At 37.1% G+C, this 288,358-nt stretch overlaps 8 protein-coding genes across 18 annotated transcripts in view; 5 read left to right on the top strand and 3 right to left on the bottom strand.

Annotated features, from left to right (window-relative positions):
- Positions 1-4,127, top strand: part of LOC134842372 (uncharacterized) — a 10,873-nt gene extending 6,746 nt beyond the window's left edge. The window contains exon 3 of the mRNA XM_063858680.1: positions 3,878-4,127. Within this exon, the coding sequence (XP_063714750.1) occupies positions 3,878-4,127 (250 nt within the window). The remainder of the gene's footprint in view (positions 1-3,877) is intronic.
- LOC134841161 (protocadherin Fat 4-like) overlaps positions 1-95,724 on the bottom strand; it is a 112,575-nt gene extending 16,851 nt beyond the window's left edge. The window contains exons 1-28 of the mRNA XM_063856962.1: positions 95,564-95,724; positions 95,098-95,268; positions 91,805-91,941; positions 81,796-81,900; positions 81,333-81,440; positions 80,852-80,986; positions 77,522-77,659; positions 77,033-77,108; positions 76,635-76,794; positions 76,099-76,222; positions 75,079-75,234; positions 72,361-72,519; positions 71,648-71,850; positions 69,971-70,100; positions 64,839-64,930; positions 63,373-63,901; positions 59,106-59,308; positions 58,360-58,423; positions 54,179-54,409; positions 51,319-53,664; positions 50,685-50,990; positions 49,904-50,020; positions 49,426-49,543; positions 48,069-48,175; positions 47,966-47,977; positions 47,535-47,625; positions 46,976-47,097; positions 41,087-41,224 (exon numbers count right to left, since the gene is read on the bottom strand). Of these exons, the coding sequence (XP_063713032.1) occupies positions 41,087-41,224; positions 46,976-47,097; positions 47,535-47,625; positions 47,966-47,977; positions 48,069-48,175; positions 49,426-49,543; positions 49,904-50,020; positions 50,685-50,990; positions 51,319-53,664; positions 54,179-54,409; positions 58,360-58,423; positions 59,106-59,308; positions 63,373-63,901; positions 64,839-64,930; positions 69,971-70,100; positions 71,648-71,850; positions 72,361-72,519; positions 75,079-75,234; positions 76,099-76,222; positions 76,635-76,794; positions 77,033-77,108; positions 77,522-77,659; positions 80,852-80,986; positions 81,333-81,440; positions 81,796-81,900; positions 91,805-91,941; positions 95,098-95,268; positions 95,564-95,669 (6,384 nt within the window). The 5' untranslated portion in view covers positions 95,670-95,724. The remainder of the gene's footprint in view (positions 1-41,086; positions 41,225-46,975; positions 47,098-47,534; positions 47,626-47,965; positions 47,978-48,068; positions 48,176-49,425; positions 49,544-49,903; positions 50,021-50,684; positions 50,991-51,318; positions 53,665-54,178; positions 54,410-58,359; positions 58,424-59,105; positions 59,309-63,372; positions 63,902-64,838; positions 64,931-69,970; positions 70,101-71,647; positions 71,851-72,360; positions 72,520-75,078; positions 75,235-76,098; positions 76,223-76,634; positions 76,795-77,032; positions 77,109-77,521; positions 77,660-80,851; positions 80,987-81,332; positions 81,441-81,795; positions 81,901-91,804; positions 91,942-95,097; positions 95,269-95,563) is intronic.
- Positions 25,769-28,890, bottom strand: LOC134841427 (uncharacterized). Of its 6 annotated transcripts, none has more exons than XM_063857409.1 (2): positions 28,517-28,890; positions 25,769-27,656 (listed from the first exon to the last, which is right to left on the bottom strand). In XM_063857409.1, the coding sequence occupies exon 2, from the start codon at positions 27,633-27,635 to the stop codon at positions 25,899-25,901; it is 1,737 nt and encodes a 578-aa protein (XP_063713479.1). In that variant the 5' UTR covers positions 27,636-27,656; positions 28,517-28,890; the 3' UTR covers positions 25,769-25,898. The 6 variants fall into 6 exon arrangements, with proteins under 6 accessions (XP_063713479.1, XP_063713477.1, XP_063713480.1 ...); XM_063857407.1 differs by having other exon boundaries at positions 25,769-27,689; positions 28,561-28,889; XM_063857410.1 differs by having other exon boundaries at positions 28,561-28,889.
- Positions 95,725-106,520: 10,796 nt separating the features above from the next.
- LOC134842088 (regulating synaptic membrane exocytosis protein 2-like) lies at positions 106,521-211,455 on the bottom strand. Of its 5 annotated transcripts, none has more exons than XM_063858259.1 (28): positions 210,913-211,455; positions 183,783-184,002; positions 154,215-155,652; positions 153,835-153,896; positions 152,846-152,941; positions 152,078-152,249; positions 149,609-149,726; positions 148,231-148,591; positions 137,853-138,053; positions 137,342-137,524; positions 136,324-136,486; positions 133,469-133,543; positions 132,314-132,763; positions 124,716-124,799; positions 123,388-123,640; positions 121,555-121,734; positions 120,584-120,814; positions 119,785-119,950; positions 119,272-119,483; positions 118,601-118,726; positions 116,268-116,404; positions 114,821-115,733; positions 111,986-112,203; positions 111,465-111,707; positions 110,643-110,802; positions 109,529-109,746; positions 108,866-109,023; positions 106,521-107,544 (listed from the first exon to the last, which is right to left on the bottom strand). In XM_063858259.1, exons 1-28 carry the CDS (start codon positions 211,383-211,385, stop codon positions 107,347-107,349), a joined length of 7,509 nt encoding a protein of 2,502 aa, XP_063714329.1. In that variant the 5' UTR covers positions 211,386-211,455; the 3' UTR covers positions 106,521-107,346. The 5 variants fall into 5 exon arrangements, with proteins under 5 accessions (XP_063714329.1, XP_063714330.1, XP_063714333.1 ...); XM_063858260.1 differs by lacking the exon at positions 153,835-153,896 and adding an exon at positions 153,382-153,401; XM_063858263.1 differs by lacking the exons at positions 183,783-184,002; positions 210,913-211,455 and adding an exon at positions 164,168-164,312.
- On the top strand, positions 125,284-127,800 carry LOC134842091 (uncharacterized). Its single transcript, XM_063858267.1, has 3 exons — positions 125,284-125,515; positions 126,322-126,645; positions 127,020-127,800. Exons 1-3 carry the CDS (start codon positions 125,425-125,427, stop codon positions 127,739-127,741), a joined length of 1,137 nt encoding a protein of 378 aa, XP_063714337.1. The 5' UTR covers positions 125,284-125,424; the 3' UTR covers positions 127,742-127,800.
- LOC134842089 (acetylcholine receptor subunit beta-type acr-3-like) lies at positions 201,469-207,918 on the top strand. The gene is made up of 4 exons (XM_063858264.1): positions 201,469-201,831; positions 202,471-202,578; positions 204,493-204,656; positions 206,891-207,918. Exons 1-4 carry the CDS (start codon positions 201,594-201,596, stop codon positions 207,785-207,787), a joined length of 1,407 nt encoding a protein of 468 aa, XP_063714334.1. The 5' UTR covers positions 201,469-201,593; the 3' UTR covers positions 207,788-207,918.
- Positions 208,084-210,109, top strand: LOC134842090 (neuronal acetylcholine receptor subunit beta-3-like). The gene is made up of 2 exons (XM_063858265.1): positions 208,084-208,775; positions 208,923-210,109. Exons 1-2 carry the CDS (start codon positions 208,296-208,298, stop codon positions 209,748-209,750), a joined length of 1,308 nt encoding a protein of 435 aa, XP_063714335.1. The 5' UTR covers positions 208,084-208,295; the 3' UTR covers positions 209,751-210,109.
- A 61,008-nt stretch (positions 211,456-272,463) lies between the features above and the next one.
- The window catches only part of LOC134842848 (EKC/KEOPS complex subunit Tp53rkb-like), a 391,122-nt gene continuing 375,227 nt past the window's right edge, over positions 272,464-288,358 (top strand). Inside the window, exon 1 of one of the 2 annotated variants that reach the window (XM_063859350.1) lies at positions 272,464-272,499. The gene's annotated coding sequence lies outside the window, so the exon portion shown is untranslated. The remainder of the gene's footprint in view (positions 272,500-288,358) is intronic. The other variant, XM_063859349.1, reaches the window with a different exon arrangement.

The raw sequence follows: 288,358 nt of genomic DNA, 5'->3' as shown, positions 1-288,358 counted from the left end.
CAACCCTTTCCATCACATATATATGAAAATCAATCAGAATTTCTTCAAAATCATTACACTACACCCATAAATTCCACACCAACAACGCAAGAAACAAATGCAAAAAATACTACAGAACAACCCAATCAAAATGTCAAAACAAAATGCTTGAATACAAACCATATCTACCAAAATATACAAAAAGAACAACCCAAAGAAAAAATTTGGACAATACCATTTCTCTTAGAAAGCCCAAGAAATAAAGAATTTCAACCACCAGACCTTGAAATAGATTTTTTAATTGATTCAGGAGCAGAATCAAACATAATAAACATTCCCACATGGAATGAAATAAAAACTTTACATCCAAAGCTAACACCTCTTGAAACCTCCAGTAAACTAGCAACAGCACAAGGATCAACATTGATAAACTACGGAAAAATCCAATTATTTCTCCTCCCCACCAGAACAATGGAACAAAGTAAAATTCTAAACAAGCCATTTAAACAAATATTCCATATCACTGATATTAAATATAATATCATTGGAATACCATTTATTTCAAAGTATATACCAACAATTAACATCCTAAACAGTAAAATATTAATCAAAGATAAATACACAAAAACAAAAGAAAAATAAAAAATAGCAAACTTCTTCAAAACTGTTTAAGACTCTATTAAACTTTTGCACCAACAATTAAATAAATATAATACCAATGCAGTAAATTAATTTATAAAATTTTCCCCCAAAAAGCAGTAAATCTAATTATAATGAAAATTTGTATCTTAAAATTCCCCCATAACTAGCAGTAAATTTCCAAATTCTATGCAGTAAATTAATAAAATGCAATTGCAGTACTAACCTTTTGATATTTTCATTCATTCGCACAGAAATTCTATCCACACTCGCACAGCTCGCCCACGAAGAATTGTTTAAAATAATGAATTTCAGTTTCAAGTTTTCACACTCAACAACTCTAACATATAATAACATGTTTCAAACTTTCCTTTAACCCGGTTGGAAAGGAATCATATACTAAACAAAACTAACCAACGCAGCTTACTAAACACCACAAATCATAGAATAACAGCATGACTAAGAAAAGGAAACCAACGGTACCCAAACCGGATTAACCCAGTTTAAAACTGGATAAATTATTCTTTTGAAGACTATTATAAAGTCTAAGAAAGAAATAATAAAACACAAAAAAGTCGAAAGACAAACCCATACCAAAAACAATTTGATTTTTGAAAGAAGGACACAACCAACGAAACATAAGAAAAACCACAATAAACCCACTATGATATTCACCTAGATATGAAATTAGACTACACAATTAGCCGCATTTTTCAAGAAATGTCACTCGCTGAATTAGAAACACTTCACCATTTTTTCTTAACTTCACATATTGCATCAAAGATACTAACCTTCACGGTATTCTTCGCAATTATGATCCCATAACCCAAATGTATAATTTTTGTTCCATCACGAAGACCTTCAACGCAGAAGAATCCAGACCCTTCCTTATCCCACATGAATTTATTCAACCTATAGAAATCCCAATATTAGAATTCATCCACAACACTAAATACAATCACAAATTATATAATCTCATCCAAAACACACCTTATGATTTTGCAGTTGGCTCTGAAGAACTAAAAACCATTAAAGCACTTCAATTGCTTTGGCCACTGCTTCAAACTAAAAACATCATTCGCATACTAGCAAAATTACTAACTAATTCCGACATAATACACGACATCTTCCCCCACGGTTTTTTCCCCGACGACTAACAGGTAAGTATAATTTATACATATTCTTAACTAATAAATTCAAATTAAAAAACTAACCATTCTTTATCCATGTCTCATTTAGATTCTTAGTCTTCATCCCACGATCACCTACAAATTACACAAAAGAAAAATAAAAAATAGAAAACTTCTTCATTTAAAACTCTATTAATATTTTGCACTAGATAAATTCAATAAAAATCAAACCAATGTAGTAAATTAATTTATAAATTATTTCCCTAAAAGCAGTAATTCTAATAATGATGAAAATTTGTAACTTATTTTTTCCCCAAAACTAGCAGTAAAATTGAAATTCTATGTAGTAAATTGATAAGACGAAAATGCAGTACTAACCTTTTGATATTTCCATTCACTCGCACAAGAATTCTATCCAAACTCGCACAGCTCGCCCACGAAGAATTGTTTAAATAATGAATTTCAGTTTCAAGCTTTCACACTCAACAACTCTAACACACGATAACAAGTTTCAAACTTTCCTTTAACCCGGTTGGAAAGGAATTATATACTAAACAAAACTAACCAACGCAGCTTACTAAACACCACAACACATAGAATAACAGCATGACTAAGAAAAGGAAACCAACGGTACCCAAACCGGATTAACCCAGTTTAAAACTGGATAATTTATTCTTTTGAAGACTATTATAAAGTCTAAGAAAGAAATAATAAAACACAAAAAAGTCGAAAGACAAACCCATACCAAAAACAATTTGATTTTTGAAAGAAGGACACAACCAACGAAACATAAGAAAAACCACAATAAACCCAACATAAAAAGTTATCACATAACAGGACCTCTCACAGAAACCGCACGAAATCATACTCCCACTCCTGGCCTAACCCACCAGAGAGGACGTCCTGAGCATGCTCTATAGCCGGACTAACCCACCGCGCTACATCCACGCTTTGTGACCACACTCCTATTTTTAATAAGAGGTACTCAAGGGTGAGTAACTCTTCAAAATAACCGAACTAAAACAAAAAGCTTTTGTGAAAACAACTAACCAAAACCATAATTAAAACACCAAACTAATAAAAATTTTATAAAATGTAAATTACACCTTGCAGTATATAGATCAGCATACAACACCAAAGACGAACATCCAAAGACAAAATGACCCCACTACACTCGAAAAAGAATGGCCAACCACAATCAATATGCCGCCCACAATCACAACTCAAAGGATTTAGAGTACGACTTGACTTCGCAGAAAAGGACTTCATTGAACTAGAACAATGACCACCTCGATGTTCAAGTATACGTACAGATCCGAGTAACCAGGCATCTCCTCCACGCACAATCTCCACGCCATTCCCAGACAAGGTCAACCCAAAAGAAGTTCTCTACATGGAACAGAAAAACCTGTCATAGCCAACCATTCTGAAATCAGATTTGAGTTTGTTGCGAAAACCCAGTCGTTGTCATGAGAAGACACAGCGATTGAACCTGGAACTTCTCTAACAAGAGAACCCAGAAGAAATATGATGTTCGCCAAATACCAACTTCCATCATCCATCCTTTGAATTGCAGAAAGACTATTCTAAAAAACTCTGTAAAACCCGGATGGGTGGAACCTGATCTAAACTACATTTTATGATTGGATAAATTAGATACTTTACCACTGTAAAGTGTTTAATATTAACCAATCATGATCCATCTAACTAACAACCCACTTATTTGTAAGTGCTGAAATTACTTGTAATTTCAGCACCAGAGAGATTTGAATTTAACTTAGAAATTAGTTGCCTCTCCAAAGGAACTTCAGCAGCCGCAAAAAACCAGTATACCCTAGATCTATTGAGCCTAGCAGAGACTAGTTAAACAACCTGAGACTAGATAGTATAAGAGTAAGATTAGGATCGGTATTAGACTAAGAAGTTGCACGAATCTATCCGGCCGAAAATAAGATAGCGTGACGAGCAGACGGTGTACCCTATCCGAAATTACTCTATGAGTTATACACTCCAGTCATAACTCAGTGTTGTGTCTCTTTTTTGCAAGCATACCTTACAGTAAAGTTTGCCAACTTAAGAACTCTAATAACATCTAGTCGTCCGCGATTGTTGACTTTGCCCTATTCAAGTCCGACACTCACCATTTTGCCCTCTTTTGTATTTACGTTCATGCAACGATGGAAAGCAGCTACCAATTTTTTCGACACAAACAACGATGCTGAAGTTTGGGAGGAGTATATGCGGTGCGGTCTTGTTTTGCACTTGACAGGCTGGGAATCAAAACAAATGGACGTTACTGGGGACCCTAGGAAGGACATTTACTCTTATGTTGGCCCGACAATGTGTCCTTTAGCTTTTACCCATTTGAAAAGCTTCTAAAGTTTCACTGCTCCGAATAGTCGGATTTTTTTGCAGCAAATTTGGCAACTTCAAGAAAAGCTTGCAAGATGTCAAATGTTGTATCATATTGGAGACTATTCAGATTTGTAAAAAAAGATGAAAGTTTTCTCAGTATTCTTCAAAAAATTTCAAATTTGATCAGCCTAAACTAGACGACAAGCAGCACTCGTCAACTTAAATCATGTTTCTATTTAAAGCATTTCTATTCTCCATTATTGCACTTCTTTGCCTAATTTAGTGATTTCTTGACGAAAAAAAAAACAGTTAGTCAGAAAAAAATGATAAGAATGATAATCATTAACAATCTTATATTATAAAATTTGAACTTAAACTTGACACAAGACTGCTCGTATCAGGGCAAAACCCTGAATGTTCCGACAGCTTTTTAAGGTCTATTGAGCAGTAATAACATGAAACAAATTAAATGTAATAAAATAAAATATATATTTTTTTAAATTAAGATTTTTGTGAAAAACATCACCCCACACGCCACATAAATTACAAAAGGATAGATTTTGCTCCCATTAACAAATCGAAATGGCAAATCAGCTTCCTTTAACCAATTTGGAAGGATTTTATGACGGAACAAGTCTCTCCTTACGCGTTTATAGCGCGAAATATATCGCACGTTAATTGTCCCAAATTGGCCAAAATGGCAATCTTTAAACCTCTATAATTACAAAAAATGATCACAGGTGAAATATCTTTTCAAACTTAAGCTCAGGACAACAATACCTTTCGAATGATGTAAAAAATTTTGTCAAAATTGACCAAATAATTAATCGAATTGTCTGAAAAAAAAACCACCCCGAGCACAAATATTCAGTTACTTTCATTAGGAAAGTCGGAACAGTTAATTACCAGCTACATACATTAAGTAAAATAGCGAACTATTGATAAACTGTTTTTTTTTCATAGAGGGCTGAAGTTGAAAAAAAAACGTAAAATTTTTTTTAAGGCAACGGAAAATTTCATATAGCTTATATCTGGCAGTTTGTGGCTGTTTCCAGGAACTAAATCATTCTGTTTTAAGTTTCGAACAGGGAACACAATTATAATAGGAAGAAACATCTGATTTGCTTTTGTAGAAAAAATTATAGTCGTACAAGCAGATTTTGATATGCTTCTTGTTTATTCAACCGAATCAGATTGTTTGAGAACGGCAAAACTCACTAAATTATGAAAATTGTTTTTACCTTCCAAATTTTTTGTAGAAGTGTTTTCTTTTTTCCTTTCTTATCCTTTTGATGTCTTATTTCCAGCCTACGAATGTTTCAATTTTTTCGCTTCATCAAGAATCCTTAACCACTTTTAAAGAAATTTTAGAAATTTTGCAGAACATTTTTGCGGCATCCGTTGACAATATCATAATAACTCATGTTTCGAATAACTTTTTCCAATGACGCAAAACAACCAAGCATTGAAATGAGAATCTATATTGGAAACACCACATAATTCATCAGCATTTTCAAATGAAAAAATTTCTGATTTGATTTTTTAATATAAAAACAATTAAAACGCAGATTAAACTGAAAAATGTTTATACCCGCGATGAAAAAAATGATCTGAATTATTTAAATTTGGTTTTTGATCCGTATTTGTGACCAAAGTAACAGAATATTTGTGCTCGGGGTGGGTTTTTTTCTTCAGACAAATTTTAACTAGCCACTTTTGACACGTTTCAATAAAAAAGTATTGTTGTCTTGAGCTTAAATTTGAAAAGATATTTCACCTGTGAATATCTTTTCCAAAATTATTCCAAAATTATGGGGGTTTAAATTTTGCAATTTTGGCCAATTTGTGACAATTAACGCGCGATATATTTTGCGCTATTAACGCTTAAGTGGAGATATAATCCTTAAAAATCGTCTTGAAAATTGTTCCAAATTGGTTGAAGGAAGCTATACCAGGGCAAAGACTTTAATGTTCCGACTGTCCCTTAATTGATATCGAATAGTTTTTGGGAAAAGAAATTATTGAAAACCTATAAATTTTATACGAAATCAAAGCGTGAAAAGTCGTATGAAACCAATAAGACCAATTATCTAGCCTCAATTCAATTTGGAACGATTTTTTTGTGCGCGAGAATTTGCAACGCATAACTAATTCGCGTTAAGGTCTCAGCGATGTGAATGAATTCTTGAAAGCGCGCATAATTTAGACTGCAACATGGCCAATTTGGCAATTTCAAAACCCCCAAAACATAACAAAACAAATCAGAGGTAAAATATTTTCTTTAATCTGAACTCAAGAAACCAATATCTTCAATGGGGTATGAAAAGTTTTGTGGAAAACTATGATTTCGATCGACGAAAATTGACTGAAAAATAAAATCGCACCAAGCATAAACATTCCGTTTTTTTTGAAAGTCGGAACAATAACTGATACGTTAGTAGGAGCGAAATCTATCGCCTTATATTTTATATGGCGTGTGGGGGGATGACTTTCACAAAAACTCTCAAACTTTAAATTTACTTTTTTCGTTTTATTTTTTTTTCTAAATTTATTTTTTTCTTGTTATTACTGCTCCATAGACCTTAAAAGGCAGTCGGAACTTTCAGGGCTTTGCCCTGTTACCAGCAGTCTTGTTCTGCTTTGGCATCAAATTAGCAATTACATGAACAATACTTTAAGTGAAAGTCTGTGCGACTCCAGTAGGATCGTTGTTCAAATTACGAAGACATTAGCTGGAAGAAATTACAGGTTATTATAAAGAACTGAAACTTGCATGCTATCTTAAATGTCAATTTTCAGTTGAATTACAACCCTCAAATACGTTCCTCATATTATAAAAATTACCAACAATTTTCCAAAAATATTTCGTTGTTGTTCAACTGTGGTTTTCAGACTATTGAAATACTAGCACTGAATGTTAAAAAAATGTTTTTTTTTATTTTTATTTGAAATACATATGCATTCGAACTTAATACTTAATATCAACTATTTATGATAAGAGATTAAAACTATTAAAACTAAATATTAAAATACAATTCACTCATTAATAGCACGCCCATAAAAAGCACAAGCCATTTGTGTTTTCAATGTTTTTTTTTAGAAAAATAACCCCCTTAAAACATAACAACTGAGATTATCACAAATCGCAAAAGGTATTACACAACAATTACTGGTCTAAACTAACTTTTTTTATCACTAGTTGGTCATGATGGCGGCGATGTATCGACTTGCATAAAGCTCGACTAGCATAAAAGTTTTAAAACTAAAAATCGAATCGACTAGCATAAAAATCAAAACATTTAAGTCAAATTGGATCTCTTTAACTTCTGCCCCCCAGGGTACCTAGTAACGAAAAGAACCCCTATAAAAATAATTCAATGGTTGAGCTCATGTAAGCTTTGTACCTAGTATCAAACCCCCCCCCCCACTTTGTAAAAGGGGGATAGTTAATGATATCCATCAGTTTTTGTCAACTTTATAAAATCATTATACACAGGAGCGAGAATTTAGGGGTGGAAGCGTACTTTGAAATTTTTAGGAGCACATTTGACGCCAATATAAATTTTCAAATTTTGAGCGGGAATGCGCCTTAAGAAAGCCCATTTCTTACCTGTTCTTTCGAAAAATGAAGCTCTAAAATCAAGCTTAAAAATTAAGCTTTTTTGCATACACTCTTCAATCGGAATTAAAACAATTCTAGCCAACAGACAGTTGGAACAGAATTGAACGCAGGGAAACAACAAATACATACACACATGTCCTTCAACTTCTTTTAATTTTAAGCAGGGGCGGATTTGGGGGGAGGGGGACGCCCCCTTAGGGATTCGACTCCCTGCCGAAAAAATAGGGTCCCACTTTGTACTATTTTGAGATATCCATACTTGGCGACGGACCCTAGAAATTTTCTGAAGGCGCCTTCGCCGCCAATATACACTAATTTTGAGGGGGAGTGCGCGCCAAAAAAACGCGATTTTTGAGTCAAACAATTTTTCAAAAAGTGCCTATAAACGCCTTTTTGGCCTGTTTTTCAAAATTTTGCCTGCAGCCCAGAAAAATTGACCAAAACAGGGTCTTTTTAGTGCTTTGAGAACGCTCAGAAATTCACTTTGGTCGACCTAAAAAAAGTTCGACAAAACCTTCAAAATTTTTTTGAAACCCGCCCCTCCCCATCGAGAAAATCCTAGATACGCCTCTGATTCTAAAAATAATTTATGATTAACACTTTTCTTGGAAAAAACTAAATGAGCTCACTAGATCATCAATTGGTAAACTTTTTATTCCGTTGGTAAGTCTTAAGATAAAACTAGCGTGTAACGCACCTCCATTGCTTCGAATTTTTGAGAACTAAGAAAAAACCGCATAATTTCAAAAAAAAAGAATATCAAGAACCTTTAAATGTACTCTGATACTAACCAATAGAAGGGTTCGTAATTTCAAATGTTGTTAAGTTTTTTTCTATGAATTTTTAAATTCAAATTTAGAAAAACCGTTAAGTTTTTATATCTAAGTATTTTTTTTTAAATTTTAAACTGACATAAAAACGTCACATCTTGGAAACTAAAAGCATTTCAGCAGACAAATTTGAACGCTAATTTTTCAACTCCTGGTAGTAATTTACTAACACTCTCACAGTACCTAACTACAGGGTTAGAAATTTTGAATTTGGAGAAAAAATTGAATTTAAGTTTCGAAAAAAAATTGAAAAACAATAAAAACGTCACATTTGGAAAATTATAAAGTCCTGAGCAGTCTTATTTGGCGGCAAGATTAGCAACCCCTGAAAAAAACTCCCTCCCTTATTACATTACAGTCCCATCCCTCATTACAATACAGTCCCATCCCCCTTCCCCCTCCCCCATTACAAGGAAGAGGGCTGCAAAATTCAATTGAAATTTAAAAAAAAAAATTAATTTAAAAGACTAAAAATTGTTTGAAAAAAAATCACAAAAAGTCATATCTCGAAAACTAAAAAGATTTGAGTAGTCATATTTGAAGTCAAAATTTGCAGCCCCTTGAGAGTTCTCTGACAGCCTCAAACTAAAGGGTCGGAATTTAAAAATTTGAAGAAAAAAAAACTAAAATCAAATTTTCTAAGATTTTTATTTAAAAAATCACAACACACCTCAGATCTTAAAAACTGCAAATATTTGAAAAGTCATAATTGGAAGTGAGATTCACGACTCCCGATACTATTTTGATAGCCCTCAAATAGAGAATTGGGAATTTCAAAATTTGACAAAAACTTTTAACTTTAAGATTTCTGAAATTTTTTTTTTAAATCACGAAAAACGTCATATGTCAAAAACTGAGAGCATTTGAGCAGTCTCATTTTGGCGCGAGATTTATATCTTGACAGTCCTGAGAGTACCCTTACAGTACACATCTACAAGATTAGAAATTTCAAATATTTTGAATTTTTTATAATCTAAATTTCTTGAAAAATTAAAACAAATCATAAAACACTTCATATCTCGAAAACTACAAGGATTTGAGAGTCAATTTCGGAGACAAGATTCGTAATTTTTGAGAGTACTCGGACAGCACCTAACTATAGGGTTAGGAATTTCAAGTTTTTGTTTATGATTTTTAAAACTGTGTTTTCTGAAAAGCTTTGAAAAAATCGTAAAAATTGTCTCCAAAAAAGATTTGCGCATTCTTCATTGGAGACCAAATGCGCAACCCCTGTGGAAACTTTGACAGCAACCCATTTTGTGCTGCTTACTTTTAACTCGGTGGAACAAATACTAGGTTCAAAGTGCAAAATCGAAAAAAAAATTCTTACGCATTGCAATATACGACATAGCTTAATCACGGCAAGATACGTGTCACACGCATTTAAATATAGAATAGATTTTAGTTTCGTAAATAGAAAGCGATCACATTGCTCGCGACCTTTACACTTTTGCTGTTCGGTTGTGGAGTTCGCTTTCCTTTAGTAGGAAGCTTTCCTTTAATAGCTACTAGTCTGGTCTTTAAAATCGAACAGAAATCAGAGTAGTTTTTCTGTCCATTGGACTCGGAGAGCCAAGATGCTATCTAATTCAACGGAAAAATGCAAATTTTTTCCTGGGCGCACTTAACTCGGTGGAACAATTCAAAAATCTTTGTTCCCAAAAATATGTGGGAACAAAGATTACAATTCAAACACCTCCCTGTACGAAAAATTTCCATCTAGCTAAACAGTATTTAACGCTCTACTAATAGAAAAATAGACGGCTGATTCATTTTATTAAAAAAATATGTATAAGCTACCCTCAAACACCTCCCTGTACAAAAATTTCCATCTAGCTAAACAGTATATAACGCTCTACTAATAGAAAAATAGACGGCTGATTCATTTTATTAAAATATGTATAAGCTACCCTCAAACACCTCCCTGTACAAAAATTTCCATCTAGCTAAACAGTATATAATGCTCTACTAATAGAAAAATAGACGGCTGATTCATTTTATTAAAATATGTATAAGCTACCCTCAAACACCTCCCTGTACAAAAATTTCCATTTAGCTAAACAGTATATAACGCTCTACTAATAGAAAAAAAGACGGCTGATTCATTTTATTAAAATATGTATAAGCTACCCTCAAACACCTCCCTGTACGAAAAATTTCCATCTAGCTAAACAGTATATAACGCTCTACTAATAGAAAAATAGACGGCTGATTCATTTTATTAAAATATGTATAAGCTACCCTCAAACACCTCCCTGTACAAAAATTTCCATTTAGCTAAACAGTATATAACGCTCTACTAATAGAAAAATAGACGGCTGATTCATTTTATTAAAATATGTATAAGCTACCCTCAAACACCTCCCTGTACAAAAATTTCCATCTAGCTAAACATTATATAACACTCTACTAATAGCAAAATAGACGGCTGATTCCTTTTATTAAAATATGTATAAGCTACCCTCAAACACCTCCCTGTACAAAAATTTCCATCCCTGTACAAAAGTTATAGCTAAACAGTATATAACGCTCTACTAAAAGAAAAATAGACGGCTGATTCATTTTATTAAAATATGTATAAGCTACCCTCAAACACCTCCCTGTAGAAAAATTTCCATCTAGCTAAACAGTATATAACGCTCTATTAACAGAAAAATAGACGGCTGATTCATTTTATTAAAATATGTATAAGCTACCCTCAAACACCTCCCTGTACAAAAATTTCCATCTAGCTAAACAGTATATAACGCTCTACTAATAGAAAAATAGACGGCTGATTCATTTTATTAAAATATGTATAAGCTACCCTCAAACACCTCCCTGTACAAAAAATTTCCATCTAGCTAAACAGAATATAACGCTCTACTAATAGAAAAATAGACGGCTGATTCATTTTATTAAAATATGTATAAGCTACACTCAAACACCTCCCTGTACAAAAATTTCTATCTAGCTAAACAGTATATAACGCTCTACTAATAGAAAAATAGACGGCTGATTCATTTTATTAAAATATGTATAAGCTACCCTCAAACACCTCCCTGTACAAAAACTTCCATCTAGCTAAACAGTATATAACGCTCTACTAATAGAAAAATAGACGGCTGATTCATTTTATTAAAATATGTATAAGCTACCCTCAAAGACCTCCCTGTACAAAATTTCCATCTAGCTAAACAGTATATAACGCTCTACTAATAGAAAAATAGACGGCTGATTCATTTTATTAAAATATGTATAAACTACCCTCAAACACCTCCCTGTATGAAAAATTTCCATCTAGCTAAACAGTATATAACGCTCTACTAATAGAAAAATAGACAGCTGATTCATTTTATTAAAATATGTATAAGCTACCCTCAAACACCTCCCTGTACAAAAATTTCCATCTAGCTAAACAGTATATAACGCTCTACTAATAGAAAAATAGACGGCTGATTCATTTTATTAAAATATGTATAAGCTACCCTCAAACACCTCCCTGTACAAAAATTTCCATCTAGCTAAACAGAATATAACGCTCTACTAATAGAAAAATAGATGGCTGATTCATTTTATTAAAATATGTATAAGCTACCCTCAAACACCTCCCTGTACAAAAATTTTCATCTAGCTAAACAGTATATAACGCTCTACTAATAGAAAAATAGGCGGTTGATTCATTTTATTAAAATATGTATAAGCTACCCTCAAACACCTCCCTGTACAAAAACTTCCATCTAGCTAAACAGTACATAACGCTCTACTAATAGAAAAATAGACGGCTGATTCATTTCATTAAAATATGTATAAGCTATCCTCAAACACCTCCCTTTACGAAAAAATTCCATCTAGCTAAACAGTATATAACGCTCTACTAATAGAAAAATAGACGGCTGATTCATTTTATTAAAATATGTATAAGCTACCCTCAAACACCTCCCTGTACAAAAATTTCCATCTAGCTAAACAGTATATAACGCTCTACTAATAGAAAAATAGACGGCTGATTAGTTTTATTAAAAAATGTATAAGCTACCCTCAAACACCTCCCTGTACAAAAATTTCCATCTAGCTAAACAGTATATAACGCTCTACTAATAGAAAAATAGACGGCTGATTCATTTTATTAAAAAAATATGTATAAGTTACCCTCAAACACCTCCCTGTACAAAAATTTCCATCTATCTAAACAGTATATAACGCTCTACTAATAGAAAAATAGACGGCTGATTCATTTTTTTAAAATATGTATAAGCTACCCTCAAACACCTCCCTGCCCAAAAATTTCCATCTAGCTAAACAATACATAACGCTCTACTAATAGAAAAATAGACGGCTGATTCATTTTATTAAAATATGTATAAGCTACCCTCAAACACCTCCCTGTACAAAAAATTTCCATCTAGCTAAACAGTATATAACGCTCTACAAATAGAAAAATAGACGGCTGATTCATTTTATTAAAATATGTATAAGCTACCCTCAAACACCTCCCTGTACAAAAATTTCCATCCCTGTACAAAAGTTATAGCTAAACAGTATATAACGCTCTACTAATAGAAAAATAGACGGCTAATTCATTTTTTTAAAATATGTATAAACTACCCTCAAACACCTCCCTGTACAAAAATTTCCATCTAGCTAAACAGTATATAACGCTCTACTAATAGAAAAAATAGACGGCTGATTCATTTTATTAAAATATGTATAAGCTACCCTCAAACAACTCCCTGTACGAAAAATTTCCATCTAGCTAAACAGTATATAACGCTCTACTAATAGAAAAATAGACGGCTGATTCATTTTATTAAAATATGTATAAGCTACCCTCAAACACCTCCCTGTACAAAAATTTCCATCTAGCTAAACAGTATTTAACGCTCTACTAATAGAAAAATAGACGGCTGATTCATTTTATTAAAATATGTATAAGCTACCCTCAAACACCTCCCTGTACAAAAATTTCCATCTAGCTAAACAGTATATAACGCTCTACAAATAGAAAAATAGACGGCTGATTCATTTTATTAAAATATGTATTGGCTACCCTCAAACACCTCCCTGTACAAAAAATTTCCATCTAGCTAAACAGTATATAACGCTCTACTATTAGAAAAATAGACGGCTGATTCATTTTATTAAAATAGGTATAAGCTACCCTCAAACACCTCCCTGTACAAAAATTTCCATCTAGCTAAACAGTATAAAATGCTCTACTAATAGAAAAATAGACGGCTGATTCATTTTATTAAAATATGTATAAGCTACCCTCAAACACCTCCCTGTACAAAAATTTCCATCTAGCTAAACAGTATATAACGCTCTACTAATAGAAAAATAGACGGCTGATTCATTTTATTAAAATATGTATAAGCTACCCTCAAACACCTCCCTGTACGAAAAATTTCCATCTAGCTAAACAGTATATAACGCTCTACTAATAGAAAAATAGACGGCTGATTCATTTTATTAAAATATGTATAAGCTACCCTCAAACACCTCCCTGTACAAAAATTTCCATCTAGCTAAACAGTATATAACGCTCTACTAGTAGAAAAATAGACGGCTGATTCATTTTTTTAAAATATGTATAAACTACCCTCAAACACCTCCCTGTACAAAAAATTTCCATCTAGCTAAACAGTATATAACGCTCTACTAATAAACAAATAGACGGCTGATTCATTTTATTAAAATATGTATAAGCTACCCTCAAACACCTCCCTGTACAAAAATTTCCATCTAGCTAAACAGTATATAACGCTCTACTAATAGAAAAATAGACGGCTGATTCATTTTATTAAAATATGTATAAGCTACCCTCAAACACCTCCCTGTACAAAAATTTCCATCTAGCTAAACAGTATATAACGCTCTACTAATAGAAAAATAGACGGCTGATTCATTTTATTAAAATATGTATAAGCTACCCTCAAACACCTCCCTGTACAAAAATTTCCATCTAGCTAAACAGTATATAACGCTCTACTAGTAGAAAAATTAACGGCTGATTCATTTTATTAAAATATGTATAAACTACCCTCAAACACCTCCCTGTACAAAAAATTTCCATCCAGCTAAACAGTATATAACGCTCTACTAATAAACAAATAGACGGCTGATTCATTTTATTAAAATATGTTTAAGCTACCCTCAAACACCTCCCTGTACAAAAATTTCCATCTAGCTAAACAGTATATAACGCTCTACTTATAGAAAAATAGACGGCTGATTCATTTTATTAAAATATGTATAAGCTACCTTCTAACACCTCCCTGTACAAAAATTTCCATCTAGCTAAACAGTATATAACGCTCTACTAATAGAAAAATAGACGGCTGATTCATTTTATTAAAATATGTATAAGCTACCCTCAAACACCTCCCTGTAGGAAAAATTTCCATCTAGCTAAACAGTATATAACGCTCTACTAATAGAAAAATAGACGGCTGATTCATTTTTTTAAATTATGTATAAGCTACCCTCAAACACCTCCCTGTAGAAAAATTTCCATCTATATAAACATTATATAACGCTCTACTAATAGAAAAATAGACGGCTGATTCATTTTATTAAAATATGTATAAGCTACCCTCAAACACCTCCCTGTACAAAAAATTTCCATCTAGCTAAACAGTATATAACGCTCTACTAATAGAAAAATAGACGGCTGATTCATTTTATTAAAATATGTATAAGCTACCCTCAAACACCTCCCTGCACAAAAATTTCCATCTAGCTAAACAGTATAAAACGCTCTACTAATAGAAAAATAGACGGCTGATTCATTTTATTAAAATATGTATAAGCTACCCTCAAACACCTCCCTGTACAAAAATTTCCATCTAGCTAAACAGTATATAACGCTCTACTAATAGAAAAATAGACGGCTGATTCATTTTATTAAAATATGTATAAGCTACCCTCAAACACCTCCCTGTACGAAAAAATTCCATCTAGCTAAAGAGTATATAACGCTCTACTAATAGAAATAAAGACGGCTGATTCATTTTATTAAAATATGTATAAGCTACCCTCAAACACCTCCCTGTACAAAAATTTCCATCTAGCTAAATAGTATATAACGCTCTACTAATAGAAAAATAGACGGCTGATTCATTTTATTAAAATATGTATAAGCTACCTCAAACACCTCCCTGTACAAAAATTTCCATCTAGCTAAACAGTATATAACGCTCTACTAATAGAAAAATAGACGGCTGATTCATTTTATTAAAATATGTATAAGCTATCCTCAAACACCTCCCTGTACAAAAATTTCCATTCCTGTACAAAAGTTATAGCTAAACAGTATATAACGCTCTACTAATAGAAGAATAGACGGCTAATTCATTTTATTAAAATATGTATAAGCTACCCTCAAACACCTCCCTGTAGGAAAAATTTCCATCTAGCTAAACAGTATATAACGCTCTACTAATAGAAAAATAGACGGCTGATTCAATTTATTAAAATATGTATAAGCTACCCTCAAACACCTCCCTGTAGGAAAAATGTTTATCTAGCTAAACAGTATATAACGCTCTACTAATAGAAAAATAGACGGCTGATTCATTTTATTAAAATATGTATAAGCTACCCTCAAACACCTCCCTGTACAAAAATTTCCATCTAGCTAAACATTATATAACGCTCTACTAATAGAAAAAAAGACGGCTGATTCATTTTATTAAAATATGTATAAGCTACCCTCAAACATCTCCCTGTACAAAAAATTTCCATCTAGCTAAACAGTATATAACGCTCAACTAATAGAAAAATAGACGGCTGATTCATTTTATTAAAATATGTATAAGCTACCCTCAAACACCTCCCTGTACAAAAATTTCCATCTAGCTAAAGAGTATATAACGCTCTACTAATAGAAAAATAGACGGCTGATTCATTTTATTAAAATATGTTTAAGCTACCCTCAAACACCTCCCTGTACAAAATTTCCATCTAGCTAAACAGTATATAACGCTCTACTAATAGAAAAATAGACGGCTGATTCATTTTATTAAAATATGTATAAGCTACCCTCAAACACCTCCCTGTACGAAAAAATTCCATCTAGCTAAAGAGTATATAACGCTCTACTAATAGAAAAAAAGACGGCTGATTCATTTTATTAAAATATGTATAAGCTACCCTCAAACACCTCCCTGTACAAAAATTTCCATCTAGCTAAACAGTATATAACGCTCTACTAATAAACAAATAGACGGCTGATTCATTTTATTAAAATATGTATAAGCTACCCTCAAACACCTCCCTGTACAAAAATTTCCATCTAGCTAAACAGTATATAACGCTCTACTAATAGAAAAATAGACGGCTGATTCATTTTATTAAAATATGTATAAGCTACCCTCAAACACCTCCCTGTACAAAAATTTCCATCTAGCTAAACAGTATATAACGCTCTACTAATAGAAAAATAGACGGCTGATTCATTTTATTAAAATATGTATAAGCTACCCTCAAACACCTCCCTGTACAAAAATTTCCATCTAGCTAAACAGTATATAACGCTCTACTAGTAGAAAAATTAACGGCTGATTCATTTTATTAAAATATGTATAAACTACCCTCAAACACCTCCCTGTACAAAAATTTCCATCCAGCTAAACAGTATATAACGCTCTACTAATAAACAAATAGACGGCTGATTCATTTTATTAAAATATGTTTAAGCTACCCTCAAACACCTCCCTGTACAAAAATTTCCATCTAGCTAAACAGTATATAACGCTCTACTTATAGAAAAATAGACGGCTGATTCATTTTATTAAAATATGTATAAGCTACCTTCTAACACCTCCCTGTACAAAAATTTCCATCTAGCTAAACAGTATATAACGCTCTACTAATAGAAAAATAGACGGCTGATTCATTTTATTAAAATATGTATAAGCTACCCTCAAACACCTCCCTGTAGGAAAAATTTCCATCTAGCTAAACAGTATATAACGCTCTACTAATAGAAAAATAGACGGCTGATTCATTTTTTTAAATTATGTATAAGCTACCCTCAAACACCTCCCTGTAGAAAAATTTCCATCTATATAAACATTATATAACGCTCTACTAATAGAAAAATAGACGGCTGATTCATTTTATTAAAATATGTATAAGCTACCCTCAAACACCTCCCTGTACAAAAAATTTCCATCTAGCTAAACAGTATATAACGCTCTACTAATAGAAAAATAGACGGCTGATTCATTTTATTAAAATATGTATAAGCTACCCTCAAACATCTCCCTGCACAAAAATTTCCATCTAGCTAAACAGTATAAAACGCTCTACTAATAGAAAAATAGACGGCTGATTCATTTTATTAAAATATGTATAAGCTACCCTCAAACACCTCCCTGTACAAAAATTTCCATCTAGCTAAACAGTATATAACGCTCTACTAATAGAAAAATAGACGGCTGATTCATTTTATTAAAATATGTATAAGCTACCCTCAAACACCTCCCTGTACGAAAAAATTCCATCTAGCTAAAGAGTATATAACGCTCTACTAATAGAAATAAAGACGGCTGATTCATTTTATTAAAATATGTATAAGCTACCCTCAAACACCTCCCTGTACAAAAATTTCCATCTAGCTAAATAGTATATAACGCTCTACTAATAGAAAAATAGACGGCTGATTCATTTTATTAAAATATGTATAAGCTACCCTCAAACACCTCCCTGTACAAAAATTTCCATCTAGCTAAACAGTATATAACGCTCTACTAATAGAAAAATAGACGGCTGATTCATTTTATTAAAATATGTATAAGCTATCCTCAAACACCTCCCTGTACAAAAATTTCCATTCCTGTACAAAAGTTATAGCTAAACAGTATATAACGCTCTACTAATAGAAGAATAGACGGCTAATTCATTTTATTAAAATATGTATAAGCTACCCTCAAACACCTCCCTGTAGGAAAAATTTCCATCTAGCTAAACAGTATATAACGCTCTACTAATAGAAAAATAGACGGCTGATTCAATTTATTAAAATATGTATAAGCTACCCTCAAACACCTCCCTGTAGGAAAAATGTTTATCTAGCTAAACAGTATATAACGCTCTGCTAATAGAAAAATAGACGGCTGATTCATTTTATTAAAATATGTATAAGCTACCCTCAAACACCTCCCTGTACAACAATTTCCATCTAGCTAAACATTATATAACGCTCTACTAATAGAAAAAAAGACGGCTGATTCATTTTATTAAAATATGTATAAGCTACACTCAAACATCTCCCTGTACAAAAAATTTCCATCTAGCTAAACAGTATATAACGCTCAACTAATAGAAAAATAGACGGCTGATTCATTTTATTAAAATATGTATAAGCTACCCTCAAACACCTCCCTGTACAAAAATTTCCATCTAGCTAAAGAGTATATAACGCTCTACTAATAGAAAAATAGACGGCTGATTCATTTTATTAAAATATGTTTAAGCTACCCTCAAACACCTCCCTGTACAAAATTTCCATCTAGCTAAACAGTATATAACGCTCTACTAATAGAAAAATAGACGGCTGATTCATTTTATTAAAATATGTATAAGCTACCCTCAAACACCTCCCTGTACGAAAAAATTCCATCTAGCTAAAGAGTATATAACGCTCTACTAATAGAAAAAAAGACGGCTGATTCATTTTATTAAAATATGTATAAGCTACCCTCAAACACCTCCCTGTACAAAAATTTCCATCTAGCTAAACAGTATATAACGCTCTACTAATAGAAAAATAGACGGCTGATTCATTTTATTAAAATATGTATAAGCTACCCTCAAACACCTCCCTGTACAAAAATTTTCATCTAGCTAAACAGTGTATAACGCTCTACTAATAGAAAAATAGACGGCTGATTCATTTTATTAAAATATGTATAAGCTATCCTCAAACACCTCCCTGTACAAAAATTTCCATCCCTGTACAAAAGTTATAGCTAAACAGTATATAACGCTCTACTAATAGAAAAATAGACGGCTAATTCATTTTATTAAAATATGTATAAGCTACCCTCAAACACCTCCCTGTACGAAAAATTTCCATCTAGCTAAGCAGTATATAACGCTCTACTAATAGAAAAATAGACGGCTGATTCATTTTATTAAAATATATATAAGCTACCCTCAACCACCTCCCTGTACAAAAACTTCCATCTAGCTAAACAGTATATAACGCTCTTCTAATAGAAAAATAGACGGCTGATTCATTTTATTAAAATATGTATAAGCTACCCTCAAACACCTCCTTGTACAAAAATTTCCATCTAGCTAAACAGTATATAACGCTCTATTAATAGAAAACTAGACGGCTGATTCATTTTATTAAAATATGTATAAGCTACCCTCAAACAACTCCCTGTACAAAAAATTTCCATCTAGCTAAACAGTATATAACCTTCTACTAATAGAAAAATAGACGGCTGATTCATTTTATTAAAATATGTGTAAGCTACCCTCAAACACCTCCCTGTACAAAAATTTCCATCTAGCTAAACAGTATATAACGCTCTACTAATAGAAAAATAGACGGCTGATTCATTTTATTAAAATATGTATAAGCTACCCTCAAACACCTCCCTGTACAAAAATTTCCATCTACCTAAACAGTATATAACGCTCTACTAATAGAAAAATAGACGGCTGATTTATTTTATTAAAATATGTATAAGCTACCCTCAAACACCTCCCTGTACAAAAATTTCCATCTAGCTAAACAGTATATAATGCTCTTCTAAAAGAAAAATAGATGGCTGATTCATTTCATTAAAATATGTATAAGCTACCCTCAAACACCTCCCTGTACAAAAATTTCCATCTAGCTAAACAGTATATAACGCTCTACTAATAGAAAAATAGACGGCTGATTCATTTTATTAAAATATGTATAAGCTACCCTCAAACACCTCCCTGTACAAAAATTTCCATCTAGCTAAACAGTATATAACGCTCTACTAATAGAAAAATAGACGGCTGATTCATTTTATTAAAATAGGTATAAGCTACCCTCAAACACCTCCCTGTACAAAAATTTCCATCTAGCTAAACAGTATATAACGCTCTACTAATAGAAAACTAGACGGCTGATTCATTTTATTAAAATATGTATAAGCTACCCTCAAACACCTCCCTGTACAAAAATTTCTATCTAGCTAAACAGTATATAACGCTCTACTAATAGAAAAATAGACGGCTGATTCATTTTATTAAAATATTTATAAGCTACCCTCAAACACCTCCCTGTAGAAAAATTTCAATCTAGCTAAACAGTATATAACGCTCTACTAAAAGAAAAATAGATGGCTGATTCATTTCATTAAAATATGTATAAGCTACCCTCAAACACTTCCCTGTACAAAAAATTTCCATCTAGCTAAACAGTATATAACGCTCTACTAATAGAAAAATAGACGGCTGATTCATTTTATTAACATATGTATAAGCTACCCTCAAACACCTCCCTGTACAAAAAAATTTCTATCTAGCTAAACAGTATATAACGCTCTACTAATAGAAAAATAGACGGCTGATTCATTTTATTAAAATATTTATAAGCTACCCTCAAACACCTCCCTGTAGAAAAATTTCCATCTAGCTAAACAGTATATAACGCTCTACTAAAAGAAAAATAGATGGCTGATTCATTTCATTAAAATATGTATAAGCTACCCTCAAACACTTCCCTGTACAAAAATTTCCATCTAGCTAAACAGTATATAACGCTCTACTAATAGAAAAATAGACGGCTGATTTATTTTATTAAAATATGTATAAGCTACCCTCAAACACCTCCCTGTACAAAAATTTCCATCTAGCTAAACAGTATATAATGCTCTTCTAAAAGAAAAATAGATGGCTGATTCATTTCATTAAAATATGTATAAGCTACCCTCAAACACCTCCCTGTACAAAAATTTCCATCTAGCTAAACAGTATATAACGCTCTACTAATAGAAAAATAGACGGCTGATTCATTTTATTAAAATATGTATAAGCTACCCTCAAACACCTCCCTGTACAAAAATTTCCATCTAGCTAAACAGTATATAACGCTCTACTAATAGAAAAATAGACGGCTGATTCATTTTATTAAAATAGGTATAAGCTACCCTCAAACACCTCCCTGTACAAAAATTTCCATCTAGCTAAACAGTATATAACGCTCTACTAATAGAAAACTAGACGGCTGATTCATTTTATTAAAATATGTATAAGCTACCCTCAAACACCTCCCTGTACAAAAATTTCTATCTAGCTAAACAGTATATAACGCTCTACTAATAGAAAAATAGACGGCTGATTCATTTTATTAAAATATTTATAAGCTACCCTCAAACACCTCCCTGTAGAAAAATTTCAATCTAGCTAAACAGTATATAACGCTCTACTAAAAGAAAAATAGATGGCTGATTCATTTCATTAAAATATGTATAAGCTACCCTCAAACACTTCCCTGTACAAAAAATTTCCATCTAGCTAAACAGTATATAACGCTCTACTAATAGAAAAATAGACGGCTGATTCATTTTATTAACATATGTATAAGCTACCCTCAAACACCTCCCTGTACAAAAAAATTTCTATCTAGCTAAACAGTATATAACGCTCTACTAATAGAAAAATAGACGGCTGATTCATTTTATTAAAATATTTATAAGCTACCCTCAAACACCTCCCTGTAGAAAAATTTCCATCTAGCTAAACAGTATATAACGCTCTACTAAAAGAAAAATAGATGGCTGATTCATTTCATTAAAATATGTATAAGCTACCCTCAAACACTTCCCTGTACAAAAATTTCCATCTAGCTAAACAGTATATAACGCTCTACTAATAGAAAAATAGACGGCTGATTCATTTTATTAAAATATGTATAAGCTACCCTCAAACACCTCCCTGTACAAAAATTTCCATCTAGCTAAACAGTATATAACGCTCTACTAATAGAAAAATAGACGGCTGATTCATTTTATTAAAATATGTTTAAGCTACCCTCAAACACCTCCCTGTACAACAATTTCCATCTAGCTAAACAGTATATAACGCTCTACTAATAGAAAACTAGACGGCTGATTCATTTTATTAAAATATGTATAAGCTACCCTCAAACACCTCCCTGTACAAAAATTTCCATCTAGCTAAACAGTATAAAACGCTATACTAATAGAAAAATAGACGGCTGATTCATTTTATTAAAGTATGTATAAGCTACCCTCAAACACCTCCCTGTACAAAAATTTCCATCTAGCTAAACAGTATATAACGCTGTATATAACGCTCTACTAATAGAAAACTAGACGGCTGATTCATTTTATTAAAATATGTAAAAGCTACCCTCAAACACCTCCCTGTACAAAAAATTTCCATCTAGCTAAACAGTATATAACGCTCTACTAATAGAAAAATAGACGGCTGATTCATTTTATTAAAATATGTATAAGCTACCCTCAAACACCTCCCTGTACAAAAATTTCCATCTAGCTAAACAGTATATAACGCTGTATATAACGCTCTACTAATAGAAAACTAGACGGCTGATTCATTTTATTAAAATATGTATAAGCTACCCTCAAACACCTCCCTGTACAAAAATTTCCATCTAGCTAAACAGTATATAACGCTCTACTAATAGAAAACTAGACGGCTGATTCATTTTATTAAAATATGTATAAGCTACCCTCAAACACCTCCCTGTACAAAAATTTCCATCTAGCTAAACAGTATAAAACGCTATACTAATAGAAAAATAGACGGCTGATTCATTTTATTAAAGTATGTATAAGCTACCCTCAAACACCTCCCTGTACAAAAATTTCCATCTAGCTAAACAGTATATAACGCTGTATATAACGCTCTACTAATAGAAAACTAGACGGCTGATTCATTTTATTAAAATATGTAAAAGCTACCCTCAAACACCTCCCTGTACAAAAAATTTCCATCTAGCTAAACAGTATATAACGCTCTACTAATAGAAAAATAGACGGCTGATTCATTTTATTAAAATATGTATAAGCTACCCTCAAACACCTCCCTGTACAAAAATTTCCATCTAGCTAAACAGTATATAACGCTGTATATAACGCTCTACTAATAGAAAACTAGACGGCTGATTCATTTTATTAAAATATGTATAAGCTACCCTCAAACACCTCCCTGTACAAAAATTTCCATCTAGCTAAACAGTATATAACGCTCTACTAATAGAAAAATAGACGGCTGATTCATTTTATTAAAATATGTATAAGCTACCCTCAAACACCTCCCTGTACAAAAATTTCCATCTAGCTAAACAGTATATAACGCTCTACTAATAGAAAAATAGACGGCTGATTCATTTATTAAAATATGTATAAGCTACCCTCAAACACCTCCCTGTACAAAAATTTCCATCTAGCTAAACAGTATATAACGCTCTACTAATAGAAAACTAGACGGCTGATTCATTTTATTAAAATATGTATAAGCTAACCTCAAACACCTCCCTGTACAAAAATTTCCATCTAGCTAAACAGTATAAAACGCTCTACTAATAGAAAAATAGACGGCTGATTCATTTTATTAAAATATGTATAAGCTACCGTCAAACACCTCCCTGTACAAAAATTTCCATCTAGCTAAACAGTATATAACGCTGTATATAACGCTCTACTAATAGAAAACTAGACGGCTGATTCATTTTGTTAAAATATGTATAAGCTACCCTCAAACACCTCCCTGTACAAAAAATTTCCATCTAGCTAAACAGTATATAACGCTCTACTAATAGAAAAATAGACGGCTGATTCATTTTATTAAAATATGTATAAGCTACCCTCAAACACCTCCCTGTACAAAAATTTCCATCTAGCTAAACAGTATATAACGCTCTACTAATAGAAAAATAGACGGCTGATTCATTTTATTAAAATATGTATGAGCTACCCTCAAACACATCCCTGTACAAAAATTTCCATCTAGCTAAACAGTATATAACGCTCTACTAATAGAAAAAAAGACGGCTGATTCATTTTATTAAAATATGTATAAGCTACCCTCAAACACCTCCCTGTACAAAAATTCCCATCTAGCTAAACAGTATATAACGCTCTACTAATAGAAAAATAGACGGCTGATTCATTTTAATAAAATATGTATAAGCTACCCTCAAACACCTCCCTGTACAAAAATTTCCATCTAGCTAAACAGTATGTAACGCTCTACTAATAGAAAAATAGACGGCTGATTCATTTTCTTAAAATATGTATAAGCTACCCTCAAACACCTCCCTGTACAAAAATTTCCATCTAGCTAAACAGTATATAACGCTCTACTAATAGAAAAATAGACGGCTGATTCATTTTATTAAAATATGTAAAAACTACCCTCAAACACCTCCCTGTACAAAAATTTCTATCTAGCTAAACAGTATATAACGCTCTACTAATAGAAAAATAGACGGCTGTTTCATTTTATTAAAATATGTATAAGCTATCCTCAAACACCTCCCTGTACAAAAATTTCCATCTAGCTAAACAGTATATAACGCTCTACTAATAGAAAACTAGACGGCTGATTCATTTTATTAAAATATGTATGAGCTACCCTCAAACACCTCCCTGTACAAAAAATTTCCATCTAGCTAAACAGTATATAACGCTCTACTAATAGAAAAATAGACGGCTGATTCATTTTATTAAAATATGTATAAGCTACCCTCAAACACCTCCCTGTACAAAAATTTCCATCTAGCTAAACAGTATGTAACGCTCTACTAATAGAAAACTAGACGGCTGATTCATTTTATTAAAATATGTATGAGCTACCCTCAAACACCTCCCTGTACAAAAAATTTCCATCTAGCTAAACAGTATATAACGCTCTACTAATAGAAAAATAGACGGCTGATTCATTTTATTAAAATATGTATAAGCTACCCTCAAACACCTCCCTGTACAAAAATTTCCATCTAGCTAAACAGTATATAACGCTCTACTAATAGAAAACTAGACGGCTGATTCATTTTATTAAAATATGTATGAGCTACCCTCAAACACCTCCCTGTACAAAAAATTTCCATCTAGCTAAACAGTATATAACGCTCTACTAATAGAAAAATAGACGGCTGATTCATTTTATTAAAATATGTATAAGCTACCCTCAAACACCTCCCTGTACAAAAATTTCCATCTAGCTAAACAGTATATAACGCTCTACTAATAGAAAAATAGACGGCTAATTCATTTTATTGAAATATGTATAGATTAGAATTATGTATAGAAATATGTATGAAAGGAACGATCTACTTGTCTATTTGAAACACTAGGCTTCATTTGAATCTCAGCTCAGCTAAGTGAAGAAATTTTTCTGACGAATGACGTCTCCTTTCTGCGTGAGAAAATAACAGTCCGAATTGAAGAACTGAATATCCAAAACTGATTTCAAATTGACTGTTTTGCTGAAAGTTTCCCCAGTAGAAAAATCACCGTTGTAATGCATATAGGCAAATCGAACTTCGTTTTCCGATATGGAATACGCAATGAGAACAGGTTGTTCATTAAACAATTCAAAAGCAATGTTGGTGACAGGCTGAACAGTCTGAGCGTTCAATTGACCTGCACCTCTAAGACCACGCTGATCTTTCATAATATATAATTTAATTCTATCAGGCTGGTTGGAATGCGCCATGTAAAACGAATTTGGAACTATATTCGAGGAAACAGCAAACTTATCAGCAGGACCGATACGAATGTCTTCGCGCAAATTATCTGCACACTGCCACGTCCAGCTTGCTGTAGCCGATAATATATAAAAGTGATGCTGAAAGGCTCCTTTGTGATAATAGAATCCTTTTACGTTGGGTACATCTATTTCCCACCGATCAACCAGCTGAATTTTCCCCTCCGAGGTCTTGAAAGCATGGTAGCTTTTTTCGCCAACTTGAAACACCACGCCTCCGAAACAGGAAAACAGTCGGAAAAACTTGCCATCTACATCCTTAACACACTTCAATGTTGCTTTATCACTCTTGTCAATAAATTGGAATGAAATGTAATGGCTGTTTTCACGGAAGTGTGCAATACATAAATGGGAGTCAGAAGCCGCCATTTCAATTTTTTTGTTCGGGTAATTTTTGAAATAATTACAATCAACAGGTAATGGTAATTTGGACGAATTACCATCGATTCCACTTTCAGCGATTGAAGTAAGCACTTCGACCATTTCATCTGTGAACGCTTTCAAAGTGAGTTCCAAGGATTCTTTCAGACTGTTTTCGACAGCAAGAACTTCGTTTGAGCCAAAAGATTCATCGCAAATTAAACTGCCATCAACGTCATCAGTTAAAATTTCGAGTGAATTCAGATCAAATTCTTTGACCAGACGACCATCTGAGAAGCTAAGCAACTCTCTCCATTTACGTTGCTTCGACTCAGCAGAATCGCGAACTTCTTCTAATTTCTTAACGAAGTCGTTGGCTCTCGATTCATTTGAGCTCGCAGATTCTACAACAGACTTGATGTCTTCGTCTACTTCTTCTAAAACATCTTGAAACAATTGACTGAGTTTAACTTTGATACCATCATCGTGTGACATGTCTACACCCATTTTTTTCACCTTATCAGCAAATTTTTTAGCGCTGGCTAAATTTTTGACAATTGGCTTGTATTCTTTGTCAATACCGCTTAAAGCTTCATGCACTTTCGCTTTTATTTCGTTGGCTTGTTTCTCTAGCGGAACAATTTGGTGTCCTTCGATTGCGTGTTTTTGTGCAACGCACATATTACAAATCAGTTGATCGCAATCTACACAAAAAGAGCTGCAAACTACGAAATGCTGCTGACATACGATAGCTTTCATTTGTTTGTAGTCCAAAACATCATGTTTTCTCCTTGTATGCGTTTGAATACAAATTTCACACATGAGAAAATCTGAGCCTTGGTCGGAGGAATCGGCGCTTTTCGCTTGTTCACACGTTGTACATCTAAACTTCAGTTTCAAATCAGTTATTGTCATCGTGCACACCGAGCAGTTAAAAGTAACCGCGGCTTGACTCGATCTAGGTTCGTTATCTGTTTCAGCTTCCATGCTGATGAACTGAGAAATAAACTCGAACAAGATTGCTCGTATCAGGGCGAAGCCCTGAATGTTCCGACTGCCTTTTAAGGTTTTATGGAACAGTAATAACATTAAAACAATAAATGAAATAAAATAAAATGAAATTTTTTTTTCTAAAATTTGAATTTTTTCGTCCCCCCACACGCCATCGTCCCCCCCACACGCCATATAAAGTACAAAAAGATAAATTCGCGAAAAATGATCACAGGTGAAATATCTTTTCAAATTTGAGCTCAGGACAACGATACCTTTCGAATGATATAATAAAATTCCGTCAAAAATGGCTAGTTAAAAAGTCGAAATTTGTCTGAAGAAAAAAAAACCCACCCCGAGCACAAACATTCCGTTACTTTCGTATCGAAAGTCGGAACAACAAGACTACTCGTATCAGGGCGAAGCCCTGAATGTTCCGACTGCCTTTTAAGGTTTATGGAGCAGTAATAACATTAAAAAATTTATTGAAATAAAACAAAATGAAATTTTTTTTTCTAAAATTTGAAATTTTTTATGAAAGTCATCCCCCCACACGCGATAATTAGTACAAAAGATAGATTTCGCTCCTTGTAACAAATAAATAATGGCAATTATTTTTTTCAACCAATTTGGAACAATTTTAAGACGGGTTAACTCTCCTCTTGCGCGTTAATAGCGCGAAAAATATCGCGCGTTAATTGTCCCAAATTGGCCAAAAATGCAATTTTTAAACCCCCATAACTTTACGAAAAATGATCACAGGTAGAATATCTTTTCAAATTTGAGCTCAAGACAACGTTACTTTTTGAATGATATAAAAAATTCCGTCAAAAATGGCTAGTTAAAAAGTCGAAATTTGTCTGAAGAAAAAAACCCACACCGAGCACAAATATTGTGTAACTTCCGTATCGAAAGTCGGAACAATAAAGGATGGCAGAGCTTAATAGACGGAACAAACAAAAAATAAGAAAGTATAGTTCAATTACTTATGGTAGGCCAAAAGAATGCAAATTTTCATCAAGTTGAATCAAGTTAAGCCAATAAATAATGTGCCACGAGTAATTCGTTGAAGAATTCCTTCGGTCAAATAGCAGACCTAGTTGTCTGAAACATGTTACCACAAGTAAAATTTCACCATTCTTTCACCAATAGTGGTAAAACAAACGTAAACTCAAGTTTGCGTTCAATTTCGTTTCTTTACCATCTGAAAGTCATGTTTCAATGGTCAATATGAACAGCATTTGTGTGGTAGTTAAACAAGATTTTTGCATGAACATGAGCAAATAATCTCAACTATATATTAAGAAAGTGTCATTACTTGGATTTGAACACTTACCAGTGTTTTCAGGGTCTGAAGATGCCCGTTTTCACCAATTGCCATCTATTTTTTTAGGAGACGGAACACTTTGTCGAATAAGCGGGGTAAAAAGAGTTGATCATGCCATCTGCAAAATTTTTAATCAGAAATTGAATTGTCAAGAGTGAGAACTTTCCTCTGCTCGACCGTGTTTTAAAATTTCACGCCGTTGCAAAAACTTAAGGCAGCTGGCAAAAACTGGCTTTTTTCACCCGCAAAACACTGGTAAGTTCTTAAAATCAAGTAATGACACTTCATAAAAAATTAGCTGAGAGCATTCCCTCTAAGTAAATCGTGCCTAAAGTTGTCATTGAGTTTCGGTATTTTTAAAAGAATAAAAACTTCAATTTGCGTATAATTTTGTCTACTAGAGGAGAAAAAAGGGCAAGACCAGTTTTTTTACACAGAGGCGAAGCAGATCGCACTTGATAGAAAAAATGAATGAAAAGGAAAAATTTTTTTGAAAAATCAGATTGGAAAAATGTTGGAAAACGTTTTTGAAAATTGAACGAGCAACAAGTCAGTTTGACTCCAACTAGCAATTTAAACTGGCCAGCTAAGCAGCATCCACCTGATGAACTATTTTCAAACAGCACACTAATGAAAAAAAAAACAATTTTTCAGATAACGCAATGAAGTTCTAATCTGAATTGTTCATTTGATGTCGAGTTCATCAAAACTAATTAAACTGGGACTAAATTATAAATTTGTTTTTGCCTAAGATATCCAAAACAGCCGAAGAAGACAAAAAAACTGAAAGGAGGCATATAACATCCAAAACAGCCGAAGAAGCCCAAAAATAGGCATGTAAAACATTTAAAACAGCCGGAGAAGCCCAAAAGGAGGCATGTAAAGAGAGACACTGTTTGACACAAGTATGGTAGTTTAGTCCTTAGAATAACGTGTATGGAATATAGGTACCGCCAATTGGATAAGTGCCACCAATCTCAAAACCACAAGATAACAAGACCTCTTTCCGAAGATTTTAAAAGACCATATTTTTCTCCGAAGATATCAGTACCATACCAGCACCCCTTGAACTGTACTTAATTTTTTTCAAATAAGTTTGTAGGCGACCGACATAGTAGCTCCTGAAATTTAAAAAATCATTTCAGGGATCTCTCATACTTGTGAACTACATGGATAGATCACACAGCAAGGTTTGAACTGGGACGAACACAAAATTTTCATCATCTTCCCATACGCCATATAAAATACCAATGACAGATTTCGCTCAAAGAAAACCGACCCTAAAACTTTTCTAAAGGCGCCTTTGGCGCCAATATATACTAACTTTGAGGGGGGAGCGCGCGCCGAAAAAACGCAATTTTTTAGTCAAAATGTTTTCAAAAACGGCTTTTTTGACTGTTTTTTCAAAAATTTGCCAGCGGCGCAAAAAATTTTGCCAAAAAAAGGTCAAAACACTGTGCTTTGGAAGAGCTCGAAAAATCATTTTGGTCGGCCTAAAAAAATTCAAAATTTTCGAAAATTTTTTGAAAATTTGCACCCCCCCCCCCTCGAGAAAACCCTAAATCCGCCCCTGACCCATAGCCTGCTTCAATCAATATCAAAATTGAACCAATTCTCGGACGGATTAAATCTCCGCTTACGCATAAATAGTGTGAAGTATATCATATCACGCGTTATTTGTCGAATTGGCCAAACTGGCAGTCTTTAAACTCTCAAAACTTTACGACAATAATACCTTTGGATAATACAAAAAATTCCTTAAAGACTGGTTTGTTAAAAAAAATCGAAATTTGTCTTGGGGAAAAAACCACCCCGAGCACAAAAATTCTGTCACTTTTTTCAAAAATGGAAATACAAATCCAAACCAAAATCAGCCTGTTTAGATAATAAAAACATTTTGTTAATTTAGTGAAAATAAAAATTAAAAAAAAAGTTGCAATGCACTAATAAATAATCTTTTTTTAAATCCAATGATTTTTTTTCTTGTTTCAAAATGAACATCATGCTTGCAGTAAACCATGTTTTGAAATAGATTTTTTTGAGAGATGAGAACAAAATAAGTTTTCTGTTCATCGTTTGACGATGAAAAGAGGTTCTAATGCGATAATTTTCAGAAAAAAAAACTGAATACTTTGCGAATATATGGGCGATAAGTGTTTGTATCATCGTGATTATATGATTGAAAAACTATACTTTATAGGGTTTACATGGGGAAGAAAAAGAGTATATTGCAATTAACTGAACAGAAAAACAGATTTTTTTTGTTATAATATTCAGAAAAAAAAACATTTATTTCCAATGTAATTGAAATGAAATGAAACTATCTTAATGGTTATTTTGACAAAATCATCTGTTTTTTTTTTTCATTTTCGAGCATAAAATTGTCAGATGTAAGATAATTAGTGTGCTAATTTGTTGTTCAAAATGAAATTGCCAGATAATTGAATTCTGTGGGAGAAATTTTTGTACTGTTATTTATTACGATCCATTGAATTGATTTAGTTCTTTTTTGAACGATTTTGCCATGAATACCTTTTGCCAGCGCACACAAAATTTTGCCAAAATAAGGTCAAAACACTGTGCTTTGGAAGAGCTCGAAAAATCAATTTGGTCGGCCTAAAAAAATTCAAAATTTTCGAAAATTTTTTGAAAATTTGCACCCCCCCCCCTTGAGAAAACCCCAAATCCGCCCCTGACCCATAGCCTGCTTCAATCAATATCAAAATTGAACCAATTCTCGGACGGATTAAATCTCCGCTTACGCGTTAATAGTGTGAAGTATATCATATCACGCGTTATTTGTCGATTTGGCCAAACTGGCATGGCAGTCTTTAAACCCTCAAAACTTTACGACAATAATACCTTTGGATAATACAAAAAATTCCTTAAAGACTGGTTTGTTGAAAAAAATCGAAATTTGTCTTGGGGAAAAAACCACCCCGAGTACAAAAATTCTGTCACTTTTTTCAAAAATGGAAAAACAAATCCAAACCAAAATCAGCCTGTTTAGATTATAAAAACATTTTGTTAATTTAGTGAAAATAAAAATTAAAAAAAATGTTGCAATGCACTAATAAATAAACTTTTTTTAAATCCAATGATTTTTTTTCTTGTTTCAAAATGAACGTCATGCTTACAGTAAACCATGTTTTGAAATATATTTTTTTGAGAGATGAGAACAAAATAAGTTTTCTGTTCATCGTTTGACGATGAAAAGAGGTTCTAATGCGATAATTTTCAGAAAAAAAACTGAATACTTTGCGAATATATGGGCGATAACTGTTTGTATCATCGTGATTATATGATTGAAAAACTATACTTTATAGGATTTAAATGGGGAAGAAAAAGAGTGTATTGCAATTAACTGAACAGAAAAATAGATTTTTTTGTTATAATATTCAGAAAAAAAAACATTTATTTCCAATGTAATTGAAATGAAATGAAACTATCTTAATGGTTATTTTGACAAAATCATCTGTTTTTTTTTCATTTTCGAGCATAAAATTGTCAGATGTAAGATAATTAGTGTGCAAATTTGTTGTTCAAAATGAAATTGCCAGATAATTGAATTCTGTGGGAGAAATTTCTGTACTGTTATTTATTACGATCCATTGAATTGATTTAGTTCTTTTTTGAACGATTTTGCCATGAATACCTTTTGCCAGCGGCGCACAAAATTTTGCCAAAATAAGGTCAAAACACTGTGCTTTCGAAGAGCTCGAAAAATCAATTTGGTCGGCCTAAAAAAATTCAAAATTTTCGAACAATTTTTGAAAATTTGCACCCCCCCTCGAGAAAATCCTAAATCCGCCCCTGACCCATAGCCTGCTTCAATCAATATCAAAATTGAACCAATTCTCGGACGGATTAAATCTCCGCTTACGCGTTAATAGTGTGAAGTATATCATATCACGCGTTATTTGTCGAATTGGCCAAACTGGCAGTCTTTAAACCCTCAAAACTTTACGACAATAATACCTTTGGATAATACAAAAAATTACTTAAAGACTGGTTTGTTAAAAAAAATTGAAATTTGTCTTGGGGAAAAAACCACCCCGAGCACAAAAATTCTGTCACTTTTTTCAAAAATGGAAATACAAATCCAAACCAAAATCAGCCTCTTTAGATTATAAAAACATTTTGTTAATTTAGTGAAAATAAAAATTAAAAAAAAAGTTGCAATGCACTAATCAATAAACTTTTTTTAAATCCAATGATTTTTTTTCTTGTTTCAAAATGAACGTCATGCTTACAGTAAACCATGTTTTGAAATAGATTTTTTTGAGAGCTGAGAACAAAATAAGTTTTCTGTTCATCGTTTGACGATGAAAAGAGGTTCTAATGCGATAATTTTCAGAAAAAAAAACTGAATACTTTGCGAATATATGGGCGATAAGTGTTTGTATCATCGTGATTATATGATTGAAAAACTATACTTTATAGGATTTACATGGGGAAGAACAAGAGTGTATTGCAATTAACTGAACAGAAAAATAGATTTTTTTTGTTATAATATTCAGAAAAAAAACATTTATTTCCAATGTAATTGAAATGAAATGAAACTATCTTAATGGTTATTTTGACAAAATCATCTGTTTTTTTTTTCATTTTCGAGCATAAAATTGTCAGATGTAAGATAATTAGTGTGCTAATTTGTTGTTCAAAATGAAATTGCCAGATAATTGAATTCTGTGGGAGAAATTTCTGTACTGTTATTTATCACGATCCATTGAATTGATTTAGTTCTTTTTTGAACGATTTTGTCATGAATAAAATTATCAAAGTGCGCAATAAACACTCCAGAGCATGAACACATTGGCAATTTAAAAACTCCAGAAAAAAACATGCGACGTAAAAAAATTTTCTTAGACTTGAAATCAGTTCATATTAGTTCATCTTCATATTTTTAATGGAGTGTATTTTTTAAGAAAAAGTATAATTTTGATCGCCCAATTTTGATGAAGTGAAAAAACAACCCAAGCGTAAATATTCCGCATTTTCTTTGAAATTCTGAACAATGGGGATCACAGCTGCGCATGATAAATAATTATAATCTGGTTGGAATAACAAAATAAAGTCCACTTACATCAGTTCGCCTCTGCTTAAATCATCTTTAAAATTTTATTATGGTGTTGCTGCTGATTATATATTTCATATTTTAAGCATGTTTGAAAAACTTAACATGTCGTGTTTTGAATCATGATTTGTAGAAAAAATCTAATCGAGCGGTAGTTTCAAATATATTCCTGACAAATTTAACAAGCCGCGTAGAATAGAAAAATAGAAAAATGCGATCATTATACATACAATCTTTGCTTGAATATTTTTTCATCTAAGATTCATCTCCTTTTAAACTTGATTTGAACATGTTTTGTTTTTATGAATTAAGCTTAAATTAAGTGCTTATATACTAATCAGTTTATTGAATGAAGAAGTTAAAACGCGTTTATAATTTATTTTGCAAGAATGAAACAGTGGAAAATGTTAAGGCGGAACTCAATTTTGCTGAGGTGTGCTAAATTTTCGGGTTGCTGCAACTTCATTTGGGCTTTGGCAGCATTACACGTTTTTATGCTACTTTTGGATTCTGGTAAGTGGCCACCCGAATAAACGCTATTTTTTGGCCTGCCTTTTCTAAAATTTGCCTGCGGCGCAGAAAATTTGGTCAAAATAGGTTCTTCTTTGTAGTGATTCGGGAGAGCTCAGAAGATCAATTTGGTTCTCAATAAAAAAAATTGACACAATTTTCGATTTTTTTTTTTGAAAATCCGCTCACCCCCTCGAGAAAATCCTAAATCCGCCCCTGTTTGAAAAAATTATCAGGCTTTTCCTGTCTAAATATAGTCCGTTTCTATTATAAGAACGCTTATACTTAAACCCCTATTCAATAATTTTTCAACTGTTAAATTTCCCAATGAAAGAGAGTAAGTCAAAAACTACCTCGCTAAAAGTGAAGAGATTTTGGTTTCTCTTATTTTCCGAATGTCTTTTGTATTTTAGATATCGTACAAAATGTTATATTATTGCCTAACATATCAGAGTCAAAAAGAAACAATCTTCTGTATGCGAAGCTATTTCCAAACTACTTTGGAACTATAATTAAACTGAATACATTTTCGTCAAAGTTTTCAGCAAAAAACGAGCAGCTATTTTTTGTCGAGTCTTACAATGAATCAAAAATATTTTGTCGGTGGGTTTGCGCTATTGAATCAGCTGTAAAGTTTTCTCGTCTTCCTGTTAAAGTTATTATGACGTCACCTTTTCTGAACATTTCTGAGCCCTGTTTGAGAGATCTAGTTTACGAATTCTACCCCAGTCGTTTGAATTTCTACACAATCGATATTCAGAAATTGTTTTCCGAGACAGTTTTAAATGATTTCTTGACAGTTTTCAATTAAGAGAACTGGTGTACATTCACACATCTGAGTGACCTTATGCGGGCGCTTCTGTTGTACAAGTATGGCGGTTTCTATCTGGACTTTGACACCTTGGTGAGAGCTGACTTGAGAAAAATCAAAAACAGTGTTGGAATTGAAGGTCGTTCTTCGAAATGAACAAGCAGTTGAACAATATTAACAAGATTACAAACTGATAAACAGGGAGCGGAAAAAAGTAAATCATTTTTTAAATTTTCTTCCGCTCGAAATTAATTGAAAACGCTTTTTTTGCTTAATTTGTCCTGAAAACAAGTAGTTTTAGAGAAAAATCCCAAGCTGAAGCTTGCGATAAGAAAACTTGCCAAATGCATTCATGCGAGGGTAACATCACGTGATGTCGAACAAAATTTCGGCTACCTCAAACCGGGGAAAAGGAAAACCGGTTTACTTGCAGAAAATAATGATAAGAACACGTACAAAAGAGTCATTTTTATGTGTTTATGAGATAAAAATTCAAGCTTTTTTTATTCAGTGATTTTTTTTATGTTACCGAGGAAAACAAAAACAAACGCTACTTTTTACGAACCAAAATATACTTTTTCTCGGTCATTGCTGTTTAAAAACTAAGGTATTGCTTCAAAGAGAAGATTGAATGTTTCGTCCGGTTAAACCGCTTATGTAAACCTTTAAAAATTTTCAGGTATACCTAATTGCAAAAATCATTCAATCTGAGCCGACAGTTCGTTGACTCGAAAAAGTTATGATCAAATTTTCATCCTTTTATGTGCATTAGCATCGAATATGTATCTATAGCCAACTTCACAGACTTTCACAGTTTTTCAGATAAATTAGTTAGATTAGCTAAAACAAGGTTCAGTAAGTCTCGATGAAAATGTATAGTACTGCTTGCTCACATATTTAAATAAAGGTTTTGCCGTTCCTCGAAATGACTGCACACTCAAAGCTTGGCAGAATCAGTAGATACTACTCAATTCAAGTCACTTCGTCAGAGGAGCCATAAAAATTAGAGACACATTACGATATACACTAGCGGACAAAAATAGGCGCAAATTTAGGGTTTTTATTTTCTGAAATGCTTCTTTTCAAGGATGACTTTGGGCAACCTTCACAAGAAATTTAAAAATAACCTAACATAACCTAAGAATATTTGATCAAACCCAGCGCCTATGGAAATTTTTATAAATTTTAAGGACTTTTTCCGGGTCCGACAGTTTTTTCCGGGTCCGAAATACCATATTCTTCAATCTGCGAGTGAAGATAGTGAAAATGCGTAGAATAGTTGAATTTAGAGAAGTTGTCAGACTGATCAGCTCAATTTAACTGCTCGAAATGTTTCACATCTCAATAAGGGTTTTTTCCTCCGGTTAATCGAGAAAGAATTCACTTCGATGCACAAATGACTGCAGATGGTTAAAACTGGCTTTTTCAGACCTGGAAAAAGTCCATGAAAGCAGATTTTAATAGCTTTGATGATTTGCTCTTGGTGTTTGTAAGAGTATTTTTTAAGTTCTCAGCAAGTTTCATTCGAAATCATTATGGAAAAGAAGCATTTCAGAGTAAAAACCTCAATTTACACTTAACTTTTGCACTTTTGAGTATCAGATAAATTTATCAAATCACTTAATGAAACATTTTGCATAAAATTTTCAGTTTCTTCAAGTAAAATTTCGAGCAAGAAATTTTTTTCACGTTGTATGTAAAACCAACAAATTTGCATCACAATTCAAAAAATGCAGCATAATTTGACTCTAGATAGAGTTTTGAAATTTTGTAACTTGTCTTTTTGCCACTATTCACATAAGAATTCGACCTGATTTGATCAATCTTGCCTTTTTAGATCTCTACCTCCTGTATGATATCAATAATTTCGAAAAAATGAAAAATAGCTTATAAAATGGTTGCTTACTTTTTTTAAAATTTTTTAAAGAATTTTTCAATTGGAGTACTGAATCTGCCTCTAACAAATCGGTTACAGACTGGTGTTTTTGCGGCTTGTTCATGTCGTGTTTTGAAGCGTTTTAAGGGAGTATTTGTTAAGAAAAAATTCGATTTTTTTAAATTTGGAAATTTGGGCCTACGTTTTTGAACATTATCCCTCAGCTGCTGGTAATTTGGCAAAACCCTGAATGTGCCAACTGCCGTTTCAAGCCCTGAAAAATTTTTTATTTCAAAAATGGAAAAAAGAATTGAAAATGAAAACCAAATTTTTTCTTTGTTTGTCCCAACCTCCTCACGCTATGCCAAAGGGCAAAAACGAATTATGAGTCTTGTAACGCATTTTTACGAGCAAATTGTTCGCCTCAGATCAGCTTAGAACAATTTACTTTGCCACTTATGCGAGAATAGTACGAAGTATATCGTGCGTTATCATACCAAATTGGCAAAATTAGCAACTTTCAAACATCATAAAGTCACGATAACTGATCACCGGTAAAATATCTTTTCGGAAGTCAGAACAATAAGCGCAATTTTGGGGCCAATAGCTTGCCTCATTTCATTTTGGATTTGAGATGGAGACATTTTTTGCCTTCGCAATGTGTAAAAGCAAATTGGAAACTTTGCGCAAATTATATTTCTCATATCAGCTAAATTGGAAGTTTTAAACCCCAATAACAAACACAAAAAATGGTTGAAGGTGAGAAATTATTATTTTTTAAATGTGTGAACTAAAATGATTGTTTTCCAAATTAAAATTTGAATTTTGCCTGAAAAAAAAATCATCCGAGCGCAAAAAATCTGTCACTTTTATTTAAAAACGGAACAATTGAAAAAACCTTGTTCTTGTCATTTTTACCGGCCATTTTTCAAAAGGAACCACGTAGATGCATGTAAACTCAATTATAACATTAAAAAAAGCAAAAGCAAATTTGAGCTTTTCGCAAGGAAAACTAGTTAGTTTTTCAATTATACATATTTTAGTAGGGGTTTTTCGGATTTTCAAAAAAATGTGTATTTTTCGAAACGAGAAAACCTTTCGATAAAAAAGTGACCTGGGTTGAAAGAAGCAGAAGTCAACGAGACGGCAATTTATTAAGTAATGGGGTGATGCATTTTGAAGCCGGAAGCAGTTTTCTCAAAGTGTATTTGGATGAAGTGAAAAGTTTTTATCAGCCCGATTTGGAATGGCATGAAGTCGGCGAATTAACTATGAGAAGAGCAGCTAATCGATTGCTAAACCGAGACGTAGACGATCCAATTCATAACTATTCTAGGGATCTCTTTAACAACCCCTCTCCCCATCTGCAAAGAAATCTTTACCAGGAAAATAATGAGTTGTTTTTCTTTTGTTTTAGCAAATATGTTTACGTACTAGGTCTAGGTTCTGCTACTAAGTTCTTGATAGAAAATTCGCAGCGTCGCTGTATCATATTCAATTATAATCTGCGCTGGCTGAAAATTTTTATGTTTTTTACAACTTGAAGCATTTTTTGGGCGTTTTTTGGATAGTTTTGACCAAAGGGTGCCGTTGTTTGGTGTGCGCTCTCGCTTTAAATTAGCATTTATTGGTTTTTGGCGCCTTCAGAAAGATTTTAGGGTTGGTCAACTAATAGTTGAAGTCGTAAAATAATTTTAAAAAAGGAGGAGCCTTTCGAAGGTCAGGGGTCAAATCACAGAGGGTGAGAAGGAGTTTGTTTTGCACCCCTCTGAATCAGCCCCGCGAAAAAGGCGATAGCAAAAGATATCCCTATTTTAGTCCAAACTTGACTATTTTGCCATCGTTTATATTCACATTCTTAGCTCCAAGATACATTAAAACAGATTTATTTAAAGCCAACAAAAATGCCACCGAATGGGAAAATATCTTCAGATGCGGACTTGTTCTACATTTGGTTGGACCCGAATCAAAAATCGCACCCATATCAGGTGATCCAAAAAAGAATATCTACTCGTACTTGGCACCCAAATTATGTCCAATAGCATACAGCAATTTGACAGAATTTAATTACAAACCTGCTTTTCATGAAAGATATTATATTAAAAATGGGTAACAGTTCGACCACAAACCAATAAGGGCGGGCTTTAGACTCGGATAATTTTCTCTGCAAGCAAAACTAAATTACTCTAACAAACGCCATAAGAGGTTGGTTGATTCTTTTTAGTAAAAACTTTTTTCATTGTGATTGGAGTTTAATGAAAATTTTAAATAAATTTTTCTCCAGGGCCGAAAAAATTTGCGTCAAAACTTCAGTAAGATTTTTTTTTATTTTGCGACTACTAATCAATTGCGCAAATCAAAAGCAAAATCTGAAATAATCCAGAAAAACAAAATTTCCGATCTGAAATAGCCAATTCATAAAGTATCCAAGCGTTATTTAAACATTTCACAACCCATTTGAGATCTGAAGTTTAGATCTGAAAAAGGTTATTTCAGATCTGAATTAAAAAATCTGCTAGGTACGGGATTGCAACTAAATCTATGGTTGATAAAAATTCGCTATTTGCACTGCAACAACTGAAGATGGGTAACTTGGAAACAATCAAAATTAATCTATTAAACTTAAATGATAAATTACTTGCAAAACTAGTCGCCTCAAATAAATAGAAACCTGTAAATGTTTTTAGGAAGTTTTTTATGCGACCTCATAGGTGTTTTGAAGATGATTTTTGAATCATTTTTTGCGAATACTTTGTGGTTGAGCATTTGATTCTAATTCAGCAGTAACATTTAACTCTCATTAATTCTCTATCAGTCGAATTGTAAAAAATGTTTCTCAATATGAAGCAAAAAAAGTTAAACATTATTAAACGTTATATTTATTGAAATAGTTAAACATAACTTCTGAGAGAATGCGTCAGTTAGTAAAACAAGGGCATCATATCAAATAAAAATTAAGGCCTTGTTTTTATTATGAGGTCACACTGCACTGAGTAGTCACAAAATTAAGTGTGCGTAGCTCTCAGGAATCCAGAGACAAGCTTCTAAACATGCTGAAGTTTTGTGTTCACAACCAAAGGATACCCATGATCAAAGTAATCAGGAAACCAGTAATCATTTAGTCATTAACACTCGTTCATAAATGTTTAACACTTGGGCTGCCTAGCCAAATTGAAGAAATGCTTAAAAAGTTCCTCCAACTGAGATTATGAGCGCTGAAATTAACAATTTACATTCTGCAGTACCTTTTATAGGGTTCTCTTAATTGGTTCATTTAACGATAGTGTAAGAGACTTGCATTCCTCTCTCCAATTACCCCGGGGCAATTAAAGAGAAAGGAAAACAGCCTCGTCCACTATCACCAAAGCCCTGGCTGTAATCCTGACAGGGCAATTTTTTGTGATTGTTACATTTTCAATCACTGAAATCAAATGCACCGCCTTTTCTTTTATTGGGAGGCGTTGAATGTATTTGAGAGTCTGAGAAATGTCTGAGAAATGTATTTGAGAGGGTTGTGCTTTCTATGTTCGATAAGTTTCTGCGAGGTCGTATTTTTTAATCAAATTGGTATAAAAAAATCGTCAATAATATAATTTGATCGCAAAAATAAAGCTTTTCATTTTTTTTTCATTTTTTAGAAAAAATATTTCAAGCTTACGGATTATCATAGGCAGATGGGAAACATTGGATACAGCCCGCTTGAAATTTAACTTTACTTGCAGCTCAAAATGACTTCACCGGCTCAAGTAAACTTCATCCGGTTTATTTACGCTGACCGTTTTTGTTGTGCATATTTCTAAGCTGGTTATTTCACACTCAATTAATTAATCATGTCTTCAAGGCTAACCGTGGTAGCGGAAGATAGTCTTGGAGTGCCATTGTCACTGGCAGTAATGTCCACTTGGAAGATCCTCCTTCCATCTCTATCAGGAATTATCTGTTCAGGCAACAGCTCAAAGTCGACAGGAGCAAAAATCAGCTCATTCTGAAACAGAAGATTCAATTTTGAAACTACTAGTTCCCAAAATATAACAAGGATAGCAGGTTACTGAGGATAGCAAGGATAGCACAAGTATAGCACAGAATAATCCGACCATAGTTTAAAAAATACAAAAATATTTTCTCAAATTGATGCCGTTTTTTTCCTGCATGTTGTGATAAAAAAATCGGATCGAAATAAAATAACCTCGGCCAATTTGAGAGTCATAGTAAAATAGGTCAATTGGAAAACAGTTTTTGAAGAAAAAAGAAAAAATTCAAAAAAAAATTAGAAAATTTAGAAAATTTAGGAAATTTAGACTGTTTTTTTAAGACTGAGTTCAAAAAAAACCCAAAAAAATTCGCGAAACTTTTTCAGCCCACTTTTCCAACGCTAAAACACTTTTTCTAAAATTTTTGTTTCTCAAAAACCCATTAAACAGAATCACGCACGTTTAATGGGTTTTATTATGATATCACTTTTGAAACCGCGCGAGCTTTCTTGGAAGTGCTTAACTGTAGTTAAAACAAAGTCTATATTCTTCCGACCATTGAAAATGGGGAGGAATTTTGTATTCGGGTTTTTTAGTTTTTTTGTTTTCCACGCAAAAGCAAGTACCACAAATAATCATCATGGGTAAGTTGAGCGAAATATCTTATTGAAGCCCTTTCAGTCGAGATTCAAACTATGTTAAAAGTTTTGAATCAAATTCCCAGTGTCGGGAAAATTCAGTTTGAATTTTGTAATTTTTGGTCTAATTTCGAGCAAATAAGAGGAGTAAGCAGGTTCGTTTTGTTTCAACCAAAATTTTCAACGCAAATAACCATCGTAACATATCGTGATATATCGTACTAAAGCGTTTTCAGCCCTGATTAGACCGACATTAAAAAATTTTCAAAACGTTGTCTCGGTTGTGAGAAAAAAACAGTTTGAATTTTTGAGGTTTGGTCTTATTCGAGCAATTTAGCAACCGAGCAGGTTTATTATAAGTAAATTCTACCTTTAATTTTAGGTTAAGCTAATAAATGCAATGAGATTTTGCTCTAGTTTTTTCAGCGTTCTTTCTTTGAAATAGTAAATTTAGAAAACTCAAAACATTCTGTAAACAATAAAAAAGAAAAAAATATATGTTATTTTAAATTTTTTGCATTTTTTTGACCAAAATTGTTGCTCGATTTGCTTATTTTTTCTAACTGTCAAATATGCCTAATATCTAGCTTTCTGTCAGTTGAATTTATAACCCCGAATCGTAAAAAACAGCATTAAATTGAAACGTTAAAAAACATGAAAAACCGTTAAATGTATTTTTTTCAAAGTGCTAGGTTTTCGTCAATTCCATTTATAACCCCGACTTGCAAAAAACAACATTAACTTGAAGCGTTAAAAACATGAAAAAGAGTTTTATATATTTTTTCAAGAGTTATGTTCGGGCAAATAAGATGAGTGCTGACAAGGGTTTCAATCGAGGCGTTACTAGCCCAGTCACAGACAATTCTTGTTGTATGATGGGAAAACTCGAAGAATCGGGCCAACCAACACCAACCGCACATCGAATTTCCTTGACATAATTTTTTTAGCGTGATCGGACAAACATAAATTCTGTTTTGTTTTGCATGCGGAACAGACAGATCGTTGAGATAAAGTTGTCGTTGCAAAGAATTTAACATAAGGTTGGAAAAGTGTAATAGACAAGAATAAACGAAACAAAGTTTGATATTTTAGTTTTATGAAAAAATTTCCATTAAACTTTTTTTTGCGGTTGATTTACTAAACTCGTTTTGTAGAGCTAGAATGACACAAAAAGGCTTTACCACATTTCAAGGCATTTCATTAAATTTTTGATGGAATTTCTTTGATTGAGATTTAACACGTGTATATAGGAGAAAAAAAGCAGTTCATTGTTTCGTTTTAGTTACTTTGTCGAATTTCAATTGCAGAGTGCAAAGCATTCAATGTTCTATAAAACTGAATGAAAAACTATTGAAATTATATACTGATTTTTCTCGACACAAAAATAACTTGATAGACTTTTTTCAGCATCGATGAGATAAAGGCTTGCTATCTAGCAAGATTATTGAACGTTCTTGAACATGAGTTTTATTTTGTAAATTTAATGAGTTGAAGCTTATCCTGCAAGATTTTGTAAGATTGTGCTGACTTTGCAGAAATCTTGACAGATATTACCTAGTGATCTTGAAAAAACATCAGTCAAAATAAATTTCCATTAAAAGTATAATCTGATTCTGAGAAAAATTATTTAATGACTAGGGTAACAAAAAAAGCGGGTTTGGGTTCGGAGAAGTACCTGGGTTGAACATGGTGCGAAATTATTTTCCCATCTTCACGCGTCTTTTGAACTCTTTTGATGTGGAAAAACTTTCGGAGTGTGGTTATTTTACAATGTTATTTTGCAATGGTTATTTTGCTTATAACATTTGCAATAGTTTGCAATTGTAGCCTATATATAACAGTCGAAGTTAAATTTTTCCAGGGTAAATTTTTTTGATAACGTTTTAATCGAGAAGCGTATCTGAAGATCTGACAATATCATCCATTGCTACAAAACGTTATTAATTATCAAAAGAACTATTTTGTAGTCTTCTCAAAAATTTCGATTGGTTGCCTTAAACCTGAAACACTATGTTCACAACACAAGATTTCATCTTTTTCTGACCATATCTTAGATGCCAAAAACTGAAAATTGTTACCACTATTCAGGTTTCTTAATTAAATCAGTGATTAAACATTGTCTGGTTGAATTTTTAATTGCGCTTATTTTTCCAATTTTAGAGAATTTTTACTTTGAAATTTAGGTAGTGTGTGTACTAGTTAAATTGGGTGGTGTGATTATTTTATTTGGTCATTATCGGCGATCGAAGTACTGCTCTTTAAAAAAAATACAGAAAAATGACTATTTAAGCTTGATGTGATTTTTTTCAGTCAGTTTTTGGCAATCGTAATAATACTTTTTTTTATCAAAATTTTTTGCATTATTGAAAATATGGATTCTATTAATCAAGTTTAAAAAGGTATTTTATCTTCGATCATTTTTATAAAGTTTTGGGAGTTTGAAAATTTCCAATTTGGCCATGCTCTGGACTAGTTTATGTGGGCTTTTTAGATTTTATTCAAAACCCTGAAATCTTAATACAAACTATTTATGCGTGGTGAATCATCCACACAAAAGACATAATCCATAATCAATTGAAGCTAGCTAACCGGTCACATTAATTTCGTACGTCTCAAAAATTTTCACTTGATCTTTGATATTGTCCAAAGTTTATAGTTTTTCATTTTTTCTTTTCCCAAAAACTATTCGATATGGATTGAGGGGCAATCTGAATTTTCAGGACATTGCCCTGATAAACGGGCAGTCTTGTTTTTTTTGTTTAGACCAAAATCAACTGATCTTATTAACTATTCCCATAACATATTTTTCAGCGGAATGCTACAAACGTGCAAAATGTGAGGTGGAATAGATTGCCTTTTTCTTAAACGTTTTTGGTAACATCTAAAAAAAACTCATTTTTTCACTATTTGAATACCATCGATATTCTGAGCTCAATTTAATTTTTAAAAAATTGCCTGTTTTTAAAAAGAAAAATTTTCAGGATATAAAATTTGCCAGTTTTTGACAAATTGTTAAGGTTTGTTAAGCGCAAAATTGTTATTTGTCATTCGATGTGTAGCAAATGCCGCGAAAAAAATACTTTGGCTCAAAATAAATCTACATTAAAAGGAAGCATGCTAAATGATCTAAAAAATGTGCGTAAAGGTGTAAAATACGTCGCTTTGCAGTTTACATGGTGTAGGGAGGAAGATTGAAAATAAAAAATTACTTTTAAAAAAAATTTTAACACTCATTGGATCAAAGGATACATGAGACACCAAAAATAACAATAAAATTAATTAGATCATATTCTTTTACAAGCCGCTTTCTTTTGATGCTTTAAGCAAATCTCCTTAAGCAGTAAGTCAACCTTAAGCGGATCAAGTCTCTTTCGGAACAAATTAGGCAACAAAGTGGTTCTAAGCAATAGACCAAGCAAAAATGGACATATCGCCATTTTGATGAAAACAAAACTGGGATTGAAAATGAACTCCATAGAGATACAAAAAAATAAATTATGGCAGAAAGTTTTTGCCATTGATTATTTTTATATCTTGGAAGCTCAATTTCAATCAACTATTGTTTTCATCAATATTCGCCAGACCCTTCGGTGCCAATAAAAACTAATTGTAGGGGGATCGTTTTAGATACATCACAAAGTACCTAAAATGACTTCTTTGAGTAAAACTGATTGCGGCAGAAGAGAGTCTTTATTATTTTTTTTTGTAGACTGTGGAAAGGCAATTCGGTTGATCTACAAAAGGTCAACAAAATGTTCACAATAAACAAAATCCCCAAGCAACCCCTAGTAAAATCGTGAAAACTCAACTAGCTTAATTTTTAGCATTGTTTCTCAAAAATAGAAAACCGCACTAATAATCCATTCAACTAAAAAGATGCATTTCTGATAAACAGAATTTTGTGCATTTGAGAAAATAAGCAATCAATAAGCAAATGAATATCTTATTTTCATGCACGTAAATTGTGTTCAATCAGAACCCGAGCGACCTGTAATGGCTTAAGCCGAACACTTATTGCCGCATAAATTGTGAATTGTGTTAAAAATCTGATTTATTTAATGATTTTTTTTGTGCGTAATGATTTCTTACTTTTGACATAAATTATATTGTGTTTTGATTTTGAAGCTAGTCGATAAAATCTGTTATAAATGATTTTTTTAAATTGGAGAACGTTTGATTTCATTGACAAAAAAATTAGTTAACTCAAAACTAGAATCACTAAAAGTTTCACGATTTTGTATTTTTAATTTTATAATGCAGAAGAAACGATCTGAATAGTCTAAGAGTTGTCTTCCACAAACCTAATAAGGATCCTATCAATTTTTCATATTTGGCAAATTTTTCAAAGATGATCGTTTTTATAATACAAATTCTTAAATAATTGGAATTGATCAATGCATACATAAACATGCCAAACAACAAAATTGGCGTTTTGAGCGTTTTTGAAAATTTTGGATAATCTTTTTCAAAAATGCTCAATACATCTATTTCTTCTAAACATCTATTCATCTAAACATCTATTCGGAAAACAAACGGAAAACCAACTTTTGTTTTTCCAAGACTAAATCATGCACACAAACAAAAAAAGTATGCGCGCAAAAAAATCTGCACTTTTTCGGAAAATGTTTATTTGACTACAAAATTCGTTTTGAGGTTGAAGAAAAACCAAAAATTTTTTTTGGGGCCAATTCGAAACTACTTTAAAAATATGGAAACTATATGAATAGCATTTTTGACCTAAAAAATTTTTCTTATGCCAATACGAAAATATCATCCGATATCCTAAGGACACCTTTTTCTTATATGCCAAAATAAGAAAAAGGTCTTTGAAAATTCGATAACGTAGTGGTAGCAAAACGTATGAAGTTTGTATGACTAGTACTTTCCATACATTTAGTTTATGGAATTGTATGACTAGTATTTTTGGTCTATGGAGGTCAACCGGGAAGGTTAGAAGCAAAAATTATAACATTGATAATAATATAATAATAATTTGTTTTCAGGCTTATAACTGAAAATACAGAAGTTACTGTTCAACTTACAATTTATTTTAAAGACTGTGAGAACGCCATCGAACCATAAGGCCCGATTTCAAATGTCTCTGATTCGGAATTCATTCCGACTCACCGATTCTGAAGACAGCAGAGTGGTGATTGAAGGAGGAACAGTTTCGAACTCAAACACTGCCTCTGCATTCTTGCCAGAGTCCAAGTCCACGATCCGAAATGGAACTACTATTTCCTCCGACTCTAAAAACAAACTCTGAGTTCTAATCTAACGGGGAAATCCATTCATTGAAAGAGCCATGAAGGCTGATCTTCTTTATATTAGCCGATTAAGTCGGGGTATTCTATCTATTTTTAATAAATAAGAAAGACTATTTGATTTTGATTCGCTACGATATTCTTTTTAAGAAGAATACTTTGAAACAAAAATTGAAAAGTTAAAATTTGAGCCAACTACAGTGGCGTTTCGACCGAGTAACAAGGAGGCTTCTGCTCAAAAACCGTTCTAAATTTGACCAGCTTCGAGCGAATGTGAAGTTGTAATCCAATAGAATCTGACCAGCTTTTTTCGGGTTTTCTCAACTCTACAAATGAACATCATTCAATTTTTTTAGAGAGTATTGCTGAAATGAATACCTAAAAAATGTGTTTACCTTTGAATATTTAAAAAATGTGTTTACCTTTGAATTGCAAGGTTGTTTCTCCAACTATTGTGAACACAGGTGAGTTGTCATTCAGGTCCATGATTTCAGCTCTGACAGTTGCCAAGTCCTATAAAAATTGCGAAAGGGTCTACCAGATATTTCGATTCTTCAATAATTGGGTCATGCTAATGTGCTGCGAATTTCTTATGCTTTGATTTATATGATATGCATGAAAAACCAGGGAGGTATTTGGGATTTTTGTAAGGAGGCCCGATGTTTTTAAGTAGAAAAAAACGAATCTAATATTAATTGTATTTTTTTTGGGTCACAAGTCTTGATTTCAGCACAATCTCAAAACACTGAAAGGACTCGATTTTAACAAGTTTATTTGCACCGCACGCAAATTTAGAGAAGCTGTGCGAAAATTGCCGCATGATTAAAACTGAATAACAAATAAACGGTTTTACCATAGAACGAGGCTAAAATAACGAAACATTTTTTGAATTTTTTGGGATTTTTGCTCAGGATGAGTTTGCAAAAATTTCAAGTTAGTTGATCAAAAACACTAACCGGCGACGCTCTAGGTTGCGAGACTTGAACTATGACTTCCATTTGTGTGATCAACTCGTAGTCGAAGAACTGGGCTTGAATGGGATCATCCGATATCCTAAGGACACCTAGGGAAATTACATGCAATTGGAATTATCAAACAACAGATCACTGAATATCAAAGATAAAACACAACCAACAGAGAAATAAAAAGAGTTAATGAACGCAAGGGAAAAATAATGACTAGTTTTTTGAAAAAAAAATTGGAATTTCAAAAAAAAAATATGGCCTTAGAGCTTTTTGAGTTTCACGAAAACTTTATGATTGGCACTTTTCAGATAAAACTAAATCCTATGTGAGAACTCTGGGTCAATGAAAAAAGTTTTATTCTGCTGTGAAATAAGAAAAATAAGTTCCCTTTTCGAAACTAAAGCCGATCAAATTTTTCGTGGCCTTTTAATTTTCGCTGTTTGATAATAAAATTCAACTGAACTTAAAAAAATAAAAATCATTGCGACCTATCTAAAAGTCTGAACTACGTTTATATAAAAAAAGAGTCAAAATACATCATTTATTCAGATAACATTTCTAGTCTTATAAGGTAAAAAAAATGAGCATCGTATAAAATATGACAAAATTAATTCTGAGCTACCAATTTTTTTCATAAAATGTGCAATTTATTCTGTGAAAAGGAGCGTTTGAACCACGCAGTAGGTGTTTTCCATGTCGTTGTAAAGTTATTTTTCACTACTGGTTCGAAAGTCGGATAAAATTTTTCTGTGTCTATTTGTACCATGAAGTTCATACTCCAAGAAGTATTTTTTCTGATCTAGTTTCAAAGCAGAAGCAAACGAAGATTAAGATTCGAATGTTCAACAGTTTCAAACTCTCCTCTAGGTTTCCATCATTCTCGCAAACTCAGGTATTTTGAATTTAAAAAAAAAACAGATGCTGTTGTGATTAATATATTAAACATTATGTTGTAGTAAGGGAGGAAAGCGATTAGGGACTTTGCCCTAATTCAATCTCCCCTTCACAGAAAACTGGTAAAAAAAATGGTAAAATGGTATAATTAATTTTTCAAATTAATGGGGAATCATAAGAAAAAAAGAGCATTCAAATTCTTCTGAAAAACTAAAGTTGACTAACTAGAATTACAAGAATAAAAATAGAATGATTTGAATTAAAATTGATTCTTTTCTTTTCAACTAGAAAAATGCCGCGAAGTCCAATGGAATTCGAATAGACACAAACATGACAGGTATCTACTTAAGATTAAGATAGAAGGTCAAATTAAGATTACTAAAACACAATTCACAACAATAGGGATAATTTTAATAAAGAACAATAAGAAATTTCAGTCTATTTTCTGTCCCACCTGTAGTAGATCCCACTTGGAACACAGGGTAAACTTGGGATACTATTTCGTACTCCACTGGAAGGTCACGTGTGGACAAAGACGTGAGGGTCAGAATTTTGGCACCAGGGCCCATGTTCTAAAACAGACATCAGCTGAACTAATTTCGGCTAATTTGAATTTATGTCTCAAAAACGATTGTCAAGCTTTGTATCTAAGAAAAAAATCTTTAAGCAACGCTCAATCTAGATTCAAAATATTTTAAAAAAGAACATAATATCAAAAAAAATTGTAGGCTTAAAATAAAGTATGAATGGAGAGATTTCACCTACAAAATGGGGAGCTTTCAACAAAAATTCACATTTTACTTCAAAATCTTTTTTTTTGTTTTTCAGCATGCGAAAATGAAAAAGTTGAGTTTCGAGCTTGTGTACGCTAAAAAGGTATTTGGGTTATTTTCGAATTCGTGTTATTATCAACTTAAAAAGTATTTTCTCACCTCTGGCAGTGTGAGGTTAAATTGGGATTCTAAGAAGGTGGGTCCCCCTTCCACGAATGACTCTATCAGCACGAATACAGAAATCACACTCGCAAACTCCCCGTCAGATGCCCCCACCTGCAATTGAACAGACATTTATTTTGATCACCGACACTGATACATGCTCAACTGATTTTTTAACCTCTCCCATAGCGTTAAAAAGATCCTGTTCTGCCCAAATTTTCTGCGCCGCGTTTTTAGGCACTTTTCGGGAAATTTTGACCAAAAAGTTGCGTTTTTTGCCGCGCTCCCCCTCCTTCAAATTAGAATATATTGGCGTCAAAGGCGCCTTTAGATAAATTTTGAGTCAGTCACCTAAATTGGATAGCTCAAAATAGTACAAAAGGGGGACTCTTTGGGTCAGCAGGGGGTCGAATCCCTGAGCATATATCCGCCCCTACATGGTCTATTAAAAAGTCATGAGGTTTTAAGAGTCTGGAATGAGTTTTTAGACATTTCAAGTGGGCATTTTAACAGATATTTCAAATTAGGACTTTTTAAAATTGTGATAGAAGTTACAAAAAGATATTTCAACAGACAAAAAATTGAGCCATATGCTTTCAATTCGTTTCAAATTAACACATTTTGCTCAAAAATTAGGAAGAGAAAAATTGAGTGTTCGGTTAAGCGCCTCATAGTGATTCCTTTGCTTGCTAAGAAGTGGTGGTCGTTTGCTTGTTTCGCATTACATGATGAAAGGTTTCGAGGGGGGATGGGTTGAAAGTTTGGTTGAAAAACTTACAAAATATTCAATTTTCTGATCAATCAGCTCAGCAAACTCATCTGAACTCAAATCGACGTCCAATTTGATCTCCCCCGAAGTGGGGTCAATTTCGAGCAACCTTCTTTTCAAGTCCTCGTCACTTTCAGTTCCATTCATGAGGTCATAGTTGAATGAGTACTCTATGGAACTTGAGGAGTCTTCATCTATGGCCTGGACTGTGGCCACGATAGAGTCCATAAGAGTGTTGCTCGGGAATCGAACCGAGTAGAAGCGCTTTGTGAAAGTGGGACTGTTGTCATTTTCGTCTTGGATCTCAATTTCAATCTGCAGACACAAAAAATTTTTTGATGATTGAAAATTTTTGCACAAAAAACAAAAATTGCGCATCCTTTAAGCGAAATAAAACTTTCCTAACTTTAAACAAATCAGTGGTCAAAAAATATTAAATGGTCAAATGTACTTCTGCTGAAAAAAGTATATGGTTAGTTTTAGAAAAATTCAATTGTGTGAATTAATGAGATTTTAGTTTGTTTTCCGTTGAAAAAGGAAACGATCCGATTTGTGGAACGATCCAATATTTTTCTAATTTTTGATATAATTCTAACATACAATAAAAAGAACAAAAAACTGCGTTAAATCCAACAGCTCTTACTGAATAGAATGTCAATTTCGAAGGAGATAACTCCGCGTGCATTGCAACATCGATTACAATTCTCTCGTCGTCTGGTAAGAATTCTTTATCAATTGCCCTGATAGTCCACAGAATTCCCGAGTCTGTCAGCGAGAAAAACTCGGAAAACCGATCGAAATTACTGCTCACGAGTTCATACGACACAGAAACCGAGTCAGAATCCGAAGAACTCCGTTTGATTCTGTTATTATCAGGGTCAAAAACCGAAACAACGTCATTAAGATCGAAAACTTTCGCGACTGAATCCGAGTTTTCGGGTATTGTGATAACACTTCTGGAGGTATTTTCGGCTCTCGGAAGAACGTAACCTGTTGCGTCAATTTCAAACTTGACCTCTAATGAACTTTGAACTGTGAATTGACCATCGGTACAAACCACTCCCAAGGTCAAACTATCCCAGTTTTGCACATTATTTTTGGGAAAAATTTCGCCATTATTCAAATCAATTGAAAAATTTTCAGCAAAATTGCTTAATGAGTATTCAATTTTCCCCACTGAGTCATAACGGTTTATATCTCGGTCATCGCATATAACTCGGAAGTAGAAATAATTTTGACTCTGAAGGTAATAAGTTGTTTGAGGTAGATTTAAAATTTGCGGCAAATTATCATTTAAATTTTTAATTTTTAAACTAATTGTTACGTCCGTTGAAAGAGGAATCTCGCCGAAATCTTGAGCCCTGACAACCAATGTATAAAATGACTGCACCTCGTAATCCAATAGGCTAAGCAAAATCAAATCCGAATGGTCAATAGCAAACTTGCCTTGATCCGATTGGCTGAGGAGAATATACTCTATTTCACCGCCTAAACCGTCGTCTAAGTCCGTCGCGTTTAATCTGAAAATTAGAGAATCAATTTCAGAATTTTCTGGGATTTGAAGTTCGATTAAATCGGTGTTAAAAGTGGGTGCATTTTTGCTGCTGTCGATAACTTCAATAACAAATTGAAACTGTGTTATTTTGTCAGAAGGTGGAGTTATATCTAGCGCCTCGACTGTTATCGGAAAAATATTTTGAGGTCGAGTCTCTAGATTTTGGGCGACCAAAATCTCACCAGTTGTGCTTCTGATTGAAAAATAACTCGATCCTTCCGAGAAACTGTAGATTAGCCCATTAGCTCCGCTATCGACATCAAACGCTTCGATTGTTCCGACCACTTCGCCAATTGGCGCTGTTTCCGAGACTGAAATGTTCGTGAAATCACTTATAAACTCGGGTGCGTTGTCGTTAACGTCCGAAACGTGGACTAAAACCGAAGTTCTTGCAACATGAACGCCGTCGTTAACTTGAATCGTGAACGAATACTCGTTTTGCGTTTCAGCATCTAATTTTTGTGCGACTAGAATTCTCCCATTTGATTGATCAATCATAAACTTACTGACAGGTGTCACAAAAGCGTACGACAAATCAGCCGAGTCGTCAAGGTCAACAGCTTGGACTTGCACGACAAGCGACGGAGTCGCGAGGTCTTCGGGAATTGTAGCCTCGTACAAATCTTTCGGAAACGAAGGCAAATTATTATTGACATCAGTCAACTCTATTATAACTTCAACTATTGTACTTAAAGATGGTTCGCCAAAATCGTAAATTTCAATGGCTAAAACGAATTGAGGGTGAGTTATAATGTTGTTCGCATCCTGATCGCTTACAGTTATTACTCCCGAGTAGATCTCGATAGCGAAAGCCGAATCGAAATTACCGGCAACAATCCGAAAGCCCACAAGGTTATTCGGAACCGTCGCGTCGTCATCACTAGCCGAGATAATTCCCACTTGAAAACCGCGAGCCTGGAGTTCGGGAATTACAAAGCTGTACGAGTCGTTCGGGCTATTCGGGTACTTGTCGTTTAGATCTCGGATCTCGACTTCAATTTGCGAAGTCATGAAACTCGTGCCGTCTGAAACGATTGCTTCAAAAGTGAACGCATTCGTTTCTTCTCGGTCAATCAAATCAGTTGTGTGGATATCACCAGTCGTCGAATTTATGACGAAAGGAAAGAATTCAGAACTTTCTAGAAGGCTGAAGTCGAGGTCGATGCTATCGCCATCCGACGCAGTTAGTTTCCCGACGAGGGTCCCAGTCGGACTGTTCTCGTAAACCGCGAAGTGATACTCGGTCAAAGCGAAAACAGGGGCTTGGTCATTGCTGTCGGTCACTAGGATTTCGAGAACAGCCTCCCCCGAGAGGAAGGGAGAGGTCAAATCGGTTGCTATGACCACGAACTCGTAGCGCCCGCCTGATTTCTCGAAGTCAAGTACTCCAGAAAGCGTTACTTTGGCAGATTCGGAGTCAATTGAAAGCGGAATCTTAAACAAGAAAACATATAATTTTGAGAGCCAATAAATGAGCATATGAATAGATGAATGCATATAAAAAGCTTGAAAAAATTGATTGGTCGATGCTATTAACAAATTATTAACATAACAGTTTTATCAAAGTTTTAAATTGTTATTATCGTCAATGAGCTAGAAAATAGAAAAAAAAATTTTTTTTTCGTTTTTGCTGGTGTTTTCTGAATTAAAATACTGTTAATTACTTAAGTGTGAAATGAAAAATTCACTACGCTTCATCGCAAAAATTACACAAATGAAGTTCGAAGAAACGAAAAACCTAAAGAATTTAAGGGGAAATGTTGGGTTTAATTGGGTTCAAATTATTGGGGAAATCTTTTTTTTTGGGTTCAGGTAACAGTAAAAGAGCTGAACAGCTTGTATGTGGTTCCCTTCCCTCAAAGGATAAAATGTCTTAATAAATTGTCTTCATAAATTGTCATGATAAAACGTTTTGATAAATCGTCTTAAGAAATCGTCTTAAACTCACGGTCAAGTGGTTTAACAGAGAGTACTCCACTGGCAATCTGCTCACATCCGAATCCACCGCCCGAATCATTCCCGACTCAAATATGACAGAGCCCACTTCAGTGGCCTCGGAGACAGTAGTCGTGTACTTGTCCTGATCGAAGACAGGCGGCATGTCGTTCGTGTCCACTAATCGGATGATTACTTCGGCTGTCGAGATCAAGTCTAGTTTGTCCGGGTTAAATGCTATCACCTGGAATTTCACGGAAAAAAATCAGCTGTGATAACTAACAGTAAGAGAAGATCAAAACGGATACTTTTTCGATTTCTACTCGAGAACGCGTGAAATACTTTTTGAAATAAAATCCTAATTTTTTAAAATTGTTAATCATGGTGACGTCCCATTTGTACCAACGGTCATTTGTACCAAAATGAAAAATCGGTCCTATTTGTACCAAAATTATTCAACTCGATTTCTGATTGGTCGAATTGTGAGCCAACGAATTATTACATTAATTTTCTACTGTTCAAACAGAAGAAAACTTAGCAGCAGAATAGTGACCGCCGCAGTCGCGCCAGCGTGTTGCGAGCTTGCCAACAACACGCTGACACGCAGACTCTATACGAAAATTAGAGCCGGTTATTGCCGCGAAGCGGCGACGCGCGCGTAGCGCGCCCATAGGCGACCTTAAACCAAGAGCTTAAAGTAGTCGGATTAATAGTCTTAGGCCAATTGAATATTTTTGGTACTAACGCGATTGATTTTTGATTTTGGTACAAATGGGACTGATTTATCATTTTGGTACTTGTGAATACCCACCGTTAATCATCTCATTAGTCAAAGTGAGATGTTTGTATTTAGGTATCTATTGGTGTCACAAAGTAGACACGTCATAAAGTAGACTACAACTATATCAACAAATCAGAATCGAAATCCAGAAGCAAACTCAGGAAATAAATAAACATGAATTATTTATTTCCTAAGTTTACTTTCTGTTCTATTCTGATTGGTTAATATCTTAAGTGTCTCTTTTTTGACCGTTATGAAATATAGGCTGTCTACTTTTTAGCTGCCCTCCCCTATTGGCGGTGTACAAAATTAATAACATAACGCTTATTCTGAGACACCTGAAAACAGGTTAAAAATAGTCTTATAGCGCTCTCTCAAGTGATGTTTTTCAAGAACAACTCTTTATAACCAAATTTGTTTGCATAATTACATCAATTGGAAAAAAAATTTATTGTTATAATAGCAATTATTATAAATTTATAAACTCTCAATCGTTTAATTCGATGGTACATAATGTTAATTATTCAATGAACACAGAGAAATTCTAAGGCGAATTTAAAATCAAAGCGTCAAATAAGCACAAAATCGTTGCATAAAAATAACAAAACTGCTTGTATCACTTTACCACGTCTCGAATGAAAAATTAGCTAATGAATTATTGACAAATTATGAACTTTCAGCTGGTAATATCAATTTTCAAGCATTAAAACTTAAAGTTGCTAATAGAAGTAATCAGACCAATTGGCTTATCTTGAGTCAATTTGGAACAATTTTGTGGTGTTGGATAATTCTCCACGCGTACAAATTGCGCTTTACATTTTCTGCGTCAAATAAAAATCGAGCAATTTATTAAGACTGGTTACACAGCGCAATTTTTTCAGGTATATAACGTGAGGAGCGCAACGGTTTTGTGATCACGACGTTCAGAGGATCGATCCCCCGAGAGAAAAATTCCAAAATCTCCTGAAAAATAATCAAAATAAAAACCCGAGCAAATATCTTCATTAATTTCTCCAAAAACCGAAATGATGAATTGTTTATTTGAAAGTTCTCCCAAGGGAACAATTTTATCATTTTTTTGACGTACTATAAGCTTTTTTAAAACCAATCTGGCGAGTATTGACTCAAACATCATTTTTGTTCAATCTACCTCAACATTATTTTGAATTCATTGAGAAAAAAAAAACAATAAATTTTACCAATAATTTATTCATGAATTCAGCTGCATGCCTAATTATGTTCCAACAAGTCTTCGATGAAGGAGAGGAAACAGTAGAAGTGTTGGCTTCCTTCTGGTTTCAACCACTTTAACGCCAGTTTTTTGATAAAAATTTTTTCAGTTGAAGAAAAAAGCTTTCTTGTTTTCTTGAGAAAAACTATTGAACTTTTTTCATTATACTAGTTAAGTTTTTTTGTGGATAGTTAGCCCAAGTGAAAAACCACGATACTATGAAACAAAATTGAGCTGTTTTTTGCAATTTGTTTGTTTGTTTTGTTGGTGCAGTTCGTTTTTAGACGTTCCTTACTACTTTCATAGTGAATATCTATTTTTGTTATAAAAACAAAATGATGATAGAGTATACTCCAATGCAAAATGAAGATTCCCTCTGCAAAATTGAAATTGTTTTCTTTTTCTTTTTTGAACATAAACCTCGTCAAGGATCAGACAACAGGAAATTGAACTCAACAACAAAAAAATTCAAAAAATTAAGGCAAGGCTTTAGAATCCACCAGAAAAGCCTTGTTTTCTGTGTTTTGAGCAACACTTTTTGGAAACTAATACCCACATTGAGGTATATGTTGTGATAACTTTTCGATCATACGCAGTTGAAATAGATTAAAATGAAATTAGCTCAAATAATCACAAAAAATACCTGACACTCTATTTCACACTACTTGAGGTGATGATGATTTTAAAACAGTTGTAAAAAATTAAAAATTGGTGTCGTTGAGTCGGCAAACTTTCGAGCAAAAAACAAAACTCTACTACCTGGGCAAAACTTTGGTTAAAATAAAATTCTTCCAAGACTACTTGATGAACAAGTTGATAATTGACTAAAAATTGTAAGAATTAACCAGGAAAATAATTGAAACCAGAACTGCTTTTAAAAGTTCACTGCTAAATTTCTGTCTAACTCAAGAATATTTTACAACGTAAGATACATGTTGCTTCAATTTGGAATGAATTTTAGCGCGGATTAAGTCCACATGTAAGCGCTTAGAGTAATATGATAAAAAACATCGAAAATAAACACTTTCAATTTTTTTGTTTTTTCTAGACTCGCATCATTTCAAGGTCAGTGCTTTCGAAAAATATAACCGAGACAAAAAAAGCAAAAACTAGGGCAAGTAATTTCGCCATGCCTCCTTAAACTTAAAAGTGCTTATATCACACTAAATTTTCTGACTGTTCTTTAATGTGTTTCACGAAAAAAAAAAAGGTTATAAACTCGATGAAACCAAAAAAATTTTTCAGCTTATATTTCTTAAAAGCAATACTACTCTCAACTAAAATCAATCACAGGGTACTTTTCATTTAAAAAAAACTTTCCTATACTTACACCATGAAGTAATATCGATATACTTTACGTTTAATATACATCTATTTAAATCAATCAGCGTTTAAAGTGTCAATTAGAGTTCTCCATTTTAAGTTTATATAATTTTTGAATCGAATTAAAATGTCACAAACGATACGCGTGATAAGAAAACTGGTATTTTTTGCGCTTTCATTACCCCAAGTATAACATAAGGACCATTTTCAGACGTCTATATTGTTCCGCAAAAAAGTTCACGGATAATTTTTTCGTTTTGAGCCTAAGGCATTTATATTTTCTAGGCTGTATAAACAAGTTCGTTAGAATTCATTCAAGAGGAATAAAAAATAAATCCATCCCAAAACCATCCCATAAACAAACGTTTCATTATTCTATTATAAAGTCTTTTGGAGAAAGCGTCTTAAAAAATTTTTCCATAACGAATTTTTTTATGATAAAACCAAACTAATGTGGGAAAAATGGATCAGAAGGTATTTTTTTCGGCTGGGAGAAATTATTAAACTAAAATATTTTTTGGAAATTGAAAGCAAATAACGTTTTTAGGCTATTTGAACTTATCTTACTGTAAGGCATAGTTTGCCTTCCACTCAGCAAATGAAGTTAGAGTGAAATTAAAAAGAATTGAAATAAAAAAACATGAAAAATCAAATTTGGGTTTGATCGCCTAGTGAAAAATTTTCCTAAAAAACTAGATGAAAAAAATGTAGGCGATTAGAATGAAGATACTCAATATGGTCATTGGTACTTAAAAATATACAAGAACTTCAGTCTAAATGGTAATTTCAATTGTTAAAAATGGTCTGAAAAAAATTCTTTTCGAGCATATTTTTTACTTTCAAAAGTCAGAACACTTACTTCAATTGAAACGTTTTGCATTAGCTCGGCATCCAGATTTGCTATCACTGATATTGCACCAGAACTGAAACAGAAACCATGTCAGAGCATAAACATTTTCTTAAAATGCTCATGAATAAAAACTTTTTTAAGTCACTCTTTAGATTAAAAAAAAGTTACAAATGTTTAGATTTTGGTGCAAGGTATGATAATAAGTGCGTTTAAAATAATTCATGCGATAAACCAGGGGGCGGATCTAGGATTTTCTTGGGGGGGATTTAAAAAAAAACGAAATTATGTCCTACTTTATTAGGTCGAACAAAATTGATTCTCCGAGCTCTCCCAAAGCACGGAAAAGTGCCTGTTTTAGCCAATATTTCCGCGCCGCACGCAAAATTTTTGAAAAAACAAGCCAAAAAGGCGTTTTTAGGCACTTTTTGGAAAATTTTTACAAAAAAAATTGCGTTTTTTCGGTGCGCGCTCCCCCTTAAAATTACAACATTTTAGGAAGTTTTTAGGGTCCGTCAGCCAAAAATGGATATCTCAAATTAGTTTAAAGGGGGATCCTTTGGGTCGGCAGGGGGTCGAATCCCTGAGGGAAAGAGGGCGTCCGCCCCCTCCTAAATCCGCCCCTGTGATAACCATACTGAACTTCATAACTTTGTGAGACTATAACACTGTTATCAACAAATTACAATCAAATGCTGTGTGTGTGCGTGTCGGTGGGGGGGGGGGGGGGGGGTTGCAATAGAGCCATTGTGACTTACGCGGTGTCAATTTTGAACCAGGCTGCGTCACTGCTTGCGATGGCGTAGAACACAGTCCTGTATTGAGCACTGTCGTCCCCATCCGAGGCAGACACCACCTGGACAACCGTCCCCTCCCCCACACTTTCCAGCACAGAGGAAGTGTACACCGGCTGGGAGAAGAGGGGGGAAAGGTCATTCACGTCCTGCAAAACACGGGCAGAAATTTAATATAAACTAATATAGAAACCAAGTTTACCAAGTAAACTCCTCCACTTCCTTATTTAATTTGATATAAAACTGTAAAATTGATTAGCGTTGCGCTTAAAGATCAATGCTATCAATTTTTGAAAGTGATTTAGAGCGCACCAAAAAATCAGATCATATTGGCGGCCAAATGCACCTTAAGAAGATTTTAGCGTTGGTCAGTCAGATATTGCGTCTTTAAATAGTACAAAAAGGGAGCCCCTTGGAAAAATCTAGCAACCAAAACTCAAAATTAAGTTTTTTTTCCTCGAATTGAAAACACTACTGGTGTTAGAATGAAGGCTATGATGAGCATGCAAGCTAGATATGATGCATCTAATTGATAAATTAATCTGCAATTGTATTTTCTAAAATATTCAAGATCAGACCTAACTTGCATGCTCTTCATAAGACTCACATTCAGGTATAGGTTTTTGGCGCACCACAAATTGCACGACGAAATTCTGTTTTATCTTCAAGAAATCTTATTAAACAATTGAAGATTGTCGGGAATTAACAGGGGCGTTTTTAGGGGGGCTATCAGACATCACTCAAAACGGGCAATTTTTCATTAAGTTGCAGAAAAAACGCTAAATTAAAACAGTTTTTCCAGAAGCTGACTTGTTCAACTTTACTAGTGGTAACTTCACCACTAGGTGCGCCCATGATAACAGTTCATAGGTTACGCGCTCAAGTAGATTTAAGTACATCAGTAACTCTCTTACAATTTGATTGGACAACAGTGTTAGGAAAAGTACATTTATTAAATTACTCTAATCTCAACCCAGTTCTGTTTCTAACCTTCCGAGTTTAAAAGAAGATCTCCTCATTGTTTTCTTCAACCATCCTTAATAATCTTGGCGCCGGTTTTTGTAAGTTTTCCATGTCTCTTGCTTCTGCAGGGTATAAGAAACAATTAACTGCACAGTAGAATGTCCACAATCTTAAGCAGATGTCCCGAATGTCCTCCTCAAACTTGGTTTCTCAGCTAACATGCCAAAGAAGTCTCCATATTCCAAAAATTTTGGTCAGAGAAAATGGAGCAAGTCCGCCGGCTTTTCGAATCGAATCAATCGCCCATGATTTGAAATCGCCCATGATTTGGAATCGCCCATGATTTGGAATCGCCCATGATTTGGAATCGCCCATGATTTGGAATCGCCCATGATTTGGAATCGCCCATGATTTTGGAATGCATCAGGTCAAATTGTTTCATTGAAGTGATAAAAACAAATACAATGATACGCGAAACCTTCAACTACTCATGATTGCATGCATATCTAGAAAGCTATATGGTCACTGGAGCGAAGTTCAGTGCGTTCATTTCTCCGATTCTATTTTGCTGATGGCGTTTCATTTTGTAAAAAGCCATTACTACCTTTCCTTTTCCTTGCCCATAAAATTGAACCAGAATTAGTATTAGAAGCATCGCATAATGAGCAAATTGAATTTGCGTTTTAGGGTGGGGGTAGTTTACTAGGTGCATCCGGAGGGGGGGGGGGACAACAGGGAGGAGGGGAGGGGAGGGGAGGTCGTTCACATGGCTATACATGGCAATGGCTTATTACAGTTCCAATATCGGAAAAGATGCAGAAGATAATTACAGATCACTTGTTACACTACGCTGGCGCCTGTTTACCTGGACGTGGATGGTGACAGATGCTTCGGAGTGTACGAGACTCGTTCGGGAGTACCCGACCAAGTTTGCAGCGATGACCTGAAATTGATATTATATAGTTTGAATGATACTTTTTTCACCAGAATGATCTACTTTTATCCGTTCGGACTAGTCGCATTATTACAAATCAAGAGTAATGAGTAATACTAGCCAGGGTAATTGGGCTTTCCCTTTGTTCATCAAACGATGAATGTGTTGGTGATATTTTACGACGTAGAGAAGAATACAGAAGTGAAGACAACATAAGCATCAAGCATTATCATATGATAAAGCAAGACTAGTCATAGCTGCCTTGCAAGTAGCACACAACGACCGGAACCACGTTGCTGAGTCAAAGGTAAAATAAAATAAAATAAAAACAGAATTTTAGGTTCAATTTTTTTCCATTTTTTAGGGAGGGGCAAACATGAATGAACGCAGTCTTCCAAATATAGACTAAAGTAGCTTACAAACAGAAACACGTTTTTTATAGATGCATTAGGTAGCGAAGAGTGTCACAAACTCGACTTCTGGGAAAACTTCTCGATTCAAAGAAAATTTTTTCTTGGAAAACTCTTGTTATCGATCGAGTCATGACTGTCCCGGGTCGAGGTCGGGGACCTATGATGCAAACATTGCGACTCAAAAAGAGTATGTTGCGACCATTGCGACCCAAAAAAGGTATGTCGCGACTATTGCGACTCAAAATGGGTATGTTGCAACTAAGCGCGACGGAAATGTTTCAGCGACTTTGTCACACCCAAAAAAAAACATTTTGCAAATTTGCGCAACTTAAAATTAAATGTTGCAAATTTTCACGAGCAAAGTGATTTGCGCAACCAAAATGATTTGTGCGACTTTGCATATGTATTTTCTACCGACTAAACTCAGTCTCAATATTTTTCGACTGACCCAACCCACGGTGTCTATCCCGGCCGAGGTTTCGACTATATATGTTTCTGGATATGTATGTATGAATGTATGTTTGTATGTGTAACTATGTTAGCATGTATGTTTGTATGTATTTCAGCAGTTTTTTTGGTAACAATTATTTTTTTTGATGACTCAAAAACTTAGTTTTTACGTTGGGACCATGTGTAGGCCTTCTTGTGGCGGTCCTAAATACGATCAGCAGATAACTGCACATTAAAAATACATATATACTAGATTATTTTGCAATCTGCATCTGTATTATGCTTATGCAACCAAAAAAAATCCGACAGCAATTCCATTACCTCAACTGCTCGAAACTTTTTTTTAATGCGCAACTCATATTGCGACTTTGCACGACCCACGTTGCCATTAATGTTTTGCGCAACTCATGTTGCAACTTTGCGCTAAACATTTTGTTTGACTCTGCGCGATCCATGTTGCGACTTTGTTCGACTCATCTGGCGACTTGCGCGACCCATGTTGCGACTTTGCACGACTCAAGCATCTTGCAGGAGTATGGAATTTCGGTCACAGAAAATCCATTTCAGCGACCCATTTCGGTCGCAACATGAGTCGCAGACCTCGGCCCGGGTGGATTGTTACAGCAGCTCTGATATACTATATATCATGGAATCCCATCCGAAGTTTTTTGCGGTACCTGATTTAGGGTGGAAAAAAGTACTCCTTTCGTTTTTCTCTTTTCTGTGGTCGAAACAAAAATTTTACCATGAATGTCACTGATGAAACTTCTTCCCTGTCGAATGACCTCAAAAGCGATAGTTGACCTCCAGTGGAATTTATTGTGACGTAATCAAAGAGGTTTTCAAAAGAAGAGTCGTTTTTCAAACTATAGACCACCTCGCTGTTTGCTCCTTGATCCATATCTGATGCCTAAAACACCAGATGGTAACAATTGATGAAAAACTGCCAAGCAACGTATACGTTATACTTTTTACAAGGGACAACTTTTTTGTGGAGCATATTTTTTTGACAAAATTTAAGAAAGACATTACTAATTGCTCTGTTTCAGGTACTCAGCGATATCTACCTTCAGCGATATCTTCAGCTAATCAGTCACTTTTTTCTTCAAAAAGTGCCTAAAACATTTTTAGGGCCTGTGATTTCAAAAAGTAGCATCGACACAAAAAGTTAGTCTTGATAGTGATTTGTGAAAAATTTGAAAATCAATTCGGTGTCGACCAAAAAAAATATCGACAAAAACCAGTTCGATGTCGACGACGTAAAAAAAGATCGACAAATTTTTCTTGAAATAGCGTAGAAAATCAATTCGTTTCCGACTTTAAAAAAAAACAGCTTGAAAAATTATTTCCGAGTAAAAAAAAAGACTATTCTTTTTGAAAATATTTCCGCTCTCGAGAAAAACGTAAGTCTGCCCTGCGTTCGTTTATACATGAAATTTTTCTTCCAAACTTAGAAATAAACAATTCTTACAAAAACAGTGAGGAAATCTTCGGCAACAACGTTTTCCAGAATGGACGCCGAGTAACTTGTCTTTGCAAATCGGGGCCCATTGTCGTTTATATCCACGACAGTCACCGAGACCTTAGCATTCGTAGACCTCGGTGACGTCACTGCTTGATCTTGTGCCTTCACAACTATGACGTAATCTTCAATCAGCTCTCGATCTAGAACATTCTTTGTCGTTATTGTTCCGTCCTCGGAATTAACCGAAAACGCGGATGTTCCGACAATCGAGTATACAATTTCTCCGTTAAAAGCCGAATCAAGGTCCGAAGCTTCGATTCTTCCGACAAAGGATCCAATTGGTTGTTCCTCGTCGACGGAAAACGAGTACTCTGATTGGCTAAAAATGGCACTGTTGTCGTTGGCGTCGGCAACAGTGACAACCACTTCGGTTTCGGCTTCGATTTGGGCATTTCCGTCGTTGGCAAATACACGAAAGGAGTAGGAATCTTTCACTTCTCGATCGAGTGTGCTTGCGAGTGACAAAACTGCCTCGCTAAAAGGTAGAGAAGCTTACCATTTTTCAAAGAATCAAGTTAAATCAGGGGCGGATTTAGGCGGGGGGGGGCGGGGGGGGCGGACGCTCCCTTCCCCCCCCCCCCCTCTCAGGGATTCGACCCCCTGCCGACCAAAAGGGTCCCCCCTTTGATACTTTTTCAGAAATCCATTTTTGGCCGACCGACCCTAAAGTTTTTCTAAAGGCGCCTACGGCGCCAATATATACTAACTTTGAGGGAGAGCGCGCGCCCAAAAAAACGCGATTTTTTTGTCAAAATTTTTCAAAAAGTGCCCAAAAACGGCTTTTTTGACTGTTTTTTCAAAAATTTGCCTGCCGCGCAGAAAATTTAGCCAAAATAGGGGCAAAACAGTGCTTAGGGAGAGCTCGAAAAATCAATTTGGTCGACCTAAAAAAAAAAAAGTCGTCAAAAAAGTCGTCAAAAAGTCGTCAAAAAAAGTCGTCAAAAAAGTCGTCAAAAAAAAGTCTTTTTTGAGGTCATCAGCTTTATTATATTTCTGGCTTACTGCAGTTCACTCTGTATTTTTTTCTGTGAAATTTTTCTGAATTATGTCACGAGTTTTAGTTATTTATTTTCGCATATGTTTGCAATAAAGAATTAATAAATTTAATTCAATCCTCTTCATGTAAACTCTTGAGAAGTTTTTGTTCATTCGTTTCTTTCAGATGGATACTTTTAAAACAAAATTTTTTGATTTATTGGTTTTTGACCTTCTTTGTGAACTTGAACTCATTTTCTGTCAATCTTCTTTGACATGAGTATGTCACTTGAAGCTTTTTTTCTAGTTCTAATGTTTGTAAACTTGTAAAAAAACTAGATTATTTGTTGATGTTTTGGCTTTCAACCAAGCTATGAATTTTAAACTTTTATTTTGTGAATGTGACCTTTGGACCTTCTGTTTAAAGGTAAACTCACTTGTCAAACACAGAGATGGAGAATGAATCCGAGTCTGGGAACTGGTCTGCCTTCAAGTAATACACTATGTCATCCCCGTCTCCGTCTACCGCCTGAAATTGGAGAGTAGTTAATTCAGTCGAAGTTTAAGCAAACCGAAAACGCGCGGAGTAAATAAGCCAGCCAAAAAGTTACATAGTATGCATGAATTTGCATAACTTTCGTAACTAACACATAATTGTTACATAACTATTATATAACATTTACGTATTTTCGGCTGGTTGATACTTCTGCTGGTTTATACACCACCTGAAATTGTTGAGATGGTTTCCTAAAGAAACAAGACTAGCCGGATATGCTGTGCGAAAGCATCGAAAGTTCCAAGCCCAAGACGGTAGCAGTTTTGAAATAAATTTTGCGGACTATTCTATTACAAAATCATAAAAAATATTTTGGAAACAAACTTCTCTTTGGGGGTAGGGGCTAATTTATATATCCTGGTGTTATTCAACAGCCTAACGAGCGTAGTATACTATAATGTTATATTATAATAAATTTACTGCATTTTACATAATAGAAGTTTCAGGAAAGACCAAACGCATCAGCTCTTCGCTTTTTGCTCTAAATGAGTCAAAAAGTAAAACGTTCGACTGGTTTTTGCTGGTCACAATTTTTTTTGAAAACTCATAAGATTTTTGGTGAAAAACAAACCAAAAACTAATCATTTTTAGCACTTTAGTGCTCAGAATATTTTATTTTTTTCTTTCAAGGTTTTTTTTTCTATTCAATGCAAACAGAAAAGAACTTCGGAATCTGGTGATTTTTCCCAGGTATCCCAAAAAAAGGGTAAAAATTGTCTGCGGTGGAAACAGAAAAGTTTATTTCATGTACCATCATGGGCAGATCTGGGATTTTCTCTAAGAATCTATTCTTAGAGTCACGAGCACTCATTTTAAGGGAGAGAATATATGATCTGACTAAGTTTGAACTTTGGTTTTTTTGTGGAAGCAAAATTCTGAAGCATTTTTTTTCTTTAACTGAGACAGTAGCGACAAACAAACAAAATAAACCTCAGGGGTGCAAAATAGAACTCATTGCTGGCATAACTGAGCCAATTTTTTTTCTCTTTACGTTTAGCAGCGAAATCAAAACCTTATTTTTGAAAAAGTTTTGAGAGGCGGGTTTTCGACTTTTATTTCAAAAATGTTGTCCACCATTCTTTATGTCGACCAAAATAGTTTTCCCAGTTCTCCTAAATAACTATAAAAACCTTATTGTAACCAAAATTCCAGCGCATATTTTGACCAAACTTCCCGTGCTAAAAAGACTTCATTTTGACCAAATTTTTGGCCTATTATTTTGACCAAAAAACAAGCCAAGGATGCCATTTTTGGGCGTTTTAGAAAAACTTAAGGTTTGTAGGCTAAAAAATGGATGTCGAAAAAATAACACCAAAAGAGGGACTTTGGTTGGCAAGGGGTTCGAATCCCTGAGAAGGGGCGTTCGGCACCTACCCCGCCTAATTACAACCCTGTGTATCATGATATTCTTCATACATTCGGACTATAGCCAAACTAAGTATTGTAAAAACATATTAGAACTCATGGCTTTTCGTTTTTAAGGTAGAATCACTTTTTTGTTACTTTTACTGTAAAGTCAACAAAATTTTTGCAGAAACTATCCGCTGCTGAAGAAGGTCTTTTATTGTATCAAATACATTGAATGTAAACTAAGGTAACATAATAGGTCAACGACAGAAAACTTGATGCTTTCTCGACGTTATAAACACTTAATTTAAGAAGAATATAAAATTTAACTCATTTGTCTAATTTGGGTTTTTTTGCTTGTAACTGTTTTTGCAAGTTACTGGAATTTTTTTGCCCAAGCCTCGAGAAAAGTGATAAGTGAAAAAAGCTGGAAAAGGACCGGAACAGACTTCAATGGAAAAAAATTGACCTAAGTTTGCTTTCATTTTAGTTTTAAGCGAAGTTAATTGAAAAAAATTTTTGAAAATTTTAACAGTGGCTAAAAGCGTTTTTTTATGCAATAATTTGAATCTTAAATTGATTCACGGAGTTAGCAGCAGATTACCAAGATTGCTTCCGCCAAAAAAGTTTTTTCCTACTATTCTTAATGTTAAAAGCATTGATTTTAAGGAACCTATGATCGGGCTGAGCTTGAAATCTTGATTTTCTTCGTGTAAGCAAGTTTTTTTTCAATATTCCGAAGCATTTTTTTCACAAACTGAGACATTAGTGACAAACAATTGAAGTAAGCCTCAAATACGCTTAACAGAAGTCATTTGTGGCAAAATTGCACCAAAATTGCGTTGCTAAGGATTTTGGCAGACTTTTTTTTTAGCAGACCAACCTTTTGGCGGGCTCAGAACAATTAGCAAGTCACAACGCTAACCTCAAACCCGGCAATGATGATTAGTGACCGCTTGCTCCGCTGCGCTTTCATTCGGCACTTGTTATTGTGTGCGTAATAGTTTGTTTTGCCGCTAATTATACTATTAAAGTTTTTGAAGTTGTTATTTCTGCTGACAAGTTTTGAGGATTGACCCAAGGCTGAGCGTTTTTTCAAGTCTGTCAATCAATCATGCATCACTTTCACAAGACTAATTTTTCACTATTTTTGAAAAAAGATTGGTCTGCTAAGCAATCTGTCTCACAATTTTGCGTTTTTGCCTTATGCTCAGCTGTAAAATTATTTTTACCAGCTAGTTAAAGGTTCTTTTTTCAAAAAATTTAAACGAAATAAAACAACAACAAGAGTATGAACTTATTGAGAAAAGCAGAAAACGTTTTCTTGAAAAATTGATACTGATCTTAGGACCCAATTCACTCATTTTAGAGAATTGTGGATATTGTTTTTCAAAAATCAACTAAATGTTAACTCATAAATTATTCACAGTAATCAAAATTAGAGATCCGCTAGACCTCATGTTTGCAAAAAATCTTAGCATTAAAGATGCTCAAAATTAGCTATTTTTTGGATAACTTATGAAAAATTCACTATCGAGAAGTAGCTTCTTTTTCTAACGCAGGTTTCAATCATTCTAGTAGCTTAATATTTTTCAAAGTGTAAAAACCCATCTTTGAAAGTTTGTTATTATCCAAAAGCATCAAAAAAAAGATATTTTTTGCGTACGATTAAGTCAATTGAATTTTTGAATTTTGAAGATTTTGTATTTCCGTGTTTTAAAAGTAGTATAGAAGTGTCGTCAGTGAGGTGGCTCAGTCTCCTCCTTTTTTCGGAAGGTCGAAAGGTTAGTGGTGTGGCACCCACCAATATCTATCTAGTCAGAAGAGCTTCTACGAAGCTACTACTTTCGTTTTGGTCTTTTTTCTTGTAGATAAATTGTTTTCATTAATTACAAATTACTACATCTATTTCGTAATATAAAGAATCTCGTGGAAAACAGTGTTCTCGAGGAAGAATCTCGTTTGCGACAATTTTTGTGAAGACATATGTGAAGTAATTACATCTCATTTTGACTTGTAAGCATATACGTTTCAATCAAATCCATGAATTGTCTTTAAGACTTGTTATTGTTTTCCGGAAATGAAACAAGATTGCTCGTATCAGCGCAAGACCCTGAATGTTCCGACTGCATTTTAACGCCAATGTTTTTTGGCTAAAAAATTGACAAAATAATCTAAAAAAGTTTCTTTTCTCTTTTTTTATATCCCCCTAAACGCTAATGTAAGACTAGATAGGGATGTATTTAACGTCTTGTATCCAATAATAATAGGACCAAATTACTAGCCTCAAATGAATTTGGAACGCGTGTTCTAAGAACTCGTGTTCTTACGCGTGTTCTAAGAACGCAAAACATAGCGCGTCAGTAAATCAAAATTTTCCAAATTAGCAAGTTTTACACCCCCTAAAACTTCTTAAAAACTGATCACAGATGAAATAGTTTTTATAAAATTTGAGTTCTTCGAAAGTTTTCGAAACAATAATGTGTTGATTTTGACTCATTGTTAAGCTGACTTTCAAAAAAAAATGCGGAATACTTATGCTTGGGGTTGTTAATTTATTCAGTAAACTTTCACGATCGAAATAATTAAGTTTTTTAAAAAATGTTCATTAAATCAATAAAGATATCGACTTCTTGGCTTCAAATGTAAAAAGATATTATGCCACCGATTATTGTTTGCAAGGTTCTGGGGGTCTGAAAATTACCCACTTGGCAAGGCTCTTAACCATTTATTTCGCGCGATAAAGACTTTTATTATGATGCCGAAAACATATAGCGATTTTTTCATGGGCGGCAAAATATCCCGCACAACAAAATCGTTTCAAATTGAATTGACGCAAGCTTATTGGTTGCTTTTAAAAATTGCATTCGTGATAATGTCCAACACTTCTGGTTTTGAACTATATTCTATACCAACAACTGTTTTATACCGATTAAGGGGCAGTCGGAACATTCAGGGATCCGCCCTGATATACGAGCAGTCTTGCTGGTTTTTGATAATTGCTTCTAACATAACTCTATTTGCTAGCTATTTTTAGAGTCGTCAGAGAAAACATAACATTTCGCGCAAAATTTAAAACTCAAATGAAATATTAAAACATCCAAATTAATCAAAGAAATATTAAAGCTCCATTGCAATTGTCTCAAGTGATTTTGTTTTTTTTCTAAAGAAAAATTTTTCAACCCTAAAACCAAAAAAAAACTTAAAAAATTAAACTTGTCCTGGAAATCATGTAGAATTTATGGCTATTTTATCAAATCTGACAAAAAATTGAAAAAAGTATAAATTTGTACAGAAAATTTAAGTGCCCCGAAAGTGTAACTTTTCTATATTTAACTAACTACACATGAAACACGTGAAGTACAAAAATGGTTGGTTGTCAATTGCTTTAATTGATTATTTGACTTTTTAAAGAGTATTTTTTATCAGTTTTTCACATATAATTTTGAGCATGTAATCTTAAGAAAGGTCATTTTGTCGAATTGTCGAATTAATACCTTACTAAAGATTACATGCTCAAAATATAAGTAAGAAAATTGATAAAAAATACTGTTTAAAAAGTCAAATAATTTTTAAAAAGTCATAAAACGTATTTTATTTACCGGATCATTTTTCTCTTTAACAGAAAATCAGTTATTTTAAAATAGAAACACGTATGGAACGTACGACAATGTTTCCCACGGTGGCTCCTTCTTCTCGGCTCTCGGACACAGTGAATTGGTAGAGTTGTCGCACAAACTGGGGTGCATTGTCGTTCACACGACTGATGCCTACTGTCACCTCCACAGAAGAAGACCTGCAACGGAAGATCAAAAAAAAACAATCGGCAGCAGAATAAGTTCGTGCTGCACTACAAAAACTAAAGAACTTCGAACTTTAAAAGAAACGAATAATGTTTAATAACAGATTAACTTTCAAACTGGCTAGACATGTTTTAAATCTTGTTAACTACCGCCCCCCCCCCACCCCTTATTGCAATAGAGGGGGAAATAGTTAACAAGGTACAAGTTTCGTACAAGCTTAACTGTTCAATTCTTTCTTTATATGGGGTGGGGGGTGGGGGGATTCGTTACAAGGTACTATAAAGGGGGGGGGGGTTATTTAACAAGATCCCATGTTTTTTATGTGAATAATTAACCCACTTTATTAGATTGCATTGGGTCTGCCTTATAAGATATAAAAAACCAGCCTCTTTTAAATTTGCCGCTTCTAAAAATTTGCGACACCTTCATTAAAACTTTCGCTGCTAGAACTTTTCATGCTGCTAGTCGTAATTCCGAACGGTTTAAACGTCATTATTTTAAAATATGAAAAACTACCAAAAAAATCTGCTAGCCGTGAAAAAGTTTCAAATAGCAAGGCTAAGTTGATTTAGGTTACGTAACAGTATTTAGACAACCGCGTATTCACACACTGTATTAACCAATCAGAATCGAGACAAGGAAGATATGAAATTCATTTTTTCCTTGTCTCGATTCTGATTGGATAATACAGTGTCTGAATAATACGCGGTTGTCTGAATACAGACCGCACTCCGTTGATTTAAGCTTCTGCATATTTTCTGCCTGAAAACATTTTTTATTATTACTATGGTGAATGACAAGGAGACGGGTATGATCCAGACATTGAACTTAAAAACAAGCTAAAGAAACAAATTGAGGCATTTTTGGAGGTATTTGAAGAATTTTTTCCCAACTTGCTTGCCCTTAAACCGAACGAAAATAAGACGAAGTGCTGTAACAAATTGTGATTCAATATTCGGCTAATAATTTTCTTCTAATTTGGTGCCTTGAATTTGCTTTGTTTTCTTTAATGTATCTCATATAATTGTCTACTAAAATCCTTGACTGGATCAGACCCAGGGGCGGATCTAGGATTTTCTCGAGGGGGGGGGGGGATTTTCACAAAATTTTCCAAAATTTTGACGACCTTTTTTTTTTTTAGGTCGACCAAATTTATTTTTCGAGCTCTCCCAAAGCACTGTTTTGCCCCTATTTTGGCTAAATTTTCTGCGCCGCAGGCAAATTTTTGAAAAAACAGTCAAAAAAGCCGTTTTTGGGCACTTCTTGAAAAATTTTTATCAAAAAAATCGCGTTTTTTTTGGCGCGCGCTCCCCCTTAAGGTTAGTATATATTGGCGCCAAAGGCGCCTTTAGAAAAATTTTAGATTCGGTCGGCCAAAAATGGATTTCTGATAAAGTATCAAAGGGGGGACCCTTTGTGTCGGCAGGGGGTCGAATCCCTGAGGGGAGAGGAAGCGTCCGCCCCCCCGCCCCTCCCCCCTAAATCCGCCCCTGATCAGACCCCTCCCCTTGTGATTCACCATTAATATTATTTAGCTGACCTCTGCTGTTGGTTTTGAGGCTGATCTGAGGCCACAATTATCAACTGGTAAGATGACCCCTGGAACGAACTGGGCACTGGCTGTAATAGAGTGAGTTGCCCCTCCCCTTCGACGGAGAAAAGTGCGTCTCCGTTGTCAGACACGTAACTGATACTGTACGATACTTCACCGTTGGAACCCTCGTCTGCATCACTCGCCGATATCTGCAAGACAAATTTAATTAATATTACGAAGAATGACAAAACTGTCAAAAATTATTATTCGCCCCCATTTCTCCTCTGCGAAAATTCTAAACTCGACATTACATTTCAATTTTTGTAGAGAGCGTGATGTCATTATACGCTTTCAAACATTTCATGGTTTTACAAATAAACGGTTCAAACAATATGTTTGTCGAGAAAAAAGGTCAAAACTTTTGATGTCATGCTCAGATTATACCAGGGCCCAGCTTATTTGGCCCAATGATTTTTCTGTCAAGAGAAATGAAAAGAAAAAGCAATTTCGCACAGAAGAAAGCGAATGAGGTTTTAAAACAATTTTTGAAGAATTTTTTGAATATATGATTTTGCAACAAAAAATATGCCGAAGCCTTCTGATCTACATGCTTAACAATGATTAGTCCTTATTTAAAGATAAGTTTCCTTTTAGAAAATATTGTAGTAGAAATATACAAAAATAATGTAGAAATATTATAATTGAAGTCGATGACTCACAGTTCCAAGTGCAGCGGGTGTCTGGGTGTTTTCGGCTATGGAGAAGGAGTAGGTGGTCTGGGAGAACACGGGACCATTGTCGTTAACATCCTCGACTGTCACTCTCACTGTCGATTCCTCACTCGTGATTGACGGGTCAACCACCGAACGAGCCAGCACCTGGAGTGAAACACAGATCGCAACAGGGGCGGATTTAGGGGGGGGGGGGTCAAAACAGCGTCTTTTTAGTGCTTTAGGAGAGCTCAAAAAACTAATTTGGTCCGACCTAAAAAAAAAAGTCGTCAAATTTTCGATTTTGTTTTTTGAAAATCCGCCCACCCACCCTCGAGAAAATCCTAGATCCGCCTCTGAATCCCAAACCTCGACCCGGGAAGCAATCATAAACCAACCAAAATATTCAAATTGTGACAAGCAGTGACAAAACCTGAACAAAATTCCCTTAAGGCTTCTATGAGTTCTTTTAGATTCACTGTCTTTATTGTCATATTCGGCAAGGTTGATCTGAAAGCGAAAACAAGTCTTTAGCTCACATAAATTTTTAAGACCACATTTGATTCTGATTCAAGATCAGCGGGTCTCCTAAAAAGACCAAGAGTTCAACTTTTTTCCTTTCACTCATGTTAAAAAAGTGACCTTGAAGTCGAACTAGTTGATATGTTTCAATTCTATTGTTCAAATGTTTCAATTTTATTATCCAAAATGACAAGACTGCTCGTATCACTCATGTTGAACAAATGTTCAGTAAATGCAGGGGCGGATTTAGGGGATGGGGGCGGGGGGGGGGGTACGTTCTCTTTCTCAATGATTCCACCCCCTGCCAACGCAAAAGGTCCCACCTTTGTACTATTTTGAGATATCCATTTTTGGCTGACGGATCCTAAAATTTTTAAAGGCGCCTGCGGCGCCATTACATACTAATTTTGAGAGGGAAGCGCGTGCCAAAAAAAAACGCGTTTTTTTGGTCAAAATTTTCCTAAAAGTGGATAAAAACGCCTTTTTGGCCTATTTTTTCAAAATTTTGCCTGCGGCCAAGAAACTTTGGCCAAAACAGTGTCGCTTTTACTGCATTGGTTGAGCTCAAAAAATGCACGACCTGAAGAAAGGTTTTTGAAATTTTTTGAAAATCCCCCTCGAGAAAATCTTAGATCCGCCCCTGAGTAAATGTGTCTATTTGTCAACTTTTTTTTATGTCAGCCGTTTTGATTTTTGAGCACTACAAAAACCCGAGAAAGACCTTATTTTACAAAAAAAATTTTGTGTAAAAAAGCCAGCCCTGTGAGAATTGACGTTAACTCCGCCTTTATAAAAAAAATGATTTATTTAACTAACACATATGTCTGTATTAAATGTGACCTTGAAAAAAAATATATATATATATATATATATATATATATATATATATATATATATGCTACCTTGATCTTGGTTGAAATTAAAGTGAGTTTGAAGTCGAAATAGTTGATATGTTCAATTCTATTGTTGAAATGTTTCAATTTTTCTTTACAAGACAAGACTGCTCGTTCATGTTGAAGTAATGTTCAGTAATTGTGTCTATTTGTCAACCTTTTTTTAGGTCAGGTTTTTGACTTTTTGGGCAATGCGAAAACCCGAGAAAAACATTATTTTACAGCAACTTTTGTGTGTCAAAAAGCCAGCCTCCACCACAAAATTAGTGAACATTGACGTCAAATCCGCCTTTGGAAAAAATTACTCATGGCAAAATTATATGTTAAAAAAGCAACAAAGGGAAAAGAAGTTGCTCGTATCAGGGCAAAGTCCTGCATGTTCCGACTGCCTTTTCAGGTTATGGAGCAGTAATAAGATGAAAAAATTAGGTATAATAAAATATAGCGATTTTTTTTTGTACAAATTGAAACGATTGAAATTTTTTGTACAAATCAACCCTCACAGGCCATATTGAGTACAAAGTGATCGATTTCGGTCCAGGTAACAAATCAATTATGGCAAGAAAGCTTCTTTTAACCAATTTGGAACAATTTCTAAGATGGATTAAATCTCCGCTTACGCGTTGAAAACGCTAAATTTATCGCGCGTTAATTGTCCCAAATCGGCCAAATTGACAATCTTAAAACCCCCATGGCTTTACAAAAAATGATTTTTAACAGGTGAAATACCTTCTCAAATTTCAGCTCATGATAACAATACCTTTTGAACATTCAAAAATTCCGTCAAAAAAAGCTAGTTAAAAAGTCGAAATTTGTCTGAAGAAGAAAAACACCCCGAGCACAAATGTTCCGTTACTTTCGTTACGAAAATCAGAACAATAAATCTCCGCTTAGGCGTTAACAGCGCGAAGTATATCGCGCGTTAATTGTCCCAAATTGGCCAAAATGGGAACCTTTAAACCCTCATAACTTTTTTAAAAAATGATCACAGGTGAAATATCTTTTGAAATTTAAGCTCAGGACAACAATACTTTTAGATGATATTTAAAAATTTTGTCAAAAATAGCTAGTTAAAAAATCGAAATTTGTCTGGAGAAAAAAAACCAACCCGAGCACAATTATTCCATTACTTTGTTACGAAAGTCGGATTAATAATAGTAACCTTGAACTCGAACTTAATTGTTATGATTCACTTGATGTTATTAAACACAATAGTGACCTTGAACTGTACGAAAGTCGGAGCAAAAATAGTTACCTTGAACTCGAATCTAAATGACATGATTCACTTGATTTTAATAATTACGATAGTGACCTTGAACTGGTACTGTTGTGTGGCTTCTCTATCCAGTGTGGCCCCATTGGCCACTACGAGAGTGCCCTGTCTGCTCAGCTCAAACGGAAGTGACTCGGCTGAAGATGAAGATGAAGATGCAGAGGAAATGTAAAACTCAAACTCCGCATTCGCTCCCTGAAGCACACAGTTCGGAAAATTACACTGCACTAATTTCTTAAAAATGTATTTTTTGTTTTAAAATAGTTCTCCATTAACTTTTAAAAAATAATAATAAAAGCATAAGTACTGAGAGTCTAAAGCAACCGTTTAGAAAACCAAATAGAATTTATGTCCGGGTGTAATTAATTTGAGTCTCAAAAGCAACAACTGAAACAATAATTATTTCCGTACAAGAAAATTTGAAAAATTCTCACTTTATTTCAGTTTTTTTTCGAATAAAAAGTGCGCAATCATGAGCAGACAAACATTTAAGATTTTACTCAATTTTTCTTAAGTTTTCTGACGGTTTTGACAAAAAAAACTTCAGCGCGATGTCCGTCAAACTGTTAATAATTGGTGCCAAAGACACCTCCAGAAAATCTTTGGGTTGTACGGCGAAAATGGGTGTATCATAATATAGAACCAGAAAAAGACTTTTTGGGTGGTGAGATTGTCCACTCCTAGAAAATACCACCCCGTTCCTCCTTCCACCCCCTGAATCCACAACTGACGGCGAGAGTTATCGGCTATTTTTCTTGGTTCAGTCAATAACGAAAAATTCTTCTATTTTAAGATCCTGTTATCACATGCATTCCTTGTAAAAACATTTTATGGCGTATAAGACGACCTTCCTTTTAAAGAGATTGCGAGCGATATATCGTGTTTTATCAACTATCTTTTAAACACTGCCAGCGTAAATCGACTGCTGAAAATTCCTTTTTGTTTTAAAAATCTCATTTTTGACCTCATTCAACAAAAAAACGAGAAGGTACTTATGCAGGTATGCTTAAAACGACACCACAAAAAAACAATTTTGATTAAGTTGATGAAACAACTTACGATGTCGAGGTCGACGGCAGACAGCTGTAGAACAAAAGTGGACTGGGGGGAGTTCTCAGGGACTGTGGCCTCGTAGAGAGTTTGGGTCATGACGGGTGCATTGTCGTCCACGTCCTCGACATACCTGAAGCAGTAATCAGAGAACTCAGTCTTGTTTATTTGTTGAGTTCTTGAGAGTCTTGTTTATTTGTTGAGTTCTTGAGAGTCTTGTTTATTTGTTGAGTTTGAAGCCAAACTTTATCAATGAAAAATTTCAAAAAAAATCAGAAAAACATTCATCATGAGAATTTAAGTTTCTATTGCTTACAAATAGATTTGCTTTATTCCAGAATAATTAAAAAATTGCATCCAAGTCTTAAACAGAGGTTCAGCAATAGCTTGTTTGATAGTCTTTTCCATCGCTCATGGTTAAATTGTCTTAACTTAATTAGCTCGTTTTTGGGGAATCTCTATATTTTGCTTATATATAGTTCTATTTTTGTTGATCTTTTTTGTTATTTCCGGTTTTTGATAAACCGAAATAGATGAACACATACACAATGACGGCAACGCTGGCTCTTCTCTGGGAGTTAATGAGTTGGTAGGCTTCAATTAGAAGAGTGCGCGACTGGACTCCATTCTGCCCATCTCGATCCAGTGGCTGACTCAGACTAATCTGACCGGATGATTCCTCAACAGAAAACCCAAACACTGGCTCTGAAAGAAAAAAACACAATTCAAGGTCAAGCTTTTAGCAAAAATTTATCATGAAAAATCATTCATAGATAAATTTCAGAGCTTTTAAAAATCGTAATTAGGCTCATTCTGTTTCAATCTTTTTTCCAAATTATTACTGGAACATCAATTTTGGTAGCAATCGATAGCGAAGTTGGTGTTGATACCAATTGGTGCAATTAGAAGTGGTGCAATTAGCATAAATAGTTGTGAGTGCAACCTTTCAGTCGATATGCGATGGTGTAATTGAATGCGTCCCCGTCTTCGGCTAGCAGAGCAGGTTCCACAGTCACGACCTTAAACATGTGCAAAAGTGAAACAAAACCAAAAAATGATTATAGTTTCCAAGCCCTAGCTTTTATATCATAAGTGCTATCGCACTATAAAAATGCAGCTCGATCAATTTACGATGCCAAAAAATTTACGATGATTCCAAATAAAACCTTATGTGATGCGTAAACATAGTTTCAGAAATATTTCAAATTTTGGTCTAGTTTTTACTGTCAAAGGCAGAATATTGGGACAAGTTTTACCAGTTAACCGTAAAATATAACAACAAGTTGTTTTTTCAAACTGACTGTTCTGCTAGCTCCTTAGTCAAATCTTTGGACTTCATTACTTCACGTTTCTCTGCTCTTTTTCTAGGACACTAATTTCTCTATCTGAGGTTTGTATTGCTCTTATAATAGCAAAAGTTGGAGCCCCTTACCCCTGTGTATCCCTCGTCGACGTAGGCGGAGTAGAGGTTTGAGGTGAAGACGGGATCCCTGTCGTCCGTGTCTTCTATGGACACCACCACGTCCACAGTCGCCGACATCACACTGTCTAATGCCCCGGGCACACTATTCTATACAAACAACAACAACAAAAAGGTCACAAAAAGTCAATGAGTGTGCAATTTACCCATCATGTTTAAGCTGAGAAATCTGTTTGCTCAAAAATGATCTTTTAAGTTTAAAAATGGTGGCAAAAGCTCTTTCGCACAAATAAGCTGATGCAAGGTCTTACATAGTCATATTTAAGCTAAAAAATTGTATGAGAATAAATTGATTTTTAGCTTGAAAAGAATGGAGGAAAAGAAAGGGTCGCAAAAGGTCAATGAGTAGCCAATATGGAAAAGCAACTGTTACATCGTGAAATTATATTTTTGGTGAGATTTTAACATCAAAACGATGGTTCATTTAATTGCATTGATAAATGCAATTAATGGTCTCCGCTTTGGTACTATTTTAGGACCTGCAATTTTGGCTGGCAGACCCTAAATTTTTCTAAAGGCGCTTTTGGCGCCATTATATACTATTTTTGAGTGAGGAGCGCGCGCCAAAAAAAGTGATTTTTTAGTCAATATTTTTCGAAAATTGTCTAAAAAACAGCCTTTTTTGGCCTGTTTGTTTTTAAAAACAAAGCTCGAAAACAATTTTGAAAGTTTTCAACATGCAGGCTAGGACGGACAGTTCAATTGATTAAATTGGTGCCTGATTGGAAATCAATGGGTATACAGTGCTCCAAGGGCTGATTTTGGATTTTTTTGAGCGGGACTCCAACTTTATGAAAAAAAATTTTGACTAACTTTCTTAAAGCCTTGATAAAAGTGTCCTAAACTATAAAACTGTACCAGACATTTTTGACACTGACAAAAATGTCTGAATTTGTTTTCCTTGATCTGACCTTGTGATTTTTATTGCTTTGATGTTTTGCATCCGTTTGATTGTTCTCTACTTGGATTCTATGTGTTCCAAATAACAGTTGAACAATCAAAGCGAGACCGAAATTTGAAAAAAAAAATAATTAGAATAAATTAATATTGCTACTGCACCCTTTCAAGAAACTGAGATCTTTACTCGGATCATAGGCCGCAGCTAACTCGGAAAGGTTTTTTTTTCAAATTGAACACACTGAGGTTTTTCATAACGGGACACTCTTTTCCCGGCGTACAATTTTTCTATTTGGGTTTCCGCATTTTTCTGTTCATCTTTGAACTTCTTGTTTAGCTTTGGAAAAGATGGGTGTTTTGCGTTGAAAACTTTAACGAAGTTGCTCTTCCAACATTCAACTGCATTGTTGGTTCTCGGACACCCCGTTGTCACTTCAGCTGTAAATGTTAAATTTGGATTTTTGACGAGCTCCATTTGCCGCCGAGAGTCGACCAATCTCATTATCTACAAAATAAATGAAAAGCAGTTGAGATGTAGCGAGGCTTCTCTTCTGGAGTGCTTCAAATGCGGCGTTGACGTCACTTACTGGCAAGAAAGCGGTACTTTGGAGCATTTGCACATGCTCACTGAATTCTAGATCATGCCTGTAGTTATTTGGATTTCCAGTAGATTGAACGTGACGCCAGATGTTTTAGTACACATGGAAGTAGCACTTTTGAATTTGTTAAATTTTGGATTAGGAAGAAAATGCATTTTTGTTTGCTATTTCGAAATCATTGGTTGCCCTTATGGCAAAGTCTATCTCGAAACAGTTCACCACCAGGGACAACAGGGACAAAAGAACACCATCAATTGATGCGTGTATTGGATATATCTGAACAATGACAATCGGAGCCGTTGAAAAAGTGCCATCGCAGAACCAATCATAAGCACCACTAAGAAACTCCAGTCCCGGAAGAATAGTGAAAACCATCATTCGCTTTTTATAACCTAGTTCAGAATCAAAATGAAGGAAAATTCCGCCACTGTGAGTCAATTCCAGCAATTCTGGTAGTTTGAAACCAATATATGACTTTCCTTCCTGCTTTTTGGGCCGTCTTTACTAATTGATTCTGTTGACGGTTCTCTAATTGGCTGAATAGTTTGGAGATTCAGTTTCTCTGTTATGTCTCTTCGAACTGAAAGAATTGAATGTCGAGGTGGCTCATCTGCTATTACTGCTCTTGTCAAGAGCAATTCTGAATTTTCGCTTTTCCATGTTGGCTGGATATGAGAACTGAATAAGATCATTTAAAATAGTGGTGTGTTTTGCAATAAGCCCACACGGCGATTACATTTTGATAAAAACACATTTTGATAAGAACAAATTGCAGTGTCCGACAAAACTCAAGGTTACGAATCGTAAACTAGCATTTCAGTGTTTTTTTTTCATAAGGACTTCTATTGTTGACCAATAATTAAAGAGCTATATTAATGATACTACAATCGGTCAAAGCTTCGTTTGGCGCAAACATCAACTAAGCAATAATTGATTTGGTATCTGTAAATGATTTGAGTCCTCTTTTATTTGAGTCTCTAATAGGTCACTCAAAGAAAAATTTGGTTCTACTGCACAGTTGCGTAGCCTTATCAAATTAATCCTCCTTCTTTTAAATTTTCACAAAATAATACTGTTGTTATCTAGGTTGGCAATTAGCTGGACAATTTTCGGATGATTTTGGGACAATTTTGTATGGGAACCAAATGTCTTGGACGCTTTTTGATTTTTGGACAGTTTTGTCCGGGACATTAATGTCTTGGATAAAATTGTCCAGACACGGCTCAAAACACCACTTTTGGGCATTTCTAGAAAAAAAATTGACCAAAAATAGCGTTTGGCCATAAAAAGTTGTCGTTAAATCGTCACTGAGTGTTAATATGGATCAAATAGTTTCGATCTCCATTTGAGACTGTTTAAATTGATGGCCATGCCACTGTGAAAGTGTCACCGAAACCTCTTGCTCACCATCCTCTCCTCGCTCTAGCCGAATTGCTTAGAGGAAAATTTGTTACACGGTGGAAACTTCCTAAAACTGTTTTTAGGGTGGTCATTCTTTCTAAGTATACCATGGGATGAGATATAGAGAGTTGCAAAAAGTTGGAACAGACGGAAATAATTAAAAAGAGCAAACGACCTATTTCAGAAAATTTTTGCATACAAAAGCTCATTTTTCAGTCGGAAAAAATGACTCAACGTCATCTAAAAACTCAAGTTTGCATAAAAACATTGCTTTAAATTGGCAGATTGCCCTTCTTAATTATTTTAGTCTGTTCCAACTTTTTGGTACTAATTATAGTTTAGAAGATCTTGTCTGTTCAAGATCTGGTTTTCGATCATAACTCACGATGGCTTCGACCTTGAAGTCCAGCACTGGTTTGCTCTCGTAGTCCAGATAGCCAATCAGAGCCATGCTCGCCTCCCATTGGTTGTTCCCATTTGAAACCAGCTCAGACAGGGAGAAAAGTTCCCGCGCAACATCCTGAAGCAATTAGAACATTGGAAAATGAGTTTCAGTTAATCACCCTCAGTTCCAAAAGTTACGACAAAAATTCTATTTTTTCTATCTAAAAAAATTGAAGTAAAAATCAGTCAAACTAAAATAAGATTGAAAAAACTGTTCAGAATCTTAGCTTCACGTCTTTAGATTTTGATGAATTTGCAATGAAGTTAAAACTTTTTTTGCCCCTGAGTTAATACAAATGTTTACACGTCGATTGATTTCATATTTCTTCAGCTTAGCTCTGAATGAGAAATGTAATGTGATTTAAGTTGGCTGAAAAAATTACTTCAATTTTTTTTTAAAATAAAAATGAAGTTTGACAGACCTGGTCGGCGCCTGTGAATGATAGAGTCGACTCTTGATGCACCTCGACTAGATCCCCGTCTGTGACGAGAAACGAAAACACAGACACCGCTGGGTTGGGTTCCTCGTTCTAAACACAAATAAAATTTAATATACCACAAGACCTTGTTATCGGCACGATACTACATGCTCAAAATTTGGAACAATCTACAGTTGTCTGAAAAATATTTCTAAAAACCCGTTAAAGTTAAAATAAGCTTAAATATCGGAAAATTTTCATCTACAGATTTTCTGATGACAAAATTATAGTATCAGAATACATTGAAGAAAGTTTTTTGGAGCGGCGAAAATGATTTAACATTTATGACGAAATCTTGAATTTCATTTTTTTTCCGTTAGTTTTTTTAATTCGAAGAAATTAATTGATAGCACGTTCATTTTCTCATTTGCGTATTAGTATGCGAAGTGCTTCCAAAAAAATTCACCTCCAGCAAGTTGAACTGAATTGTGCTGGGTATAAATTGAGGAGGGTTGTCATTTACAGGCACAATTGTCATCTTCAACAGATATGTCATCCTCCTCTGATGAGACTAAAACACGCAAATAAAAACTTGAAAAAACCTTTGGGGCGTCGTGAAAATCATGGTTTAATACGCTTATTCTTATTTTTGCTTTAAAAAAGGATTTTTTTTAGAAATTGAAATAAGAAATTAATTAATAGTCTAAAATTGAGCAAAACTCGTTGTTTTTTTCAGAGTTATCTGTTTTTAATACCAAATGAAGAAAGATACGAAAGCCGATTGGGGCTAAGATTAGGTAAAATATCGATATTGCAATCCGCTCAAATTGTGTCGAGCTTGCTATCTCAGACACTCCAACTGTTTGTTTCTATGTCATGCGAAAAGGTGCCGCAGCACCCGGGGACGAGGTCCGCGACTCATTCCAGACTTTCGCGACAAATTTTTGGCATGTCCAGACTTTCGCGGCAAATTTTGGGTATGTCCAGACTTTCGCGACAAATTTTGGGTGTGTCCAGACTTTCGCGACAAATTTTGGGTATGTCCAGACTGTCGCGACAACCCACCGCGCGACTCATGGCCAGACTTTCCAGACTCAAACTCCTGGCGCGACTATGCAATTTGGGTCTAAATTTTGATGCGGCGCTACCCACAACGCCTGGATATGAGTCTGGGACCTCGACCCGGGCCAAGCCCTTGAGAGACAGATTTAATTGCATTCTCTAAATGGCAATTTCTGCTCTATTAAAGACGTTATTGCTGAAAATTGAAGTGTTTAAGAGGAGAACGCTACAGCAATAGTGACAGAATGAGAATCATTATAATGAAGCCTGATAATGGTAACGACCATTCCTTCTCATAAGCAATTTGGGTTTAATAGGGGCAGTTCTTATTGGCCGTCGCTCTGCACTTTAGCTGTCGTAAATATTTCTTCCTTAAAACCGGTTTCCGAGCAGAAATCAAAATTTTTATATAGTAACTTTCTGCATATTTATTAGAATCCAAGCAAAACAGTCCAAAAATAATCCATCTGAAAAACTAAAAAAGAATCAGTAAACGCTAAGAAATATTAGGATATCTGGTGACTGTTCAATTAGCATATGTTCCGATCGCAATTAGTTTCACCAGACCAAAAATTAAAGGAAAAGGAAACAAAATATTCTTATTTTTTGGAGGCTAGGAAAGGGGAACGCGCCTAGTTAAAAACAAATAAGTTACATTTAAAAAAATCAATTTTCCTTATTAATGAGCTTGACGACTTAATTGTTTTTAATGAAACTTCTGTGTTTTCGAAATTGGTCTAAAAACTGAAAACACCCATTGATTCTTTTCAAATTCTTAAATCCGAATCATGACGAATAAGGCTTCGATCTGATACTTTGCTTAGCTTTCTACGTGTATGGGTGATGCTGTTTAAAAATATATATAACCAGTTGCTGTGCAAATACCATGCACAAAATATTCCGACGGATCTACTCAACATATCCCCCCCCCCCCATTTTAAGAAAGGGGGCAATTCTTAAGCAGGTTAAAATAACGCATTTTCGACCAATCAAATTGCAGCAAAATTAGAATTCTCAATACAAAGCTCTAGTGCTAGTTTACAGCTTTTATTATTAGCAGGCGCGGATCTAGGATTTTATTGAGGGGGGGGGGGGCGGATTGAGAAAAGTTTTGACGAAAACAATGATTTATTTACAATAAGAAAATGAACAAAATTAAACAAAATTGAGTCTTCGATTTTTTGCGGCAAATCTGTCGATGACCTCTTCGACATTGATTTCTACATCTTCGTGAATGTAAATTACCCCTACCAGCCTCGAGTCAAAAAATGAGTCCAATTTGAGGTCTCAAAAAAGACGCACTTTCACACCTTGAATTTTCACACCTCAAAATTTTCTTTGATATAAAGGCCAAAGACACCGGCGCCAAAGGCGCCCTTTGAAAAAAAATTAAGTAAATTGTTCAGAGGGGGGACCCTTTGGTAATTGCTACGGTCAAATTCCTGAGGAAGGGGGGCGTCCGCCAATCCCCCACCCCCGCCCCCCCCTAAATCCGCCCCTGATTATTAGGGGTGGCAATTTTTAAGTACATACCAAAGGGAGGGCGATTCTTTAGTAGATCCATTCCGACTGCTCAAATTTTTTATAACGACAGCTAAAATAAGAAAAACCAAAAAAAAAAATGAAAAAAGAGTGCATTTTAAAAAATTAGAAGATTAATGTTGTATATAAATTTTTTTGAAATTTTTGGGTGCAGGTTATTAATTCGTAATTCAGTCCTCAAAACATAAAACGAGCAGTATGAGCAGAAGCAAACCGATTTCAGGATGGAGCGACCGCACCCTTTTGGAACACAAAAATTCCAGAATCGATCACCACTCTTCAAATTTCTTTCAGAAATAGTTCTAAATAAAAAGAAACCTCAAGTATATAGGTTCCTCATTTTATTCAAAATTTGGAAAAATCATGGGTTGCAATAGCATTTTTGAATGATTTTTGAGCGTTTTTATCACAAAATGTAATCATATTAATTTTTAATTTTCTGTCAACCTTAAAAAAATTTTATTAATCATTTGAAAGTAAAATGTCTCTCTAGCTTTGAGCCCAACTTATCAGATGTCATAAAAAATGCAATAAAACGGCTTCTTCCGTCAATTTTTTTTGAAGATAAAAAAATTACAATAGCCTGTTTTAAAATCATTCACCTTGATTGTAATTTAGCGCTCAGTTATGTGAATATCCGGCAAAAAAATTGAATAAAGAAATTAATCAAAAAAACGAAGAAAAAATCAACGGGTTGTCTAATACAGGCGTTTGCTTTAATAAAAAGCGAACTTGTTACAAATTTTTTGAAACTGCATCTTGCTTTTAGCAAGCTCAAAACTGCATATTCTCAATTAAAAAAACGTTGAAAGAAAAATTTATGAGTGTTTTTGGGGGTTTTTGTGGCAAATGCTCAGATTAAGTCCCGAATCTGCTCCGTTATGCATTGAAAATCTTTACTCAACTCTTAGAGTCAGAAACTGTTCATTTATATGAATAGTTGTGCAAACATTTTACTTTATGACTTTTGATGGTCATGATTATAGCGGTTTTTCGAAAAAGTCAGTTTAGCCGAATAAAATCAACTGTTTTTCAAGAAGTCACCATTTATCAAAAAAAAACGGAAGAGATCTTAGTCATGTTTTTTATTCGACAAAAATCTGTGCGGCTCTTTTCCATTGCCTGAGTCTCAAAATTATCAGAATGTTCTGAAACTCGTGCTTTTGAAACTTTCATATCAACTTGAATAAAAGAAATTTTTTACAACTTTTACAAAATCAATAATAATAACTTCAATTATTAAACAAGCATTATTATCATTACATTAAAAACTTGGAAATTGGGGGTATATTTGACCAAATGAACAAAAAATACCCACGCACCACCTGTTAACGAAACAAAACTGGGATCATTAATAATCAATAATGAACATCTAAATCATTATTAAAAGTGCTTTAAAAGAAGTTTCTAGAAAATCTAAAACTACAGGAATCTTGAAAATTGAAAGGAAGCTATTTTTGTTATACTTTGGTTAATTTTACCCTGTTCAATTCCATGCAAAAAGAATAAATTTATAGGTTGCGTTATGTCTTAAGCTAAGGCTGATTTTTGATTACTTTGTGCAAGCCGATACTTTAAATGATGAAATTGGCGTTTGGTGTCTTTTTACTCCAATCCCCATCCCCCCCCCCCCCCCCACCCCACCGCGCATGAGCATCAATTTTATGGCGTAACGAGTGATTTCACAAGGTTAAATATCAGCACCAAATATGTTTGTCATGGCCTAATTAGTGCGCGTGTCAATTTTCATAGAAACTGGATAACATTAATTTAACTTGTGAAATTCGCAGGTGGGGTGGAAAAAGAAAATGAGCCGGAACTTGCATAATATTGGACCTTGGATCACTCTCTCAATTTTCTACTTATTTGCCCAAATTATGTCTATAATAAAATAGTTTTTCAAAACTGAAAATAAAATGAAGGAGGGATTGGTTAAGAAAAGAACCAAATCGGGCCAAACAGACCCAGCAAACAGTTAAAACTGTTGGAAAAGAGTCTTTCTGTTCCAGTAGTTTCGCAATGTCAGAATGTATAACAAGTGAAAACTCCAGATGGTCAGTGCTTTCTGTGGCGTTTTGTTGGCTGTGGCACGTGCTTTCTGGTTTCTACTGCAACTGACAAAACCGCCACAAAACAGCAAAACGAGAAAGATGGAAGCGAATAATGTCAATAAAAAGTCAGGAGAAAAAACAAGGTAAATTTCTGATTTGCATATGTAATTGGTTAGCTCTAAATTAACTGGTTAATTTTTCCGCATTTGATTTAGAATTAATAACTCATATTTAAAATCAAAATGATAGTTGCCTATCGTGATAGTTATTAGAATAGTAATTTCAAAGTTTTAGCTTAAAAATCAAAATTTTAGTCCTGATTTTGTAAAGAGTTCTGCCATAATGCGATCATGACTTATGAGCGGTACAATTTGATCAAACTTTTAAAGAAAGAAAAGAAAGAATGAATTTATTTCTCCATAATTTTGAATATATTTCAATTTGTAACGTCAATCAAAAAAGATAAACGCATACACAACATGGAGAGAATAAATAACAGACAAGCATGTCTGATCAGAATCTAACCATGCATAGTTTTTATAAACAAAAAATAAAAAAATAAACTAAGGAAATCAATAAAAGAGGAAATATATTAACTTTTCCTAATTAAGGAAAAAACAAAAACAATGAACTATCTATGTGCAGCTGGAAATTTTGTACACAATTTAACTATATTATTCATAATTAAAAAAAAACTTTTTCTTTTTTCTATGTTTTTATCGAACAAACTAAAAATTTTGAAAAAAATCGCGATTTCTTAAAAACTACGGAGATTTAGACCGTCATATTTTGCGTCCAAACTTGGAGTTCTGAATCATGGCCTGGTACAAGTAAACTTCGGGTTTTGATATTTAGGAGAGTGAAAAATCATACAACCAAGTTGTCGTCTCGAGAAAATTAACCAAGAATTGATTTTGTTAGCTCATGATTTCCTAAGTTGTACAAAAATTTAATTTTGTGGGCAACGGATAGCACTTGTTTTGTACTATGACTGAGAATCAATTGGCATAATCTTATTTACTTGAAGTATGTTGAAAAATTTTGGTCCCCGATAAGTAAAAAAAAGTGTTTTTCTAACTAGGAATTTATTTTCATTTAGAAAAAAAATTTTTTTTCAGATCTTCTAGTTTTTCTAATAGAATTATTGAAAAAAAACAGCTCATTAATAAAATTTTCTGAATGAAGATTTGATAACGATCTCAGTAAAAATTTCAACATTTCGTATATGAACTGTTCCTGTACTCACAAAATTTTTTGTTTTGAAAGTATAGCAGAAACGCTTTCGTAATTTTGCGCTATTACTTATAAAAGTAATTTAAAAATTCAATCAGGGCACAACAGTGGCTCTGATTTATGAACTGAAGACCTTGTATGTAGGCGTGTTCTTTCAAAAGACAATATCAATTTTTTTCCGATATTAAAATTGAGCTCTTTTTCGGCTCCCCTATATTTATTTGATTTTTTGCTGAGTCCAAATTATAGCAAAGCATGTAAGTGTGAGCAATAAGTGAACAGATTTGGTTGTTTTTCAAAAAAAGGCCGTATGAACAAAATTTACGTTTGGGCTTCTATGAGGGACTAGAAAAGACTAAAATTTGGCTTTTATTCAGACTTAGCGGCAGTCGGGAATCGGGGAGCGGTTTCAGAAAAGAACTCAAATCTCCCAAATACTGCAGCTTCGTCCTACTTGCAGTGCTTTCAACAATAGTGTTCTGCCTCTTAATCGGGATACCCTCTACTTGTATTTTGATGGGCAGCATCGGTAAATGTCCAATAGAACCCAGAGTACAGACGTGGCTTCTAGTTTTCGGAGCTTTCGTTCTAATTGGGACTATGTTGTCTGTTTTTCTTATCTCTTGTGGCGGTCTTTCGGCTATCTCGCAGGTTGGTTAAGCTTTAAATCTAGGGTCATATCAATACAATGCTTGGCCCAATTAATGAAAATTAGCACAGATTGTCCTGACCATATTAATCAATCAATACAAAAATTTCTGAAAAAATTGAAGCTTTCATAACTTTTTTTAAACTTTTCGGTGAAGTTTTTGAAAACTGCGTTGTTTTGGTTTTTGACTATCAATTTGAAAAAAGGGAAGAACTTAGGTTCAGTTTAGCAATTAAACGAAATTGGTTAAGAAATGTTAAAATCCACTCCCTTTTTTATCCACACGCGTTAATTTGTTTTGAATGGCAACAAAATCAGACCAAATTTTCCTCTCTACCTAAAATAATTTTCTTTGAATGTTATTAAGTCTCATGTAAAAGGGTGTTTTAGTGAGACAACAACCTCAACGTGCTTGTTTTCAGCTGTGTGAGCGAGAAAAAAAATTTGATAAATTTTATTGAAACTTCTTGGTAAAATTGAAATTATTTAAGAAACTGGATCTATGGGTAAAGTTTTTATCAGCTGGGAAATTTAAAAACTGATATCCATTTATGATTCTGAAAAATCGTTCTCGTTTTTTTCGCGAATTCCACTTCCTTAATTGGAAAACGTCTTTTGCTTCATTTTGCTTTTAGCAAAAGATAAATAGTTGAACTGAAAAAGGCATCAAAAATCACTTCAACAAAAATTAAAATTGAGGATAAATGGTTCTAGGAGTCTTGAACGTTAGTGAATACTCTTATATAGATCTTGGTATTTTTTTAGGCTTTTTTTCAGGAAAACGTTTTTTGATCCATCTACGTTCAGTTTTGATTTTTCGCGGTTTGAGTTTTTTTTTCACTTTAGTTGATTTTCTTTGTTAAAAGGAAAGCAAACTCCACTATTGAATAGTGCAAATGTAGAGGCCACATTAACGCAAGCAACTTCTCGTTGTGAAAGTAAAGGTTAGTTTTCAGATTTCCCAGAAAAAAAAAGATCTATTGATCTATTGAACCAGTCATATTGAGTTTAATTAATTTCATCCAAATAGGTGGGAATTATCATAAACTTTTTTGAAGCTGCCACACTTTTTTTTTCTCCGTACTTTGAAATTTGAAGTTTTCTAAAAACAAATAGTATTTTTTTGTTTATTTGCGTTCCTTGTCTCTTTTCCAACTCGTAATGAAAAACGGGAAGAAAATCATTACGACCTATAAAGAGGTCTTCACCACTGTAATTGATAGAGAGAACAATCTTTTATCTGCCAACACGTTCTAAAAAGTCGTATTTCGGAAAACTAAAATATGGCTTCCCAAGTTCTCAATTAAGAAATTTTTGATTAAAGTAAAGCGTACGCATCAAAGTAATTTGTTTCAAATTTAATCGAAAACAAACTGTGGCATGAAAATTGTACAAGATGAGATACATAATGTTTTTTTGTATGTGACACTGCAGATAAGGAAAAAATTCAATTTGTTTTCAGGTTTGAAGAATTAAGGTTTTCATAGCCGTAAAGAAAACTTTTTTAAAGAAATTTTTTCAATCTTTCATGCAACAATTTTTTTCTTATTCAAGAAAAATTTTTAACAAAATCATAGAAAAATTATAGAATTCATTAGAAGAGAAATTTTCAAATTATTCCATATTTGTTGACAAATCTTCCCTAGTAAATTACGATAAAATTTCATCTAGTAATAATTTATTTGGAACACATAATTTCCCTCTATACACGTTGATAGAAAACAGTGCGCAATGATTATCTGCGTCTGGCCGTTTCGCCAATTTTTAAACATCCATAGACGATAGCTTATAAAAATTATCACAGTTTAAATAAGCTTTTGATCCGACCTGGGAACAAATAACTTCAAAAAATTCAAGTTTTCTGCAAAAATATTTGAAAAAAAAAAATCTTTTTTTTTAAATTTTAAGTTTTTCTAATCATTTTTCTACACAATTTTTTGTCCAATTTGCCTGTTTTACTATGACTGTTTAATTTGCCTAAATTGTAATTTTACGTCGAATCTTTTTATCACACCTAGCAGAAAAAACTACACTAGTTAAGAAAAAAAACTTTCTAAACCGTAGTTTTCTAAAGACAATTTTCGGAATATTCTGTGCTTTTTGCACAGTAACTGGCTATCCTCGTTATTATTTTGAACTCAAGACAAATATATTTCGTCAGTTTCTTCAGAAATTCAAACCTTGATGCGAGATAAATTTTCTTTGTTGTGCATTTAATTATTCAAGATTTTACCCTGATTTGAGCAGTTTTGCTCTTGCCTATGCACTGGTGAGTAAAAAAGCATCATGATAATTACCAAACAAAAAAATAAAACAAAGCAAGAAAGTAACTTATCTGAAACTTCTAATTATTACCCTAGTTTTGCCCGGAGTAATTTTTAATTTTTCTAAACAAATTCAAAATAGTGGTAATAAAAAAAACGAAGACATGGAGCCAAATCACTGTTTTCAATCTTAATGAAGCTAATATTTGAAGCTTTACTTCAAAACTTTCTGCTTCAATTATTTTTAAGAATTCAAACCGCGCAAAATTTTTATTGCAAGTTCGAAAAACTGAAAAAGCATAAAATGGCGTATTTCGATTTAAAAAATCAAAAATTTTGCTCTTCGAAGTGCACTTTAATTACTGAAAAAGTTCAATTTTGAAAATTTTTAATTCAGTCAGTTTTAATTGTCAGAGGTCTAAACATACTGTGGTCAAAATTTATAAGGAGTAAATTCTATCTATGAGCAATTGATTTCAAAACAAAAACTAAAAAGCTCTTAAGATTATTTGGTTGCGTACTTTTTCGACTTTGTTCATTATAAAATCCATATATTAACAGGAAGCAGGAGGAGGGAGCCTCTTGCTTTTTTAATAAATGGATTTGTTGATTGATAATCTCAAAAAAAGTACGCAACCAAATAATCTTAAGATTTACAAAAATTATTGTTGAAAAAATAGTTTGTTTTTTGAGTTGTGTTGAAAAAACCCAAATTGTAAACCCATAGGCGAAACGGAACCCGTACCTTAGCGACGAGGAACAAATAGCCCCCAAGTATGTTCTGGATAAACATGTTTTGGCGTATGCAATTCTGACCACTCTTTGCGTGATATTTGCACTAGCCTGGATAGCAGTCGGAAATTACTGGATTTTCTCGAAACACGAAGAGTTTAATAATGACAACGGTGACGGTTGTGATAAATATATTATCAGTTTTGCAATGTATTTGTTGTATTTCATAGACACTGTGATTTTGTTGTCCCTGATTTTAGTTGTCATTTTCCTTGGATGTTTTCTTGTTTACATGATCATTTTCGGCTGGGATATGTTGCCTGATACATTAATATAGTTTTTGTTTATAACCCCAGCCGAACTTTTGGAAACAATGTTAAACTAAAAGAATCAAAATAGATCAACTTGAAATTTTATAAGATTAATTCCGGTTTCAATTATTCAATCAACAATGTTTTTTTTTGTTCTTAGCCATTTGATTGGTGCTAGTAATTATTCATCTATGAGTTAAATGCAATTTCTCGTAAGAAAAAAAAGTATGAGTTAACCAATTGCTTTATTTATAATAAATAACTGTTTCTGAAAATATTCGGTATCACAATGATGCTTTTGAGTGACATATATTAACTAAATTCGAGTCAAATTGAAAGAATTAATGGTTCAAAGACGCTAATTAATTTTATTTTGAAAAAAGTTTTGACTAAAAATTAGGGCAGCATCTTTTCAAGGTCATTTTTTTTCTCTTTTTTTAAAGTTAAGTCGGCGTAGATCAAAAACTTTTGGAATGATATCAAAAAACGATTTAAAAAAAAGACGACCGAATTGATTTTCCGAGATTAAAGTTCAGCCTTACCTGTTTATCAGAAAAACCAAGGTTGAACTTCATTTTTCGAGCTGATGTTCTGTATAATTGTTCTGAGTGGATTATAAATGCTGACTTACAAATCCGAAGTCGGTCGAGACGAGACAGTCCACGGGCACTTCGTAGTAGGTCGGAGCCCCCTCCACATCCAGATCAAAGGGCGTGTTCAGCACAATCGTGTACTCCTTGTTGCCGAAGCGCCCGTCAAAGTCATCGCCTGTCAACATGTAGCTCGTTTCCTTCATATTTTGACTTTGTGTTCGATTTTGATTAGACAGGTTCGACCTTAAGCTATGACTTTAGAGAGCCTTTTCGACCAAAGATTTTCGATGAAACACTGACATCTCTTGATTATCTACATTTTCTAAAAATTCTCAAAGCAGCTGTCCGAAATTGCTATTCTATGCTTCATACAGGGGCGGATTTAAAAGGGGAGCGGGGGGTTGGACGCCCCTTCTCCTCAGGGATTCGACCACCTGCCGACCCAAAGGGTCCCCCATTTGGTACTTTTTAAAAAATCCATTTTTGGCCGACCGACTGTAAAATTTTTCTAAAGGCGTCTTTGGCGCCAATATCCAATATATAATAACTTTGAGGGGGAGCGCGCGCCAAAATACGAGATTTTTCCTTGTCAAAAATTTCGGCTCTTTTTCATTTCCCCCCCCCCCCCCCTGCAAATATTATATTTGAAGTTACTGTTCACATTGTCCGATTGTCATCAAAAATGACATGCTGACTAATTTAGGCCATGACAAACATATTTGGTCTTCATAATTAACCTTTTAAAACCACTCGTTAGACCATAAAATTAATGTTTGAGTGAGGTGGGGGGGAAGAGCCAAAATTTCCAAAAAGGGCCCCAAAATCGGTTTTTCAACTTTTTTTTGAAAATCCGATACACCGATAGTAGATCATGGCAAAACTTCATAAAATTGCGATACTAATTATGAGTTGAAACGAATTTTGTTTACTGCAAAAGCGAGCTCTGCATATATTTTATGGCAAGGTTTTTCGTTTTTTTAACTCAAAATTGCAGTTTGACTATCAAAAATGTGCAATAATTTTGAACTTTATAATAGAAGACTGCTAGGTTATACTGCGAATTTTTCAAATAACTATGTCACCCCAAAAATAAAATCACGTATGCAACCTACCTAGTACTGCGGAACTGAAACTGAAATTTGGTAGAAAAAACTTAGATCAATAAAATCACAGATCAGAGTTTTAACCGTTTTATAACTATTCACATTTTCCAAAAAACGTAAAATCAGTAACTGTAAACGTAAATTGTTTCTGATAATTACATACAAATTACGGGGTTATTAAAAAAAAATTTGCACTTTTTGAGCGTAATTTGGACTTTTTGAGCTATAATAGTTAGAAAGATCTTATGAAATCCAAAAAAAATACCTGTAAATCTTCAAAGCATAAAATTTGAATCTGACTTTTTGACTTTGTATAAATTTTTATTCAAATTTAATTGACCAGCTACGAGCAGAACATAAATCACAAAGGTTGCTCGACCCGAATTAAGTTTGTTCACTTCATGCAAATTTCGTTTTTAGTCTCGAGAATATTTGGTCTCAAAAATTTCCAAACAAAATTAACAACGTGTTAAAATGGGTGTTCTGCAAAAGACTTCCGTGAGATGTTCGTGCTGGGGAAATAAGTTGCTTAAACATCAACTAGAGGAAAAGATGATACATGAAAGAAATACGCATGAAAGTGAAATTACTTCTACTATTTTATTGTTCATTCGAATAAAGCTGAGAATGATAATGCTTGTGTAGTTTTTTTTATATTCAATCAGTTTTCGACTTTTTAACAAAGTGTTTATACCAATTTTTATACCATCTGGAAAAAATTTTTAACTGAAGCTCAATGTAAGAAGATTTTGCAACTGTGATCATTTTTCCTAAAAAATTCTATTGGTTTGATTTTTGGGACTATTTCAAATCCACTGCTAACTACTGCAAACTAAACCCTTCCAAATTGAACTGAGGCAAGCTATTTGCTCTTTGTTCCGACTTTCGAAAAAAGTAAGGAATAGATTTGCTCGGGGTGGTTTTTTGTTTTGTCCAATGTTCAAAAAAAATGCTACTCACTGGCGATCAATCAATTCATCTTTGTGTACTTATGAGGGTCACTCACTGCTATATTTAACTGACTTTACGGTCGCTGTGAAAAGAGTCTTAACTAAACTGCTCATTTTATATTGATGCTGAAAGTGTATAGCTTATTCATTACGCGTGGCGAATTATCCCGCACCATAGAGTTGTTCCAAACTCAATTGAGGCAAGTTTATTGTTCTTATTAACTTCATTCACGACTGAAATTTTTAACATTTAAAGTTTGACATTATCAATTTTGTTTTAAAATAAACACTATTGAAGATTAGTTAATGGGCAGTCGGAACATTTAGGGCTTCGCCCTTATATACGAGCTGTCTTGTTCCAAATTTCGAAACGGAAATTGTGCTCGCGTGGTTTTTTTTTCTGTCAAATATCGACTTTTCAACTGCCATTTTTGACAAAATCTTTTTATCCTTCAAAAAGTATTGTTGTCCTGAGCTTAAATTTGAAAAAATATTCCACCTGTGATCATTTTTTTTGGAAAATTATGGGGATTTACAGATGGCCATTTCGGCCAATTTGGGAAAATTAATGCGCGATATATTACGCGCTATTAGCGCGTAAGCGGAGACTTAATCCGTCATTGAAACAATTCCAAATTGGTTGAAGGAAGCTTATTTGCTCCATTGTTACTATAAGCAAAACGTTGTACTTTATATAGCGTGTGTGGGGGGATAATTTTCATAAAATCTCAAATTTAAAAAAATTATGTTTTATTTTATTACATTTATTTTTTCATGTTATTGCTGCTCCATAGATCTTAAAAGGCAGTCGTAACGTTCAGCGCTTCGCCCTGATATGAGCAGTCTTGTTAATAAGTGTTGTCGCTGGCAACACAAATTGTCTCACTTAGTATTTTACATGGCTTGCGGGGTGATAAATTTTAACAATAATTTATTTTTGAAAAGCTTGTGATCGCCGGTAGAGGGCACCCGAAACGTTCACGGCTTTGTTCTGATATACGAGCAGTCTTGCTTTCTGGATTTCATTCTATTTCCTAACAAATGCGTCAGCAGTTCTCTCAGAATTTTAAAAGTGCACTCTAGTGTTGTAAAATAAGGGGAGCTCAGAATAGACAGATTGCATCAATTTTATGAGTTCTCACTTTTTTGAGATCTCATTTTTATGAATTCTGGTTCTCTCGCGATAGTCTGGAAATAAGGCAATATTTTTTGTTTGCGATAGTCTGATCACAAAATCACAACCTCGGCCGGGCAATGTATCTGTGAGAGTATACTAACTGAATGCGAATTTGACCATGTCCTCCCCCCCTCCTCCTCCCGCGGGGGGAATGGTGAAGAGAGTCCCCACCTCGGCTGTCTCGTCTATTTCGAACTGCAAGTCGAACTGATTCGCCACCCTCACAGCTACAGCCACGTCTCCCACGTCCAGAATTACACACTTTTCCACAGCTGAAAAAACAACAACTTGCAAACTGAAGAGGTCTTTAGAAATTTAAAAAGAGTTTCTTAGGCAAAAATTTGTTTGATTTGCCAAAAATAACACAAAAATAAAGGAATTCAGGAGTTTTTGGTACCATTTTACAAAATCTATTTTTCGCCGATCAACACAAAATTTTGAAGTGCATTGCTTTCTGCAATAAAACTATTTTTTGTTCAATACTAAATAACTCTCGAAACAACTGCGCAGAGAAAATGGGAGGAGCTTAATAGCTACTGATGAAAAGTTTAGAAAGGTAAAACTTACCTTCTTCATCGGTCATCGTTTGAAAACTTTTGCAAATGAAAAATGAAAAAAACATCAACAGATGAAATGTTGCCAACATCTTTGTTGGTTTCTGCTTTATTTTCATTTTGACGTTTTTTAAGCCAAATGATAAATTGTGCAATTTCAGTTTAGCATTGTGCTTTTAATGTAAGAACAATTGCAGATGTTTTTCCTCCGAAATTCATGGCTGCTTAACCTGAACAATAACAGCAGGTGTTCAAATGAAGCTTTTGATACCAGTTTCTGAAAATGTAATATTTTCATCTATTTTAGAAAAAAAAAGAAATATGCAGAAAAAGTCAGTTGATATAGAATCGGTATGCCACACGTTATAGTATCATGGCATGCTAAACATCCATTTAGCAAGAAGGAAGAAGGGTCGGCGGCAAATTTCAAAATAGTGACAAAGCTCGGGCGGTTTCTTACTCAGACCAATTACGAACTTTGAATAAAGAATGTTTGACAGATGATTGCTGTTACCCTACTTAAAGGTATCCATGTACGCGCTCTAATTTGAAAAAATATTTGAACATATGACTTCATATAATTTCATCAAATTATGGGGCTCACAAAGTTATGATTAATTTGAAAATTAAAGCGCGTGAAATTTCTATTTTTTTAATTGCGTTGAAAAATTGCAGCTCGGAAATGTTTCAAAATCGAGTTGAGGCACGCTAATCGATCAAAGTATAGTGTAAATAAATGCAAAAATATTTAATTTTTTGCTTTACATTGTGAGGGGGGAAGACACAAAAAAATCAGACAGACAAAGAACAGACAGAACCATAAAGACTTGCCTGATGCAAGCAGTTAATCCCACAACTTTTCCATCGTATATGGAAGTTTGTTATAGTGTTGCATAGGAAACTTCAGCGAAGTGAATTTTATGAAATTTTTTCATAATTTTTACAAGCGATTTTGCCACAAAAAGATTTTAAGACAACAGTTAACAGTTTAATGGCCTCTAATAAATGCAAAGTTTGTTATTTCCAAAAAAAAATAGTTAAATTAACGAGGAGCGTTAAAATTGTATATAGCGTGAACATTCCCTCAAAATAGATATACAAAAATTCTTACTGATTATGAAAATTTCAGCAAGGTTTCAAAGTTTTACGACAACTGCAGCGATAAAACAATGCAGAGCAGCAAATAACGACAAAAATTTTTCAAATAAAATTTTTATCTAAAAATATCTATCAAGGATAGCCGGTTGCTGTGCAAGTAGCAGATAACGTTTCGATCATACTTTAAAAAAAAAAGATGACGCTAAAAATTTTCAAAAATTAAATTTACCGGAGCTTAGCTTAGCTTCCGTGACTTATCCTACTAAAATAAGCCTAATCGTTTGCTTTTTTGCTCGAAATTGGACTAAAACCCAAAAACTTCAAAAGAATAGCTGAAATCAAGGCTGAAAGGTCTTTAATATAAAATATCCTTTCATGCATCGCGAGGATTAATCCATATTATCTAATTTTACAGTAAATAACTATACTTAATTTAATGTTTCAAAGCAATTCGAAGACATTTATTGAATACTACATTGGTTTGGTATAGCCAAATATGGGTAACAGTTACTCAATCTGTCGAGTCGTTCTAACCTCGCTCGAGTAATTTGATTGATCTAATCCCATCTGGTTAAAAAATAACTCAAAAAAATGTACAAGGCTAAGTTTACTATACAGCTCAAAGAAAAAGCATTTTGAGTGATCTACTATAAAAACTCTCAACATAGCAAGAAAAACACTAAAATTCGAACGGCAACTGCATATCAAAGCACTATCTGAAAAACTGAAGAAGCAAAAAATTACTTTACCAGCCTTCACCAATAATTTGGAGCAAAAACACGAAGAGTTGGTCACAGTGCAAGTATCACAGAAGGTTCCGATCATAGTAAAAAGCTACAAAAGTTTTCTTTCTCCAAATTGTGTGTAGTTTTTTTTCAGCGTGGTGTGATATGACTTAGAACTATTATTTAGACATATTCAAATTTCATAATAATTTAGCATCTTGAACAAATATTTTCAAATAAAATTTTTATCTAAAAATATCTATCAAGGATAGCCGGTTGCTGTGCAAGAAGCAGATAACGTTTCGACCATACTTTTCAAAAAAAACATGACGCTAAAAATTTTCAAAAATTAAATTTACCGGAGCTTAGCTTAGCTTCCGTGACTTATTCTACTAAAATAAGCCTAATCGTTTGCTTTTTTGCTCGAAATTGGACTAAAACTCAAAAACTTCAAAAGAATAGCCGAAATCAAGGCTGAAAGGTCTTTAATATAAAATATCCATTCATGCATCGCAAGGATTAATCCATATTATCTAATTTTACAATAAATAACTATACTTAATTTAATGTTTCAAAGCAATTCGAAGACATTTATTGAATACTACATTCGTTTGGTATAGCCAAATATGGGTAACAGTTACAAAATCGGTCGAGTCGTTCTAACCTCACTCGAGTAATTTGATTGATCTAATCCCATCTGGTTAAAAAATATCTCCAAAAAATGTACAAGGCTAAGTTTACTATACAGCTCAAAGAAAAAGCATTTTGAGTGATCTGCTATAATAGCTGAAATCATCCCTATCATAGGTGATTTTTTGCCTCTACATAAAACTATGTTTTCAGGTCTTAAACGAAGGATAAACAAATTGTTGGAAGCCTGCACGCTCGATTCGTTTAGTCGAAATTGAAAAACAAATCAAAAATTTCAAAAAACTTTCTCTCGATTCTGAGAAAAATTTTGCAAAACTTTTCATTTTCGCTCAAATCAAGGCTAACAGGGCTTTAAAATAAAAAATCTATCAAACTATCACAATGACTATTCCGTACAAATAACTGGAAAACCAAAAAAGACAAAAAAATTTTTAGAAAGAATCATCAATGTTTTTCAAAATAATTCGCAGAAAATGTTTGATTTTTTTTTGAAGTTTTTGGTTCCCAAAATAGCAACAAAAATTCCAAAAATTATTTTACCTGCATAAAACTGAATTCTTAAGTTTTCTGGGCAGAAACTAAGGATAAAAAATTGTTGTGAGTCTGCACGCTTGCCTCGTTTGCTCGAAAAGGAAATGCAAATCAAAAATTTCAAAACAGTTTCTCTTGATTCTGAGAAAATTTTCGCAAAATTTTTTATTATGGCTCAAATCAAGGCTTACAGGGGATTAAAAAGAAAATTCTGTCTAATTATCACAATGACTATTCCATAATATCGATATTTGCAATACACAACTATAATCCTTCCAATTTTTGAAAGCAGTTTGAAGTTATTTGTCGAATCTACATTCGTTTGGTTTAATCAAATAGGAAAGGCAGATAGACCATCTGTTGAGCCGTTCTAACTTCGCTCGAGTAATTTGATTGATCTAAATCCATATGGCAAAAAAGTATTTCATGAAAAAACACATCGCTAAGCTTACTACACAGCTGGTACAAAAAGCATTTACAGTGATCTACTATAAAAACTCTAAACATAGCAAGAAAAACTCTAAAATTCGAGCGGCAATTGCACACAAAGCACTATCAATCAAATTGAAGAGGCAAAAAATCACCTAACAGGCCTTCACGAATAATTAGGAGCAAAAACAAAAACAGTTGGTTACAGTGCAAGTAGCACAGAATGTTCCGACCATTGTACGAAAACTATTTAAAAAAATTTTCCTAAATCAGTGTAATTTTTTCAGCGTGCTGTGATCTGACGTAGAATTATTATTTAGGCATAATCAACTTTAATAATAATTTAAGCAAACTGAACCAAAATTCTTGCACACAAATAATAAGAAATTCAAAAAGCAAAAAAAAAATTAGAAGGATTCAACTTTTTTTCAAAATATTTCGCAGAAAATGTTTGATTTTTTTGAAGTTTTTGGTTACCAAAATGGCGAAAAAATTCAACCAATTTTACCTACATAAAACTATGTTTTCAGGTCTTAAACGAAGGATAAACAAATTGTTGGAAGCCTGCACGCTCGATTCGTTTAGTCGAAATTGAAAAACAAATCAAAAATTTCAAAAAACTTTCTCTCGATTCTGAGAAAAATTTTGCAAAACTTTTCATTTTCGCTCAAATCAAGGCTAACAGGGCTTTAAAATAAAAAATCTATCAAACTATCACAATGACTATTCCGTACAAATAACTAGAAAACCAAAAAAGACAAAAAAATTTTTAGAAAGAATCATCAATGTTTTTCAAAATAATTCGCAGAAAATGTTTGATTTTTTTTTGAAGTTTTTGGTTCCCAAAATAGCAACAAAAATTCCAAAAATTATTTTACCTGCATAAAACTGAATTCTTAAGTTTTCTGGGCAGAAACTAAGGATAAAAAATTGTTGTGAGTCTGCACGCTTGCCTCGTTTGCTCGAAAAGGAAATGCAAATCAAAAATTTCAAAACAGTTTCTCTTGATTCTGAGAAAATTTTCGCAAAATTTTTTATTATGGCTCAAATCAAGGCTTACAGGGGATTAAAAAGAAAATTCTGTCTAATTATCACAATGACTATTCCATAATATCGAGATTTGCAATACACAACTATAATTCTTCCAATTTTTGAAAGCAGTTTGTTTGAAGTTATTTGTCGAATCTACATTCGTTTGGTTTAATCAAATAGGAAAGGCAGATAGACCATCTGTTGAGCCGTTCTAACTTCGCTCGAGTAATTTGATTGATCTAAATCCATATGGCAAAAAAGTATTTCATGAAAAAACACATCGCTAAGCTTACTACACAGCTGGTACAAAAAGCATTTACAGTGATCTACTATAAAAACTCTAAACATAGCAAGAAAAACTCTAAAATTCGAGCGGCAATTGCACACAAAGCACTATCAATCAAATTGAAGAGGCAAAAAATCACCTAACAGGCCTTCACGAATAATTAGGAGCAAAAACAAAAACAGTTGGTTACAGTGCAAGTAGCACAGAATGTTCCGACCATTGTACAAAAACTATTTAAAAAAATTTTCCTAAATCAGTGTAATTTTTTCAGCGTGCTGTGATCTGACGTAGAATTATTATTTAGGCATAATGAACTTTAATAATAATTTAAGCAAACTGAACCAAAATTCTTGCACACAAATAATAAGAAATTCAAAAAGCAAAAAAAAAAATTAGAAGGATTCAACTTTTTTTCAAAATATTTCGCAGAAAATGTTTGATTTTTTTGAAGTTTTTGGTTACCAAAATGGCGAAAAAATTCAACCAATTTTACCTACATAAAACTATGTTTTCAGGTCTTAAACGAAGGATAAACAAATTGTTGGAAGCCTGCACGCTCGATTCGTTTAGTCGAAATTGAAAAACAAATCAAAAATTTCAAAAAACTTTCTCTCGATTCTGAGAAAAATTTTGCAAAACTTTTCATTTTCGCTCAAATCAAGGCTAACAGGGCTTTAAAATAAAAAATCTATCAAACTATCACAATGACTTTTCCATAGCATTTAGATCTACAATACACAGCTATACTTATTCTAGTTTTTGAAAGCAATTCGAAATTATTTATCAAACCTACAATCGTTTTGTTTAACCAAGTAGGAAAGGCAGGCACACCATCTGTCGATTCGTTCTAATTTCGCTTGAAAAACTTGATTGATCTAATTCAATTTGGTAAAAAGTAATTCATGAAAATACACAACGCTAAGCTTACTGATCTTGTGATCTACTATAAAACTTCTCAACATATCATGAAAAACCCTAAAAATCGAACGGCACTTGCACATCAAAACGCTATCTATAAACTTGAAGAGGCATAAAATCACGTTACAGGCCTTGAAGAATAGCTTGGATCAAAACCAAGAATAGTTGGTTACAGTGCAAGTAGCATAGAAGGTTCCGACAACTGTACAAAAATAATTAAAAGTTTTTTTTTCTAAAATTAGTGTATTTTTTTTCAGCGTGTTGTGATCTGACGTAGAAATATTTTTATAGGCATATTCGATTTTTAAAATAAAATAATCAAAGAAAACCAAAACTCTTGTATACAAATAACTAGAAGAACGAAAACTTTTGAAAATTTTTGAAAAATTTAGAAGATTCAACAGTGTTTTTCAAAACAATTTGCAGAAAGTGTTTGATTTTTTGGGAATTTTTTGTTTAGCAAAACGGCAAAAAAATCCAAAATTAATTTTACCTGCATAGTTTTAAATTTTCAGGGTTTAAGTTAAGGATAAACAAACTTTTGAAAGGCTGCGCGCTTGCTTTATTTTCTCAAAATTGAAAAGAAAATCAAAAATTTCGAACCTGTTTTTCTTAAAGCTGAGCAAATTTTCAAAAGTTTTTAATGTCGTTCGAATCAGTACTGAAATAGATTCATTATTGTACAACATTGGACCCATTTCGATGATTATTTATAGTTCTTGATTTTGCATGAAAAACAAAAAAAGAAAAAAACTAAAAAACACCCGAATACATAACTCCTCACCATTTCAAGTTAGATATACATAAATGTTGCAAGGAAAAATTGTACTGACATGAAAACTTTCAAAAATTTTTAGAATTCAAATATCGAAAAAAAATATCACGTTTTTGATTTTTTTGAATTTCAATAATTCCATTAAGTCTAACAATTTTCCTAAAAATAAGAATAATTTATTTTACAAAAAGCTACAAAGCCAACTAAAGAAGTTTAAGCCCGAAAAAAAAACTGGATCAATGGCTTGCATGCCTGCTTGATTGAAATTGTCTCTCTGGTCGTCTTTGTTTCTGGTAGTTTTTTATGTTTACCTTAAGCGTTGTGGTAAACTTTTTGAATAGATGCCTTACCGTTAGTACCAAGAGTATGTCTGCTACAAATCTATTTATAGAACATATATTTGTGTTTACATTTTGCCTAAGTTCTGAGGCATACCGGATATTCAAAGTGGAAAATTGAAAATGTCAATCAAGACATGCTTCTGAGAAAAAAAATATTTTGCAACTCATCTACTGATTAAGAGAACTGACATCAAGAATAGCTTGGATCAAAAACAAGAAACATAGCAAGTAGCATAGAAGGTTCGACTACTGTACAAAAACTATTAAAAAATCTTTTTCTAAAACAAGTGTACTTTTTTCAGCGTGTTGTGATCTGACGTAGAATTATTTTAAAGGCATATTCGATTTTTTATAATAATTTAATCAAATAGAACCAAAATTCTATACAAATAACTAGAATAACAAAAACTTTCAAAAAAAAATTTAGAAAGATTCAACAATGTTTTTCAAAAAAATTTGCAGAAAGTGTTTCATTTTTTGGGAAGTTTTTGTTTTCCACAATGGCATAAAAATCCAAAATTAATTTTACCTGCATGGTATCAAATTTTCAGGGTTTAAGATAAGAATAAGCAAGCTTTTGAAAGGCTACGCGCTCGCTTTGTTTGCTCAAAATTACAAAGAAAAACATAAATTTCGAACCATCTTTTCTCAAATCTGAGCAAATTTTCTAAGTTTTTAATGTCGTTAGAATCATTTCTGAAATGTTTTCATTATGGTACACCATAGGACCCATTCCAATGATTATTTGTGTTTCTTGATATTGCCTGGAAAACAAAATAAGAAAAAACTAAAACGCACCCGAATACATAACTCCTCACCATTTCAATGGTCGGAACAACAGCACGATAACTGTTGCAAAAAATGAAAAAACACTATGATTTTTCTAATTTACAAAACAAATTTAAATTTATACGTTCTTTGAGTGTGCTTTGACAGCACCCAATTTCAGAGTTCGTAATTACAAAGTTTGCAAAAATTTTATTCAAGTTTTTTACACAAATTTTGAAAAACCATAAAATTTTGTGTAGTTTTATAGAAGTTCTTCAAAAAATTAAATTGAACTAAGAAACGTCACATCTGGGAAGCTAAAAGCAAATGAGCAGTCGCATTTGGACGCAAGATTTACAACTCCTGAGAGTACTCTTACATTACCCAACTACAACGTTGGGAAATTCAACTTTTGAGAAACTGCACCTTAAGTTTTCTAAAGAGGTATTTTTTGAAAACCAGAAAAAACTTCACATCTCGAAAACTACCAAACAGTCTTATTAGATGGCAATAATTGCAATCTTTGAAGGTACTCTGACAGCACACAACTACAGGGTTGGGAATTTACCTTTAGTGAACTTTTTTGTAATTTGAGTTTTCTGAAAAATTCCAAAAAAATCAGAAAAACAGTCGTATCTGTTGAACTAAAAAGATTTGAGCATTCTCAATTGGAGGCCTAATTTGCAACTCCTGAGATTACTCTGACAGCGCCCAACTACAGGTTAAGAATTTCAAACTTTGAAAAAAAAAATCAGTTTAATTTTCATAAAATTAAAAAAAAAACACAAAAAAACGTCATTTCTGGAAAACTGCAAGGTTTTGAGCAGTCTTATTTGGAGCAAAAATTCACAACTCCTGAGAGTACCCTGAAAGAACCTCACTACAGAGATGGTAATTTCAAGTTTTATAAAAAAAATTATACCCAAGTTCTCTGAAAAATTTTGAGGAAATCCTAAAAAACGTCATATCTCGAAAACTACAAAATTTTGAGCAGACGTATTCATAGGCAAGATTTTCAACCCCATGAAAGTACACTCACAGATTTCAATAACAGGATTGAGATTTTCAAAATTTTGGAATTTTTGAACATCTATTTTTTTTCAAAATTTTGGAGAAAATCATAAAAAACGTCATATCTTGAAAACTACAAGGATTTGAGCAGTCGTATTTGGAGGCAAAAATCGCAACTCCTGAGAGTACCCTGACAAAGCCTCACCGCCGAGATGGGAATACCAATTTTTGTGATTTTTTTCATATCTAATTTTCTGAAAATTTTTTTTTTAAATCCTAAAAAAAAAACGTCATACCTCGAACTACAAGGATTTGGTTATTCATATATGGAGGCCAGAATCGCAAAACCTGGGAAAACTCTGACAACATCCAACTATTGGGTTGCTAATTACAAACTTAATGAAAAAAACTGAATTTAAACGGGAAAATGGAAAAAGCCTTAACCATTGCAATATACGATTTAGCTTAAACGTGAATAAAATCTTTTGGTAAAGATGTAAAAAAACACGTTGAAAAAGCTTAAACATGGCGAGATAGTGAAGCCCGCATTTCAATATATAATAGATGATAGATTTGATAGAACAAAAATAAAAAAAATTAGGAGACGGGTAGACAGACATAATGAAATTAATTTAAAAAAGCAGGTATACAGACAGACAGACTTAATTTGGGCTCAAAAGAAATTACTGATAAATTAATGACCTTGCGGAAAATTAAATGAAAAATTTTCTTAAACATTGCAATATATGATATAGCTTAAACATGAAAAAATTCTTTCGTTAAACATGCTAAATTTTTAAGCTTAAACATGGGAGATAACTGTCAATAGCATTTAAATATAGTATAGACTGAGCAACCAACAAGCTAAATTTGAGCTAGTAAAGAAATCGTGTAATGAAAATCGGAATTTAGGCAAAATAACTTGGTTTATTCAAAAGAAAACTTAGTTATGAAAGCTAAATTCAGCGTTTACGTGCCACTAAAACTATTCAAATGTATTCGTAATTTGGCAAAAAATATTGAAAAGTTTTCATTACAATTTTTTTCTATACACTTTTTGAAGAAACCTGTTGATGATAATACCTAATTCGCTAACTTTCTATGCGTTTGTATACTACTCTCATTACATAACGCACAAAAAATGACAATAATTTATAGATTTTTTTAATTTAAACATGCTCGGAATACTCTGTGCTACTTGCACACCAACCCGCTATTATTGTTTTATTTAGCTTGCTCGAAAGAAAAAAAATCAAATTAACTTTTGCATTCCATAGTTCAACTAGATCGAAATAAAGTTTTATTAGGTTTTGCCCTTCGCAAATGCGCGAGACTCTTCTCTCTTAGCTTTTTCGAGACACTCCTCTGTCACACTTATACTTCTTGTGTCATTATCAATGTTTTGTTTTGAGACTTCAGCTCCATCAGAAACATTACTTCCAAAAACCAACTTTGAGTTCATTTGATTTTTCGGCACGTGGATCTATCACCTGTTTTTCTGTTGCATATGGTTTAACAAGTCTCTGAAGCAAGTTCCCTTCATCACTTTGTGGGGCTGTTCCCATGAAGGAAGGATCAAATGCGCAAAAAAATAGCAACCAATAAACGTTTTTGAAACTTTCCAAAACGGTCTTTGGAATTTTTGAATATGGTTTCTATTTGCTGACATAACTTATGGGCAATCACGTGCCTGTTTTAAAAAGACATATGTAAAATAATACAATTCGAGGTGGCATAAATGAACTGTCGTAAGTAGCTTGGCATTCGCTTAATTATAATTAGGTCATGATAATCATTCTCGCGGGTAGAATGGAATAATGTATGTAGAATAGAATGTATGTTATGGTCCAAGTAACCGAATCAGTCCAAAATAGGCTGACGAGCAGAGCAGCTCTTTCATGATTTACAATTTACAGTACATAACCTCAATGAAGGAATCAATTCATTAACAGAATAAAGACAACAGAAAATTATTCGACAGCAGAAGAGTAATTAGATTAAATCGCAAATATTAGAGAATAGAGGATCGGATGCAAAAATATATGATCATTTATGTCGCATATTATAGTTAATGCCAAGCTCGACCAAAAAAACAAGCTCCCCCCCCCAAAAAAATCAATTTAGGGACAAGACCGTTCTTTTGGTGAAACACCTGTTTTTTTAGACAATTCAAATAAAGCATTTCGCATGAAAGCTTAACTGTTTAATTTTGTCAAATTTTAATGGATGTGATCGTTGTTCATTTAGGGGGAAATGGTTCACATGTGCATCCAATTTTTAGTATTATCGGTGACCTTCAGCATCTTAATTGGTAAAAAAAACTGCTTTCTTGGCTAATTATTTTTTTGACACTGTTTTTTGGCTGACTTAAAAAATGATTTCGAACGTCAAAATGAGCGTTTTAGGTTAACTTACTTTTCTCAGATTCGCTGCGCGAAAAGAATATCGCCAAAATTTTGGCATTAACTATAAAAGAAAACCAATCAAAACAAGGTTTTACCATGTGGTAAATGGTTTGCTTCGATAACAGAATAAATCAATTCAAAATCCAATTAATGATTGTTAATTACGCAGAAGTTTATTGTAATCTTCATTGAAAATGCCAGTTTATATTTGCGGTGAATTTAGACTCCAAGAAATGAAATAGACGTCTTTCTGTGAAGAACAATGGATCTAGATTATACTTGTGAGCGTACTAATTTTGTAATTGGTAATATAAGGATTATATATCTTAGCACCAAAGCAGTTTAGATTCGATTGATCATCAATAAATAATCCGCTTCAATTCCAATTCAAAAGCCAACTTTCTAGTTGTGAGCATGATTGCTCCAAGACTGAAGCTCTTCAATTTTTTTATCTTCTAACTAACATTCTGAATTCAACATTGAGCATTAATCAAGACATGAATTTGTTTCTTAGAGGAAATGTTTCATTACTGCATTAATTCAACCTTATTCCGGTAACTTTTAAAAATAATTTAACCAAATTACCCAAAATTAAGTTCGCCCATAAAGATTATAAAAGTAGAAATGCAGGCTAACTAAAGAGTCAATTTGGTTCATCGTTGTCGTCAGTTTTTTCTTAAAATTTAATCCGATTATCAATCCAGGGTTCATTTTGTCTTCCATTGTGGTTTTTCGAATTGTTTTCGCGATGCTTCCGTCTTGATAACATAGCTTTTCTTTAATTTGTTTCTACGTGAGGCGTGATTGGCTGATTTGAGTTGTCCAATCAGAAGTTGGATAGTTGAGACATGGACTGCAAATGAGTGGCACTTATCTTGGGCTGCTCAACTAGGGATGAAGACGTGAACAGTTTATACCATCCAATCACAATGCTCGAAGACAGATTGAGGTCGTCCATGTTTATCTGGGCCACTCCCATGAAACACTTTCGCTCCATCCGACCATAGTCGCCCCACACAGTTACCTGTAATCACACACACATGCAACATTATAATCAGAATCACCATAAAGTTTAAAGCAAAACCAATTTTATTTCGACCAGTGAAGGGGGAAACAATCTGTCTATGAGGGTCAACTAGCATTACCCATCCCAGAAAATCAACCAAAAAATTCATGTAGTTGTTAACCAGGGGCGCAACAGTGGCTCTCCGAAAAGAGAAGTCAGAATTATTTCAGGAGTTTAAGAAATGTCCGATATATTTGTTAAAAGCTATCGAAAGTAGAATGACACAGGAGAAACTGTCTCGAGGCACTAGTCATTAATTGATTCAAGTGCTCTACAGAGTAGGATGTTTCCTCTCGATAGAAGCTTCGAAAGATAAACCCAAACAAAATATGCAGAGCTGAAGCTGCACTTTGAAAACACAAACAAAAAAAACGACAGAAAAATGAGTGGAAAAATTTAACTTCGATAAAAACTATTCTGCTGCTACGGGACTCGATTACAGACCTTGTTGCCTTACACTGGTCTTTTCACGTTTCTAAATTTACCAAGCAGCAAATAATGCTCTTCAATAAAGCGGGTACATCTAAACATACAGAGGCGAAGCTGTGCTTCGCAAACACTTGCGAGAACATGACCAAAAAAGAAGCTCTATCAAATGAAATTTTAAAAAAAGTAGAAATAAGCCTCGAATTAGTATAAAATCGGCTACGTATTGGATTCGGATCTGCGACCTACTGCAATCAAGATACTTTGAGTTGCACGCACTATCCACTCAGCCACGCAAGCTTAACAACCGACAAACACTAGTCACGAATAAAGCAGCTACATATGCTAATAACTTGCCAATTCGATAGAGCAAAAGTAGCACCAAATACAAAAAGATACAATTTTGCATGTAATAAATTGCAAATCATAAAACCATAATGTATAAATTATGCATTTAAAAAAATTGCGAGATATATTAAGTAAGAAAGTTTCTGAAATCGAGTTTTCATTATTGCTATGTTGGAAACCAATCACTTTTTCGGTTCATTTGATGAACTAAAAACGCATCAACTGTGTTTACTTACTACTATTCGAATGTCACAACACTTGTTATCAAAAAGCTGTAAAGGTGCCCCAATACTATTGGGGTGCCGCATCAATATTTGCGACTTAGATTGAAAAAAAAGAAGGTTCGTACTAATACACTCTCTTCGCAAGTGTAACTAGACAAGACGTGACACATTTTTGAAAAATTCCGATTGTATAAGACTACGCTTGCTTCTTAAAATTCATTAAAATGAAAGGTTCATTATAAATGCATGTATCGACTTTATGTAATAAACCCTCCACTGACCTGTAGTGTTCTGCCTGAGCCGCCAGCAGTAGGGTTTGGAATGTCTGGGAAAGTGAGCTGCTGCTGGAAGTAGGGGTCTGTGGTTCGTCTCGCAATCTTCGTCTTCGCCTTCCCACAACACTTCTTACCCTCCATCAAATACACTTTCACAAACGCCGCTACAACACAACAACACCATTAAAAGCGTCGAACGGAAATTTTAGTTTACATTTTTCTCATCAACTTCTATACTCCGTGCCATCTAATGCCCCAAACGAATTTAATTGTCAGGAGCTAGTTGTCTAAAATATGAAAATATTTATACAGTGCGTGTAAATTATCTACAAAAAAAAGAAGTTTGAATTTGTACAAAAAGTTAGAAAGTTTGAATTTTCAGTAGTGTTTTTTAGATACTTAAAATTAGCGTTCTATAAACGATTTGATATTGAAATATTACTCCGAGCAATTTATCTTCGTTGGAAAACTACAAAGCCCGAACAACAAATTATTAAAAGTTTCATACAAGTTAACCGCTTCAAGTCAGAAGAGGGCTTGAAAAGTAAACTCAATTTGAGAAAAGCAAGTTCAAAATTTTCAGTTTCAAGACTCTTGAATTGAAGCGTCCTTTTGCATGAAAAATATCAATTATTGGCATACCAAATAACTCGGATTTTAGCTCCTCACCTGGAAACACTTTGGACATGGGTCTCACAGTGAGGTTCCTGGCCCGCACAATCTCCACCTCCAGACTGGTGTTCCTCTTTAGCCCAATACTCAGCTGGATCTCCCCTAGACAGGGCGAACCCAGAACCTGTCTGCCCACAACCTGTCCAGGACCCAAGTCGTCCACGAAAGAGTTCAGCTGCTCGTTCGCAGGGGTCGCGTACTGCGTCTGCAGAAAGCTACAGCACAAAATGTACCAAAAATATAACAAGTTTGTTTTTAAGACCCTTTGCTGGCCAGCGGTTTCCCAATTTTAAATATTTGTTGCGGTGGACTAATAATATAGCCAACTGACAGTTGGAAACAGTCAATGAACGCAAGAAAACAAAAAAAAACTGAATTATTTTTTTCTGAAAACTCGACCATTGAAGGTCAAAGATAAAAAAAATGAGCCCTTGAAAACTCGAATTTGATGAAAAATTACGATTGACAAGCTAATTTTTTTATTCGGTTGGAAAATCTAAAAATACAATTCCATTTTCCAAACTAGAATTCGATCACGTTTTATGAGACCCTTATATTTTAGCTGCTCGATAGTGGAGTTCGTCTTCTTTTTAACAATTTAAATGAACTGAACTTGCAAAAATCAGAAGTCAAACCGCGAAAAATCAAAATTGAGCGTCAACAAATTTTAAGACTTTTTCCTGTAAAAAAAACCACCAAGAACTATAAAAGAGCTCTCACTATGTTCATTACTCTTCATAAAGTTTAGTTATCAGAAGGAAGACGTGATATAACTTAGTTAGAGGTTCAATGCCAGATTATTCAAGTTGACATAAATGAGACAGTCGTGATCGTTCTAGGCCATGACTATACGCTCATCCCAGTGTGGATTCATAGTAGCGCATCAATAAATAGATAGATAGCCAACAGAAATATGGAAAACTGTCAATGATATCCAGAAAACCAAAAACGTTGCAAAATTTTTGAAGCATTTTCAAAAAATATCATTAAAATTTTTTTGATTTACAACAATCACGAAGTTAAACAGAGCAAATCAGATGTGCTAAATAAACGAAGTAAGGCTCCTAGCAAGATATACACTTCGTTGACTGGTGCTTAATAATTGACTTACAGAGATGCATCCATGGAGGCGGCTCCCGTGCCGGTGCTTCCCGAGCTGGAGTGGAGAGAATGGTTGTCCATCCTACTTAAGAGATACTTCTTCATGTCATCATGTGTGTGGAATCCCACTTCGGCTGTTCGGGGAATGCTGATGCGCTTGTTCCTCACGTCTACAAAACACAGTTGCATTGGAACATACAAATTGAGTCACTTTCTCACTTAGTACTGGCTCTTTTCCACTCCCCACCACCTCAAAAAAATTGAAAACCGCAATCAATTTTCAAATTTTCCAGGTCATGATACTTTTACATGTTATTATTACTGTTTAAGTTAAGTTTAATTATACGATTTAAAGAACCAATGCGTTCAGAATACTTAATTTGCTCATCGGACAAAAATGCGTTCCAGCACGACTGCAACGTTGAAATAGTTTTCCAAATTGAAATTCAGAAAAGGGGGAATTGGAAAAAAGGGGGAGGTGGAAAAGTCACTAAATAGAAAATTCAGAAATGAATTCAAAACCAAGACGATCGATATGAAAGAAATCTCAAAAACGGTCATGTTCTAGAGCAGCCAAAACAATGATATGGAACATTACTTCTTGAACAAGTTTACCTCATCTAAACGGCTATTTTATTACACAAATTTCGCTTGTGCAAATAACAGCCTTAACTATGTATTAAGTAACTAGGAGCAAAGATTAAGTTCACTCGGTGAAATGAAAGGGTTTAATTTCGACTTTTCTTCACACAGGGGCAGAATACTTCAATAAATCGAAACTGATTCAATCGTGTTGTGCTCAAAATGATTTGTCCACTTCTATTTTACTGACTACTTGAAGCTGATGCATTTGATCTCGCGGAAGATGTGAGCGACTTCATGCTCACAGATCTATTGGACCCAGAGATACCCGCTCCACCCTCCGACAACCCAGATAAAGTATGACTGACTTGGTCCGAGTTTGGACCACCTACTTTCTCTTGTAAAGATACACCAATATCTAGTGCCTTGTCTTCTTGTAGCTGCTTCTGCTTTGACTCTTTCTTTGGTTTGCCTTTTTCACATTCGTTTTCATCTTCCAAAATATTCAACAATTTATTTTAAAAAAACAATTAGACTGACTGCGCCTAGGTAGTACTGTCAAATATTTTTAAAAACCCACCGAAAATCTAAGCGACCTAAATTACGCATCATTAAACGCTATTTTGCAAGCACCGTTCATGCCTATAACCAAGTAGAGTTATAGCCGACCAACATGTATGTCATATGATATTGTAAGAAATTTGAATCCCAGTTTTAGTTTTCTCTAAAAGGGAGAAAAAAAAGAGAGAACCAGAGTTATAAATTTCTCACCTTGCAGCTGAGTCATGCTGTTGCTCTTTTTAGACAGACCCACTAGAGCTCCTATTTTGTGTCCGATCGAAGGCCGCCTCTTCTTGCTCCCAGGCCCCCCGCCCATCATACCCCCAAGACCCATCCCTCCCCCTGAGTCGGAGAAGAAACCTGCCTCTGCGCCCATTGGCATACTGGCACTCAACATTTGTTGTGCCTCATCCACAACTTGCTCCATTCTAAAATCAATTTTTTCACTAAAAAAAAACTAGCAACTTTTTAAGTGGAAAAACGATTTCAGTTTTAAATGAAAATAAAATCCTTGGCAGGTGAAAACATATCAAGCTCCTAGAACATAGCCAGCGAAAAGATGAAAACTGTCAATGCACTCAAGGAAGCCAAAAATGATACTTTTTGATCATTTTTAACATTAGAAGGTCGAAAAAAAGATGTATCACGTTAAAAAAACTTTAGATCTTAGTTGGAATTCAAGTACACAAGCAACAAAACGACTCTAAAAAGGCAAAGAAAAAGGAAACAAAAAGTCTTAAGAACCTTTCTATGCGCCGAACTCCAACCAGAGACTTAAAGATTGAGTAGCTTATGTCCTCCCAACTTCGCAATGTGCTGTGACAGATAGTCCATCACTATTGTTCCAGCAGAAACTGGGGGTATCTGTTTGAACTTTTGTTGGAATACGTTTTACTGATGCAAAAGGAACTGCATAATTTTCAAAATGTCAAAAAACGGACTCGTTCTCATAATTGAAGTTTCCAAATTACGTTTAAAAAACAATAAAAGAATCTGAAATTTAACTTTTGCTAATTTCATAAAGTTTTCCCTGGTAAAGCTAGGGAAAACCTTTTTGCAGGTTAGATTCCCAAAATCTGTTCCTTCAACCTCCGATTTGAGAATTTAGAGAATAAGAAAAAAAATTCACAAAAGTGTCATAACTTCTGCTTGCTTTATGCTGGTTTTTCTGCCAAAATTAGGGAGCTCCGGCATATGCAGGGAAAATTCCCACATGTTATTTCTGTAAAACGGTGCAAAGTTCACAAAACGGCCAACTTTTCCTAAGACCATGCTGGTGTTTATATAGAAAATAGCTTAAAAGCATTTATTCGGGGCAAATCCCCTCGTTCTTTTATTTCGGTTCGACTCCGAATCGCAGATTCTGTAAGGTATTTTTCAACAAAAGAAAAACTTTCAAAAAAACTGTCGATATATCAAAAAATAGCATTTTTTTAAGAACATGACGTTTTCTTTAAACTCAAGGGCGTAGCTGATTATTCCGGGAAAAAGTCTGCAATCAGCTCTATTGATTGAACTCTCAATCTCAGATTTGACAGGGAAGTTCGAAAATTGGACACTATATAGCAGCATAACATTTTTCTATAAATATAAGGGCGTGACACTTTTTGCAAGGGATATCCTTATGACATGTTCTATCAATTTAACTTTCAGTCTCACATTTGGCATGTCAATTTTTCAGAAAATGAATTGAATCGAAAGGGATAAAAAAAAATTCCCCGCACTGAAAATTCGAAGGCCCCAGAACGTGGGAAAAAGTTTAAAAAATTATCATAATATGCTGAGACACAGTGAAATAGACAATTTTTCCATTGGTACAATTTTCATTTAAAAAATCAGTGAAACGTTTTCCAAAAAAAAGTAAAACTTCTGAGAAAAAGGCAAAAATTTTTGAAAAATCTTGAAATTTTTAGTCTTTTATCTTTTTGTGTTATAAAATATAAGCTCAAACCATTTAGATCGAACAAACTTTTACGTTAAAAAACAATGAAAAACACGTCCAGCAATTTGGGGATGCTCATGGCAAATGATGTTCAATTTGAGGAACTTAGCCAACCGACAGTTGGAAAAGAGTCAATGAACGCAAATAAACAGAAAGAAGACTGATATGTTTTTTTTTCTGAAAAAATATCAAACTTAGTAGACATAAAATAAAGAATTAAAGCTCTTCGAATTTCCAGAGCAATTTCTAATTGACGCTTTTTTGATAAAACTAATCCAGCTAGAGAAAACTGGATCAATAGGAAAAAAAATTATTTCGCTGGATATCTGAACATAGCCAACTAACAGTTGGAAAAGAGTAATGAACGCAAAGAAACTAAAAAAAAACTTACTTCAAGAGCCTTCAATTTTTGAATTTCGAAGAAAAAAATAGATGGCCTTAAAACTCTTTAAATTTGTAGACCAATTAATGACGGACGCCTTTTGCTAAAATTGACCCCATTTGAGAAAATTGGATCAATACGTTTAACTTTTATTTTGCTGGGAAAACTGATACTTATTTTCCATTTTCGAAATCAGAAGTCGATCGTGACTTTTAAACCTTTGCTGTTCGATAGTGGAGTTTGCCTTCTTTTTAACAATGGAAATGCACTGAATTTAAAAAAAAATTACAAGTCAAACCGCAAAAAATCAAAACTGAGCGTGAACAAATTTTAAGGTTTTTTCCTGAAAAAAAAAAACAAAAAAGAATCAGCAAGACATATAAGAGTATTCACTACGTTCATTACTCTTAATAATTAAAATACATTTCCGATATTAGAGATCGATCTCATTTATCAAGACCTTTACACTTTTGCTGTTCGATAAATGGAGTTTCCTTCCTTTTAACAAAGGAAATGAACTGAACTTAATAAAAAATCAAAAATAAAACCGCGAAAAAGTAAATTTGAACCGGAACAAAATCTAAATCTTTTCTTAAAAAAACAAAAAAATCATCCCGACCTATACTACGTTCATCGATGATATTTACAGAGCCTATCTAGAATGATAGCGCTATGAAAGGCACTTGCTATCAGAAGTGTAATAAGACCAACGATTACTAACTTGACCCCATATCTCTTGCTCTGAGCCAGAAGCCAGTCGTCGATATCTTCATCTTCGTCTTCCTGGTTGTTCAAATTGTCTCCTTCGCTCCTCATCGACGCAGCTGCATTCCTTCTGAACTCCAAGTCGATATCATCCTCCTCTTCTTCCTCGTCATCTTCTCGTGAGTTGCTAAGAGTCCTCGATGCTTCAGTGAACTCATTGTTCCTAGTATCACTGCTCGTTTGTCGCCGGGAACTTTCGTTTTCTCTTTTTGAGTCGTACTCCTGATTGTAACTGTCGTTCGATCTCCAGTCAATATCTCTTGTGTCTCGATTAGGTTCCGGGAATTCCTCAGTCGGGGAAACATCGTTGTTATAGTTGTCGATTCTTTTCGAGTGACTCCTTCGTGCATTTTTATCGTTGTCCTCTGAGTATCTCGATGCAGTCGGCTCGCTGTTCTTTTTCCGATAATGGTCATCGTCTTCAAAATTCTGCTCTTCCTCTTGATAAGATCTACTTTTGATTGTTTCCAGGCGATAACTTTTATTGTGCCTATCTTTTGGACTTCTGCGATGCTCTCCAGAGTATGATGTTTGCTCCTCGTAGTTTGAGGAGACTTTTGTCGTTTTTCGACTGCTTGGAGAATCAAAAGACGAATCGTCTCCGAAGCGACTGCTTCCAAAACTATCTCTGTGTTTCTCTTTCAGGTCTTGAATTAAGGCGTCTTCGTGATCGTATCTATTGTATCTCATACCCGTTACGTCACTCTGGGAAAAGTAGTCGAGGTCTTGCTCGTTGTCAATTAGCTCTTGGTTGTCGAAATAACTCAGTGCATCTGATATCTGTCTGCGTAACGAGGGACCCCCCTCTTGAGGTGATGGTGATATTGGTGGATTCTGAACTGAGTTTTTTCTTCTCGGTATCACTCCATCTTAAACAACGACTATCTTGTAACATTTCACAAGTGTAACCCTTATCAATTTTCTACGCAACAGTCTTCAGCCGTTTAATTCGTGGCCATATTGCGCATCACTTGTTTTAGCGACAAGGCATAATCTTGGAACCGAACCAAGTTAAATGATCAAATTAAAAGATACAAGACCATTTTTTCTTAATTTTTCTTCGTTGTCCTAGAAATTACATCAGAAAAAGCTGATGACGCTGATAGTGTATAACAGATCAATAGCATTAAAAATTGTTTGATGGGGAATACTTGATTTTGCATTTTGTGTCGGATAGCAAACACTCCATAATTAATAATAATAGTAAAACTTTTAAGTGAAAATCTTTACAATGCACGATTAACCCCACCGAAGGCGGATCTACGATTTTTTCGAGGGGCGAGAGGAGGAGTTTAAATTTTAAAAAAATAATAAAACACATTTTTTTGAACCAACTGGTTTTCCGAGCAATCCCAGAACCCGTGCCCCCATATTAGGCTTGTCTAGCATCTAATAAAGGCTACCTTGTTGTGCTGTGGAGGGCGAGTAGATGTCTGCTCTGGGGGTGACAGAGTGTTCACTTGACTCGTCCTTCTGCTGAAGTTGCAGATTATTCTGCGTGGGAGTGGAGAGATCAGAGCGACCACCGGAAGGAGACCGACTGAAACAACGACACTCAAAACAACTTGCACAACTTTCAGTGATATTTCCAGTAACATCAAGTAAAATTAGCATGCAAACAGTAGTAAAACTGCAAAGGATTTTTTCATAATCGTTCTGTAAAAGTTCCAGCCACTGAATTGAAAATTTGTTAGCATATAGCTGAATTTTTGGTTAAGGATTCGATTGAGCGTTTTTGACGTTTAGCAAATTTTCACAAAATCGACGCTGCACTTCTCCAACACAAGCGAGAAAACGCTCAAAAAAATTATAAAAATTAAAAAGAAATATAGCCAACAGACAGGTGGAAAAATGTCAAAAAACGCAAGAAAACAAAAACTACCGAAGTAACATTTGTTGAAAAATCAACCTTCGAATGTCAAATATAAAAAATATGCCCTTGAAAACTCGAATTTGAAGAAAAAATTACGATTGACACTAAGGTAATTTTTTATTCGGTTGGAAAATCTAAAAATTCAAATCCACTTTTGACACTAGAAGTCGATTACGTTCTAGATGACCTTTGAAAATTTGGATGTTCGATAGCGGAGATTGCCTTCCTTTTGGCAAAAGAAGTAAACTGAACTTGAAAAAATCAAAAGTCAAGCCGCTCAATTTTTTCCAAATTTATTTCCGAATTTTCAATTACAGTGCTGATTAAATGATTCCGGACAAAACGAACAAAAATTGAAAATTAAAATGCGTTTTTCTCCAATTCGTTTCACTTTCGACAAAAAATATGAAAACAGAAATTGCTTAGAAATTCAGCGAAATCAATATGATACAATTGATTCGGATCTAAAATTGTAACACAAAACTTATATTTAGTCAACCAAAATTTACGCCAAAACTACCAAGTTGATCACTAATCTAATTAGATCAACTCGAGCTTCTTACGTAGCCCAACAAATTTCAAGAAAAAAATAATTTCCTACAAATTGCGCAGAATGTTCAAATATTGTTTTTAAAATAAAAACAATGTTTTATATGTTAACACAGGCGAGGCTGCGCTTTGCAGACACAAGCGAGGAAACTTCAAAAAGAGCTCTGGACAAGCAAAAAAAATTGAAAGGAAAACTTTATCAAAAACTCCATGAAAAACACCTTGGTGAGATTAGGAGTATGACATTCTACAATCTGCTTCACGGCTTTTTGTACTTTTAATAACACCAGCCACCAACAGAGCAGCTACAAAATTTATCAAATTGCCAATGTTATGCAGCAAAAACTCTGCCAAAAAAAAGCTTTTTAAATGTTCCGGATTTGAATACCCCACTTGTTGATTAAGGGTCTCACGTCCTCGCATCTGCGCCACGTTCAATTGGAAGTAAACGAGTGTCCCAGATAATGCTGGATCTACCTGTTCTAATATTTTTAATCATATCTTGTACTGATACTGAATTGCGTATTTTTCAAAATTTCAATAAAAATAAACTTAACGCTAAAACCTTTAGTTTTTCTGCTTAAGTCGATGATTAACCGCCGCCTATTTAAAGGAAAAAAAACTTTTACTCGATATTTTGATTGAAGTCTTCATTTCAGATTTGACTGGGTAAGTTTTCAAATATGCGAAAAATATTCCAAAAAACGATCAAAAATGATAAAATTTGACTATTCCTAAATTCATAATACTGAAGCATGAGAATAGCCTCTGCTTTCCGCACCCTGGATTTTTAAATTGCAACGTTAAGATCAGATTTAGCTTTTTCGAAAATGGTGATGAAATTTATTAACAAAACCGCAAAAATTTTCAAAAAATGGATTTTCCTGAAGTTGATATTGGCTTTTCTACAAAAAAATACGGGAAACATATTAGGCAGTAAAAAAAATTGAGCACCATGTTAGTGATGTATGCATGAACTATTAACTCCAGAATCAGCAGGTTAGTTTTAGAATTAAAAAGCAGGTTGCTCCAAAAATACGTGCAAAATTTCGATAATTGGACAATAAGGCCATATTTTTTTTCTAAACGCAGGGCATAGTCAACTGTAGAGGTAAGATTCGCATAAACGACTTTTCTCTTTCAGTTTAATCCTTTCATCTCCGATTTGGCAGGTTGGTTATAGAGAAAATTCAAAAAGCTTTAAAAGTTGACCAAACTGTGGACTAATTGCACATTTAACAGATTCTCGTAATCTTTTCTGCGTTCTCGTTCTTTGTATTTTTTATATTATCATTCATACTCTATCTGACTCACATTCTGCGTGGAGGCGGTTGTTGACGCTGATGTTGGTGTTGATTGTATCTGGAGGCCATTAGGTAGTTTCCATCCTCGTACTCTGCAGTAGAAATATCTCCTCCCTCCACGTCGCTGTGCCACAATCTTAAACAGAACAGACATAAAAACCATTTCCAAGGCTAGAACATGAAGATACATTGCAATCTTTCGGTTACCCCCCCCCCCCCCACACTTAAATGATAAAATGGACAAAATGTAAATTACGAAAAAGTTTAAATCAGAAAATAACTTTCACAAATCCAACAACTATGGTGGAGGCAAAAATGAAGCAATTTCATCTAACCTAACCTCCAACAAGTTCTTTTCCCCAGTTATATTGACATTTCTTCTCATTAACTTACCAAAATGAGTCAAAATGCGTTCTGCGCTGTCAATTCCAGTCGATTTTTTCAACATCAGCACCGGTAACGGTCAACAAATTTTCACGGTTTAAAAATTTGCCTTACATAATATTTCCTTCTAGACTATTTTTTTTCTATTTCCATTAATTTTCTACGTTTTTCTAGATTACAATTATCGACACTTTTTCTGTGTTCGAGACAATTATAAACACTTTTTCTGAGTTCGAGACACTTATACACACTTTTTCTTGTGTTCGAAGTTGTACTTGATATGAACTACCAACTGACCTTTCAGCAGACTGTCTGTTCCGCCTATCTGTGGGTTCCAGTAGTGCCGGGTGAGGGGGCAGGATGTTGCTATAGTCCGACATCGCACCTAGTGATTGGGGGTGGGGGGCTTGATTGGGATTAAGCAGGTGTGCGTTGATGGGCATTTTGCTCAGCTGTTTCACGCGGGACGCGGGTCCTCCCCTGTACCTTCGGAATCTGAACACCTCTCCCTACAACGAACCACAGCATAGTTCAATATCTTCCTCTAATCCAAGAAATCACTCAATTTTATCGCTTATGCAAGAGAATTCGCATGTTACAGAAGCCTTCTACGCGAAGTTTAAGAGACGTGAAAAATAAAAATTAATGCTTTTGTTTGACAAAACCTGTTTCAACGAGTAATTTGATATCAAACAAGCTTTATAAGACAAGTTAGAGTAGTTAAATTGCAGGACCAGCACCAGAAAATAAATTCATTAAAGCTATTGTCGAATGAAAAACGATAGTCCTGGAAAACTTAGTGATGATAACCTGTTGGTTGTTGTTGGTGTGAGAGGTATACAATTGGGAGTTGAGGTGAGCAGTGAAGGCGTTTGAGGAAGAGGTGGGCGCGGTCGAGTGTCTGCCACCACCGCCGCCCGTGGCGTTGCTCATGTACTTATGTGCAACCGCGCTCCCACCACCCAAAGATCCAAATCTAAACACGCACGTATTTAAACCTTAATCCACTATCACAGTCTATGATCAACACTGCTCAGCATTCAATATTTAAATTTTACACAGAGGCGGAGCTGCACTTCGCAAGCACCAGAAAAAAACGGCAAAAACTATCCCTGACAAAAAAATTGATATAGGAAAGAAAAAGTTTTAAAAAAAGCCCCAAAAATTTTGAAACTTTTGCTTTGAGCCGTAATATTGCACTAAGCTCGCAGGTGTAAAAATTCAATTTCATTTGTGAAATCAAAAGTTAAGCGGGAATGTCCGCGCCACTTCCAGTTTTGTTCTGGGATTTCACATATTTATATCTGCTTCACTAAATTGATTTTATGTAGACATAAAATATGTAACAAATAACTTCTAACACCATTTTGTCAATCCCAAATTATCTCCAACAGGCGCTTTTTTGCTTTCCCCGGTTTTGTTGTTTTATGTGTTGTTATGGCTAAAGGCGTGATGATACGATGTAAAGTTTTTTAAAAACAAATCTGTTCTCATTTATTTGTTTTTTTTTTCACCATGCCCAGATTCAGTGCATTATGACAACGTACAAGTAGTTTTTCAAAAGTGAAACTGAAAGGTGGGGGGGGGGGTGTTAAAAGAGGCCTCCTACCTAGTATCTTGGTGGGAGCGTAGGGAGGACCCGTTTTCTCCTAAAAAATAATCAGGCGCAGTTGAGAGGTTGTTGGGGTTTAGAGTCCCTGACTGCTGACTCATGCGACCAGGAGCATCTCGCTCATAGCGAGACGACGAGTACTGGGAGTCGACGCCGCCGCCGCTTCTGTGTCTGTCTCTCTGCCGCCGTCTCTGATTGGACTCCACGTCAGAAAAATAAGTCGGAGACCTGCAAATATACAAAATTGAAGTGCTTGAAACATTTTTAAGTCATTCAGATAATAGAAAGGTATTTCAAATTTATATAGAGCCAAAATGGCAACCAAGAAACCTAGCAAAAACATTGACCATGAATTTTTTAAAAGCATTTTCAGAGAAAAAAATCCATCGGACTGCTGGAAAAGAGTCAATGAAAGTTTTTTCAAAAAATCTCTCAATTTTCGAAATTCCGAGAAAAAAAAGGCCTTACAGCTCTTAGAATTCAGAACAACCTATGATTGACACTTTTTGGATAAAAATAAACTCAATTTCAGAAAAACTGAATCTATGAAAAAACTTTTTACACGCTGGCAAATCAACTAAATTCCATTTTCGAAATTAGTTTGTAAAGTTTTCCTTCGACAGTAAAGTTTGCCTTCCTTTTAACAAAGGAAATGAAGTGAACTTGAAAAGAAATCACAAGTCAAAAAGCGAAAAAACAAATTTGAGCCTGAACAATATTTGAGACTTTCATCGACTCTTCAAAACATATGACCATCGACACTTTCTTGATTAAATTAACCCAATAAGATAAAAATTACCCATCTAAAACCTGAAAAAAAAAACAAGAAGCCACACGACCTGAATAAATCGAAAGTCACTGCAAATATTAACACTTGAAAGAATTGAGTAAATTATTTTAGATGAAAAACTTAAAAATTATTATTAACGAAAAAAAATTATGATTTTTGAGGAGCAAAGCTTACCAACCTCTCAGTCGCGTATCTATTATTCCAGCCGTCATATGAAGATCTGCTTGTCGTGCGGCGGCGTCTCGACTCTACGTCTGTCAAATACAAGGCGGCATCGGGGTCGTCGCCATAGTCGGAACCCCTTCTCTCTGTGACGTAATGGTAGCTCTCACCCGCTGAGTGATAACCACTGGCGTACCTATAGAAAATAATGTTATCAAACTCTCTGCAAACATAGAAGCGAAGTATTGCTTGCGAGACCACCACAAACAAAGCATTGGAATCTAGAATACAAAAAATGAAACAAGATCTACCAATTCGAAAAAAAGGCAAAAACGTTGAAAAGCAACCATTGCAAAAATTGCATAATAATGTTGTCTAGCATGATGTTCAATTTGAGGAAAACATGTCAAGCAAGCCAATCTCTAGCGTGAAACATGACTTCAGAAACATTTATCGAGCTGCAATTATGCCGTCAAACTTGAGTAAACTCCCGTTGAGCCGACAGCAAAATTGTTGACATGATAAGCTTTGAGTTATAAAGTTCTAAGCTTTGTTACTTCCGTGTTTCCAGAAAGGGATGGAGGCGTAAGGATTTTTTAAATTCAAACAATGGAAAATTAGGTCATTAGGCCAATAAAACATTAGTCAGGAAAAAGAAAGGGTATAATAAATCAGGGCTAGTAAATTTATAAATTACAGGAGTAAATCACAAACACTTGTAACTACACTGAAAATAGCTGCAACTCCACTGAGAATTGCTTACAGCATCAGAAAGTGGCAACTAAGCCAACAAAACATAATCAGACGAACGATAGGCCGATATTAAAAAAACTGATTATTTTCAGTTTAAAAGAAAACCAGGTCCTGGTCGTATTCGAACCAAGGACTTTCGCCGCAGAGGCGTAATCCTTGCCTCTAAGTTAATTTTGCCGTAAATGCAAAGAAACTTGAATTTAATATAAATCAAGCTATCAATTGGTTCTGGTAAATAATTTGTTAAAAGTCTAAATTCCGAGTTGATTACGCAAGCTCACCACAAGCGTAAAATTAATCTCCTACTTTTAAGTTTTCAAAATCAAAGTCGACAATTGAAATTCAATGATAACGATATTGCTTATTAAAATGAATATTCGAGAAAATTTATCAAAACAGAAGCAAACACTAGCCAGAACACGACTAAAAAGCAGCTCTATAAAATGAAATAAGCCTCGAACTACAAAAATTCGCCAACGTCTCGGATTCGATCTGCGACCAGGAAATTATGAGTCTCACTCAGCCACGGACACTTAATAAATCACAAACACTGGCAACAAATAAAGCAGAGAACGGATTCTTTGAAATTTCCAATGCTACAGATTGTGATTATAGCATAAGTGCCACCAAAAAAGTGAACACTTTTATTTGCGAGTTAGGTTAGAAACAAAGAAGATTCGTACTATTACTCTACGCTGGCAAGTGTAATGAGCAAAAATAAAAAATACGATGCAATTTTTTTTCTTATTTTTATAGGCTGGGAAATATTAGATTGACAGTAGGGGTTCAGGAATTTTCTTTGTCGGTTCGGTTCACTTTCTGAAAAACTGGAATATACCCAAAAAAGAAGAAAATTTGTAATAATCATATCATGACAAAAACGCAGAACCGTCTTATCACAAAACTTAACTTGATGTGATAAATCTCGCTCGAATACCGAACCCAGAAATATCGTTTATTGAACTCAGCTTCGGTTCGCTCGCTTGTGTAAACAGTTTTCTCAAGTAATCTATTATCAAAAAAAGTCAAGACAGTATAAAAGAGAATAAAACTTTAATAGCTTCAATATTAGGGCAAATTTTAACATTCTAGCTACCTGTTACTGCGACTTCCAGCGGAATATCCTTGTTCATAGAATCCCCCCGCTCTTTCATTCGAAGGTTTCCGCCCGTATCTTGTGTCTGCGGCTGACAAAGAGAGGTAGTCTATCTGTTTATTGTTGTGGTTTTGGTTGGGGTAGAGGGGCTGATTTAGACCCGAGGGGTAGTTCAGCACTGGGTCCATGTCGGAAGAGCGTAGAGGGGTGGAGGGTGCGGTCGCTCCTTTCCGGGTGTCTAAGCCTCTTCCATCTGAAAAAAAAAGATTCGTCCTTAGGCTGAGGCCATTATTTTCAACATAGCCAATCGGTGATTGGAAAAGAGAAATAAATGCAAGAAAACAAAAAAAAGACTGACTGTTGAAAAAATCTCAACTTTCGAATTTCAAAGAAAAAAATTGATGCCCTTTAAGCTCTTTGAATTTCTAGAACAATTTATGATTGGCGCTTTTTTGATAACATGAACTCAAGTTGAGAAAATTGGATCAACAGGTAAAGTTTTTATTCCGCTGGAAACCTCAAAATCAAATTCCTTTTTCGAAACTGGAAATCAATCACGAATTTTCGCGCCATTTACGCGTTCGTATTCGGAGAGTGCTATTTACGTCACTTTCAGCAGATGAGTTTCATTTGAACTCAAAAAGTGCATATATACCTAAGTGCATTCTCAAATGCATCAATATGTAAGACTGCACATCTGTAGTTATTAGAGACTTTGTAGTAGTTAGAACATAGTTGAAAGATGCCCGAGGCAAAAAGAGCCCGGCCGGAGGGCACGAATTGCCCGAGCGCGACTCTTTTGCCCGAGGCCATCTTCAACTATGTTCTAACTGTTGAAAAGTATAGTATGTTTTTGCTCTTTTTGAGGAAAAGATGCCAGAAAATTGTGAAAAAGCCCGGAAAATTGTGAAAAAGCCCGGAAAAGTGCGCGCAACTATGCAAATGATTTCTTTTTTCATTCACGCTTTGTCGTGAAAGAACATGAGTGAAAGAGCAAAAACATACTCTTCTAAGACTTTTCCTGGCTAAAAAAAAACAAAAAATCAGCAAGACCCATATAAGAGTCTTCACTACGCTCATTATTCTAAAAAAACGTTAACTGATTCATCGCTTTCGTAGCTCATTTTACCATGAAATGTAGATGTATATTCTATCAAAGTTCGTTTATTTGCACTGATAGCACTTCAATGGTGTAATTTGTTGCTTTGTTTCGAAATAGAGGAAGAAATAGGGGGAGGGGTGTCCCTGTCCCATAGCTCCCTACTTTTCTTTGATGCCTCCAGTTTCTATTAGATTCAAGTCTGAAATTCGTGTTATTTGTTTTGAACCTGAAGGTTTGGAAGCTCCAAGAAGTGCCTGTGCTGCAGCCATGGGGTCCCCCACGGAGTCCCAGGTAGTCTTGTCACTCACTTCTGAAACAGACACGTCCAACACATTCATCACACAAATGGCTACTCAGCATCATCGAAAAGACAACAACAATCACACAACAGCAAACATTGATTGCAATTAATACACATTTAACTCAATGATTGCAGACAGTGACAGTGAATCAAATCAGATCGATGAAAATAGTTTCAGAGACGGTTTACATTACATGGCACGGATTATCGTGCGACGCTTCAAAAGAAAAGACACCATTTCTTAGTTTATATTCAGTGAACTCAATCAAAATCATGAAGGAAAATATTTAAAGGTACAAAAATGAAATAACCGACTTCAGACTTTTCAAAACTGAGAATTGCTATTTTCTGCAATCGACACAAATTTGAAGAGCCTTTCAAACAAAATTATGAAGAATATATATTGGGCAACACGCGACAGTAACTAGGAATGAAAGAGTCTCAGAAACTTATTCAGATACAAATAGAAAAAGAGCAAGCGTAAATTAGAGTTTATAAAATCTCTATTCTGGTACCTTTCTGGTCAAAACCAAAATGCCATTCTGGTTGCCACACAGCAAGTATGGTACATAATAGTTGTATTTCGCCCAGACACTGAACAGTTACAGCCAGCAGGAAATCTCAAGTACTCGAAATGGAAGAAAAATGTGACCAAGTTTACACTTTGACAAGCGCTGGCGTTGAAAGGGGAATGGGACTGTTTGCAACTAAAGACATTCAAAAAGGTATGTTTCAATTTAGAAAAAAAATCATGCACATTTTTAGAAAGCTGCGAGATTGTACAGCAAACATTTATTCAAATGCTGCAATTTTCTTTCAATGGTATAACAAAAATACGATTGCACATCCATCGAATAGCGATTGAGTTTTTTTGTCGCATAAAAGTTAGATCTCGAAGTTTCCTCGGTTGGACTGTAAAATGAACAGAATTCCAGTCGTCTGTCCTCGCCGAGTCTCGTTTTAAATGAATCAGGGTGCTGTTTTGAAATATAATATTAATTTGATATAATTGTTCCGAACATTGAAAATGGGGAGTATTCTTAATATTCGGATGTGTTCGGAAGTTTTTTTCTTCATTTTTTCCCACGCAAAATCAGGTACCACAAATAATGATCAGACTGGGTTGAGTGATATATCATATTTGACTCGTGATTAGAACCACACTAAAAAATTCCCAAAAATTATTTTTAGCGTCCTTGAAAATTTAGTTTTATTCAAGAAGAGTTAGTTTGAGATTTTAGCCCCTATTAGGTATCAAAAAGATCAAAATTTCAGAAACAAATTTGAAAAATTTTGGAAATTAAAATTTTTGTTTACTTTTTTCCCGTTTTTCAATTAGCCTGTTTTAATATGACTGTCACATATGCCGAAGTTCTAGTTTATCGTTTAGACCCTTTTGTCACATCACGCAGAAAAAAACGACAATTTGAATAAAAAACTTTTTCGTATTTTTTAAGACTATGATCAGAACATTCTGTGCTACTTGCACAGTAACCGGCTATCCTTGTTTATTTTTATTTGTTTTTTTTAGGCTCTGTAATTCTGCGAAGCGGAGCAGTTTTACAAAGTGAAAGTTACGACAATACTGAAAACAGTCTTCAATCACAGTTTCAGAATCTTGACGAACAGACTAGGAACGAGATTCTCGACCTGTCAAACTGCAAGCAGCGAACACCAAAACTACCACCACTTCTCGGAATATTCCAGACGAATTGTTCATATATCGAAGACCTTGACACGTACTTCTTGTGTGTCCTATTTTCAAGGTTAAATCATTCGTGCGCGGCAAATTGTAGTCACGTTTTTGATAGAAATGGAAAACAGAAAATCGTCCGGTCAATTCGAAACATATCAGGTCAGCAAAACCAAAGCTACTGAAAACTTTCTTTATTGATAACCAAAGTTGGATAGCATTTTCCAGCAAAGTGGAAAAAACATATATCCTGTCGAAAACATTATCTGTGTCTTTTTGGTACCTTTTTAATCTTTTGAGGTTCAAAATTACGTTAAATCAATTCAAAGCACTTTGAATTTCAAGGATGGCATATGATTGTCATTTTCTGAAGCTAAAACTTAACCAAATTGAGAAAACTGGACTGCTTAAAACTTTTTTCTGAAAAAAAAGACAACCACCAAACCGAAAAGAAGTAAAAAAATATCTTCGTTCATTAGCAAATCGCAAAAAAAAGTATAAAATACAATAAAACAGTTCAAAAAATTGTCTTTCAGAAAACGAAGAGCTTACAATTTGCTATCTGAACTCTCCGAGTCAGTGGTTTCTGGATCTAACCGCCAGACAAGCTGAGCTAAACCACTTCTATTCCTTCCATTGTGACTGCATAAAGTGCTTATCTGATATTCAACTTCATCTGGACTTACAAACAAAACAATCAGCTGAAACTAAACTAGCCTCTTTATTCGACAAACTAAACAGCAAAGTTCACGCTTTCCAAACCCAGGAAGCAATTCTGAGATCCATGATAGAATTACTCGAAGGAAATCAATTCAATTTGGTAATTCAAGAATTTTTCCACAGATCTTTGTTTCTTCTTTACTGCCAAACAGGAAACTCAAAAAAGGCAAAACAACAAGCCATTAATTGCAGAAACATCTGGACGATATTGCACGGTGAGTCGAGTTTTCAAGAAAGACGCTTCGAGTTTTTCGCGAAAGTTCCGACTAGCTGTTTCGGTGAAGTTGAAACCTGCTACGGTCCATCAGAACTCTCCGAGCACGACACATACGTGCTTTGTGGTGTGATAAACTGGGCAAACTCGGAAAGCTATCTAATTTGTCGCCATTGTCTGACAGAAGTTGACAAAACAGTAAAGGAAGCTATACCATGTTCATACTGTGGGCTTGTTACATATTGCAGCTCTATTTGTCAAGTCAAACACCAGTTGGATCACAAACTTTTTTGCAACTTAGCGCAAGACTTTGGAAACAATTAAAACGTTTGACAAAAATTCAAAATTATTCTGCGATATAATTTTCGTAGGACTGCAGTTACTAGAATAACGTGTCGACAAGCGGACATTGCATATATTTGAAAACCTGTCCCAAACTTAGAACCGAAATTTTTGATTTTAGCAGAAACTTCATTTAGCATTTTTAAATCACAAATAAAACATATTTTTCAAAATCACAAATAAAAAAAATGAAAATAGAATTTAAATTTATTGTTCCGACCATTGAAAATGGGGAGGAACTTTGTATTCAGTTGTTTTTAATTTTTCCTTTTTGTTTTCCACCCGAAACCAGGTGCAACAAAAAATCATCGGTCTGGATTGAATGATACATCATATTCAAGCTTTTTCAGTCGCAATTAGAACCACCTTCAAAATTTCCAAGACAATTTCCCAGTCTCGAGAAAAACCGTTTGAAGTTTTCGATTTTTCGCCTAATTTTGAACGGGAAAAGCGAGCGAACAGGCTTCTTTATGCTTAATTTAAGCCGTTTACAGTAACTTATTTATGCTTAATTTTAGTTTTACTCGAGTAAAGTTAGCTTTTGGAGTTTTTTAACGCCATTTTGGGAATCAAAACTTTAAAAAAAAACAGCGAATTTTTGTTTTTCTTGTCATTTTTTTTCTTCAAAAATTGTTGTTGTCCAATATGCCTCTATTTCACTACCACTATGATTGTCGAATGTGCCTAATTTCTAGTTTTTGTTCAGATCCTTTAATCACAGAAATAACGACACTAACGACACACCCAGAAATAACGGCAATACTTCGAAACATCAATTTTTTTGCGTGTTTTTCGAAGACTCTGTGGTCGGAACACTCTGTGTTTCTTCCAGAGCAACCGGCTAACTTTGTTGAAATTTGTTTTTTTTGTCATTCAAGAAAAACTATGCTAATAACCATTGACTTTAATTCTAATGCAATGAACGCCAATTCAGGAAACAATGATTCGCGCCTTTAGTTGTTCAGAATCAAAATTTTTTACAAAGAAGCGAAGGTGCACTCAAGGTAGAAAACAGCGAATAGTAACTCCAAAATAAAACAGAAAAAAAGAAATAAACAAAAAGCAAAATGAATTTTGAAAAAAACTTATGCTTTGAGCCTAAATGGATTTGCCAGCCCGAAGATAACGAGTCCCACGTCCTCGCATCTGCCCTGTCATCCTCGCATCTGCCCTGCCCTGCATAACTTGCCCTGTCATCTTTTAGATCTTGCTTATTTTAATGATACACCGTTGGAACGTTCCAAGAAAATTAAGAACACAGAACTGATTTATCAACTTGTGATTTTTGCTCCAACAACTCTCGAAAGGAATGAGAAGGAACTGTAGCTCAGGATGAGTTTTCTTCTGCCCAAACTCAAGCGATTCAAAAAAAGGTCGAAGGGGGTCAAAAAGAGTTCTTTAAAGCAGCCATTTCATCCAAACTTCGAATTCCAAAAAATATATATATTTAAATTTTTGCTTCTCAGACTGAAATTGAAGAACAAACCTTTTACGCAACAATAACAATTTATCATATGCAACAACCGAACGGTTGCTGGACGTTTTGAAAAAATAATGTCCGGACTTAATACCACACACTTACCAAACTTAGCCAATAGACAGTTGAAAAGAGTCAATGAACGCACGGAAACAAAAAAATTGACTTGTTACAACAACTTCAACTTTTAAATTTCAAAAAAAAACAAGACTGCTCGTATATCAGGGCAAAGCCCTGAATGTTCCGACTGCACTTAAGCCAAATTGAATAGTATCTTTTTTGGTTGAATAATTGACAAAATAATTTAGAAATTTTTTTTTTCATTTTATCCCACAAACGCTGAGTAAAACACTAAGGGTGTGTTTAGCGTCTCGCATTGTAATAATAGAATTAAATTGCCGGCCTCAAGTCTATTTGGAACAAAACAATTCGCTTCTTACGAGTGTTATAAGAACGCAATATATCGCACTTTAATTATCCCTTCTTGGCCAAATTAGCAATTTTCAAACACCTGTAACTTTACTAAAAATAATCACAGTTAAAATACTTCTTTGAGAGATATTGTTATTCTAAGCTCAAATTTAAAGAAGTTAAAGAAGGTATAAGAAATTTAGTCAAAAACGCTTAGTTAACAAGTCAAAAATTGACTGAATAAAAACACAGCAAGCTTAAATATTCCTCTTTTTCTTCGAAAGTCGGAACAAAAATTTATGGCCCGAACGGTCTTTGAATTTTTGGAAACATTTATGAAAGAAACTTGTTTAAAAAAATTAACTTAATTTCAGAAAATTGGAACAATACTTTATGTTTCTATTCCACTGGAAAATCCGAAAAATGCACTGGAAAATGTACTTTCGAAATTAGAAGTCAAATCAAGTTTTAGTGACATTTACACTTTTGCAGTTCAAAAGCCGAGCTTGTCCTCCTTCTAAAAAAGAAATGATCAGGACTCAGGAAGAAATGAAATATCAAGCCGCAAAAAATCAATTTTGAACAATTTTGAACGGATTTTGAAAAATTGGAACAATACTTTGAGTTTCTATTCCACTGGAAAATCCGAAAAATGCACTGGAAAATGCACTTTCGAAATTAGAAGTCAAATCAAGTTTTTGTGACATTTACACTTTTGCAGTTCAAAAGCCGAGCTTGTCCTCCTTCTAAAAAAGAAATGCTCAGGACTTAGAAAAATGAAAATTCAAGCCGCGAAAAATCAATTTTGAAAAAAATCATCGCTACCTATATAAAAAAAACTTTACTGCGTTTATCGATTCTTGTTGAAAAAAAAAACGATTTGTTTATTAACTTCTGGCAAGGATAACTGTGGCCAGCATTTTCTGAGCTACTTGTGTGATAAACCGCTACATTTGTATTTCAAGATGCATCTTATACAAATATCCCCGGCAGCGCTTTGCATTACACAAGCAATTAAAACAGCGAGTATTTGAACGTTGTTAAATATTATGCGGAAAAAAGATAAAAAATATTTTGAAACTTCTCAACTTTAACCTGTCAACCTACTGTTTTCTACTTTCATAATTTACTTGGCCAATAAGTGTGCAAATACTTTATCTCTAAGCCAGCTATTAAATTGATTTCCCGCCACGTATCAAGCAAAATATCGCCCGTTAAGCAATCTTCAGCTTATTGAGACAGTGAGACCGAAAAGGTGTAAAACTGAAATCAAGTTTCCACTGTTGTAATTGGTGCGCGCAACTTACCGCCCATTTAAAAAATAAAATTAAAATGAACTTCAAAAAACTCAAAAGCCCGTCTTAACTAAGATGTTGAGTCAACAAACACAATTCAAACTGGTTCATTAAAACTTGAAAACTAAAGCCATAGAGATACAAACTTTTCTTACGATTGTAAAAACATAGTAACTTTTGAAACTCTGCCACTGATAAAGAGGAGAAAACATGTCATTCAACTACCAATTCTATGCAGCATAAGTGCCACCACAATGAGCATTATTGGATTCGAACAATTCGAGTTGGATTGGAAAAGGGAACTCGTGATAGAACACAATGCTCATAACCTTGTTTCTGTTAAAACCAAACTAGACAGAGGGGCGAAGCTGGGTTTCGCGAACACTAGTGAGAAAACGACAAAAAAAGCAGTCTATAAATTGAAAAAAAAGTAAAAATCAGGCTTGAAAATTTAACTTTTTGCTATGGCAGATTCGATCTACGACATGGAGGTTTAGAGTCATCTGTCCGCGTATCTGCGCCACGGGCCCTTACCAATTGGTTACCAGTAGCCACAAATAAAGCAGCTCCATATGCTAAGAAATTGCTATTGCTCTGCAGCAAGTGGCACCATATATAAATAGACACAACTTTGCATGCAATAATTTGGAATATACTAAACTAAATGCGTCTATTTTAACTTTTCATGGTATTAATTGGAAAACAAGCTACCAAATTATGAATAAATTATGCATTTCAAAACAAATTCCAGATATATTGAGCAGGAAAAACTCTGAAATGGAATTTTTGTACTCTTCTTTGTAACTTTAGCTTCTTTTGGTTTGTTTGATGAGTCAACTTATAACATATCGAATGTCAAAGCACATGCTACCAAATACCGCAAAATTGGCAGCAATATTCGCTACTTAGATTGGAAAAAATAACAGTCTTACTATAACACTACGCTCGTAAAAATGAGGACTCAGAAAAAAAAGTTGGTACAGAATGTTAAACGGCTGGACAAAAATAAATTATATTAAAATCAGTTTGGCCCAATGCCACTTGATGACCTGAAAGCCTCAGTGCCTAGTTTGAACTCATGCTTAGCAGCTTATAATTTTACAGCAAGAAATCTTGCAATCTTTCTGTTTAAAAATTTATGCCATAGCAATCTTATGAAGTCTTGAGTTAACGCCATTGCAGCTACACAAGCACACCAATTGAAGTAATCTTGCAAAACCAACGATGAAAACCGAAGCCATGAGTGATGAAGAAAAAACAAGACAATGATTACACTCGGTGAAAACGACATACGATCAAAGATCAAGCAAAAAATTGAACAACTTTCATGAATTTGCAATTTTACGAAACACCAAAGCATCAAGCATTTACTTTGCATTAATCCGCTGAAGAAACTTGAGGGTTGAGCCAGTACTCCGGAAAACATATTAACCGGCGGCTGAGCCTTCGATTGATCTGGATAAGTATTGATCATTAAATTTTGTTTGCGATTTGCTTCATAATTTTCAAAGTTTGATCGTGGAAAAGATGCCATTTCTGCTCCTCTTAACACTTCATGTTGTCGAATATTATCAAACGGCGACGCGAAAACTTCCGAAGTAGACTGAGTTCTGCGACGATGCGCCGGCGACAGACTTCGGCTACTCGGGGTCAAAGCCGAGGATACAGCGTCGGAGTGTTTCCAAGTTTTGAAAGGGGAGCTATGTTCAGAATGGGGATACAGGGGCAGATGCATGCTTCGTTTGACATTAGAAATCAGTTTGTTAACTGTATCCGCGCCCCATGTGTTTTGAGGCGCAGAAAATCCGAAGGGACCAGCTGCTAGAGCACGCATGGTAAACATATAACACTTAGCTCGGAATACATAAACAGACACGCAATACGTAATATCTCCAATGACAGAAATCAGTAAAATGCACTTCGTTCATTACCACTTGATAACTGATTTTCAAAATAAACAATTATCAAGACGTGTCTGATGTTTGATTTTCAAATGACATCAAATAAAAAATCGAAATTTCAAGGCATTTTCATACATAATAATGTTACACTTTAAAAACTATTGCATATTTGAACCCTCTCTATAGTTTGTTTTGAAATTTTCAAATTTTGAAGTTAAAGTTGCCGAAAAAAGGGTTGACAAAAAATGATCAAAGCAGATGCGACATATAAAAGTGCACATAAACCAATTTCATCCGGGGAGAACCCACAAAAAATAGAGTCAGCTTTAAGTGATCGCGCCTTCTGCATGTAATAAATTTTAAAAAAAACTTGTAATAAAATTTATTTAAAAAAAAACATGTTATTATCTCAATTAGTGATCATTGAACTAATCCAACGACATATTTTCAACACAGATTTGTTCTTCTTCTTTCCCTGATAATTCTGCTCATTCCTGAATGGAAAACTAAACAAGTGATAAGTTTAAATCAAAATATATTATAAATCAAAAAAAAACATCAAAATTCAAATCAGAATGAGGTCAAGGAGGAAAGGATGAGGTTAAGTGATGATTGCTAATCTTACCATTGGCATCCATTTGAGACTGAGTTGCAGTCCACATATTGTTTTGCTGTCGATTCCTGTTTGCCACCATAGAGTCTAAAAACAAATCTAAATCACACTCAGTGTCTGATCTTAGAAGACTGATCAAAATCATTCAGCTTCTAAGACTGAATAAAAAAAAATAAAATATAGTTAAGCAAAACAGGTTAGAATCAACCATGGATCTCGTTAACTACCCCCCCCCCCCCACCCTAGGGTACCTAGTAACGAATTGTCACCCCTATAATGAACTAACTAAACGGTTAAGCCAATGTGAATTTTCTACCTAGTAACGCATCTCCCTCCCCCTTTGGCAAAGGGTGGGGGTGGGGTAGTTAAAAGATCCTCAATCATTTATGTAAGTGGAGCATCGCTGAGAAAGTCATATCTTCAGACTTAACTCTCGGCCTCCATTTTTACTGTAGGCCCATTATACATTTGGGTATAGTGACTACTCTTATAAGAGCAATCAACAGTTGGGCCATATTTAGTTTATTCAATTTTATTGGTAACTTAATCTGGAATTTCTCATCTAATTCCCAACAATTGTCTAGCCATTAGTCTCTAAGTTACACGTATGCAATCTGAGTCGGCTTTTTTTGCTCCAACAAATTTGCGGCAAATTTTTGTTGACTGCAAATTTCTATTGGCTGCAAATTTGTGGCAAATTTCTGTTGACTGCAGTTTTATGAAATTGTGGCCTTGAAGTAAGTGGCCTTTGCTTCAAACGCAAATTCCGCTTCGCTTCAACGTCATTTCATAGCCTATAATAGATTGGACAAATAATTTCCGGTTAACTAAAAATTCAGCATTACATAGAAGGAACTTCGCATCGCTTGCGACAAAAATTGACGACAACGGTAAAAGAATCATAAAACTCGGAGATAAAAAGATGTATCATATATTCTGAAAACATCTAAATAAAAAATGAAATCTAGAACAGCTATCCGTTATAAAAATTAACTTCAAAAAAAGACAATTTGTCACAAACTACAAAACCAAAAAACGCTGCCTGAAAATGTCAAAATTGTATCGTGATGCACATTTATCAAAAAAATAGAACAAACAAATCAAAAACATGGCCAACACACAGTTGGAACAGAGTAATGAACGCAAGTAACAAAAAAAACTGACTTAGTTGAAAAATCTATACTTTCAAAAATCACAGAAAAAAATAGATGCCCTCTTTAAGCTCTTTGAATTTCCAGTACCCATTATGATTGACGCTTTCTTGATAACAGTAACCCAACTTGAGAAAACTGGAGTTTTTTTTCCGGCTGGAAATCCAATAATTAAATTCCTATTTCGAAACTAGTAATCGTTCACGTTTTTTCGCGCCATTTCCACGTTTGTATTTAGAGAGTGCTTTTTACGTAACTTTCAGCAAATGAATTTCAATAGAACTCAAAAAATGCTTATATATCTAAGTGAACTCATAAATGCATTAATATGTATGAATGCAAATCTGTAGTTATTAGAGCCCTTTGAAACTTTTTTTCTGAAAAAAAAAAACAAACAAAAAATAACGAAGAGCTACTTAAGGGTCTTCAACCAAAGTCCGTATTCGCACCAAAACCTCAAAACTTTTTCGCATTATCAGCAAATTTCTAATTGAAGAAACTATTGTGCCTTCATTTAATAAAAAAAATTGTATTGCAATTTACAAGAAATCAAAAGCAGAACCGCAAAACATCAACAAGATTTAAACAACTTTAAAGATCTTAATAAATAACTGCTTGTCGTTCATTGACATTTAACAAATATATCAGATAAATGGGAAACAAAACCGATGAGAAACAAGGATAGACGGTTACTGTGCAAGTAGCACAGAATGTTCCGACCAGTCTTAAAAAATGGCAACAAATTTTTTTTCCAATTAGTGTTCGGCTTGGTGAGATAAAGGAATCTGAGCAAAAAAGTAGATGTTAGACATTTGTGTCAGTAATACAAAATATGCAAATCTGAAAACTATTTTTGACAATAAATAACAAAACAAAAAAAATTTTCAGATAATTTTTCAAATTTTTTTCCCTAAACTTTTGAAGTTTTTGATTCCTAAGAATAAGAAAAAAAACTCCAAAAACTAACTTCATTAGAGTAAAACTAAATTTTCAAGGCTTAAATTAAGCATGAATAAGCTAATGAAAGCCTGCTCACTCGCTCAAAATTTGACGAAAAATCAAAAACTTCAAACCGGGAAAACTTTTTCTCAACACCGAGAAAACTTTTTTGAAGTTTTTTGATGTCAGTCGAATCACGACTGAAAGGGCTTTGATATGATAAATCATTCAACCCAATCCGATCATTGTTTGTGGTGCCTGATTTTGCGTGGGAAACAAAAAGAAGAAAAAAACTAAAACACCCGAATACAAAGTTCCTCCCCATTTCCAATGGTCGGAACCCGGAACAATGGAGTTCCAATTGATAAATTTAAAAAAAACTCAAGGTCCGACCGCGATTCAAGCTGTATACATATGTCAGTCAAGATCGACGCGCAACCTCTTACATTTTCGCATTATTGCTGTTACAGAATCAAGGAAAAGGCGGGACTCAAAAATTTGACCTCTTGACAGAAAGAAGATATGTTTAATGAAAAAGGTTTGGTTCCCGTTTAAACGACGTTTGCCATCGCAAAGGTAAAACCTCAGTTAAATTTTATTTCTGATTTTAGAAAAAATTACTCTTAAGTTTAGAGCAAATTATATGATGAAACCAGAACCACTAATAATTATTCTTTAACTTACCGTCTCAATTATTTATTCAATATGGTTTTACAAAAACTTCCAACCAGACACCCATTTTTTGAGCAATCAATTCAAAAATTGTGGACAACTCACAGTTGTCGCTGGTTGCTCCAGGGGCACTCTTTTGCCTCATTGCAGTGGTATTCGGAGGAGGGGATGGAATAGGCAACGAGTGGGAGGACGAAGAGTCGTGTACATGGAGATCATACCATCTCAGCTCCCCGTCGAAAGTGACCTGGTCCAAACTCAGCAGCACCTAATCAGTTATTTGGCTGTGAGATCCAAATTGATGTCAGCCCGATTTGGCCTCTATGCAAAAAAAACCGCTTGCCACAAAATATTACTCATGGAGTCTATAACAATGCTCATCATACAATTTTCAGATAAATTTTTCAAAATTGTTTTAAAAAGACTTATACATTAAAAAAATTTTCGTCTCTCAAGGTCAAAAATGTTTACCAGCGTTTTTTTTACAGCTGAACGTCCCGGCCAGCGCAGTTTAACTCCTCGCTTGTTCAAATCAACATAAGCATATGATGTGCCTTTCGCTTATCTTCTCCATGCTTTAAGCGTTGTATTCAGCGACCAAAATTTTTTCGATGTAGCTATACATACTGGAGAAATAAATTAATTTTTATCATTAAAAACCGATAAAGAAATTTTATTCGAATGCCGTCAAAGATCATATTCATTCCATATCACAGATTCCATATTGCTTTTATTAAAAATTCTTCTTCTCAACAGTTTTTTCAAATTTACCTAAAAGACAATCAGGACCTCTACAAACTGTTTTTTTAACTTCAGCCCTTAATTTAATTTGTTTGTTGAGTTGATGCTGGCTGCCTTCTCTTTAATCTCCAGGATATCCTACTCGATGAGCAGTACTGCTCTTTAGGATCTCCCTCCAAGCATAATATATTGCTTTTGGCGTTGTATATGTAGCTGGTAAAGTAATTCAAATTTCAATTTCAGTACTTTTTATATTAGTCTCAGAGACAAATTCGAGTTTACCAAAAGTTTAAGGAAAATTAACTACTACGTAGATGAACATTCAACGCCAGACAAACTCAAACGAATTGGTTCATCAGCTTTTGATAAAATTGACACCAACCTCTCCTAGAAACTCTTTCACGGCTGGTGGCCCCCCTGCGCCCCCTGCAGCTGCCATGGACATGGACATAGAATGATGTCCATCTGTGCTATTAGCAGAGGTGTCTATGAAACTGTTGTCCCACAAAGTAACCTCCAGTTCCTTCTCAAGTAACTGACTCCTCCCAATGTAAAATGTGAACACCTTAAACATAAACAATAAATGCTACTATTCCCATGGAAGAAAGAAAGAACAATTACGGAAAAACTCTCAACCAATCAACCAGGCGCGGATCTAGAATTTTATTGAGGAGGAGGAGGCGGGGGGATTCTAAGTTGATTGATCGAGCTTTTATACAATTAACCTTCTGAGAGCAGATAAACAACTTCAAAGCACACGAGTGAGTGTCAAATATTTCAATCGTTGCCAAGGACATACCAAGGATCCACAAAAATGCTGTGTCGAACAAAAGTGGCGACAGATGATGATGATGATGATGAGACCCAGAAATTAGGCAGAAACTTAAGCGTACCTGGTTCCACACCGGCTGTAGAGTGTCGTAAGATGTCTTTGTGCGTCTCAATGAGTCATCGCGTCTGTCTGGGAGGAGGTACAGCTTAGCGTAGGGGTTTCGAGTCCCGCCTCCAACCCCGTCGTTCCTCGAGATGAGGTCAATCGCCTGGTTTAAGGTCACCGTTAGTTGATTGTCTTTCTCACTGTAGCTCAGACTCATCTAAATAGAACGAAGAAACTCAACACTTCAACTTCAAAATGATCTCCTAAATATTCTGAAAAACTCATCATAATGCTTCAATCTGATTCGTGGTTGAAAAATTAACTACTATAAAACAAAATGATTATCTGAATCATCATTTCAAATCGAAGCTCATAATCACGAACGTATAACTGAAAAAATCCGATCATCATTTAAGGTACAGTTCAAATACGGAGCCATCTTATAGTTATTATTAAGTCCTTTAGGCGATCAAGCAGTTTTGCTATTAAATTACAGCAAGCAGCAATTATTTCGTATAAAAAACGGTTAAATATGCATTAGTACGAAAAAAAATTAGTATATCAATAGAAACAATCAGTGACCGATTTTTTTTGACCTGGGCTCTTTGAAAAATGTTGTCGCCATTTTTAGGTCAGTATTTTTTGTTGAGCACAAGTTTGATTAGTATGAGTTTTTACAATTTCTTTTATTTAGATCGACTTCAGTTCGCACGAAGAAGGAGCACATGTTTGTTTTTTTGCCTAATTAAGATTTATTCCGACTTTAAAATACCACTACCGCAACATCCACACCTTTTCGCACTCCTTTTATAAACTAATCTATTTGGCCAAATCTCTCTTAATTAGCTCAAGGAAACACCCATTCATATTCGGCTTCCCAAGTCGCCACCATATTCACAGATGACACTAAAATAATTTAAAGCAAGAATTTTTATGCCGGGTTGATTCTCAAAACGAGAACTCATTTTTAGTTCCAGCTTTCTTGTGTAAGGAGATATTCGTAACTGGGTACAAAGTTGACACAACCGTTAAATTATTTCTTTATACGGAAGGAAAATCATTACTTGGCACCAAAGAGTGGGGAAATAGAAAAGGAGATCCAATCAAACTTCAAAATGCTGAAATACCACGAACTAGTTTCTATAATTAATATGCAAGAATTAATGTCAATAGAAACGCTAACTAGACAAAAAAATCATCGAACTTATTTTTCAATCATTCCTTTTCATGGGATTAAGAGTAATTTCTGTAAAAATGAAACTAAAATTAATATCATCAGTCTAGAAGGATCTCTTTAACTATTTGCGCCCTTTGGTACCGTGTAACGAAATTACCAACTCTATAAATAACTAATTCAAAGGTTATGCATCTGTGAGTTTTGTACCCAGTTAAGAATCTCCCTCCTTTTGCAAAAATGGGTGATAGTTAAAGAGGTCCGTCTAGTAATTGTGAAGAACCAGCAACAACATTAACAGCGTCATTAGTGTTCAACTGTCCACCTCTCTCAGAGCATGGATTTAGAAGTAGGGTCAGGTCGGTCAGGGCTGGGGGAAAATTGGAGGGAGGCGGCAAATGGCTTCAATGGAGGGCAGGGACAGCTTTAACAGACTACACGGGAGCAAAAAAGGAACGAGAAAAATAATAGAATGGAAAATAAAAAGAGCAGGTAAGCAGTAGACAGGGTTACATAGCGGTGAAGTAGAAGATCTCGCAAACAGACAGGCCAGTAAGCAGACAAATTTTGAAGATTCTATTTGTTGGGCTATTATTGCCAAACAAAAAAAAATAACATTAATCCCGAACGATTTTAACCATTTTTGTTTCCCTTAAAATTCACTCAAATATCAACTCATTTCCTTTTGAGCACAAAACTTTTTAAAATCAATTTTGAGTGAATATTTCAAAAACACATTTCGCATCCTTTTTCAACCAATCAAATTTGAGTATTGTCGAATTTGTCTGCTTATTGACGTGTATGAAATGGAGGTTGTCTGCATGCTAGCCGCACACAAGTAAACAGGGCATGGGCACAAATAGCCCTAAATTGGGCACAAAAACATGTAATTTGGATTACAAATACAATACAACCGCCTCTCTCTCTCTTTCTTTTTTGTCTCTCGATTTTTCTCCTCTCGTTCAGTGGTTCTCAAAACACAATAACTATACCATTCCATCCCCCTCACTAAATCATAACTGCCGCTACTTCCTTACGCACGATTAACAGAACAGTGCACTAAGTCGAATGTAACGTGCTCCGAATCGACAACAGTACATCAATAGACAGTATAAAAGGCAACAAATATACATCATTTCAAAAGATATACTCTTTACTTCGTATTTTAATATCGGTTACTTTTGTAATCGTCAAACTTCTTAGCTTCAAAAACTCTACGAGTAATTCTTTGAAGCTTCGAAGCTTTCATTGTTAACCTTGGACAGTATTTCCCTAAAACTAACAACCTCGATTACCAAAAAAATTATAAAGTAAGTGAACTTCATATTTTTGAAACTGAAAACCAATTTATTACCTCGTGTCCGGCGATCAGGACGGGAGCTTCTAATTACGTCAGGGGGGGGGGGGGGGGGGGGCTTTAACAAGACAATCACTTCAAAGAGAAAAACAGCACTTAGTTCAACCATTTAAGTTTCTTGTTTTAGTCATTTAGTCTTGTTTTTAAAACAGTATAGCCAATCTGGGAACTGTAAACTAAGTAATCTTCTAAACTTCCCGTCGTCTTAGTGACACGTCGTCCAGTTTACCTCGCACCACATGCTTTAGTGCCTAACCCAATATTTTTCACTCGCTTAGCGCATTGTTTGGGTGATCTGTGTATGTGTATGTGGCGGCTCCTTCATGTGCACAAGAACGAGTGACCTAGGCGAGCCTCTAAATCACCACGTGTAGCTTCAGGGCTTCCTGGGGTATTGTATCCCATTTGCCTCAGAGGCTGTTTGGAGCTAGAAGTGCTGCTTTGTCTGCACACTATTCTATCTAAGGTCGCACCCAGTAGCATTCACTGTGATATAATATGGTATAGTATTAAGACATCACAGTATTGAGAGGCATCCTTATAGTAAGTTAGTTACATGATAACAAATCAACTCAGTTTGGTATGCTCGAGAAGATAAAAACCACGCCACCATCAATCTAACACATATGGGTACTTTAACTTATGAATACAAATTGTAGGAAAATATCAAAAACATAATGAAACAAGGATAGCCAGTTACTGTGCAAGTAGCACAGAATGTTCCGGCCATAACCTTTAAAAAAAACTACAAGATAAAGGTTTTTTAAATTAGTTTTTCTACGTGGGGTGAACACAAAAAGTCTGAAGTTAAACTATATTTTAGGTATATTAAACATTAATGGTAAAACAGGCAAATAAGAATGAAACATTTTTTAAGAATTGACTAGAAAAACAAAAAAATTCCAAAGATTTCAAAAATTTTCAAATTTTTTAGCAGAAAATATTCAAATTTTTTCGAAACTTTGGTTTCCAGAATGGTGCTACAAAACTCCAACAATTAAATTTACATGCTTTAAGTTAAGTTTTAAAGGCTTATAGTTTAAATTTCTCCTAATTAAGCTGTTGTAAGTCTGCTCGCTTGCTTTATTCGCTCGAATTCAGACAAAAAATCAGAAATTTCAGACCGGTTTTTCCCAACACTGGGAAAACTTTTTGAAAACCCAAGCATTATTTAAGGTACCTGATTTTGTATAGAAAACAAAAAGCAAAAAAAAACACCCGAATACTAAGTTCCTCCCCATTTGGTCGAAACCAAAAATAGCACAAAAACGCTATGTCAATGCTTGCTTCAAAGCTCCTAGAACGTTTCAAATATGACAACCAAAAAGGTTGAAACGGCAATCGGTTCTTTCCCACTTCACATAGGTATCGTTTTTATAGTGTAACGACAAACAGAAAAACCTTTCATAAAAAATTGCAGATTGCGTGACGGAAAGAGCCCTTCTCAGAATTTAAAAATCCAGTTGCCTGGCAAGTAGGACAAAAAATTCCGATCACTCTGAAACTATCGTAGAAGCAATGGTAAAAATTAAACAGAGGTAGAGCTGCCATTCGGAAACACACCAGCAACAATAACAGCGAAACTGTAAATCATAACTTTAAGTAACTCAACATCTAATCAATGTACGCATAGAGTTCCGTTTTCATAAGAAGATTTGTATATATCACCAATTAATTTTACCGATGTCTTCGAGGTGAAATTGTTATGAACTTACTTAAATGTGTAATTTTATTTATATTGTTAAAGTGTAATTTGTTGATTATATTCCCGCAGTAAACTAATCGCATTTTGACATTTCTTAATTTCATTTACTGAAAAATATTTAGGCAACTAGTCTGAAATTTGAACTTATCTTAATTACACTTTTTTGTATTGATGCATAGACTTTTCTATAGTAATTGAAGTGCTCTTTCTTCTTCTATGCACCAACATAGGATTCTTCTATGCACCAACTAATAAACAACAATATAAAGCTGCTAGGATGATTCTTCTTTCACGTAACGCTTGAAATTAGCTACCGGGCAGTAATGAATGAGCTTTAAAACAGCAGACACAACTGATGCTTTTTGAAATCTCAAAATCGAAAATAGACTGCATCAAGAATTGAATACCAGCACTGAAAACAGAAAACTCGATTTGGTTTGGAAAACGCGCATTCCGTGTGTAAACACACAGAGCCAACATACCGTTGTTAAAGAGTCAATGAACCCAAGTTAACAAAAAACAACTGACTTAATGAAAAAACCTCAATTTTCGAAGAAAAAAAATAGATGCCCCTTAAACTCTTCGAATTTCTAAAACAATTAATGATTGGCGCTTTTTTGATAACATTAACCCAACTTGAGAAATTTGGATCAACAGGTAAAGTTTTTATTCCGCTGGAAACCTCAAAATTAAATTCCTTTTTTGAAACTGGCAGTCGATCACGACCTTTACACTTTTGCTATTCGACAGAGGAGTTTACTTCCTTTTAACAAAGGAAATGAGGTGAATTTAAACTGAAGCCAATAGTCACACCGCGAAAAAGTAATATGAGCCTGAACTAATTTTAAGATCTTTACTGAAAAAAAAAAACGAAAAACAAATCATTGCGACCTATAAAAGAGTCTGAAATACGTTCATCGACTTTTCAAAAGCCTTCATAAAGCCGGTTTAAAAATTAAAGATATTACAAAAAAACTTTTAAAAAATATCGCCATCAATACAGTAGATCTCATTGCAAACTCATTACGACAAGGCCACTGGCGCCTTTGTACTATTTTGAGATATCCATTTTTGGCTGATTAACCCTAAAATTTTTCTAAAGGCGCCTTCAGCACCAATATTTACTAATTTTGAGGGAGTGGAACGCCGAAAAAACGCAATGTTCTGGACAAAATTTTCCAAAAAGTGCCTAAAACCGCCTTTTTCTTGACTTGTTTCTTCAAAGTTTTGACTGCGCCGCAGAAAGTTTGGTCAAAATGGTGTCTTTAAAGTGTTTTAGGAGAGCTCAGAAAATCATTTTAGTCAACCTAAAAAAAGTCGACAAAATTTTCGATTTTTTTGAGAAAATTCGCCCCCTCCCTTCAAGAAAATTCTATATCCGCCCCTGATTACACTCATATAAATGAGGAGAGTATGTAGTACTTATAAAACATAGCGAGACAGGGAATTAAAACAAGAGCTTCAAAAAATCGGATGTCAAGCCGCCAAAATTATAAAAAAAAAAAACAAATTTCGACTCACGCAAAACTAATAAGATTAACGTACCTACACGTAATTAAATGAGTGAAAATTCTAACTTACAATATATACATGTTTTTAATTTGGAACATAGCTCACAAACCGCCGGTGTAAATTAAATTAAGCAGCCGAAAAAATATTGACTTTTTAAAACCAATTTTAAGTTTCAAATTTGGAGGAAAACCAAACAATTTACGGCTCCTTGAAATTCAGGAATATTGTGTGACAATGTTATTTTTTTCATAAAACTAAGTAAATTAGAGAAAACTTCATCAATAGTCAACAGCATTTTCGTTGAAGGCCTGCCCATATGTCGGACTTGAAAAAACCACCTACTGCAACGTTAACGCCAAACATTCGACATCTGGCAAAACTAGCCGGAAGTTCTGTGCCTTTTTACAGATTTGATAGCAAAAGATACCCTTAATAAAAACTTCCAATAAAATTTAATTTTCATCAGACTATCAGTTGCATTATTAGAACCGAAGCATGCTTTTTCGATTGCAAAAAAAGAAGCTTTTGAACTCAATTTGTATTGCGATACAATTTTCTTTGGAAATTTACGGGACGCGCATCATTTCAATTATTCACAAGTTATCAGCAATATTCCACATGTTTTTCCGAACCATTTCTCTCAGACTTCAAGCAAGTCTGGTTTACTTTGCTTTGTTGATTCAAAACAGACTGCAAAAGAAAAATATACAACCAAACTACACTTTCATCTACAGACTTCGGACTTAGACACTAGTCCATCAATTGCAACCAGATTTAGGACTTCATGCATACACTTAACTGCGCCAAACGGAGCTGCCAATTTAACTGCAGATGATTTTAAATCTTCTTTCTAGGCATCAAAAAAAGAATAGAATGAAAAAGCATACTCGACTCGGAAAAAATGCGCATACGGAAAAAAGATAAAACAAACGTCATAAAAACCTCAAATTATCCGTCACAAAAGAAAAAAAGGAGGGCCTCCGAATTATTTAACTGATTTAAAACACCAGGAGGCAAAGAAAGAAAGTGAAGCAACAGTCACGCATGAACGATCTTGAACAATCTACTGGATCAAAAGCAGATCTTGCAACATTATAACCGATGCGCTATTACAGTACAAAACATAGCCAACAGACAAATTGAAAAGAGTCAAGGAACGCAAGTAAACTGAAAAATTACTGACTTGTTATTAGAATCTTAGTTTTCGAATTTCGAAGAATAAAAATGTATGGCCTTAAAGCTCTTGGAATCTCTAGAACAATTAATGATTGTCAATTTTTTGATAAAATTAACCCATAGTTAGAAAACTGGGTTAATAGGTAAAATTTTTATTTCGGTGGGAAACTCGATAATTAAATTCCTCTTTCGAACCTAGAACGTCGATCACGTTTTTCGTGACCTTTTTATTTTGTTCGATAGTGAAGTTTGCCTTCCTTTAAACAAAGGAAATGAACTGAAGTAACGAAACAAATGATAAAACTATAGACTAAGGAAACAAGTAAACTGGGCAATAAATGAAAAATGGCACAAAAAAGCGAACAACCATTATTAGCTACTAGAGACTGTTTTTTAAGACGCAAGCCGAGACCCTGAATTTGTGGAGAATGCAGCACGAACAGTAAAAAAATATATATAGAAGAGTAATTCCTGAACTAGAACATAGTAAATCGAAGATTGGAAAAGAGTAAGGAACGCAAGCAAACATAAAAAAAAACACTGAATTTCCTATAAAAATATATCTAAGAAAAAAATCAAAGAATAAAATAGATGTCCTTTAAGCTCTTTGAATTTCTAAAACAATTAATGATTGGCGCTTTTTTGATACCATGAACCCCAACTAGAGAAAACTGGATTAATAGGTAAAGTTTTTATTCCGCAGGGAAATCTTAAGAAAAAATTCCACTTTCGAAACTAGAAATCTCTCAAAAATTTTTGCGCCAATTGCACGTTCGTATTTGGAGAGTGCTATTTACGTCACTTTCAGCAGATGAATTTCAATTGAACTCAAAAAGTGAATTTTATCTAAGTGCATCAATATTTCAAGACTTTTTCCTGAAAAAAAAAAATCAGCAGGACCTATATAAGTCTTCACTACGTTCATTACTCTAAGAACTATATGAGAAGATAGGGAGAAAGCAAAACTGAGCCTATAACCAACAAATTAGAGTAAGCACAATATGCAGTCCTAATAAATTTTTTTTTCTGCGAATCGCAATGTAGCTATCAGTAGGCCATAATAGGCGTGTCTAAGGATAGTCCTATTTTATTTTCTTTCCACATTCCAGACTGTTATTTTATTGAGCAAGCGCTCTTTTGCGACTCAAAGCCGTTTTCTTGCGTCTAGAACTTTCAAGTGGTACCACTATTGCAGCCGAAATTGGTCAAAATGTGGTAGACCTGAAGGTAGTGATCAAGTGAGAGCTGGTCCTCATACACTATCATTGCCATGGCATGACGATCTCAAAGTGAACGCCTTACCACTATGCTAAGTGTTTAGTCCCTTGACAAAACTACTTGATACGACTAGTCCATTTTTTTCAACTTTGATAAGAAATCGGTGCAAAACAGGATTCGAACCTACACCTAGTAGGTTTAACCCGAGTTTTAAGCACGTAACTAACAAGGCCTAATATATTGATCTAAGAACGCATTTAGATTATAGCACTTATTTAGCGGTTCATGTATATTTTATATCAGGAACTAGGGCATTTTTGAAGGACCAAACAAGTAATCTAATACCTTACAGGCAAAGAGTCTGGAAAAATATGCAAGAAGGCTCTTGGTCTCCAAATACACCAAACATGAAAGGACAAAAGAACAGGAAAGAAGAAAATTATTATACAAAATGCAAAATATTTTTCAGAACAGCATTTTTTTGAAAAAAATAGATGCCATTAAAGCTCTTTGAACCTCCAGAACAAATATGATTGATACTATTTGATAAAAATTGGCCCAATTTGAGAAAACCGGACCAATAGGCAAATCTTTTATTTCGCTGGGAAATCTGATAATTAAATTCCTTTTTCGAAACTAAAAGTCTATCAAGTTTTTCGCAACTTTAGATATTCGCTGTTCGAGAGTGGAGATTGCATTCCTTTTAAAAAACAAGAAGAACTGAACTTGAAAGGAAATCAAAAGTCATCGGCGAAAAAATTAAATGTGAGCGTAACAAATTCAAATACTTCTTTCTGAAGAAAAAAATCATCATAACTTATATGAGAGTCTGAACTACGTTCATCGACTTTAAAAAACTGCATTGTTTTTTGAAAAATTTTGAATTTCAAAGAACAAAATAGATGACTCTTCGAAATTCAAAATTCTAAAAAATCACACCTTTCAAGTGTTGTAACATGGTTAATTTGTTAATTAGCTAATGTAAACTGAAAACAATTGAGCTGATAAGTGCTTGGTCGGTTTTTAATTGCTCCCTTACAGCTTCCGTCGAAAATAAGGATGCTCTCGAAGCTGTTTTACGTCTATGCATCAGTATTTATTACGTTGGCCTGCTAAATTACTCATTTTTCACTTAATATGTCTGCTAAAAGATTGGTCCCCAGTTGTTTTTGAAATAACGCAGACATCACACTCCACAAAAATTTCAAATAAATTAAACACTTGATTCGCATTACATTATCATATTGAAATAATCCAATTTAAAGACTTTTACTGAACTTCGTCACAACCTTTAACAAAAACATCATCGCGACCTTTGTTAGTACCTTCTCTACGCTTATTGACACTTTAAAAAATCAGCGTTATACAATATATTAACCCCACAGCCAACTAGGCGAGTAAACAACCCAAATTTCAATAAAATTATTGAACGCTTATACAAATTAGGAAAAACAAACATAATCACATACCACTTGTCACTTTGGATGGTTTGCATAAAATGCTGATTTAAAATATCCGGAAAAACCGAATAAAATTTGAAATTCCAAACCCGTTTTTGTCAAATAGGGGTAAGATTAGAAAAAAAGAGAAATAAACAAAAGTACTAAGAATTTCTTAGTACTTTTATGATGCCATTTGATTGCGAAATTTGGAAACAAAAAAATATCCCAAAAATGGTCCATTATGCCTTTTTTATTTTATGAAAAATTACGTTGAAACTTCTTGGTTAATTGATTTTATAAAACTACATCAAAAGAAGCCTCTTCCACAGCTCAACTAAGTTGTAGAAGGGTAAAACATCTGTGCAAGAGAATTTATTTTTGATTGATAACGAAAAAGGTCCTTTTTACTATATAAAAATCAAAATCTTTCGCTAAAAACAAACTTTAAACGTTTTACGCAAACTTAATTTGGTGAAATTTTAAGCAAAATTTGTTGCCTTCATTTTTGTCTAATCTTAACCATATTAGATAAAAATGAGTTTGAAAAATGCATTTGTTCAATTTGTCCGGATAATTTAAATCAGCACTGTACTCTGCTCACTTTCGGTTGGCTCATTAATTTTCAGTTCTGCTAGTTTACCAACACACGTCCAAACCACGAACAAATTTCAGATAACTTTTTCACAGTCAAAGGTCAAATAACTAGTTTTGGGTGTAATAACGCTTTTTTGAGTTTCTTCTAACGCTTCCGCAAATCATTTAATTTATAAGAGTCATTAGAGCTTTGTGTAGTTGATTATTTAAGCATACCTGTATCTGTCCGCTCACGCACTCTGACGTGATAAGTGGATGCAGCTGGGCATTCTGATTGGCTGCTGAACCCAACACAGAAGAGGAGTTCATGTTCGAATTGTAGGCCATGGTTGTGCGGAACGCAGATGCAGGCAAACTGTATGATAAGGCACTGCTGCTGCTACTGTTATTCTCCCCCATTCCCACTCTCCCTTCTACCACTCCCCCTCCCCCTCCCCCTGAGTCGTGCTGCTGTCCTCGGCGGGTGGTAGGCCTGGGAGGGTAAGGCAACAGGGTCGATCTCTGATCTGATTGGCCGTCTCCATTCGCTCCTCCCATTCTACCCGCTATTGTGTTCAACTTCAGCTGCATATTCGGTCTAAATTCACACAACAAACACTCAAAGCAATCAAGCATTAATTCTAGTTCACTATGCTGCTTTTGGTCGAATAATTCACACAAGCCAAAGTAATTCTCTCCTATTTTCTTATAATTTCAGAAACTACATTAGAACCTATCTGTTTTACTACCTAAAAGTGCCTCTAAACATCATTTTAACTATATAATCCTTGATTTAACGAATTGTATCTGAGGATAAAATTTGTTTGTAATTGGGTGATTAACTCAAGTCAATTTTCATACACAGAGGCGAAGCGGAACTTCGCACCACTTGCGATACAACACTAATATAAAAAACAAGTCGAAAAAATTCAAAATGTTCAAAACCAAGTGACCCAAACTTTTCATATGCCTCGACAAAAAACAACTAGGGGCCCAGCTAAAGCTGGAGGTACGTGTTTGATATTGCATAAAATTTTCATACTGATGCCAGACGAAATATGCGATTTTAAAAAAGTTGGACTTTGCCCAAAAGCTTTGTTTCTCTACTAAAAGAAAATTTTGCGATAATTGAACTTTCCCAAGGTCACAGATTTCTCTTACAAAAAACAAGGAGTCACCGCTTCTGCAGGAAAAATCATTGCAACCGGGTCTTTCAATTGATTGAAACCAAAATCTCAGATTTAAGAAGATAGTTTACTAGAACATCAAAAAAAAAAAGGTCAAAAAAATTGACTTTTCCGAGAGCGATAACTTTGAGTAAAAAATTGTCAGTGACCGCTAATGCAATGGAACTTCCCACTACCCGTTATCTCTATTGAACACACAATTTCAGATTTGGCAGGTTAGTTTTCGAGAGAAGTCAAAAAGATTCAAAAATTCAGAAATTTGACTATTCCGAGGGCAATAACTTTTGTAGTACGCCGTGTGATGATAGAGATATACAATACAAATATATCTAAAATCTCGGGTAGCGGTGATGGCAGTTGGAGGAACGGTTAAAGAGCCGAAATTCCCTCTATTGCTTCAAATTAATGTGTGAGTCTGTTTTGGATACCTGCGACAAATGAGGAGGTCGATCTCAGGATCCTGCTTGGACTGCACTATCACTTGAGTGACTTGGTTGTGGGTGAGGTTCCGGAAAATAATCTTGTTCCACTCCAGGATCTCATCGCCTGAACAAAACAGAACAATGCAATGAAACATATACACAGTTCAGAATGTTCCGACCACAATTATTGACTCCAAATCCAAAAGTAAAGAAGACAAACAAGCATATTCAAAATTATGTTTTCATTTTTGTTTCCATTAAAAAACTCCTCGATGCTTTTGTCTCAGCAAAAGACAATTGAAGTCATGAAAAAATATATAGCCAACAGAGTTGGAAAAATGTTAATGAACAAGGAAACCAACAATGGTTTTTAGAACACATTTTTAACCTTCGAAATTCGGAGAATTATTTTTACGCCAGAGCTCAATTCGTGAATTTTTATTTAAAACTAAGCCAACTTCGGAAAGCTGGATGGATAGAAAATTATGAGAAAAATTGCGTAGATATTCATACCAATATGAGCAATCATCTTGATTCGATTTACAATAAAAATAATGTTCAAACCCAATTTGGACACTCAATGGCTGAAACCGAATTACACAAACTTTCAGACAAAAAAATCAGAAACAACAAGCCGAAACATTTCTAGCTTATACACAGAGGCGAAGCTGTGCTTCGCAAACACTTGCGAGAACACGACCAAAAAGCAACTCTATCAAGTGACATAAGAAAAAGTCGAAATAAGCCTCGAATTTAAAAAAACTCGGCTACGTCTCAAATTCAAACCTGCGACCTAGCCAATTTGAGACTCACGCACTAACCACTCAACCACAAAAAGACACAATTTTGAATATAAAAAATTGGAAAGTATTAAGCCAAATTGTATAAATTATGCATTTCGAAAAAAATGCTAGATACATTTAGTTGGAAAATTTCTGAAATCGAGCTTTTTATCATCGTATTGCTGTTTGAAACAAAGAATTTTTTTTACGTTTAATTGCTGAATTAAAAATGCGTCAGCTGTGCAAACTTATTACTGTTCGAAAGTCAAAGCACATGATATCAATAAGCTGTAACGGTGCCCCAGAAGTGGCGCCAATATTTGCGACTTAGCTTGGAAAAAAGAAAGTTCGTACTAATACACTTTGCTTCGCAAGTGTAAACAAATAACCCGTTTAACTAATAGAAGTTACATTGTGTACAAAAAACCGAAAACTATAAATTATATTTAAGCTGCTCGAAGGATAATTGTAAAAGAATAAAAAAAACTTCAAAAAGGTCACTGAAACAAAACACCTGGCAAGTAAGCCGACAAAAAAATGGACAAAATCCAGAAAGCCAACAGAAAATCAATTAAGACATACAGCTCCCAGTAACGAAAATAAATTTAGGAAATACATTTAGATGCTCAGCGCATCTTTATTAAAATTGGAGCTTCTAAAAGAGAGTTAAGAGAGCCGTAAAGAGAGTTATTTAAGGGAAAAATAACCAAAGCCGATTGCAATACCCTTGCTTATCGCAAGTGTAATAAGCCGGTAGTCTTGTAAAATACTCAATAATTTGATTACTGAATTTGAATTCCTGCCGTCTTTTTGAAAATATTACTATCAGTTTCGCTGTTCTTAGAAGGTTCTTATCATAGGATATTCAATTAGTCGGCTTTCATTAATCAAAGAAAATGAAGCTAGCCAACCAAATTTGGAATGGATCTCACCACGTCTAACGTCCTAGACGAAATCCCAACAGAGCATTATTTTCAGAGCGATCTTCATTCAGAACGATTTATCAACATAGTACAGGCCAATTACTGATTTACTCTTCTTCGAAAAAGAAAACTTCTGAGAGAAAAAAGGCAGGATAAATGCAAGTGCGCTAAGCTTAACGCAACAAAAAAGAATAATTTGAAAGCCTATTCATACTAGTCGGTTGTTTCCTATTATACTCCGCCCGCAAATAACTATTACATCCCTCGCCATTATAAAAAACATTCTGTGGTGGGGCTATAAAAATATTTTTACGTGGCTGGGGCCTACTAGTCAAATGACTATTTGCGTGATTTGACTTTTCAGAAAGTCAATACCAAAACCTTTCTGTCGTCCACTTCTTTTTTCATCCTAATTGTTAACAAAAAATTAGACAATTTCAAAAACGGGCATCGGCTGATACTATTAGCTTGTGAAACTGCATCGCTCTTTTCCAGTTCACGCCTTTAGTTTCGCTGTAATTAATAATAATTAAAAAAATTATATTCAAAATATTTTTGCTGCTATAAAACATGTCAGTGCGAACAAGTGAACACGTTTGAATACCTTTTTTTGCAAGCAAACTTCAGTATAAACAGATTTTAGACAATTTTTAACAGCTTTTTTAAAAGGGGGGAGGTGCGATGGGGTGCTAACTGGGTAAGCAGCAACTGCCAAATTGCAGAGCGAGAACAAATTCCGTGCAGCTTGAAAATGAAACTCTCGTTCATACCTGGCACGATTCCCGCAACAGTGTCGGCGGGACTGCCGCGTCTCACATTGACCACAAATGCACTCAACACTCCCCTATAGGCCTGCACATTGACCACCTCTGACCCCAGCATGTCACCCGGAGACACTTGGGAGTTACATAACACCTCGTCCAGGGGCTGACCGCCTCTCACCTGTTGCAGGAGAACACACTTGTACGAAGTTTTATATTTCGGCACTCTTTTTACTTATTCCAACCAGATTTCTTAGTTTCAGCACAAAGAAGTTGAGCGGAATAAGTAAACATAGCCAACAGACAGTTAGAAGAGTCAATGAACGCAGTTAAACAGAAAAACAATTTGTTTTTTGAAAAATTCTTAATTTTCGAATTTCCAAGAAAAACAACGTATGGCCTCAAGGCTCTTGAAATTTCTAGAACAATTTATGATTGTAACTTTTTTGATACAATTAACCCAATTTGAGAGAACTGAATCAATACGTAAGTTTTTTTTCGCAGGGAAATCTAATAATTAAATCACAACTTCGAAACTAGAAGTCGTTCACGTTTTTTGTGACGTTTACACTTTCGCACATCGATAGTGGCGTTTGCCTTCCTTTTAACAAAAGAAATGAAGTAAATTTAAAAAGAAATCAAAAGTCAATACGCGAAAAAGTAAAATTGAGCCTGAACAAATTACAAGACTTTTCCTGAAAACTAAAAAAATCATCGCGACCTATATGAGAATGTGAACTAAGGTCATCGTCTCTTAAAAACAGATACGCTCCTTACCTTCAGACCCAGTTCTCGACCGGCTCCTTTGTGTAGCAAAATCCTACCGATGTTGGAACCATCTGGCTCCTGTGTCCAGTCAACCGCACTTCCTTTCTGAAACACAACTATGATTAAATTTCCTTAATTGACATTTTAATCGAACAATTTCCATGCCACATGCATCTTTCAGGAAAAATCAAAACTCATAAATGAAATTTTCGAACTTGAACTAATGGGTCTTCGCCGCCGACTTTTTCGTGTCGAACTAACACAAACAAAAGAACAGAAAGGTTGTGGAAAATTGTTACACAATCATGCCCAAAAGAAATAGTTCGAACAGAATTCAGTGCAATTAATTGCATTTTTTCTGCATAAACATTTCAAGTTCAAGTAAATTGAATACGGAGGAAGTTTTATGGAAGTGATACACAACATGCAGTTTTTCAATTCAGCATGCATAATTCGTTATTCAGCTGGATGATAGAAATTCGTGTGGTATTCATTAACAATAAGTCTTCGTGGGTTTCATACTGTATCTGCTTAGCAATACCCACTGGAATCTGTCTCTTTTTGTCTGAAGTAAGAACTTTATGCTTAGGATCCATTGATCTGATAATGTTAACAAAACCTCATGATGGATCCGTGTATTCTATGAACGTAGAGGTCAGCCACCCTTTACCTGCCCCTGGTTAAAAATACTTGGTAAGACACACCTGGGTAAGACACAGCGATAATCCCCTGCAAATCATACGCTAATGCATCGCTCACTAAACAACGCTAATACGAAAGAGATCATTCAAAGCACAAACTGAGCCTCTAAAAATGAAGATGTTTTCATCGCTAGAAAACTTGATGCCATTTTCTTTTTGAGACATCATATTTCTACAAAGTATTTGAAACTAAATTGCAAACTAAAACGGATTGAAACATCTACAATACAAGCACGCGAATTACACAAACTGGCTGATGCATGAACTTTTTCGTAAATTGGTCGATTTAATTGTTACCCATGATTTGTTATTAGCTGAGGAATATCCACCAGTACCGTAATCGTCCCAAAGGTCAAGTCCTGATGATGAACAAGAAAACTGTAGTTAGATCTTTAGTTGGTTAATAACGTCTATCAAAACTTAATTTCAATAACTTAGATGGTCTGAACGCCTGTTATTTTTGGGTCTGTTGATTAGTGTAAGATACAAATCTTTTTTCATGTTAAAATGGTTGGCTTCAATAACCAATACTGCAAGATCAAAATAGGAATGCGCGATTCATGAAATTTAAAAGTCAATTCAACGAGGGATTGTACCAATGCAATTCGATTCGTTTTCAATCCACCACACATCCCTAGTTCAAAATTATAACAAAAAACGGAAGACAGACAACAAACCTCGATCACTGACTAGGCTCTCCGACTCAAATCCGTCCCAACTTGTCAAGTCCGGAGTGGATCGTATATCCTCCTCACTGCTGCTGAAAGACCTGCCGGATCCCGAAGTATAGTACCTCGGATGATCTCTTTTCTTGCTCGTTTTTATTCTACCCTTTGGTCCAACATTTGACCTCGGTTCATTGGGATACATCGTGTGTCTAATATCCGGGTGGTCCCCGTACGGCCCCATAGAACCCTGTTGATGATATTGACCTCTGTACATATTTTCTTGGTCCGCGTAACTCGTCGAATATTCGGAATTTATCGAGTCCATTTTGCGCATCATTTGATTTTCTCTCCGTTCGCGGTCGTTGACGTGCGACATGTACTCGGCACGCCTTCGTTTCTCGGCCGAGTCTCGGCTACTCGTCGTTCGGTTCGACTCTGAACGGTAGCCGCTATCCGGTAAATCGTCGTTCCGAGTCGATCCATAATTAGCACCTACAACCCCATGCGGGTCGTCTGGGTAATGTCCTTGATGAGTCTGATTGGAGGGCTGGACTCTTCTTGGGGGTCCGGAACCTGTCATGTTACCCGTGGGTGGCGCCGGCGCACTTCGTCTAGGGGGAGCTAAATTACCACCACCGGCCCTTGACTTAACTGGAACTCCTCGACCAGATAACGAACGTCTTGCTGGGAGAACTCTATCGTACACCTGTGGACTCCTAGGAGGAGGAGGTGGAGGCGGATCGGAAGATGCCGGCATGTTTGCTAAATGTCCATTACCCAATAGACCTTTCTGGTTTCTTTTGGTGTCTATGTTTAGCTGATTTGGATGCTGCTTATTCTGTGCAGCAGCAATGTTCGAATGGGAATGACCTCCAGTTGCGGCTTGAGCTAACGGTTGGATGACATTGGGTAAAAATTTGGCTAGCTGTGAGAAGGGAGACTGATTTTGCTGTTGTGCCGACGTTTGAGGCTGGTTACTTTGTTGGTTCTGAGATGTCTGTTGCTTGTTTAAAGTTGGGCTCGATTCCTGACTTTTTGTTGGAAATGATTGCGAGAATGTCTGGCCAATTCCAGCATCTATTTTTCCGTTTGCCTGGTTCGCATGTGGTGATTTCTGACTCGGAGTATGATTCGGATTAACCTGTTGGTTCTGAAAATTCACTTGTCCTGGAGGTAAATTATTTGTCCTAGTAGGCGTTGATTGGTGATTTTGAGATTGCTGGATGCTGGTTTTCGAAACTAAGTTTGATTGTTGTAAATTTTGGTTTTGTGATGTTTTTCCAGTTTGGTTGCTGCTAGACTCCAACGACTGAGACTGTTGCTGTTGATCTGGATTCTGACTCTGGCCTTGGAGAGACTCTTTCGGAGCCGGCAGGGGTGTTGCCCATTTACCACTCTTTGCCAAAATGTCCGCTCTTTTGCGACATAATTTGCACTGCCACGCAAGCTAAAACCACAATCGATTCAATTTACATGGCAATAAGAACCATTTTCAATAACGTCCAACTAAGTTCCTGTTTAAATAATAGACAAAGTATTAAGCAAATGGAGCTAAAGGTAGTTTTCAGTATTAAATAGTTTTGGTTAGTAGTAGAAGTAAATAATCAATGATGTTGAAAAAGGTTAAGAAGTTATTAAACGAGATTTAATGAGCCGCATGTTGATAAATTTCCGGTTTGTGTTCCTATTTCGACACTCCTTTTGACATTTTTTTTCATAATTAAGATTTCAAATTGGGCAACTTCCTTGAATAGCGCGAATACAAAGAGGCGTTTAGCAAATGTTGGCTAGTTGTGAAAAAATAAATGTATAAACAAGAGACGTAAAGAGGGGCAAAACAAAATAACGAAGGTTTCATTAAAATATCGGGTTTTCTTCTTTTCCGTTGCCATTTTAATCACGACCGATAATTAAGCTGTTTGCACCAAAGGCGAATGCGAAACGTATCTAAATTGACGTTACATTCTGCTTTACAAAGGCATTGTATTGCTGCTATTATAGTTTTGTTTCCTTCTTAATGCTACGAGCTCAATAGGAAAAAAAATTGGAAAAAAAAGACGCAAAAACACTCTCCAAGCTATAAAAAGACACCAAATAACGAATAATGGCAATGAATTAGTCTGATAATATTATTAAGCGTCACTCAATTTTCAATTTCAAATTGACAAAAAATAATCGGATGAAGACTGCTCACATGTAGTCGTTTAAATCATCCATCAAATTTACTAAACACCAAATCAGTATTTGCTCAGTTGAAGTTTTAGAGATTATCGATTTCCAGAATAAACGTCTTTTCCATCCGTCAAAATCGAAGACAATAGACAGTAGAGCTACGACAGCAAAAAGTCGGAACAATAACAAGGTTACAGGAAAAAGGGACGGGTGATCCCGCATCAAAAGAAGAGCTTATAGTAACTTTGTCTTAAGACGGTGATGTATGTGACCAAGACAGACTCAATCATTTAATTAGTGTCGTGCAATTTGCAGTTTAATACTAATGCATCGTCACGCCACAATAACTACGCTTCGCTTAGTAGAGAATTGGACCTTGGCAGGTTGGGTTTAGGGGAAGATTCGGAATAAAAAAGAAGGTAAAGGATTAACATAAAGATTTCGCCTCAAGGTATAACAATGGTATGCTTCCTTGCCCTAACAAAACAGATCGAATAAAAAACTGGAATTGATAAAAGGACAACAAGACTAAAGCTTGAGGATTACCATTTGGGTACCAATGTGTAGGTACGTTTAGTATCAACTAGCGCAACAAACATCGAAATTCTCAATCTAAATCGGGTTTAAAATTATCAAATAAGCTTTTCAATCCTCGCGCCTCCCTGTCTCCGTCTTCATTGCAACTTAAGGTCACTCATGATGAAATAAAAATAATAATAATACGAAGAGGCAAAGAGTCATCTGTTATTTAAAATGTTTTCAAATTTGGATGAATATCTTTTCATTAGAGCCCTCAAATTAAGGAGACTAAAAACATACCCCAAAAATACAAGAATAACAGTTTGGGAGCCCTTAAGCCGCTTGGTGTTAGTGTTTTTATATAAGCTGGGGGCGGTACGGCGTATAATCAATAAGTAAAAAAAATTAAAAGGCGAGACGCAAAAATATCCCACAGGCTATGGTCAGAAACCAACATAAAATTTAGGGCAGCCATCAAAGAGAACATTTTTGCCAAATTATTTCGAAACTGGTTACTCAAACGCCGTAAAAAATGGATGCTTTTCTCTAAAAACCGATTCCCGGTTAAAAAAAGTTTGATATCATGATATCATACTTGAATTGCATGTAGTCTCTTTACGCTGCCTACATTGCAGACGGAACCTCCCCCCACCCCTACAGCGAAAGGGATCAGAAAAAAAACAAGTCACGCAAAACGCAACCAGAAATTAATCTACGTTTTTTTCACGGAGAATTGGAAAAAAAATTTCCGCAAACATTTTCGACGTCTCTAACTTGATCGCCGAGCTGTACCGAAACACCAAAAACCACATCACCAAAAAATTCACCAAGGCAGTTACTTGAAAAACTGAATGAAAAACTGATTTAAATTCAACCGATGCTTGCGATTCGCAACTTGGTTCAATTTCAATCTATTTGCATACAAAAACCTGCCGTGGTTTTCACCGGTACACAATTTGGTCAGCTCAGTTTACTGAAAAAATAAATAGCTCTACCCACACAACATACACACAACAATCCGCTGGTAAACAAACAAGTTTACAACTGTAAAAGAGAGATGAAAAAAAAACCCAGCCTATATTTTCATTCAAAGCTCAGGGAAGAATTCAAGAGAGGAGAGTTTTTTCACGCCCAAATTAAAAAGAGAAAAGACATTGAAGTTGCAGATAGTCTTTGTCCTGTCATTTGTTCACTCTTTCGTGCGAAATGAGCAATTAAAACACAGACCAAATTCGCTGCCTGATCTAGATGCACTTCAAAACCCAACTGAACTGAATTATATATGCCAACTAGAAGCCGAAAATCATGTTGCCTAAATAAAAACAAGGGGAAAAACAAGAAAATTAATTTCATTTTGTTTTAAATTTTACTTTAAAGATCAATTTTTTTCAAAGAATTTTCAAAAATCGAACAACACTTTTTGAGCAGATAAATTATTTGAAATCTTTCAAGGGAAAACCATCCGACTTTAGGATTGGTTCGCCACAACTGGAAGGGAACTTAATTAAATCAGAAGGTCGATACAACACTATTTTTGGATAAAAATAAGTCTGATCTGTTCAGACTGATAGCTGCAGACAGCGGAAGGAAACAGCCCCACATTGGAATTAACAGGAGTTCATTCCTCCTGATTATGACCGCAGAGACCCTACAATTATGTGAAGTTCAAAAATAGCTGATTTGTCATTTCATGTACATTTTAATGCACCCTTTTCTTTCAAAACTCAATTTTTAATTAAACCTTGTCTGCAAAAAATGAAACCAGCCCCCCCCCCCAAAAAAAGAAATCCTGCTCCCGCCACTGCTCTGGAGGATAAGAAAGAGACAAGAGGTAAAGCGTTAACCAAATCGAGACAACCGAAAAAGCTACTAAGTTTGTGACTGTTTCAAATTCTCGAGATATTTACAATGTCAGAATTTTTATGCTTGAAAATTATTGACGATAGACGCCCAATAAAAACGATCAAGACTTTTTTGCTGAAAATCCGTCGAAACATGCGATAAAATTCAAATTCTTTCTGAAAATAGTACATTTACACTCTTAGAAAATTGACAACCTCACATACCAAAGGTTGTCTTTTGAAACTATTTCAGGACATCCACTTTTACCTGTCTTGTGACGTTCGATCAAATAACTCTAAAAATTTACTAATCCAGCGTTCCGTGCCAATAAATATGCCAAAGCGAGCAACAAAAGGTCTATTTTTTGGCTCAACGCTGCATTTTTCAAACAAGCAAAAACTACGTCCCAAAAACTCAACGAAACAAGAAAATCGGCCGAAAAGCTTGCACTGCCAACATAAGACATCGGGGATTGAAACCACTATCTGCTGCGTCTGAAGCAAATACTTAAACAGTCCACAAGACCGTTCGACCCTAAAACCTTTCGGCAGGCAGCAATGAATGCACTTTTTGAGCGGATTTCATTAACTCTTCCAAAGAATTAGAGGCCCAGCTAAAGCTGGAGATAATTTTTGAATTTGTTGTACTGATGCGGGATTAAAAAAATTGGGCTTCACCCAAAACTAATTATTGCTCTATTAGAACTTGAGTTAAATTTTTGTGATTTTGAAATTTTCCCAGAGACATAATTTTTTTGAAAAAATTTAAGGACGTAGCATCTTATGCACGGAGGCTTACCACAGCCTGTTGCCTCCATTAAACCCTAGATATCAGATTGACTTTTCGAGAGGAGTTAAAAAGTTTCAAAAAACAACAAGAAATCGAAACATTGACTTTTCTGAAGGCCAATACTTTTTTGTTAAAAAAATTTGGACGTGAGAGCTTACAAAAGGGAGCTTCGCTCAAGCCTTTTTCATTGAGCCCAAAATCTCAGTATTGGGATGGCATTTTCGAGACAAGTCAACAAATTGCAAAAAGGCAAAAAAATCGCATAATTTGTTAATCCGAATTTGTAATTTTTTTAGTAAAAAAATTTGTGTTGAGCCGCTCATGAAGATTTGTTAGGGTAAATTTCGAGAAAAGTCGAAAAGATTCAAAAACGGTCAAAAAATCTGTTTTTCCTAGAGTAATAAGTTAAGGTGAAAAAAATTGGGCGTAGTCGGTTGCGCAGATGAGCGTCTTACAACCTGTTCTATCCATTAAGCCCAAAATCTCAGACTTCGTATGGTAGTTTTTGAGAAAATAAAAGTTCCAAGAATATGGGTCTAAAATTCCCCCAACACACTTTTTCAAAGGCTGTAGAAAGTGGGAAAAATCGGTAGAGCAGTTTGAGAAAAACTAAATTTTTGAAGAAAAAAAATTGAAAAAAAAGGAAAATTGAAAAAAAAAAGTCCCATGCATTTTCATAATACCTGTTTTTATCAAACAGGAATTTTCAGCTAGACATAGATCAATGAAAAAAGAGGCCCAGCTAAAGCTGGAGGTACATGTTTGATACTTTTTGAATTTGTTGTACTGATGCATGATGAAGTAGATAATTTCAAAACATAGCCAATCGAAGATTGGAAAAGAGTAATGCACGCAAGTAAACATAAAAAAACGGACTTTCTTGAAATAAAAAACTTAACTTTCGAATTTGAAGAAAAAAATAGATGATTTTCCAGAACAATTTATGGTCGGCGCTTTTTTGATAACATGAACCCAACTTGAGAAAACTGGATCAAAAGGCAAAGTTTTTATTCCGCTGGAAATCTAAAAATCAATTCCACTTTGGAAACTAAAAATCGTTCACGTTTTTTTGCGCCATTTCCACGTTCGTATTTGGAGAAGGATACTTACGTCACTTTCAGCAGATAAATTTCAATTCGACTCAAAAGTGCACATTATGCCTAAGTGCATCAAAATTTTAAGACTTTTTCCTGAAAAAAAAAACAAAAAAGAATCAGCAAGACCTATATGAGAGTATTCACTACGTTCATTGCTATTAAAATTAGGAATCGGGTTTATCCCAAAGCCTTAGTTAATGCTCTATTAAAAGTGAAAGAAAATTTTTGTGATTTCGGAAATTTCCAAGAAAAAGGTTTTTTTTTTAAAGACGTGGAATCTTATGCACGGAGGTTTCTCAAACCTGTTGCCTTGATTAAACCCTATTTGAGTTGTTTTCGAGACCTCAGAAAATATCAAAAAAAACGGACACGATAACAAAATAATGACTTTTCCGAGCGTCGTATAAAAAAACTGGGCGCAACATTTTATGCAAGGGAGCTTCTCACAACTCCTTCTAACCATTGAAATCAATATCTCAGATTCGGGAGGGTAGTTTTTCAAAAATATGGGTAAAAAATTCCCTCCGCACACTTTTTCGTAAGTTATAAAAAGTGGATTAAGGTAAATAAAGCCTAAAATTATGCAGGCACACAGGGGAGTGGGCGGACACTTCTAACTTTTTGGAAAATCGGCAGAGTAGTTTTTGAGAAGAATTAAATATTTTGAAAAAGATGAAAAAAATTTTCCGCAGCGCCTCAAAAAAGATATAAAATTAAAAAAACCCGATCCAATACATTTTTATAAAACCCTTTTTTTATCAAAAATGAATTAAAACAAAAATTGACGCAAACATGAATGTGCACGTCGCAAAAACAAGCTCAATATGGCAAAAAGGAGCTCTGTGAACAAAAAATAAAAGTAAAGAATCAACTTCAAAAATCTATTAATACGGGATTAGACCGCAAATCTGTGTACCACGAGTCTCTTGCCTAATAATTATGCCATGGAGCCTCGTCTTAAACTGCTTTCGAACATGCTTTATTGTATAATAATTGCTAATAGCAAGCGCAATATTATCAGGCATCTAAGAAGCGATTTAACCTTCAAACACAAAGCGTTGTTTGCAAAAATGTTTATCTTAAACAACTTTTTTAAAACAAAGCCAATCGAAGATTGGAAAAGAGTAATGAACGCAATTAAACAAAAAGCACTGACTACGTTCATTACTCTTAAAAAATGGCTACGGCTGAAACAAATTGATACAAGTCTTAAAAATTAGCCCACACACCATGCCAACAACCTAAATCCACCCCGGCTTTGCATAAAAGCACTTAATTTGAATATGAAACACAATTATGTTTTGCCAATTGATAACTTGTTTTATTTCAAGCATGAAGTAGCAAGTAATTTAATTTCCATCTTTTAGTGGTTGCAGCCGGGTAAAAAACTCACATCAAACCAAAAATCACATATGAACAGAGACAAATCCGCGCTTCGCAAACACTAAGGAGAACACGACAAAAATCACGAGACAAAAACAGCTCTATAAAATGCAAGAAAAGAAAAAGTAGAAAAAAGCAAAGAATTGGTAAAAATTCGGTTAGGTCTCGGATTCCATCTGCGACCTACGGGGACCTGGAATATGAAATTTACGAACGCATAGAGGCGCAAAATATTTTACGAAGGCGCAAAATAGCCAGTATATCATGACAAGCTTTAGAAGAAGCATCTTTAGAGGAAGTTCTTGCTCCGGAAGCATCCTCAAAAACAATATTAGGAATTTAAATTTACGAGTTCAAAGTAGTTATTTTGGAAGCTGTTGGACTTGAATTACGCTTTATACCGCTGAAAAACGACAGACAAAATGATTGAAAAAGTAACTTGATCCGGCGTCGAAAAAGGCTATATGATCTGTATTTGAATAATTTTGCGCTCATGATCAAAATGAGCCAACAATTGGAAAAATTACCGCTCCGATCCATGCGAAAGATTCTCATTAGCAATTAAGTTGTCTCTAAATTTTGAGCAACTTTTTGGTATCACCTCCAAGTTTTCCAAAACTAATTAGGCCTTTTAACTTTTCAAATTCGATTCCATGATGTCTGCGTATTGATGCGCCTGAAAGGTTGAGTATGGAATTTTCAAACAAAATTTTAAAATAAGACATACTATTCTTTCAAATTTTGAAGAAATCAAAGACCTTTGTACAAGATGCTGCTTGTTCTCCAGATAAATTATATCAGTTCTTGGCCGATTAATTTTTTGATGTCAATGATGGTCTCATTTCTTATTCAAAAATATAACTCAAAACGGTTTTGGCCGCTTGAAATCTACATTTTGGTCTTGTTAATAATAGCTTTATTTCCCCTTTTATTTGCAGAACTCGTAAGCAGTGAGTTATTTTGACAACAAAATATTCTAAGCTGAATCAATGGCTAAAAACAATGCTTTAGTATTTGGCATCCCCCTTAAAAACCATTTAACATTGATTCTTCAATTTTTGATGTGAGCCTTTTAAAATGAGCTTAAGCCGGTTTTATCTTCCACCAGAATAATTGGCATGCGCCAAAGGAACATTTTGCTAAACATGGCCCGAGCTCAAAAAACGGGAGTTATTAGTCCTTAAATAGATCGATATTTTTCCCAAAAAAACATCAAAACTTCCTGCGCACGTGGCAAAGAGAAATTCTATCACTTACTAATAGTAAATGAGGCCAACGTTTGACAGCGAAGCGCGGAAACGTTACCCACTACAATTATATTCCAGGTGTAAAAATAGCCAGTTAGAAAAATGCCAATGAACGCAAAGAAACAGAAAAAAACTCACCTGTTTTATAAAAAATATATATCAACTTTCGAATTTCGAAGAAAACAAGAGATGCCATTAGAGCTTTTTGAATTTAAAAAACAATTTGTGACTGGTATTTTTGATAAAAATTAACATAAGGAAAAAGTTAGTTTTTTTTTCTAATTTCGGGCTCAGAAAAAACATCATTTCTATTGGTTGATCAAAATTCTCCATTCATTGCTTTTTTGTGATTGAATGCTTTTTTGTGAAAGGAAAGGCAAAAAAACCTTTGAAAATTATCGATAAGAAAAATCTTTCTAGACATTTCCACGACAAATCTTCAAAACCAATTACCTGCAGGTAACAGGCTAATTTTACGCTATGTGCGGGATATGGCACCAAAAAATCACCCAAAAACAAAAACTATGTATGCATATATGTATGTATGTATGTATGTATGTATGTATGTAGAAAATTTTCAGTTTGCAAAATGTAGAGGTCCTCAAATCACCAACCTTTGGCGTAACAAGCATTTCAAACCACCAACCTCTGTGCCAAATCAGTTGCTTGAACTTGAATCTCTATAGGCCAATTAGAATAAATTCTTCTATTAGACAAGTTGTTTACAGGTAAAAAAAGTCTAGTACCCAATTTGATAATTTCCGATACCAAAAATAATTGAAAATCGAGAAAAAATTTCGGTTGAAGTTCATAAACGAAACTATTCGACGGAATAAAAGGGTCCTAATTAAACTATTTGTTGCCCGTGATACGGACAGTCTTGTTCTGAATCAAGTCAAGAATAAACTCTCACATCAAGTAGGCCTAGATGACGTCCAATGAATTGTCTTTCGAATAAAACGCAGGGGCGAGTACTCGGACAATAACAGCAACCTTTGACATTGGAATCAACAATAACATATTCATAGCATGATAAACCTGGTAAGATAACGCATTGCACGGCCAGGGAGCTTTAACAGAGCAATTAAAAATCGGCGATAATTTTGAACAAAAAGCGGGAAATTCGAGTGTGGTTAAACGATGCAGGATGCTTACTTAGAATGGAAACAAGATTGAATTATTAATTTATTGGGACAAAAATGGATTCATGCTTAATGATGCGAGACCAGCCAACCAATACAGTCTCCTTTGTTGTACACTTGATAAGCTAGTGAATGCAGTGCAATGGCTAAGCATGGTGACACCAAACACTCTTGCGCCACTCATAAATCTGGATTAGGATGTCTATTTTTAATTCAGGCATCGATTTTCGGAAAAAGACGGGAAAAAAGTGTAGTAGATTCCGCAATTCTGCATCAAAACAAAGCAAATTTGTCTCATACAAGTCCAATAAAAGGTTGATACAAGACATTGCAGCAAAAAAAAACATTTGACCAAAAACATAGCCAACAGACAGTTGGAAAAGAGATAAGCAATGCAAATAATTTCAAAAAAATCGAAAAAATTGACCTTAAAGCTCTTTGAATTTCTAGAACAAATTATGATTGACACTTTGATCAAATTAAACCAATTTGAGAAAACTGGATCAAAAGGTGAAATTATTTTGCTTGGAAATCTGAAAATTAAACTTTCGAAACTAGGAGTCGATCACGACCTTAACACTATTGCAATTCGATAGAAGAGTTTACCTTCCTTTTAACAAAGGAAACAAGGCGAAATTAAAATGAAGTCAAAAGTCAAACCACGAAAAAGTAAACATGAGCCTGAACTAATTTTAACATTTACTGAAAAAAAAACTTTAAAAAAATCATCGCGACCTGTACTAGAGTCTGAAATACGTTCGACTCTTCAAAAGCCTTCATAAAAATGACACAATTTGAGAAAACTGGATCAAAAAGAAAATATTTTATTTCGCCGGGAAATCTCATAAAAAAATTCAATTTCGAAATCAGAAATTGATCGCGTTTTTCATCACTTTTACATTTTCGCTGTTCGATAGAAGAGTTTGATTTTTCTTTCAATTTGACATTGAAGCATAAAATCCAAACCGCGAAAAATCAAATCCAAACTTAAAGGACTTTTCTGAAATATAACAAAACTACACGACCTAAATACAATTCTTGCATACCACCATAGTTGCCAGAAAAGTTTTATCCAATGTCGCTTCTCTTACTATTTTATTCACTCTGCTCAAAATTATCGAAACTAACGATCGAAACTATTTGAAAAAAAAATTATAGAAAAATCAAAATTTTCTTGAATGATGTTGAATTTTGGTAACATGGCCAACTAATTCAAAAACATAATTCAATACGGTTATGGCCGTTTGAAATCTCCACTTTGGTCTACTTAATTTTCGCTAAATTTCCCCTTTTATTCGCACAACTAGTAAGCAGCGAATTTTTTTGACCTAAATATTCTAAGCTGAATCAATGGGTTCAAACAATGCTTTAGTAGTTGACATCCCATTTAAAAACAACTAGCGTGTAACGCATCTCCGGTGCTTCGAAATTTTGACAACTTATAAAAAACCGCACTTACTGAAAACAAGACCTGCAGCCTTCTGGTGTAGTCTGCTGACAGCACCAAATTACAGGGCTGATAATTTCAAATTTTTTTATTCTAATTTTGAAAAATCATAAAAACGTCATCTCTCGAAAACTTAAAGAACCTCTGGAGAATTTGAAGGCCAGATTTGCAATCACTGACAGTACCCTACTATAGGGCTGGGAACTTCAAATTTCGTGAATTTTTTCAAACCTAGTTTCCCGAAAAATTTTGAAAAAAAAATCATACAAGACGTCATATCTCGGAAACTAATAAGACTTGAGCATGCATTTTAGAGGCAAGATTTGCGACGCCTGAGTGAACATTGACAACACGGTTGTCTCTTCATCAAGCTAGGAGTTTCAAATTTTGTGAAGTTATTTGTAGGTACGCTCTTTGAAAATAATAATAAAAAAGTCACATGTCGGAAACTAAAAGCATTTGAGCAGTCGCATTGAGACGCACGATTTGCAACCCCCAAGAGTACCCTCACCGTAGCCATACACAACGACATTGTTGAGAAATTCATATTTAGTGAAACTTTTCAAGCTTATGTTTTCTGAAAATTTTCTAATAATACACTAAAACGACATATCTCGAAAACTACAAAGGTTTGAGCAGTCATAATTGGAGGAAAGATGCGCAATCCTTGAGAGTACTATATATTCCGCAACTACAGGGCTGAGAAATTCAAATTTTCGAAAAAATTTTTTTTAGGGTTTCTGAAAAACTTCGAGAAAAATCACAAAAAAAACGACATATCTCGAAAACCACAAGGTCTGAGAGTACTCTATAGCCCCCAACTACAGGGTTGGGAATTTCAAATTATGAAGAAAAAAATTTATTTAGGTTTTCTGAAAAAACGCTGAAAAAATCACAGAACTCGTCCAATCTCGTACACTAAAAGGATTGGGGTACTCATAATTGGAGGCCAAATTCGCAACCCCTTGGGGAACCCTGAGAGCATCCACTATTGGGCTGCTTATTTTAAACTCGGTGAAGTCACCACTGATTTCAAACTGAAAAATCGAAAAAAAAATTCTTAACCATTCCAATTTACGATTTAGCTTAAACGTGAAAAAATTCTTTCGTCGTTAAACATGCAAAAACAATACGTTGAAAAAAGCTTAAGCATGCCGAGATAGTGAAGCCCGCATTTAAATATATAACAGATTTAACAATGATTCATGATAAAGGCTTTCTAAAATTAGCTTAAACCGGTTTTATCTTCCACCAGCATGCGCTTTAATTGGCATGCGCGGCAGGAACATTTTGCTAAGCATGGGCACAGCTCAAAAAACGGGAGTTAGCAGTCCTTAAAAAAATCCATATTTTACCCAAAAAACGCCAAAATTTCATGCGCGAGTGGCTCGTAGAAATTCTATTACTTACTATTAGTAAATGGGGCAATACATACTAATAGTAAATGTCAAAAGTTTGACAGCGAAGCGATGAGAAGTTTCCCAACACAATTATGTTGCAGGGGTAAAAACATAGCAAGTAAGAAAAGGCCAATAAGCGCAAGTAAACAGAGAAAATACTGACTTACTTTTTAAAAAAATCTCAATTTTCGATTGTCGAACAAAAATTGATCAGTCTAAGTTTCTTTGAATTTTGAAAAAATTTACGAGGGACTCTTTTTGATTAAATAAAAACAACCCAATTTGAGAAAACTGGATCAATAAGCAAGTTCTTGGTTTCGCTGAGAAAACTGAAAATTAAATTTCTTTTTCGAAACATGAATTCGATCAAGGTTTTTTGTGACCTTCAACATTTTTGCTGTTCGAAAGAGGAATTTGCCTTCCTTTCAACAGAGGAAATAAACTAAACATAAAAAGAAATCAAAATTCAAACCGGGAAAGAGTAAATCTGAGCCTGAACATTCGAAGAAGTAAATCTGATACTTTTCCTAAACAAGAAAAAATCATCACGACCTATATAAGGGTCTGAAATACGTTCAACGACTCTTAAAAACACGGTCGAGAAACACGCTTACCAGCGTTAAACACAGAGGCGAAGCTGCGCTTCGCTAAACACTATCGAGAACACTACAAAAAGCAGCTCCATGAATTGCAATAAGAAAACAAAAACAACTGACAGCTAGAAGAGAGTAATGAACGCAAGTAAACAAAAAACACTCAAGTTTTGAATTTCAAAGAAAAAAAATGATGACCTTTAAGCTGTGAAGTTCTAGAACAATTTCTGATTGGCGCTTTTTTTGATAACATTAAACCAACTTGAGAAAACTGGTTCAATAGGTAAAGTTTTTGTTCCGCTGGAAATCTAAAAAATATCAAGAAAAAATCGAAAAACTAGATCCATCAAATTGAACACGGCTCATTTTGAAACAAAAACGTGCCAAGACAATAAAATGAAAAATTAGCAGAGACAGAAAATTTATCAAGCGGTAAAAAAGCAAATATATTTTAGCAGAAATCAAAAAAGTCAATTAAACTTATAAAAGCTTATCAAGTCCCTCTCAGCCTCAAACAACTAAACATACAAACTTTAAACACGCGTCAAATGAAACAATAAGAGGCCACTAAGCCGATATAAAATGGGCCAAAACCAATTGAGCCGGAAAAAAAAGAACAACTAAGACCAAAAAATTGAAAGACAAAAATAAGACTAATAAAAGTTTATTAAATCCCCCTCGCCCTCAAAAAACACAGACACAAACATAGCTCGTCGAACAACGATATATGAGGCCACTCTGCCGATATAAAAAGCCAAAATGCTTTTAAGCCTAAAAATAATTAAGAGATTTAAGACTAGTAAAAAGTTATGAAGTCCCCCTCACCCTCAAAATACTGGTTTAGTGGTCTCATATTGCGTCTCATATTGCTTCCAGGAAATGAGTCCAGATGAAAACAGTCATGTGGACAAATTTATTTACGGGAAAACAGTCACGTACTAAATTGCAAAACCTTTACTTATTGCAAGGGTAATAAGGCGTAGTATAAAAGTCCAAAACAATTTAGAGGAAGCAAAAAAAAACAAATCAATCCAAATCAGAGCAGGCCAATTTACAAATTGCAGAATGCTTTTCAATTACACTAAAAAGTTGTCTACTTCAGAAAAAAATATTATTAGAAACACGAACTGTCAAAAACAAAAAAAAACAAATGATATACCGACAAATCAAGTTTTTCCAAAAAGTCATTTTATACGATCGAAAAAACAAGGCCCGGCCGGCCTTTGAACTCAAGACCTAAAAATACAAGACCTGAGGGTCTAAGGATAAAATATTTGAGCAGTCAAATTTGGAGGTAAGACTCGCAACCCCTGTGAGTATACTGACAGCCCCCAACTACAGGCTTAGGAATTTCATATTTTTAAGAAAAAAAAATAATTAGTTTTGTGCAACTTTTTGAAAAAATCACAAAAAGCGTCATATCTCAAAAACAACAAGGATCTGAGCAGTCAAACTTCGAGGCAAAACTGGCAACTCCTGGGAATACCCTGACAGAGCCTTATTCTAGAAATGAGAACTGCGAAATTTGTGAAGTTTTTTATATCTAAGCTCTTTGAACAATTTAAAAAAGACAACAAAAATCAAATCTCACAAACTAAACGCATTTGAGCAGTCGCATTCGAACGCAAGATTTGCCACTTGCAACTCCTGAAAGTAGCCTCACATTACCCAACTACAAGGTTGGGAATTTTCATTCTTTTGAATTTTTCAAAATCTAAGTTTTCTGAAAAATTAAAGAGAAATCATAAAACACGTCATACCTCGAAAACTACAAAGATTTGAGCGGTCCTATTTGGAGGCAAGATTCGCAGTCTTTGAAAGAACTCTGACTGTACCCAAATACAGCGTTGAGAATTTCAAAGGTTGAAATTTTTTTTGTAATTTGAGTTTTCTGAAAATTTAACACATAAAAAATATATCTTTTACACCCAAACATTTGTGCATTCCAAAATTGGAGGCCAAATTCGCAACCTCTGGACACCCTGACAGCATCCTACTATTGGGCTGCTTATTTTAAACTCGGTGAAATGAACACTGAATTCAAACCGGAAGATCGAAAAAAATCTTAACCATTGCAATCTACGATAAAGTTTAAACGTGAAAAAAATCTTTAGTTAAACATGCAAAAATAATTCGTTGAGAAAGCTTAAACAGGGCGAGATAGTGAAGCCCGCATTTAAATAAACAATAGATAGACTAAAAGTCAAGATGTTTAAAACAACAATGTTCAGACACTTAACGAAAGAGTGGAGAGAAAATGTTTTATTTATGAGAAATTCGAACCGATCGAGAATGTAGTCTTTAACAAAAACTGAGAAAAAAACAGTCAAGCTTTTATCTGAAAGTTTTGCTTTAGAAATTTGTTTTGAAAATTGCAAACACTTCTAATACGCTAATTCCTAATTTTTTGCACATTGCTTTCATCTTTTCCGTGATTTACTTACTCAATAACTACCCGCACTGACAAAATTGGATTAGGATCAATTGTATTACGAAAAAAGTATGCAGATCAAATTTAGATCGATTTAAGTAAGAAAAAAGTACGAAGGTTAAATAGAAAAGATAAAAATTGGTTTGGACAAATTTTAAAATCGATTTAAATCGGTCCTAAATTCTAGCTAAATAAATCGATCTAAACCATTTTTAAATTACATTAAAATTTTTTTTTTCAGTCTTAATTTGTTTTTATTTTTAAGGGGATTAGAACGGATTAAAATCAATTTTTCTGTTCATTCGAACTTACGTTGCATTTATTCATTGCCCATTATTTTTCTTTTTACATCCAATAGCCTGTTAGTAGCGTATAGTAGCATAATAAAAAGACCAAATAGTTTTCAAAATATCAATAACATTCTATGATTTTATATATTGACTCTTTTCTTGATTGACCCTTTTCTATATATTGACCTTTTTCTTGATTCGTTTCATAAGTTTTTACATTCAAGATTTTTTATGATTAAATTGCATATTCATCTTATGATTTAATTGAGATCAAAGTTTGATATATTTTGACTCTTTTCGTGTTTTATTACATAGGTTTTGTCCATAATCTGTTTCAATGATGATTTCAATGCATATTTTCGAGCTCAAATAGTTTCGCAGTTCTAGTAAGAAAAATCGATTTTAGTGAGTCTGAAAATCCATCCAAATCGATTTAAATCATTTTTTACACACTTAAACCGATCCAAATTTTCAAGAAAGATCGATTCAATGATTTAAAATCCATTTGAGTTCGTTAAAATGTACATTGATGATCAATTTAAATTGATTTAAAATCGATTTAAAATCAATTTAAATCAATCCGAAACCATTTTTGTCAGTGCGAGTGGCTTGGAATCAGGTTAGAAGCGATCTACGTCGTGCTTATGGAGACCGAGCAACAAATTTATTAGACTTCAATTACGGAAAAAACTATTCAAATTTTAATTCTTTAAAAATAACAATTTTAATTGGTTAATGTGCAGGTACCTCAGAAAGTTCCGATCACAGTTGTCAATAAGCAAATTAGAGAGCAAAATTAATCTATGTCATTGTTACCTCAGCAATCAAAAAGGATTTGAAAACTATATTCATTGGGAGTGGTTTCATGGGGCGTTATCCACTCACTATACTGTAGAAAAAGAGCCTAAAACGAAAAAATTCAGACCAGTTTTTTTCGACAATAGAAAAAATACGAATTATACAAAAATTTTATAATACCAATTACGACCAATCAAACTTAGCTAAGATACACACTTGAATCCTTAAAAACTTCTTTTCAGGTAGTCAACTTTGATTGAAAGATCTCCTACACCATAGTTCCGTTCCTCCATGAAGGGGGGGGGGGGGCTGAGCTAGGCGGAGCCATCATGATCGCGATCAAATTTTGGCTGTTATCTTTGCTGGAGAAAAAATATAGGAGACCCAAAAAAATTTTCAACATCTCTGGAGAAAATTGAGCAACAGTTTTCGGAAAATGCAACAAATGACTTAAAGAGAAAACCCAAAAATAAAACACGAATTCCCAACTAACAAATATTTGATACGCAGCTACACGGGCATTTAACTAGAAGAGGGAGATCTCTCTTCTGCCCAGATACACCCGGAGTACGGCCAGAGGACAAAATGAAAACTAAAAACTTGACTCCTTGTTTAAACAAACCAGAAACTTCGAAATCATCTAAAACTAGCGTGTAACGCACCACAGGTGCTTCGATTTTTTTTGAAAACTCAGGAAAAACCACATACAGTGGAAACCAGATCTGTAGGCTTTTAGTGTACTCTGACAGCAGCCAATTACATGGTTAGGAATTTCAAATTTTTAAGAAAAAAAAATAATTCATGTTTTTTGATTTTTTTTGAATTAATCACAAAAAAACGTCATATCTCGAAAACTACGCAAGATTCGCAACTCCTGAGAGCACCCAGACAGCACCCAACTACAAGGTAAGGAAATCAAATTTGGAAAAATAAATTCAACTTTTTTGAATTTTTTAAAAAAATCACAAAAACGTCATATCTCGAACACTAAAAGGATTTGAGCAGTCATATTTGAAGGCAAGATTCACAACTCCTGAGAGCACCCTGATAGCAATAATTACAGGGTAAGGGATTTCAAATTTTGAAACCAAAAATTAATTAATTTTTTGAAAAAATCACAAAAAACATCATATCGCGAAAACTACAAAGATTTGAGCACTCATAATTAGAGGGGAGGTTCGCAACCCCTGAGAGTAATCTGATAACACCCAAATACAGGGTTAACAATTTTGAAGGAAAAAAATTCGTTAAGTTTTCTGAAAACTTTTTGGAAAATTACAAAAAAAAACGTCATATCTCGAAAACTACAAGGATTTGAGCAGTCATATTTGGAGGCAAGATTCGCAACTCATGAGAGTACCCTGTGAGCACCCAACTAAAGGGTAAGACATTTCAAACTTAGAAAAAAATATATATTAAAGTTTATGAAAAACTTTGAAAAAAATCACAAAACACGTCATACCTGGAAAACTACAAAGATGTGAGCAGTCATAATTGGATGCAAGGTTCGCAACCTCTGAGAGTACTCTGATAGCCTCCAACTACAGGATTGGGAACTTCAAATTTAGAAGAAAAAAATTCGTTGAAAATTTTTTTGAAAATTTTTTTGAAAAAATCAAAAAAATCGTCGTATCTCGAAAACTATAAAAATTTCAGCAGTCAGATTTGGACGCAAGATTCGCATCCTTTGAGAATACTCTAAAAGCACCTAACTACAAGGTTGGGAATTTCAAATTTTGAAAACAAAAGAATTCAAGTTTATTGAAAATTTTTTGAAAAAATCACGAAACGTCATATCTCGAGTTTGAGCAGTCATATTTGGAGCTAAGGTTCGCAACCCTTATGAGTACCCAGACAGCAACCAACTTTCGAAAGATCGAAAAAAAAAGATAGAAAAAGAAAGATAAAAAAAGATCGAAAAAGAAGGATCGAAAGAAAAGGATCGAAAAAAAAGACTGAAAAAAAATTAGAAAAAAGATCAAAAGAGATCGAAAAAGAAGGATTGAAAAAAAAGACAGAAAAAACAAATAAAGAGAAAGAATTGTAGACAACCGTTTGACAGTAGTATTATTTTGAACTCAATCGTCGAAACCAAATTGAAAGTTGAAACATTAGGAGACAGGTAGACAGATTTAATCAAATTAAATGAAAAAGCAGGTATACAAGACACACCAATCAAACTTAGCTAAGATACACCCTTGAATCCTTAAAAACTTCTTTTCAGGTAGTCAACTTTGATTGAAAGATCTCCTACACCATAGTTCCGTTCCTCCATGAAGGGGGAGGGGCTGAGCTAGGCGGAGCCATCATGATTGCGATCAAATTTTGGCTGTTATCTTTGCTGGAGAAAAAATATAGGAGACCTAAAAAAATTTTCAACATCTCTGGAGAAAATTGAGCAACAGTTTTCGGAAAATGCAACAAATGACTTAAAGAGAAAACCCAAAAATAAAACACGAATTCCCAACTAACAAATATTTGATACGCAGCTACACGGGCATTTAACTAGAAGAGGGAGATCTCTCTTCTGCCCAGATACACCCGGAGTACGGCCAGAGGACAAAATGAAAACTAAAAACTTGACTCCTTGTTTAAACAAACCAGAAACTTCGAAATCATCTAAAACTAGCATGTAACGCACCACAGGTGCTTCGATTTTTTTTGAAAACTCAGGAAAAACCACATACAGTGGAAACCAGATCTGTAGGCTTTTAGTGTACTCTGACAGCAGCCAATTACATGGTTAGGAATTTCAAATTTTTAAGAAAAAAAATAATTCAAGTTTTTTGATTTTTTTGAATTAATCACAAAAAAACGTCATATCTCGAAAACTACGCAAGATTCGCAACTCCTGAGAGCACCCAGACAGCACCCAACTACAAGGTAAGGAAATCAAATTTGGAAAAATAAATTCAACTTTTTTGAATTTTTTAAAAAAATCACAAAAACGTCATATCTCGAACACTAAAAGGATTTGAGCAGTCATATTTGAAGGCAAGATTCACAACTCCTGAGAGCACCCTGATAGCAATAATTACAGGGTAAGGGATTTCAAATTTTGAAACCAAAAATTAATTAATTTTTTGAAAAAATCACAAAAAACATCATATCGCGAAAACTACAAAGATTTGAGCACTCATAATTAGAGGGGAGGTTCGCAACCCCTGAGAGTAATCTGATAACACCCAAATACAGGGTTAACAATTTTGAAGGAAAAAAATTCCTTAAGTTTTCTGAAAACTTTTTGGAAAATTACAAAAAAAAACGTCATATCTCGAAAACTACAAGGATTTGAGCAGTCATATTTGGAGGCAAGATTCGCAACTCATGAGAGTACCCTGTGAGCACCCAACTAAAGGGTAAGACATTTCAAACTTAGAAAAAAATATATATTAAAGTTTATGAAAAACTTTGAAAAAAATCACAAAACACGCCATACCTGGAAAACTACAAAGATGTGAGCAGTCATAATTGGATGCAAGGTTCGCAACCTCTGAGAGTACTCTGATAGCCTCCAACTACAGGATTGGGAACTTCAAATTTAGAAGAAAAAAATTCGTTGAAAATTTTTTTGAAAATTTTTTTGAAAAAATCAAAAAAATCGTCGTATCTCGAAAACTATAAAAATTTCAGCAGTCAGATTTGGACGCAAGATTCGCATCCTTTGAGAATACTCTAAAAGCACCTAACTACAAGGTTGGGAATTTCAAATTTTGAAAACAAAAGAATTCAAGTTTATTGAAAATTTTTTGAAAAAATCACGAAACGTCATATCTCGAGTTTGAGCAGTCATATTTGGAGCTAAGGTTCGCAACCCTTATGAGTACCCAGACAGCAACCAACTTTCGAAAGATCGAAAAAAAAAGATAGAAAAAGAAAGATAAAAAAAGATCGAAAAAGAAGGATCGAAAGAAAAGGATCGAAAAAAAAGACTGAAAAAAAATTAGAAAAAAGATCAAAAGAGATCGAAAAAGAAGGATTGAAAAAAAAGACAGAAAAAACAAATAAAGAGAAAGAATTGTAGACAACCGTTTGACAGTAGTATTATTTTGAACTCAATCGTCGAAACCAAATTGAAAGTTGAAACATTAGGAGACAGGTAGACAGATTTAATCAAATTAAATGAAAAAGCAGGTATACAGACACACCAATCAAACTTAGCTAAGATACACCCTTGAATCCTTAAAAACTTCTTTTCAGGTAGTCAACTTTGATTGAAAGATCTCCTACACCATAGTTCCGTTCCTCCATGAAGGGGGAGGGGCTGAGCTAGGCGGAGCCATCATGATTGCGATCAAATTTTGGCTGTTATCTTTGCTGGAGAAAAAATATAGGAGACCTAAAAAAATTTTCAACATCTCTGGAGAAAATTGAGCAACAGTTTTCGGAAAATGCAACAAATGACTTAAAGAGAAAACCCAAAAATAAAACACGAATTCCCAACTAACAAATATTTGATACGCAGCTACACGGGCATTTAACTAGAAGAGGGAGATCTCTCTTCTGCCCAGATACACCCGGAGTACGGCCAGAGGACAAAATGAAAACTAAAAACTTGACTCCTTGTTTAAACAAACCAGAAACTCCGAAATCATCTAAAACTAGTGTGTAACGCACCACAGGTGCTTCGATTTTTTTTTTGAAAACTCAGGAAAAACCACATACAGTGGAAACCAGATCTGTAGGCTTTCAGTGTACTCCGACAGCAGCCAATTACATGGTTAGGAATTTCAAATTTTTAAGAAAAAAAAATAATTCAAGTTTTTTGAATTTTTTTGAATTAATCACAAAAAAAACGGCATATCTCGAAAACTACAAAGATTTGAGCAGTCAAATTTGAAGGCAAGATTCGCAACTCCTGAGAGCATCCAGACAGCACCCAACTACAAGGTAAGGAAATCAAATTTGGAAAAATAAACTCTTTTTTGAATTTTTGAAAAAATCACAAAAACGTCATATCTCGAACACTAAAAGGATTTGAGCAGTCATATTTGAAGGCAAGATTCACAACTCCTGAGAGCACCCTGATAGCAATAACTACAGGGTAAGGGATTTCAAATTTTGAAACCAAAAATTAATTAATTTTTTGAAAAAATCACAAAAAACATCATATCGCGAAAACTACAAAGATGTGAGCACTCACAAATACAGGGTTAACAATTTTGAAGGAAAAAAATTCGTTAAGTTTTCTGAAAACTTTTTGGAAAATTACAAAAAAAACGTCATATCTCGAAAACTACAAGGATTTGAGCAGTCATATTTGGAGGCAAGATTCGCAACTCATGAGAGTACCCTGTGAGCACCCAACTAAAGGGTAAGACATTTCAAACTTAGAAAAAAAATATATTAAAGTTTATGAAAAACTTTGAAAAAAATCACAAAACACGTCATATCTGGAAAACTACAAAGATGTGAGCAGTCATAATTGGATGCAAGGTTCGCAACCTCTGAGAGTACTCTGATAGCCTCCAACTACAGGATTGGGAACTTCAAATTTAGAAGAAAAAAATTCGTTGAAAATTTTTTTGAAAATTTTTTTGAAAAAATCAAAAAAATCGTCGTATCTCGAAAACTATAAAAATTTCAGCAGTCAGATTTGGACGCAAGATTCGCATCCTTTGAGAATACTCTAAAAGCACCTAACTACAAGGTTGGGAATTTCAAATTTTGAAAACAAAAGAATTCAAGTTTATTGAAAATTTTTTGAAAAAATCACGAAACGTCATATCTCGAATTTGAGCAGTCATATTTGGAGCTAAGGTTCGCAACCCTTATGAGTACCCAGACAGCAACCAACTTTCGAAAGATCGAAAAAAAAGATAGAAGAAGAAAGATAAAAAAAGATCGAAAAAGAAGGATCGAAAGAAAAGGATCGAAAAAAAAGACTGAAAAAAAAAATTAGAAAAAAGATCAAAAGAGATCGAAAAAGAAGGATTGAAAAAAAAGACAGAAAAAACAAATAAAGAGAAAGAATTGTAGACAACCGTTTGACAGTAGTATTATTTTGAACTCAATCGTCGAAACCAAATTGAAAGTTGAAACATTAGGAGACAGGTAGACAGATTTAATCAAATTAAATGAAAAAGCAGGTATACAGACACACCAATCAAACTTAGCTAAGATACACCCTTGAATCCTTAAAAACTTCTTTTCAGGTAGTCAACTTTGATTGAAAGATCTCCTACACCATAGTTCCGTTCCTCCATGAAGGGGGAGGGGCTGAGCTAGGCGGAGCCATCATGATTGCGATCAAATTTTGGCTGTTATCTTTGCTGGAGAAAAATATAGGAGACCTAAAAAATTTTTCAACATCTCTGGAGAAAATTGAGCAACAGTTTTCGGAAAATGCAACAAATGACTTAATGAGAAAACCCAAAAATAAAACACGAACTCCCAACTAACAAATATTTGATACGCAGCTACACGGGCATTTAACTAGAAGAGGGAGATCTCTCTTCTGCCCAGATACACCCGGAGTACGGCCAGAAGACAAAATGAAAACTAAAAACTTGACTCCTTGTTTAAACAAACCAGAAACTTCGAAATCATCTAAAACTAGTGTGTAACGCACCACAGGTGCTTCGATTTTTTTTTGAAAACTCAGGAAAAACCACATACAGTGGAAACCAGATCTGTAGGGTTTCAGTGTACTCCGACAGCAGCCAATTACATGGTTAGGAATTTCAAATTTTTAAGAAAAAAAAATAATTCAAGTTTTTTGAATTTTTTTGAATTAATCACAAAAAAAACGGCATATCTCGAAAACTACAAAGATTTGAGCAGTCACACCCAGACAGCACCCAACTACAAGGTAAGGAAATCAAATTTGGAAAAATAAACTCTTTTTTGAATTTTTGAAAAAATCACAAAAACGTCATATCTCGAACACTAAAAGGATTTGAGCAGTCATATTTGAAGGCAAGATTCACAACTCCTGAGAGCACCCTGATAGCAATAACTACAGGGTAAGGGATTTCAAATTTTGAAACCAAAAATTAATTAATTTTTTGAAAAAATCACAAAAAACATCATATCGCGAAAACTACAAAGATGTGAGCACTCACAATTAGAGGTGAGGTTCGCAACCCCTGAGAGTAATCTGATAACTCCCAAATACAGGGGTAACAATTTTGAAGGAAAAAAATTCGTAAGTTTTCTGAAAACTTTTTGGAAAATTTCAAAAAAAACGTCATATCTCAAAAACTACAAGGATTTGAGCAGTCATATTTGGAGGCAAGATTCGCAACTCATGAGAGTACCCTGTGAGCACCCAACTAAAGGGTAAGACATTTCAAACTTAGAAAAAAAATATATTAAAGTTTATGAAAAACTTTGAAAAAAATCACAAAACACGTCATATCTGGAAAACTACAAAGATGTGAGCAGTCATAATTGGATGCAAGGTTCGCAACCTCTGAGAGTACTCGGATAGCCTCCAACTACAGGATTGGGAACTTCAAATTTAGAAGAAAAAAATTCGTTGAAAATTTTTTTGAAAATTTTTTTGAAAAAAACGTCGTATCTCGAAAACTACAAAAATTTCAGCAGTCAGATTTGGAGGCAAGATTCGCATCCTTTGAGAATACTCTAAAAGCACCTAACTACAAGGTTGGGAATTTCAAATTTTGAAAACAAAAGAAATCAAGTTTATTGAAAAATTTTTGAAAAAATCACGAAAACGTCATATCTCGAATTTGAGCAGTCATATTTGGAGCTAAGGTTCGCAACCCTTATGAGTACCCAGACAGCAACCAACTTTCGAAAGATCGAAAAAAAAATAGAAAAAAAAGAGAAAAAGTTCCGAAAAAGAAAGATCGAAAAAAAAGATAGAAAAAGAAAGATAAAAAAAGATCGAAAAAGAAGGATCGAAAAAGAAGGATTGAAAAAAAAGACAGAAAAAACAAATAAAGAGAAAGAATTGTAGACAACCGTTTGACAGTAGTATTATTTTGAACTCAATCGTCGAAACCAAATTGAAAGTTGAAACATTAGGAGACAGGTAGACATATTTAATCAAATTAAATGAAAAAGCAGGTATACAGACAGACAGACTTAATTTGGCATCGAAAAAAAATTATTGAAAAATTATTGACCTTTCAGAAAACTAAATGAAACATTTTAAGCATTGCAATATATGATATAGCTTAAACATGAAAAAATTCTTTCGTTAAACATACAAAATTATTATGCTTAAACATGGGAGATAGCTGTCACTCGCATTTAAATATAGTATAGATTACGCCAAAAATTACAAAAACTCGTTTTTTCCAAAAGTCAAAAAATGCAAACAACCAACGCTGTTAAAGCCTGTTTTAGAAAGCAAAGCAAAAACTATCACAACAACGACAATTTCGGCAGGATAAGAACCAAAACTCATTAACTCTCTCTCTCTCTCTCTCTCTCTCTTTCTTTCTTTCTTTCTTTCTTTCTTTCTTTCTTTCTTTCTCTCTTTCTCTCTTTCTCTCTTTCTCTCTTTCTCTCTCTCTCTCTCTCTCTCTCTCTCTCTATCTCCTTAAAACAATGGTCACTTATTTTCTTATCTGAAGCTCAAAACTTAGCCCATAGACAATTGGAGAAGGAAAGACATGATTAATTTTAAAAAAAAATTCTGGAAAGACAGTACGAAAGGGCCAATGAGCTGACACACAGTGACTGAAAACAATGACTGACTTCAATTTGAGTTCTAAGATATTTATCACCTGAAAGCTATCTCAATTCCATGCATATTTTATGAAGGAAGCTTTTTTTGATACAGAATTTGAACACAGAGGCAAAGCAAACCTTCGTACCACTTGTGATACAACACAAAGATAGCCTGAGAAAAAAGACAGTCAGAAATTGAAGCGAAAACGGCTAAAAAAGTTCGAAAAATTCCAGAAAAGCAAAATTATATTGAACAGCAGTTGGTAAAATTGAACCCAACATAAAACATAGCCAACAGACAGTTGGAAAAGGGTCGATGAACGAGTAACCAAAAAAAATCTCGAAAAAGTAAGAAATTTTGATTTCAAAAAATGGATGACCTTAAAAGCTCTTTCACCTTCTGAAACAATTTACGATTGGCACTTAGTTAATAAAATTAACCCAAGTTGAAAAAAATAGATCATTAGGTATGTTTTTATTTCGCCGGAAAACATGACAAAACAATCAATTGCAAAATTAGAAGTCCATCGCGTTTTTTGTCACTTTTACACTTTCGCTGTTCCATAGTGCAATTTAATTTTTTCAACAAAGGAAATGAATTTCAAAGAGAAAAATCAAAAGTCAAACCGCGAAAAATAAAATAGAGCGTGAACAAATTAAAATCATTAGGACCTATATAAGAGTCTAAGCTACGTTCATCGACTCTTAAAATCAAATATTGAAGAGAACGGGTAATATATTGCAAATATGGTCAAAAAGTGCATGTTGGTTGACGAAGGTAAAGATTTGAGAAAACGATTTAGTGATTTGGTTGGACAAGTTAATTACAAGAATCAGTCTATGTTCCGATTGATAACACTTGCCAATCGCTGGCTCAATCATCGCATACGTAATTACTCTGGATACATTAATGGACGGAGCGAGCAAATCGATTAAAAAAGTACTTCCCAACAAATTAATTGACTCCACCAATGGAGCTTTAGAAAGGGCATTCAGAAACATCCAGGCATCCATGCTACGGGAACTAAGCCGAAAATTAGCAATAGACATGATATTCCACAAAATCTGAAAATTTCGAGTCTGAAAAACAACAAGTCCCAGGCGGAATCGAACCACTAACATTTTCCGTTTCAATCAGGTGTTACCTCCACATCAGACGCGCTGGATGGCTGATGGACTTTGACTTCATTAGGACGCAAGATGAAGTCTTGCCAGCAAAGTTGTTTACGGAAAAAACTCTGGTATCCGGTAGCAAAACCCTTGCTAAAGGAAACAATCGGCAGTTTCTATTAGGACTCAATTTTAAAACAAAGTCATCATGTTTTGGCAGGCTCCCTAAGAACTTTCGTTATTGGAAAGCTTAATTTGCCTTTCATTGAGCAAATGAACTTGAAGTAACGGTTAAAAATACCAAACCGTGAAAAAAAACAATAATGAGTGTGAACTTCGGAAAACTGTCTTCATTTTGAATATTACTTGAAAATTGTCTTCATTTTGATTCTCGCCGAATAATTATAGTTCAGTAAAGACACAACAAGAAAAAAGTCAACATAGTGTGAATGAAAACAAACATTGCGAAAAAACAAGATTGGCAAAGGTGGCCTCGAAAAAGTTTTAAATTGATTTTAAAAGAACAAAAAACGTTCTTAACATTTAAAACTAGTTCAATACAAGTATAAAAAATCATTATTTTCATCCTAACAGAGGAAGGACCTATGGATCCACGCGAGGAAGGGGCAACTCATCCAGCAATGCCACCGGGAAAAATAGGCCGAGGCGACCTCTGCGAAACGCGAATGCGACTGGGAGAGGTGATTCCACAAACTGGAACACTCAAATCAAGGAAGATCTCAGCCCAGTGATTCGGACAGAAGGGAAACGGATAATAACGATCAAGCGGGACATTCACGTGATGCAGCGGCAATGGCCAAAGCGTTTGAACCTCTCAACGGGTCCTTGGAAACTTTCCTCACGAAGTTATCTAGGACCAGTGAACGCAGCGAGAAGTCCAAAAGGGTATTTCAGAAACTAAGATGCTATACGGACGAATCTGATGGCTTTAAAGATACCTGGATAGAGGTCATGAAGTGGCACTTTAGCTTTGTCAATTGATATCGGAGACCTGTACTAACGAACCATAATTTCACGCCAAACTGCTCTCAAAACAAGTACCATAAGCTTAGATGCAGGGCCAGCCAAATCGATTTTCATGGCAGTTGCTGTTTTTAATTGAAGTAAAATGGTGTGTATTGAAGTAAAAAAAAAAATTGTGTGGGTTTCTTCAAAAACAACACCAAGGAAATGAAGTGAACTTAAAAAAAACCAAAAGTCAAGCCGCGAAAATTCAAAATTGAGCCTGAACAAATTTTAAGACAAAAACTATAAATCATCAAGAACTGTAAAAGAGTACTTACTACGTTTATTACTCTTAAAAACCACGGCCGAGAAACGCACCTAGCAGAGTTTAATTAAAATTCATTATTATTTACAGAGCGTCCACTTTTCTAACAATACTAAGGTAGACACCCGTTGAGCCGAGAACAAAACAAGTCGACGACAAAAAAAAACAACTCAGGATTTCGACCACCTGCCGACCCAAAAGGTACCCCTTTGTACTATTTTAAAACATCCGTTTTCGGCTGACTGACCCTGTAAACTTTCTAATGGCGCCTTTGGCACCAAAAGATACTAGTTTTGAGGTGGGAGAGCGCGCCAAAAAAAACGCAATTTTTTTCGTCAAAATTATCCAAAAAGTGTCTGGTACGCCTTTTTTTTTTCAAAAAAGTTCCTGTGGCGCAGAAATTTAGATCTTTATAGTGATTTGTGAGAGCTCAGAAAACCAATCTGATCTAAAAAAAAAGTCGAAAAAGTCGAAATATTTTTTTGAAAATTCGCAACCCTCCCCCCCTCCCGTGGAGAAAACCCTAGATCCGCTCCTGTTTTGAAACACTATGTCAAAACACTCTTGTTTCAAAAGATCGAAGCCCTGACATTAGCGGTTAATTTTTTCAAATGGCACCAAATTTTTCTTTTTAATATAATAAATCCTGCCAAACTTTTTGAAACTGCCGATAGGAACTTCCATAATAAAATTCGAGAACTTATTCATTGAACATTTTCCCTCCTAATCCAAATTCTTTTTCAACTTCGGTTTGAGACAATGTTTTCTTTTATTTCTTTCGAACTGAGTTCATGGCACTGGTGATACATGCATGATGCATATACTGTAAAATGTTAAAATTAAATTTAATGGCGAACACTGGATCAATAATTGGGCCTTAAATTTTTTTAGAGCGCGCGAAGAAAAAGAATTGCCCTATAAAGTGCAATTAGAAAAAGTAGAAATAAGCCTCGAAAAAAAATTAAAATTCGGCTAGATGTAAGATTCAATCTGCGACCTAGAGATTATGAGTCTCACGCACTAACCAGTCAGCCACGGACGCTTAATAAATCACAAACACTCGCAACAAATCAAGCAGAGAAAAGATGCTATGAAATTTCCATTACCTCAGATTGTGATTATAGCAAAAATGAACGATTTTAATGAACACTTTTATTGACGATTTAGCTTAGAAAAAAAGAAGATTCGTACTAATACACTAACGCTCGCATGTGGCTAGTGTAAATATCCCTTTCGCTCAAAGAAAAAATGCAGGGAGAGTTTTTTATGAAAACTGGTAACCAATCAAATAAACAAAATAAATGCCATCCAGTTTTCATCTCGGGAACTAATGATTAAAAAACTACAGAGAAAAAACTTAAAACTTTGACTTTAATTCTATACCTTGTGGGTGTGTAGCTGTGTCTTGATTCCGCAGCTGGCACAGAACTTGAGTTGACACGAATGGCATCTGTGTCCGGCCGGGGTGGAGGCGGAGGCCGGTTCGAACTTGATGCGGAAGCATATCTGACACACTGTCCCATCCACTATGCCCATAGAGCGACTCTGCTCCTCCAACACCTTCACATCCTTCTCCAGTTTCTCAAGTTCCCCCTTCGCCCGACTACAACAACAACACGCACATTGTAAAACGCACAACAACAACAACAACATTCTGAACAACAAAAACAATTACTAAAATATTCAGACCCGTTTTTCTCGACACCGACACAAAAAAGAGCTTTGTTTGAAAAATTTCAAAATTGGAAAAAAAACCTAGCATAGTTCCTTCCACCTCGCGATGTGGTCGGAACAGCAAATAAGAGCAAGAGTGTGGCTGACTTTGTCTGAAATGGGGTTAGGTCTTCATTACAGGCTTCAGTACATCTAATTTGTTCATTCGAGTCTGGTAAAAAGGTCCATTTTATAACTTTTCTGGCAAAAGGTCGGTCTTGCTAAAAGGTCGGTCCCGTCTGAAATTACTTAGCAAGATATGCAATAAGTATATGTATGATATATATATCGAATATGTATTTGTACAATGGTGTGTTTTGCTATGGCACCATATATATGATACTTTTGGTTTTGATGGTTGACTGCATAACAACAGTGGCAGTTTGGAGCATGAAAATGGGAGCGGGAGTCAGAATGGATTGAAAGGGAAAGAGCGGCGGTGGAATAATTGGAGGTAATTGACGATTAAATGGATGAAATCATGCTTGCTAATTCGAGCAAGTGCCTTCTACATTCATTCAGCAGCATAAGCATTTGTTTCTTTTTCTCAATCACTCCTTATTCCACTTATTTCACCTTCAGTCCGTCTTACTTACAACAGAAGAGAGAAATCAAAATGATAGGAGCTGAGGAAGATGAAAAAAGAGGCTAACAAGAAGAAATCACATACAATTCTAAGTGCCGAATGAATTTGACAACACACCATCACATATCATAACCATCAAAGGCTGCTCTGGATTAATACATTCCACTTAATTAGCCGAACACAAAAGACGAACTTTAAATACAAAACGGCCAAAATGACCGTTAGTTAAAAAATGCTTTCACATTTTAGAACTATCTCCGTGCTTCTGCACGTCCTGAACACGTTCAAAAAATCAACTCAGTAGCAGATTTGTGTGTGTGTGTGTGTGTGGGGGGGGGGGGGGGGCTCTAGCGGACGTACTTTTGGTATCATGGATTGGGCAACCCTAAGGTTTCCCCCATTTGGTATCATTATACGACATTCATTTTAAGCCGACCCTACTTAATATTTTTTATCAAGACGCCAATGCTTCCACATATACGAACTTTGAGAGCGCGCGGCGAAAAAAAAACAGGTTTTTAGTCAAAATATTGCAAAAAGGGACCAAAACGGCTCTTTTGGCCTGTTTTTTTTTTTGAAAATTTGCATGCGGCGCACAAAATTCTGGAAAATAAGGTCTTTATACTGTTTTTCGGAAAGCTCGCAAAATCTTTTTGTTCGACCCAAAAAAAACATAAGTCGGCGCTCCTTTTCTGTGAATGAATTAGACAAAAATTCTGCTTTCAAATCTGTCTGCTAGTTGCAGCTACTCTATCATTCCGGATTTTAATCACAAAAAGGGAAGACATGGCATGGTATATTGGAATATGTTTATCGAAGGGATGGACAGCACACGAAAGGTAATAGTGGAAAATTGAGCCAAAGAATCACAAATATTTACAATCAGCACGGAAGAACGGTGGTGGTCGGTGTTCCAGTATACCATACTATGAAATACCAAATAACATCCACTGGATTCGACCTGGTTTTAATCTAATTGTACGCTCAATCACACACACACACACACACACACGCCAGCAAAACACAACAAATCAGACCATAGCACCACATCATAGCTGATACCATCACCGACCACCGACCGAGTTCTCTTGTTTCCTGCAAAATATTTACCACCAACCCAGCAGCTCCACTGGACTAGATCGACACTAGCAAAAACCAGACTTTCTTCAAAATGATCACTTAACCGCCCAGATTGCTCATATCAGGGCGAAGCCCTTAGCGCTCTCAACTCTCCGCGACTTCAATTCAATTTCTTAAAAGCATATTACTCAAAGCAAAATAGAAAAAACCCTCCTTCAAAAAATCTATTTGTGCATCTTCAAGTTAAAATAGTATAGTGTCCAATTGTAACGAAGTTGATATAATAGAACAAAAAATCAATTTGGATATAATCGAGCAAAAAATCATTTATTTTTGAAAACAGAGGGAAAAAATTACAAACAGGTTTCACTTTCATATTAAAAAGATGTATATTTGTCCCGCTCATAAAATAAAAACAGATATCGAGTTTAAAAAATCAAGCCTCAAAAAATGAATGAACTAAATCAATAACTTTTGAAGATATAAACTTGAAAGCAAGACTTGAAGTGATGATCCAACATCCAAAACAAGTTCCAGCTATAACAAAAAATCATCATAAGCCAACACAATGTAAGGCACCAAAAACCAGAGATGGTCTTTACTTCGACGTTAATAGTCTCCAATTTGGGACTTGGATGCTGGAAAATATGTATTCTTATACACTATAGAAGAGGAAAATAGAAAAAAAAAGGTGTGGCAAGTTCATTGCTCCGGGGAAAATGATGAAAACAACTCCCACCCTTAAATTGATCTACTTGGATACAGGAAAACCAGACCAGGTTGGGAATTCTTAGCCCTATTTGGAGTAGAAATCAAATAGATAGCTCATATCACGTCAGCCGGATGCGTCTCAAGGACCCTTATGAATTTACGTCATCGCTTAATTTTCAAAAGACGTGTGACGCCCAGTCGAATTCAATTTCGTCGTCATCGACTAATGAAACATGGAAAAATCGCTAGTTTCTGAGCAACGTCTAATTACCCATTAGCTCCAAACGGACAAGGCTGATAGTTAAAATTCGAATTTAGCTCCGAAAACTCACTCTTTAATTTCTGAAATCATTCTGAAATTTAAATCATTTTTGTAACCACTAAATGATTAGTGGAATTAAGACGAAGTGTCTTTTGTTTTCCGCGCAATTTTAAATACTTCAAACACCGCTCGTAAAGAGTAGAGTTTAATATCATATTAAAACCATTTCAGTTGCGAGTTAGATTCCAGCAAAAATATATATATTGAAAAGATTCTGTGTCCAGAAAAATTTGTGCCTTGATTTTTTCATCAAATCTCATTAAAAAAATTTGAAAAAAAAAACATTTTTCTTTCTTTAATTGGAAAAAAATTGAACATATCGAAAATATGCCAAACATTTTTCTTTCTTTGATTTATTTTAGGGGTTAATATTTCATTTCGATAGTTTTTCAGATACGAAAAACACTGGGCGTAACATTCTGATCTAACTGCGCAGCAACCTGGTATCCTATTTATCATGTTTTTAGCTCTTTGTTCCGGCGCCCCTTCTTGCTCATAGAGATATTTGTCAATGCTTCGCTTATACTGAGCTTCAGCAGATTTGTTCCTATTTAACTCATCTAAAAATTGAGCCTCCTATTTTACTCATATAGCAAGACGGACGCAATCGGATAAGCTGATGATAATTATAGAACGTCCCAACTGTTTGAAGCCACCATTAGAAGATTCCAAACCCTTGTTTGCCGAGAAGAAAAGACCATAAAGCACCATTATAATTGTAGCCAACAGACAGCTGGAAAAGTGTCAATGAACTCAATTTCTACAGACAAAAACAAATCACCTTAAATCTCATACAAATTCAAGGAACTTTCAGGAATCAGACTTCTGTAAAACTAACCAACTTGATAAACTGGATCAAAAATGAATTAAATTATGCCGTTGGAAAATCTTAAAATTGTATCCATTTTCGGAACTAAAAGATGTTCACATTTTTTGCAATACTTGCACTTTTAATAGAGGCACATAATTAATTTCCCAATCAGCAAATTGTTTTAAAATAAATTTAGGCACAAATCTAATACACTTCAGGACAAATTAAGCGCAAACTCTGGCTAAAAAGCTTGTTTTCAAAGATGATTTTGGAAATGATTAACTTTCAAAAAAAAAAAAAAATTTTTACGTTGACCAAGACTCATCGAAGCTAAACTCTGGAAGGTATCAAACTGAATTATTTTACGACATTCAACAAATTCAAGCTGCCTAAAAATAATTGAGGCAGATAATTAAAATTGGCATTTTTAGCCAGAAAAGTTCTTGAAATGAAATCAGTCAAACTTTGATTTGTATAATGACAAATTAAAGCTAGCACACATTCACATTGAGGCGAAGCTGCTTTTTTTCTGATCTGGTTAAATACGGCCGAGCTATCGCAAAAAAAGGATAATCGGTTACTGTGCAAAACCTACAAGAAAAAAAGTTTTTTTTTCGAAGTACTGTAGTTTTTTCTGCGTGGTGTGATAAAAAGATCTAACGTAAAAATATAATTTGGTATAAAAGTTTTTGATTCCCAAAATGGCATTAACAATCTCCAAAAACTAAATTACTCGATTAAACTTAAAATTAAGCATAAAAAAGGTGTTGTAAACGGTGTAACTTAAGCATAAATAAGCGTGCTCGCTCACTTTACTAGCTCAAATTGGGACGAAAAATAAAAAAAAAATCGAACCGGTTTTTTCTCAAAACTTGGTAAAATTTTCGAAATTTTTTAGTGTCATTCGATTTAGTGTCATTCGAATCAAGACTTAAAGAGCTTCAATATGATTTATATCACTCAAACAGACTGATGATTATTTGTGGTACCTGATTTTGCGTGGAAAACAAAAAGAAAAAAACAGCCGAATACAAAGTTCCTCCCCATTTTCAATGGTCTGAACAAAAATACTTAACATCAGTGTTTCCGTAAAAATCATTAAGCTGAGGTAAGGGTTGAAATTTGTTTACTGTTTGTTTTAGAAGCTGAAGAGAAAAATCATCTTCAAAATGAACTAGGAAACAATAGTATTAATACTATTAACTACAAAAATTTTTACCCTGACAAAGCCTCACTATAGAGATGGGAACTTCAAATGAACATACTTTTGCTCAAAAATGGGAGGAAAACGTCACTTTCTTTATCGACACTTTCTTTATCGACCTAAAAATGTTGCAAAATTAAGATCGCAATATGAATCAAAGATCAATCTGCAACACTTATCGAATTCAGGTAAAAACTGCTAAGCATGTTTCAATAACTTATTTTTTTTCTACTTGACTTCACGCTTGATTTTTATAGTATCTATTTGCAGGTTGACCTGCTATCTTAACACATCAACATATTTGCTCTAAATTGTAAAATAATCATTAATTCATTTTTGACACAGTGACACTTTGTTTAGGCCAGATGGGGATGGAAAAATAGAGCAGTGCATTTTAAATATTCAGAAAATGCGATCAATTGATGATCGTTGTCAGAAAGAAAGTATTAAAAAACAACATGCTACATGGTACACAGGGAGTAATAAACACACATTGGATTGGAGGTCATGGCTATTGTCACGTTCAATTGACACACAATCAGCCTGGGCATGAAAACGGAGTGAAATGGGAATTGATACGGGAGGGATAATAAAGGAGGAAAGGGAGGGGGGGGGGGCTTATTTATTGAAGGGGAAGCAATAAAAGCGAAATGTTAGACTTGATTATAGGACAAAACAACACAACAAACTAGCGCCACAACAAACCCGACCGGACAGTGTTAAAGCAAGTATTAAGCAGCACCAGCTATTCAGTTAAGGGGGGGAGAGAAGGAAAGAAAAACAAAGGCACACCACTCATCGGTGGACCACTTCGGAGTGGATCAATAGATGGGTACCCTTTGCACATAAACATATTTGACCCTATATTCACACGGCAAGCTCCTCGGTTAGCACAATGCACATTTAGCATAATATATACCTTTTCAGTTTTTTTTTCAAGATTTTAAGTTCACGACTCTTTTGGGCTCAAAAAACACCCATCATTATGACTCATTCTTCAGAAACTGTCCACACGAAACATATTTGTACAAACATCTTTTTCGAATCCAAAACACAACTAAAGGCTCTATGTTACGAATTGTTTTTTGTGACATCAAACACACGAATGAGACACGTTTTCAGCACCCAACTCTCATTGAGATTATAATATAATTGTGAATTTACTCAAATAGAAATCTTCGACCGGCTGATCTCATCTTAGGCCAATTGCATACTGCGTATATCTGTTTGGGGCGAAAAAAACGATACGCGGTGTGGTTAGAAGAGGTGAAAAAACAATTTGAGCTTTCATTGATTGTTTGGGAAGAGAAAAAGAAAACAAGAGATGCACATCACCGCATAGACAGAAAATATTAAATTTAAAATTGAATTCTAGTCTCAATTATTATACCATACCTTCAATCTTCACTTGTTTTTAAACAAGATTAAAAAGCAAAACAAAAATATACCTTCAGATTGTGTTTTTTTACCTTTCATGTAAAATCTACTAAAGAATTGTTCTTCGCAGCAGCCTTTGTAAATCGAAAACTGCCTACTCGATAAGTGAACCTCTTTTTATGATTATATTTTTATTAATAATCATAACAAGACTGCTCATATATCAGGGCAAAGCCTTGAAGGTACCCACTGCCCCTTAATCCGTATAAGAGTTTTCGGTAAAGAAAATACAAAAACCATAAATTTTGAACAATATCAAACAACAATAATGTGAAAAAGTCAAGCAAAAAAACGACAATAAGCTTTCCTCTTATCAATTTGGAATGATTTTGCAAAGCGAGATAAATTCACCGCGGATGAAAGATTCGCGCTACGCTTTCAGCATCATAAAACAATTCGAAGCATGGAAAAATAAGTCCAGGGGATGGCCAAAATGGCAAATTTCAACCCTCAGAGCGTCACAAAAAATAATCAAAGGTAATTTTTTTTTCAAAAATTGAACTCAGCGAGTCGATATCTTCAATGGGGTATAAAAAAAATTTTGTTAAAAACTTAGTTTAACCGCTGAAAATTGACTTAATGAAAAACCACCACAAGGATAAATAATCCGCACTTTCTTAGAAAATAGGTAAAAAATATCAAAATATCAAATAGCCGAAGCCCTGAATATTTCTCACTGCCTTTAACGTCCATCAAAAGTTTTTGTTTCTTAATAAAATCCCCCAAAAGCAATGAGCAATGTTAAAAGCAACGTGGAATGTTTTGCTCTAGTAAACCTATCGATAGGAGCAAATTGCCCAGCTCAGTTCAGATTGGAATCATATATTTTACCGATTACGCTTTATGACAAGAAAAAGAGCTCGTAAATTGTCAAAATTTAAATTATGTCGTCAAAGTAAACACAACTTTAAACAAAAACAACAACAGCGAAAAATGATCACACGTAAAACCTATCTACATATTAATCAAATGACATGTTTTTCGTAGTCATAAGGCTCAATTGTTAAGAAATACCACCGAGCACAACGTTCAAGAGGGCTTGGATCAAAACGTTTACGAATCATTCAGAGCAACCATCGAATATTCGAAAGTCTGGAATAATTTAGAATATTTTTTGAAAAAAGTCCGAAACTCTATAATAACAATGAACTCGATTAAATTGCAAGGCTTGATAGTATGTGCCATTTTTTGTTCAAAATTTTGCAGTAACGAATTTATCTCAATCTGAAACAAATCAACTAAAAACACCAAACCCGGGCTTAGAAAAACTAAGTTTTACCAAAGCGATTCGCGGTCTGAAATAACTTGAAATACTTCAAAGTTTCAGAGCTGGAATAGCTTGCTTAAAAAAATTTGGTCAGTACTAGTCTTCCAAATTTTCATCTAAACATCTTGAAATTTTTCAAAGATTCATAGCTGAAAAGGTTTTCTTGAAATATTTCAATTTTTCATCGAAAGCACTTGAAATTTTCGAAGATTCATAGCTGAAGATTCATATGAATCGGTTCAAGAATTATTTAAATTAACTTAAATAACGTTTTCGCCACTTGATATGCTCTATGAAACAACTTCAAAGTTTTTCAAAGTTCCATTGCTTGAATAGCTTGCCTAGAAAACATAACTTTTCCGCGGGCTGACTAGTTTTAAGAAACCACTTGAATTAATTCCAAGTTTCATCGCTTAAATAACTTACTAAGGAAAGCTGTATATTTTTCCCTGAAATTTTGCTAAGTTCCCTTGCTTAAGTAGCTTGCATAGGAAAGTTATTTTCGCGCAACGATTCATTCTAAGAATATTCTTGGATTATTTCGAAGCTCCTAGTTCGATTAACTATTTTTTCTCAAAATGTTTCACTCCAAGAAAGAACTTGAACTATTTCAAACTCTCATAGCTCGAATGACTTCAATAGAAAAGGTTCATTTTTTCGCAATCCTATTCCCCTCATTTAATAACTTCAAAAATTTCAAAGTTTCATTGCTCGAATAGCTTGCGTTGCAAAACTAAACTTCTCTGAAAACTTTTTAGTCTAAATAGAAATTTGAAATGTTTCAAAATTCTAACGCTTGATTAGCTTTTTTAGCAAAAAAAAAATAAATTTTTGAACAACCGATTCGCTTCATGAATAACTTGAAATTCCTATGTTTGTTAGTTTGAATGCCTTGCTTAAGAAAAATAAATGAATTTTTCCGCGAACTGACTTGCTGTATGAAACAACTTGAATTGTTTCAAAGTTTCATCGCTTGAATAGCTTGCTAAAAATCCAAGTTTTCGCCGATTGATTCACTCTATGAAGCCACCTGAAACTTCTCCCTTGCTTCAATAACTTGCGTCGGTAAAACTATAAATATTGCTTAACGATTCGGTCTAAAAAACTTCTTGAATTCTTTCGAAGCTCCATGCTCGATTAGCTCGCTTAGAAAAACTAAATTTTCGGATAAATTGTTTGTCTAAGAAAGAACTTGGAATATGTCAAATTCTCATAGCTTCACTAATTGAGAAATTTCACATAAAGGGTTATGGTTAAAAGCGACCATTGAGCTCATGATTGAGCTCAAAGCTACAAAGCGCAATGGTTAAAAGCGATCGATGAGCTCAGCATTTAAGAAAATCTTCAAATCTAGAATAATCTGGAATTTCTCAGTCAAAATCAAACTAACAATTCAGATTATTTAAAGATAAGCTGGAATATTCGAGAACTATTTTGGAAAAATTCGAAACTCTTTCAACAAGATGAACTCGTACAAGGCTAGAAAGTACCTGCCAATTTTTTGTCCAAAAAGTTGCGTTTCAAGATTCACATCAGTCTGAAACGAATCAGCTGAAAACAGCAACCACCATGCTTAGGAAGACTAATTTTTGGCAGATGGGTTCGCGCAAGGAAAACATGGCCATTCGAAGATTGGAAAAGAGTAATGGACGCAAGTAAAAAGAAAAAACACTGATTTTCTTTAAAAAATCTCAACTTTCGAATTTCAAAGAAAAAAAGGTGTCCTTCAAGGTTTTTGAAATTCTAGAACAATTTTGATTGGCGCTTTTTTAATAACATGAATCCAACAGAAAACTGGATTAAAACAGGATCAATATGTAAAGTTTTTATTCCGCTGGGAAATCTTTTAAATAAATTCCCCTTTCGAAACTAGAAATCGTTCACGTTTTTTCGCGCCATTTCCACGTTCATCTTTGTAGAGTACTATTTACGTCTCTTTCAGCAGATAAATTCCAATTGAACTCAAAAAATGCATTATACTTAAGTGTATTAACATTTCCTGGAAAAAAAATTATCAAGACCTATATGAGAGTCTTGACTACGTTCATTACTCTTAATAACAAGAAATATTTCAATTTTTCGTCGCTGCAATAGCTTCTTAGAGAAACTATTTTTTTCTTTAAGTGTTTTGGTCTACGTAAGAACTTGAATTATTTCAAACTTTCATAGCTTGCCTAAGAAAGAATTTCGCGTAACCATTAGGGAAACCTTCGTTTTCGCGAAACCATTCAGTGAAAGAAACAAATTAGAATATTTTGTCATCTATGTTCATCACTCGATTAGCTCCGATTTGTCAAAAAATTTGGCAACCGATTTGTTTCATGAACTAACTAGAAATGTTAAAGTTTGTTAGTTTGATTGCCTTGCTTAAGAAAAAAACTGTTTTTCTCGAACCGATTCGCTCTATTAAACAACTTGAAATTTTTCAACGTTTCGTGATTTGAAAGTCTTTAATAGAAAAACAAGAGAAACTTTTCGCCCTTCAGAATTACCTTGAAATATTTTAAACTTTTATGCCTGGAATAGCTTGCTCAAGAAAAGTTAGTTTTCCCGAACCGATTTGGTCTATTAGAGAACTTGAAATAGTTCAAACATTCGTGGTTTGAATTGCTTGCCTATGATGAACGATCTTTTCGCAAACCGATTACTGAAATAACTTGAAATAATTCAAAGTTCTATCGGTTGAATGGCTCCAATTGAAAATTTTTGGCCATCCGATTCTCTTCGTGAAATAACTTGAAATATTTTTTTAGCTGTAATAGCTTGCTTAGAAAAACTTTTCATGGCTTGAATAGCTTGCTGAAGAAAAATCATTTTTCGCGAACCGATTTGGTCTATAACTTAACTTGAAACTAGCGTTTAACGCACCTTCGGTGCTTCGAAATTTTTCGACAACTCATGAAAAACCGCATATATTGGAAACAACATCTGCAAACTTTTAGTGTACTCTGACTGCATCCAATTACAGGGTTGATAATTTCGAACTTTTAAATTTAACTTAATGGGCCTCTCGAGAAATTTGGAGGCCAGATTTGCAACCACTGAGAGCACCCTACTATAGGGTTAGGAATGCAAAACTTAGTGAACTTTTTTACACCTAAGTTTCCCGAAAAAAAAAAATTGAAAAAAACGTTTTATCCCGGAAACTAAAAGGATTTGAGCATTCATATTAAAAGGCAGAATTTGAGACGCCTGGGTGTACGCTGACAATAAGGTTAGTAGTTTCAAATTTTTTGAATTTCGTTGTAGATAAGTTCTTTGAGAATTTTTGAAAAAATCAAAAAACGTCACATCTCGGAAACTAAAAGCATTTGAGCAGTCTCGTTTAGCAATCGCATGTGGCAAGATTTGAAACTCTTTAGAGTACCCTGACAACACCGAACTATAGCGTTGGGAATTTCAAATTTCGAAAAATAATTAATTTACACTTTCTAAAAATTTTGAAAAAATCACAAAAACGTCACGTCTCGAAAACTACAAAAAAGTGAGCAGTCATACTTGGAGGCAAGATTCGCAATCTTTGAGAGTACTCTGACAGGACCTAAATACAGTGTTGGGAATTTCAGATTTTTAAAAACTGATAATAATTTAAGTTTTCTGAAAATTTTTGAAAAAATAACAAAAAACGTCATATCTCGAAAACTACAAAAAATTGAGCAGTCATAATTGGAGCAAGATTCGCAATCTTTAAGATAACTCTGACAGGACCTAACCACAGGGTTGGGAATTTCAGACTTTGTGATAAAAAATTGAAATCAATTTTCTGAAAATTTTTTTAAAAAATCACCAAAAAGATCATATCTCGAAAACTAAGGATATGAAAAGTCATATTTGGAGGCAAGATTTACAATCTTTGAGATTACTCTGTCAGGACCCAACTTCAGGGTTGCGAATTTCAGATTTTGCGAAAAAAAAAAATTAATATAAGTTTTCTAAAAACTTTTTGAAAAAAATAACAAAAAACGTCTATCTCGAAAACTACAAGGATTTGAAAAATCATATTTGTTGGCAAGATGTGTAACTCCTCAGAGTAATCTGACAGCACTCAAGTACAAGGTTGCGAATATCAAATTTTGAGAAATAATTAATTAAATTTTTCTGAAAATTTTTGAAAAAATCACAAAAAACATCATATCTCAAAAACTACAAGGATTTGAGCAGTCAAATTTTGAGGCAAGATTCGCAATCCTTGATAGTACTCTGACAGTACCCAAGTACAGGGTTAGGAATTTCATATTTTTAAAACATAATAATTTAATTTTTCTGAAAACTTTTGAAAATCACAAAAAACGTCATATCTCGAAAACTACAAAGAATTGAGCAGTCATATTTGGAGGCAAGATTCGCAATCTTTGAGATTACTCCGACAGGACCCAACTACAGGGTTGGGAATTTCCGATTTTCAAAACATAGTAATAATTTAAGTTTTCTGAAAATTTTTGAAAAAAGTCACAAAAAACGTCATATCTCGAAAACTACAAGGATTTGAACAGTCATATTTGGAGGCAAGATTTGTAACTCCTTAGAGTACTTTGAGAGCACCCAACTACAGGGTTGGGAACTTCAAGTTTTTTAAATTATTTTGTTATTTGAAATTTCTGAAAAAATCTCAAAAATCGTCTTATCTCGTAAACTAAAATGATTCGGGCATTCAAAATTGGAGGCCAAATTCGAAACCCCTAATTCGATATTGGGCTGCTTAATTTAAACTCGTTAAAATAACCACTAAAATCAATTTGGAAAACCGAAAAAATATTCTTAACCATTGCAATATACGATATAGCTTAAACATGCAAAAATAATACGTTGAAAAAGCTTAAACATGGCGAGATAGTGAAGCCCGCATTTAAATATATAATAGATAGTTCAAAATTTCATAGCTTGACTAGCTTCCGTAGGAAAACTAAAACTTTTCGGAAAAATTGTATAGCTTGATTAGAACAACAAATTTTTGCGAACCGATTGATCATTGGAGACACGCTGGCTAGTCTCTTTTAATTTTGAGCCCTGGGTAAGATAGCATGAAAAATTTTCGTATAAAAAATTGCTAAATAAAAATTCTAAATTTGTCAGCAGAAAAAAGCACCCGAGCACAAATATTCCGTCGTTTTTTGCGAAAGTCAGAACAAAAAACAAACATAAAAGTTAAATCATAATAATAATGAAAACAAACGGTTTTCAGGCTTCTATGACATTAATGATTGTTAAAAAACAGCATTTACAATCATTTAATCATAAACCTGTAAAAACGTCATGTGACCTTCTGGTGGGTTTTCGGACGTCACTGATTTAGTCTTCTTTTTTTTTGTTTTATACCCTGATAGGACTGTAAGAATGAGCTAATAAAAGAAGCCTGATTGTTAAACAAATTATCCCTTCTGAAAAGTAAAAAGAATAATTTTGCATGCATCTATTGTGTTCTAACAATAGACAACGATGAAAGGAATCACCAACGGCTAATCTCACTCACTTTTTCTATTTATACCACTAAGCATGACAAAATCAGTTGATGTTCTGTCAATTTGCGGGATTCGGGAAACCGGGCTAAAAAACGGTATAGCCAAAAAAAATTTAAAAAAAGAATACCAGAACAGATGTACAAATGTCCAACTGACATTAAAATGACTGACTCAGAATAATTCCAATATGCCCAAATTACAAATTGAAATTCTGTTTGCAATTTATCACCTCCATAGAAAAAACATAGAATTGAAAGAACACGATTTTTTTTGGAAATAATTCGATAATCCAAAAAAAATAGACTAAAATATAACCAAATCAGCGTGAGAGGGGCAAACAAGTGGCTATATATCCGGCGACCTGCCAGCATTAAAAAACTCATTGGGGAATTAGAATCAGTGCGGGATGTGGTGATAACTTAGAGGTCAAGCCGAGCGAGATAGTGCTAAGACTTAAACAGGTAGCATGAATAATGTATCATATAAGGGCTACCATTTTATTGCATTCTGAGTCTCATTAAATTGTCGCAAGCTGCAAAACAAGAATTAACTTATCACAAGCTTATCCCTGTAATGATGATTTAAGCCATAAAAGATTTCAAGCGAACGATACACGGATTTGAAAAAGTCAAAAATAGGAGCGAAAACTTGGAACTTTAAAATTTGTTGTCATGTTTCAAACAAAATCAAGTTAATCTTACCAAGCCAGAAGATTTCTCAGGGACTTTGATGAGCTTAATAATTCACACAGTCAAAGAAGAACTTCGAATCTAATGCACTCACTTGCGGTAAAAAAATCTAGAGCAGGATTCAAATTCCACTTGTATTCGCAAACGCAGCTTTGGAGAGCTAAAAGTGCACAATGTTCAGACTAGTTATCGCAAAAACATATTAAAAACTATCTTGAACACAGACGCGAAGTTCGAAACAAAAAAAGTACAAAAAAACGTTAAAAAAAACCCAGAGCAATAAGAATAAAAACAAGAAATCTTGGCCTATACAAACAAAACAAGTTAAGACAAGATGAGAATCCTAAATCATAACAAAATCCACGGAGGCGCAGCTGAGCTTCGTACCCCTTTCGATGCAAAAATGAATGACCATGATTAAAATCGAATAAAAGAAAATCAAAAATTTAACAAAAACCTTCGAAAAATCGTTTTAGTTATAAAAATTTATAAAAACCGCAAAGAAAAGGCCCAAAATATCCGGAAACAAACTATCCGCACCATTACAATTTTTACAAGAAGTTTTCAGAATACTAAAAGGAAGTCAAACGTTTTAGAAAAACTCCTTTTTGAGGGACTTTACCAGGGCTTTGTCGTCACTGAACCTTCAAAAAACGCGGGCTACAGGAATTCAGCCGACAAAAGTAAACAGCCAATCGAAGATTGGAAGAGAAATGAACGCAAGTAAACATTAAAAAAACACTGACTTCAATGAAAAAAATCACGACTTTCGAAATTCAATGAACAAAATATGCCCTTTAAGCTCTTTGAATTTCTAGAACAACTTATGATTGGCACTTTTTTGATATCATGAACCCAACTTGAGAAAACTGGATCAATAGGTAAAGTTTTTATTCCGCTGGAAAATCTTAAAAATAAATTCCCTTTTCGAAACTAGAAATCGTTCACATTTTTTCGCACCATTTCTACGTTCATATTTGGAGAGTGCTATTTACGTCACTTTCAGCAGATGAATTTCAATTGAACTCAAAAATGCATTATACTAAGTGCATCAATATTTTAAGACTTTTTCCTGAAAAAAAAACAAAAAATCAGCAAGACCTATATAAGAGTCTTCACTAAGTTCATTACTCTTAAACAGAAGGACGATTACTCGCTACGTTCATTACTCTTTAAAAACAGCAATCGGAAATATCGTATTGAATAGAATTCTTTCACGATTCTCCCAAAAAATTACTTGTTGATGACTTTCTAAACAGAGGCGAACTAGAGCTTTGTAACACTTGCACTACAACGCAAGTTTAGTATTGCATTCCAGCGGGAAAAAAATGACGGAAATCACTACGCTGAAAACGAAACTGAATTGAAATTTAAAAAAAAAGAAAAAGAAAAAAAAAACAATTTAAAAAAAAACAGTCGACAAACACAAGCATCAGCGTTAAATAAGGTTCAATGTATCGATCGGATAGAAAGCTGAACAAAAGCGAGCTTGTTTTCTGAAAAAACCTCCACTTTCGATCTTCAAAAAAAACAGACTGCCTTAGATGATCTTTAAATTTCTAGAACAGTTTATGAGTGACACTTTTTTGATAAAAATAACCCAATGAGAAAACTGAATCAATCAGCATTTTTTTTTATTTGGCAGGGAAATCTGAAAAATAAACCACATTCCTTTAAACTTTTGGTGTTCAGAACTGGATTTGTCTTCCTTTTAAAAAAGAAATAAAACTGAATTTAATAAAACCAACAGTCAAACCGCGAAAATAAACTTGAGCCTGAACAAGTTTTGAAGTTTTCTCGGTAAAAAATGAATTAAGTCAATAACAACTTCTCGCCCCATCGGAATCTTTTTAACTGGAGATGAAATTGAATTGAACTTGATACTAAAACAAAAATCAAACAGCACAAGATCAAAATTGAGCTTGATTAAAATTAGACTTATTGAAAAAAAAAAACGATAAAAAATCATCATGACCTATATAAGTGTCTTCTTTACGTTCATTGACACTTAATAATTTAGTGTTATATAATATATTAACCCAAAAAGATAAGGCTGTCGTATAAAACAACCAACAAATCAGCCAAAGTAAACAAGAAATAAAACAACCAAAAGTAAACACCAGTCAAATAAGACAACCGAAATGAAAACCAGCCAAATAAAACAACCAGCAGAACGAAATAACCACTCTGCTCACTCTCGCTTCGCTCATTCACTTTTAGTTCAGCTTAACACGCGTGAATTAAGACGTCCACGAAAGTTTTTTAGAATCTTTTTTCACAGTCAAACGTCAAGCAACTAGTTCTTGCCCGAATTTGTTCCCGTAAAAACTGCTACTTCTTGTTTGCGCATAAAAATAAGTTTAATTAAAGCTTAAACAATTCTACTAGAAAGTCAGAGTACAAATTACTTGCCAACTCAGCTAAAAATTAGTAGAAATTCTCAGCCCAGTATTTCTCGAAACAGAATTTTTTATATATCTTTTTATATCAAATATATCAAAACATAAAACCGCATTCAATTCCCTGTGAGTATTCATTTAGGTAATCAAAATGGCATGAAAAACAAAAAACAACCTCGGCCATGGTTTGTTCCAACAATTTCGAAAAAGATGAAAACAAAAACGAAACATAAATAAATAAAGCAACTGGTAACACTGATGCAGCAATTCTGAGAGACAATTTGATCACCAAAATATCTATGATCAGATTTGATTACGCTTGGCAAGCGTAAGCAAAATAATCATAGGTAAAAAGGTATATCGAGCCAACCAGTTGCTGTAAAATTAGTTTTCCGACCACATTTATCAAATTATCTATATGATATCAAGTTTCAGCTTGCCAATACCGCATTTCAAATAATTTTGAAACATTTGTCTAACTTTACGAGTTCTTTATGTTGCTAGTTGCCGAAGTACCCGAATTGCTTTAAATGAGACCAGAAATCAAATATTTTAAAGAAGTAAGTAGCTTCTATCCATATTCCATGTTCACCATTTAATTTTTAGCCAAAATTCTCGGCTTAGTAGATTCAGAAAGCAGATTTCATGGCTTCGCAAATTCAAAAGAGTGAATGACTAATTTTTTTTTTGAATTTTCCAATTTCGAAGAACAAAATAGATGACCTTACAGCTCTATAAATTAGAGCAAGAATTCATGATTGACACTTTTTTTGATAAAATTACCCCAATTTGAGAAAACTGATTAATAGGCAAATTTTTCATTCAGCTGGAAATCTGAAAATTAAAAAAATCCACTTTCAAAACTAGAAGTCGATCACGTTATTCGCTTAAAAAATAAAATGAACCAAATTTTAGAAGTCGAACCGCGAAAACTCAAATTTGAGCCTGATCAAATTTAAAGGCTTTTCCTGAAAGAAAAAAAAACATCGCGATATATAACAAAGTCTGAACTACGTTGTTCACTGACTCTTAACAATCACTGCGAAACACATCTCGTCGCCAGCTGATAGACATGCAGGAATATTAAGGGCATACATGAACAATTATCTTCAGTTTAGCAGTCTCCGCCTCTTGATAAGGCGCCAAAATGTATTAATTATGAAAAAAACTTTTTATACAGTGGAAAACCATAGATTTCTAAGGTGAGAAAGACTTTGCATTAGCTTTCTTGCTTAGTAAAAGTGTTTCTTTTTTAGTATTGTTTACAATAGACGAAGCAAAACATTTCGTTTAAGATGTCTACCAAAAACATTACAAGCAATACAAAGCCAGTACTCTAAGTGCAAAACTTGTCGTTGGAGCGACAAAAAACTAGCCAGAAAGTGCGACCATTTTGCCGTAATCACTCAGTTGAAAACAAAAACAGACGCGCTTCTCGCTCGTACGATTAATATTAACCAGTCATTCATATTTAAATATAAAAAATATAAAAAAGCAACTGATAGTTTAGCTCAAAATGAAGACGAACAACTTATGGAAGCATCTCATTTTGTACTCAATTCCAACTATTCTGATGATGGGGCAAAAGGTCTCGACATCCAACAGCTCCTTCTGGTCGGCCGCGGAGGAAGAGGACTGGGTCTCTTCAATTGTAAACCTAACTACAAAACATACCCCACATCCGAATATGCTGAACGACACAGTTTATCTTTACGTGGACTTGTACCAACTGCTCGGAATTGACGAAAAAGAGGGCACGACAAAAATTTCAATATTTGACCCTAAAAAAACACAGACGAAGCGCAGCTTCGCATCACTTGTGATACAAAAATAAATGCCAGTTCAGGCGTTATAAATGACGGTACAAAACAGACAATTTTTTAAAATTTCAAAAATTTCTAAATTTTCAAAACAATATTTCAAGAGTGAGCACAACCAAACCATTATCTAACATTCTCTTGATTCATAAAAAAAACTATGATTTCAAACTTCTTGATTGTGGCAAGGATCCATTCATGCTTTCCTGAGACCACGAAGAGAATTATAACACAAAATACCTCAAAAAAAATCTTGCGAAAAAACTTATGTCAAAAAAGTACGTTTCTTTGACCTTAATTACCTGCACCATTAAAGGAATATACCAAAACGCTTTCGAAGATTGCTTTAACTACAAAAAAAATCTTCGCTGTGGCAAAAAAAAATAAGCGGAATATTAAAGTTTGCAAAACAAACAAGTCCTGGCGGGATTCGAGCCCTGCATCTCTGCGATGCGATACCAGGCAAGGACGTGTTTCAGTTGTTAAAACAATATCCATTGAACTTAAGACTCGGTTTTCAAATATCGAACAATGATACATACATACGGGGTCATATATTTAAATCAAACGCTGCAGGTACTATCAATATCAAACTATGGCTGTACATTTCATACTACCTGCCTCATATCGTGTGGGATCCTGCGACCAACGGGCTGTATGGCATCGATCTGAAGCCTTATACAGGTACACCTATGATCGATGGGTTTAAAAAAAACAATTTTTGAAAAGGTTCCTGAAACTAATGCTGCAGCGAAAACAATTAACAGCATCAATATACACAGAGACGAATATAATTCAAAAGTAGAAAATGGTTCGAAGGCCAGTATGCCGAAAAAATCTATATCTACGGAAAAAACTATCAGAAAAACTTGTATCATGTTCATTTTAAGCACACATTCCGAAAACACAATCAACAGCATTTAAATAACCATTCAGAAAAACTTATTGAGCGCCACCTCAGCCGACAAAACTTGAGTAGACAATCGTTGAACCGACAACAAAATTTTTTCGGCTATAAAAAATTTGACTCGAAAATTTACTCCCTCCTGAAACACAAAAAAGCCTAAAAATCGAAATTTGCACTTGAAACGACGCATTATAAGGTGGCTACGTCGATATCACATTTGCTCAAACTATTTAAGCCGAATAAACTTCTTGAGCAAAACACGTAAAAAGGAAAGAAAAAGGAAACTTTACAAAACCAGTGGACGAAAATTTACAAACTACAGGAAAAAAAAACAAAAACATGCAGTTCTATCAAAACTTGCTTCAACCGGAAGAAAATTGCATGGTTTGGAAAGTAACTTGACAAAAAAAAAGCCCAACATTCAAAGTTTTTAAGGATAATTAAATATTCATAGAAAAATCAGCTCCTGGCCAGTATCGAACACACAACCTCTGTCATCTCAAGCATGCCCGTTACCTTCAAAATAAATTGGCCAAATTGTGCAAGCGGCTTTTTTTATTAAGCAAGTTAACACGCAAAAATCTAAATTCCGATGTTAAGGCTTGCTAATCACAAGCGTAATAAATAAAGCAGTTCGCGCAGCCAAAATAACACAGATTTCGACCAAAGTTCTTAAATACTAAAAAAACCTATAACAATTTTTTCAAGTATCTCCTCTGACAATTTTGCATGTTTGTATTTTCCAAATTTATTACGGTGGGCTTACAAGAATGGTTTACGAAAACTCCTAGTTACAGTTCACTCAATCGTTTTCATAAAACACCAACAAAAACTGAACAAAAACAATAGCAAAATAGGCCGATAGAATTGAAGCCGATCAACCTCAGCCCCGAAAATCTACCGATGAAAATTACTTTGCAACTCTTAACATGCAAACAAAGCACATATGCAGCCAACGCACTACTCTTAACATGCTATTAATTCAGAGTCTATAAAATATACTGATTACGTTTTCTTTCGTCTATTCTGTGAACAACGTTGTTTACCGGGGAAAAACTCTAGAACCCGGTTGCAACACCCTTGCTTATTGAAAGGGTAAACAATATGAATTAAAAGTAAGCTTCAAAAACAAAACATAGCCAACCGAAGATTGAAAAAGAGTAATGAACGCAAGTAAAATAAAAAACACTGACTTTGAAAAAATCTCAACTTTCGATTTTCAATGAAAAAATAGATGCCCTTTAAGCTCTTTAACTTCTAGAACGATTTATGATTGGCGCTTTTTTGACAAAATTAACCCATTTTCGGAAAACTGCATCAACACGTAAAACTTTTATTTCACTGGGAAATCTGATAATTAATTTCCATTTTCGAAATCAGAAGTCGATCACGTTTTTCGTGACCTTTCTACTTTTGCTTTTCGATAGTGGAGTTTTCCTTCTTTTTAACAATGGAAATGCACTGAACTTAAAAAGAAATCACAAGTCAAACCGCGAAAAATCAAAATTGAGCGTGAACAAACTTTAAAACTTTTTCCTGAAAAAAAAACAAAAATCAGCAAGACCTATATAAGAGTTTTCACTACGTTCATTACTCTTAATAAATAACTTAGTTGAGTTTTCGAATCTACACCTTGATTGGTTTCATGGATGTTTTAAAGTCCCATCTGTCATAGTTGTAAATAATTTCAGTTTGGACTCCTGACTTGGTTCCTTTTGACGTGACCGAGTTTGTGTCAGATGTCTACGACAGACAAACCATCACTTATTTCGGACTAGTCATCAGTAAGAGCTCACTGATCAATGCTAAAATCACATGCTCAATTGCAGTCAAGTACTTTCCTTACGACAGTCAGGTACGTTTGGAAAGATTGAGCGGTCAAAGCTGCGAAACCGCACCAGTTTTGAAAGCCATTCACATCAGACAAAATTCAGAAGAGTTTTTGTATTCATTCCGAGCCCTTTTGTAGGGCAAAAACCAGAAACTAATCAAAACCAAGGTCCATTTAGAAAATTTTCTGGATTAGACCGAGTATTGAAAATAAGTCTGCTTTTCTGAATCATGGCGAAATAGAACTGTCTCAGTGACAAACTTATACAAAGAGGCAAAGTGGAGCTAGCTACGCCCAACTTGCGGTAGAAAAACAGATCCAGTAGTCAGTTTGTTTATGACCTCCAGAACCAAAAAAAATGACAGATTATTTTTGCAGCGATTCATAAAAATATATATAGATGCAAATTTAAGCTGTTTATAATTCAACAAAGTATTAAGAATAATTGTTCGATATAAATGACCCAATTTGAGATAAAAGCGGATCAATAGGTAATTTTTAACTATGAAATCTAAAATCCATTTTTGAAACTGAAGTCATTGGCGTCTTTTCCCAACATTAAATTTTTTGCTATTCGAGTGCAGAACTTAATTTCCTTTAACAACTGAATATGAATTAAACTCAAACAGAACATCTTCGCAGAAAAAAACGAGGAAATCATCAAAAAACGTTTACAAACTGTTCGAAGGTTTTTAGCCAAAGACTGATGGGGTTAAGCATTGCAACGGAACGAAACCATTTAAAACCAAAAAAAAATTCAGGGGAATACTGCAATAATCTTAAAACAAAAATCGACAAATAAGACTAACATTGAACAGGTAACCATAATACCGAAAAGAAAATCCGACCATTTATTGATGAAATTGGTTTTTGGCGAAAAATATCCACTTAGATTTATCAAAAACCTATGAAAACTGAACTAATCTTAACTAATTTTAAAAATTGAATGAAAACATAAGTCGGCAGTTAGGATGACAGAATTTCGTGCATTAGCCTTAACAACTTGATCATTTTTCAAAAAAAATAGCCAACTGACAATTGGAAAAGAGCAAGAAAAACAAAAAAGTGACTTTTTTTGAGAAACCTTCGACTTTCGGTTAAAGGAAAAATGCTCTTAAAGCTCTTTGAGTTTCATAAAGGCGTTTTCGTGACCTTTTAATTTGCCTTCCTTTCAATAAGTCAAAAATCAAACCGCGAAAAAATCAAAATTGAGCGTGTACAAATTTAAAGACTTTTCCTGAAAAAAAAAATCACCAAGACCTTTATACGAGTAGTCACTACGTTCATTACTCTTAAAAACGTATGTTATAAATTGATAAATTTGCAGAATATTTGCTAAAATTATTAAATGAGGGCAAATTAACTAGACATACGAGTAAACCCTAAAGAAAATACAAGTTACTTAGAATTTGAGCATTCAGTGATACTATTGATTTGAAAAAAAATATTCAGGCAAAACCTCATCCTACACACTGAATGTTAACGCACTGTACAAAAAATAGGGCAAACAAAGAATCTTTTCGACTGATCCCCAGCAGAATCACAAGCCTCATATAAAATTTTGCATCAAAATATTAACAGTGAGCTATCATGTAAATGGAAGGTAACAACTCGACCTAGGATCATAATTGAAAGAACCCAATATCTCGATGAAAGAAGCAAAAAGCTTATAAAAGCAGAAAACGAATTAAATGAAAGCCAGGTTTTTGAACGTTTAACTCGATTTATGTTTTTGCTTCCAATGAAGCGTCGCTGATGACCACTTCTAGCATCATGAATCTTAAGCGACCATGCCTTTGATCATAGATTTTGAAAATTTCCACAGGAAATCATATTTTGACCATTTATTCAAACTTCTTGAATCTGTTCACTCAATGGTTACTGCCTTTACTAACAGTAACTTGTACCTGTAGTCTCAGTAACACCTTAGGAACCGGATAGAGGCATATCAAAAAGCTACCCCGACAAATCTAAATGTACACCAAAAGCTAACAAACGATTGGTTCAAAAAATAACCGGAGCACTACCCCCATATTTCTAAATCCTGTGAACTTTAAGGCACCAAAGAAACTTCCGAGAAATTAACTAATACTCTCTTGAGTCTGATATCAGGTTTTTTGGTTTCGTTAGATGTTTTGGACATTAACTTCGGTATGTTCTAATTGTCCAATCTACATATATCTGATAAAGACCTTAACCTTTTTTATCCATTGCCAGATAATCCGAATTAATTAAGGAATTCAAAAAAAATGTTTCAGGAATGCAGCTTCATGATCAGCCAATGGGTCCTTACAAACAATTCTTACCATGTCGGAATAGACTCCGATTTCTCACACCCTTCGGAGATGCACCTTTACATGTTCAAACAGAGCGGCCAGTGGCATCTTAACGAACCTGTCAAATACTATCTCAAGCCTAGAATTTTCAACAATTCAACTTTCTTTATTTTTGAGGGAATTGAGTACGTTTTGAAGCTCCAACGACATCCCGAATTCTTCGTAACCGTCATTGTAATTCCCTCTTTCATGATGGGAGCTCTATCAGTTTTGGCACTCGTAATTCCAGTAGAAAGCGGCGAGAAAGTGTCACTAGCTGTTACTATTCTCCTAGCCGAAGTCGTTGAGCTGCTCGTTTTATCCGACATTCTTCCGCCGAGCACAGCCGAAGACTTCCCGATCGTCGGCACACTCGTGATTTTCCTCGTTGTTCTCGCCTCTGTAGCTGTTGTCGTTTGTGTTCTGGTGAGTGCTCTTTATTTCACGCCGACATGCAAATGTGCTCCCCAATGGATGATTCGCGTAATAAGCAGTCGTGTCATGGACATACTTTTCATCGCCAAGCTCAACTTGGATAACTGCAGAAAAACCGAAGAAACAACCAACGCGGAATCAAAGCAGAGCGCAAATGAAGAACCGAACACGTATGCTGAAACTAAAGTGAACTCAAAATCTACCATTACGAAAATGAAAATTCATCCAGAGTCCGGGGAACCAAAATCTGACCCTAAAAATTCTATCAAATCTGAGCTACAGTCGGAAATCAACGCGATAGGCTGGAAAATGTTCGCTGAATTCGTGGACCGGATTTTCTTCATAATCTATTTAATAGTTCTCATAGCTGGGTCAGCTTATTTCTACACAGCCGCAACAAGCTAGATATTCAAAACTAACTTTGAATCGTATAAAAATAATTTCATCGCAAAAAATTGTTTGAATTATTCACTTCTTGGTAAAAATTCATAGATTTGTCTTTTGATTTTTTCTGATCAAAGAATTCCAAAACGCAGCTGAACTCTTGAACTTATGCGAACTACCATGACAAATCAATAAAATTGAAAATCACGAATTGACGTAATAAATCAAATATATTAGAAAAAAAACTATGCTTTTTTGCACTTAGATATTATTCAGAAAATTCACAAAAAAACACTTAAACACTTAATGTTAATATGACAAAAACTTGAGAAAGAATGAAAAACTCGAGAAACGCAAAAACGAACGAAAGGCTATAAAAAACTTTGATACATGAATTATAAATGAAACTAAATGAAGCAAAAGTTTGCTCAAGCTGTTATCTTGATCTTTATTTTGTTTTGTTGAAAACTTATTAAACTTTAACGTTCGCTCAAAATTAATGAGTTTTTAAAATCTTTTGAAGAACAAAATGTGCTCGATAATTAGCCTTTCGCAACTGCTAATTTTTTTGAGTTTTATTTCCACTGTATGCTGTTTAAACTCGCTTGAGGAGCGAAGTTTCGTGAGTTCAGTTCTAAACCAAACCACGAACCATACTCCTCATACCAATATGCTAAACAATACAGTATACCTCTACGTTGACCTGTACCAAATGCTGGGAATTGACGAGAAAGAGGGAACTATCAACGTCAAACTCTGGATCTACATTTTCTACTATCTCCCCCATATAGCTTGGGATCCGGCAGTCAATGGTGTCTTTGAATTGCAACTGCCTCCTAGGAGTCTGTGGACGCCAGATATAATTCCCTTTGACGCAACGGAATGGATCTATGACGGATTTCTGGAACAGATGATTGTCTTCAATGGTCTGGTGGCTCCTAGGAGCAGCTCAATTAACGTCAAGATGACATGCAGTGTCAATGTCAAGTACTTTCCATTCGACTCCCAGGTAAGAACTAGATAGATGTTTCTCAATCGAAAGCACGGCATCATAGCATTAAATTTACCACCAAACAAGTCCTCTTGATTCTTTTTTATCTGAATTCACCAGTTGGGACCCTACAATACCGTCAACCTTGAAAAATCGTTTTTATAGGAATGTCGATTCACCATTGGGCAATGGGGCGCCACTCAAAATTCATACAGACTCGGAATAGATCCAGCATTCTCTCATCCCACACATATGGACCTGCAACGATTCCAACAAAGTGGCCAATGGCATCTCGTAGAACCTGTCAATTACTTCATGACCAATCGAACGTTCAAAAACTTCACCGACTTCTGGAACTTCGACGCCATTGAGTACGTTTTCATATTCGAGCGGAACCCTACCTTTTACGTAACTGTCATAATCATCCCTGCAATCATGATGGGAGCCATGTCAATACTGGCTCTGATTCTTCCGGTCGAGTCAGGAGAAAAGATTTCATTGGCTGTGACGATTTTACTGGCTCAAGTTGTGGAACTTCTGGTTCTGTCTGACATTTTGCCTCCGAGCACCGAAGACGACTTTCCAATTGCGGGATCCTTAGTAGTCTTTCTGATCATTCTGGCTTCGATTTCACTCATTGTCAGTGTATTTTCGTCTTCAATACATTACACCCCAGTTTGTAAAGCAGTTCCACGATGCATAATTGCGGTCATAAGCAGTCGAATCATGACTTTATTTTTCATTGCCCGATTGAATGTCAGAGACGAAACAAAAGCCAAACCTAAGTCCGAAAATAAGGAGCAGCAACAAGCAGAGAAACAAGCTTGGAGCAACTATAACAATGATACTGAGCGTGCTATAAAATCCGAACATATCAGCGAGGTCGGATGGAAGATGCTAGCAGCTCTGATAGACAGAATACTTCTGATTTGCTATTCGACTGCTTTGATCTCGGGAGCCATCTACTACTACATCAAAGCAATATCTGGATAACCAATTCGGTTTAAAGCCGCACATGAACTCAGTCAAATCGATAAGAAAAATATGTGTTCAACGTCAACTCCGCAAAAAATCTAAAAACCTTGATAGCTGGACAAAATTGACTGTAACCTTGCATGTGCATATCAAAATATCATAGTTGTAACGAAAAACAGTGATAAACTTAGACGACAAATTAAATCTCGGTATATCTCGATTTAAACCGATAACTTTATGTAGATTACAACCATAACTTTATGCAGATTATATAGATTGATCTTCATTGCATGATGGCATATAACGCTACCACTGAAAACTCAAGTATACAAACCGGAAATTTTTAGTTCGATATTATTACTACCCATAATAATTGAAACTGGATCTTTTTTTAGAACCGAACCCTCGAAGTAGTTAGAAATAAGCCTCGAATTAGTAAAAACTCATATACCTCTGGATTCAAACCTGCGACCAAGAGCCACGGAAGCTTAATAGACACCAAACCATAGCCACAAAAAAATAAAGCAGAGAACATGCTATGCAATTTCCAATGCAGCAAAGAAAATTCCTTTTTTATTTTCGAGTTAAGTTAGAAAAAGGAAGGTTCGTAATAACACACAATGCTGATAACAAGTGTAAATATCCAAATACGAATGATTTGGTTCCGACAACTCATGGATTAGTAAAACTTTAAATTGGATCATTTTTCATGCGAAAATAGGCACTCCCAAAAAACTTTGTCTCGAGTTGTGATTCGAACAATTTCACTTGAGATTCAAACAATAACAAAAAACGACGTCCTGAATTTTGATTCACAAACATTCACTCCAAAGGACTCACAGTTTCAAAAAATCTTATACATACTATTCGGAAGCTTAGTTCGCTTTTCTGTGTGGCAACTATATCAACACTGTAGTTAAGTTTAATTCAAACTTCAAATTTTTTGCATATCAGCCGATTTAATGACTAGAATTGAACTTAAGCTTTGCTATCTGATGACGAACAAGGGTACTTTAGTTACATTCGACGAACTGTCGCAGCTACTTCAGGGATCGTTTATGACTACTAAAATCGTGACACTTAAATTAACCGTAATTTATCTGGACGTTACTTGTAAATAGAAAGGGTACGTTACTAGTTGTAGAAGTTGCAACATGAAATTTCGCAAAAAAAAACTTACTCTAAAGCTTGTTGCTCTGAGGCCGATTCATCCGATTGTCTCTCGAGTACTGCCAAAATCTTCTTCTGTTCCTCGGGGCTTAGTCCTGAAAGATCGGGTAATGGAATTTTCTCTTCATCTGTTTGCAGCCTCTCGGTTGGAGTTAGTGTCCGCGGAGGTGGTAACTGAGCCGCACCATCTTCGTGCGAGTTCAGAGGTTTCCGAACACTAGGAGGCACTGATGCTGATCTCGCAGAAGCTCCTGGAACAGACGCTGAAACGGTTCGCGGCTGATGTTGGTGAACTGCTGTCGGCACAGGTGCTGGGGTCGCTCCTGTCCGAGTTGTAGTTGCCGGTGGTGGGGCATTAGAAGGCACGGGCGTTTGGGGTATTTTCAGGGCATTCTCTAACGTCTCTGTGGGGTTCAGCTGTTGAATCGATTCTGACAGAGAATTAACTTTGGCAGCTGCTACTCCAAACAGAGACGATATCATTATCGTTTAAATTCATTTCGTATAAACTCAATATAAAACTCCATGAAGGAATTTGACTTTTTTCTTCATCAGATCTGCAATACACAATTATGCATATTTTAATTTTTGAAAGTAACTCACAGTTATTTATTGATTACTCCATTCGTTTGGAACAGTCATAAATGGATGGCATATACACCATCTGTCGAGTCGTTTTAACCTCGCTTGAGTTGTTTTTTACATTCTTTTCTTTTCTTAATTTTTTATTAATAATCAGAAGGTCAACAAGCACCATACTAACAGAGGCTACAGTCAGGAGTACTCTCATCATATATTCCAGTCAAAATGATGAAAACATGATTAGAATTAATCTGATTGAAATTAAACTCGATGCTGCCGGTTTGAAGATTTTTTGGAACGCTACGACAAATTACTAAGAAATTCGCTATGCAAGGTCACTAATGTGAAAATGGATGATAACCAGTTTTTACAAGCAGTTCTCCCGGCAGCGAAAGGTGGCTTGGGAGTTTCTTCCGCTCGTCTACTCGCTTTACCCGCTTTCTTAGCCTCAGCAGGAGCAAACAATGCTTTGGGCGAAATCTTTGGTTTGAAGCATGTAGATGAAACCTATGATGATGCGCTTAAACGGTGGTTTGAACTTGGAAAACTTGAAATGGCTGCGGAAAATGAACTCCAAAAAAATTGGACAGAGCCAATTTTTGACAGCGAAATTGGAGACTTGATTTTACGACGCGAGCCAACGGACGTAAAAAGATTCAACTCGTTCCAAGATAGATTCGGCTCCAAATGGTTGAACGTCATCCCGTACAAAAAATATAAGGTTAAAACTGTCGAACCAACAATTCAGAATTGCGATAGAACTTCGATTAGGCTCAAAATGCGGACGGCCCGGAAGATACATATCGACGGAAAACAAAACTAAGTCTTAAGACGACTGGCTAACGTCTAAACAGAGCTTTGCATGCTTTTCACCGTCTCTACCAAGCCAGTACTTTCGGTGGTCTTTTCCAGCATCGGGTCGACAAAAACGTTACTGCTTTCGGCTTCGGTCAAAACACTCAAATTAACTAGATTACATGCAGAAATAGTGAGCTCATGGCTGGGTCTCAGTATCCCCAGACCACGAGGTCACTCCTAAAAACAGGGCTACTACTATTTATTATATTATTATTGTTTTTGTTCAGTAGATAAAAATCATCATCTCCATCGAAGATGGATCAACCCTTTCCCCCAACTCCTAGCTTCTCATCCTTATCAAAATGAATCCAGATGTTAATTAAATTCAAATCAGGACATGACAAGAAGCTAAAAGTCTATATAACAGGCTAAAAGTTTCAGTTCCGAAGTCCTTCCGGATTCTTGAATCCACTGAATCAAGCTCGTTAATCTTGATTTCTTCTTAATCCGAAAGGCTGTCATCCACCCTTCACTGTCGTCTGCAACGGCCTTGCAACTATTGTAGCGACACAATAGTTGCAACTCGGAACGTTCTCTGCTGTTCCTGCAATCTGCTGTTGTCTTTTTTATCACGATTCTCGTAGTTATCGTCCGCGCAACTAATGTTGTTGTGTTCTTCTTTCTCGTTTTAGCCAAAATGGCCGTTTCTGACGTTTCTCAGAAATATGACGTCATAATTCGAATTTTTAAAATTTTAAAATACCAGAATATTCTAGCCCTCGCCGTTTGGCCGATCGTTCCAATAACGTTCTTGTGCCAGTCGGTCATATTTGGAAGTTTGACCTTGAGAGAAGCAAAAAACACTTGATTTTGGAGTGAAATTTAATTTTTCAAAGTTTCGAATGGAACCTGTCATGCACGATTTTCTCGCGAGAACTGAAAATCAGAGAACGATTTCAGAACGATTTCAGAACGATTAAGACACACACGCGGGAAAGTCGCAAGAAAAAACAGTAGGAAATTGCTATTCGCAATTTCCATCACTATAATAATCGAGAGTAGAGCTGTCCCATCTGTGACAGAGACGAGAGCATTCCCTCGAGTTGGATTATTACGATTGGAATACTATTCTTGACTGGACCAGAGTGAACCTTCGGTGGAAAGGTGGACAGCTAGAGTGTCCCAATGGTTCACGAGAACTTGCAGTCTAGAGTAAAAACTTGTTCTTGTTGTTGAAACTGACTAACATTAAACTCATATTAGTTACTTTATTAATTCTTGAGTTGTTTATCGACTTATTTACTTCCTGGTTCTTGAGCGTGCTACAATGTGAGTACTTAATTTAAATTCTAGAGTGTGTTTTATAATTGTTATGTTGAGGTAAGGCGAGTTTTAGGTTGATCCATCTGAAATGGATCAAAGTTCCACTGTCTAATAAAAAGTAACTTAACGGATTGTTCCAACCCGGTTTTTAACGGCGTTCATGTATTTTGGGTATCTAGAGACCTAAGTATGGGGACGTTTCTAATTCTAGAGTGGGGGGATATTTTAGTAGTAGCCTTTAAGCTGTAACGGGTCGTAGTCTCATGTCACAAGCGAACCGAACTGGCTCCGACCGTTCTTGAGGTAGAAAAACACAAGAGATAGTGTCCCTGACCCTTGAGCCAGTGGTTATAGGGCCTATTTTTCTTAAGCCTCATGTGTGACTGCAGTAGACGAATGTTACATAGTGTTTTTATGGCGCTCCTGGGTGTTTACGACATCAAGACTACGGAGTCGAACCCACTTGAGACTGCTTCGGGCTGAATGCCCATTCTAGAGTACCGGCGGTACGGTTCGACAGGAACGTGCAAACCTTCCGGTTGTACCGTGATAGCTTTTTAAGAAAACTCGAGAAAATTTCCTGGTACGCTCTCCGAACGAGGCTTAGCTAACCGAGTAAAGGGGGGCAACTAGGGGGACAAAAACACGAGCAAAAAGACAAAAAGCAAAACAAAAACCAAAAAAGAATAGAAAAAGGAACAAAAACCATAAAACGAAAAAAGACAGTGACTTTGACACCAGATTAGTTGGATCAAACCTTTATATTAATTAAATAGTATACCCATACTGTTTTACAAGTTCGATCGTTTCGATCAACCTAGCAATTTAAACCAGTAAACTGAATAAAGTGCCCGAAGTGGGGCGTTGTCAAGGGTTTTCAGATAGCTTGGAACTTAGCTGGACCAATAGGAGACTTGACTGGAAGAGGTGACCAGCCGAGTGGGAAAGTGGTTCAGGGACACTTGAGCTGAACCAATAGGAGACTTGACTGGAAGAGGTGACCAGCCGAGTGGGAAAGTGGTTCAGGGACACTTGGCTGAACCAATAGGAGACTGGACTGGAACAGGTGACCAGTCGAGTGGGAAAGCAGCCAAGAAGGATTTGGCAATTCTCGAGTTCTCAAGTTGGGCAGAACGGGTATCGTTAGAATCCACATTACATTATAGGAGATAAGTGTAAAATTGGATAAGCGAAATCCCCCAGTTTTGAGGAACGTTTTTACTTGAGCAGGCCTGGAAACAGGTCTACGGTTTTCTCTTGAGAGGTTTAGCACCCGGCGCTTAAAGTAATTTTTAGGCTTAAGAAGGGGGGCTAGAAAGGGGGGAGGTTAGAAGGGGGACTGGTTAGGCTAGAGGTTGGCGGTTGTAAATTGCAAAAAGGGGGAAATTAGAGTAACTAATTAGTCGACATCGTTGACTTAGTTACATTAGAAATTAACACGCGTTGGTAATATTAGGTGGAGATCCAAAATCCAACTCGAGTTAAGGCTGGTACGCTGGTTGGTTTGGTAGGGGGGACCGGATATAGACAGCTTTTGTGATACCCCATAAGATCACTAGTGGGGGGAGGAAAACGCGTGGCAATTAGGTACCAGACATTTTTTTTAGACGAAAGGTAGACATTGGTCACCTTTAAATTTTAGGTGGGCTCATTTTTCTGTTTTTATTATTTTTCTTACTTAAAATTTTTGTTGCATTTTATTGAGGATTTGTGTTTGGTTTTATACGAACAGGTGATCACAAGATACCTGCGCACCTACATTGAAATAGAAACAACCAAAAAGAAGAGGGGGGTCAGCATTTGGCTTTTAAGAGAGGGTTTTTGGGAAAGTTTTACTAGAGCTTGAGTGGTGGTACAAGGTACGGTGGTTCAAGAAGACCCTACAACGAGGAAGACACTCCGTGACGAGTATTGGGACAAGACCGAAGAAGTCTTGGGACAGAGCAGTCTTGGGATAGTGGTCTTGGGACAGGGTCTTGGGACAGTGGTCTTGGGACAGGGTCTTGGGACAGTGGTCTTGGGACAGGGTCTTGGGACAGTGGTCTTGGGACAGTGGTCTTGGGACAGGGTCTTGGGACAGGGTCTTGGGACAGTGGTCTTGGGACAGGGTCTTGGGACAGTGGTCTTGGGACAGTGGTCTTGGGACAGGGTCTTGGGACAGGGTCTTGGGACAGGGTCTTGGGACAGTGGTCTTGGGACAGGGTCTTGGGACAGGGGTCTTGGGACAGTGGTCTTGGGACAGGGTCTTGGGACAGTGGTCTTGGGACAGTCTTGGGACAGTGGTCTTGGGACACTAGTCTTGGGACACTAGTCTTGGGACACCAGCCTTGGGACACTGGTCTTGGGACACTACCCTTGGGACACTAGTCTTGGGACACTAGTCTTGGGACACCAGCCTTGGGACACTGGTCTTGGGACACTACCCTTGGGACACTAGTCTTGGGACAGTAGTCTTGGGACACTAGCCTTGGGACACTAGTCTTGGGACAGTAGTCTTGGGACACTGGTCTTGGGACACTACCCTTGGGACAGTAGTCTTGGGACACTAGCCTTGGGACACTAGCCTTGGGACAGTAGTCTTGGGACACTAGCCTTGGGACACTGGTCTTGGGACAGTAGTCTTGGGACACTAGTCTTGGGACAGTAGTCTTGGAACAGTGGTCTTGGTACAAGGGTCTTAGGACACTAACGGAGAGTACTGTGATAGTGACGAATAGTCTTGGGACGGTATAGAAATTGAAGTCAAATTACAACAAGTGCGTTTTAAGACAGAATAAGACAAATCGAAATAGGTAGGGTTAAGACCAAATTAAGGAAAATTTTTCGGAGGTTTTAGAAAGAGAATTGGATAAGGTTTTTAACACGTTGTACAGAATTTGTTACCACAAAAAATATTTTTTTTACCCTTAGAATAGAATCGTGTATATAATAAAATTGTAAATAGAAGCAGTTGTAAATAGAAATAATGAGGCGGAGTAGGGTACCGGTGCTCGAAAAAAGGTCAAGTGGATCAAACACGAAATATAATTCATCGCTGCGCGGAACGACATCAACGGGCCCAAAGATAACGAAGACGAACTTTTCAGTTAACATGGTCAGCACAAGGAGTACAGCGGAGAACAGGGCGAAAGAGGGCACGGAAGGGGAGCGAGTAGAACCCACCATCGAGATTGATCTAGAGACACCCGATCAAAGTGTGGATGAAACAAGGAAGATGGCGACAGAGTCAACTCCAATGCCCAATGCAGAGGAACCGAACCAGAAACCCATAGAGTTCTCACCGATAGATGACGCGGAAGATGCAATAGGCAACACCGAAGAAACGGTGAAAGAAGACTCTCAAGTAAAGAGGACATCTTTTACGGAAAAATTGGGAATAATGTTCGGAATAAAAACAAAAGAAAACGTGACTGAAGAACCAAAAGCAGAAAGAGCACGAACGTTTGGGACAGTGAGCACGAAGACCTCAGAAGCCAATCCAAGAGAGGAACAAGCTAAAGCAGAGGCTACGGCCGAAGAGAGACCGACAGCTGACCATGAAGAGACTACCATTGAGCTGGGTGACTTGTTGGCGAAATTAAATCAGATTGACAAAAGACTTAAGCACAGTGAAGAAGACAGAGAGGTGATAAAAAAGGAGATAAGATACAACAAGCACGAGTATCTAGACAGTTATTTTAACCTAGCTAAGGCAACAGATGAGAGACTCAAGGAAATGTCAGATAAGGTAGAAGCCACCAATGAAGAACGAGAAAAGAACATCAAAACAGACATGCAACAGTTGAAGAACCGATATGATGATGTCAACAGCCAATTAGGGAGCCTGGAAAGGAGAATGGACACAATGAGCAGGAGTCAAGCCGAGAGTTCGTGTGAAATACAGGCAAAGTTGGATGCAATCTTGAGAGGTTCTACTCCACAAGAAAGACCGGCAGCGGATCGTACGCAAGGCACCAGAGTTGACTTTGCAGAACCACAAAGGAACAAACGACAATCGACACCGTTGCCCTTAACCAGGGATGCGATAAGCATAGCACCAACAGCTGCGAAAACAATAATGAAGAATGGAACGTCGAATACAACGACTGCTCCGGGAGATTCAACAGCTAACAGCAACACAGGACCGGATGCTATGACATGGGCCAGCACTTGGGAGATGATGAACAGGACTCTAGAGGCCTTCGCCACGAGGAACACTGACTCGAGCGACAGGAGAGAGGGAAAATCAAGAAAGACATTCAAGAAGCCAAAAGAATTCAAGGACGACTCCGATGGATGCATTGACACTTGGGTGGAAGTGATGAGATTACATCTAGAACAAGATAACTTGAGTGACGAAAGACAAGCATGTACAGCCATACTGAGCAACTTGGAAGGAACGGCATTAAAATGCGTGGTCGCAAAGAAGGAGGAAGAACGCGACACCGCGGACAAGATCTTCGAGATATTGCTGAATCGGTTCGGGTCAGGCATGAAGGGTCACCAAGCGATGATGCGATTTGAAAAGAGAAGGCAGAGGGACGACGAGTCAATAGATCGGTTCCTAGATGACCTCGAGAGCTTGAGAAGGAGGAGTGACCCAGAGGAGTCGACAAATAGACGGAACTTTAGCATTGCCTCGAAGTTCATCGATGGGGTGAAAAGTGATGACTTAAGGACAATGTTAGCAACATACTACACATTGTCGAAGGACAGCGCACCCACCCCAGAAGAAATGAGACAGAAATCAAGAGAATACATGCTGATGAAACCTAAGAAGTACTCATATTCCGAAAACAGGAACACGCAAGGGGGAAGCCAACCCCAGAGGTCATCATGGTACAAACCTAGAGATGATATGGACAAGCGCAGATCATGCGCGAACTGCGGGTCAGCGGATCATCATGTGGCTGACTGCACAACGTACAAACAAGGCATGAAGAGCCTAGGTTATGCACCGGATGAAGAGGATATGAGCCAGATGGAGGAACACGAGTACTATAATGGCTTAATCATCAAGATAGGCGCCAGATGCTTCTTCTGTAACCAGGAGGGGCACTTCAGAATGGATTGTCCCTTGTTCTGGGAAGCGGTCAAGGACCAGAATCACCCCAAACATAAGTTGGCATTAGCGGCGGTGCAGAATCAGCGGAACAGGCAAAACGAGTTTGAATCTAGGAACTTGGGGGCACCAAACACCGAATTGCCGACGAAGACAGTGAAAGCTGTGACACATGTTAGCGGTGCGTTAGAGTCCGCGGCCGGAAGCTCTCTAGAGATAAATTATGAGAAAGCGGCGACGGAAGCAATTGCCAAAGTGAAACAAGATCTGGCTGCGAAAGAAATAGAGCAACGACTAAAGTTGGAGATCGAAAGACAGAATTTTAACGGAGCATTAACCGGATCGAACTCAATACCAGAGATTGGAACGGGCTCAATGAAGACCGGGAATTGTAACACCGTGAAAATGGTGACAGGTAAACCTTTTGGAATATCGAAAATCGGAGCAAGAATAATGTCGATAATCACAGTGGGCGGACACGAGGTAACCAGAAACTTGAGCGAGCCGAGCGACCAGACGATAATGCACATTGACGTGTATGCAGACTACTTGAGTGGAATAAGTCCACAAACGACTTCTAGAGCGCTCAGGGCACTACTCACGAGAGGGGGCAGCAAATCGGTACGTGTTGATAATAGGTACACTGAAGCTTATGGTCCACACGAGGTCATGCTAAATATAGATGGAATCAACATCTATACCAAGACGATGATAACATGCGACGAAGACCTAATTGGACAAATCTATGTAGGGAAAGAAGAGTTGAAAGTAAGATCGATCGGACACTGTGCCATGCTTGAAGAAGATGCAATGCACATCGGGACGGAAGCAGACGTGACAGGGCACGTGCTAGACATAAATGGCAAAAAGACTCAGTTGCGTGGATTACTTGACACGGGAGCAGTCTTGAGCGTCATACCAATCGAAACATGGGAAAAGATGGGCTTTGACAAAGGTGACTTGATAGACTCGAGAATACGGCTGTCAGCTGCAAACAAAGGGGCCCTACGGGTGCTGGGCAGGACGCCGATAATAGCCCTCAATTTGGGGGAACGTAACCTGTGGATGAGCTTCATCGTGGTAGAAAACCTAGATGAATCTGACCAATTCATTTTGGGCAGAGACTTCATCAGGAATTTCGACGTAACGATTGATCTAAATAATGCAATGTTCAGGATACGGAACCCGGATAGGAGGTACGCAATCAAACCGGTAAATTTAATAATGGCGAATGAAAACAAAGCACCGGTATTCTTGAGTAGGAGAGTGAGGTTAAAAGCTAATGAAGCGGCAATCGTAAGCTTGAGGATGAAAAATTATAATGAACTAAGTGACAACAAGCAAGTGTGTATAGTTCCGAATCCCAATAGTCAAAGCGCTGCTGTTTTAGGAAGATCATTTTCGATAACGAAGAGCGGCCTCTGCGTCAGTGTCTTGTTGAATACCCTTGATATACCGATCACGATACAGAGAGGGAGGAAGCTGGGATATGCTTTACCAGTTAAAACTCGATACGAAACAATTGAAAACTCAAAACAAAATGAAGTTGTTGATTGTCCTAATCACAGGGACAAAATTTGTATCTTGAGACGATTGCAGAGAATAAAAGATTCTTCAAGTCTTATCAAATCACTTAAGTCAGAAACGGACGATGGGCTTTCGAGCTGTTCGAACTTTCCAGAGCGACCCACACTAGATGAAATGCAAACTGATAAACCGGTTCTGCCGGAGATTGAACATTTAAGGGGCAAACTGAAAGATGAACAGCTCGAAGCTATCAAGGACGTACTAGAGCGGAACGAGGAGGTTTTTTCAAGGCATAAGGCGGATATCGGGTGTTGTAATTTTGTTGAACATGAAATAGAACTTGAGGAAAACGCGGTGCCACACAGGGAGGGGGCGAGGCGCATGACCCCACACAAATCGGACGCGTGTAGAAAAGAAATCGAAACGTTACTAGAGTATGACATGATAGAACCATCCAAGTCACCGTGGGCGTGTGGAGTAGTGATGGCCAAAAAGAAAGGCGACCAGTTAAGGTTTTGTTGTGACTTTCGATACCTGAACTCCGTCACGGTAAAGGATGCCTATCCCATACCTAGAATTGATGAGAGCCTCTCGAAGTTAGGTGATGCGAAATTTTTTACGACTCTTGATTTAGGCTCGGCCTTTTGGCAGGTACCATTAAGGAAGCAAGACAGGGACAAGACAGGGTTCGCCTGTGAGTTGGGTCTGTTTCAATGGAAACGGATGCCGTTTGGACTCTGCAATGCAACAGCCACGTTTCAGCGGCTGATGGCACACGCGTTGATAGGCGTGACGAAGAAGTACGGCAACCTGGTAATGTGCTACGTGGACGACGTGGTAATAGCAACGCCAACACTAGAAGACCACATCGAGAGGCTTGACGAGGTGTTCGCGTGCATGAAAAGATCGGGGCTGAAGTGTAAACCATCAAAGTGCGAGATACTCAAGGACTCGATCAAATACTTGGGCAGGATGGTAGATAAACACGGTATCAGACCTGACCCAGACGCCGTGGAAGCAGTCCTAACCTGGAAATCACCGAAGACGGAACACCAGCTGATGAGCTTCCTGGGTTTCGCCAACTATTATAGAGAATTCATCAAGGGATATGCGGACAAAGTATACCCGATGCAACAATTAATGAGACATAAGGGCAAGAAGTTCACGTGGAACAACGCGGCAGAAGAGTCATTCCAGAGAATAAAGAAAGAGCTGTGTGAGGCACCAGTACTGGGTATGCCGACTGAGAAAGGGATGTACGTGCTAGACACGGATGCATCAGTAGTCGCTATTTCTGGGATTCTCCATCAAGAACAAGAATGGAATGGGAAGACAGTCTTGAGACCAATAGCATACGGGAGCAAGGTCCTAAGTGACACAGAAATGAAGTACGGAGCACCGAAAGCAGAGATGTTCGCGGTGGTCACCTTTGTCGAAAAATACAGAGCATACTTAGGCAGTGAGCCCTTCAAGCTGCGAGTCGACAACCGAGCACTAAGCTGTCGACTCGCAGCTGTCGACTCCAAGAGAGGAACAAGCTAAAGCAGAGGCTACGGCCGAAGAGAGACCGACGGCTGACCATGAAGAGGCTACTCTTGAGCTAGGTGACTTGATGGCAAAACTGAATCAGATCGACAAAAAACTGAAGCACAGCGAAGAGGACAGAGAAGTGATAAGAAAAGAATTAAGATACAACAAACACGAGTATCTGGATAGTTATTTCAACCTGGCTAAGGCAACAGACGAGAGACTCAAGGAGATGACAGATAAGGTAGAAGCCACCAATGAAGAACGAGATAGGAACATCAAAAAATATATGCAACAGTTGAAAAACCGATATGATGATGTCAACAGCCAATTAGGTAGCCTGGAAAAGAGAATGGACACAATGAGCAAAAATCAGGCCGAAAGTTCGTGTGCAATACAGGCGAAATTGGATGCAATCTTGAGAGGTTCTACTCCACAAGAAAGACCGGCAGCGGATCGTACGCAAGGCACCAGAGTTGACTTTGCAGAACCACAAAGGAACAAACGACAATCGACACCGTTGCCCTTAACCAGGGATGCGATAAGCATAGCACCAACAGCTGCGAAAACAATAATGAAGAATGGAACGTCGAATACAACGACTGCTCCGGGAGATTCAACAGCTAACAGCAACACAGGACCGGATGCTATGACATGGGCCAGCACTTGGGAGATGATGAACAGGACTCTAGAGGCCTTCGCCACGAGGAACACTGACTCGAGCGACAGGAGAGAGGGAAAATCAAGAAAGACATTCAAGAAGCCAAAAGAATTCAAGGACGACTCCGATGGATGCATTGACACTTGGGTGGAAGTGATGAGATTACATCTAGAACAAGATAACTTGAGTGACGAAAGACAAGCATGTACAGCCATACTGAGCAACTTGGAAGGAACGGCATTAAAATGCGTGGTCGCAAAGAAGGAGGAAGAACGCGACACCGCGGACAAGATCTTCGAGATATTGCTGAATCGGTTCGGGTCAGGCATGAAGGGTCACCAAGCGATGATGCGATTTGAAAAGAGAAGGCAGAGGGACGACGAGTCAATAGATCGGTTCCTAGATGACCTCGAGAGCTTGAGAAGGAGGAGTGACCCAGAGGAGTCGACAAATAGACGGAACTTTAGCATTGCCTCGAAGTTCATCGATGGGGTGAAAAGTGATGACTTAAGGACAATGTTAGCAACATACTACACATTGTCGAAGGACAGCGCACCCACCCCAGAAGAAATGAGACAGAAATCAAGAGAATACATGCTGATGAAACCTAAGAAGTACTCATATTCCGAAAACAGGAACACGCAAGGGGGAAGCCAACCCCAGAGGTCATCATGGTACAAACCTAGAGATGATATGGACAAGCGCAGATCATGCGCGAACTGCGGGTCAGCGGATCATCATGTGGCTGACTGCACAACGTACAAACAAGGCATGAAGAGCCTAGGTTATGCACCGGATGAAGAGGATATGAGCCAGATGGAGGAACACGAGTACTATAATGGCTTAATCATCAAGATAGGCGCCAGATGCTTCTTCTGTAACCAGGAGGGGCACTTCAGAATGGATTGTCCCTTGTTCTGGGAAGCGGTCAAGGACCAGAATCACCCCAAACATAAGTTGGCATTAGCGGCGGTGCAGAATCAGCGGAACAGGCAAAACGAGTTTGAATCTAGGAACTTGGGGGCACCAAACACCGAATTGCCGACGAAGACAGTGAAAGCTGTGACACATGTTAGCGGTGCGTTAGAGTCCGCGGCCGGAAGCTCTCTAGAGATAAATTATGAGAAAGCGGCGACGGAAGCAATTGCCAAAGTGAAACAAGATCTGGCTGCGAAAGAAATAGAGCAACGACTAAAGTTGGAGATCGAAAGACAGAATTTTAACGGAGCATTAACCGGATCGAACTCAATACCAGAGGCTAGAACGGGTTCAATGAAGACCGGGAATTGTAACACCGTGAAAATGGTGACAGGTAAACCTTTTGGAATATCGAAAATCGGAGCAAGAATAATGTCGATAATCACAGTGGGCGGACACGAGGTAACCAGAAACTTGAGCGAGCCGAGCGACCAGACGATAATGCACATTGACGTGTATGCAGACTACTTGAGTGGAATAAGTCCACAAACGACTTCTAGAGCGCTCAGGGCACTACTCACGAGAGGGGGCAGCAAATCGGTACGTGTTGATAATAGGTACACTGAAGCTTATGGTCCACACGAGGTCATGCTAAATATAGATGGAATCAACATCTATACCAAGACGATGATAACATGCGACGAAGACCTAATTGGACAAATCTATGTAGGGAAAGAAGAGTTGAAAGTAAGATCGATCGGACACTGTGCCATGCTTGAAGAAGATGCAATGCACATCGGGACGGAAGCAGACGTGACAGGGCACGTGCTAGACATAAATGGCAAAAAGACTCAGTTGCGTGGATTACTTGACACGGGAGCAGTCTTGAGCGTCATACCAATCGAAACATGGGAAAAGATGGGCTTTGACAAAGGTGACTTGATAGACTCGAGAATACGGCTGTCAGCTGCAAACAAAGGGGCCCTACGGGTGCTGGGCAGGACGCCGATAATAGCCCTCAATTTGGGGGAACGTAACCTGTGGATGAGCTTCATCGTGGTAGAAAACCTAGATGAATCTGACCAATTCATTTTGGGCAGAGACTTCATCAGGAATTTCGACGTAACGATTGATCTAAATAATGCAATGTTCAGGATACGGAACCCGGATAGGAGGTACGCAATCAAACCGGTAAATTTAATAATGGCGAATGAAAACAAAGCACCGGTATTCTTGAGTAGGAGAGTGAGGTTAAAAGCTAATGAAGCGGCAATCGTAAGCTTGAGGATGAAAAATTATAATGAACTAAGTGACAACAAGCAAGTGTGTATAGTTCCGAATCCCAATAGTCAAAGCGCTGCTGTTTTAGGAAGATCATTTTCGATAACGAAGAGCGGCCTCTGCGTCAGTGTCTTGTTGAATACCCTTGATATACCGATCACGATACAGAGAGGGAGGAAGCTGGGATATGCTTTACCAGTTAAAACTCGATACGAAACAATTGAAAACTCAAAACAAAATGAAGTTGTTGATTGTCCTAATCACAGGGACAAAATTTGTATCTTGAGACGATTGCAGAGAATAAAAGATTCTTCAAGTCTTATCAAATCACTTAAGTCAGAAACGGACGATGGGCTTTCGAGCTGTTCGAACTTTCCAGAGCGACCCACACTAGATGAAATGCAAACTGATAAACCGGTTCTGCCGGAGATTGAACATTTAAGGGGCAAACTGAAAGATGAACAGCTCGAAGCTATCAAGGACGTACTAGAGCGGAACGAGGAGGTTTTTTCAAGGCATAAGGCGGATATCGGGTGTTGTAATTTTGTTGAACATGAAATAGAACTTGAGGAAAACGCGGTGCCACACAGGGAGGGGGCGAGGCGCATGACCCCACACAAATCGGACGCGTGTAGAAAAGAAATCGAAACGTTACTAGAGTATGACATGATAGAACCATCCAAGTCACCGTGGGCGTGTGGAGTAGTGATGGCCAAAAAGAAAGGCGACCAGTTAAGGTTTTGTTGTGACTTTCGATACCTGAACTCCGTCACGGTAAAGGATGCCTATCCCATACCTAGAATTGATGAGAGCCTCTCGAAGTTAGGTGATGCGAAATTTTTTACGACTCTTGATTTAGGCTCGGCCTTTTGGCAGGTACCATTAAGGAAGCAAGACAGGGACAAGACAGGGTTCGCCTGTGAGTTGGGTCTGTTTCAATGGAAACGGATGCCGTTTGGACTCTGCAATGCAACAGCCACGTTTCAGCGGCTGATGGCACACGCGTTGATAGGCGTGACGAAGAAGTACGGCAACCTGGTAATGTGCTACGTGGACGACGTGGTAATAGCAACGCCAACACTAGAAGACCACATCGAGAGGCTTGACGAGGTGTTCGCGTGCATGAAAAGATCGGGGCTGAAGTGTAAACCATCAAAGTGCGAGATACTCAAGGACTCGATCAAATACTTGGGCAGGATGGTAGATAAACACGGTATCAGACCTGACCCAGACGCCGTGGAAGCAGTCCTAACCTGGAAATCACCGAAGACGGAACACCAGCTGATGAGCTTCCTGGGTTTCGCCAACTATTATAGAGAATTCATCAAGGGATATGCGGACAAAGTATACCCGATGCAACAATTAATGAGACATAAGGGCAAGAAGTTCACGTGGAACAACGCGGCAGAAGAGTCATTCCAGAGAATAAAGAAAGAGCTGTGTGAGGCACCAGTATTGGGTATGCCGACTGAGAAAGGGATGTACGTGCTAGACACGGATGCATCAGTAGTCGCTATTTCTGGGATTCTCCATCAAGAACAAGAATGGAATGGGAAGACAGTCTTGAGACCAATAGCATACGGGAGCAAGGTCCTAAGTGACACAGAAATGAAGTACGGAGCACCGAAAGCAGAGATGTTCGCGGTGGTCACCTTTGTCGAAAAATACAGAGCATACTTAGGCAGTGAGCCCTTCAAGCTGCGAGTCGACAACCGAGCACTAAGCTGGCTGAAAACGTACTCAATGGACCAGAGCTATATTGGGAGGTGGATAGTTCGCTTGGATGGATACAACATGATAATTGAGCACAGAACACGAGATAAACATCAAAATGCTGACAGCTTGAGTAAGAAGACGGAGTTCTACGAGAGGCAAGAACAAAGAGAGGCGGACAGACCTGAGATCAAAGACGGCTTCTCCTTTATGGACAAAGAAACGTACGACAGTCTTCCACTCACGAGATGGCTGGACAAATCAGGCAAACCGATTGAAGATCATCCCGAATTGCCGAAAGAGCCTCTTGAAAAGACCATCTTGAAGAGAAGCAGAGGGATTCCGGTAGGAATAATGCTCAAGTCCAAGATCGTGAGGGAAACACTCAAGGCAAAAGGTTATGATCTCATCCAGGTAGAGGAGGGAACGGTCCGAATAGATGAAGACTTAATGAGGTTGCTTGAGAAACTATCAGATGACAAGCCCGTGATCCAAGGGAAAGGTCAGGAGGCACCGGAACTAACCATACTTCGGAGAGAAGAAACAGTGAACAATACTGACGTCTCAAAAGGAAGCATCACTGATAGCAAGGAAGTTGTGCGATCACTAGTTGAAAAAATCCCCGACAAAATTCTGGAGCAGACAAAAGTCAGGGATAAGAAAGTAACATTCAGAGAAGAAGTTGAACACCTGGGACTAGATCAAGAGTCCGGGGAGTGATCCAGATTCATGGAAGAAGACGAAACCGGAGAAGGGAAATTGTCCGGGGAGCGTGAAGAATGGGATGAAGACTCGGATGAGAGCAGCGAAGACCAAGACAGTCTATGCATGATACTGGCGGAAGAGAAGATAAGACAGCACGACAGGGAGTTACAGACGGATCCATCTTCAGGGACGTACAATCTGGAAATACAAGAGGTACGAGGTGGTGAAGAGCTCGAGAAAACAGCAGTTTCAAGAAAACCACTAAGGGAACTATCGTGCAACTCAAACGTCAGAACGAATCTGGTACCAGAAGACGACATGAAAATCGTGAAAAGGATGATATGTGTGAAGCTGAGCGATGACATCCACAACCCTGGTGAAATGAATGGACAGATCATGGCGCTAAAGGAGCACGTTAAGGCGAGATACAGGCTGTCTGACCTAATAAGGGCCCAGAGGAATGACAAAATGACAAGTAACCTCTCCAAATGGATCCATTCGGGAGTCAAGGAGAAGGGGGAACTTGAGGAAGACAGCTACAAGATCTTGAGCCAGTTCTACAAAGAAAAGAGAGATTTACTTTATCACACAGCTGAAGGGGTGGTAGCGTGCAAGAGAAGAGATGAGGAAAAAATATTACACAAACACAACCTCATCATACTACCACAATTGTACCAAACGGAGGTGCTTTTCAGATCACACGACCAGATGGGCCACCAGGGGATAGATAAAGTACAACAAAGGATACTTCACAGGTTTGATTGGCCGGGAATGAGAAAAGCTTGCGAGAGATGGGTGAATGCCTGCCTAGCATGCCTTCAAGTAAAAGACCCAAGGAAGATGAAGTTTCCCCTCAAGTCTGTCGAGAGTTCGGAATTCAATGAAGTGGTGCAGATAGACCATCAGAAAATCTGCATGACGGAGTCGGGTTATAACCAAATACTAGTTCTAATAGATCACTTCACCAAGTTGGCGGAAGCGGTTCCGTGCCAGACAGCCTCGGCAGAGGAGACATGTGATCACCTGATAACGCATTGGATATCGCGGTATGGTTGTCCAATGACTTTCCAGTCGGACAACGGCAAGGCTTTTGTGGGGGACTTGACAAAAGAATTGATGAAGAGATCACACATTGCTCAAGCGCACTCGACGACCTATCATCCACAGACCAATGGGTTGGTAGAGAGACAGAACAGGACACTGGTCAACATGCTCAGGGTGTACTGCTCGAGATACATGACGGACTGGGACAAATACCTGCCACAGGTAGTAGGAGCCTATAATAGTACTCAGCACTCAACGACGGGTATCAGTCCTTTCATGATGTTGACAGGCAGGGAAAGGGCAATGCCTATAACATTCTTCTACCCGGAGTACGAGGGGAAGAGGACGTCACCTCAAGCATACGTGAAGGAAGCGATCAAAAGACAACAAGAGCTAAACGAGCTATGTCGGAGAAACACGGCGCAAGCGCAAATGAGGCAACGCAAGAAATATGACGAAAAGATACTAAGAGCAAAGCCATACGAAGTGGGCCAATACGTGTGGGTCTTCCAAAATGTCATACCGCCCAAGGGAACAAAGAAACTACTCAAGAAATGGAGAGGACCGTTCATGATTACGGAAGTACATCAACAAGGACGGTTCTATCGCTTGAGTACAGGGCGAGCAGCACATTACGAAAATCTGAAGCCTCATGTCCCGTCCCCGGAGGACTGGTGCTTACCAAAAGACATGGAAGGTCTTGAGTACCTGGTGGTGGAACCAGCGTGCGAAGTGAATGAGAAAGGCACTAGAGAGAAAAATGATGGTAATGAGAACTTGAGTTTGGACGACAACGAAAAGATAGAAGTGGAGTCGGATGCAGGTTCATTTGTAGAAGAAGACTGGAACGACCCAGAGCAAAACGAGGTACCGAAGTGGATGGAGCCGGATCGACCAACACCACCGGAAACCAGGACTGGCAATCGTAAACGCACAGGCATGAGGTACAATAGGTACGGGGATGACTTCTTGATCGATAAGATACAGCCAGACAAGTTGGGCGATGAACTACTAAGCGCAGGCGAACTGGAAGCCGGAGAGGAATGGCAGGTCATTGACGATGGTGGACATTATCCGCAGGATGATTACTCGACGCCAGAATTGGAGACGGATCTCGAACAGAGTGAGATAGAAAGGAGGGAGAACACGAACTTGAGGATTCTAGAGTGGATGCGTGATGTCAAGGACGAGAGCCGCGAAGGACAAAGCATTCAGCAAATCGATGTATCAGCAGCAAATTACATGAAGACAGAGGACCCTCTTTTCGGATGGACAGCAACAGACAGGCCACTGGACATCCCGAAGGACAATTCAGACCCGACTACATCGACGGGGACGTCGATAAATATTTTTGTCCGGGGAGTGGGGGTAGGACTTACCCACACCGAAAATTTGATGATAAAGAAGCTCAAGGAAGTGAGGGAAACAAGCGGATTGGAACTGGAGGAAGAAGAACCAGAGCCTACCATAGGAAGGAATTTCAAAACGAAATTCGAAATACCCAATGAATACTCAGAGAACATCATGATAACGGATAGCGACTTCATCCTGTCAAACAGGACCAGCGCGATCTGCATCACGGCGGACATAAGTTTCAAATCAAGATTGGAGGCTGACTTCAAAAGAGAGTACCAGAACGTAGAGTTTCTGTTCAGACAGAGGCCAGGACTGGGAGGCATGGCAGCGCTTCCACCGTCAGTGGCACAGGTCCCGGGCAAATACCTCTGCTTCCTAGTAACGAGAGTCAACGACAGAAACACAATTGATCCCGAACACGTGATATTGGCACTGACAAGACTACGTGACTTCATGATTGAAAGAGGAATAGTGGAGGTCTCGATGCCGGTGTACGACCCAAACAGGGGCAAACTGAGCTCGAGGGAATTGTACGCTATCCTACATGTGGTCTTTGCAGAAACAGAGATAATGGTGCATCTTCACAAGAAGTACTACTTGAGCATCGCCTGAGTCGGGTACATGGAGGTATCAGGTCGGGTGTGAGGGAGGAGTCTTGAGTTGGTTACTGGGGTGCGGCGCAGGTAAAAGGATCTTAAGATGTGATTGGCATGACAATTGAATTTTAAAAGAAAGAATTGATGGTGCTAAAACATAAAATGAATCTGCATGTTCTTAAGGGAAAATCCGATCGAATTGCTTCAAGTGATATGAGAATGATAAGATTTTAACCATATGGGTAGTAGGGGGGTCTCTAGGTTAGGAACGTGACATGCTAAGTTTTAATGAGCTTTCTGTTTTCAGATCAAGTTTGAAAAACAAAGTTGAAAATCCAACTACACTCAAGCGAGTAACAGAAAGAGAGAATCTTGATTGAACACGCGATAATCCGAATCTACAGCAAGTACTTGCAAGAGAACAGTTCTAGGTAATTCTTGAGTTGGTAAGGTAATTCTTGAGTTGGTAAGGTAATTCTTGAGCTGGTTAACATCTACCTATATACATCCCGAAGTTGCAAAAATGGCAGACCGATTCTGGAACTCCGTGCCCGCGGCTCTGAAGAAGCCCACTCTTGACGAGCTGTACAGACGCTTGAGGGACCTGGACTACACCCAGATAGACGAGAGAATGGCGGTGATGCTGAATGCGATCCTCCAGTTGGAGGACCAGGGTGAGTGCAGGGAGTCTGCGACGGAGGCTGTCTTGATGGTCGGCTACACCACCGAGGGCATATCAAATCGAGAACAGACCAGATGGTTATCTTGGAATGCGGATGGAGGAGTAAGGGGCTTTGACTTGGCAAGAAATCCTGGCCTGAGTAACAACACCGAACACGGCGCAGGAGAGTTTCCGCTACCGACGAGACCAACAGCAAGATCCACAGGCCAGAGCTCGAGTAAGGTGCCGTCGATGTCGCGAGCGCAACAGACGACAGAGGCATATCCGGATCTGGGGGTTCTAAAGAAAGAGCTCGAGAAGGCGCTGAAGGAGAGGAATAAAGCGAACCTCGATCGGGATCAGGCGAAGCTGGACAGGGAGAAGCTTCAGCTGGAGAGAGACCAGGCAGTCGACGAGCGAGATCAGACGTCGAAATTACTTGAGATGCTAAGGGCTGAACATCAGCAGGAGCTGAGGGTGCGGGAGAACGTCGCAAATCGTGATCAACTGAAGTCGGAGTTGGAAAGGATAGAACAGCGACAACGCGAGCTTGACGCACAGAAGGGAGCCAGGTCAAACGAACGAGTGGTGACCAGCTCGAGGCCAGAGTCGCGCATGGAGGTGGATGAAGCTCCCAGGGCTAGAGGACGGTTCAACCTTGACCGCGAGGCCAGAGAACACATGAGCGAAGGGTTAGAGGTCTGGATACCGAATGACGTGACGCCTTCCTTGCGCAACCTAGAGACACAACCTGTACGTCCTCTGATGGATGTGGTGTTACCAGGATATACCCCAACCTCGACCTCGAGTGGCAGTCAGGTGAGTGGCGCCTCATCGCGCCTGAAGGAGCTAGGCGAGAAATTGCAACAGCAGAGTCGTGAAAGATCGACAAGGCCAGAGCTTCCCCCAACTTGGAGGGAACAGCCGGTCAGGAATGTCGTGATCGCAAGCTATAAGAAGAATACAGAAGGGAACTACCACAGGCACAATCGGCTGGACTGGAGTGCGGAACAGGGAGCCAGGAGGGACTGCTTCCATGACGCAGCCTGGGTGGAGTATCTAGCGCCACCTCGTGTGCCAGAGGGTGCAGTTCACCTAATTATAGGGGATAGCCTGGTGCGGGTGTTGACCCAGATACGGTCCCATTGGCAGACAGGAGTCTTGAGTTTCGCTGGAGCTGCCACGCCACAGATGTTGGCAACCCTGGACATGCTAGGGATGACCAAAGTTTACACAGTGACCCTGATGGTTGGGACCAACGACGTGTCAAGGGGAGAAGCGAGGAAAGTAGCGAGGCTGTGCGACAAGATGAGCTGCCTTCTTGAGGAACTGAGGATCCAGATGGACCCCATCCTGCTGACGGTATGCATGGTCCCCTACAACATGATGTTTGATCAGCACGCCCTAGAGATGAACCAGAAGGTGCGGAGCCTGAACAAGATGATCCGAGACATACACCGGAAGAGTGTGCTTCCTCTCAGGCTGTTGGACATAGCAGAACGTATGGAGAAAAAGGGATTCCCTGAAGACACCTCAAAAGATGGAATCCATTTCGATAGGCCAAGGGGAGCGGAGTGGCTGAACGACGTCTTCCAGGAACACATTAACACGCTAGAGGCGGACCTGCTGGAGACAGCCCAATTCACTTTAGGACCACCTCCCAACCCACCATTCCTTGCCTCGAGGGCCTTGGCTGGTCGCTTGGGAGCGAGAGTTGATGCTAGAGACAGTTCAAGGAGCAATCAGACCCGATTGCAGAGTGCCACGCCAATGGAGTCGGAGGAGGTAGAGTCATCAACACCTCCGGGCTCGGCGATGTCCTCTGTGGTGGTGGCAGATGGCAAGAGAGAAAAGAAGTCTATGGAGACTGCCCGCTTGAGATATCCTGAGAAGGTGAAGGAACTGGATCTAGAGAGTTTGGAATGCAGACGAGAGTTGGCGGAAACCCTGGGGATCGAACGAGTGTCGCACGAGGATCTGAATAGACATCATTGCATAGACTGGTTGAAAGCTCACGAAGCGCACTTCTCGAGAGCGAAGTTAATGGAGACCACAGACCTGACTGGAATTCCCACAAAAACGATCATGGGACCCATTAACTACAGGCCTCTCAAACTGTTGGGGGGTCCTGGACTTATAACAGAACCTCCCAAGCACCGAACTGGCATCGCTAGGATCAGGTTGGCAACACCGGCGCAGTTGAAGGTGGTAGACAAGCTACTCAATCCGGGGGGAATGGAATTGCCTGATGCCGCTTACGAAGGTCCGAAGTTGGCAGAAGATCCCAGGTACGGGAAGCCCTGTGGTGGCACCCAACTGGCCAAAACTCTGGCAGTTTATGATAGAGCAGATCCAGCTGCTGCAAGAGTAGTCATTGTGGCGGGATCGGACTTCGAAGGAACGTCTCCCAAGTTGTTCTGGCCGGAGACTCTGGTATACTCCTTGCCAGGAGCCAAATTGAACCAGATGTTGACTCTAGTGGTGGCAATAAAGTCGGAGATGCCCTGTGAACCTGAGCTGCTAATGTTTGCAGGAATGAATGATCACCTGCACGCGATGGGACTTCTTGAGCAACTGAAGGGCAAGGAGATTCCGACATCAAAGAAGATATGGGAGGCTATTCAGGCGTTATTTGCGGCGATGAATGAGGTACAAGAGAACGTAGCCTCGAGATTTGGGTCCAAGACGAAGGTGGTGTTTACCACATCCCCGGGATACGCAAGTATGCCACCCGCCCTACAATTCGTGTACGCGGTCTTGATCCTGATAGCAGAAGGGAGTGAATGGCGGATTCTGATGGCAGCCCCCAATCGAGAGCTGGAGCCATTGAACTTGAGGCTTTACAAATCAGAATTGCCGGCGGCATGGGCTGACATATCTCATGCACTGAGGGGCTTTTACGGACTGGCCGACGTCCTGATTGTATTGGATGAGGTACTCTTGCTAGAGATATCGAACTTTGCTAGACAACTCAAGTTCAGCCCAGTCATCGGGGACGACCACCCGGCGATAAACCAGTTGACGGCCAGCCTGTGGTTCCGGAGTATGGATGTGAAAGTCGCAAATTCCACCAGCAGGACTAGAGGTCCCAACAACGAGAGAAGAAATGTGGTCGAGACGGAGAAACAGTTAGAATCGATGAAATATCGCTTGACTCAAGAGAATGGCTGGTGGCCATTCCTGACACCAAGGCTGGAGAACGTCACGAATAAGACGAGGGAGGAAGCACCACTCCTCGTGAAACAAATCTGGAGTTTTCTAGAGAAGCAACTGGAGCTAGCGGAAACGAGAGACATGACGGTGGTTAGATTTGTCTCGGCCGCCAATGAAGTGACGATTGGAGGATTTTGGAGAGAGCACGCCAACGGCGAATTGAAGACTAGGAGAGATTACGAGATTCTCAAGTTCTTGAGTCCTTGCTGGGAGAGAGAATTCTTGGCAGGAGTGTTCGGCACCACGGCGACTATCTTCGGAGCCTTCGTACAGGAGATACTGGGCATGTCCATCAGCCTGCTCTTGGCCCTGTATTTGGTTTACCCCAGATACTTGTTCAACATGGGCCCAGCATACATGTTTAGTCGAGGAGTGGAGACACTTCGAGTTGATGGGTATCTGGCACTAGTACTCTTGACCCATGGGGAATTGGTATCGTTTCATCGGTTAATGGAATATGGAGAACCTCTGTCCATGGGGAGAGTCCACACGAGCATTGAAACCAGCTCCTACAAGTGTGCCGCAGGGTTGAAGACACTGCTGGTGCAATACCTCATGATGCAGAATCGATACATGACGGGTGAAGATGAGAACCCAACCTCGAGAGAAGAATGGGAGAAGGCGAACAGAGGGATGCCTCTGTTGACGGACCTGTGCCTGGCAATGAGGTCGGACCCAATGGGGATAATCCGGGGTCTAGAGGAGGTGGTGACCTGCATCTATGGTCCAGCAGTGACGTACGCGTTTCCAGATCCCCTGGTGATAACGTATCGTCACTCGGTGACGCACTTGAGTCTCATCAGCGTACTGGATGGTACAGCGCTGAATTGGTGTCAGCAGGAGGTGCTCAGGGCGCGTATGAGCAACACGGTACTCTTCGGAAAAGTGAAAGATGCTGAGATGATGGTGTGCAACTTCAGGGGACAAATGCAATGCAGAATGGGAGGCAAGCGAGAGGGCCCCATTGAAATGTATCCAAAGTTTTGGAACCTAAACCCATTGACGGCCAACGGACGAGAAGTCTTGAGAATCCCCGCCTGGAAGGAGTGCTTTGCACTAGTCAAGAGGGAGCTGGAGGCCATAATGGAGAAAGAAATCCTACCAGCCACCATGCCTGAGTTCCCGACAGTCAGGAGGATGACCTTGGGAATGAATAGTCCCTTGGTGGTTCCCTCCATAATGGCGAAGATGATGACGGAGGAAACGCAGAGGCATTTCACGGATGGCTGGGATCCCCTGTTCATCGGCTACACGGCGGCAGTCTACTTCCACATCAGCGAGAGGAAGGTAAATTCGTGGACGACGCAAGCGAAAAAGAGTAGAGGTTCGCAGCCCCCTGGATATGAGGTGCGGAAAGTCTTGAGGACTCTTGAAAAGGAAGGACTTGAGAATATGCTACCCATATGGGATGATGGCAGGATGATCGTGATGGAGGGACACGTCGCATTGGTGGACGAAATGAAATTTGCCACGAGAAAATACAAGGCACCCTATGGCTTGGAACAAGTAGAAGTGACACAGGAGGGAACAGAACTAGATGCAGCAGGTCAACTGCATGTAGCCCTGACGGAATATAAAAAGCTGGATCCTACGACACCGTCACCACTGTCTGTAGACACGCCTGGAGACAAGAGGAGTGGACCCGTTGAGGATCGATTCAAAAGAATTCTCGAGAGAAGAAGAAATGAATCAGAGGAAGAGAGTATGGATGAAACTCTCAGTGAAGCTGGAGAAGACATGGAGGTGGGGAATACACCTGAACCAGGGCCATCAGGGGAGGAACTCACCACTCAAGAGCTGTTGAAAGACTTGAGCGAAGAGAATTGGGCAGATACTGCCACACCACCTCTGAACCCGTCCCCGCGGAAGAACCTAGAGTTGCCATTGGCAGGTGAGACCTTCAATATGGGGATGTTACTCTTGAGCTCGGAGGAAAGGGAGAAGAACACGTTCGAAGGGAACAGGGACATATTCTTGGGATCTCTCGAGGATGACGCTTGGCAGGAATTCCTGGGGGAATTCAATCGAGAAGTGGGCAGCGAGACGACGCTGGACAAGTTCAAGAAGGAACTGTGGGACGCAGTAGTGAGATTCGGGGAACCGCTCCTGATAGGAACGGGCCTGGATAAGAAAGCAAGAAGAGAGCTGCTGAACAAGCTAGTGGAGCTGAGGAACGCACGATCGAAGACTAGAAAAGAGAAATGTGAGGACAGCTCTACTCTGAAACAAAAAACTGTGGATAAAATGGTTGATGGTATAAAAAGGGATAAGGTTGGGACTAGTAATATGATTAAAAGTACTAATATCCTTAAGGCTCGAGCAGGGGGGAGGCAAGAGTTGGAAGGAGCGGATGGAGAGGTCGAATCAATGATGATAGCCACAACACCCTCGAGCAGAGATGTGAAGACTCGCAAGAGGAAGAGAGAAGTGGAAGGATGGGGTAGTCCTTCAGTGGATGCTGTTTCGGAAGGAAACTTGAGAGAGACGGCGCCCATCGTTTTGGCCCGATGCAAGACGGCGGCATACAAGAACAGCTCGGAGCTCAGGAAACCACTTGAAGTAGAAAAGGAAATAGAGGTTTCCACCAGTTCGACGTCAGAAGAAGACTTCAAGCCTCAGAAGGTAAACGTGAAGAGAGGTTCAACGAACGGACAGGTAGGGGAAGTGGAGATCGGCAAAGAATGGATCTCGAAGGCACATCAGGACATGGGCAAACAAGTGACGAGTGATCCATTGGAGAGGAGCAAGACGAGGAACACTTCCCGGACGTGGTGGGTGGCCCTCGAAACATTGAAGGAAATGGAGGACTGCTTGAAGAAGTTGGACAGTGGAATAGCTCGCAGGCGACGCAATTGGGCCACCCAGCAAAAAGCCGAGGTTAATAAGATAGAGATGGCAAGTCATCTGAAGAGGTCCTGGCAGAGTTTGTTGAAGGATCATTTTGAAGAGGCGATGAGAACATCCTCATCAGCACCGCCACTAATGGCGAATCCCTTCGTTAGAACTGCGGGACAATTAATGTTCACCTGGAGTCTGGTGGGAATAGAGTTGGAGACATTGACCTCGTATGACAGGCTGAAGTTGGGAAGCAAGAAGCTAGAGGTGTATCAGGCACTGATGCAACACGTGGCCAGGGACAATTCAGGCTTGAGCCTGGCTAGAAGAAAAGATGCCACATGTTTCTTGAGATGGACAATGTCAATGATGTCTGATAGCACCATCCTGGCATGCCACCAGAGAGCAAGTGGAAGTAAAACCATGGAGAGAAGAGTCTCAACGATCATCTTGAACGTATATCAGAGTACAGGAATAGAGAAAGAAGATGGTTCCAGACTATCCTTAGAGAACCATCGAAAGCTGGACGAGGTACGGAGGTTCTCTAATAAGAAGTTCGAGGAAGAACATGATGTTCACCGTAACCTGGCCTCGTCAGAACAGTACTCGAGACTCAGTGAGAAGGGGGAATACCAATATGTGTCTGGAGTGATGGGAATAGCCTACAATCCCTTCTTAGACTCGGAAGCTGGAGGAGCCCACAGAAACCATGAGGTAGCGGAGCTACTGAAGTTTTGGACAGAAAGAATAATGGAGATAGACGCGGTGGAGAAAGAGGGGCCGAGCCTGGGCCTGATTCTTGAGAAAACACCAGAGGTGATAAGCATACCGCGCTCAAACAAGAGAGTTGAAGTGAACATGGGCGGTGGAGATGGCTTGTTAACCACGAACTTGGGAGTGATATGGAAGCTACTAAGACCCTCCTGGTGTCCACATCCCCATGCGAGTCTAATCGAGGAAACCACCGAGCGAGTGAGGTTAGCACCAACGGAAGATGAAGATCTGGCGAAGTTGAGTGTGCTACATAAGCTAATCACACCCCAGATGCAAGAGCCAAGCGAAAGGACGAGCGACCCCGGGTCAGCAAAGAAATTGGAGCCGGGTAGCTGTCTGGATTCGACGTGTGGGAACGGAGAGCACATCTGCGATGGACGGTCATGCGTCAGAATACTGTCGTTTCAAAAAGAAGACCTGGTCACTTGGTTCGAAGACATCACAGAAAGGGAGAAAAGTGAAGTGCAAATAATAGCGGAATGTTACGCGAGAACCACGGTGAATATAGCGACAGCTCTCGGATTCTTCTCGAGAATGTGTGGTCTGCAGGCACTGGAGAGACTGGAGTCTGAACATCATTTAGTGACGGCGTTGAGCGTAGAATCATGGCCCGGGGTGTTGCAGGTGACTCAAAAACACATCCGGAGCTGGAAGGTTGGTCTTGAGGCGGAAATGGGATTTCCCATGAGCGAAGCTTATGGCTTGCCATTGAACGCGAAATCGCTGATAGGGTCAATGATGGCCAACTTGTGCGGAAGTCACTACCCGCTACACATGGCGATGGTGGAAGTGTCCAGCCAGAGAATACTGGTGGACAAGGCCTTCTCAGTGCCCAAGTGTGTGAGGTTGGCTCGGATGTCGCATCACTCGCACAAGTTGTTGAGAAAAATCAAAGGGACAGTACCAAAAGAATTGAGAGATGACTTAAGCGAAATCTGGGGAGAAGATCTTCTGAAGTTGGAAAGAGAAAACACGAGCGATCACGAGAGACAAAACGTGATCGGGAAACCTGTGGGAAGTACTCCGAACCTGGAAGACAACGACACGATGCACGAGAAAATGATGGAGCTTGAGCCTCTCTTGGAAGCCTCAGGGGAGCGTAATCTCAGGAGCATTGAGATCTCTCATGGGGAATGCCCATGCCACTGCTTGGCACAAACGGTGTGGTATCCAGATCACAAGAACCTTTGCCTGGTGTGGGATGTGGAAGAGATTCGGTCGATCGGACTACCGGATCACCGGCAGAAGGTGACGCTCTTAGTAGTGAGTACGATGTTAGCCCTGAGATGGATAGAAGAGAATATAACGAAGTATCGGGAGGCGACGACGCCAACGGCTGAGTCAATATACGCGATAGACTACAGCAGGAGACTCGAGTTGTTTGAGACTGCGTGCAAAGTATTCGCCATACCGACGGAAGTCAGGCACGTATGGAGTCGCTTGAGGTACTTTCCATGGTTTCGGGCGACACTGACGTCTTGGTTGTACATGACAACGAAAGATCACATGAGAAAACATCAAAAAGAGTATCGACAGTTCCAGGCCGAGATTGGGCCGGAAGCTTTCAAGAGACCCCTGCTAACCCATCGTAATGCGATCACGACAGGATGGAAAAGAGTGGGTAAGATGTCTAGAGACAATACCAAAGCGAGGGAGTCGATACTAGAGGAAGACCTGGCGAAGAACGTGAGCTTGAGCCTGCACAACTCCTTTTGCTTGAACCGAGAAGCTAGGGTGAAGGCACTACCCAACCAAGCAAAGAGATTGCAGGAGCAGAGAGAATGGATGCGATCCTATGAACAGCTGAAGGCTTGGGAGGAGATTGTGATTAGTTCCGATGATGAAGAGGAACTGTTGAGACAGTTTGCCGCATCTAGCACTTCAGGATGCAGTACCTCCAAGGTGAAGAGCACGAGATGAATGGGCAAATCGGATGGATCTTGAGTCTTGAGAGGGAAGGGGGGCTTGAGCGTGGATCTGAGTGAAACTTGGATTCACGAAAAAGAAATTTTAACAAAGCAAATATTGTTACTAATATACTATATTTATTATATAAATCGAAAATGCTGCATGACAATTTCCTGATTGAATAGGACAAAAGAGATTTTAAAATGATTGGCTTGAAAAGCGAAAATTCAAGGGTGCAGGTGTATGCAGATTTTGGTTGCTGTTTAGCAATAGTGTGAAAATTTTAAATGGCTGTGAATTTTGGGGTGTAGATAAGCTTAAATCTGCTGCAAACTTCTGTAAATGACCACTGGCACTGTATCTTGAGCAACACTCGGTTTTTCTGGGACTCACTGGCAGAAGACAGCGCGCGATGAGGACATCGATCTCGAGTCCGGGGAGTATGTGCCAGTCGGTCATATTTGGAAGTTTGACCTTGAGAGAAGCAAAAAACACTTGATTTTGGAGTGAAATTTAATTTTTCAAAGTTTCGAATGGAACCTGTCATGCACGATTTTCTCGCGAGAACTGAAAATCAGAGAACGATTTCAGAACGATTTCAGAACGATTAAGACACACACGCGGGAAAGTCGCAAGAAAAAACAGTAGGAAATTGCTATTCGCAATTTCCATCACTATAATAATCGAGAGTAGAGCTGTCCCATCTGTGACAGAGACGAGAGCATTCCCTCGAGTTGGATTATTACGATTGGAATACTATTCTTGACTGGACCAGAGTGAACCTTCGGTGGAAAGGTGGACAGCTAGAGTGTCCCAATGGTTCACGAGAACTTGCAGTCTAGAGTAAAAACTTGTTCTTGTTGTTGAAACTGACTAACATTAAACTCATATTAGTTACTTTATTAATTCTTGAGTTGTTTACCGACTTATTTACTTCCTGGTTCTTGAGCGTGCTACAATGTGAGTACTTAATTTAAATTCTAGAGTGTGTTTTATAATTGTTATGTTGAGGTAAGGCGAGTTTTAGGTTGATCCATCTGAAATGGATCAAAGTTCCACTGTCTAATAAAAAGTAACTTAACGGATTGTTCCAACCCGGTTTTTAACGGCGTTCATGTATTTTGGGTATCTAGAGACCTAAGTATGGGGACGTTTCTAATTCTAGAGTGGGGGGATATTTTAGTAGTAGCCTTTAAGCTGTAACGGGTCGTAGTCTCATGTCACAAGCGAACCGAACTGGCTCCGACCGTTCTTGAGGTAGAAAAACACAAGAGATAGTGTCCCTGACCCTTGAGCCAGTGGTTATAGGGCCTATTTTTCTTAAGCCTCATGTGTGACTGCAGTAGACGAATGTTACATCTTAATTCTTAATAATCACCAATCCGGAAGGCTCGCTGCCAAAAATTCGAATTCTGCAGAGATTGCATTTTTCACATTCTGGTCGAATGTCACATACTCCCCGGACAGTCCGGTCAATGTCCTCATTGAATCACGCAATGTTCGTAAAATGGTTACAATGTCATCGAACAGAAATTACAAAATGCACGAAATTACTTTTATCCACGTCACATCGACTCACTGCAGAATATAAATGGCATCATACCACATCACTATAGCCTTCAAATTCTTTCATTAATCTGCACATTGAGGATATGACCTGAGATAAAACATATTTTCTGACTTCCAGTGTCAATGTCCCGATTAAAACTTTCTCTCTTAGATTTAAAAGGTGTTGGCTTGCAGGACAGTCCTGCCAACCAACAAGCTAAAATTATCCTACTACGCTTTTCCCTTCGGAAATCTTGCTTGTTATTGTCCTGAATACTAAAACTAAAAAACTCTGTGGTTAGAAAGAACAATGAAACAATCTCCCTCTTCGAGAGATTACTCAAGCCTTCCATGTCATCACAAAGTGATCAGTTCTCCTAGCTGATTAAAAACAGTCATGCAGGCTGGAATATTTAAATATACTCCTTCACTTAAGCCTTCCTAAATAAATAGTAAGTGAGTGTCTCTAAAGCCACTTCAACTAAAATCAAAATATAAATTTATAAATGCAACAATTTCAAAACTCAACTTAATGTTTCAGTTTTCAATTAGAACTTGGTTGCTTGGTTTCTCACTTGAGTTTTTCACACACATAAAACAATTCTGAGTTTTAACTTTTCTTCATCACGCCTTTGTTTTCTTCTTTTTTCGTCGTTTAGAAGTTCTAAAACTTCTAAATTTTTCTAATTTCATCTCTTCTTTCATCTTGTTTTTTGGTCATCCGTCAATGTTCCATTTCTTCCTCCTGTGATACTGACTCTGCACTCTCAGTTTCTGTATCTTGTAACACGTCTTTAGCTATCCTGACGCTGCTGGAAGCCGCCCTCCAACGATTCTGCTCTTCCACCCTCTGTTTACAACAAGGTAGGGGATCCACGTTAGATTCTCTGTTCCTGCAGAAGCTGTTGTGGAGACACAACGTCAAGTTTCTCTCCAAATCCTCCTTTAACATCTCTGCCTTCTCCTTTCCACTACGTTCACTCGTCCTGGAAACTCTTTTCACAGCGGTGGTCACTGCATTCCGATGAGTCACGAGAGTTCGCTTGAAAGCTCCTGCTCCAATGTCCAGCTGATATTCACTGTACACCCTGCCGTGCTTCGACATATGCTTTTTCGCATACTCGTACAACCATGCAGTCATGTTAGCTCTGAACCATGGCATCAATCGTTTTCATGCCCATATCTTCTTCACTTCCATCGGAATGTTTAGAATTTTGCACATTGTCTCAAAAAGATCTAAATCTTTTAGACAATCTAACTTCCGCAACTGTTCTCTCGTCGGTGCTTCCTGTCTGTTATTTTCTCTCACATGAGCTTCCAGCCATCGTATCGCCATCATAACTCCCACTATCATTATCGTTACGGGCTGTGATGAATCTGGTAAACCCATGGAGAGCAGCTCTCCAGAGTCCCAGATCAACATCAGATTACCACGCTTGGGATACCACCAGGTCTGCAGCAAGCAGTGGCAAGGAAACTCGTCATGTGTCAACATGATGCTCCTCCAATTACGTTTTCCCGAAGCTTCCAGCAATGGTTCCACTTCCATCATCACTCGGTGGACTTCATCATTCTCATCCACTGCATTGTAATCTGTGACAGTTGATCCTCCCTGTTTCTGTCTCTCAAAGTCACTGAAGTTCCCACTCACATATCCCATGAACTTCTTTCCTAGTATCGACTCCAATTCTTCTTTGGTTCTCTCTGGAACTGCTGAGAACATCTTACATAGTAACTCGTAAGACTTCTCGGACATTCTCGCCAATCTCACACACTTCGGCACTGAGAAGGCTTGATCCACGATCGTTCTTGTACTCTTCACGTCCACAGCCACGAAATGTACAGGGTATCTGCTCCTGCACATTGGAGCCAACGTTGAACCCACCAAATATCGTGCTCCTGATGGTCTACAATAAGTCTCGCTGTGTCTGATGTTCATTTCTGTCTCGATTGCTTCCCTCCATTTCCCTATGTATTTCTGTTCAGTCTGCAGAACTCCTGGGAATACTTCTACACTGATGGCTGTGACCACCTCATGTTTCTGTTCCAGATTCAATAGTGACTCTAAAGAACCAAACATGCTGTAGAATCCTAGTGCAGTCACTAGATTCACATCGGTTCCTCCATGGCAATCTGCTATCAGTTCCGTTTCTGTTCTAGCTTTCATCACTACATTTCCAAACAATACCGTCAATTGCTTGTGTTGTTTCTCCAGGGTCCTCACACAGTCCAGACCTCCACAAACGTGACCCTCCAGTCCACAGACTTCCGCCAGACAGCTACCAGATTTGACCCAGTCTTCTGGTCCCCAGCCAGGCAACTCCACTTTATCTTCTCCGTTGCTCTTAGAGGCTGTTATCATCACATTATATACGATGTTGAGGTCACGCAGGTTACAGTCTGCATTCAGTTCCCTCTGTACGTCTTGTGTCGCCCGTAATATTGAGTCAGCGTTGGGACTAGGACACCATGATGGCCTCATCAATTCCCACACTGTCATCAAGCTCGTTCTCAGTAATTCATCTGAGAATCCCAACCCAAACTCCACTCTTTTGTCGGATTTTAGTACTGAAGGTGCAGTCACCTCTTCTTCCAAGACCAGTCCCAATTTGGCCTGTGGATTGTTAACGCTCTTAATCGTTACAATTCTGGACGTCCAGAATCTTAGCAACACCGCCTGCTCATAATCGAAGAAGCAATCGCGTATGTCTTCACTCAGGAAAGGATTGTACGCGATCCCTATGATCCCGAATACGTTGCCATACGATTTCTTCTTGATCGGTCCACAGTATTCACTGGATTTTGGCAATGCTCCCATAGATTCTTTAGTGAGTCTCAGCTCCTTGTTTGAGAATCTCCTGATTTCGTCTATCTTTTTCATGGGTTCCAACTCCTCAGGTTCTTTCATGTTCACCCTCATCGGTTTACTTTGCTGCATATCCAGCAGTGCTAGCAAGAATAAGGCTTTCGTTCGCTCATCGCCTTCCCTCAACATTTTAACACAAGTGTTTAATTCAGGTACTGAAATATGCTCTATCAGGAATCGAATGAAACAGAGAGCGTCTCTCCGCTGCGCACACGCTACTGCTGCTCCCTCCTGGTTTATCAGATCCCTCAGGTTCGTCATAAGGAAAACCTTTTCCTCTTTTGATCTCTTCCTTTCTTCCGAGTCATATTCTTCGCGAGTCAGTCCCATCATGCACCAGGCGAACCTGAGTTGTAACTCTGTTCTTACGTAAGGTACTGCCACGAGAGCATGTATTCTTGGCGTAGTCCTCATTTCTTCTTCGAAATACCTCAACACTACTGCTTTCCATGGAAGGCTCACTAACTGCTCGATCGTTTCCTTCTGTATGTCAGACGACGCCAAAGTCCCGTACGCCTTCTGCTTGAGGGTGGTGCCATGCAACATCGTTTCCAGATAACCCTCCATGGCTTTTTCGTCTTCCAGGGCCATTACATACCCTCTAGCCGAGTTTCGGTATTCCAACATCTCCATGTATCCACCGGTGGGTTCATCTATCGACACAGTCTCCGACACTGTCAGTCGGTAGTATTCCACTGGTGTTAGTTGTCCTGCGACACTTCCCTTTCCATGATTCATGGGAGATGGCTTGAAGTCTTTCATTTTGCTCTCTCCACATTGGCTGAGTATTTCCATTTCTAAGGTTGCTCCAGTCAGAGTGCGGTCACTCCTTTTGAATTTATAACCGGTTGACTTTATCCCCGCCATGAGAATGGGTGGCACCATCGCTATATCAGTTAATATTCTATCTGTGCCAGACAATTGATAATCACCTTGCCCCAAATCCATGACCTCCTCAACTCGTTTCCTTTTCGCTGAGTTACCAGCTTTCATCGATATTTCTGAATCCACTTTCGTCTTTCCAACTCTCCTCGGCATCACTCTGCTGCCTAACTTCATTTTCATCGCATTGATTTTATCAATCACCATTTTTGATCGCATCGTCCCTCTCTTGATCGCATCGTCGCATACACCACCTCTCCTTCATTGTCCTGCGGTGTCATCTTGATGGGAGAATTCGCTTCACTCTAATCAGTGGCTGAGTCGATCAACAACTCACTCAGTCTCCCTTCACACTCATCAAGCTTGTCCAGTACTTCTCTCATCAAGGGTTGGTTGAGACCCGTTTTCAGAATAGACTGGGTCCCATAGCTTTGAACTACGGTCCAGACCTCTTCCATAAACGCCACTCTGTCCAGTTTGCATCCCGTCCTACTCTCGTGGTCTCGGTGATGTACTTCCCATTCTTCTTCGGGCAGCGTTCCCAAGAAAGGTACTCTGGCTGAGGCCTCTATTCTTCTCCTCCGAGGTGATTCCATGAGGATTCTCTGGTCATTATTTCTTGAATTGCCAGGAGAGCTGCTCTCCGGCAAATTCCGTTTCATTTCCATAAAGGCTGACGGAGGCTCCAGTGTCGAGATGCCTTCATCCGCTGGCTCAGCCGTTTCCAACGTGTCTGCATTATTCTCAAGATCACTGAAGATATTGAAATCCAGGCTGGATGTTCCTCCTGTCGATGCCCTGTCGTCTTCCCCACCAGCTTGATCTTGTTGCATGGGTTCTTCGGTTTGACGGCTTCCACCCTGTCCGTCATCTCCTTCTGACTTATCCTTGTTCGAGCTCGATGGTCCTTGTTCGTCATTGTCGGCTTCCTCCTGGAATCTCGGTATGAGCAATGTACCGGCCGATTTACCTTCCTCTTCTCCATGGACCACTTTGATTTCTTCGCAGCCGAAGGATGCTAGGAAGGTTCTCGTCTGCAGTATTCCTCCCACTTTCATCTCCTTTTTCACACTAGTCAGGATTAATGAGGCTTCAGGCAATTCGGTCATGCCTCTCATCCTCATCGGAGCTAAGCCTAATCCCTTCCATTCCTCATCAAATCTTCCAGGCTTGGGAGTCGCGGCGTTGCTTATTCGCCTTCTCGTCGCTTGATCCGTGTATGCAAATCGTGTGTACTGTGAGGTTCAGGTGCGGCACCGACCTCCTATATGCTTCCACTTTAACGTCAGGGAACGCAAACGTGACTGCTGGTCCATAGATCACTGTCACGAACTCCATGACTCCTCTGATCAACGCCAAGGGATCTGTTGTCATAGCCAAACTCAGGTCGGTTAACAGCGGCGTGCCTCCAACATGTCGTCTAACATCTTCCTCTCTTTCAATCGTCTCGTCTTCTCCCGTTCCAAAGCGATTTTGTTGTAAGAGATACTGGATAAGAGTGTGTCTCAGGTCTCTTATCTTGTTCCACGAGTCCGTGGATTTCTTCATATCCAAGTTCCTCACTCTCTCTTTCATCTGCTCTGGACAACGTGCCAGTTCCATTAGTCCTCCCAAGTTTCCGTGGGTAATTGCAATCAATGTCAGAAGTCCGTCTAGCCGCAGGTTCTGAATTCCATCGGTGAGCAGCATCGCCGGTCCTTTCACGAAACTCTCCGCTCCGAATGTCACGAACAAGGCTATTAGTTCCACTATCGATACTCTCACTACTGCTTGGAGGAATTCCTATATCAAATAGTGCGAGACTTTCGGGTAAACTTTTGCCAAGAAGGACGCGGTCCATCCGGCTCCCAACCCTTCTAGCATGCTGTCTGTCCTTTCAAAGCCCTCCTGTCCTTTCATTTCCTGGGTCCAGAAGGTTTCCAGAGTAATCTGACACATTCTGTTTACAAACTCAGCGGTCTTTTCTCCGGCATTTTCCGCCAGGTTCACCTCCTTCAACAAGTAGGCATGCATCTTCGTGATCATCACGGGGCCTTGCTCAAAAGCATCTGCACCCAATGCCGCTACTCTAGGGTTCAGGTGTAGCCACTGGTTGGCTTCCGGCTTGGTTCTCAGAACCATCGCCTCCAGATGAGCTCTCGTCTCCAGTAAATTTTTCCTTCTTGTGTCTTCACCTGCCACTTCCATTGCTCGGAACCATAAGTCGTTGGACTTTGCCGTGATCACTCGGTGGTCGTCGTCTATTCCCGGTTTCAGTTTGAGTTGTCGACTGAAATTGGACAGTTCCAACCCCAGCACTTCGTCCAACACTAACATGTGTAGCGCGTGGTCCTTGAATCCTCTCATCGCGTTTGAGATATCTGACCATACTGCAAGCAGTTCCGCCTTAAGTGGCCTCAGGTTCTCCATTTCTATCATGCGATTCGGGGCTGATATGATCACATCATATTTTCCTTCCGAGAGTAAGGCCACAATTGCATACACGAATTTCAGTCCATCCGGGAGATGTGCATTTCCCGGAGACAACGCAAATACTACTCTCAATGCTACTTTATTGAATGACCCCTCCTTCGTCGCATCCACCACTTCACCCATCGACTCCAGGATGTCTTTTATCGCTGGCCATACTGCGTTTTCTGCTGTTGTAGGATCTCTGAGTCTGCTCAGAAAACCTCTACTGTGTAGATGGTCATTGATGCCAGCAAACACAATCGTAATTGGGTTCATGTCCGTCTGCCTTTGTACCCCTATAGCCAAAGATACTGATTGCAATAGGTCTAGGTCGACCGCTGCCAACATTATGACGTCCGGCCAAAACAAAGACTTGGAGGTGTACACGAACTCTGAATTCGCTACTACCATAATCTTGGCCTTCCTCATCACTGCTTTGTCATAGGCGGCGAAGATGGTCTCATCTTTCTTTATCGCTGTCAATCCGCCATATCTCTGGGCATCACCATCTTGGTTCACTAGTTTTGGGTAGACTCTTTCCTTCACATGACCAGGGGGTGTCGTCAGCTGCCTGAATATCTTCACGTGTTGTCCAATCGGCGCCCTCGTCGTCAGGAATCTTCCTGGTCTCTCTTCACGATTCCCTTCATCATGATTCAGTCTTACATCTTGCAACGGTCTCTCATTCACTGGTCCCATCGTGTTGTTAGAGGGCAGTCCCTCTAAGTCAGCAAATCTCAAGGCCGTCGTGGAGCTGAAATTTATGCTAGCGGCTATCAACCAGTCTACGACGGTTATCGAGTACAATCTGCTGACGGATAGCATCGCTCCATTCAGCATCCTCCTTGCATCTTCGATGAAGCTTACTCTCTGGAGATCCAGTTTCATTAGTTCGTCTTTGTATATATGCCAGGGAGACGGTATGGGTCTCGACCATATCAATGAGCCTCTGCTCGGTCTCTCCTCTCGACTGGTACTCGTCGTCTCCGATCTAGTGTCCGATCTAGATGTGCCTGCTGTCTATTCGATTGGGTTGACAGGCCTATTCTTCTCCTAGGATGAATAGTCCTCCTCATCGGTGCTTCTCCCAATCAATCCTGTACGTCTGTTCTTCGACCTGGTTCGCTGGAGCTTTGTTGCCTGTAGTTCGTGACGGCCGGGACCGTACCCAAGCGTGTTTCCAAGCTAGGAGGCACAAAGGTGGTAATCACCGCGTCACTCACTGTTCCTTCTTCCTTCAGCACTCCTGTGTCAAAAAGTTCTGCTTCCAGCTCGTCCAACCGCTCTTGGAAGACTCGGTTCAACCAAGCTTGTCCTTCAATACTGTCGAAGTGGATGCCGCCTGTGGTCAGTCTGGCCTGATCCATGACTCTCAACTCATGTTCGATGTCCATGAGGATCATTCTTCCGGCATTTCGACTTGCTAAGTTCCTCAAGATGTTGTTCCATCTTACGACTCCCTCGTTGTGCCTTCTTCCTGAGGCTGTCAGGCTTCTCGCGTTCATTGGCACAGTGCAAACGGTCAGTACCGCGCAACTGAATTTCTACCAGAGGGTAGTAAACAAACATACCATCATTGACTCCCATAGTGCTTCCTGCTCGTCTGAACCTCTGGAGATGTCATTCGTCCCAACTAAGATCATCACATTGGGAATCCTCCCTGGATTCATCAGTTCCACCATCCGATATAATTGGGCTATCGTCGCTCCTCCAAAGGCCATCACCGTGGTGACCCACGAGGTCCTCAAATTTGACAGCACTCTGACCAAGCTGTCTCCCAGTATCAGATGAGATGTCCCGAGTGGTGGTTGCTGCAGGTTCACAGCTGGGCTCCAGGTAGCTCGATTGAAGCAGGCCCTCGGATCTGTCTCCGGAACTCCCTTGAAATTATATTTCAATTGATTATTCTTCTGCACGTCTATTATGCGAGACACTTTCTTCGCTGGCATCTTTCGTACTTTCCTCTCTGGGTTTCTCGAGCTCCCCATGAGTGGTGTCACGTTACTTATCCCTTGTCTGATCACGGTCTGGGAGAGTTGTACTCTGCCCGTATCGTCAATCGTTCCATAGGGTGCAGTCACCCCGGAACCTGGCGCATTCTTGTTAGCGACCAGTCGTCCAGCTGTCTCTATCAGTTTCCTCACTGTCTGTTCTACGACGGGGTCACCCAAGGTGTCACTAGGATCCGGGATCGTTACTCGATTTGTCTCTACTGGAGATCGTGTCTCCGTTGTTTGACTCATTTCTCGAGGCGTCAAGAGCTCCATCGGGGACTGCCCACGAGGAATATCCCTTGCAGGTATCACTTTCTCCACGGCTGTTGTCAACGCCGTCTGCTCCGATCGCTCTTTGTATTCCTGCCTTAAGCGCTCAATCTCTTGACCCTGCTTTTTGTTGCAGTCTTCAAACAACTTTCTCCACATGTCCCGATCTTCCTCCATCTGGAGCATGCTTCTGGTCATCTCGTCCAGCTCCTTCTTCATACTTTTCAGTTCTTCGTTCATCTCATCCAGACCTTGCATGGTTTGGTTCGTCTGAACTTCTTGTCCTACTTTCGCCCTTTTTGGTGTCACAGCTGCTCTCAGTGGTGAACCAGACGAGGTCGCCTCGCTGTTCATCTCCCGATGCATTCTCGTCAGCCCAGGCTTGGGCTTGGAGGGCATTGGCATCTCACCTGGTTGGTAAGTCCTAGAACTTCCCAATCCAGGCTCATTCGCCAAGTCACTCCCTGAGAGAGCCCCGTTTCTCCACCTCATCACTCTCATGTTCGGGCGGTCTAGTACTCCTCTTTCTCCATATGCTGCCATCAACAGGACTTCCGTGGGGCGGTCCCCACGGTTGTCGTGCCCCAAGATGTTGATTAGGGCGGTCAGCAACATGACTACCTCTGGGTCCTCCAGAGCGAAGTCTCGATCGATCAGCCGACGATAGATCGCATCTACCATCGGTCCTACATATGCCTCTGCCAGGTCCATCAATTCATCCAAGTTGAAGTTGTCCATTCTATTCTTTCAAGTTTGATTTGATTCGATTCGATATTTCACTCAAGTGAGTTATTAAATGATCAATCAGGATCTAGAAAAGAAGTCACAAATATCACACTTGTCTGTTTCACCTTAACATATATCGTTAAAATTCGCTTAAAAACAGTTCAGATAAAAAGATATTTATCCTAAAATTTATTAAAATCAATTGGTTTCTAAAATTTTGGAATTCGACCTAAGATTGGACAGTCCAAACTTTGGATCTATTCCCAAGATCGTCATTTAGTTGTTCATGGTCACTAACCCCTACTTACCCATGATCTTAATAACCTAACACATAACATAACATAACATAACATAACATAACACACATATCACATATTACATACAACTTAGTCTTTGGCCTAACACTCTCTCGCACATCACTCAGCCTATACTTAAGTAATATTTCTTATGTAGATATACTTGTATGTTCGTATCAGAGAATAGCATGTGTACAAGCGCGTACAATTCCCGAGGATGCAGTCTTCCTCTGTTTGGATCGTACACTGGAAGCGAGAGCTCCTTCACGTCCATTTCGACAAGGAAGTCCCTCAGCCTCGTCAAAGACAAGACTAGGTTCTCTGGATCCACGTGCTGCTTCTCCGTCGCCCTCGTTACCAAGAAGCACAAGTATTTTCCCGGTATCTGCGACGTCGCCGGATGTAAGGCTGCCACGCACCCTATCCCTGGTCTTTGCTTCCAAAGGAATTCCACGTTTTTGTATTCTCTCTTAAAATCTGCCGCTAACGCTGTCCTAAAACTCATGTCTGCGGTGATTGCTATCGCACATGTTCTGTTTGTTAGTATGAAATCACTGTCTGTTAGTATTATGTTACTTGAATATTCATTTGGTAAGTTAAAATATGACTCAACTACCCTACCTATGTCAGGTTTCTTAGGCTCTTCGCCTGTTTCTGCTTCTAAGTCTCCTGTTTCTCTTGCTATTCTTAATTTTTTTATTATCAAGTTTTCAGTGTGGGTAAGTCCTACCCCCACTCCCCGGACAAAAATATCCATCGACGTCCCCGTCGATTGCATACCGGGTATCAAGTCAAGGTTAGAAGCTGGAATTAGTAGTCGTCCTTCCTGGGCAGCCCAGGAAGCATCATCTCGTTCGGTCTTGATGTATTTCATGCTTTCACGATCTACGTCTTGAATCGTGACACTTGTCTCCTCAGGATTCGAGGTCGTTTCATTCAGCCACTCTAAGACACGCAGGTTCGTCAAGTCTTGTTCGTAAGACTGCTGTTGCTCGTCGTCGAATTCTACCTCGGGTTTTGACCAGTCGTCAACCCACTCATCGTCGTGATCATCGACTATGTCAATGTCTTGTGACACAGTTATTTCCTCTAGACCCACTACTTCCTCCACTATCTTCTTTAGATCTATCCTATCCACTACAAAGTCGTCACCGTAAGGATTGTATTTCTTTCTTGGTCTCATCCCATCCTTCTGTCGAGTCTGTATGGTGAACGGAAGATCCGGTTCCAAGTTCTTGGGAACCTCTATCTGTTCGGGATCCTGCCAATCTTCCTCTGCGTGGGTAAAGTTTCATCGTCCGCTTCGATCTGTTCGTTTGGATCCAGGTCCAGCGGTGTATCCGTACCTTCCTCTACGACTTCGTTTCCATCGTTCTTCTCCCTGGTGCCTTTTTCATTGACCTCACAAGCAGGATCCATCATTAGATAATCCCCTTCTTCCATGTCTGCAGGTATACACCAGTCTTCTGTCGGTGGATTGTGTGGCTTTATATTCTCGTAGTGGGCGGCTCGGCCAGTGCTCAGTCTATAAAAGCGTCCCTCCTGATGCACCTCTGTAATCATGAAGGGTCCCCTCCATTTTTTAGGAGCTTTTTTGTCCCTTTCGGTGGTATAACGTTCTGGAATACCCATACGTAGTCTCCCACCGAGTAAGCCTTTGCACCAGCTGCTTTCTTGTCGAGTCTTTTCCTCTGCCTTGCCTGTGCCTGCTGAGTATTTCGTCTACACAAATCGTTCAACTCCTGTTGGCGTCTGATCACATCCCTCACGTAGACCTGTGGGGACGTTTTCTTTCCCTCATATTCTGGGTAGAAGAAGGTTAAGGGTAATGACTTTTCGTGTCCAGTTAGCATCATGTGTGGACTGACTCCAGTGGTGGAGTGTTGCGTGCTGTTATATGCTCCCATCACCTGTGGAAGGTATCTGTCCCAATCGGTCATGTACCTGGAACAATATACTCTCAGCATCGACACTAACGTCCTATTCTGTCTTTCCACTAAGCCATTCGTTTGAGGGTGGTATGTCGTGGAGTGAGCCTGAGCGACCTGTGAGCGTCTCATTAGCTCTTTCGTAAGCTCTCCTACGAAAGCTGTTCCATTATCCACGTATTGATCAGGTGGTCGCATGTCTCTTCCGCCGAGGCAGTTATGCAGGGCACGGCCTCTGCATACTTCGTAAAAAGATCTATCATTACCAGCACCTGATTGTAACCATTGTCTGTCATGCATATCTTTTAGTGATCTATTTGCACCACCTCGTTGAATTCAGACGACTCGATCGATTGTAAAGGAAATCGCAACATCCTTGGATCCTTGACCTGTTGGCATGACAGACATGCTGTTACCCATTTCTCGCATGCCTTTTTCATCCCAGGCCACTCAAAGCGCTCCAGGATCCTCTGATATACTTTGTCGATCCCCTGATGGCCCATTTGATCATGTGACCTGAATAATAGTTCTGTTTGATAGAGTTGCGGTAACACTGTCTCGTTATACTTGTATAGGACTCTGTCTTCCTCCCTTCTTTTGCAAGCCACAATCCCGTCCTTGTTCAAATATAACCTCCCTTCCTTCTGCATGAAGTATTGTCTCAGGATGCGATAACTATCTTCCTCGAGGTCCCCTTTATCCGAAGAACCATTCTCGATCCACCTTTTCAGGTTACTTGTCATGCGATCATTTCTCTGCGCCCTTAGAAGGTCCGAGAGTCTGTATCTCGCCTTCAAGTACGTCTTCATGGCCCTCATCTGACTATTCAGCTCGTTGGGCTGATGTGTGTCTTCTTCCATCTTAACGCACCAAATCCTCGCCAACGGTTGTGTTTCTTGTTCAAACGGCAGAAGATCAGTCCTGACTACCTCTTTCTGCGGCAACAGGCTTATCGAGCGTTTCGATACCGCTATTGTCTCCAAGTCATCCGCTGCGTTGTCAAAGACTCTTTCGCTTGGTGTAAGGTAGCGATCGCTGTCAGGATCCTGGTACACTTCTCTGTCCAGGTCCCTTGCCCGAGTTTCCACTAGTAGCGTGTGTATCGCTAGTTCTGACAGTTCCGATCCCGAGCTCGAATTCCTGTCTGAATAGGTGTCCATTCCTAAGCTTCCTGAATTATCCGCCGTTGAAGAGGTTGTGCTGGAGACTGCACGCTCCTCCAGATCATGTCTGTGCTTTCTTCGCATCCATCTGAACTCCCCGGAAAAAACCTTGTTCTCTAGGTCCTGTTTCTCATCAGGATCTATCTCAGACTCCCCGGACAAATTTTCTTGTCCCGGGTGTTGATCTTGTGATCGCTGGTTCTTCTCCTCGTCCTTCTCCCCGGACAAATAGTCTTGCAGCAGATTTTGTTCTACCTCTTCACCCTCTTTGTCCTGGTCCACAATGGTGACGGTTTTCTTTCGCTTGCTGCTCCCCTGTTCTTTCTGTCCGTAAGAAGTACTGGTTAAGTTCTCGTTAAGGGAAGCGCTTCATAAGTTTCTTTGTCCAGAAACGAGAATCCCTCCTTTATTTCCGCCTGACTGGCCTGTTTCTGCTCCAATCTTTCATAGAACTCAGTTTTCTTGCTGAGGCTGTCAGCATTCTGGTGTTTATCACGCATCCTATGTTCGATTATCATATGGTAGCCATCCAATCTTACTATCCATCTACCAATATAACTCTGATACATCGAGTAGGTTTTCAACCAGGATAACGCTCTGTTGTCCACGCGTAACTTGAAGGGAGCGTTCCCCAAGTATGCACGGTACTTTTCCACGAAGGTGACTACTGCAAACATTTCTGCTTTTGGTGCGCCATATTTCATCTCTGTGTCACTCAAGACCTTGCTGCCGTATGCAATGGGACGGAGAACTGTTCTTCCGTTCCATTCTTGCTCTTGATGCAAGATTCCTGAGATGGTCACCACCGATGCGTCTGTGTCGAGAACATACATGCCCTTTTCTGTAGGCATGCCCAGCACTGGCGCTTCGCACAGTTCCCGCTTCATGTTCTCGAAAGCAACCTGTGCCTCATCGTTCCATTCGAACTTTTTCCCCTTGTTGCGCATCAGCTTCTGCATCGGATACACCTTGTCCGCATATCCTTTTATGAATCTCGGTAGTAATTGGCAAACCCTAGGAAGCTCAGGAGCTGTGTGTCCGTTCTGGGAGCTTTCCATGTCAATACTGCTTCCACTGCTTCCGGGTCCGGCCTCACACCATGCCCATCCACCATTCTTCCCAGGTACTTTATCGAATCCCTAAGGATTTCACATTTCGATGGTTTGCACTTCAATCCTGCTCTTTTCATGCATCCAAAGACCTCATCGAGCCTATCAATGTGGTCTTCCAGGGTCGGTGTCGCTATGACTACGTCATTCACGTAACACATCACGAGATTCCCGTACTTCTTGGTCACTCTCGTCAAAGCCTGAGCCATCAGTCTTTGAATAGTGGCCGTTGCATTGCACAAGCCGAAGGGCATCCTCTTCCACTGGTACAATCTCAACTCGCACGCGAATCCGGTCTTCTCTCTGTCCTTCTTTCGCAGAGGGACCTGCCAGAAGGCAGAACCTAAGTCCAGTGTGGTGAAGAACTTGGCATCACCAAGCTTAGATAGGCTCTCGTCTATTCGCGGTATCGGGTACGCATCTCTTATCGTTACCGCGTTCAAGTAACAAAAGTCGCAACAAAATCTAAGCTGACCCCTTTCTTTTTCGCCATTACTACCCCGCAAGCCCACGGCGATTTAGAGGGTTCTATCATGTCGTATTCAAGCAACATTTCTATTTCCGCTCGGCACGCTTCCGATTTGTGTGGCGTCATTCGCCTTGCGCCTTCCCTATGGGGAACGGCGCCTTCTTCTAGTTCGATATCGTGTTCGACGAAATTACAGCAACCGATATCCGCCTTACGTTTTGAAAATACATCTGCGTTCCGATTTCGCAGATGTTCCGATCTCCCTCACCTATTTTCCCTTTTAAATGTTCTATCTCCGGCAAAACCGGTTTGTCAGATTCTAGTTCATATGACGAGGGGCGTTCCGGAAAATTCGAGCAGCTTGATAAGCCGTCGTCCGTCTCGGATTTCATTGAAAACAATTTATGAATAGATTTTAATTCATTAATTCTCTTTAAAATTTTATCTTTACTGGCATGATAAGGACAGTCTTTCACACTATGTTTCTTCAAGTTTTGTGTCTCCTCATAGTCGGTCCTCATCGGCAAAGCGTAGCCAAGCTTCTTTCCACGCCGGATTGAAACCGTGGTGTCCAGTGTGTTCAACAACACACTGACACACAGTCCGTTTCGCGTTACCGAGAAGCTCCGGCCTAAAATCACCGAACTCTGACTATTTGGATTCGGTACTAAGCAAACCTGTTTACTATCACTTAACGAATTTAAATTTCTCATTCTAAAAATTGCTACCACAGCTTGTCCTGGTTGTAATTTTACTTTTCTATCCAAAAAAACTGGTACCTTGTTTTCGTCTGTTATTATCCTATTAATTGGTCTCTTAACATACTTTCGGTCCGGGTTTCTAATCCGTATCAGACCGTTGTTCAAATCAATCATCACGTCAAAATTTCTGACAAAATCTCTGCCCAGGATGAATTGGTCGGCGTCGTCCAGATTCTCTACCACCAGGAAGCTCATCCAAAGATCTCGTCCTCCCATGTGGAGGACCGTTATTGGTGTTCTTCCGGCTACGTAGATAGCTCCTCGATTGGCTGCGGCCAGTCGGAGATTCGTTGGAATTAGATCTTCCCGCGTGAAGCCCATTCTTTCCCAAGTCTTTATCGGCATCACACTCACTACCGCTCCTGTGTCCAGAAGCCCTGTGACTCCGATTTTTGTTCCGTTGGTGTCGAGCAGATGTGCTGTCACATCTGCTTCATATCCAATGTGTACCGCGTCTTCTTCCATCATGGCGTCATGGCCTATCCTGCGGACTTTGAGTTCCTCTTCACCCAAATAGATCTGCCCCATTTGGTTATCATCTGTTGTTACATAAGTCCTGGTGTAGATACTGATTCCATCCACGTTCAGCATTACTTGATACGGCCCATAGACCTCTAGGTAGCGTCCATGAAGTTTCTTCATGCGAGGGCCACCCGTCGTTAGTAGTGCTCGCACAGCTCTCGACTCGGTGCGTGGCTCCATCTGCCTCAGATAATCTGCATATGTGTCCAAATGCATCAAAGTGAACTCGGATGGTTCACTCAGATTTCTGATCACCTGATGTCCAGCCACTGAGATTATCGACTGTATCTTGCTTCCTTGCGGCACCATGCCAAACCTCTGACCGGAGATCACATTAAGCTTCATGCTCAAACTGCTTGGTGGTTTAGTTTCCTCGAACTCCGTTGCTTCGAAGGTATTCAGTTGCTCCTGAAGTTTTTCATTCTCCAGTTCAAGTTTCACTTTTTGTTCGATCTCTTTCGTCACTAGTTCCTGCTGCACTCTATTTAGAGCATCCCTCGCGGCTGCCTTATAATCGATCTTGAAGTCATGAGCCGCAGTTGCTGGTTCCGGCTCACGTGTCTCCCCTATTACCGCTTGCATTTTCTTTGCCGCCAGCTCTTGAGGTTTATCCTTTCTGCGTGCATCCGCTTCACTCAAAAGTCGAGCCTTGCTGGCTTTCACTCCTGACAAAGCTTCTTCATGTCTTGGATGCTTGATGTCTGCCACTGCATCCCAGAATTGCGGACAATCTGATTTAAAATGACCTTCCAAGTTGCAAAAGAAACACCTCGGGCCGAATTTCGCAATTACTCCTCTCATGAAATCCTCATGGTCCAACTCCGACGCATCTTCGTCCTCGAGGCTAAAGCCTATTGCTTTCATGCCTTGTTTGTAAGCTGGGCATGCTGACACATGATGGTCCGTTGAACTGCAATTAGCACAAGAGCGTCTCTTGTCCATATCATCCCTCGGTTTGTACCAATTGTTCCCTTGGTTTGCTGGTCCGTTGTTAAAATTTCCATAATTGTTCTTGTAATATCCAGATCTCGAAGGAGGTTTCAACAAAAGATACTCCTTTGATTTGAGCCTTAACTCCTCCGGTGTTGGCGCATTAGTTGATAGTGGTGTGTAATGCGTTGCTAGCATCGTACGAAGTTCATCATTTTTCACACCATCGATGAATTTTGAGGCTACGGCACCGGTTGGCTGCGTCTTCTCAGCATTTCCAAATCATCGAGAAACTTGTCTATGGTTTCATCCTCTCGTTGCCTCCGTTTCTCGAAGCGCATCATGCCTGGTGCCCCTGCACCCCTGATCCAAAACGGTTTAACAAGGTTTCGAAGATTTTCTCAGCAGTGTCACGTTGATATTGCTTCTTGGCCATGACAAAGTTCAGGGCTGTCCCTTCTAAGTTGCTGGTGAGCGCGCTGCATTCCTGTCTCTCCGACAAGTCCTCTTCCTCGAAATGCAGCTTCATTACCTCTATCCAGGTATCAATACAGCCATCAGATTCGTCTTTGTAGCATCTTGGCTTCTTAAAGACTCTTCTGGACTTCTCACTGCGTTCATTGGTTCTAGATAACCTCGTCAGGAATGTCTCCAAAGACCTGTCCAGGGGTTCAAATGCTGTGGCCATTGCCGTAGCATCCCTTGAGTGTCCCGCTTGAGTGTCCTCACACCTCGTCGAAGGTTCTGTGTGCGGTGCATCCCTGCAATCCGAATCACCGTGAGCGCTTCCCGCTTGGCCCACATGACTCCTCCTCGGGCTTGCATGCCCCCTGTTGCCGGAATCACTTCTCCCAGTTGCATGTGTGCTTTGCGTTGGTCGTTCGTTAGAGGTTTGTCTGTTCCCCGTTAAACTTGCTCTACTGTTCGGGCCCCATGCTCCATTACCCCTTGTGGCATAGCCTGATGAACTGCCCCTGCCTCTAGTGGATCCATACGTCTTCCTCTTTTGATGTTCATTGAAGTTCACCCTCGGTTCCCTGCTGGGACCTCCCGAGTTCGGTTCTCCTTCTTTTGGTCCACTCTTGCTGCTTAGTAGCCCGTCCAACCTATCCATGATAGCCTGAGTTCGCCTCTCCATCATCGCGTCTATCTTTGTGTCAAGAGTCCCAAGAGACTGCTCTTGCTGAATTCTTAACTTCTCCATGTCGTCTCTTAAGCGTAACTCTTTCTGTTCCGCCTCTCTTGTCATTCGCGACAAGTTTCTCGTCATATGTTCGTCCGTTCTTTCTTTCAAGCGTTTTTTCGCTCCTGCCAACTTCTTGTCTGTTGCGGTTTATTTCTTCCCGCAGACTTTCTCTTTCAATGTGAACTGCTTTTTCTAGTTCACTCATCCTTATTGACATCTGCTCGTTTTGTTCTCCTAAACTGTCCACTATGTTGTTTAAGGCTTCCTCTAGTGCTGCCCCGTTATCCACGAGTGGCGTCACTAGTGGTGGTGTAACCCTGTCGGTCCCAGGTAGCTTCGTGCTGGTCGAGATCCGGGCCTTGACTCTCTGCTTCAACGTCTTTTCATTATCTATTTCAGGATCCACTAACGCGTTGCCTATCCCTCTGGTTCTACTCTCTCCAGGTTGTGGCTCTGAACTTGTCCTAATCGCGAAGTCTTTTGACTGGCCCGGTGTGTTTGCCTCTTTGCTTATCGTTGTCACTACAGCAAATTTGTCCATGGTTCCAGTCTCTCTTCCGACGTGTGCCTCATTTTCCTGGATTGAACTATTGAGGCTGACTTGAGATCCCCTTGCTCCTCTTCATCCTCTTCCTCCTGGGACTCACCGTCGTTTCCTGTTCCTCCTCCCATGCTGAATGGAAAGATGTTTCCGAAGGTGTTCTTCATTCTTTCTGAGAATGATGATGACGTTGTTTGTTTCCCAGTTCCGCCTGCCATAATAGTGTTGTCTGTCAGAGATCTTCTATTTGCCGCTACTTCAGTTGAGATGTCGGACAGTTCCGACATCTCCTCTCGATCCAATGTCCCGGTGGAAGTGGCAAAATCATGGCCTTGTTCTACCGGGGTAGATTCACTCGCCAGCCTTCTGCCTCTCCCTTCCAGTCCATTTACTTCCTGGTTGTCGTTCATGGTATGGTCCGTATTGACCTCCACTTCTAACAGTTCTTTTTGCTCTTCTGAGGTCTTCTGACTTCTCGTTTCAACCATTCTGCCTGAAACCGTCTCCCCTTTATCAGACCGGGATCGCTTGATCCAATCCACAAAAGGATCGGTCATCGTTTTTCTTTGCTTTTCAGGTATGAATTTCCTAGAGCTATTACCTCGTTTTGGTATCCTTGACTTGTCTAGACTCATTCTCTATTTGTCACTTTTTAATGCCTATACACTTAACTCGATTGCTAGAGACCTTATAGTTTTATTAACAATAATAATGACACAACACAATAAATTTCACAAGATTCTATTAAATAGTGACCACGAATCCCTGTATGTTATCAGAGTACAGTTTGTATAAAATTTATTCACACCAACCGATTATCGGTCGTAAGATTTGAAAACTAGCACAATATGACGTCAATTTAAAAAAAATAGTGTACTCACCACCCAATCAAGCACAGTTTATGTTGATTTAAAATCAAAAACAAAATATATAAATTTAATGTCAGAATATGAATACCTCTATAAAAAAACGTATGTGTAATGTACTCTTAGTCGGTCGCAGTACAATAGTCGAACCTGTCTTTTAAAGAAAAAGCTTTCCCTGCTCGGTGCTGCACCAAACAGACAAAACTTTGAAGGCAGTAATTTTCTCAAGTGGGCGTCTATTGCACCCACCGAGTACTATGTTACCTATCTGCCTTCGGACTGCCCGAGCTAGACCTACTAAAATCCTCAGGGCAGTCACTTTTCCCAAAAACGTATTATGTTACAATCCACACCAATGAATCACGCTCTTTTTAATTTAGACCTAGTGTCGCGAATATCCGAGTTCGGACCTGTTTTGTTTTGGTCTGGTTCTTATTGAAAGGCAAGTTACCAGTGCAGTCACTGATACCTAGCCTGTGTGCTAATAACCAAATACCTCTCACTTTTTTTCTTTCTTTCGTCTACTTAAGTCCTTTAATAAAATAATACCCCTCCGGATTGGCACAAATTGGACCCTTCCGGACTAACAGAATCTAGACCCCTCCGGATTGGGACCCCCCTGAGTTAGTTAATATAAGACCCCTCCGAATTAGCAACTATAAGACCCCTCCGGATTCGGACCCCTCCTAACTTGAAAAATCTTTGACCCCTCCGGATTGGGAGCCCTCCGGTTTTGTAAAAGTAGCTTTTCGGAGATTTCCTTCTTTCAACCTATACCCCTCCGGATACGTTCTCAGATGCAATTTTGCTTTTTCAATTAACTAGGAAGGGTATGTACTACTTTCCTAGACCCTTCCGGATTGAAGTTAAGCCTCTTATTTGACAATTCACACAAACGGTGAAGGGTCTTATTGCTCGCCTAACTTCGGCTCGATTAAGCTTTTGCTGTGCCTTTAGCCTTCCCTTTTCGTCTAAAACAGCCTAAAGTTACTTTATTCAACCGCTATTACCTTTTGGTAGGGGTATAAGGGCTTTTCTAAAAAAAATTTATAAAACTTGAAGGGTGTACCCTTCCAAATTGAGGAATTTGCTAAAAACAATCTCAAAAAATTTTCACGCTTACTTTTATCAGTAAGCTCAGCTAATTTGTGATCTATTGGTACCAACATCAACTCAATACACTCAGTAGTTCCAAAGTTATTAACCAAAACGTCTCTTTTCTAAACTCAAAAATTTTCTCTACTATAGGTTCCGCCTAACTTTTTCCGCAAATCTGGTCCTTTCGTCCTAAAAATTTTTGATCCGAGCTCAGAAGGCCTATATTCTTCTAGTTCAATCTAAAAGACCCGTTCTAAAACGCTTTTGTAGAAGAAATTTGCGAAAAACTATGCTACCTGGACCCCTCCGGATTGCTGAATCCACCAAATCAAACACGTTAAGTTCGATTCCTCTGCAACCCGGAAGGCTTTCGGGTAGCGGGTTTTAAAACTTGTAGATTCACTAGTGGACGTATAAATGCCTGTAACAACAATATATCAATCAACAACAAACGGGAGGGTCGGATCACATCTTGTCTGGGGGGATGATTTCTACTGATTTTTTACTTTTTTTTTTGTTTTTGGTTTTTTCGGTTATTTTTTATGTTTTTGTTTTTCTTGGGTACTATACTACTTTTTGTTTGGTTTTATATATATCTTTAAGTGTTTTTGGTCACAAACCATTCAGGAGATGACGGGACCGTGAATCCCCCCACCCTTCCTGGTTCGTGAATTTTCGGTCTTAACTAAGTTAAAAAGCTTTTCACGGTAATCCGGAAGGCTTCCGCGTTCCGAACTACCCTTCCGCCCCGGCGGCTTAGGCTTATTAAGGGCGTTAATGTGAGCATCCGCTCGGCGCGGAGTGCTCGTTAACGGTTCTGCCGGTCATGATGTTAAAAAAGAATAACACCCAGGAGCGCCATAAAAACATCTATGTAACATTCGCCCGGAAGATACATATCGACGGAAAACAAAACTAAGTTTTAAGACGACTGGCTAACGTCTAAACATAGCTTTGCATGCTTTTCACCATCTCTACCAAGCCAGTACTTTCAGTGGTCTTTTCCAGCATCGGGTCGACAAAAACGTTACTGCTTTCGGCTTCGGTCAAAACACTCAAATTAACTAGATTACATGCAGAAATAGTAAGCTCCTACAGAGGTTTCCGAACACTAGGAGGCACTGATGCTGATCTCGCAGAAGCTCCTGGAACAGACGCTGAAACGGTTCGCGGCTGATGTTGGTGAACTGCTGTCGGCACAGGTGCTGGGGTCGCTCCTGTCCGAGTTGTAGTTGCCGGTGGTGGGGCATTAGAAGGCACGGGCGTTTGGGGTATTTTCAGGGCATTCTCTAACGTCTCTGTGGGGTTCAGCTGTTGAATCGATTCTGACAGAGAATTAACTTTGGCAGCTGCTACTCCAAACAGAGACGATATCATTATCGTTTAAATTCATTTCGTATAAACTCAATATAAAACTCCATGAAGGAATTTGACTTTTTTCTTCATCAGATCTGCAATACACAATTATGCATATTTTAATTTTTGAAAGTAACTCACAGTTATTTATTGATTACTCCATTCGTTTGGAACAGTCATAAATGGATGGCATATACACCATCTGTCGAGTCGTTTTAACCTCGCTTGAGTTGTTTTTTACATTCTTTTCTTTTCTTAATTTTTTATTAATAATCAGAAGGTCAACAAGCACCATACTAACAGAGGCTACAGTCAGGAGTACTCTCATCATATATTCCAGTCAAAATGATGAAAACATGATTAGAATTAATCTGATTGAAATTAAACTCGATGCTGCCGGTTTGAAGATTTTTTGGAACGCTACGACAAATTACTAAGAAATTCGCTATGCAAGGTCACTAATGTGAAAATGGATGATAACCAGTTTTTACAAGCAGTTCTCCCGAAAGCAAAAGGTGGCTTGGGAGTTTCTTCCGCTCGTCTACTCGCTTTACCCGCTTTCTTAGCCTCAGCAGGAGCAAACAATGCTTTGGGCGAAATCTTTGGTTTGAAGCATGTAGATGAAACCTATGATGATGCGCTTAAACGGTGGTTTGAACTTGGAAAAATTGAAATGGCTGCGGAAAATGAACTCCAAAAAAATTGGACAGAGCCAATTTTTGACAGCGAAATTGGAGACTTGATTTTACGACGCGAGCCAACGGACGTAAAAAGATTCAACTCGTTCCAAGATAGATTCGGCTCCAAATGGTTGAACGTCATCCCGTACAAAAATATAAGGTTAAAACTGTCGAATCAACAATTCAGAATTGCGATAGAACTTCGATTAGGCTCAAAATGCGGACGGCCCGGAAGATACATATCGACGGAAAACAAAACTAAGTCTTAAGACGACTGGCTAACGTCTAAACAGAGCTTTGCATGCTTTTCACCGTCTCTACCAAGCCAGTACTTTCGGTGGTCTTTTCCAGCATCGGGTCGACAAAAACGTTACTGCTTTCGGCTTTGGTCAAAACACTCAAATTAACTAGATTACATGCAGAAATAGTGAGCTCATGGCTGGGTCTCAGTATCCCCAGACCACGAGGTCACTCCTAAAAACAGGGCTACTACTGTTTATTATATTATTATTGTTTTTGTTCAGTAGATAAAAATCATCATCTCCATCGAAGATGGATCAACCCTTTCCCCCAACTCCTAGCTTCTCATCCTTATCAAAATGAATCCAGATGTTAATTAAATTCAAATCAGGACATGACAAGAAGCTAAAAGTCTATATAACAGGCTAAAAGTTTCAGTTCCGAAGTCCTTCCGGATTCTTGAATCCACTGAATCAAGCTCGTTAATCTTGATTTCTTCTTAATCCGGAAGGCTGTCATCCACCCTTCACCGTCGTCTGCAACGGCCTTGCAACTATTGTAGCGACACAATAGTTGCAACTCGGAACGTTCTCTGCTGTTCCTGCAATCTGCTGTTGTCTTTTTATGACGATTCTCGTAGTTATCGTCCGCGCAACTAATGTTGTTGTGTTCTTCTTTCTCGTATTAGCCAAAATGGCCGTTTCTGACGTTTCTCAGAAATATGACGTCAAAATTCGAATTTTTAAAATTTTAAAATACCAGAATATTCTAGCCCTCACCGTTTGGCCGATCGTTCCAATAACGTTCTTAATTCTTAATAATCACCAATCCGGAAAACTCGCTGCCAAAAATTCGAATTCTGCAGAGATTGCATTTTTCACATTCTGGTCGAATGTCACAAGAGCCAATTTTTGACAGCGAAATTGGAGACTTGATTTTACGACGCGAGCCAACGGACGTAAAAAGATTCAACCCGTTCCAAGATAGATTCGGCTCCAAATGGTTGAACGTCATCCCGTGCAAAAATATAAGGTTAAAACTGTCGAACCAACAATTCAGAATTGCGATAGAACTTCGATTAGGCTCAAAATGCGGACGGCATCAGGGACTTTGATACCGACAAACTTCCGATATCGGTATCGGGCATCTAATTAATTTATAGCCTAATTGTTGTGATAAACTTATTAAATAGGTCTTTCCCCGTATACAAACTGTGTATTTACAGATATATGCCCTGGAGATAAATCTAAAATAGCTTTTATTGAACGGAAAAAATAGCAAGGTCCTACTGCTCTAGGTGTTGCAGGTGAAGATTTATGGTGCACTTTGTTGGCGCAAGCTCTTTTCGTGCGGCCATCGACGCATTCCCTAGAAATTTCCAGCGAAAAATATTCCCCATCCAGACATCAGTAGGAGGATTGAGCATCAACCCTGCCACAAAAAAAAAGACTAAAAAGTAAGTTTTTTTTCTGAAATTACAAGGGTTGCTTCTTGGGACTTAATTGTCTTAGAGCGGCCAGTAATAATCAGATTAGGGCTTAGTGTTTTTGAAGGAGAAATTACGGGGTAGCTTCTTGAGACTTCAGTGTCTCAGTGCGGCCCAGTAATTTTCGTGAAATGATTTATTACCTTCTCTCATTCACTTCTTATTCTTTTTCCTCTCTTCCTACTGGATTATCTTCTTGCACTGCAATGAATGGTCACCAGAAACGCGATTTCTTTCCAATAATAGAAGAACTTGTACACGCCAACGCCAAACTCTTCAATAAAATCACATCCAAGCAAACCAAAGAAAGCCTACTATGCCTCCTACCGGATTCCATATCACAGTTACGAACGGCAAACAGGCACCAAGAACTTCTACTGAACATTCCCAAACTTGAAAATGCCATTTATGATCTTTCCACCCAGGTCAAAGCAGTTTGCTCAGCGGAAGCCAAAAGTGAAAGCAAAGGAGTGAAAGAGTCTCTGAGGGAAATCACAACCAAAGTCAATGGATTAACCTCCACCACAAAACCAGCTGATGTTCCTCCTCCCGACAACGATGAACATCGAAAAGAATCAGTAGTAATACTGAACGTGCCCGAAGTGACAGATTTCAAGTATCCATCTGATAGACTCCTCAAAAAAAAACTCAAATGTAGAAAAAGTTCAGAATATTGTGAAGTGCGCGGATGCTGTCATCACTGATGTATACCGTAGAGGCTCATTTATCAAAAACGCAAGAAAGCCTCGTCCTCTCATCGTCCAATTTCACAATGCAATAACCGCCAAACGGGTCAAGGCTTCCTCTGGCCTGCTCAAGGACTCCTCCTTCTTCCTTCGAGGCGACTGCACCAAAGAAGAAAGAAAAAAAGAGGAAGCACTGCTTAAAACACGCTACCTTCTCTCTCAAAAGGGCATCAGGAAAGAAGACATGAAAATCAAAAATCTACTATAAAGACAAACAGCTATGTTTGAACTAGCCGATGTTGACACTCTCCATTCCACAGTCTCTCAATTGTGACTGACAACTCCGAGGAACAATATTTTCCTGATGATGATGAATGTCCAAAGCCTTCTTAGTCTTCAGAGAAGATTAGCATATCTGAATTTTTTCACTGCTTACAACCCTGATATCCTCTTACTATCAGAAACATGGCTAGACAGTAACCATCTTGATATGAGTGTCTTTCCTGCGAGCAACTATAATATTATCAGTCGGTCAGATCGAACAAATGGGGCGCACGGAGGCGTCCTCATTGCTGCCAATAATTCTGTATTTAATAGTGTTGACTTCACCAGCATTGGAGTTGACAAAGACTTTGCCTGTGCCTGTATCATCACATTCCACTCTTCAATATTGTTGATTATCACGGTTTATAATCCGCCAAGAAGCAGCAACTATGCTATTTCGCCGCAGACTCTGAGTAGCTGTTTATCTGAATATTTTACCCTTTTTGGAGAATCTTTCAATTCCTCAAATAGTCTTCACTATGAAACTTTAATACTCGGTGCCTTCAATTTCCCTGATATTGACTGGCCGACCTATCACTCAACCAAAGCTGTTGACCTTCGTTTCCTTAACTGGTGCCAGGAGAATAATCTCCAGCAAGTTCTGTCCTTCCCGACCCACAAACAAAGCAATCTTCTAGATATTATACTAGTAACCACCCGGTGACCCACAACCCAGTATATTTCTGAATGATTTAAACTTCGATGTAGAAAAACACTTGAAACACTCTTGTCGAAATGCCCTGATTCACATTCTCCGTCTTCCGATGGCCTTCCGTTCTGCCTGTATCACAACGCCTCAGCAGCATTAGCCCCTTTTGCTTACATTCTTTTCTCCTTTGTTCTACCCTCTTGTGTGTGGCCCACTACATGGAAATGCAGTTACATAACACCTATCTTCAAAGATGGCTCTCGGTCTCTTATTTCCAATTATCGCCCCATTAGCATTCTACCTCGGCTCTCTCTCATTCTGGAGCGACTAATTTTCAACTTTCTTTATCCTAGAATAAAGTCGCAGTTGTCCAAGCAACAACACGGCTTCCGAAAACATCCATCCACGGTTACTCAACTACTAGCCTATCTTGACAATATATCTTGCCTATCTTAAAAAAATGGGCCTCGACCCAAGTTTCATTGACCTCATCCGGAGTTACCTCGCTGACAGAACTCAATATGTGAAAATTAACGGGGTTCTCTCTAACATTGCATCGGTTACTAGTGGTGTTCCTCAAGGGAGCGTCCTAGGTCCGTTGTTATTCATTATACTCATTAATGACCTCCCAGACTACTGTAAATACTCAGACTGTTTTCTGTTTGCCGATGATAGCAAAATGATTTCGACAGAATCACCCATAGCAAAGAATCTACAACACGATATTGATAATTTCGTCGCTTGGTCTATCGAGAACTCAATGACTTTTCACCCAGACAAGTGTAAAACGATGTTATTTGGAAAAACTGACGACACATATCAACTCACAATTGGAAATCATCAGATATCGACCGCCTCATGCATCAAAGACATTGGTGTATGGGTGGCCGATGACCTGTCGTGGAGACCGCATATTGAAAAAAAAGTTAGCTTCAGCCAACAGGAGTTTGTTCGTGTTAAACAACCATCCCAATTACCTGCCCCACCACTACCATACTCCAAATTAATAAGTCATGTGTTCTCTCAGTTATTCTTTATGCTTCTCAAACCTGGTTCCCAGACCGTAACAGTATCCGCAAGCTAGAAGCGCTCCAATGTAGAGCGCTCAGATGGAGTACACGCAACTACACAGCTCCTTACAACATTCTACTTCGTGTGAAAAATATGTTGCCTATTTCTCTCATCCACCCACTCAATGATCTCACCCTTTTCAACAAACTTCTCAACGACAAATTAGATTTTGATTTGTTCCACTTTGTCTCTTATGCACCGGAAATGACCGGTCACCGATCCTCCGATAAAGTTATGTTTGAGATCCGACGCAATAGGAAACGACGAACTGGGGAGTCCTTCTTTAATCGTGTGGTGAAACTTGCGAATCAATTTCTCGCCCATCCTAGTCTTGGAATCGACATTTATGTTAGTCCCGTTACCTTCAGGAGAAACATTAAAATTTTTCTATTCAATATCACAGCGAATGCATACTCAATGCAAAACTCGTGCTCTTGGTTTATTAAATGTAATTGTTCTACTTGTACGTCTTGATTTTGTTATTACATTTCTTTATACCTTCATGGAAGGAATTTAAGTCTTTCTGTTGTTGTTGTTTAATTTGAAGTATCGATATCGGTATCGTTTTTGCTGTTTAAGTGGTATCGGTATCGGTATCGGTATAGTTTTTTCGGAAAATAGCTTTTGAGTATCGGGAAAAGTATTGTTTTGTATTGTATCTTAAAATAGACTCAGAAATAAAAAAACTTTTTTCGAACATTTTTATTTATGACACAATAAATAAAAAGCAAATGATGACATTTACTTAGAAATACATTGCGCGAGTGGGTAGCCGGGCTCATCTGACCTTGTTTGATATATTTATGATTGTCAATTGCAGACCATTTATCAAACGTTATGCACAGCAAATCGGACTTCGACCGCGCAGTGAAAATTTCACGAAACTTTTTAAATGCTTCGTGGTACTTGCCTTCGATGTAGTTGTCAAGAGATTGATAAGTAGGTTTGTCGTAGTTCAGTTGTCGATACATGAGCTGGAGTATCGGCGAGTTGACGAACTTTGTTATAAAAAAAAACTAAATTACAAAAGGGGCCCTTCCGTTTAGTAACGGTAAGTGCACAAGCTTGATAGGGCCATACCAGCGATATAAAAATGCATATATATCAGCAATGAAGTCATAAATCAACATTAAATGCATCGTCGTAATGTTAATTTATCTTAGCCGTCCTTCCTCTACAATAGCGCTTATGGAGTTGTCGATAAATTGAGCTTTGCGTAGCGATCTGCACCCCTTATACAAAGTATAGAGTTTCTCAGGAGCGCGAAGCTTATTTTAGTTCTTATGTAGTTTATAGATTCTGGATAGCTTTCTTGTTTTTTTTTCACTTAGTTTTTCGGCTAATCGCTGCATCGTCTTCGTGGCTGTTGGAGCAGCGCCACCGGTGCATCCAAAAATAAGCGGGCAGAAGCTACTCTGCTCTACGTTTAATATTCTTTGCTGATATTTGGAGTTCTTCAGCGTTTTGTGGTATTTGTATGCATCCTTATGCAGTTTTCGCGATGTTTTGGCATGGGGTTGAAACTTTTCACATCGAAGAAAAGGCGGCTGAATCGTGAACCCCAGAGTCTGTTTGCCTTAATGTCAAGTCGTGCCTCATCTTCAAGTGAAGTTGAATTGTTGACAAAGCTTTCGCCTTGCAACGGCTGAATTTTCGACTCAATCTCGACGTCATGGCAAACCTCGTTCATGAGGTTGGCGAATGTGTCTCTTATTTCATTGTGTCGTATGTGTGTGTAACCACCCTTTGCACAGTGAAGCGCATGTGTCAAGTTAAAATCAGCACCACATGCACATGTGAGTGGGGTTTTGACTGGTTCCCATCCGTATCTTAAGTAAATACCATCTCTGAACTCTGATTTATTCAAGTTGAAGTTGTATCTGCTCAGTGGTAGAGCATTGAGCCAGTTAGCGGCTCCCTTTTCAGAGGCCAGGTCGATTGTGTATTTATCTGTTTCATTTAAGGAGTTAATGAGGTTTGTTTTTTTTTTCGATTTGTTCTATCAGTTTTCAATTTTTTATTTTTCGTACATATTTTTTCTCGCTGTGTTACTGCTGTAATAGGATCTTGAGATTCCAGTACCAGTGATGTTTCCTTAGACCATTCTAGGTAGCTTTCATGATCGGGTGGCAGTTTGATGTTAAGTCCGCCCATTTTAAGGGGCAAGGAAGATATCTCACGGAACTGGGGATTTAAAGTGTCTTTACCGACTAGGATAGGTAATAATTCTTCTTTGATAAAGTTTTCACATATTTCTAAGTTTTCCATAGTGTTAGGCGTTGTCCTGGCAAGAAATGAAAGCTTTTCTTGAACTCCTTTTGTATAGCAGGCATAAACGCTTTGAGGGGAGGTTTTAGCAATTTTCGTTAGTTTTTTCAAAATTTTGATTTGCTCATTCTGTTGAAATTCGAGGAACTTTTTCCATTCAGATTCTGTTCCTATAACTGAACCAAGCACTCGGGCTCCTGCCTTTATAGTGATTCCTGTATTTGCGAAGATTTTCTGAGCTTCACCGAGTTTTTCATCTTTGACAATGAGTTGGCATTTGGATGCTTTCACGTGGTAGCCGAAAAATTTACCCAGTGATACAATTTTATCGAGGACGGTTCGTAGATTTCTTAATTTACCGACTGCGTTTCCGTCGTCTGCGTACCATTTCTGGGTTACATCGTCTACTGGTAAGAGTTTTATGAGGGGTATTATGGCTAGACCGTACATGGCCATTTCTAGTGGATCCCCCTGGATTGTCCCTTCTTGAGAGTAGATTGTTTTTTTGTTAACGAATAAATTAGATGGATTGGAGTAGGAGCTCTTAATCGCTGTTAAAAGGGAAGAGCAGGTGTTTTCGATGTTTTTGAATGCCAGCTTTCGGTTCAGCGAGTTGAAAGCGTTTTCGGCATCTATCAGTAAAATAGCATCGGCGGAAGTTTTGCTGTATTGATCTCTTAGCGTGTGGATTGCATATTCAATGCCACATTTTTGTCCTAGGCAGAGTTGGTAGTTTGAACCGAGCGACATGAGTTCGTTTTTCAGGCATTTAGTTATTGTTCGCCCTATTATCCTACGCATAACTTCTCCTATGCCTATGGGTCTTACACCTGGATTTTTATCTAAGGGTATTAATCTGCATGCGTTATATGGTTCCATTAGTTCTGGATTTAGTTCTTCTGTGGCCAATTTTTTGCCAATTTTAGCAATTGTTTTTGAAAATTCAACTGATTGTTGCCCGAAGTGTGTTAGAATACGTCTCCATTCATTCGCATCGAGGCCGGATGGTCCATGCGATCCGTGCGTTCTCATTGCTGCCCTCTTGATATGTTGACCGTTTATCTGATCAAATAACGATGGATGGAAAGGAATTGTTTCGTTTGACACTGGTGTAATATAGTTCTCATTAATTGGTTTAGATGGTGGGTGTTTCGATATGAGAGTCTGTTCTACTGTCTTACCTTTGACAATCTCGTCGAGCGAAAGAACGCCTTTAGATGTGTCTGTTAGTTTTGCAATTGCGCTTGATGTTTTTCCAGTAATCATTAGTTTGTTGAACTGTTGTGCTTCAGTTTCAGTTTTTCTTCTACTTCCTTTCAACAAGCGCATTTGGCTGCGGAAAATGAACTCCAAAAAAATTGGACAGAGCCAATTTTTGACAGCGAAATTGGAGACTTGATTTTACGACGCGAGCCAACGGACGTAAAAAGATTCAACTCGTTCCAAGATAGATTCGGCTCCAAATGGTTGAACGTCATCCCGTACAAAAATATAAGGTTAAAACTGTCGAATCAACAATTCAGAATTGCGATAGAACTTCGATTAGGCTCAAAATGCGGACGGCCCGGAAGATACATATCGACGGAAAACAAAACTAAGTCTTAAGACGACTGGCTAACGTCTAAACAGAGCTTTGCATGCTTTTCACCGTCTCTACCAAGCCAGTACTTTCGGTGGTCTTTTCCAGCATCGGGTCGACAAAAACGTTACTGCTTTCGGCTTTGGTCAAAACACTCAAATTAACTAGATTACATGCAGAAATAGTGAGCTCATGGCTGGGTCTCAGTATCCCCAGACCACGAGGTCACTCCTAAAAACAGGGCTACTACTGTTTATTATATTATTATTGTTTTTGTTCAGTAGATAAAAATCATCATCTCCATCGAAGATGGATCAACCCTTTCCCCCAACTCCTAGCTTCTCATCCTTATCAAAATGAATCCAGATGTTAATTAAATTCAAATCAGGACATGACAAGAAGCTAAAAGTCTATATAACAGGCTAAAAGTTTCAGTTCCGAAGTCCTTCCGGATTCTTGAATCCACTGAATCAAGCTCGTTAATCTTGATTTCTTCTTAATCCGGAAGGCTGTCATCCACCCTTCACCGTCGTCTGCAACGGCCTTGCAACTATTGTAGCGACACAATAGTTGCAACTCGGAACGTTCTCTGCTGTTCCTGCAATCTGCTGTTGTCTTTTTATGACGATTCTCGTAGTTATCGTCCGCGCAACTAATGTTGTTGTGTTCTTCTTTCTCGTATTAGCCAAAATGGCCGTTTCTGACGTTTCTCAGAAATATGACGTCAAAATTCGAATTTTTAAAATTTTAAAATACCAGAATATTCTAGCCCTCACCGTTTGGCCGATCGTTCCAATAACGTTCTTAATTCTTAATAATCACCAATCCGGAAAACTCGCTGCCAAAAATTCGAATTCTGCAGAGATTGCATTTTTCACATTCTGGTCGAATGTCACAAGAGCCAATTTTTGACAGCGAAATTGGAGACTTGATTTTACGACGCGAGCCAACGGACGTAAAAAGATTCAACCCGTTCCAAGATAGATTCGGCTCCAAATGGTTGAACGTCATCCCGTGCAAAAATATAAGGTTAAAACTGTCGAACCAACAATTCAGAATTGCGATAGAACTTCGATTAGGCTCAAAATGCGGACGGCATCAGGGACTTTGATACCGACAAACTTCCGATATCGGTATCGGGCATCTAATTAATTTATAGCCTAATTGTTGTGATAAACTTATTAAATAGGTCTTTCCCCGTATACAAACTGTGTATTTACAGATATATGCCCTGGAGATAAATCTAAAATAGCTTTTATTGAACGGAAAAAATAGCAAGGTCCTACTGCTCTAGGTGTTGCAGGTGAAGATTTATGGTGCACTTTGTTGGCGCAAGCTCTTTTCGTGCGGCCATCGACGCATTCCCTAGAAATTTCCAGCGAAAAATATTCCCCATCCAGACATCAGTAGGAGGATTGAGCATCAACCCTGCCACAAAAAAAAAGACTATAAAGTAAGTTTTTTTTCTGAAATTACAAGGGTTGCTTCTTGGGACTTAATTGTCTTAGAGCGGCCAGTAATAATCAGATTAGGGCTTAGTGTTTTTGAAGGAGAAATTACGGGGTAGCTTCTTGAGACTTCAGTGTCTCAGTGCGGCCCAGTAATTTTCGTGAAATGATTTATTACCTTCTCTCATTCACTTCTTATTCTTTTTCCTCTCTTCCTACTGGATTATCTTCTTGCACTGCAATGAATGGTCACCAGAAACGCGATTTCTTTCCAATAATAGAAGAACTTGTACACGCCAACGCCAAACTCTTCAATAAAATCACATCCAAGCAAACCAAAGAAAGCCTACTATGCCTCCTACCGGATTCCATATCACAGTTACGAACGGCAAACAGGCACCAAGAACTTCTACTGAACATTCCCAAACTTGAAAATGCCATTTATGATCTTTCCACCCAGGTCAAAGCAGTTTGCTCAGCGGAAGCCAAAAGTGAAAGCAAAGGAGTGAAAGAGTCTCTGAGGGAAATCACAACCAAAGTCAATGGATTAACCTCCACCACAAAACCAGCTGATGTTCCTCCTCCCGACAACGATGAACATCGAAAAGAATCAGTAGTAATACTGAACGTGCCCGAAGTGACAGATTTCAAGTATCCATCTGATAGACTCCTCAAAAAAAAACTCAAATGTAGAAAAAGTTCAGAATATTGTGAAGTGCGCGGATGCTGTCATCACTGATGTATACCGTAGAGGCTCATTTATCAAAAACGCAAGAAAGCCTCGTCCTCTCATCGTCCAATTTCACAATGCAATAACCGCCAAACGGGTCAAGGCTTCCTCTGGCCTGCTCAAGGACTCCTCCTTCTTCCTTCGAGGCGACTGCACCAAAGAAGAAAGAAAAAAAGAGGAAGCACTGCTTAAAACACGCTACCTTCTCTCTCAAAAGGGCATCAGGAAAGAAGACATGAAAATCAAAAATCTACTATAAAGACAAACAGCTATGTTTGAACTAGCCGATGTTGACACTCTCCATTCCACAGTCTCTCAATTGTGACTGACAACTCCGAGGAACAATATTTTCCTGATGATGATGAATGTCCAAAGCCTTCTTAGTCTTCAGAGAAGATTAGCATATCTGAATTTTTTCACTGCTTACAACCCTGATATCCTCTTACTATCAGAAACATGGCTAGACAGTAACCATCTTGATATGAGTGTCTTTCCTGCGAGCAACTATAATATTATCAGTCGGTCAGATCGAACAAATGGGGCGCACGGAGGCGTCCTCATTGCTGCCAATAATTCTGTATTTAATAGTGTTGACTTCACCAGCATTGGAGTTGACAAAGACTTTGCCTGTGCCTGTATCATCACATTCCACTCTTCAATATTGTTGATTATCACGGTTTATAATCCGCCAAGAAGCAGCAACTATGCTATTTCGCCGCAGACTCTGAGTAGCTGTTTATCTGAATATTTTACCCTTTTTGGAGAATCTTTCAATTCCTCAAATAGTCTTCACTATGAAACTTTAATACTCGGTGCCTTCAATTTCCCTGATATTGACTGGCCGACCTATCACTCAACCAAAGCTGTTGACCTTCGTTTCCTTAACTGGTGCCAGGAGAATAATCTCCAGCAAGTTCTGCCCTTCCCGACCCACAAACAAAGCAATCTTCTAGATATTATACTAGTAACCACCCGGTGACCCACAACCCAGTATATTTCTGAATGATTTAAACTTCGATGTAGAAAAAAACTTGAAACACTCTTGTCGAAATGCCCTGATTCACATTCTCCGTCTTCCGATGGCCTTCCGTTCTGCCTGTATCACAACGCCTCAGCAGCATTAGCCCCTTTTGCTTACATTCTTTTCTCCTTTGTTCTACCCTCTTGTGTGTGGCCCACTACATGGAAATGCTGTTACATAACACCTATCTTCAAAGATGGCTCTCGGTCTCTTATTTCCAATTATCGCCCCATTAGCATTCTACCTCGGCTCTCTCTCATTCTGGAGCGACTAATTTTCAACTTTCTTTATCCTAGAATAAAGTCGCAGTTGTCCAAGCAACAACACGGCTTCCGAAAACATCGATCCACGGTTACTCAACTACTAGCCTATCTTGACAATATATCTTGCCTATCTTAAAAAAATGGGCCTCGACCCAAGTTTCATTGACCTCATCCGGAGTTACCTCGCTGACAGAACTCAATATGTGAAAATTAACGGGGTTCTCTCTAACATTGCATCGGTTACTAGTGGTGTTCCTCAAGGGAGCGTCCTAGGTCCGTTGTTATTCATTATACTCATTAATGACCTCCCAGACTACTGTAAATACTCAGACTGTTTTCTGTTTGCCGATGATAGCAAAATGATTTCGACAGAATCACCCATAGCAAAGAATCTACAACACGATATTGATAATTTCGTCGCTTGGTCTATCGAGAACTCAATGACTTTTCACCCAGACAAGTGTAAAACGATGTTATTTGGAAAAACTGACGACACATATCAACTCACAATTGGAAATCATCAGATATCGACCGCCTCATGCATCAAAGACATTGGTGTATGGGTGGCCGATGACCTGTCGTGGAGACCGCATATTGAAAAAAAAGTTAGCTTCAGCCAACAGGAGTTTGTTCGTGTTAAACAACCATCCCAATTACCTGCCCCACCACTACCATACTCCAAATTAATAAGTCATGTGTTCTCTCAGTTATTCTTTATGCTTCTCAAACCTGGTTCCCAGACCGTAACAGCATCCGCAAGCTAGAAGCGCTCCAATGTAGAGCGCTCAGATGGAGTACACGCAACTACACAGCTCCTTACAACATTCTACTTCGTGTGAAAAATATGTTGCCTATTTCTCTCATCCACCCACTCAATGATCTCACCCTTTTCAACAAACTTCTCAACGACAAATTAGATTTTGATTTGTTCCACTTTGTCTCTTATGCACCGGAAATGACCGGTCACCGATCCTCCGATAAAGTTATGTTTGAGATCCGACGCAATAGGAAACGACGAACTGGGGAGTCCTTCTTTAATCGTGTGGTGAAACTTGCGAATCAATTTCTCGCCCATCCTAGTCTTGGAATCGACATTTATGTTAGTCCCGTTACCTTCAGGAGAAACATTAAAATTTTTCTATTCAATATCACAGCGAATGCATACTCAATGCAAAACTCGTGCTCTCGGTTTATTAAATGTAATTGTTCTACTTGTACGTCTTGATTTTGTTATTACATTTCTTTATACCTTCATGGAAGGAATTTAAGTCTTTCTGTTGTTGTTGTTTAATTTGAAGTATCGATATCGGTATCGTTTTTGCTGTTTAAGTGGTATCGGTATCGGTATCGGTATCGTTTTTTCGGAAAATAGCTTTTGAGTATCGGGAAAAGTATTGTTTTGTATTGTATCTTAAAATAGACTCAGAAATAAAAAAACTTTTTTCGAACATTTTTATTTATGACACAATAAATAAAAAGCAAATGATGACATTTACTTAGAAATACATTGCGCGAGTGGGTAGCCGGGCTCATCTGACCTTGTTTGATATATTTATGATTGTCAATTGCAGACCATTTATCAAACGTTATGCACAGCAAATCGGACTTCGACCGCGCAGTGAAAATTTCACGAAACTTTTTAAATGCTTCGTGGTACTTGCCTTCGATGTAGTTGTCAAGAGATTGATAAGTAGGTTTGTCGTAGTTCAGTTGTCGATACATGAGCTGGAGTATCGGCGAGTTGACGAACTTTGTTATAAAAAAAAACTAAATTACAAAAGGGGCCCTTCCGTTTAGTAACGGTAAGTGCACAAGCTTGATAGGGCCATACCAGCGATATAAAAATGCATATATATCAGCAATGAAGTCATAAATCAACATTAAATGCATCGTCGTAATGTTAATTTATCTTAGCCGTCCTTCCTCTACAATAGCGCTTATGGAGTTGTCGATAAATTGAGCTTTGCGTAGCGATCTGCACCCCTTATACAAAGTATAGAGTTTCTCAGGAGCGCGAAGCTTATTTTAGTTCTTATGTAGTTTATAGATTCTGGATAGCTTTCTTGTTTTTTTTTCACTTAGTTTTTCGGCTAATCGCTGCATCGTCTTCGTGGCTGTTGGAGCAGCGCCACCGGTGCATCCAAAAATAAGCGGGCAGAAGCTACTCTGCTCTACGTTTAATATTCTTTGCTGATATTTGGAGTTCTTCAGCGTTTTGTGGTATTTGTATGCATCCTTATGCAGTTTTCGCGATGTTTTGGCATGGGGTTGAAACTTTTCACATCGAAGAAAAGGCGGCTGAATCGTGAACCCCAGAGTCTGTTTGCCTTAATGTCAAGTCGTGCCTCATCTTCAAGTGAAGTTGAATTGTTGACAAAGCTTTCGCCTTGCAACGGCTGAATTTTCGACTCAATCTCGACGTCATGGCAAACCTCGTTCATGAGGTTGGCGAATGTGTCTCTTATTTCATTGTGTCGTATGTGTGTGTAACCACCCTTTGCACAGTGAAGCGCATGTGTCAAGTTAAAATCAGCACCACATGCACATGTGAGTGGGGTTTTGACTGGTTCCCATCCGTATCTTAAGTAAATACCATCTCTGAACTCTGATTTATTCAAGTTGAAGTTGTATCTGCTCAGTGGTAGAGCATTGAGCCAGTTAGCGGCTCCCTTTTCAGAGGCCAGGTCGATTGTGTATTTATCTGTTTCATTTAAGGAGTTAATGAGGTTTGTTTTTTTTTTCGATTTGTTCTATCAGTTTTCAATTTTTTATTTTTCGTACATATTTTTTCTCGCTGTGTTACTGCTGTAATAGGATCTTGAGATTCCAGTACCAGTGATGTTTCCTTAGACCATTCTAGGTAGCTTTCATGATCGGGTGGCAGTTTGATGTTAAGTCCGCCCATTTTAAGGGGCAAGGAAGATATCTCACGGAACTGGGGATTTAAAGTGTCTTTACCGACTAGGATAGGTAATAATTCTTCTTTGATAAAGTTTTCACATATTTCTAAGTTTTCCATAGTGTTAGGCGTTGTCCTGGCAAGAAATGAAAGCTTTTCTTGAACTCCTTTTGTATAGCAGGCATAAACGCTTTGAGGGGAGGTTTTAGCAATTTTCGTTAGTTTTTTCAAAATTTTGATTTGCTCATTCTGTTGAAATTCGAGGAACTTTTTCCATTCAGATTCTGTTCCTATAACTGAAACGAGCACTCGGGCTCCTGCCTTTATAGTGATTCCTGTATTTGCGAAGATTTTCTGAGCTTCACCGAGTTTTTCATCTTTGACAATGAGTTGGCATTTGGATGCTTTCACGTGGTAGCCGAAAAATTTACCCAGTGATACAATTTTATCGAGGACGGTTCGTAGATTTCTTAATTTACCGACTGCGTTTCCGTCGTCTGCGTACCATTTCTGGGTTACATCGTCTACTGGTAAGAGTTTTATGAGGGGTATTATGGCTAGACCGTACATGGCCATTTCTAGTGGATCCCCCTGGATTGTCCCTTCTTGAGAGTAGATTGTTTTTTTGTTAACGAATAAATTAGATGGATTGGAGTAGGAGCTCTTAATCGCTGTTAAAAGGGAAGAGCAGGTGTTTTCGATGTTTTTGAATGCCAGCTTTCGGTTCAGCGAGTTGAAAGCGTTTTCGGCATCTATCAGTAAAATAGCATCGGCGGAAGTTTTGCTGTATTGATCTCTTAGCGTGTGGATTGCATATTCAATGCCACATTTTTGTCCTAGGCAGAGTTGGTAGTTTGAACCGAGCGACATGAGTTCGTTTTTCAGGCATTTAGTTATTGTTCGCCCTATTATCCTACGCATAACTTCTCCTATGCCTATGGGTCTTACACCTGGATTTTTATCTAAGGGTATTAATCTGCATGCGTTATATGGTTCCATTAGTTCTGGATTTAGTTCTTCTGTGGCCAATTTTTTGCCAATTTTAGCAATTGTTTTTGAAAATTCAACTGATTGTTGCCCGAAGTGTGTTAGAATACGTCTCCATTCATTCGCATCGAGGCCGGATGGTCCATGCGATCCGTGCGTTCTCATTGCTGCCCTCTTGATATGTTGACCGTTTATCTGATCAAATAACGATGGATGGAAAGGAATTGTTTCGTTTGACACTGGTGTAATATAGTTCTCATTAATTGGTTTAGATGGTGGGTGTTTCGATATGAGAGTCTGTTCTACTGTCTTACCTTTGACAATCTCGTCGAGCGAAAGAACGCCTTTAGATGTGTCTGTTAGTTTTGCAATTGCGCTTGATGTTTTTCCAGTAATCATTAGTTTGTTGAACTGTTGTGCTTCAGTTTCAGTTTTTCTTCTACTTCCTTTCAACAAGCGCATTTGCAGCGCCTTCCCTTCGTTATATAGTCCATCCAGGTATCCGTCTTGTCATTTCTTAAGTCGCCTTGCTATTGTTTTGGATAGAGATCCATCAATTTCGGACTTTGTTTTGCACAGTAATAAGTGTAGAAAAATCATTGCTGCGTGCATTGCAAAGGTATTTTCGTTGTTTTCTATTAGCCTGTTCAAAGTTCTATTGAGGGTTTCAATAAAGTTATAACCAACTTTATTTTTTGACAAGATCACAAAGACCGGTTTCCAGTGGACCACTTCGGTGTATATTTTCCTGGTGGTTTCTATGAGTTCTGGACAGGGGTTTGACCATGGGTCTTAAATAGTTCTGGCTTCTATAGTGGAAGACTTTCCTGAGTTTTGTGAGTGTGGGGCAGTGGAAGGGTGAGGGTGCATTTGGGGGAGCGTGGTTGTAGCTAGGGTTGGGGGATTGCATTCATGTTTGTCGTTAGCTGAATGAAATTGGGAGGTGCAGCGATGACAACTGAAATCGTCATAGTGATCACTGCTGCGGGCTATGCCGCTGCATTTTACATGCATGTAGCCTGGGCATGTGAAGCACCAAACACCTCCGCCTCGCAGGCTGCTTTTACAAAAAAGGCAGTGTGTTTGAGTAGCCATTTTAGGACGGACGGCGGTGTAAAGTTAGCGAGAGAATTTATAGATTAAATTTGCACGAAAATTTGTAAGGAAATCATTACCGTAGAACGAGAAATGGATGCCATCACGGCAGAACATTTGAGGGGTTAGATTTAGGTTGAGGTTAGGCGAAACAATAAGTGTATGGGGGTGTACAAATCTATTTATCAAATTAAACAGCACATGATTATGAATATAAATTTTCCGGTTTACTTCGGAATTATTACAGTTCTGAATTGTTCAGGGGATGATCAGTGTCTTGGACTGAAACTTAATAGTGACAAGGTTAATCATGTTTTTCCCATTGCTGTTCTAATTCGTGTGGATGCAGCCTGTTGTCATTGTATCCAGCAACTATTGTTACTGTATTTAGGCGCTTTGGTCTGTATTGTAGAACTTTTTCAAACAGATCATGAAGCGTTGCCTCGCGGTAGGGGTGAATTGTTGATTTTACTAGAGCTGGTTTGATATATTTGGTCTTGAAGTCCCGATAACTAGTTTCTGTGAGAACTCAGGGATGCGTCTTGCCTGGAATCATGGCATCAACCTGAAACCCGAGACAACTGGGGCGAAAAAGGAAGCTTATGAGTACTTTCACTTAGGGTTTAAAATTGCTGAGGCAAAGGCGTTGAAAAGGAAAAAAAAGGAGTGGTACAACCTGAGGTCGAATTGGATTCACCAGCTCACTCCTTCTTGCGTCTAGTTACGCCAGGGAAACTTCACTCGCCTACGGCTGGGACGGTGAGATTTGGTAAGAAAATCAGAAGAGGAAAGCCCAGCGCGCATATGATAGGAAAACACACAAGCGGTAAATCTATTTTGTTATTGGGAAGTTATCAATGTACACCAGTTTAGCCATTGTATAAATCCTAGTTTTTCAGCCTTCCCTACCTTGAATGGAATCTGATTTTGACTAGGCAGCAACCGTTTTTTACAAACAGCAGTGTGTTTTTGCAGATTGGATGTGTTACCAGAACTTTCTTTAGTTTGTCCGCAGTCTCTGCATTTTTGCCTTGTCGTCTTCCGGCCGTTGACATATTCCACAAAATACCGCTTCGTCACTTCGGTCTGTTTCTGTGGAAGTCTCCAGTCGCCGTCCACATTGGCAATTATTGAATTATCCAAATTCTCGATATCCGAGTCATCGCCTGGCAAAGTTTCGTCAATGTTATTATCAGTGTCATCCATAATCCATTATCACACAGTTATCACCAAAAAACAAAAACAGCTAGTTTAGAACTGCCTTCTAAAAAATCAAACAAAGAAATCAAAAGAAGATAGAGCGCTCCGTGAACGCAAAAATTTAAGGTGACCGAAATTAAGGTGAAAACTGAAAAGGTGAAATTAAGGAAATTAAGGTGAAAATTATAATGACCGCCGAGCGAAAACTGACAAAGTATCGGAGTTTTGAAATTTCAAGTATCGTTTCTATCAAAAATTGCGATACATCCAGATCGAGTATTGTTATCGGTATCGAACTATCGGAGACAAAAATAGCATCGGTATCGAGTATCGATATATCGATGTATCGAACGATACTATCGATATAGTATCGTGCTCCCCGGACGGCATAAATGCGTGTGCGGAAAAGACGTTAACGAGTACGCTTGGCATGGTCGTTCTTGCCTCAAAAGTGCAGGGAGATTCTCTAGGCATTCAAACCTGAATGCCCTTATAAAGCAGAGTTTATCTTCTATTCACTTTCCGTCTGTTTAGAACCACGACACCTCTACAGGACCGATTAGAAGCGACCGGACGTTTTAACACTCGTTCCAAGGGCTGTTGGTAAGCAGCTCTTGTGAGATGTAGTGGTGTCAGACTCCTTAGCTGGATTAACGCCGGGTCTGTTTTTAACCCTGGTACGACAGCCGCTGAACCGGAAGGGCGAAAAAATGACAAGTATAAAGATCTAGTAGATGATGGATATCTTTTTCAACCGCTACCTTTTGAGAATCAGGGCGCGGACGGCCCGAGCACAGAAACTTTTTTGAGCAAGATTTGTAAGAACCTAAGCATGTGCACTGAGGAACCCAGAGCAGGCAGCTTTCTAAAACAGAGAATCCCTTGGCAATACAGATTGCGAACGCCGCTTGCGTACTCGGAACAATAAATGACAAAGTAAATTTCGACGAAATTTTTTATCTGTAACACTAGTATTTTGAATTTTTTCGTGTCGATTTGCGTGTTTTTATTGAAGAAACGTAACATGTATCGATTTTAATTGAAAAAGATTTCAACACTTGTCATCTTCTTTTATCTTTATCACTTCCATATCTAGAAAATTCCAAAGGTTTTGATTACGTGATTAAGGGACTCCTGACTGTAACTTCGGTTACTATTATACTTTTGACCTTATGATTACCCTTAATAAAAAAAATCTATGCTGGTTACGTTTCTTTTTTAGGAACACGTAAGAGACGCTAGAAGAAAAAACAGAATCTTATTTATAACAAAATTTTGTGACTTTTTGCGGCCAGTACACACGCGGCGATCGCAATCTGTTTAGCCATTGAAACTCTTTGTTTTAAAAATCGGCTTGCCCTAGGTTCCTCTGTGGCAATCGACCAGAGCACCGCCTTAAAAAATTGGTGCCACGAAACGGTGTTGTAATTAGAGGAGTTCGATCGCACGAAATGACGATTCTGACAATTGACAATCATAACCGTGAAAAAGAATGAATTTGGAAGGGTTAATTTGGACCAAAGTACTTAGTTTCGATATTTCGATTGTCCTGCATGACACCTAACGATTTTACTTTTTGCGACCAATATAAAACCGCGAAAAGTGGAACAAAGATTTTCGTTGGTCAGTAAAGCAGATAGAAAGTGTTAGGGAAAAAACGAAGGTAGAAAAACGAATGAAAGTATAATTCAAGAAGAAGACGCTCTGTACTGTAAAGAGTGTACAGTTACATTCCTTACCGAGCAAATCCCGTGAACCAGGAAGGCTATTGGGAGAACTCGCAATCTTTCCCGAACGTGCAGAAGACGCTTCCTCACGCGGATTCGAGAAACCGGAGGATCTAGGAGAGTGACTAAAAACCGTATTTCAATCAACTTTTAGCTTCCTAGTTTGACCTGACATCAACTTTTAACATCAGATTCATTCTTAGATCATGAGAAGCTAGTAGTTAACGAAAAGAGTCGATCCATATCAGATGAAAAGGATGAATTTCACTACTTAACAGAAAAAATAGTAATTTGATAACTTAATAGTAATAATGTAGTAGCCCTTGTTTTAGGAGTAACCTCGTCGTCTGTGGATACTGAGAACCAGCTATGCGCTCGTTTTGTTGCACGCAAAATATCGTTTTGCGAGATTCGGCCGATAGCCTTTAATTAGTTACAAAATTGTCGAGCCGATGCTAAGAGAACAACATCGAACTGGCTATGGCAGAAACATTTGAAAGCAGGTAAAGCTCTTTTTAGACGCCAGCCAGTCGTTTCAAGATCTAGCTTAAGTTTATGTTGGTATGTACTTTCAATGGAATGTTTTACTCCGTACCTACTTTTATCGAACCTTCGCCCGGAAAGTACATCACGACAAAAAGATTGGTTGAATCATGTGACGATTGACCAGCGTCAAGATAGAGCATTATTTGCTTTCAACCGCCTCTAACAGAACAAATTCAAAAATGATTTTTCGTAAAATTGGATGAAAGAAACTGTTACTGGTTGAAGACTATCGGCCTAGCCATGGAATGTGACAATTTTTGCAATCGAATTTTTATCGAAAAGAAAAAATAACATCTAACCGGGGAGATTGATGGTTTTAATTATTTAACGAAGTTATTTGAACGACTGGACAAATCGGGAAGGGTTAGTTTTAATTGACATGCTAACTTTTAAAAATTCTATTTGGACGTGAAAGACACGTAACGTTTTCATATTTCGCAAACACAAGAACGTAAAAACACAACAACAACTTTAGTCGCAGTGGAAACAACTACAAAAAACAGCAGAAGATTGAAATTGTGGTTAGAAATTGTCAGAAACCACGCCGAGTTGTAACAATGGTGCCTCTACAATCGTTACAGAGCAGTTCAAAAGAACCAGGAAGAGTGCTGGGGCGACGAGTCCAGCCTTCGAGAAAGAAATAAGAGCGTGAATTCTCTGGATTCCAGAATCCTGAAAGGATTCGGTTTCGATTTGGACGTGAACGACACGTAACTTTTTTATATTTCGCAAACACAAGAACGTAAAAACACACCAACAACAATAGTTGCATTGGAAACAACTACAAAAAACGGCAGAAGATTGAAATTGTGGAGAGAAATTGTCAGAAACCACTCTGATGATGATTTTTATCTACTGAACAAAAACAATCGTAACATAAAAAATCGTAGTAGCCCTGTTTTTAGGAGTAACCTCATGGTCTGGGGATACTGAGACCCAGCCATGAGCTAACTATTTTTGCATATAATTAAGTTAAATTGAGTGTTCTGGTCGAGGCCGGAAAGCGGTAACGTTTTGTCGACCCGATGTTATGAAAACCACCAAAAAAAACTGGCTTCGGCAGAGACGTTTAAAAGCATGTAGAGTTTTGTTTAGACGCTAGCCAGTCGTTTTAGAACCTAGCTTTATTTTCCGTCGATATGTACTTCCGGGCGAAGGTTACAGAAATAAACTTATCTACATGCCGGTTTAGTGAGCACATGTATAGCTGTCGTCGCCCCTAGACCACGAGGTCGCTCCAAAGAATTACTGGAAAAAATTTTTTTGATTTAGGCTTGCATGCCACGTAACGATTTTTATTTTCGCGACAACTGAAAAATGCGAAAATCAGAGAGACTATTTCCACTAATCAGAATTAGACGTGTAGCAGACATAACACACTGGAAAAATTATTTTCATTCACATTTGAAGAAGAGCGCTCCGAGTAGTAACGATTGTGCAGCTACAATTTTTAGATAGCAGTTCATGAGAATCAAGAGCGCTAACGGGAGAACTTACTACCCTTCCTGGTTGTGAAGAACACATCTCTTCATCCGAATTCAAGAGATTTTGGAGCGGTACTGGGAAAGAACTATGAACTTTTAATTTAGTAACTTTTAGCTTCCACGAATGTCTTCAATTGAAATAAATCAACTACAAGTTCATGTTAAGAGTAGGAGAAGCTAGGAGTTGAGGGGAAGAATTGATTCATCTCCGATTGATATGATTATTTTATCTACTGACGAAAAACAATAGTAACAGAATATAAACAGCAGCATCCCTGCTTTCAGGAGTGACTTCGTGTTCTGGGGATAGTGAGACCCACCAGCCATTATCTCAATATTTTCGCATATAACTAAATTAATTTGCGCCGCGGGTTGGCCGAAAGCTTTTAAGTTGTGATCCGTTCGTCGACCCAATGATAGTGAACCACCCATTGAACTGACTGGGGTAGAGACAGTTAACGGCAGGTGAAGCTGTGCTGTCTTCAGACGCTAGCCGGTCATTTCTCAAACTAGCTTAAGTTTCCGTCGGTATGTACTACTGGGCGAATCTTTCGTGCTTTTATGGCGCTCCAGGGTGTTATTCTTTTAAATGCATGATCGGCGGACCCTTTAACGAAAGCACTTCACTCCGAGCCGATGCTCTAAATGAAGCCCTTAACTTTAAGCTGGAAGGATGATTTGGAACGCAGAAGCCTTCGCGATACCCCGGTTTAGCTTTTCATCATAGTTAAGAAAGAAAACTCACGTATTGTGAAGGGTGGAAGGATCGGCCGTCCCGTCGTTCTCTGAGCGGTAAATGACCAAGCATAATTAGAGATATAAAAAAAACAATCGAAAAGTTTTATAGTCTCTAGAAAAAAACTTTAAATTAAGCGAAAAAACCAAAAACAGTATTTAAAAATTGTAAAATCGTTAGAAATTATCACCTCAGACGAGATGTGATCCAATTTGTTCGTTTGTAGTTGTTAGATTTACTGTTGTTTATGGCATTGATATCAAACTCGAGCGTTACTATCAAAATTGTAGCCTTTTTTTCCGCCTCTACTGTAGGGTTGTTGTAGTATTTCAGCACGTTAATGCTAATTTGAGCTCAATCCGGAAGGGTCAAGTGATTGGAGTCGAAGGCTGATCCAGCGAGCAATGGAGGGTGCGGCAAAGAATTTTGGATGAACCACAACAATCGACTGTTTGGTAAAGTTTCAAGTTTTGTATCCCTTTGATACAGAAAACATGGTATCACTCTGTGGGGAGCTGGACAGTGACTGTACTGTAGCGAGCCCCTTAAAAAGTTGCAATTTTCCGAGTTAAGAACCATACTTCGGATGTTAATCAGAACCGGAGGTATATATTACTATCATCACAAATATTTTTACTACCCGTTTTAATATCTTTTTACTTTTTTTACAAACAAATAGACCGTAAACAGAACGTTTTTTTTTGTGTCAAAATAGTGATAGCTATTTTGTGTTAAAATAGAAATTCAAAGCGCTATTTTTGAAATATCCATTTTTTTCGAAACAGATAAAATGAAGTTAGTGAGTTACATTGTAATTTTACTAAGAAAACTACAAAACCAGTTGAATTTTGTGCGGACGATGTTAGAACCAATTCGCTACCGGAATCCAATTTTTCGTGATATTTGGAAAAGCAAAACGCCGCAGAATATGAAAATTTTTTGAATTTATTAAGTTATTGTGAAAAAAATTTTTCAGCTGAAACATTTTTTATCGAGTTGTTTGCCTTGAACCAGAAAAAAATATGTCTTTTCAGTAGAGATTGAGATTGTTTAGGTCTATAGGACAAAAAATGCTGCAAATTTGTGCGGAAACCATTAGCTTTAAAATTTTGCGTTTTGCTTTACAACTCGAGAATCACTGGATCAATCCAATTTAATTTAAAACCATGAGAACGAGAATGACAGAGGCTTAAAAGTGAGAAATTTTTTGTGAAAATATTAAGCATAGAAAGTCTTTTAGATTTTTTTAAACAAAAACACCCGTATTTGAAGATAGACCCTTCCAGGTTTATATAATTTTTTGGAATGCCCTAATACCCCAACCAAACGGTAACAACGGTACAATATGGCGTTATTACGTTATTCTGGACAAAAGGAACGTTTAAGGAACCTTAAAACCAGTAAGCAAGTCGAAAATAGGCCGGCTAGTAGACCCCATCCCATATAATGGAAATTGTTAAAAAAGCAGCTTCGCTTCAATCCGGAGGGTTCTAAAGTCAGAACGATCCCATTCTAAATAAATAATTAGCATAAAAGAGCTCTAAGACTCTATCCGGAAAGATCCCATTTTGTAAATTCGAAAGCCTCAGAGTTTCGCAAATCCGGAGGGATCCCGTTTTTGCCTATCTGAAAGGGGCTTATTTTTGCCAATCCGGAAGGGTTTTGCTTTCGTCAATCCGAAGGGGTCATATCTTTGCCAATTTGGAGGTGTCTCAATTCAGAGGGGTCCTGTTTTCGCCAATTCGGAACGCAGATCAAGAGGGATCTAATACAGTGAAATCTTTTTATTTTCGAACGGAAATGTATGGATCTTAATACGTACGTAAACGAAAGCCAGACTTCTAGAGGACAAAAATTAGGCTATTAGCACGATCAGGCAGACCAAGCAAGACAAGAAATCAGTAACAGCATTGGTAAGTTGCCTTTAGATAAAAACTGAAAAACCATAATTGCACTGCAACAAACCTAAACTCCAGGAGATTTGCGACTCTAGGTCTAATCGATAACAGAAACACGATATTGAATTATTGTTATTGGAATCAGAAACTGATTTTTTTGGAGGAGTGTTCGCCTTGTGAAATTTGGTATACTAGCAATGACGATCCGAAGGCACATGAGCAATACAAACCTCGGTGGATGCGATAGGCGCTCACTTGAGAGAAAGATACTGCCTTCAAGTTTTGTTTGTTTTGTGCGGCACTAAACAGGAAAAGCTCTTTCTCTAGAAGCCAGTTTGACTAAATTGCAACAAACCGATCGCAACCTACATATTTTTTTCTTTTTTTTCTTCAAGTTGAAGTTTTTTTTTAAAAATCTACTTATTGTTCTAAAATGAGTAGTGAGTTCACTATATTTTAGACATCTTGACATCATCTGACTGTGCTAGCATTTCAAATTAAAAGATCAATAATTCATTGCTGCGCATAAATTGGAAGATACACTGAATCGTTATAACTTAATCAGATTGGTGGTTCCGTGTTAGTTAACTCCGGAACATTATTGTGTTGAGTTATTGCAAATGTTTGTCAGACAACAAATACATTAATAAGCAAATCAATTAGTGAGCAGCAACAATTATTAGGTTAAGATGAGTCTAGACAAAGTTTAGCATACCTACGCTCGGAGATAGCTCTAGGAAGTTTATACCGAAGTCTCAAAAGAATACGATGAATGACCTTTTTGGTGGAAAGAACCAAGAAGGCTCAGAACAAAAAGGGGAGGAAAGTGTTAGACAAAATGATTAAAACAAGGAGCCGCCGAAAGGTCTGAGAAGTCAAAAGATGAACGTTGGAGTTAGAGATAAATCGACGCCCTGCTCTGGAAGAGGATCCAGCGGACGTAGAATCGAAGTGAACCCGACCAAGCGGTTAACGAATGAATCATTTCCCGTAGAACAGGGACAGGATTTTGCC

Source organism: Symsagittifera roscoffensis, chromosome 3 (genome assembly GCF_963678635.1).
Source record: "Symsagittifera roscoffensis chromosome 3, txSymRosc1.1, whole genome shotgun sequence".
NCBI classification, from domain to species: domain Eukaryota; kingdom Metazoa; phylum Xenacoelomorpha; order Acoela; family Convolutidae; genus Symsagittifera; species Symsagittifera roscoffensis.
Note: the sequence above shows the minus strand (reverse complement) of the source record. Positions and strands in the feature narration are given on the sequence as shown.

Coding starts and splice junctions, on each gene's coding strand:
- LOC134841427 (XM_063857409.1), bottom strand. CDS start 27,635: ATGGAAGCTGAAACAGATAACGAACCTAGATCGAGTCAAGCCGCGGTT.
- LOC134842091 (XM_063858267.1), top strand. CDS start 125,425: ATGGAAGAAAAATGTGACCAAGTTTACACTTTGACAAGCGCTGGCGTT. Junction 125,516..126,321: donor AACTAAAGACATTCAAAAAG/GTATGTTTCAAT, acceptor TGTTTTTTTTAG/GCTCTGTAATTCTGCGAAGC. Junction 126,646..127,019: donor GTCAATTCGAAACATATCAG/GTCAGCAAAACC, acceptor ATTGTCTTTCAG/AAAACGAAGAGCTTACAATT.
- LOC134842089 (XM_063858264.1), top strand. CDS start 201,594: ATGAAGACGAACAACTTATGGAAGCATCTCATTTTGTACTCAATTCCA. Junction 201,832..202,470: donor CGGAATTGACGAAAAAGAGG/GCACGACAAAAA, acceptor CAAACGCTGCAG/GTACTATCAATATCAAACTA. Junction 202,579..204,492: donor CGATCTGAAGCCTTATACAG/GTACACCTATGA, acceptor AAATAATTTCAG/TTTGGACTCCTGACTTGGTT.
- LOC134842090 (XM_063858265.1), top strand. CDS start 208,296: ATGTGCTCGATAATTAGCCTTTCGCAACTGCTAATTTTTTTGAGTTTT. Junction 208,776..208,922: donor ACTTTCCATTCGACTCCCAG/GTAAGAACTAGA, acceptor TCGTTTTTATAG/GAATGTCGATTCACCATTGG.
- LOC134842088 (XM_063858259.1), bottom strand. CDS start 211,385: ATGATATCGTCTCTGTTTGGAGTAGCAGCTGCCAAAGTTAATTCTCTG. Junction 152,250..152,845: donor GTCGAGAACTGGGTCTGAAG/GTAAGGAGCGTA, acceptor CTCCTGCAACAG/GTGAGAGGCGGTCAGCCCCT. Junction 107,545..108,865: donor GCTCAGGCAGAACACTACAG/GTCAGTGGAGGG, acceptor GTGTGATTACAG/GTAACTGTGTGGGGCGACTA.